Source organism: Pezoporus flaviventris, unplaced genomic scaffold (genome assembly GCF_033815535.1).
Source record: "Pezoporus flaviventris isolate CSIRO_AGI_PZ_B2104156 unplaced genomic scaffold, CSIRO_AGI_Pfla_v1 ptg000002l, whole genome shotgun sequence".
Classification (NCBI taxonomy): Eukaryota; Metazoa; Chordata; class Aves; order Psittaciformes; family Psittacidae; genus Pezoporus; species Pezoporus flaviventris.
Genome location: NW_026892550.1, coordinates 22,553,232 through 22,817,340, shown reverse-complemented (window position 1 = coordinate 22,817,340; position 264,109 = coordinate 22,553,232). Strand labels below are relative to the sequence as shown.

Sequence of the window (264,109 nt, the reverse complement as noted above, 5' to 3'; positions counted from 1 at the left end):
TAATTTGTGAGGTTTCCCTCACCAATTTTCCTGCAAATTACATTTTGTGGGGCTGATTCTCACTTTTCTGCAAGAGGCTTCATTTATTTTCAGCAACAAAAACCCAGATAAAAGCTAAATCAGCTGGGCAGGTGAAGATTCTGTTCAAATAAGGAAGCCTTTTGGTAGTTTAGCTCTATAACAGATACCAGATTATTTAAGGATGTCCCGACAAGTGACCTGAATGAACCTTAGCCATCAATGATATGTCCTAAATGCTCCAAAATCATGAGCCAGGTCCCCTAAAATATTCAGACTGGGTAAATACTGTACAATTTTAAAACATGCATATTTCTTTTCTCTTTTATCTTGATCCTTTTATTGCACTCCTTTGATAATTTCAAACCTTCCCCTGTAACAACATAGGCAGTAACCACATTTTTCACAGAAGCTGAGAACTTCCTGCAATCCTTTTTATATTAGTAGTTATGCATTTGCCCAGGACCATGTCCAATCATGTTTTCAGTATCTCTATATTTTTCACTCTTTTGCTGAAGATCACCAGTTACTGTGATACAACAGAATTGTAAGAACTGCTGAATCTAGTCTCTTAGGGTGAGGCACCACAGGGTGCATAGAGCGCCTTGCATTTCTCTCAAACATCCCCAGTACAGTTTATCATGTAAGGTATAGGCTAGCAAAAGATTTAGTCATTAACACACAGCGTTACAGTGAGAAGGGACCTCAAAACCTGGCACCTGCTAATCCATCAGGCACCTACTTACCTGGATTTCTACTTGCAGTTCTGACTGGGTTCCTGTTACTGCAGTGTGTAAGCACCTAATCTGTTTGTAGAACATGTTCACAATGAGGTGCAGAAGCATTCATCAGCTGCCCACATTGTTTAACCTGGGAACAGCTGGGAAGCAAGTCATTATCCCTTTCTGTGGGATGACTTGTGATTTGGTGTGACCTCAGCGGTGAACTTCTTTACAGAGTCTGGATACAGCACCCTCTATAGTTCACATTGCCTTAACTGTCTTACCTGGCATTTTTGTGATAGCATTTTGATATTTCATTATAGAGCAAGTCAATATAGACCTTTCTCAGAGGAATGCCCATGTTGCTTGCTACAAGGGTAGATGAGACTTGTGAAGTTTGGTATAAACACAATATGGACACCAGCAGCTAACAGCACAGCCACTCTGAAGTAACTATATATGTTATGCCATTACACAGACCCTTCAGGCAGTTCACTCCTACTGAACAGACCTAAAGTTTCTTAATAGGAACTGGAGTTTTTTAGCAGTTCAAAGACAGACTGCACAGCAAGTGCAGTAAGATGTACAGCATTGACCTGAACTGGCCCACTGTTAGCACTCAAATGGCTGTCCCAGACTTCTTGATAAAAATGAACTCTGCACCACCTGCCAAATTTTATCTTTTTTGTTTCAGCCCTCCTTTCCCTTACAAATATCTGAAGCAAGCAGTAAGCCACAAAGTTAAACATACACCGAGACAAGAGAGGGTCAAGTGGTAAAGTGAGGACTTTTTCTGCTGTCTTCCTCAGGCAGCTTGAGAGTTGACACCACAGCGTGCAGCAGCACGACTGAGTTATCATCTACATGAGCAAATAGGATAAAATTCATGTCAGGAACACTAAAAACATGGGGGTCTGGCTTTGGAAACTCAGCTTTAACACGGTATTTGCTTAGAGTTAACATCAAAATATTGCTTTAAAAAAAAAATCCAAACATTAATTTGCCACATTTTGAGCAAAAAAAAATGAATTATCGCAGAATGCCTTGGTTTTGAGTTCTGTATTACCATTATTTGTTCATGTAATACAGATTACTTTTCTGAGACCTAAGAATGCCAGTTTCTGTGTAAATGATACCCACAGTTATACAGAGAATACCTTAAGCAAACATTGGTGAAAAATTGGAAATTTATACACCTTTTATAACATATTTATGTTACTTAGGAAATTACTACATAACATGCCTTATAGGTCTTAAAAAATGTTCATTTTTTAGTACAAAAGTAGGCATTTAGTGTGATGATATAGCTTACAAGAATACCATAATCGTATTACTGAAAATACAGATGTACGGTAAAATTACTGCTTTATCATGATAAATACTTGATTAGAACAAACATAAAGTTTAAGTCCAAGTTTTGGTTGTCCATGACTACAGATGGAGTATATGTACACCCATGCACATTCACCAGAATTAAGTGTCTGAAAGTGTCTTCTTGTTTTCCCTTTTGGAAGAAAATTGTTTCCTCCCTGCTGGTACATAGTTGTAGCCCTTATTTCATAAGACTGCATACGTAAGATGACCCATTTCCAGGGCTGGTAGGTTTCCTTAGTGCCACCAGCTGAAGTCATGAGTTTCACTTCACCTCAGAGAAAAAATTAAAAATACTGGTGATTTAAAAAAAGCTCAAAAACCACAAACACACACCCCCCCAAAAAAAAAAAAAAAAAAGAAAAAAACCCAACAAACAGCACATGCATTGATGCATTTCACGTGTACATCAATTTCTTTGGCATATGCTGTTCAATTTGTCAAACTATTTGTATGTATGTTAGTGTTTTTGCTTCAGTATCGTATTTGCTGTACTTGCATCTCCCTATTTCTGTCCAAACTTCTCCCAACTTGAAACATTTTCCTCTAACTTTCAGGCACCATTAACTAGAAAATAACCTCTAGAGATCTATTAATTTGTACAGTAATTGAGAAAGGTATTAATTTGTGTAAGTTTCCTTCAGCTTCAAAAGTAATGACTTCATTAGGAGCAAATATTTTGTTACAACCAATTTTGTGAAAGTGTTTTAATCAGATTCAAAGTTCCTGGCAAATAGAGCAGTCAGAGAAGAAATGTTTGCCTACCAAGCAAAGCTTCCATGGTCCTGGTTTTGATTTCCTTTGCTTTGATCCCCTGCTTGGCCTGCTTCCCCCACCTCTCAGCCTTGCTGCTTCACCTGCCTTCTATATTTGATCTCCTTGGATCCTTCCTTGGAGGAGTTGAATCTCCACACTACTTTTTAAAGTAAAAAAAAATTAAAAAAAAAAATTATTTAGAATTTCTAGCTTGTAAACTTCCAGCAATATTTGTGTTCAGTAAAGTCCTGCTTTATTAGTTGTATACAAGAAATACATAGTTCCTCTGACTGGAACAAGACAGATTACAGCAAAGTAATTTTCCAACAAATTATCAAACTATGCAATCTGCTGTTTCATGATCAATAGATGGTGTAATGCAAGAGGTGATTTCAGACCTCTCTGGTTCCTGCAATGAAATAATTTTATTATACCAGAATTATATGTATTATCCTCAAACTAACTTTACAGTTGAATGCATTGTCTCAGGAAACATACATATTCCTGAAGTGCACTTTAACAGTGCTTTTTTTTCAACTTTTTGATCTGAGAAAGCAATCTGTCTGCAGTGTTTCTAAAAAAATAATATTTTCAAGGAAGAAATGTAGTATTTCCGTTGATCTGGGGATTTCAATTTTTATTTCCTTTATTGGAATTGGGAAAGAACCCAAATTTATGCAAGAATAAGAAATGAAAATGTCTTTTCAAATGGAGCTTGAACTGAGGCAGGAACTGCAATTCTCATTGATTAAACTAATTGCTTGTTTAAATATTTAAACAATTTGACAAGGCAGATAGCCTTTTTCATATCTACAGTTCAACACTACAAAATAAGATTTGATATTTATATCCTTGCTGGTTTAAGTATGTTCTACTTTGGATATTGTTGCTTTATGGGTCTAACTCATACACTGTAACCTGCACTCTTGGCATGTTACTAATGTAAGAGACTCCAATGACTAAGCAATACATTACTAAGAGAGTAATTGCCTAAAAAAATAATTAACCAGCATATCACTACTGCTGACTTAGTTATACCATTTTGCATAATTATCGCATACAATTACAGATATGTTATTATCATTTAAGTATTATGAAACACACATAACTACTATTGAATGGCTGCTCCCACCTGGCTTCTTGTGCCCTCTTCACTGGGCACAGTCTCATGAGAGACTGAAAAATATTTGATCAGAGTAAGCACTACTTAGCAACAACTAAAACATTGGTGTGTTATCAGCATTGTTCTCAGACTAAAGCTAAAACGCTGTACCAGCTACTAGGAAGTTAACTCTATTCCAACTGAAACCAGGACAGCTGTACTGATGAAAATAATGCTCATTCCATAACAGGAATTACTGAAACCCCACAGAGGAGAAAAAAAAACCTTGCAGCCCCACCAGCTTGGACCAGCTTAGAGACAACTTATGAAGTTGTGTAGAAGTGAGATATAAATTATGTAAACCCTAAAGACCTGGAAAAGCCTAAGCAAGCTCTGTGTAAGCAAGCTCTGAATTTGGAGGGGAAACATTTGCTGTTCTGTTGGTTTTTTTTCAGGGCTGTTTTCCTACACCAGCCACACTATAAGTCTGGATTTAAACTCTGAATGGAGCATGTACTAAATTAAAAGACTGTTTCTTAGGACAGCGTGTTGGCAATCCTATGATACTGGTAGCAGAAGTAGGGCACTAGAATTTTTGGAGTCTGGCATGGATCTCTATGATGCACTATCCCAAAGACTTTTCTTTGTGGACTCATATGTTGTTGTATCCCCTGATGGTAAAGTTATAGTTTTATACTTACTACATGTGCAGTCCTTGAGTTCATCTATTTATTTGCCTCTCAGGCTGTATAATGGAAGATTTTGCAACTTGAAACTTTGACCACTGAAAGAGAAGAAAGAGAAAACGGCCATGAGATCAGTCATAGATCTACAAGAAAGCCTTGTCTCTAAGACTGAGTGGCTTCAAACTTCACTGCCTGTAAGCTTTGCAATTTTGTTAAATCCCAATGTTTGCATGTACACTGCTATGTGGAGCATCTTACAGGTCAGATCTGAAGTCCAAATGCAGGATGTCCCCATATTTTCCAACCTAAGCAATTATATGATTCTATGATCCACAAAGTGGTGAGATTTTAGGCTAAAGGAAAATCTTGAGCGTAGACAGTGCTTCACATGCCTCTTACAGCTTACTTGCCCTTTGAACAGGATCAGGCATCTTTCTATCCGACATATCCTCAGAGTAGCCATGACAGGCAATACGAAAATGTCTGGTATAGTACAGATAAAGCATTTGCAGTCAAGATGTCCAGCAGCAGAGTTTTCTCACATTCTTGTTTGCAGTTCATTCATTAGGATCTTTGCACAGATGGAAGAAAATTAAACAATAAAATCTGAAGAATGTAAACATGCTCAGGGCAAACAGAAACCTGTGGAGACGTATAAAGGGAAATTACTACATTCTCAGCCTCCATTTTATCAATGTTTTGTTTACTATACAAACATAGGAGAGGCAGAGGTGATGGGGCATTTGCTCAGGAATTATTCAGCACCATCTGGCACCTTGAGGTAATTAGTCTGCACTGTACCTCCTTTGGAAACCATAGCAACCCTACAATAACTTAATTGTGTTCTCTGATGATGGAATAATAAATAAGTGCCATTGCTGTAGTATACTAATTAATGTGCTCATGACTGCCCAGCTGCTGTATACAAATATACTGTCTGTTATGGGTTTCTTAGTAACTGTTTGCAAAACAGAAAAATAAAATTATTCAAAACCAGAATAATTTTGCATGACATCATTCCTGGATAAAATCAAGGAGAAGCTGGTACATTATTTAATTGATTAAGAGTTGCAGGAACCTAATCAATGTCAGTCAACATGGTTTTATGGGAAATAGATCAGTTTTCTCAGACAAAACTAATTGCATTCTTTAAGAGCATAAGTTCTGTTGATTTAAAATAGCTAAGCAGATGTAAACCACACAGCTCTGCAAGGTATTTCATGTACTGCTGTTGTGGTTTAAACCCAGTCAGACAGCTTGTTCACTCACCTCCCCCCCTTCTTGCGCTCCCCCTACTCCTGGAGGGACAGAGAAGAGAATCGAAAAGAATGCAACTCCCACGGGTTGAGATAAGAACAGTTTAGTAACTAAGGTATAACACAGATCACTACTGCTACCACCAATAATAACAATGATAAAGGAAATAACAAGGGAAGAGAATACAACACCTCAGCACCATCCAACTGCTAACTCGCCCCCCCCCCCCCCCAAGCCCAGCCAAGCTCTGACCGATACCTCCTCCAACCCCGCAGTCTCCCAGCCCTTCTGGGCAACTCTCAGTTTACCTCCTAGGCATGACGTGCTGTGGTATCGAATACCTCTTTGGTCAGTTTGGGTCAGGTGTCCTGTCTCTGCTTCCTCTCGGCTTCCCCTCCTCCCTGGCAGAGCATGAGGCTCACAAAGTCCTTGGCCAAACCAAAACATCATTGTTATCAGCTCTGTTCCCAGGCCCAAAGTCAAAACACTGCACTGCACCAGCTACCAAGAAGGAGAAAAATGACTGCTACTGCTGAACCCAGGACAACTGCAACAAGACAAAATATGACTACAGATCACTATTACACAGTATTGATAAAGTGAATGTTAAAAATGTTAAGAAACAGCTAAGAAATGGGGGGGGGGGGGGAGGAGAGAGAAGAGCCAAAATTCAAAATCACAGTTCAATTCAGCAAAATGCAAGGTTTTTACATCTAGAAACAATGAATAAAAACTATGCAGCCAAAAGAAATGAATCAGAAGAGTAATGAATCTGAAAAATACCCCTGAGTAAGATTAGATCCAGAAAGTCATCTCAACTGCTGGAAAAAAGAATGCAAGTTAGTGGATCCGGTACTGATAAACCTGGTGTTAGAGTATGGTAATAAAGGTGAAGTGCATGCTTGCAAGCAGTGCAAGCAAGAGTGAAGGAAGTGATTCAAGACTGGAAAAAGTACTCTAGAGCAGAGAAATGTGAACATGCTGCAGCACTGGCCAAGATATTAGCCCGTTTGTCAAGCTAGCAGTGAAAGTGGTACAGCCGCAGCAGCACAATGCAGACAAACTGAGCAGAGAGGCAAGGGTTGTTTGCTCCCTGTGCCATCCCCTCCTCAATTGCTTCCAGAATTTGTGCTAGGCTTCGGCATAAAATTGCCCTACATTGTGAACACGTGCCAGTTTGCTCAAAATTAGCCAAAGGTTCTTTAACCAGACACAGCATCATGTTATTTAGATATGACAATACTCAGTTCTAAGTTTGTGTCCAGCTCCATTCAAACACCATGGAATGTGAGAGACTGAAGCCAAATGCAAATTAAAGTCATAAAATCAAGTTGGATACCTATAATGAACACTCAAGGGACTCAGCTCAGTCCAGGAACAGATAGAAGCCACACCTTAGTGACAGCCATGTGCGTTTTGTAAAACATCAGAACAAACCACGGTGCTTATACTACCCTTATGCTCTCTCCAAGCCTGTCAGTCATGTTAATTTTGACCCAACTTTTTTCCTATCACAGATAAGACTGCGTTGTTTTTCCAGCTCCCTATGAAGGAATGCACATTAAGAAATCCAGTGAGTAAATACACTTGTATTCAAAGTGGTGAGTGAAATATTTTATAATCTTGTTATTATAATGCCTAGTCCTATGCTAGCTTAGGTCTAAACCGTGCCTCAATCCCTCTCAACAGATGTAGCCTTTTATGGCAGTATAAATGGTGAATTATGAACAGTTGTAGAACGAAGTTGTTGAATACACTACAGAAAAATATTTTTGGTTCAGAAAAAAATGTAATGACAGGTTAAAATGTACTGATATAGTAAAAAAATAAAAATAAAAAAAATCACCTAGCATATACATACACAGGGCTTTCAGAAAGATCAAATGATTACAAGACAATCAAGAATTATGCTTCTCTCCATCATGATTCAGATTTGATTCATATGGTAAGTGAAATTAATTTGAGTCGCAGGCATAAGTGAGAATACTTTTTCTTTTAGGAAGATAAGAGTTGTTTTGGCTTGTTCTTAGCACCATCCCAGATGACCATTCCCAAATATCTGGGGAAAAACAAAAATCCATGAGGCCTGATTCTGAGCTCAACCCATTCAAGCTCACAGAAAGAAAAAGTAAAATGATGAGCAGCTTCTTCCTTCTCTCTGGCAGTTGACCCTTCCTTTAGATATACGTCATGACATCTATTTGCGCTGAATTTTCCCACAGTAATGGCAAAGGTATTTTGAATCTTTCCAAGCCTCCCCTTTTCCATGTCGATGCAATACATTCAGGCTGCCACACGAGGGTATGCATCCCAGTAAATAAAGACACCGAAGTGTACTCCATCATTTACACCTTCTCCTGACCAGTACGAACTGGGCGGCACTACAAGCTTGGGGCATTTTCTGAGAGCAGCAATATCACACTCCCACCAGCCCTGTGCCAATAGGAGACACGATAACATCATGGCAAAAACTTCAGGTAAAACCAACTTGTCATTTACAAGATGACACTAAGCTCCGTGGTGCAGCCAACATGCTGGAAGGAAGGGATTTCATCCAAAGGGACCTTGACAGGCTGGTGGGCCAGTACAAACCTCATGAAGTTCAGCAAGGCCAAGTGCAAGGTCCCGCACCTAGGTCAGGGCAATCCCAAGCACAAATACAGGCTGGGCAGAGACTGGATTCAAAGCAGCCCTGAGGAGAAGGACCTGGGGGTGTTTGTTGATGAGAAGCTGAACATGACTCAGCATGTGCAGCTACAGCCCAGAAACCAACCATATGCTGGGCTGCATCAAAATGAGCATGACCAGCAGGTTAAGGGAGTTGATTCAGCCCCTCTACTCTGCTCTTGTGAGACCCCACCTGGAGCACTGCATTCAGCTCTGGGGCCTCCAAAACAAGAGGGACATGGACTTGCTCAAGCAAGTCCAGAGCAGGGCCACAAAGATGATCAGAAGCTAGAGCACCTCTCCTATGAAGACAGGCTGAGACAGTTGGGCTTGTTCAGCCTTGAGAATAAAAGGCTCCATGAAGACCTTACAGCAGCATTCCGGTACTCAGAAGGGGCTTACAAAAAAGAGGGAGAGGGACTTTTTACAAGGGAATGTAATGACAGGACAAGGGGGAACCACTTTATCCTGAAAAAGGAGAGATCTAAATTAAACATTAGGAAAAATATCTTTACTGGGAGGGTGGTGAGGCACAGATCAGGTTGCCCAGATAAGTTGTGGATGCCCCATCCCTGGAAGTGTTCAAGGCCAGGTTGGACAGGGCTTTGAGCAACCTATTCTAGAGGAAGATGTCCCTGCCTGTGGCAGGGGGGTTGGAACTAGACAATCGTTAAGGTCCGTTCCAACCCAAATCGTTCTGTAATGTTATGATTCCTACATGACCACAATTATTTGACAGGCTTGGATAAAAATCTATAGCTTTACACCTACACCTGTGAAAACAAGATGATAGTGCAATAGCTTTATGCAGGCAAGTCTTGATATTTCCAGTCAGGTCAGCTTTGACTGTCGAGTAGACAATGGAAGTGCCCAGGCAATTGAAAAAGGTCAACAAATAGAAATTTGTTAAACTGATTCAAATGCTGAAAAATCTAAAGGGCTACTATTACCTTCAGCTAAATCAGTTTCAGTCCAGAGCAGAGGAACAGGCTTCCCTACACATGCTATAGACCTATGTAACTGAAGCAGAATTCAATAATGTATGTATTTTTTCCTGATTCTATTATATGAGCATACTTCCTTGTTCATTGCCAGCTATCCAGGGAGTTAAGCATAAAAATAACAGTAACAGTGTCTATGTAATGTGTGGAGTAGGAGGAAAAGGAGGACTTGGAAACAATTTCAGAATTAATAATGGTGTGCTATTCTAAGCACTGCTATTTTATAATAACTTCACTGAAAACTTAAAAATTGTTTAAATATTTTTTGTCAGATGAGCAATATTAACCGCACAAAGTATCTCACGTTCTTTGCAAAAGGAGGGAAGGGGATTGCTCCATTTCCTTTCCCCTTCCTTCCCAACCCTCTCCTTTTCTTCCTCTTTCCCCACGTTTCTGTGACTTGCATTTTCATGTTTCTTATCTTCACAACCTCAACAGCTCAAAGGTAATAGCCAGCAATCTAGCAATTACCAGAGCAGTTGTCTTGGGCTTTGTTCTTACTAGGTATTTATAGGTATGTGCTGAACACTGAAAGTTTGTCAGAGATGAAACTCAGCCTGAATCATTCAATCAATCTCACCACTACTGATAAGCCTAAGTGAGATACTTCAGCAGCTTGGCTTGACTGCCACCATCAATCACAATACAGAAGGCAGTTCAGATCGTTTGCTGCTTAGACAGGTTGAGATCTTCCTCCATGATTCTGGTTAATCCATGGCATCAGTAAGGCAAACTTAGCCTTATTTCCAAGAATAGATGGATAGATGCTAGTTGCCCTGGCTCAGATATCTTCCCAAACACCTTAAAATAGATACAGAATATCTAAGTTCATATCTAAAAGTTCAGATTGGAAATCTCACACCAAAGACACGGCTGCACAAAGACCATCAAGATAAAATAAGGAGCTAGACCTTATGTTTCATGGCAGAAATTCACTTTTGTAAGAAGATGACACATTTCCACATTGCTTTCAGTCTCTCTTTCTTTTTCTGGTCTAGATAAAACACTGGCTATCAAACTACTCCTTGTTTCTTTCTCCTTTGACACATCAGATAGCATAGCTAGCACCATCGGGAAATGCTATCTAAAAAAAATGCAAAGGAGGAATTCTGAAAGCTTTTTGTTGGTCACAAAGTAAATATAGGGAACGTCAGTTTACACTTGGTTTTCTCTGTGCCATACATTTTGTTTGCTAATCACTGACCCCTCTTCAGGGGCTGCTGCCGTGCTACAACGTATTTGATGAAGACAAAGGCAGCACATGGCAGAGAAAGTACTCCTTTCCAGTGAGCTTAACTTTGTTCTACCACGTATCTGTTATTTCTTCTCATCTGAAATTGAAGGAACTCAACCCTAAAATAAGTAAACTCTAAGGGAGAACACCTCAAAAAGGGAAAATGTTCAGGGATGATTAAGACAACATCTCATCTGGATCTGCAAGGAAAGCATGCAGCGCTGGGAATTTTAATGCTCCCATGCTGAGTGCTGAGTCCACAGAGCTTTGCTCTCCAGCTGCTCCAGAGATCCTGCCACCCCTGCTCTCCTCCACCTGCCTTTCACAAGTTAACACCTGTGATCTGCTAGCATTAGTTAACACCAACAGCTGACTTCTCTAGAGAAGCACTTTCACTTCTTGAAAGGTTTCAGCCCAGTGCCTCTGTAGTCTGCAGAGGTCTGCCTGCAGACCAAACTGCCACTCACCTGCTCTCTTCCTCCCCAGACTTCAGTCCTCCATCATGTTTGCTGTGGTCCTGCCACAGCCCGCCTAGGAACATCCTGCACCTCTCAATGTCTACTTGGACAATGCCATCTCCTTACCCCATGCTCCTATGGAGAGGCTGGTCTGGGCCAGGCACTGGGCTGTGCAGTCTGCTGGATTGCTTTCATGTAGAGGAATGACAAAACTCTGTCAGACCACATGTCAGGGTTTCCTTCTAATCTTTGTTTTTGCTAGACTGAAATCACAAGCAATTTCGCTGACCCCATTAGGCAAGGTATTTCAGAACACACTGACAACCCACATTATAAGATTATTGTAATAATGAGGTCTTTAGTCAGGGAAGTCTATGAATAATTAATTCTAATTAAGTAGCTGATAGACACAGTAAATCATTCATCAGTGCTTGTCTTGCACATTACAGACTATAATAATTTTTCTGTTAGTGTAAATGCTGAGCAAGAGAGTGTAATAAATGAAAACATTATTAAAAGATTTGTGTCACTGCTAGGAAACAAATTGGAATATTTCTTCTCTGTTTTTGTTTCCCTTACTTGCTTTTGCAATATTTAGGCAGTAGTTGTCCTTGGCCAATGACTCATTCTTACTGCAGAATTACTTGCAAAGTAGGAGTAAAGAAGTAGGTACAATAGTAGGAAGGATAAAGAAAGAAGAAAGATGGGCTATAAATATACTGTCATTGGCTTTCTCTATTAAGAAAAAGGATGAGGAAAACTTTTCCAGAAAGTGCTGAGCCAAAGATAATAGACACAGAAAACTTATTGTGGAGAGCTTTACGTTCTGTGGACTGTCATCACACCTGCTGCACAGGTGTGGCACATTATGCTTAATTCTGGGATCAGACACCCCAAATTGTTCAGGTTCTATTAGTAAATTCTGAAAAAAAGTATGTATATTTGAAAACTAATGGCAAAATTAGTGCAAAAATCTGGTTGTGATTACATATAGAATAAGATTAAAAGAAACTGTAAATATTAATATAGGATTCATATTAACTCAAAGCCTGGTTATATATCTATCTCCACTATGTCAAATGAACAAAGTTCTCCTTGCACTCAAGTACTCACACCCTGCATAAGAGAGACAGAGCACACAAAGAATTCTGGCAAGGTTACAGGTAACGAGATAACACATGGAGAGGCAATGGCTGGACCACTATATCTGGTAAATGCTAAACCTTTAGACAGGTTGGCTTAAAACTTACGAGTTAAAATGCTGCTGAAGTTCTTGTTTTTGACTTCTGAATTATGGTGCTTTCATAGCTCCAGTTATACTTTTTTTCCAGAAAGAGAATAATAATATAACTCCAGGAAGGAAAGATTTATTGAGATTCTCCAAGCATCTTGAGACTCCATATAAAGCCATGAAAGACAGCAACTTTTGTTGTAGATTAGATGTTTAGAATTCAATTAACAATCCAGGTCTTAATGTGCTTGGGAAATGAGATAATAAATGCAAGCTTTCACTGTTATATCCAGTGTGAATAAAATGAAGAAAGTGTGTCAGACTATATAAATATACTTTTAAGAGAAAAATCATTATTACAAAAGGCAGTAGCAGCAAATGTAAGAAGTAATTTTAAAAGAACACTTCAAGAACATTAAGGATGGTTCAAAAGAATTTAAATTGCAAATTCTGTGAAGAAAAAAAAAATGTAAAATAAATGGCCATAAAGAGAAAAAGTATATGAAAGTGATAACGCAACTATAGAAGTATTTCCTCAACAATTTTCCTATTTCTATGAGTCTCAGTTTTTTATGATAGTGATAATTAAAACTATAGGAATTTGAATAGATGAGTAACAAGAAACCAGAACTTAAAAAACAGGAACACAAGTAAAATGAAAAGAAAGCAAACCTGTTAACAAAAGTTGCAGATTTTCTGACATTATTACTCCAACAGAAAATTTGCCCATTTTTACTTTCACAGCACTGCAGTAGCCACTGCCATAGGAGACGCTTAATACCCCCATAGATATGGGTTTTTTCAGTACTGCAAAATAAATGTATTGTCAAAAACATATCTTTTTTTCTGGAGCAGAAAATAAAACCTTCAATAATATGCAAGTGCCTACTTGTTCAGACCTGTAAGCACAAGCATAATGTTGGTCATTATGGGGAGTGCCACTGACTGCAAGAAAGCAAATGATATTTGCATCTGTGTTTGAAGAATCAAGGCTGGAAGTTGCCATTGATGTAGAAGAAAAAGATTTATATGGCAGCTGAAAGAGATGATAAATCATACAGCACACTTCTGTGGCATGAAATTGCAACAAACATGGTACCCTTCTATTGTTCACTTTCACTGAGCATATACTTTGCAATCTACAGTTATACACCAACACAAACTCAGACATAGTTTTGTCATTTTCAAGTGTGCTCACACAGCATTAAGGAGCCTGTCAGTTATATGCAATACCTGGGCATAGCTCAAGGTGGAACTCTCTTATTTTCCTTCATCTTGACAAAGAAAAAAAAAAAATAGAATTAGTGGCATGCTTTCAGTTGTATGAATAAAAATATCAGTTCCATGCATTTCTCAATATTTTCTTAATTGAAAAACAACCTATTTCCCAAGATGAAGAAATTAAGTCCAGGGAAAGCAGATAAAGCAGTGTTTTAAGTCTTTCCTCTGATTTACTTGATGAAAACAGTTTTGACTGCTTTGAGGCCAAGTGGAATGATCCAGCAAAAAGGGATAACAAAGCCCTGAGTCAAATCCACAGCAGTCAATGGAAAGCATCTCACTAATTCAATGAATACTACATTCAATATTCAATTAATACTGAATTCCATCATCTTCAATACAAGTCCAATTAATCCTAGTTTAGTTTTCTTGACACCAGTTTACTGGCTAAAATGTATCATTTTTCCCTTGAGAGATTCCACCGTAGTATTTTTTAAACGTCTTCATTAAGATAATGCAGAGTAATGTCAATACGACAGTACTGCAGAGGCTGCATGTGCCCTAGAGCTTGTCAGTCAAATCCTACTCTTGTCACCTGGCCATGGAGGGAAGAGTCCCCTACTGATGAGAGCCAGGTGAGCTTCAATTTACTCAACTGTCTGCAAAGAGCCTTTCTCCCATCAGCAGGTGTTTTATAAATGGTGTAAAAGGAACACAAAAATCCCTTGCATATTCCAAAGTACGCCAGGGCTTCCAGAGGATATGCTGAGTAGACCCATAAGAGTACAACCTTATTGTTGAAGGAGACACAGAGGAAGGTCTAGCAGAAAAATGAATTAAAACTTCCACATATCTGCAGCTACAAAAATGTGTTTAACAAATGAACTAAAGAAGATGGAATCTGCCATAATGCTGAGCAGCAGGCCAGCCACAGCACAAAGCCTCCCTCTCGTTTTAGCCATAAGGAGGACCCCTGCTTCTTTCAAGTAAACTCCACAACCAAGGTGACTGTGAATCACGTAATAATTTCTAATATAAACCTTGCTGTTTGACTATGTTAATATGATAGCGGATGTTCCTCTGGCAGGGCTGGCAGACTGCAGAATGGAAACTGATGCACAGTGGCCACCTCTGTTTCTATTAGCAATACCTTTATATACCATAGGATTATAATGTTTTCTTCAATATTTATTCAGTCCTTTGAGTCCACAAATGACTCTTTTCTGGGTTTGATTCATATTCTGTATATTGAAACACTCATCTAAATGTTATTTTCAAGTTAAAAATGTGCTTCTAAATTTCAAATGCTAAACCTCATCCTCAGGTAAATAACAATTTGTAATTCCTGTTTACCACTTTCACATTTTCAACCAGTCAGATTTAATTAAAACTGCAGAAATAGTCTATTTGTTGTAAATCCTACTACAGCTAATACATTAACACTGGAAAAAAAAATAATATTACTTTTGCTTAACCAAGTTTTCAAGCACACGATGCATGATTGCTTTACTTTAATCTTTTTACTTTAATCTCCAGAGATTAGAAGAATGTTCCAGGATTTTTGCAACCAGAAGAAAGCCAGTAGTAACACACAAGAAAATTTGTTTTGTGCCTTTTGTAACTGAATTTACAGGGTAATAATACAGTAGGTCTTAAACACAGGAGTTTTAAAATTAATGTATTTCAGATGCACTGAAAATACAGGCTTTATTATTTTTATTGATAAGAGCAAAAGACACTGTATAAAATGAATCCAGGTATTCTACATTCTTCCTTTTCTTAGAGCACTACTGTACCTCCGAAGTATTCTATATTGAAAGAATGGCAACATCCTTGCAAAGTGAAATTGATTTAATATTCTATAAAGGAGAAAAATCCCAGTTTTTTTTTTAAACTGCTTTTTAAAAAAATATATAAAGGGCTATATTAAGCCAGAGGACAAAAAGTCTTTCTAACTTGATATTCAGGATCAAGCAATAAACATTAATGGAGGCCTAGGGATGTTCTTTGCTTTTGCAATTCCCAGAAAAACTCAAAAGAAATAGAAAAAATATATATGTATTAATTAAGAATGTATTTCACTGTATTTCTTTACTGTTATGACCAACTACATCTAGTTTTAAATTACAGTTATACAACAGCTTGTAGAAATCATCCATTCCTTTACTGAGATTTTGTGCAAGTTAGTATAATTGTGAGTACAGATGTCTAGACAGGCAGATAATCAATCACCTTAACTGAGCATGAAATTACACCCAGGTGTGAAATTGCACATGAAACCTGAAACTCTGGTACAAATATGGTCATGTCTACATATTTTTAGTGCAGATTTCAGATCTCCTTTCTGAAGAGTTAAAATATTATAAAACATGGAAGTTTTATATGATATGAACAAAATATGCTAAATACTCCCCATTAATTATGTTATCAAAGAGCTAAAGTAGTATGGATTATAGTTAAAGAAATCTGCGTTCTCTTACTACATTCCCTTGTTTCTTAATTATGAAAAAACACACAAACATTACAAAACAAAACAAAAACATAAAAGACCAAATATATGGGGTGTATATAGAATACTTGTGACTGACAATAAAAAGTGCCCTGTGACAATCACCATTAAAACAGTTCACAGAAATTGCAGATGTCTATTTATGACACTTTTAACACAATGCAGATGCATGTTTTCATATATGTTATAGGATTTCTGTATAGGTCTAACTTAAATCCATTTCTTGCATACCTCCAGCTAGAATTTCATTACAAAACTGACACTTGACAGAAAGTCAATATCCTAAGTTGCCTAACAGGGCAGCAGCCAATCAGTCTCTTTCTAGAAAACTGACAAAAGTAATTTTGTTGTTTTGTTGAGTTGGTTTTTTTTCTCAAATTAGAGTTCTAAGTAAAATCCTTCAAAAAAATTCTTCAAAACAGATAAATTTGGCTACTCCTGAAAAAAAAATAAAATGAGGCTGTAAGAAAGAATAGCAGCCTGGAGAACCTGGCAATGATAATATTAAGACATTATGTACTTCTTCCAGCTCAGTGTTTTTCCTAAGGCTGTTGAATTATCACAATAAAAATGAAAGCACAATAACAGTGGTTTGAACAAAGTAAAGTTTTGTACCAAGGTCATTTGCTCACATCCACATGTAAACATTTCTTGGTATATAATTCTACTTTTGCAAAATATGTAAACAGAAACTCAATTGCAAAAAATACTTGCACAGCAACCTTGAACAGAATCTGAACATTTAATTTCAAAGCTGTAGTCCCTGAGTGTCTCATTGCTTTCATTCTTACAGTGAGACCTGGGAGTCTGAAATCCCTGCATATGTCTCCCCTGATTAGGTGAAAACAGTATTATAAATCAGGTAAAGAGGTAAGCGATGTGTGCCTGTTCAACTACAATAAATTCGAAAGCAGCTGTTCACAGAGAAAATGGACGCTCCACATAAAAGCTCAAAGCAAAAGACAGTTCTCCATCTGGATTACTTATACGATCAAAAGTAAAATTATTTTATCTTGTTCTGCTGTTACTGTCTGGGGAATGTTCTGGGGATGAATACAGAGTTCAAAAATAATGGTTACAATGAACTTTCTTTCAAGCTCTTTATGTAAAGGTTGATATACAAAGCTTCTGCCTGCCACCAAATTAATGCGTCTTTTATAATAATAATCAAAGAAGGCAAGGATGATCCAAAGTCCCAAATTTAGTTAAAAATGACTTCTCACAACATAACCCGTCAGTTCTCTAACCACTGCTTCTCCCGGTGAGTGCTATGAAAAGGGATCTACAAGGTTTTCCTCCAAGTAAACAATCTCTTAGTCATCTGACTTAGTCTTTGCTGCTGCTCTTCCTCAGGCACTGACCTACAGAAACTCATTGTCTAAGGGTTAATGTAAGTTCTTAAGTATAGAGTGGAACACTTTACAACACTGTAATTACAATATCCTCTTGCAGCTAATATATAAATAGCTTTTTTTTATATCAGACAGTCCATGAAAGATTAAGCACATCTAGGCTGGCTTTGTTTCCTTTACCAACACAACAGCTTTATCACTTATTTCTCAACAAAAACCTGAATATTGCAGCAATTTGGTGTCATTCTTCTAAAAACTATGCAAGGACTGAAGGTCCATCAGCCCTGATTGAGTAACTTCATTCCTCTTTCAAGTTTAAAAGCCACAGTAGATCATTTTATGTACCAGGGTAGATATTTTGAAAATGACTGCTTCTTTCCTATTTTGGAGTGATTTGGACCTTAATGTTGTCTGAAGAATAAGATAATAACTTACTAAATGTACAACAGGACAAACATCTGTTAAATACAGACTTAAACTCCTATCTGTTCTTGTTGTCTTTTCCTTTCACCACTTCATCAGTTCTTCTGTTCTTAGTTAAACAAATGTTAAGCTGACCTTCTAATTAAATAAAAACCACTCCACTAGATCTTTCCAGTTCCAGTTTTCACCTCACATTCATTCCACAGGGCATCTCTCAGTACTACAAGTCAGCTACTTTTTCCTAACCGAATTACCCATCTCACTGAAAGCTACTTCTCTCCCCCTCCTTTTATTAAAAAAATAAAATTTCACCACCATAAAACATCAGCCTTGCTTCAGGCCAAATTAGCATTATGCATCTCTCTAGCCCTACTTTCACTATTACCTTCTTCCTAAAGCACTTTGCTAACTACCTTGCTTCAGTGGCTTCCTGGCTGGCTCCTTGCAGATTAGCATAGGGTCATCTAATTTCGCCTTCTATTGGATCTCAAGATTGATTTTCATATTATCACTTACCCTTCTTTACTCTCTACAAAAGTGGTAAGAGAAAAATGTACAAACGTATCTATTGCATGGGATATACAAGGCGTCAAAGAGCATCAGGAAACAGAAATTATAATTAAAACAAACAAAAACAAACAAAAAAAAAACAAACAAAACCAAACATTTGGATATTCTACAAGAATGTGTTCTGATTCTGAGTCTTTAAGTGAAAAATGCAACAGGCTTCTCTCATATGGTTTTCAGTTGCTCATCTTGATATCTTCACCTAGTAGAAGATTGCTTTAGAGTGAGAATTATAGCAATTTTCCAGATGATTTCATCTCCTGTTACACACTGTTTTGGTTGTTTCAGAGGCAGTAAATCTTCTCTGTCTTGACACATACTCAGATCCTTATCACCTCTTTCCTTACCCCTAGCTTTTTCTATCCAGCTTTAACTATGCCATTATATGATAATTATTTACTTTTTTAGACCCCAATGTTAGCAGATAGCATCTCAGGCCAATAGGAGATGAACTGTCCAATAGAAAAGACTGGTCAAGGGTGAAATGGGTCCAGGAAAGAGAAGAAGATCAAATAAGTCTACACAAAATAAGAGTGGAAATGGGGCAAATTAAAGAGAAAAAGATCCAGATGAAGAAAAAAGAAAAATAAAGAGAAAAACAGAAAAAACAACACTGAAGTTAGATTAAGAGAGATAACTGAATCCCCAAAAGCTCTCACACATACATGTGGAAGTTGTGTGAGGAAAATATTTTACAGTACAAAGATCTTAAGATGGCAGCAGGTCAATGGAAAAAACATGGTGATAATTTGCCCACAGGGTGACAATAAGTCCCAGAAAATCAAGTGAGATAATCCCTCTTCATTTACAGGAACAAAGGTTACGATTCACCATATGAAATGTAGAAGCAATGGGCCAGAACTTGACATCAAATCTTATATCTACAAGCACTATGCCAGCAAATGCAAAAGCAGACCTGAGGAAAGAAGATAGAGAATGAATTATACATATGCATTTCTATAACATTACAGCATTTAAAAAAAAAAGGAAATATAAGTATGAATATCACTTCTTTCTGTGTTGTAAAGTCTATTTAATAACCTGGTGTAACTGAAACCTTACCTATTGCACCTCAGCATCCCCAGGGCACATACAGAGCCTGGAGACTAGCTCTCAGAAGGAGACATGCTGCATCATGTAAGAGAAGATGCAATGATGAGACTGCTGGGAAATGTCCCTACAACACTCTCCAATCCCTCTTCCCTGTAGCCAGTATGCTGGTAGAGTATTCTTGAAATCTTCACAAGGCAGGATTCTGGAACATATATATATATAACTCCGTATGTATTTATGTATGCATTTACATATATACAAAGGAACATACATCTATTTACATATATTGTAAACTATTGCCATTACCGAACAAACCATGGAGAACATAGCTATCCAGGTAGCAGAGATCTTGATAAATCTAAAGTCAATGGAAGGTCTGCACAAACAGTTCATTACAGTTCAGAGGTGTAAGAGAAACATAGGAGCTATGTTTATCCAGAGAAGTTTGTCATTTCAAGTATTTAGGTTTAAAGTCAGAGTTTGAAATTCTAACATTTTCCCACTTAGAAAAAAAAATGCTAAACCCAACCAAAAAAAAAAAAAACAAACAAAAAACCCAACCTTTATTTGCTTCAGTGCTCCCACCTAACACATACCTATAATGTTTTACTTTAATGCATCATGTTTCACTTCAATGCGTCTTTCAGAAACGGCCAGGCTATATGTTCTGGGCAAAGAATGCAAAGTGCGTCCCTTCTAGAAATGAGAACAGAAAACATGAAAGCTGCTATCACAGATATTTTTAAAAGAATTTATGCTCTGCAGATACACTGGCATTCAACAAGAAACAATATTTTTACTGGAAACTCTTCCTTTCGTGTGAACATACTCCAATGACAGCAGCAGCCATGTTGGTTTACATAAAACTACAATATGAAGGACAGAGAAAATCAGTATCTCCTGTGAAAATGATGAATATTTTTTGTTAGACTTTAATCTGTGCTATTTAAATTCATGACTCACTTCTTATGTGTGAGATTTAGGGAACTACATTTAAATCAAAGACAGTGAAATTACAGTATCTTGACAAAGCAAAATGGTTAACCATGTTCAAAGTTTTCTACTTCAATACCACCACAGATTTTTAATATGTAAAAATCAGCCACCAAGTATTATTAGAAATTATTCAGTGGTTTTAATGGCCTGGTCTTGTCCCCATTAAACGAAGAGAGACATTTAATCATGAATTTACATCAAATAAGCAAATCTTTAAAACCCCTACTGTATGTTTCCTTTCCATTAAACTTCCCCTCTAAAGTTTCAGCCTGCTGGTGATGAATACCGGCCTGGATTAAGCCCTGCCCAGTGTTCACCTGGCCATGCGTACACCTCCATAGCATTATATCCCCCTTTTTCCCACCCTACCTCATAACTGGCCACTATTTGGCAATTCCACCCCTAATATTAACTATCTTAGGTGCTTATTCCTATGATTGTCTGGATATAGGCAGATCTAATTTATCATTTCTCTCCTCCTATGATGCCACCAACCCAGAATTACGGTTTCAGCACCCATATTACCCCAGATGAGAGTCACATATAAGTCATGGCTTCTTCCTAGCATCTAAAATCCCATACATAGTCCAGTCTCAAATAGGACTGCAGGTAGATAATTTCCAAGATGGTTTACTACCATGATCACCGGAAGTGGGGGTGATAGATACAGGTCAGTGAAGCATCTCTTCTGTGAGCAGGTTGAGCCTTTTGGAAGATTACCTTCTGGAAACCTCAAATTTTCCATGGCAGAAAAAAAGAATGCAACCTCCTTGCTGCATGCTCCTGTAGGAACCCAAGAGGCCACACTGTCTGTGAAAAAAGACTTCAGCAATAGCTGATATGATCATAAACACCACTCCAGCAAGCATATTCACTGTTTAAGCAAAAAGCCCCAGCCGTTACCTTGCACCTGAACCAGTTGACAGTGGATAGATAGGTTCTGTGGCAGTGTCTGCATGAAGTCCAGGAAGCAGTGGTGTGCTGAGTAGGTTTTTTTTCTCATCTATACAGCTTTGCAAAAGACCTCCAGATATGCAGTACAAAAGTGCTGTCTCTGGTTTTGGCCCTACCTTCCACTATGTGCTCAAAGGTGCTAGAAAATTGATAAACTGATAACACAGGTGGTGTGAAGTCAGAGATACAGATGCTGGTCCAGGAGAGAAGGAAGCAGACTCAGAAGGACTGGCACTAGTAGCAGAGAGAGTACATAGCCAAATGTAGGAAATAGTTTTTTCTCAGCAGGCAAACTGTAATAGTAGTTTTTAGTTTATGAGCCCCAAGAGAGAGCTGGATTGACAGCAGCTGCAAGAGCTATTTGTCAGGACCATTCAGTCTGATCCTGAACCTTCCCTTACTCTTTGTCACTTATAGTGAAAGCTAAATGACAGGATACCTGGGAGACCCTAGTGGACTCAAGGGGAGCTGGGGCTGGAATGACCTCTCTGGTTGGTCACACAGCTCTCGGACTCCTAGAAGGTGCTGAGCATGAGATTAGAAACTCCTCCTGGGCAGGTGAGTGAGCACAATTCAGCTGAGCATCCAGCCAATACCTGAGCTTGGGAACCAAAGGCCTTAAGGCATATTCCTACGGTCTTCTGCAAGGAACTGGGGTTAACAGAGGTTTGCTCATGTGTCTCTTCTTCTGATTATCGTACAGGGGAAAAGGATGCCCCATCATTTGGTTTGTATTTTTCTGCCCTGACAGAAAAAAAAGTATTCCTAAAAATGTTTTCATCAAGGCACCATCATCTTTGCTAGTTGGCTCAACTGTGTTCTGCAGCAAGGCTGCTGGCTGGAACCACCTGTGTCCAGAATGGGACAGCCCTCAGTATCAACTCAGAGGCCACCTTGCAGCTCACCCACTACCAACACCTTTCCACCAACAATCAATAAACATGAGCTTGACCAGTTTATGGGATGGCATTAGACAGTTGGAGCTGCTTCACGTCAAGGCAAGTATCTGTCAAAATTATGTTTTCCATAAGACTTCAAAAAACCCAGCATTTGCAACATGAAAAGGGCATGGACTATTAAATAATTTTCAGCTTTTCTGAAATATCTGACTGTTTGTAGAGTATGTGACAGGACATAATGCCTATTTAACACTCTAAGGAAAAAGGTGTTTTGCTTCCACAGCTGGTCTAGGTATGAATATTGAGAATAGCAGAGGCACCCAGAATGAGGAAACAAATTAAGAGATCCCACAGCACAGCATGAAAGAAGTCCACATAGTAGATCACAGAAGTGAGATTATAACAGCATGTAATGAGATCTCCAGAGGGATGTCTGCATCTAAGGGCATACCTGAAATATTGTCTTCACTGGATATAGAAACATGTGTTTCAGATCTCTTGTACCTTCAGTGTCTGCCTGGAGACATCACTTGTAGCTGTTTTTCTTGTGTCTTCAAATAACCCACCCAAATTTCTCTCAGGCAGGCAGGGAAGCCCTCGTCATTTTGATCACAGAGGCTGGTATCTCAAGTTAAAATTGCACTGTAAAGCATTATTTCATAGTCTAGACTTACCACTTCTGCAATAATTCGAGGGAGGTTACATAAGTTACACAAAAGCTTTTCATTATAAGAAGATAAACCTTACCAGAGTTTCATAATAAAGCATAATAGCATGCACTGATGAGGAGGGGGGGGGAGGGGGAATAAAAAAATAGTTTCCATAACAATAGGAAAAATAAGAATAGGCTTCAAGGTTTTCTTTTTATTGTTACTGCTGGTTGTAAAACATCTGAAGGAGGAACAGCTAAGGTGCATCTAGAAGGAGATACAGAAATCCATCCTTTAAATTACATCATCCATCAAGGGTTAGTTTCAAGGAGTCCGGGTTGGTGTGGCTTAGAAAATTACTTTAAGCAGTTCATAGGTATGACATATAGCAGAAACAGGAAGGCAAATGCCAACCTTCCTCCAAGCAGCAGTTCTGAAACAATAACATTTATTTCCAGCTACATATTGGAAAGAGGCAGGGCATCCCATACAGTTGCAAAAGAGCATATCCCAGGCCCCACCAGTCAGGAAAGCCTTGCTTTTCTTCTTCCATTAGGACTCCACCATCAGCCTAGCTGTTGCATGCAACTGGTAAGTATCTGAGGCTTCTGTTGCTATCTGGCCTCTCTCAGGAGGAGGAGGACAGCCAGCCTTACAACACTGGCAGAAGATGCTGGACTCCCAGATCATCTCTAGAAAGTCCCAATCATTTTGCAGGATGCTCTTGTGAACATGCAACCCACTGGAGGAACAGAGATAAGTCTGTGGAGGAGGTGGTAGAAAACAAGCCTAGCTGCATTTCTTATTGTTGCAGTGGTTGTTATTGTTAATGCTTTTAATTGCATGTGGATTCTGTGATGGAACTGGCTTCCATCTCTCTCCACTGCTATCAAACAGGGAAGGGGAAAAGCACTCACTCTTGGATCAATGCACTGCTTAGTCATCTACTATTACTACAAGTGCAGTACTCTTAGTCTACTTAGTCTAACCTGGCAAGGATTCAAATATCTTGTGGGGGGCGGGACAGTAGTTCTGCTTCAGTCTCACATCAGCAGAGGTATCATTTTACTAATTTTTTTTCCTCTTGATATCGGAATAGACTCCACAACTAGTTAAAATTGTAAAGTAGGTATGCGTTTATTCAGCTGAAGACACATGGGGGATTACTCCTCCAAAGGCATGCGTGCCTCAGTGTCATTTTCTTCTACATTTCTCCTCTAAAGCTCTACATATGCATTAGGTTACGCCTATACATATTTATGTCCTATCCCCGCTTCGTATTATAATGAGCTCAAAGATCTTCTGCTCATACGCAGTGCCTCCTGGTGATCGTGGGCAGGGGTCTTACAGATGAAGTAAACAAGTCTTCCTCGGACCTGAACTTTTCATCCTTGGTCCTCACGCATGCTTTTTAGGAGCCTGGATGAGTCTGGTCTCTGTCCAAATGTTTTTTGCTGAAACTTAAGTAACTGTTTTCCTTATTAGGAGGTTATGTTCTGGTACTGCCTGGTAAAGCACGATAGGTATTTGCTGAGCGATATATCTGTTAAGCAAGCTATGTAACCTAAGCAATACCCCCTTGTACAACCCCCCTGTACAACAGCCCACATCACTATCAGGTACTGATGCAGCTGAATTTTTAAGTGCATCATGCTGCATCAGTATCTTGTAAGTACAAGCTAGTGCATATCCTGAGCTCTTTCTCATCTTGTAGAGAATTGTCTGTTTTTCTCTGCTTTTTCCCTTTTTTCATTCAAGCATTTTACATTGCTCCTTTGGCTGTCCTTAAAATGGCACATATGGTCTGAGACCCAGCAGAATACTTACTCAGTAATGCGTGAGTGTTACACCTTTACTAGAGGGTAATATAAAATCCAAAAATGTCACCTGGCCAATTTTTTACTAATGCTCATGCATTCATTATGCTACATCCTGCCACAGATGTTGATAAAATGGAAAACATCTGAACAGCTGGAGGCAACTCACGGAGAAACGCCCAGCCTCCTTGTCCAAGTCTTCCTTTCCTCCAAGCTTGCCCCAGTGAGCACAGTGCGCACAGGAAGGCTGGATACATGCAGCAGTATACAGAGCTAGTAATAGCACCTATTGTTAGTCGGCTGACAATTGCCATTGAAAGATACTATTTTGGTTGTTTATATCTCTGCCTAACTATATGGACTAAAATTTTCTATGCCAGATTCTCTGCCTCGGGCTGAGCTTTATTGGAAGCATTGCAACGAAAAGAATACTCTGCAGAGTCAGAGAGCAGAGCTGATGGAGGAGGGGAATGCACTGCTTTTTCCACACTGCTGAAACAGTTCAATTAAAGAAACAGGAATCTGCTTGCCATTGTTTTTCACAGTCCTTGTGAGGTGCTGCAACTGATCAAGTGGCTGGATTTGTGTGGCTATGGAAAAAAGCACCTGGCTGCTGAAAGCTGCAGTAGAGTAGAGGTGCTTGAGTAAAGCAAGGTTAGATATCCTTTTTGGTTTCAGGGAGATTATTACCAGCTAGATAGAGGCCGATTCTAACCATTTTGTGAGAAACTGGTGTCTCAAAGAAGAGAAGGAGAGAGTGTTGGGGTCAGACAGACAGAATCTCCACGTAAGGGAGGGAGAGGGCAAAGGGAGAGGAGTACAGCCTTGGGCTTGCACCAGAAAGCACTATCTGCTTCAAACCCCATGAGATCACCAGAATCCCCACCCTTCCACTGCCAGCAGAAGCTCATTTTGTCCTCATCATATGGCTGCTCTGAGAACAGACTGACAAGTTATTTGACCTAGTGATAAAGTGAAGAGATTTGTGTATTGGATTTAAAATGTTCAATGCTGTTGATTGACCCTGCCATGTTATTATAGATATTTCCATGGCAGCATTGGTTTCCTTAGTTCTTGAAGTCCTGAAATCTAGGAAATATACAGGAAAAAACATAGAGATAAGTTGCAAAGTCAGTGACATCAAAGTTACTGAAAAATAGATTAAAGATTGACTCTATTTCCCACTAAATCTCATGTGGGATTGCTCCCTTTAATTTCTTACAGCATTTAGCTGCAGTTCTGTTTACAGGCTTGGAGCAAAAAGGAGCACTAACTGATAGTTTAGAACAGAAACATGGTGGATGGCTCCTATGACTGGAGTGTTGGAATGGAAGGCTACAGGCTCTTTAGAAAACACAGGCCCAGCAGGCAGGGAAGGGGAGTGGCCCTTTGTGTTAGGGATAGGCTGGAGAGTATGGAACTCTGTCTGGGGACAGGTGAGCAGTTAACAGAGAGTTTGTGGGTCAGGGTTAAAGGGAGAACAGCTATGGGAGACATTACTGTGGGCATCTGTTACAGACCGCCTGATCAAGAGGACTCTGTGGATGGAGTGCTCTATAGACAGATAGGAAAAGCCTCACGCTCGCAGGCCCTTGTTCTCATGGGGGACTTCAACCACCCTGACATCTGTTGGAACGATGGTACGGCCCAGCACAAGCAATCCAGGAGGTTCCTCAATTGTGTAGAAGACAACTTCCTTCTGCAAGTAATAGAGGAGCTGACAAGGAGAGGTGCCATGCTTGACCTCGTGCTCACCAACAGGGAAGGGCTCGTTGGAAATGTGACGCTCCAGGGCAGCCTTGGATGCAGCGATCATGAGATGGTCGAATTTGAGATCCTCAGGACAGTGAGAAGAGCGTGCAGCAAGCTCACTGCCCTGGACTTCAAAAGAGCAGACTTTGGCCTCTTCAGGAACCTGCTCAGTAAGGTTCCATGGGATACAGCCCTAGAGGGCAGGGGGGCCCAAGACTCTTGGTTGATATTCAAGGATCACCTGCTACAAGCTCAGGAGTGTTGCATCCCACCTAGAAGGAAGTGCAGCAGGAGGGCCAGGAGACCTCCTTGGATGGATAAGGAACTGCTGAGGAAACTTAGAGGGAAAAAAAGAGGCTTACAAATGGTGGAAGCAAGGACAGGCTGCCTGGGAAGAATACAGGGATGTTGTCCGGGAAGCTAGGGACCAGGTTAGGAAAGCTAAGGCCCAGTTAGAATTAAACTTGGCTAGGGATGTTAAGGACAACAGGAAGGGATTCTATAGGTACATTGCAAATAAAAGACAGTCTAGGGACAACGTGGGCCATCTCTGGCAGCTATCAGGAGCACTGGCTACCCTGGATTTGGAGAAGGCTAAGGTTCATAATGACCTCTTTGACTTGGTCTTCACTGGCAAAGGCTCTGACTGCACCACCCAAGTCTTGGAAGGCAGATGCAGGGACTCTGAGAATGAAGGCCTTGCGCCCACTGTAGTAGAGGATCTGCTTCAAGACTGTCTTAAAATCCTGAACGTGCACAAGTCCATGGGACCTGATGAAATCCATCTGTGGGTCCTGAAGGAGCTGGCGAATGAAGTTTCTAAGCCACTGGCCATCATATTTGAAAAATTATGGCAGTCAGGTGAAGTTCCTGATGACTGGAAAAAGGGAAATATAACCCCCATTTTCAAGAAGGGGAAAATGGATGACCCAGGGAATTACAGACCAGTCAGTCTCACCTCTGTGCCTGGCAAAATCTTGGAGCAGATTCTCCTGGTGCATGCTAAGATGCATGAAAAACAATGAGGTGGTTGGTGACAGCCAGCATGGCTTCACTAAGGGGAAATCCTGCCTGACCAATTTGGTGGCGTTCTATGGAACCATAGAACTATGGAACCCGTTCTATGGGGCTACGGAACTGATGGACAGGAGTATAGCAGTTGATGTCATCTACCTGGACTTGTGCAAAGCGTTCGACACTGTCCCACACGACATCCTTGTCTCTAAATTGGAGAGACATCAATTTGATGCATGGACCACTCGGTGGATAAAGAACTGGATGGTTGGCTGCATGCAAAGAGTTGTGGTCAATGGCTCAATGTCCGGCTGGAGACCAGTAACAAGTGGTGTCCCTCAGGGATCGGTGTTGGGACCGGTCTTGTTCAACATCTTTGTCGGTGACATGGACAGTGGGATTGAGTGCGCCCTCACCAAGTTTGCCGATAACACCAAGGTGTGTTTTTTGGTTGATACGCTGGAGGGAAGGAATGCCATCCAGAGGGACCTTGACACACTTGTGAGGTGGGCTGATGCCAACCTCATGAAGTTTAACCGTGCAAGGTCCTACACCTGGGTTGGAGCAATCCCAGGCACAGCTACAGGTTGGGCAGAGAAGAGATTCAGAGCAGCCCTGTGGAGAAGGACTTGGGGGTGCTGGTTGATGAGAAAATGAACATGAGCCAGCTTCAGTGTGCACTTGCAGCCCAGAAAACCAACCGTATCCTGGGCTTGCATCAAAAGGAGCGTGACCAGCAGGTTGAAGGAGGTGATCCTGCCCCTCTACTCTGCTCTCGTGAGACCTCACCTGGAGTATTGTGTGCAGTTCTGGTGTCCTCAACATAGAAAGGACATGGAACTGTTGGAACAAGTCCAGAGGAGGGCCACGAGGATGATCAGGGGACTGGAGCACCTCCTGTATGAAGATAGGCTGAGAAAATTGGGGCAGTTCAGCCTAGAAAAGACAAGGCTGCATGGAGACCTCATAGCAGCCTTCCAGTATCTGAAGGGGGCCTATAGGGATGCTGGGTAGGGACTCTTCATTAGGGACTGTAGTGATAGGACAAGGGGTAATGGGTTAAAACTTAAGTAGGGGAAGTTTAAACTGGATATGAGGAGGAAGTTCTCTACTGTGAGGGTGGTAAGGCACTGGAATTGGTTGCCCAAGGAATTTGTGAATGCTCCATCCTTGGCAGTGTTCAAGGCCATGTTGGACAGAGCCTTGGGTGACATGGTTTAGTGTGAGGTGTCCCTGCCCGTGGCAGGTGGGCTGGAACTAGATGATCTTAAGGTCCTTTCCAACCCTAACTATTCTATGATCCTATGGTTCTATGAACAGGCAAAAGGGCTGAGAGGAAGAGCCTGGGCAATTCTCAGTCCCTCCAGCTCTCACTGTCTCTCAAAACTAAGAGGGAATTGGTTTTGCATTTATGATTTAAAACCAAGCAGTTGGTTATCTTCCTGTTAAATGCACGTGTATATGTAATTTAACTTTCCTCTTAATTTTAAACCTCCATTTTAAGCTCTTTCAATAGAGAACAAATTTCTTTGGACTGCTTATTTCCTACTTGATCAATGCAGAAGGTAGCAAAGTACTAGTCATCTCTTCCTCCTCGTCTCACATGGAGGATATATTTACAAATCATGTTTTACAGGAGGCTACCAAACTCTAAACACCCATAAGCAATGTAATGAATCACAAGCACAGGCATACTGCTGCATACACAGGAAGTAACTTAAATCACTGAAGAAAGTAACTGAAAAAATAAACATGTTCTGTGGAGGGGTTGGAAGGGATTGAGAAGCAGGAAATTGCTCATTTTTGAACCCTTTCATTCTGAGGCATTTGAGGCATTGTGAGGAAAACAGATAGCAATGCTACCTTTCACATGTGACATCTTTCATCAAATAAGGGATGCCAGGCAGAGACTAACCACTTCATCAGGTGTCAGGCTCAATATGCTCTTCCCCAGCTCTCAAGGAAATGTGCTTTGCAGTCACATTGACCGGGGGAAAAAATAAGAAAAAAGGAGAAAAAAAAAAAATACTTTTTTTCAGTGGTATCCATTTGAATCATAGTCAAATTTCTGGCAATTCACAGGCCAGTATCCAACCCTTGCACAGGTGGGGACTTGGTGTGTCTCCAAGGTGGCACAGTAGCCAGGCAAGAGGAAGGAGCCAGCTGGCCCCCCCACAGCCCAGCACTCAGGGAGCAGCCTCAGGAGAAGGATCTGCTTTAGCTACCAAGGAGGAGGACAAGGGGAGGGGGAAAGCACTTTCTGAGCAGGGACCAGCCAGATAGCTCATATACAAAAGCCTGCTGTTCCCTTTCATTAGCTAGATAATCAGATTCAAAGTGAAAAGCAGTTGTTTTGGATATTTTTCTTCCATAGCCCACCACACATAGTAGATTTCATGATAGCCTGAAGAGATAAATTTTAACAAATCAAAGAGGAAAGTCCATTTAAAAAGTATTACTTTCATCTTTGCACCTTTGCATGGGACCCACCTCTCTGGGATCTGCTCTGTGCACTCCTTCAGCTCCTCATGTGCAGCCAGATTTGCACTACCAAAGTGCACTGTCATTTGCTCAATGCAATCTGTGGGGTGACTCAGGTCTAGTGTGCTTATCAAAGATTTAACAAAAATATGAATACATTCAGAGAACACAAATTTCAACAGTTACCTGAAGCAGTGTACAAGTCCTGACACAAATTATGTTCATGCACTTGAATGAGATTGAAAGCTAAAGATCAGTTAATGGCAAAATGGAAAAATACAAAAGAATACAAAAGAAAACCCATCTCTGCTGTGGGCATATTTTCCTTTAGTGAAGAAAAGAGCATATCATTTCCAGAAGCTGCAGGAGGAAACAATTGTGAGAGTCTGCCAGACAATCTGCAACACAAAAGCCTGGAGAGGAATGATAACCAGAGAAATGCACTTTATTCCCTTACATGATATATTTGTTTTCCCATCAGAAACCACAGAGCCATGATAAGCTGCTGTTAGGATTCTGCAGATCATTCCTTATGCCAGACAGTTAATGAATGGAATATAGCTATTTTAAAGACCTCGGCCTTACTTTATTATTTGAGGTGAAGTTTAGCATCCTTGTCCCTCATCAAGGGAGGGCTCTTCTTAGAGTTCACAGATAGCATCTCCTGGGTGCAAGACAGCACATGGCATACACATTCTTGCCGTAAACTAGTGATGGCAAGCAATTCTGGTAACTAAGAAAGAGCTTCCTGGAGCTCATTGCTATTCTGGGACTGCAGTTGTTTGGTAGTTTTATAGGAAGATTTCTTCCTTCACTGCAATTTCCAGCAGATTCCCTGCAAACAGCTCATTTGCTTGAGCCATGGGTGAAAGAGATTTTGCTTTTAAATACCAATATCTAACACAAAAAATGTCTCAGAAAGAAACAGGGAAGAGAACTGAGAAAGGTATTTTGTGTAGAAAAGTGAAATGTTTCTCTCGGTTATGTGAATGAGTGTTTTCACAACACTAAAAACCCATGGGGAAAGACAATCCTCCCTGAAGCAATACACAGCAAGTGCAAAGTGCTGCTCTGAAGTGTGTTACTGCATGCTTAGTAGAAACAGAGAAGTGGTTTATCATGTAATGCGACACATAAAGCTCCCATTTGAGTCATCCATGTAAGTGACAAATATGGCTAGCAGCCCAAATGAACCCACTGAAATTTAAGTTTGCAGAATTAATGACTTAAATTGACAATGAACCTACTTAACGTTAATCTTTCAAAAACAGTCATTACATTTTTCCTAAGCACAGTCTTAGGATGTGCTGATTCACAAGCAAAGTCAAAAGATTATTTTCTCAGTGAAGTTCCTTACCACAGATATTTCCAAGCTGCAGGGAGCTGGTTAGTACAGTATTTCTTCCTTTTTCTTCTAGCTGTAAGAATAAGGGGATAAAGCAGAGGAAAGGAGAGAAGGAAATTAAATAAGCGCGTCTGTGCATAAGTACACAGAGTAATCTTTTTTTAGAAAAAAAAAACAAATAATGAAAAATCACATACATTCTTTTCTAATGTTATTACACCTAATTATAGCTTGTGGTTATCAAGGAGCTATTCTCAATTGCGAATAGGATGAAAACCATTCACTTGAGACTGGAAATAGAACAGGTTGTGCAGTTTTAATGCAGTCCATGCTCTGAAAATGCAAAACTTCTTTCCATATAGTGCATTGAATAATCTTCGCCAATACTGAGTTACCTATATCCATATTAATATGGGGCCTACATAATATTTTCTTTAAAAGTTGGTGTCCTGGGTTCATCAGTAGCAGTTATTTTTTCCTCCTTCTTAGTAGCTGGTGCAGTGCTGTGTTTTTTACTTTCAGTCTGGGAACAGCGCTGATAACACTGATGTTTTTAGTTGCTGCTCAGTAATGTTTACTCTGACCAAGGACTGAGCCTCAGGCTCTGCCAGGAAGGAGGGGAAGCCGGGAGGAAGCAGAGACAGGACACCTGACCCAAACTGACCAAAGAGGTATTCCATACCACAGCACATCATGCCGAGGATGTAAAACTGGGGGCAGTTACCCAGAAGGGCTAGATCACTGCCGGGGTCTGGCTGGGTATCAGTCAGTGGGTGGTGAGCAGTTGTATTCTCTTCCCTTGTTATTTCCCTTATCGTTATTATCATTGGTGGTAGCAGCAGCGGTTTGTGTTATACCTTAGTTACTGGACTGTTCTTATTTCAACCCGTGGCAGTTACATTCTTACGATTCTCCTCCCCATCCCTCCGGGAGTTGGGGGGGAGGAAAGGGAGGGGAGTGAGAGAGTGGGCTGTGCGGCTGAGTTGCCGACTGGGCTTAAACCATGACAGTCAGAGATCAGAATTTTTCTATGCAACTACTGAAAATTAGTAACATAATGAATCACAGCATTTTGTTTTCCTCTCCCCCTCCTTTTTTGGTATATACATATTTTAAAAGTTTAGAGGAAATAAAACCTCCTTTAACATTTACTCCGTCTCCGAAGTAGGGCACACCAACATGAAGACTCTGTTTGCCACTTTGCTTACACTTGAGTAACTTTACAACTGAATGCCCTCATCCCTGCCACTGTTTGGCATAAAGCTTTTACCAAATATACCACAGTACCCTTCTATTTTTTATCCATTAGGAAGTTTAGAGCCCTCAGTGCTTAGGGGTGCTGGTTTTGCACAGTTCCCAGTGTGCCCTTTTCCTTCTGAGCTGTGCCAGGATGCTTGTGCCTGAGGCTGAAGCCTGCTTCTTTAGGACACAATTAGAGAAGTTAGGCTCATCACGACACTTTGAAAGTAAACTGCTCCCAATCACATGTAGAGTTTGTTTGAAAGTATGACTCAGGAAAAAAAAAAAAAAAAGAGAGAACGAAACCAAAGTTTATGACTAGCCCCCTTAAAAGGTGTAACTGAAAGAGAAGAGGTAAATCTTTCTCTAAGCTGTCTCAGTATATGTTTCTTATCACCAGCAGAGCAAAAGGGAACACCCTGGACAGTCTCTATTTTAAACAGTTATAGCTAGGAATTGCAAAAGCTGAATCATGGAGAATCAAACTCAGTTTACAGAAATGCAGCTGTTTAATCTGCTGTAGACTAACAGAATATTTGACCATGATCAACTTTCCAGAGTACACAGCAAAAGTAGACATGTGCTTATTCTTTGGAAAGTCTTGGAAATGTTTACATCTCAGAGAAGTTTTTGATTCCTTCTGTTGACCTAGTAAATGTAGGAAAAAAAGAAAAAGCATGATGATTTAAAGCAGTCAGCCTTCTGTTGCTGATTATTATGTTTCTATTTCTAAAGGAATTTACACTTTGCAGTTATAAAATTTCCCAGACTCTGGTCTTTCTGTGGACCCCTGTAAGCACAGGTAGCCTCAGTGTGAGGTATGGAAATAAAATGATGCAAAAGTGGAATTCTAACTTATAAAACTAAACAGTAGAGCAATTGTTTAACAGCCTGGGATGAACTTTAGTCTGAAACCAGAGACTTAACCTGGAAATACATATCTTATCAAACTAGAGTGGTGGATATTATTGCACGTTACCTTTGCAAGGTGGCATGTTCCTTCGCATTGACACTTACTGACTGGAAAATTTTCATTGCACTTGCTGCTCAGGACTCCCTGTTTTCCTCTGGTAAAACCTAGCTGTAGCTTTTTGCTGCCAAACACAAATGAAAAACAGCTATCGTAAAGCTAAAATAGATAAATAGTCTAAATTAAGGAAAGCATTGCTCAGGTGTTCCTGCCAAGTCACATGAAGGGCTGCACTTTACATCTGCATCAGGTTAATGGTAGTGATTTTCCCTGCCCTTTGGCTGGATGGAAGCCTCTCCCTACAATACACTCACAGCTATAGCACCACAATCAGCAATTATTCTCCCAAGAAAATAACGAGAGACATAAGGGTACCCTAAAGTTTTATTTATTGTCACCTTGCTGATACACAAAGAGGGTAAAACAAGGTGAGGTTTTAACAGTTAGTGCTCTTGGAAAAAATAACCATATTTATATGAAATGGTGCAGGAATACTCTAAGAAGGAAAAAAAATCATATCTAAGCAATGAAATATAGTATCATGGTGATGACAGTGCTATAATAAAAGGCTTTTCAGCCCCTGCAGCGATTCAAGTCTTGCTAGTTTCTGCCCTTCCTGTCAGCCTCCAGAACCACCTGTTGTAGGAAGCTTTGTTTGATATTTTTCTCACAGAATGGTTTGAGTTGGGAGGGACTTTTTCATCTACCTCCAACCCTTTCCATGGGCAGAGAATGGGGTGCCCTCAGCCCCTACTCATCCACTTTGCGTTGCAGTGACTAGGGCCCTCCCCCAGGATTTTGAGGAAGTTCCTCCAGCTCCATTGCTGCCTGGTAGGTTTGAGGACTGGCACAAAGGAAGAGGTCACTGGCTGCTCTGGGATTTTTCCTTTTTCCGTTGAAACAAAGCAAGGGAAATCAAAAAGGTCCCAAAGAGAGGAGCAAAACCCTCCCTTTGGAGTTTTGTACCATCCTGGGGATGTCTACAGTTGTGGATTTCATATTATGCATAAGTAAAGTAAGTACATTAAAACAAACAATATTAGGCCTAAAGTTGCATGCTGATTGTGGATAATGAGAAAAGAGGTAGCTGGAATACCATAGACAGTAACACAAGGTTGACTGTATTAGTCTGTGTCTTTCTGCAGAGTGGAGTGCAGTCCTTGTGTCATGCTGGCCAGGGAGCTGAAAGATGAAAAAAAAAAACACTAACAGCCATCGTTCTCTCTCCCATCATCCTGTTTTTAATGACCATGCTTTCAATCCAGTAATCTGTGGTGGTGCATGACATCCGATGGCACAGAACTGCTTCAAGTAATACGGATAATATCTGACATAGAGAGAATAACTCAGATCAGTGCTTAAAATTTGATTTCCCAGACATTTCAAGTTATTCAGCACTTAACATTGATTTAATATTTAAAAGTAAGTCTCTTCAGGGAAGTGGAGACAAAGGAAGTGTGAGTGTGATGCCAACAATGAATGACTAGGTGGTTAGAACAAAACAGCTAGTCTAGAAAGTTAAAGTAACATAGAAGACTGAACTTCTAGTAACTGTGCTTATTGACTAAAGTGGAAAAATTACACAAATTGCTATCTTGAAACTCAACTGTGGAATTCAATACGATAGACCTTATTGCTGGCTCAAAAGATAGGGTAAAATCACTCTGAACCCAAACCAACTCCATTTCTTAGTGACAGAGCTCCCAGCACAGTACAATCTCTGTTCTCATTAGAGTCTATAGCAAAAGCAAGGCAAACATGAAGATAAAAGGCTCTTCAAAAAAATAAAAATGAGGGGCACAAACCCAAAAATTCTTCCAGTTTTTCTAGTTATCATTGTTACAGAGATTTTTTATCCCCTCAAGAACTAATTGAAGATTTGCCAACTTCCAGATGTAAAGAACAACTTAAATGAACAGAACTACTAAAATTGTTCTGAATAGGAAAAGAAAAAAACAACAAATCCCTAACCATGCTGCTGAGTGTGAGATACTGCACAGAAAAGACTTAAATGAAGTGAGAAAATGAGAGTACAGACAAAATGGTTTCAACTGATTTTCCCCCTGTTCACTAGGCAGGGCCTATTAGAGAAACAGACTGCAGCAAGGAGAGGCTTGGGTTGGTCCCCAGAGCTTGTAACATCAGTGGTAGTCACTCCATCAGGAAGACGATTACAAAAGCCCAAATATAATTTCCTGTGTGGACAGTCCCACCTATGCTGGTTTAACCCAAAAAAATAAACTCATTCAAGTTATTTCCATAGCAGAGACACATCCAGTGCTGCATAGAGCCTTGTATTTGAACACCAAAGCCAAATTTCACCAATCCCACAGAAAACAAAATAAGCCTTAAAGAATGAAGAAGGCTCAGTACTTCTGTAGTCAAGCACAAGTAAGCTGCTGTTGTGAAACTGTTGGCAGTTGAGTGAAATATTTCTTTTCTAATCCTGGAGGAATCTGTGCAACGCACGATGTCTGCTCCTGCTTTCTTCCTGTGCTACTGGGCATCAGCAATACCAACAAAACACCCTCTGTATCATACAAGCTGACCATGTATCTGTGAAAGTTGTGCTTTGTAGCAAGACCTTTCCTAATGAAAAAAAAATAAAAATAAAAATAACCCCACATATTTTCAAGGTTGGCATAAAAATGTAACTGCAATTCTTTGTCATATTGTCAGAAGACTTTGCTGTATTTTTAGAAACTAGGCACCCAAAAATAGAAGAGTAAGTCTAATATTATTGTCCTTTCATGACATATAAGCCATTATAAAACCACTTTAATCAGATTTTTAAAACATATCTAAAGTGTTTTTTCTTATTTTACACAGCATATCTCCCACATGACAACATAAAGTTTGACCTAAATTTCCTAAATTATAAGGTTGGTGAAGCTGGAACTTGTGTGGTCTTGCATTCTCTAAAGGAGTTCTAATAATGTGTCACCTAACTGGTAACTCAGATTTTTTCCAGCCAGGTCCAGCACTGATCACCAGCATGTTTCACAGTGGAGAAGTGGGGAGTTACTAGGCTAAACAAAATAGAATAGTAAGAAAATATTAAGACTTTTCTGATTACTTTTTTTCCCCTAGTCTGTCTCACTTTGTGAAAATAATAAACACAGAGAAGAAAAGTAATTAGGATGAAAATAACTCCATTGCCAAATAAACTTAATGTTGTCATAAAATCAAAATATGTAAGGAAGATTCAGATCAAGTGGAATTACAATGATGTAAAACCCAGGAGGAGAACTAAAGGCCTACTCATAAACACAAGGGGAAAAACTATCACTGTATTAAAGCATCCATCACTCCCTTCCTCTTCTCCGCAGAAATAAGAATTTCCAGAGAATAACATATAATTATAGCATCACAGCTGTATACACAGCTCAGAGAATGGTTACTTTGTAATACTTACAAATACATCTCTGATAACTCTTATATTTGAAGCTTCTTTTCTTTTTGTCTTTTGCTTCTAATGATTAACACATCTGGGACCTGGGCACCTGAAATCACCTGAAACGATTTCCTTCTTTGTTTTCATAAAGAAATACTGGCCCGTGTGTCCCACACATGCACATATGCATACACACAAAAGCCATTTTCTACCCTATTTTGAGGATTAAGACTTTACCCTTCTTCTGACACGGAGACAGAAAAAGCTCTCAGGAACGTGTGAATCTGGAAATAGGGGTGGGGAGCCCAGGCAAGGCAGGGACTGGTCTGGTATGTGCACAGACCTCACTGGGGATGGCAGCTAAACTCTCTGTGCAGGTGCCTTGAGCACAAGGACTGTGCTCATCTTCTATTAATACAATAGTCTGATCACTAAAATAGATTCATCCACACAGCCTTTGTTTTCATTTATTTTATATCCTGAAGGTGGATTGTCAGTTCAGTAGTGAATAGTCTTCCATGGTTAAATCTGTGGCAGAATTATCAAGCACTGTCCACTTACATGTGCTCTCCCATATATTTTCAGAATAATCTAGTCCATTTACATCGTGATGCCATCAGAATAATATTTTTGACAGAGACTCTTCCAGCCACCTCACCTGGCTGTCCCAGAGACAGGCTTTGTGTCAGATCGAACCATCCTTACATCTTTTTACAAGAGGACAATGACAGATTAAGCACACACTAAGAGTAGAGATGTTTCTAGGCTGGACAAAAGGCCAGCTTTTCTCCTAGAAGGAAAGGACTTGGGAAAACTACTGGCTTTTTATCAGCATACTAACTACTAGCATGCAGCTGACAGATGTGTTTGCTTAGAACACTAAGGGTGCACAGGGGCAGTGCGATTGCAGTGCTGCAGTGAAGCAGACCAAACACAGTCAAGTTGCCCTTTGGCCACTCAGCTGTCTGCTGCAGGGAGAGAGTAAAGGACTGCAAAATGAAAAATTGCATCAGGCAGTGGGCATATCCCATTTCACTGCGTAATACAAACTTTTCACTGCATCCCTTTTGCTCCCACTGTAATCAAGGCATAATTTTAGTAAGAAAGGCACTCACCAGAGCACCACATGTTCACTTTAACCATATAAATAGTGGCTTTGAATCAATATACTAGGTATTTCATTGTGAAATAAGAACCAAAATGGGGGGGGGGAATCTATGAAATACATGGACTGGTTTAAAAGGAACGCCAAATACATTGAGCTTTTGAGGACAGCAGCCCTGAGACAGAGTACAAGGTAGGACTAATGTGCCATAAGGCACTTTATGATACTCCAGCCAGCACTTCAAAATCAGCCAAACTTTATTCATCCAAATGAGATTTGTTCAGAACTTTGCCAGAGTGTTCATCAAATAGATTGGTTTTTATCAGGTCACAAACACATTTCAGTTCAATCTTTACATCACTGTCAACATAAGACCTAGATTAAAAATAAAATTTAAAACCTAATGAATTGTTAGAAGGCATGAAAAGAGTCCAGATAAGCTGTGTTTATTTGGTGGCTGACAGAAATTGTTAGTATCTGAGACAAAATGTCTACAGTAGATTTTTAAAACATCAAACATTTTTAATCGATTCATTTCAGAAAACTTGTTAAGTAGAAACACAGATGGGGGTGGTTCTTGTAAACTTAGTGATAAGAAGCAAAATACAGAAACTAAAACAATAATATTTGGTGTTCTAGAAAAGCAGATTTGAAGCCTGTCAAACATCTAACTAAATTAATAAGTACCATAAATAATATGACATGTGCTCCTATAGCATGCAACATTTATCTCCCCAGACAGGATTAACTGAATAATTCATAGGTGCTGTGAAATGGGGAATGAATGAGTTTCCTGTACTAATTCTTATAAAAGTGATTACCAGCATCTCATGGGGTTCCCAGTACTCCCCTTTACGTATCTCTTTCGTAACTGACCACTCACTGCTTTTTTCCTTCTGCGCCATCATTATGCATAGAACATACATGATTGTTGCCAGCTAAGATTTTTTTTCTTTTTCTCTTGCAGTTTATATTATTTTCAAAAATGGTGCAGCATTAAACCAGACATTTGTCTTCCATAGAAATAGGACTTTCATGCACAGGACTCAGATCAAACTCATTTTACAGGAAAAAAAGAATACAAAAAAAAAACATTCTAAAGTTGTTGTTTGGGTCAGAGATTGTACGGAGATGCTCACAACTGCTTCTTTATTAGCTGTCAAATGCAGTTTGTAACAGGTGCTTTTTCACTGCTAAAGCCCCATCCCTAGAATGATTTAATCCCAAAGCCAAGTAAAGATAATGTTTTTGTGGAATCAATGAGAATCTAATTAGCGTATGTGTCTACTTGGGTTTATCTTGACTCTTCTGGCATTAAAAAAGGGATGCAGCTTTCACAGCTTCTGTCTCAGCCTTGTGCAAGCAAACATTCTTGAAACAGTAGAGTTTTGCACTGACCAACACACTTATACCATGCAGTACATTAGCACAACTCTTCAACTTCCCCTTTAGACTGGGCCTGCATCTGCCTTTGCTCTACATGGGTGCCCAAATATCAAATATAGTTTCCACCTTAACAAGGCAGTTGTAGCAGAGGCTACAGTTTTCTTTCCAGGCAGCAACAGACAGTTCCTATTAGAAAGAGGAAGGCTGTAAGAGTGAAAGCACTGGGAGTGAAGCTACTGGCTACACTCACAGAGAGAACCGAGAGCAGGGGAGGGAGCCCACGGGAACCTGAGCAGGTTTGTGTTCCTCTCTGCTCCTTCTCTATGGTAGAAAGGAATCAGTTTCTTTTCATTCCCACATTTTCTTTGGGAAAGAAAAGCAAGGCCAAGATCATGTGCTGAATGCTGAGTCATTGCTTTGATTTATGAGTCTGTTGCAGTTTGTGTTTGATCACTGCATGTTGAGTAACGATTCAACATTGCCAATCATTAGAGTCAACTCATCTCCACAGCTAAAATGGTCTCCATAAATATACAGCAAATGCTTAGTACGACTAAAATAATACACAGTTTTATAGATTTTTATTTTTAAAACTTGTTTTAGTTGTTTTTCTATATTTGCCCCTTTACTAGAGAAGAATGAAAAGTGAGCAACACTATTCATTTGTTCTAAACTAAGAACTTTATAAACGTTACCCAAAGCTATTAACAGCTACATTTTACCAGTAATGAGGCAATTGTGGAAATCACTGCAGGAAATTAAAGGCATTATCTGGAGCTAAATTCATGTCTGCTTTCTAGCTTAGTGAAGAAAACAAGTAAATAAAAAGGGGACGCTGTCAGTAGTACGAATGCATGCCGCTCCTCAATGACAGAGGGTGAAGAACCTAACCAGAAAAGCACCCAGTTTAGCAAAAAATAATTTTCTTTCCTGTTTTTCCTCATATTTGTCTCTGGTAAACTATACTTTCCCCTTAAATCAGCTCTGCATAGAGTTCCATTTGGCTCAAGACCACTCAGTTCTCTGGGTCCTAAGCACAATGCAGCTGTGCCTGGTGTTGCTGAGATATAAATGGATTACCATCTCAGTGGGTTTTAAAGCCACAACTAAGCTTATTAAAACTGAGACATTGCACAAAGGGCATTCAGTTCTATTAATCCTGATCTTTACATTCAGTTTATTCCAGAGCACTGCAGAGAAAAGTGACAAAGTAATTTTTCCGGACCCAAGTTTACAGCAAGTATTTCTTTGAGTAGGAATAGCCTTCTTTTCAGCAGGCTAACATTTAAGAATTAAAAGAATGTATAAAGCAATTTTCTTTTTTTTTTTTTTTTTGGCTTAGAGGAAGCTAATCTTTATATCCTAGCATGCACTAAATCAGCTTGGTAAGAGATACTTGCATTGCTGAAGCTGACAAAAGTTTTGCTGCTGCCGACAATAGATGAACGAGTTAAACTTCACTCACAGTGAACACCGTCCTACATTTCAGAAGCTGAATAATCATTAGCTTTAATTTCCAAACATCTGATGCAATAGTGATTTCACTTGGTAATCTGTATTTTATGATTCTTCTCTCTCAGATAAACATTAGATTAGTTTCATGATGTCTAAATAGATGTTGGTATCTGTAGAGAACTAAAAGAGAAATGAAAAATTGAACACTTAGAGAAAACAGTTTTCTCATTTCCTCTTCAATTTTTCTTTTTTGGGAAAATAGAGCTTTTTTACTTCTCTGAAATCTTACCAACCTTCCACAATATTTGTATGCTGTTACAGATTTACTTATATTTACCATATTTCTGAGGCCAGCAGAATAGGCTATGATGCTGTATTAGCGCTTTATTCATAGTAGGATTTCAGATGAGTCACAGATTTCTGCAGCAGCTGTTGCAGGCCTTGTATTGCCATTAGGCTCTGACTCAGAGAGAGAGATACTGCACTGGTGTACCGTGGCTATAGTCTTAATGATCTCTACAATACAGTAGCCATTCAATGTAGATGATGGGAAGTATCAATGACATCTTGATGCAGAGCATATCCTGAAAGCATAATGCATGCAATATGCACTTCACAGGTTTTGTGACCTTTTCAGAACTTACATGGAAGTTCTGCACTGCAGAAGATGAGGAAATTCTGTATGCAGAAATTTGTGACTGCTGCTGGTCAAAAAAAAAAAAGATTCACTTCCTAGCTCACAATAAGAAAAAAAACAAAAACAAAAAAAAAAAACAAAACAAACACCACTTCCTTGCTCACAGTAAAAAACCAAAACAAAACAAAAAAGAAACACTGCCTTGCTGATGATTAAAACAAACACCACTTCCTTGCTCATGGTAATAAAAATCTGCAGATTCGCTAAGGACCACTAATGTCCATGAGAACTTTCAGAGGTCCTGCTGAAAATCTATACATTCATAATACAGAAGAAAACAGATCCCATGTGATACCAGAAATTTGGTTGGAAGTTTAGCTAGATCTCTGCAGAGGATTAGAAAGCATCTCACACATTCCCAATGCTATCATAAAAGCTACAATTTCTGAGTTCTGAGGAAGAACTATCATCAGCACAGACACAGATAAGACTTGGCATTTTCAGCTTCAATAGCAAGAACTCTGCTAAGCTTCCACCCTTGAGTGATGCCATCTGTACAGAAACATTAAGCCCATCTTTACCTCTGAGGTCTTGTGTTAAACCGACATACTCAGCTACATTCAAATTTAGAGCAGATAACCTGCTACACCTGGGGATAGGTACATAAAGTACAGCCACTTGTTCTAAGTGCTCAGCAAGTAGGACCTGTGATCATCTTGTTTCGGTCAAGTCATCCAGTCAGTTATTAGGCATAACTTTGGATTAATGGAAGATAATTGTATATCTGGCACCTTGTATACCTTTCTAACATTCCACTTGCCAGTCAATGCTTATTTAATTTGATTTCATTCCACTGCCTTTATCTCAGTATATCTGAAATGAATTTGACCTATTAAGATATAAACAAAGTAATAGACAACATGCATACACAGATTTAACAGAATAATAATGTAACAAGTTATGTTTCTGAAAACAGAAATAGAACAGTACATAATTGTTATAGTGTGAAGATACATAAATAAAAAGGGAGGGAAGGAGAATGAGCTAAATCATTTGTTACACTGCTGATTACCAGACTGATATTTTTTGGTATGTCAAACATCTCAAAAATAAAACATGAATTCTCACCTCCTTAACACTGAAGAATGGGCATCTGTCATGTTACATTCACTCCATCTATATTAGGACCTCTATGAGCTTTTCAGAGACTATCATGCTGCATGTTTTCATTTTGCAATGAACCCAGAACAAGGACATTATTTTGTTAAAGGTCATGCAAAGCACCAGCTCAGAACACTCTGTAAGAAAACTATTTCATAAATGCACATGATTAGAATACTTCATAAGGGCCCAATGTTGCAAGGTTTTGAGCACAGGAGCAATGACCTCATTCTCCAGATCCATCTGTATTTATCACCTACATGAAAGAATACACATTGTAAATGCCTACAAAAATATCGACACAACAGATAAATCTATCAAAGACAGAAATCAAAATACTGTTGTTCTGTAATGGTAAATATTACCTCTGTGTGACTAGGTATACACTAGATAAAGTGTGTGCAAACAAAAGTGTAGTTAAACTGCAAGTGAGGTGTTTTAGTTTGTTACATTGGCTGTTCAAAAGCTCCTGAAACAAAATATAGATGAATCTTCTTTATCAAACGTAGTATGGCTGCCTTGCTGTCTAGGTAGTCATAGCTTTTTTCATTGTGACACTGCAGAGCTAAATGAATGCTGAAGATAGACTCTGCTGTATTAGAAAGTAAAATTCCATGTCATGTACATCCAACATGATTACATTCTTCATTAGTAGTAACATTCTTTCAAAGTTTATATAAAATTGCCCTTCTGTCCTTCATCTTTTTTTAATTGTCCCACATTACCTTGCTCTAGAGAGGACAAAAAGAAACTGGACAATGCAACAGTAAGGTCATTGTGGAATAATACTTATTATTATAATAACGATTTACAGCACAACATGTCACTGTTGGGCTTTTTTTTAGTCAGAAGCAGGTTTTTTGTTTGTTTTACTGACTAGACAGTAACATGATGGGTTCAAAACTACTGAAAAAGATCTGGGCAGTATCCTTGCACTCCTAGGGTCAATAGCAAAAGGGACTGTCATGTTCAGCATGTCCAGGATTTCTTTCTGAGCTCTTCCTTTTATTGACGGATGTAGAATATGTCAAAAGAAGGAAGTATGAAAATGAAACTTCTTTAGGAACTTTAGAAAAATGATTTCTGATCAAAGTCTAAACTGGGCAGTGTTTCGAGTGTGTGCTAAAGCCTGTCATAGCCAGCATGCTGTGACTTCTAACTTGTGACAAACTGGCTTTGTAACCTTTATTTTCTACATTTTTAAAGACATTCTAGAGACAAAGATAAAAATTCCATCATGCAGGTTATTTTCACTTTCCATTAAAACTATCAGATTTAAATCTAAACTGTCTGATGCCTTTACTGTCAAAATTATTCTTTTACAGATGGACTAATATCCTCCTGGCATCACTTGCTGAAATGAGCAGTAAACTTCAGGAGTACCCTGACAGTAACAAGTCAAATCTTACCTGTTGCCAGAGTTATTACACATTTGATTATTACCCAAACAGCCCAAGAGTTAGACACTCCTAACCAAGGACTAGAACAAGCACCCACCTCAGTGCTGAACACCAGACGTTTGTTTATGAGTCTGTAGATAGCATGAGCTTCTTGATGTCCTAAAAGCACTGTACTTTGGTAGCTAAAGAAACTTTATCCATTGTTTTAACTCCCAGGCCAGACCTCTCTTCCTCTGATTTACGCAATGTTCCCTTACTCTTATCTTCCTTACCCACAACTATTTCTTGACTTCAGTTCTCAATGCCCTAATCACACTTCACTCTCCTTGGCACATGGTTGAATCCAGAAGTGACACTGAAAAGCACAGAAATTTGATTTTTTTTCTTGGTTTAATGTTAATCTAGTAATGGCCTTCCTGGTACTGGGGAAGACACTGGGAAGAGCCATTACAGGAGAGAATCCTGTTCCGTCCCCATTGTCCTGGAAAACTGTGTAACCTTCAGAGATTTGGCTGTCAAATGCTGACTGTGCTGAGAATGTGAAAGCTCAGATGTTCAGAGTCATGACTCGCCCAGTTTCAGTTGACTTTATTTTCACTTTTTTCTGAGCAATGTCATAAAGCATTCCCCTGATGATGAGGCAGATCCCCTGCATCTCTGCAAAGTCTGCAGTTCCTCAGCTAAACGATCAGTTAACACAGGAGTCCCCCACCACATACTATTTTCTCTCTCTTATAAGGCTATCTGCTCATATTTGGGTGCAGTCATATCAGGGAGAGACCAGAAGGCATGGAGATCTGTCTTCAAGCTCACATCTGCTATACTGCAGGGCAACTGATAGTGCCCATTGCACTGCTACCAGATAGAGTGACACTTGCTCACTCTCTCCAAAACACAGAGCTGACTCATGCACTACATTTCTTTAACAGAATCTATTCCGCTTTGGGTAGATTTCAGATTGATGATGCATTTTTGGTTTATGGTTTCCTTCTCCTTACTAACATTTGAATATTCCTACTACTGCAGCTCCCTGTGGTATCTATACGGGTAGATATTTAAACCTCTTCTAAGTCCTTTGTGTAACTGCCTGGAAAACTGAAAGCATTTATTTTGAAAGAGGTTCCCCTATTCTCTTTCCTTATTCTCCCTGAAACATGTATCTGATCTGATACGAGTATTTTATCTGAAAAGTATCTGCAACTGTTATAAATTTAAACTCCAGGGGCCTTGCTCACCATCCAGTTATTCCATGTTTACAGTGTCACAACATCTTTAAAAAGGGTTAAAGCCAGAATAAAATGGAAGAAAGCAGCAGCAAATTTTACTGTTGCTATCAATACAAAGCCGTATAATTTAAATTTGCATCAATTTCTTAAAGTAATCACTGAACAGAGGGATGAAATGGTCATGCTGTATAATTAAGACCTGTGTACAGGACTTGTCATTGCCCTTTTAGGATTTTCTTAGATGGTCTGCCCTCACATAAGAAACCAATCTCATATGAACATCTGCATTTTGTTTCTCTTCTGTGGTTTTAAAATAGTATTTGCGTAAGTGTGTGATCAGCCACAAAAGTGGCCATCTGGTTGGCCACACTCTTCCTGATCCATTTTCTTCACATGCCAACAATACTTGCTCCTGTGCCATGTTCCTTGTGTGATAAATCTGCTCACCACAATACTATACTGAAAGTACCAGCACAACTCTTTCAGTTTCTGTCTGCTGAGCAATGTGCTTGTGTGTTTTGTCACAGCTTCACAAACATCAAGGGATTCCTGCAGAATGCTACAATAGCCTTGAACCTGCTATGAATGCCAAGTAATCTGCCAAGAGTGCAAATCTTTGCCTCGTTTTCTAGCAGAGTTTTTATGCCAGGCATAGTGTTCTTCCTTCTCATATTTTCTACAGCTGTGAGTGATTATCAAGAGAGTCACATATAGACCTAGATATTCACATTCGCCTTTAGCTGTCTGCTTTTGTATGACTGCTTGTCCTGTTTACCCTGTTGTAGCATATAAAGTCCTGTGGGTACAGCAGATAGGTATTGGCAATCCTGTAACCATCTCTACTGTGGACCTATATCCAGTACTTGAGACCATGGAAGCCCAAGATGGTAGTCATTTCAGCCCAGCCTTGCATGACATTGGACACTGCTGGTGAAAGGCTAAGCACTGCTGTTTGCACTGTTACTGAGGCCAGGACCCCACTGCAGTGGAGCTAGCGCTAGTCAAATGAGTATCAAGAAAGGAACTTTCCTGAAAACAGCTCAAATCATAAATAAATGGAATTAAAGCAGCCAGTAAGTGTTTATGTAAGGTCACACAACAGGGCCCAAGGCACACTCAGAAAAATAATATAGGTATCTCACTTTTTCACATTCCTGTAAAGGTACAAACAAATACGCAATCCCCAAACATATAACCTTTGCTATGTCATGAAGTTACCCTAAAATACATTCGAAAGATAAAAGAAATCTTCCAAAGTTGAGAATTTGGAAGTCATGCGTGTCAACTCCTAAAAAAGTGTATGGCACAATCAAAACAGCAGAGATCCTCAAGTATCTCTTTTCACATAGCCTCTCTCCGTGTCTATATCCATTCTGCTATTCTTATGTGCAAATTGAATTATGGGAAAGCCTATTTCAGGAAAAGATAAAAGAATAACTTCCCTTCTCTCCACATGTAAAAAAAAACCCAAGATATTTCTCAGAAAAGGATAGTGAGGTGGATTTGAAGAAATATTGATACATCCACTTTTGTTGACCAGAATGAATGTTCCTGATTGCACATTTAATACTATCTGTACAGTATTTTCAAGGCCAAACCACAAAACAGAACAAGAACTGACTGTAACTGCATTGCACCATTGTGAACATATCTGTAGGTTAGCTGCTTCCAACTACCACAGTTTCTTTTAGCATGTGAGATCGTATATTTTTAGGAACTAGCCTACCTGATGTGGGCTGTTGTAACAGAACACCTAGGTCTTGTAACACATGGTGTTACAGGATGCACATTAGAGAACTTGCCCTTGCAGATTTCCACTGCCAAACAACTGTGAGTTTAGGTCTGTGCTAAGGAACTATGTATCCCTAAGTCTTTTTCCTCCAGTGCCCTAAATGTGAATCTAACAGTGTATAAAGGAAATTTGAGTAAAGGACATTTAGGCTCAGGTGTAGATCTGGGTCTACAAAGAAAGGATATATGGATGTATCATCTATTTGTTACACCCTGGATCTGCTTTGTTTCTCTGGGTTTTTTTGCTTTCCTATGCTTTTCTTATGCACTCAGACACTGCTACAACAACTGAGTGAGAGAATAACAGGAACACATTCTAGAGTTTCTATAAATCAGCCTAGAGGTTAAATTATCTGATGTGTTTTGTGGTATGTTCTATATGTCTAAACATCCACTTACGGGGTTTGAGGTTTCTTTTATTAATTTGTCTTACCTCAGGGAAGGAGAAGTTTTGTCTTTCATAATCATAAAGGATACACACAATATAAATTTACACTGGTTTGTAAAGATCAAACACATTCTATAATGAAAACTTCACAGCCTGTTTCCAGAGGTGATATATTTTTAAGCCCAAGGGATAGGGTACAGAACAGTTAAGAGCAAAGTACCATTACATGAACAATAGCAAGCAGAAGACAAATTAATTCTTCATACCTTGCAGTGAGATACTGGTAAGTTTATGTGAACATTGGATAGACTTTGCTTCCTTATAGAGTATAGGCTAGTTGATGTATTTGATGTCACACTTGAGAAAACAAAAGATTCTTTGGTTCCTGTTAAATCACACAGAAATTCACTGGGAGTATTTGAAATATCAGCTGAGAAATGCCAAATAATTTAAATAAACTTACTTTAGAGATATATTTATCTGAGAAGATTAAACAAACCTGAGAGATTTTGAAGTTCAGAAAATATCAATGACTGAACATATAATTTCTTAAATAAAACTTCTTTTCACCATTTTAATGGCTTCCAGTAGAATTTCAAAGCACTTTATCTGTTCTGCTCCTAGCGTAGACAGAAGAAGCTTATGCTTAGATATACACATAATGGATTTTAAAATCAGTACACAAAGCCTGCGTTATTCTTTCAGAGGGTCAAAGAAGGTCAAGAAATCAAGAATGTGCTTTTGCTCTTTTGAGCACATTGCTGTTTTAGTCTCCAGCAATACCATACATAGACTTCTAGCTGATAGGAAAATTAGACCCATGTGAGCTAAAATGGTTCCTTCCCTGTACCTTTTTAAATTTTAGATGTAGCTATTTATACAATTTCATTAAGAACTTCCCATGCTATGGGAATATTTAATATATTCAAATACAAAGGTATCAGAATGAGAGTTTAACTGCACAGCCTCCAGTTGCTGCAGTATCTTACGAAGCAGAAAAAGGCATAAGCCAGAAATCCTTTCCAGACAACTCTCGAAAAGAAGCAACAGTTAGTATTAATTTTCCCTTCCACTATTGCATGTAACCAGGCAACCTGTTTTTTGCCATATACCACAAAGAAAAATCCCACCACTTCATATACATTAATAGCATTACAGGAAAAATATAGAGCAAATATTTATATATGTCAAGTTTGTGAAAAATTCAAGCCTGCAGAGCTCGTTTCCCTGTTTATACAAGCATTCATGTTAAAGAGAGTATTTCTTTCTCTGGAAGACTACTACAGTAGACAGTTGGTATATCAGAAATAATGGAAACTTCTCTCTTTAAAGTTCCAATCAAATAAGCATTTATATCATTTGCAAGAACAGATTTTAGTTGGGTTACATACTCTATACCACTGAAAGCCACTAGAGATTAACTAGGGAGATAATATGACCTCATCATAGACTGCCTTGGTCTAACCCATAAAACAATGTAATAGTATATGGGATATCTTTGACATATAAACAGGCTTGTAACCAAGGCCTTTAATAATTTTCTTTTACTAGCTCACCATTTCAACAAGTGATGATCCAGAAACAAATATTGGATTCCCTAAATACAGACCATACTCCCAAGTGTATAAACTGTGCATACTCTCAGCTAAGAAAAACTGCAGAAGCCTTTTCTGACCTGTTTATAGCAAAACAAGACTGGTGGTGTGCAGAAATGGAAACTGCTTCAGTGACACAATCTGTATTTAGCACAGAAGTGAAGGGATGCAGCTCGTACACTTGGTTACCAAAGAAAAGAAATAAATACAAGGGCCAGTCGGTTCTGCTGGCAGATCTTGTAGGGGGAAGGAGGAGAAGATAGAAGCTACTGGGCTTCTGGCATAACACTGAAGGTGGAGGGCATTGTTACGAGATGTAGTAGAGTTTCCAACATTTGGATGACAACTGGATTAACTCTTTGTTGTGCAACTAATGGTTAAACTTTTTAGCTTACCATTGAGGCTTTGTAGAATGAAAACCGGGAAACTGGAGACATTCTTAAGTGATGGTAAGATTTAATAGAACCTTATTCCTTATTTCTTTTCAATCAGTAGACTATAAATTAATAAAGGCTCTTATTTAAAAAAGAAAATAATTGGGTATTAAGCATTCACGATAACTCAGAGTACACAAAAGTTTACCACAAATAAAGCTACCAGTTTTGCTGCTGTGCTACTTTGTGATGCGAACAGTTTCTAAAGCAACTATTCACAATTTTAAATAGCACTTGGCAACACTGGTTTAGTATCTTCTGTACTTAAGTGGGTAAATTTCCAGTTGCCTAAAGATATCAGCAATAACCATGATTTGCCAGGGATCTTAGAGCCAAAAAACCACACTTTAGACATAAAATGTGATTTAAAAGTGTATTTAAATGACAATCCTATTTGTCACCAGCATTGCAGTGATTCAGGGGAAAATGCATGTTGACTGGCATGTATATAAATTTGTAGGGTTTCACAGTCTGGCTGCAGCCTTTTAACAGTAGTGTAGCTGCTATGAATTGCATAAAAAAAAACCCAGACACACACAAGATCCCTTTTCACGAAAGGGCCCTATTTATGCTGGGAGGGTTATATATATGCTGAGTCTCCAAAATGACTGCTTCAGTCAGGCTTCAATGGAATCTCAACAGAAAACTAAAAGCTGCTTCTCACAGAACATAACTTGCATTGGCCAAGCATCTGTCCATGGCCTTCTGACCTACACCGAGTGTTTATTAAAACTGGATGAGCAGTGCATGTTCTTTCCATGCATTTTGGTTTTCCAGTAAAAAAGCACTAAAGATAGTTGTTTCTACAATCTTTGTTTCTGGTTCAGAAAAAAAAACCCACAAACACAAAAACCCAACACAAAGAACACAACCCACACAGATCGCTGCACAGGATGATGCAGAAGAGCATTCCCTTTTGAAAAGGAGTATCCAGCAGGTTTTCTGACCCATGGCTTTTTAAAAAACCCTGCATTTATTTCCCAATGCAGTCTTCTGTGAAGCGAAGTTTTCCTCTTCCCTGGTATCTGAGCTTGGCATTTAAGAAAAATATATTCTTGGGTCACTTTTTTCTCCACGAATAAAGTGCTGCTTGATCAATATACACAGATTAAATTTATGCAATTTTATCAAACAAAAAGACTGACTCTGCTCCTGTTAATACTACATTCATATTGTTTTCTCACAGTACGTATGTATGGTCTGTAAAGAAACCAGCAGCAATCTCACACCCGTAATCTCTGTATTTTCTGTGGGGGACAATAGTGGCCTTTAGCGAACGTATGCCTCAAATCCTCTCAACATTCGTAAGACAATAGTAGCTTTATTCTATTCCACACCCTCTTTCGTCCTCTCGGCAGTCAGTATGCTTTACGCCTGACTGAAATGGATGCAAAATACAATTACGCCAAGACAACCTACCTCTAAATCCTATCACCTTTCCTATTTTCCTCTCCATCCCGTTTGTACGGTGGCTGTTTTGATCGAGACATAGGGACAAGATTGCTCAGCCTGTTGCAGTCGCCCGAGTGTCACGCTTAACAGCCTGGAAACAGAACTGCCGCCCCTGCTTCAGCCCGACGCGCCTGCAACTGGGACCTCCTCTCTACCAGCCCACACAGGAGGAGAGCTGGGCTTCACTCTGACTCAGGCTGTCAAACTGCGGCACTCCGACTAAGGAGAGGTTAAAAATAAAAAGCTGGGCAACAGTTTGAAAGCTGCCTGTCACACGGAGAGCGGCTCCGACCCTCTCCCCCTGAATGAGGGACTTAGACCAATGTTTCATGTTGCCCCACCGGACGAAGGCCTCCCGGCCCCCACCGCTCCCCTCCGTTTCATCTACACCTCGCTAAACTATGGAAGAGATCAAAGAACGGAGGAGTCCGCCCCGCAGATTACAAGGCTGGGCAGCTCTGCACACTCCCCGGCCCAGCCTGCTGCTCGCCGCTCCCCTCCCTTCTGCGACCTCCCCAACCCGGCCGCTGTCTGCCCCAGCCGCCCTGACAAGCATCGCCGCCCCTACCAGCCCACCTCGCCCCGCCCGGCGCCCCACCGCTTCCCGCCCCGCCGAGGCCGAGCTCTGCCGGAGTCGGCAGCCGTGCCTTCTCGAAGCGGCCCCCGCCGTCTCCTAGCGCCGGGCAGTGGCTCTGTGCTCGGCACGTTCCATTTCCCCCGCGACACGGGGTGAGGGGCACATCGGATACCCCTTACTCGCTCTGGAACGGGACATAAACCGCTCGCAGTGCCGGTGCCCGGTTCGGCGCAACGGCCCCACAAGGCCGAGCCAGTGCGCACGGGAGATGGTGAAGGGACGAGGAAGCGTGTGGGGGGCGGAGTTGGTAGGTTCCGGAGGGGGCAGGCGGGCGCGGAGGGCTGGCGACGCAGCTGTCACTGAGGAGCGGCGCCGCCAGCGGAGGGAGGCGCAGCTGGGGCGCGGATCTTCGCCTCTCGCTGCTGGAAGATCCGCCGCTCCCGGGACCCGCCGCCCTCGTCCCGGGCCCCTCCGCCCTCGTCTCGGGCCCCTCCGCAGCGCGGGGCGCTCTCTGGCGTGCGGCAGGTGCAGGAGGTGCGGGCGGCCGCGCCACAACTCCCCGCCCGGCGGCGATGCCGGCGGTGCAGAAAACGGTGTCCGACATCCGCTCCCGCGCAGAGGGTAAGTGCTGCTTGGTGCCCGCCGCTCCCCGCCCACAGGGAGGCACGGAGGAGCCTGCCCGGCGCTCCGCGACCCTCCGAGGCGAGGTGTGCGCCGTCTGGCCGGGAGCGGATGGCGGGAAGGCGAGGCGGCGGGAGCCGGTGCTGCAACTCCGCCCGCCTTACACCGCGGCCTCCGGTCGTGCTATGACCCCTCATGCTACGGCGGCGGGCGCTTACCGCGACCGGGTATCGACCCCACCGGTGGGGAGGGAGCGGTGGTGGTGCTGGTGGTTCTTAGGCGGTCGTGTGTGCATGGCTGCCCGTTGTCTGCTGGGGTGGCGAGTCCCTGGGCAGCGGTTTGCGCGTCGGCGGTGGCAACATTAAGGGGCGAGCCGTTGTTTTCTTCCTACCGGTGTGTCTGGCTACACGGTCTGCCGGCCCCAAGAGGCGAGGCGGGAGGCGGCAGTGGCTCGTGACCGGGTATATGTGTCCAGGGATATTCGTCCTAGGAATAAGCTGACACATCTCTTTTATATGTAATGTGTACGTGCACGCTGATCATCAGAAATAAGCGTTTCTGGTACAGGGAGCGTGCCTGAAAGCTTCAGACCTTGCTGCTTTTTTATACCTAACCTAAGGGGTTAGGATTGCTTAAGCCTTCAGATAACAGTGTGTCAAGGGCTGCCTTGTGAAAAGAATCACTGCAGTGAAATGGTACTAAAATAAAATGTATTGCATGTGAAAGTAAAAGCTGAAGACCGTGAAAGCAGAGCAGTAGTCTGTTGGGGCAGGTTATAATTTTCAGTGGCTGTAGGCAACGATGGCAGTGTCACTGTGGTGACGCATACTTCTCGGGGCAGGTAGGCAGGTTTTATCCCTTTGTCTGAAAGTTTTTGCACTTGAAACCATTACGTCAGGTTGGTTCTTTTCTGGCTTTGTTTAGCTATATAGGGAGATAGAAACTTTCTCGTTGTACCTTTCTTCCTTCTTCCAAACAAAGGACGTTTATTTATGTACTTGTGCTAGGAAGAGCGTGAAGAAACGTAGATTGGAAGTAGGCTGTTATCTTGAGGTTCTTTTGTGTTACAAGCCTTCCAAGGTTTGTAGGAGGTCTGGCTCTACCTAGGTAATATTAGCTGGCCAAGAAATAGAAGAATGCATCTTTATTAGAAAAGAAGAAGCTACCTCCATCTAGGAGCACTTTTGAAATGCTGTTACAACCAAAGCAGCTGTGCTGCTCCACCCACAGTGATTAGTAGATGCTTATAATGGGGCTAGTTAAATGTCCAAATTTTCAGAGCTTAATTTCAGTTCTTTTCCAGTTAGTCTTTTTCCAGACAGTTGGGTTTCATTGCAAGCTTAGCACAAATAAATTGGCGCCATTGATGCTCTCTTTAAAGTGATCTAATTAAAAGAATCTTGATGATTATTAAATGAACAAATGTGGTGTTTCCTAAAGGTAAACGTCTGTCTGAGATGTGGAGATGCAGTAAAAGCTGGGGGGTTGGGGAGAAGTCTGTCTTATTTAGTCTGTCTTATTTGAATAGGCTGGATGACGGTAAAACAGCTGAATACAGGGTTTAAGAGGCTTCTCAAAAATACTTTAAGACTGAAAGTAGATGTGAAACATTTTAAGAAACATAACTTTTGGAAAATGACATGATTATTTTTCGTCATAACAGTGGAGTTATTGACTCACACTATACTACTCTAAGAAAAATCATTTAGAAACTTTTACCATTTTCTTAATGCTACACTAGTTGGTTTTATTCATATTCAGTTAAATCTATTTATGCTCAGTTCATTCACAGTGAAGCCGTTGTTGATGAGTATTGATGAGTCTTTTAATTCCTTTTTTTTCTTTTTGAGATAAATGGCTTCCAAGTCTAGGTAGTCCACACTATATATAGCTGGTGTTTCTAAACAGTTCTTTATAAGTAAGTGTTACTACTCTCTAAAAAAAGAGAACTCCAGAGTTCTGCAGTGTGGGTCTCATCCCTAGCATTTAACAGTGACATAAAGGGACTTTTAAACTCTAGCTCTGCCCATCACACAAGTCTCTTTGATAAGCATGTAATAAGCACTGTGCAACATGATGATAAGGCTGCCTTCAGAGACCTCCACTGAAGTCGGACCTGCAGTGCAGAGTTGTTACTGGCATGGTCCCTCTATGTTCTTTGGAAGTTACTGGTAATTCTGTAATCACATACAGCAGCTTCCGTGAATGCTGTTACAGCATGGACCCATTCCTTTGAGTACTTTAAGACTTGTGGGGATCTGATAGACAAACTTAATATTACTTCCCTTAATCTAGAGTTTTTGTAATGTGTCTTTGGAATTAAAACCTCTTTTTTTTTTTTCTCTCTCTTGTCAACTGCAGTATCTATTTTCTGCTTCAGACATCTTTTCCATGGATCATGAGGTACCTTATCAGGCTGGACTGTCTTGACATCATCTCTGAACTAAGCTCTCTGTGAAGAGATAGTAATACTGTTATTAGAGAAGATCGGCTGTTGTGCTCAGATGAAATAAAGCAAGTCAGAACTGTCAAAATGATGCACATATGTATTCCCAAGAATTGGTTGACAGTTGCACAGAATTGATGCTAAAGGTAGTAAATTATTACAAAATAAAAATTGTATGTGTTTTAACATCTGTAAGACAACATGTTCAGGTTCTTGTGCTCTTCATGGCAAATGAAGAATAACCAGAAACACTTACAGCCTTTTTTAAATAGATCTTCTTGTGCCTACCACCCCTGTTGCAAAGAACACCCTGCAGTTCATCATAAGCTTAGGAAATGCCACGGTTCTGAAGTGGTATGTGTATCAATAAAGTCTGGCTCAAGGTGTGAAAGATGTGGCCCTCCTAAAAAAAAAAAATTAGGCTATTACTACATGCTTTTTCACCACCAGTAACTTTAATTTAAAACTATACCTGGGCTTCAGAAACTTGGTGCTGTGGTACTCACATTGGTGTCATGTATTCTGCAGTTGCAAAACAGATGGGGAATCTTTGAGTTGTGTAGCTGACATCTAGCTTCATTAAATACAGTAATTAACTATGGTTATTTTAGCTATATGTAGCTGCACAGTTGATATATGCATCTATTAAATAATATGAAATAGAATCATTCAAAGCATTTAATTTCTTTTAAGAGGGTTTAGGAGAGTGGAATTGTGGTAGTTCTTACGGTGTTGTCTGAAGATTGAAGCATTAATGGTTTTCTTCCATGTGTTGATGGAGTTCAGTTAATTCTATTAGGTCATCAAGAAGGGATAAGAGATTTCAGGGTGCTGTGGTGCTGACTACCAACAAAAGTAGACAATAACTTGTTCTTCATATTAGTGGAGGTAAATGCCTGTATGAAAACTAGGTGAAGCTGAACTTGTGCAAGATGAGATGACTTTCACAGGAAGAGGGAAAGAGTTTTAAAATTCTGTAGCAGTCATCAGATAGTCTTTGGCAGATCATCTGTTTTTTTTAATGCCTAATATGTCCTTTGGTGTTTCTACTCATGGACTGTAGAATTATGTAGCATTTTACCAGATGTAATGCTCACAGTCACTTGTGACTGTTTTTATTTCTGCCAAGTCTGTTTTGCAGACTCACAGTGGTTCGCAGTGGGAAAAACACATGGTCTAGTTCTAGTGCAAGCTTGGCCATCTCAGCAGTACCAGCAAGTTCAAGCAGGTCATTCCAGTTCCCTTTTGTGCTCTGACTCCTCAGAACAGACTGATTGGTCAGGTTCCCAGTGCGTGTTCTGTCATTGAAGGTCATTAACAGCATTACAACGAATAAAGGTACCTTCTTTTCATACTGATTCCCTCTTCAAACTGTGCTGCATTCTTCAGGAATATGAGCTAGCAGACTTACAGTTCTGGTTTTGGCTGGGATAGAGTTAATTTTCTTCCTAGTAGCTGGTACAAGTCAGTGTTTTGGATTTAGGATGAGAATAATGTTGATAACACACTGATGCTTTAGTTGTTGCTGAGCACTGCTGGAATGGAGTCAAGGACTTTTCCACTTCTCATACTGCTATGCCAGCAAGTAGGTTAGGGGTGCACAAGAAGCTGAACAACAAAACTGGGGGGGAGTTGACTGGTGGGTGGCTGGGCATTGGTCAGTGGGTGGTGAGCAATTGTGCATCATTTGTTTTGTATAGTCGTTTATTTTGTTATTATTATTTTTCCTTCTTTTTCTGCTCTGCTAAACTGTCTTTATCTCAACCCACAAGTTCCACCTCTTTTCCAATTTTCTCCCCCATCGCACCTGGGAGCAGAGATGGGAAGTGAGCAAATGGCTGTGTGGTGACTAGCTGCCCGTCAGGTTAAACCACAACACTTACTCATGTAAGAGGTTGTTGGCTACAGCACCAGCTTTTAAAGCTTTTGAATGCTGTGCTTTAAGAATTAAAAAAAAAATAATTATTATTAAGGGAAGTGAATCAAAATAATTCTGAGTTGAGTGTTTTGTTTCATTCCCTTTCTTTCTGTATTGCAGTTTATCAGTATGTATCTTTATCCATTTCTTACAATGAAAGTGAGACTGCTTTAAGGAATGAAAGCAGTCTCTTCTCTTTCTTTGGAGCCGTTAAACTACGTTACCTAAAGGAAAAGTTGGATATGTGGAAAATATTTGGATAATGTTACTCTTTAGAATTTATTGTTGTTACTTTTTAGTCAAAACTGGTTTAGGAACAGTTTCTGCAAACAAAGCTGCTTCTTGGAAATTTACTAGAAGGAAAATACAGTCTTTGGTGGGTTCTCTTGTTGAAGAAAGCTCAAATTGATTACTTGGGGGCTTTGCTTCATTGGCTGCTTATTTATTTGGGCTTTGTTATTGTTGAAAGTTATTTTTACTGGCAAAACTGAAAATATGTATTCTGTGCAAAACACATTTTTTCAGGTACAGCTTGTACCCTGGGAAGTAACTACCCAGTCTCCATATTCTCAGAATTCACAGCAATTCTGTTTTCAATGTTTTCTTGACTTTTCCCACTCTTGCATAAAATTTGCTTCCATTCTTTAATTTTGAAGAGATTAAAAGAAATCCTGAACCAAAACCTCAGTTATTGAGTGACTTTGAATGAAATTTGTGGTGTTTTGTTCTTATCTTGTATCTTATGGATAAGGACAATAAGATTCTGTGTTCCACTAGCAAATAACTTTCAGAGTGCAGAACAAAAAATTATGTACAGTGATTCTAGTTTATGGAACAGCTTTGCAAATGAACTTTCTGATGAGAGTAATAGTTGCATTCCTCTGATATCAAAGCATATTTTTAGTTGGGTTTGGCCCTGTAGCGACAAAATTATAAAATAATCAAACTATATTATTAGAAAGTGGGATTCTGAATGTTAAGAGGAAATCAGTTCTGAAACTTGTCATTTCTGCATAATAAACTTTTAATGTGATGTGTTAACATTTCTTATAATTCTGTTTAAAGTGCTGACTTACAACTATTTTCAAGTCAGATGCTTTTCCATCAGTGGGGGCATGTATGAATGTATGTCATAGAATCTGCTTGATAATTCAGCTGTGGTTAAATATCAGCTCAGCTATAATTAAATATAGGCAATGTTGCACTCCACAGCAGAGGAAGAGAAGTCTTGGAATATCATATAATAGAATCATAGAACAGTTAGGGTTGAAAAGGGCCTTAGGACCATCAAGTTCCACCCCCCCTGCCATGGGCAGGGACACCTCCCACTAAACTGTGTCACCCAAGGCTCTGTCCAACCTGGCCTTGAACACCGCCAGGGATGGGGCATTCACAGTTTCCTTGGGCAACGCATTCCAGTGCCTCACCACCCTTACAGTAAAGAACTTCCTCCTTATATCCAATCTAAACTTCCCCTACTTAAGTTTGAACCCGTTACCCCTTGTCCTATCACTACGTTCCCTAATGAGTAGTCCATTCCCAGCATCCCTGTAGCCCCTGTTCAGATACTGGAAGGCTGCTATGAGGTCTCCACACAGCCTTCTCTTCTCCAGGCTGAACTGCCCCACCTTTCTCAGTCTGTCTTCATACGGGAGGTGCTCCAGTCCCCTGATCATCCTCATAGCCCTCCTCTGGACTTGTTCCAACAGTTCCATGTCCTTTTTGTGTTGAGGACACCAGAACTGCACACAGTACTGCCAAGTGAGGTCTCACAAGATCACACAATATACTTGTTCTTCATTCTGAATGGGAGGTCTTACAGCATCACAGTTCCCGTCTGAAATATGATAACTGCTGTTTGCTAGATGTGAGACTTCAAAATTAAGAGGTGCTTAATAATTTTTTGTAACCTTAAACTGTGGCCTTTAGGCCAAGAAGAGTGATGCTGCTCTTAATTTTAAGCCCTGGAAAAATGTTAAGTGCAGTGAACAAACAAGAAGCAGCTTAGGTGGACATTAGTTTAATACCTGTTACACAGCAATAAGTACACTTGGAAAAAAAAAATAGAATGATGGCTCCATCTTATTTTCTTACTTTTATTCTTCACACTGACTTTCTCCTAACAAGTGTTTTGTAACAGCTGATTCTTTGCTATTGTTTGTGCATGCATTGAGGGATTTTTATTCTTCCTGTCTAGATTCTGTACTTCAGGTATATTTTTTTTTTCTTTGACAACTTTCTGAATGTTTGAGCCAACACTCTTCTGTTGTCTTGGAACCTTCTAATAGATTACAGAAGCAAACAACACTTTTTATTTCTTGTTATGTGTTAAATGCATCCTTTTCAAACACATCTTTATCAAAAATGTAGCTACTAGATCAAGAGATGATTTCCCTTCCATTCTTAAGCATGGGTATGCTTTTATTTGTTACTGTGGTTACTTGTGGACAAGATTCTTACAACAGGCCAGCTTCTGCTTATTTGATTAGAAGGCTGAGTTCATACAAATTGGCTTGATGCTAGTGGGTCCTCACTTCCAGAGGAAGAAATAAAGCAGTTGGTAGCTTCTTTTTTTGCAAAGTGGTGAATTTTTATGTAGACTTCCTGCACTGATATGTGAGACTTTTTCTTATGTTAGTCAGCAGTTAAGCTCTATCTTATAGTTTGTTTGTTTTTTAAAATTTCATAGAAAGGTAGCTCTTTAAGGTCAGGTTTGAGACAAAATGCGTAAGGTTTAGATATTTTTGTGTATGTGTATACACATGTAGACAAACACACAAACAGGAAAGAAAAATTGTATCTCCTTGATACTGAACTTTGTGTATCAGTCAAGTCTGCAAACTCTAGTGAATGTATTCTAAAGTTTACACAGGGAAGTGATGTGTAACCTTTAAAGCTTTCAGAGTAGTAGTATAATGCTTCTAGGGCAGGAGAGATGGTTTTACTGAAGCTGTGGAGTGTAGAAGGCTACGGAACTTAACTCCTAAGATCAATATTGGATTTGTTTTTTTTTTTGTTTTTTGTGGTGTTTTTTTTTTGGGGGGGGGGTCGGTGGGGGGATTGTTTTTTTGTTTTAGGTTTTTTTGTGTGTGGAAATTAAGAGAAGTGAATTCAAGGTAGTAAGAAGCGAGACAGTGAACGTTTATAAATCTCCTCAGCACTTTTTTGCTGTCTTTTTGATTAGAGGAGAACAAATGAATGCTGGAATGCTGATACATCAAAATAATACCTGTAGTTTATCAGTCTAACAAACAGGTAATATGTAGTGTTTAATGCCTGATAACATTTGCTTTAACTCTATCACAGTATTCAAGTGTTATTCTGCTGTAAGTTTTAATTTAAATGAATGCTTTAAACTAGTACATTCCGCAGATGTGTAAAATATTTCTGTATTTCCTGAACTTAGTCAGGCTAGGTTGGTGTTTTGACACAGTAGTTTCCAACTTTTCTAACCGTGTGCTCTCATAGGAGCCATATTTTGGTTTTACTTCTTCATTGAGCAACTGGACAGTAAATGTCCTATACCTGGAATGAAGATGCACTTGCCATGCGATGGATTTGGGCTCATCAGGTATAAACATGTAACTGATTGTCCACCTGCAGCTTGACTGAAACCTAATCTTAAAGATGTACCTATATACAGTTCTGTTATAGGGATATATGTTTATGAAATTGTGTGCTGGAGGTCATACATAGCCAGTTGTATGATGGTTGTCGTGATGGTTGTATGATGGTTGAGGTGGGCCCAGTCTGTTAAACTGGCTGCCCTTCCTCTGAAACTTCCAAACTCCTTGAAATACATACCGAAATTTGAATAGAAGGGTGTTGAATGTGTGCCTTACATTGGGGGATTTGGAAGGAAAGAAATAGAGACATCACAGTGGATGAATGTAATAGAGGGATGTCATGTGTCGTAATAGAATCTGTGAATTCTGAATGGCAAATAGCATGAAATCACAAATTTCTGCTGAGTCTTTCACAATGCGTGGAGACTTGACCTTGCAAGGTTGCATCTGAAATGTGTGTTTTGGATATAATGGGTAAGAGGCTATGTAGAAAGCCAGTGGTCTGGAGGATGACTTGGATTTTGCATAACCTGTTTGTAAGGATTTATAAAAAATGCTAGAAATAAGCTTTAAGTTTTCATCTACAGTTTTAATTATCCTTGACATGCATATACATTCTCATGTATTCAGTTGCATTTGGGGCCTGTAAGGGTGCTGGGAACCTTCATTAAGGACTGTAGTGACAGGACAAGGGTTAATGGGTTCAAACTTAAAACAGGGTAAGTTTAGATTAGATATAAGGAAGAAGTTCTTTACTGTGAGGGTGGTGAGGCACTGGAATGTGTTGCCCAAGGAAGTTGTGAAGGCTCCATCCCTGGCGGTGTTCAAGGCCAGGTTGGACAGAGCCTTGGGTGACATGGTTTAGTACATGGTGTGCCTGCCCATGGCAGGGGGAGTTGGAACTTGATGGTCCTAAGGCCCTTTTCAACCCTGACTATTCTGTGATTCTGTTCTATGATTACAACATAATTTTCTTCTATGTATGTTTCTCATTTGGCATGCAGAATGAAGAGTGCTTATTTAACAAGCAGCTATACACACAGAGATTTATTGCTATCATTTTACAACTTCTTGGTGATTGATTTTCTATGCCTGTGTTTACAAGCTCCAGGCTGAATGGACTGCTTATACCTGTTGGTCATCAGTGTAGTGGCTGAGTGGTTGACTTAGTGAAAAGTCTTGAGAGAAAAGAATACATTGGTATCCCCTTTTACTGATGGAAGTCGTGATGCAGATTAGTACAAGGTTCCTTATTGTTTATAGAAGAATGTACACAAAGCACATGTTTCACTGGCTGGTGAAGGCAGGTGCTGAGAATATCAGTAAGTCTAATAATACCATTTCAAGTTGAGTACACACAAAATGAAGAATATACTGATGTTGCTTCTCTAGGAATAATATGGCTAGTTCCATGCAGAAAATTTGTAGCAGATGAAGGGAAGGTATCCCATTAACCAACGGATGATTAGTGGTCTTAGTTTCCAAGGATCGTGTCCTTCCAACTCAAGACTGGCCCATCACAATGAGCAGGAAATCAAGCCAAGGTGGCAGTGAGACTGTGCCAGTTAGCAAGGAGTCCCTGACGAAACTCAAGTGTAAAAAGGGCACATAAGAGAGGAAAAAGCAGGGATGGGTGGCTAGAGAAGAGTATAGAGGAATGGACTTGTCTGACAAAGCCAAAGCCTTCCTGGCATTTAATTTGGTGAGGTGCCTGTAGAAGCTCTTCTTATTCTCCTTCAGATGTAACAGTAGGAAGAAGACATGTGGCCCTACCTGCTGAATAGGGCAGGCAACCTGGAGCAAAGGACACAGGAAAGGATGTTGTACATAGTGCCTTCTCCACTTTAGTGTCTGCTGATAAGATCAGTCTTCAGAAACCACAGGTTCCTTATACCAGTTTGAAATGATGAAGCAAGAAGGATGTACCTTGGTGGAGGAAGATCAGGATAGGGAACAATTAACCTGGGAATACAGAAGTCCATGTGATCTGATGTGATCAGTGAATTTTACAATTATTATTCAGTATTATAGCTTTACAAAGCACCTTGACTATATAACTTTTTTTAATGGGTCATTAGTTGTGATAAATGCTAATGCATTGAGTTCACATTCACAATAGATGTCCTTTTTTGTCATGAAGTGCCTTGAGTCTTGTGTATGTGCATATACAAATCTATTTATATGAAAAATCATGTTGTGTTTTTCAGGCTATGAGAAGACAGATGATGTTTCAGAGAAAACTTCTCTAGCTGATCAAGAGGAACTGAGAACTATATTCATCAATCAGCCCCAGCTAACCAAATTCTGCAGTAATCACGTCAGGTATTAACTAGTGGTTTTTTAGTACATATTTAATTTCATAACATTGCATGTTGTGTAACAAAAACGAAGTCTCAGACTCTGGAAGGGGGAATGTAGTGAAATGAGAGCAGCGGAACTGTTGCAATTGCAAACCTGACCTTCCAAATTTTTAAGAACAGGGTGAGGAACGTACGGATGCTTTACAGCTGCACCGTCAGCTTGTCCGTAGAGCATGGATTTCTTCTTCAGCTTTCAGCTGAGTTCATCTTTGAATGTATTTCTGGTAACTGGATGCCAATGCAGATGTACTTCACTTGAGCATGGCATGGTTTGTGTTCTGGAAACTCTTGTCTTTTTCAGTCAGCTAGTTACAGTAAAACTGGGTTTGAGTTTCAAGTTCAGGCTTTAGGACTCTGCTGATAATTTATGTTGAGGTGTTGTTTTGTTTTTTTCTTTTGTTGAATTTCAAGTCATGTACTGAATACTCATAAGTAACATGTTTAAATCTGGTAATGCCCTCAGTTCTGTTGTTGAAATTCAAAGTAAATAAGTGGCAAAGATACCTCTGTCCTAAGTACATGTGTTTTCTGGAGATACCTTTGATAGTATGCAGAAATTTTATACACATTAAAAATAATGAGGCTTTTCCATGGACTTGAGAAGCTTTATAATGCTTTTTGTTTGTGTACAAAACTTTTTCACTTTTTTGCTTTGTTTCTTGACAGTGCTGAGCTTTTCTGCAGGATACATTCACACCCCCTTTTAAATTGACTGTCCTATGCAAAGTCAAAGAAAATATTACTAACTTTAAAAGGGGTTAAAATATTCTTACAAGTCTTTTGCTTGTAAGTTTCTGACATGATTATTTTCAGTATTATTGTTTTAGGACCCTAGGTGGTAGTGGTCTGTTCTTAAACAAATATAGGGCTGACGAACTGGGAGCTCAAACATTTTGTGATGATGGTTTAGCAGAGATTATTATGCTGGGATAAGATGCATTATGTTCTTCCAAACTAGCAAAACTATACTTACTATCAAGTATTTTGGAGTTTAAAATAAAAAAAAATGAACTTTTCATTCAGTGAAGGTTTTTATCTTTTAACAGATTTTCATAATTTTAATTATTTCTTAAACACGCTGTTTCAATTCAGTTGATCCTGTTGTTAGTTTTTTTTTGCGTTGAGTCATGTGAAATCATACCCAGCGCGGAAACTCCACAGCTGCTCAGACCTGATTTAGCACCCTCCTCATTATGCTTGTTATACCTTTTTCGTCATTAGTTTTGTTTGAACTGGAGGCATTGTGCAGAGTTACCTGTCCAGTGTATGCCATGGCTTCCAGGGCAGGGTACTTGTCTGGGCTGGAGAGCCTGCCCTACCTGCTCCTTGGTGTTGGTGTAACTGCTTGCCCACTACCTTCTCTTTATTTTTTTCCTCTCCTCATTGCCTATAACTGCATGGCAGCAGAGCTCAACTGCTTTCCACAGAGCAGGCAGAGGTGATGAGGGAACTTCCTACCTCAACGTGGAAGCTGTGGGTGGCAGGCAGTTCTCTGTGTTAGACATGTCATGGATGCCTGCAGGACCATCTCTGTAGAAGTCTTTCAGTTTCTGTTTTGGCCAAAACAAATCTGCTTGGTAGCACAGAAATCACAAGAGATAGATAGTTTTATTTGGAAGTTTGCCTAACTGCGAGGAAAAGCATAAACTTGGAGAATTTTTTGTAGTGTAATAACAGAGTGGGTTTTTTCTCTTTCTTTCAGCACTGCAAAGTACAACATAATCACATTCTTGCCAAGGTTCCTTTATTCCCAGTTCAGAAGAGCTGCTAATGCATTTTTTCTTTTTATTGCATTACTACAGGTAAGATAAACAATTAGATACTAATGTTTGAAACTTTTTAAGGGAGTATTTACACCATAGACAACGTTTTTGCAGAGATACTGAGGTTGGTGTACCGTTTTTTCTGAGCTTGTTAGCCTCTCAGTATTCTGTATTGTATGCTGTATTGTGCAGAAATATCTTTAATGAATGTTTGGGTTTGTGGGGCTTTTTTGCTTCTTGGAGATAACAAAATACACACAAAGATTTTTCTGTAAAACAGGTTAAGTATAGCTGAAATACTTTTAGGTAAAAAAGACTGTTGTGACAGGAAAATCCCATTTAATAATACCTTGCATACACAGAAAAAATGTTACCTCTGGTTGGCAACTCTCATAATAGAAAGTACCCCCTAAAAAACTGAACTTAATGAACTTTAATCCTGTAGTCTGTTTTGAGAGGCAGGAGTTGCAGCTGAGGAGAAGTGAATATTTGTTCTTAGAGTGAAGCTGATAAAGATTGAAGTTGAGCCTAGATGAAGAAAACAGCAGTGGAGTCCAGTACTATAGCAGCTACTTCCCATATGCCAGCTGGTTAGATGTGCTCATTAGGAAAAAAGTACGCAGTCTTTTTCTGTACCTTCATTGTAGCTAGTATGTTTGTAAAAATGGGCTATCCCTGATCCAACTTACTGAAAGTTTTTTGAAGTAGTACATAACTTTTGCAGATCTATCAGAGTTTTTCATTTTGCAGTAGTTCAGGTTGATAAAGCAGATTGGGGTGGGTTGTGCTATTCTGTGAATGCAGTAATTGATTGAACTGTGGGCAGATGCAGTGATAATTACCATTGGCTAGTTCTGTATTACAGTCATATTTGATTAAAACACATTTTCTGTGCAGTTTATAGTGCATTTTTTAGAATGTGCTGATTTTTCTCTTGTGGAGATCATCGTGTTAGGAATTGACATACCAAACAAAAATTACTAGTATCATGGCATATGTACTGCCCTGTGTGCTTTTTCTTCCCTCGCTTCAGATGTTTTAGTAAGTAAAAGTTGATTCCTCTGTACTTATGTTTCTTAGTTCCTACTGTAAGTGCTCGGAGCAGTTGCTTAGGATACATCTGCACAGATAACTTGCACTGTTTTCCACAGGGGAAAAAAAATCTGAAGTTCGTAGTTTCACTATGTTGTCTGCCTGCAAATCTGTGGCTTTTAAACATTCTTTTGACCACATGGGACATCTCAGGCTAATCCAGTGGTTCAGCAGTGTTTCTTGTGGTGCCACCGGGCACATCAAGCTCATGATTCGGAATGTGAGCTTTCAGAAGCTGTTTAAGGCTTGGCATGATTGGGTGAAAGGCTGGCAGGTAGGTGTTTGAGGTGGAGGAAGTGGAATGTTAGGATTTACAAGCCCACCATCTGTCAGGCTATCAGTAAGACTGAACAGGAGTAAGGAACATGAGGTAATGAAATGAGGGTACAAGGCGGATGCCCCTTTTGCTTTCATACTTTGCCTGGAAAATAATTTGTAATTGGAATGGGGGAATTCAGGCATACATGTGGAGGAATAAAAGGGTAGGAATAGCTGAAGAAGTGATACGTCCCTTTCCCTTGTAGCCAACACGTAGACATTTGCACAACAATAACTTTCTGCCTGGTTTCCATTTAATCGCTTGAAAAATGCAGTCTAGAGTAACCTGGAAAATAGAGATCTATATTGGTCTTACTCCAGGAAACACAGGATGTATATGTGTGCATAACATCCTTTTCTCTTTCAGAAGCAGAGTGTGGTGGTAGCAAAAAGAAATTATATAAATCATAAGTAACAGTGGATGTTTTTCAGAACGTTTTATGAGGATGTCTTCTAACCACATTGAGGCACCACTTATTAGCATACTCTGCTTCCAAAGGTCTCATTGTAGTCAAATTGGATGCATTTCCTATTATGAATCTGTTAAGGCAGCAATCCTCTCACCTGGCAATGTCGCCATTTAAGAACTCTAGTCAGTATAATTATGGATAAGCATCCATGTGTATCACATGAGTAGCTGCATTTTCTCAGCATTTACATACGCATTCACTTGCATCATTTGCCAATACCTGCTTAGCAAAAATGGGTTTCTTACAACAGTCTGGCAGAAAGCAGCTCTTTGTCAATTAATAACTAGTATGATACAAAATATTTTAAAACTGTAAGGCTTAAAGTAAAACTACCTTATACTTGTGTCCATTCTAACAAAAATCTAAGCTGAAAAAAATTGTTTTATAAGTATATATTTTAATTTAATTTGAAATACAGAAGAGGAAGAGGAATATTCTGCAGCCACCAAAACCTCTGAAAGCAACTGCTGAATAGTATGCTATTTGAAATGCAAATATTGTTCTATTGTATCAGCTGCTTTTAAATTGAAGACAATAATCCTCACTTGGAAATAATCAGCAACATGTGTAAAAAGTGAATCCAGTTGCCTTGCCTTGTCTGTATTTGCACATAAAGTACTGATTCTTGTGTTAAAAATATATTTTCAACCAGCAACGCAAACAAATTTTCTCTTTTTTTTTTTTTTTTTAATAGCAAATACCAGATGTGTCACCAACAGGCCGTTACACAACATTGGTCCCTCTCTTATTTATTTTAGCTGTAGCTGCAGTGAAGGAGATAATAGAGGATATTGTAAGTATTTAATACCAATATTTTGAAAATACCTTTCAAATTTTTCATAGATTATATTACAAAAATTTTGTTGAATAATCTGGTGTTGGGCCATTCTTGCCTTACAGATGCTTTTGAAAGCTTCTGAAGCTACTTGAGATGAAATCTTTAGAACATGGTGTTAAAATTTGAAAGTGTGTTAACTAGATATACATGTGACGGTAACATGGCAAAACAGAGACTGTTGTGTTTATTATATAGATTGTTTCTAGTCAACAGTTCTTGATAATGAAGCATATTTTCAAAGTGTGAACTGGAAAGACTCCACAGAACCCAGTCAAGACCAGAACATTGCTAGTTTTCTCAAACAATGGCTCTGCTAAAAGAAGATTGAAAGCTACTGAATTCATCTTGGGTGGAATCTTATTTAAAACCAAATAACCTTTAAATACTTTTCTTTTTTTTTAATTTTTTGTTTGGTGCTTTTTTTTTCTCCCTTCACTGTTCCCTTGATTATTGTAAAGGGTTGCAAGTAGTAGAGTCTTTCTCTGCTCCTGGGAACATCATTTTTATTGTGTTTGAGCAGAATTACAATGTAGGTGCAGAAACATGATTAAGAGGAAGAGTGGTGAGCCACAAATAAGCTCTGAAGTGGAGGGCAGCTTGTTACATGCTGCCTTCTTGCTGATACAGTGATCTCAGTCTTCTCAGTTACCTCTGTGAATGTATGGCAGGCAAGATACCTTGTCCTGAGGGTTGTGTGAACTCCTGGGCCACAGAGTTGAGTGGTCCTGCAAGAGGCAACAGTATTTCAAATAAATGTTTTTATTCTGTGTTGCATTTGTAGTATTTGCTGCCCAATAGTCAGCTTCTCCTTAAATGTCTTTGTTGCTTTCTCTTTATGTAAACAAAATCACTTTTAAAAAAGCCATAAAATCAGTTCATGTTCTTTCAGATATTTTTAACCATTCTGCTGTTAATGCTTTAGACTTGCACCATCTGTCAGTGTCTAGGCAAATATAAAACTGAGGCTGCTGCTAACTGCACAAAGTGTCCTTTTTTAAAAATTTCTTCATCCACTTTGCTTTTCTGCCATTTGTTTCTACCATTTGCTCTTTGCAACTTGGAAGTGTGGAGTTTGGAGTGGGGCGGAAGACAGGGAAGAGGTTTAGTGTTTTTTGCATGTGTCAGCTAAACCAGTAAAATTCTCATTACTAAATACTACTGGGATGCCTAAAAGCATTTTAAATACTGGTTTTTTTTCTGTTAAGTTTACATTGTTTCAGTATGTAGTTGATTCCTGCTGCGCTTAATTGAAAGGAAAGAGATGAAGGAGCTGATTGGGAGAATTTAGGTGCTAGTTTAAGGGCTCTGTGTGCACACGCGTGTGTGTGTGTGTATGTGTGTGATGTAAGTTCATGAATTTACCACACAGCTGAGTTTTTTGGACTGTAGTCCAAATAAAAATGATTTGCTTTGGTTTTGTAGTCAAACAGGTATGAAATTTAATGTTGCCTGCTGGTTATATCATGCAGGAATGTTTGACACCTGCACTTTTTTTCCTGTGAAAGCTGAACACTTGCTACATACTAAAATATTGAGTGTGTTTTCCCTCAACCTTTAATTTTTGTTATGTCTTAGTCTCTTTACACAGAGAGATACCCAAGATTATCTTCTTTACTAAAGCAAGATTAATTGGCTTTTGGATAGGAACTTTACAGGTTGATATCAATAAATATACTTACTGAAATAACACTTTTGGCTTAAGAACCAAATGCTTCTTTTTCTGGAATGAAATCCCAAGATGCAGAAGACGTTATTCATGAACAGAATGTGTTTTTCATATATGCTTCAGAAGTGCTAGCAAAATTTGTGACATGCAGTGCTAGATTATCAGCTGTTTCCAATGATTTTCACCCATCATAGCTCAGAAAGAAACTGACATTAAACATTTACCTGTTTTAACCTGGAGGAGACTCTCTTCATGGGCCAAGAAACACCTGCTTTGATAAAGTTATGTGCCTTTCCATTGATCAAAGATTATTTATCTGTAGAATCAGCCATCTTTTTGAAAGGCGAATCTGCTGATTATCTATGAAAATCTTGTAAAAAATAATACCTTAACTTAGTCTTTGAAAAGTGATAAGTTGGCCTTTTAAGAGCTGCTAGCTCAGTCGTACTGGCATTTTATTTGAAATAAATCTGTTGAGTAGCTTGACTTATTTTCCTTCAGTTTACAAGGTTGCTTCTGATTTTTCTTTGTATTTCAAAGGCATTGAATTTATGCAGCTCTATTCAAAAAGCTTACCTGAAACAGTTAATTTTATTTAAATTAATTTTTCAAATTATGTTCTTGTTCAGAAAGAACTGAGTTCATTACCGTTAAATACTGTGTTTAAACTAGTAGTCTCCTAAGCTTTTTGTTACTTAGAGACACTAGTACGAAGAATGGTTCCACAATCTTTGCTCAGGTAGAATCACCTCCCAGGAAAGGGCAAAGTTATGGTACACAAGTACACTGTTTCTTATATAAGGAGCTTGCTTAGATAGCAGTTGCCCACATGGGAGGACATTCAAATAAAATACAATTAGCCTGGAATTGTATGTGACTTTCCTAATGATCATAATTATGCAAGTACTCATGACTTTAAATCTTTAAAATGTTTAAGTCAGTTTATTGAATTGATGAGTGGGAGGGGTATTGCATGTGATTTTTATCTTAAGTGTGAAAGCTTTATGATGTCAATAGAAGTCTTTAACCACTGTGCATTTTTAATTTAGAAAAGGCATAAAGCTGATAATGCAGTGAACAAGAAACAAACTCAAGGTAGGAAATTTTTTGAAGCCAGTTAATAGTTGTGGGTTGGGGAGGTGTTGTTTTTTGAATTTTTTGCAAATGATGGTAGTGTAATCTGAACTGCTGACAGGTGATTGAGTGGGAAATTGCTTATGCACATTACTTCAAAAGTTTAAATCTGAACAGTTGCAATGACAATTTGCAGTCACATTAGCCCCACCAAATGGAATATGTTCCAAATTTTTATGAGGTTCCTAAGAAACTTTAACATTTACTCATTTAACATAGGTGATGCTGTAGCTGTTAAAAGGTCATAATCACCACTGTATTTAGTAGCCCTAGATTATGATGAAAAATCTATGCATTGCTGAGTACACAAATCATACTGGGTTTTTTTGACCATCAAATCTTGAACAGTTCAATTTTGCAAAACTCTGCAATTGGAAGGGAAAGTTATAAAATGGAACTATCTTTCTATGTTGCTTTGAAACTGTGGATAAAGATGAGTAGAGGGGGTTTGGGTTTTTTGTTGTTTTGGTTTTTAATATGAAATCAATATAATGGTTTTATTAGAGATTATGAGATGGCAGTGTACCTAACCCAAAACTTTGGAATGTGTTTATTTACTTTTTTCAAATAGAGAACAACTATTAATTTAGAAGATTATTTTAGCTCAGAAAGTGAGAGAAATATGTCCTAAACATGTTTCTTGTGTGGAAGTCTAAGTTTAAGTTCCTCCTTTGCTGCTTTTCAGATTTTCATGTTACTTGTTCTGAGGCAACCATCTCTTAGTAGAGCTGGTCCTGGTTTTATAAACAGGAGGAGGAATAACAGTCATGTGAATTTGATTGCAGCAGGTATGAAAAATACCACAAAGAGGAGAATCTTACATGGGATCTTACATAAATAAGAAAGAAACGTAACCTCTAGGTTTTTAGGGAGGGATGCAGTCATTGACTAAATCAGAAATGTTTAACACTGCCAACTACTGGAAATGTCTCTGATTTAAAAACATAAATTCTAAAGCCCAACTAAATTGTGCATAAGTTTTGAAGTTTACTGTAAAATTTATGGAGGATGGAGGAGGAAGATAAGTTATGAAACTACTGAGCATGTAACTGAAAAAGACAATGAGACAATCTATTGACTGAAACCACTGGGAATAGAAATCTCAAGAGAACAGGCTTGGAGAAATTGATAACCTCTTATCTATACATAAAAAACAAAGGAAACCTTTATTTAGACATCTAAAATTCTTTCATCAAATGTTAATAGCTTTTGAGATTGCAACCAGCGGTTTTAGGTAGCAGTGAATCTCGGAGTGCCTTTTGTTTTTTTCTATATTTTGTTCAGAGTGTACAGAGTTTAAAATCAATAAAAGTCTTATTTTAATGTCTTTCCTGCCTCTTCTCCTTGGTTGCCTCTCATTAGGCTCTTTGGTGACTGTTCGTAAAATTCCTGAATGTTCATGCATGCAAAAGAGCATCTTGGAAGTTGAAATGTAATGAGGATGCATAAATATTGCTAGTACTGAGAAACAAGTTTCTTAAACTAATGTGGGATTCACTTAACTACAGCATCAGTCTTACCATACTGTCAAAGCAATATTTCAATGTATTTTCAAATAGAGTCCATTGTCAAAGCGATAATTAAAAAGTTAATCAGTATGGTACTCCTTTTTTTTTTCACCATGTATTCAGCAGTCCTGTAACCCTGAAAAGTAACATTACATAAAATGTGCTTAGTACATTATATATCCAGCTCCACCTTCCATTGTCTTTTAAACGTATGAAATTATTAATGAAATGACAGTTGCATGTATAGATTCTGTATATGAGTTTCCCTTCATCTGTCTATTCCTTAAAGACCATCTGTATCTCCATTAACCTTAAGTACTTAACTTTCTAAATTTCAGTTACTATAAAAACCTTTTGCAGAGGATTTTGATTTATTAGGCTGCATTAGGGATGATTTTTGTTACCTCAGGCTGCATACATACACAGCAGGACACTGGCAGACACTGATGTAATGAAACGTATATTTCTGCAGTGTGGTGAAGTTGTCTTGTGTAGGGCAGATGGAGCATGCTTTTGAAAGTTAGAGACAGCTAAAAATGGGAAATACAAATGTGAAAGCCAGGCTGCAGAAGACTTTATGGCACAAGTTCTCTAACTGTTATATAAAAGGAGTATAGCAACACCACTTCTTTTTTGGGTCTTACAAAAAATGGATTTAATTGAATGTCAGTATATGTTAATTTTGCTTAGAAGTCACTCGATCAAGCTAGAGTTAGAGCACTCTTGAGATTTCAGGTGTCTCATATTTTCAAGTCTGACTCATCTGTCTGTGAGCTGATTTGAACCAGCTAAACCAGCAGGAAACAAATCCAGAATGAAAAGCTGACAGTTTCCTTCTGTTTAGTAGGTTAAACTGACTCATCAAAGTGTCCAACGCCAGAGGCAGCATGCATTAAGCAATGGGGCACACACCTTTGCATGGGGTGAGGGCAGAACAGGACCTTCCCTTTGCAGTGGCAATGCTATGTTAGGGCAGCTTGGCAGCATATGAAACAGCCTTAGGGTATATTTCAGCAGTGCAAGTGCTTCTGCAGCCAGCACTTCGTAAGAAGCCCTTGGCCACCTCTGGCAGCTTATAAATAAGACCTGCAGAACTCCACTGGCAGTTATTCTACTACAGCTATTTGTGAGATTTAGTCATCTGGATTGCAGTAAGGTATATTTTTAATCCTCATCAATTCTTTCATCTGGTTGGTACCATGGCCCCACAAAGAATATTGCTGGCACAAAATGAATGGAAGTAGGTGGTGACACAGTTATCAGACCTCTTGGGTTCCTTAAGGACACTATTACAACCAATCCTCGTTCTGGATCTGTTGTTTTCCCAGTGGAGGTGAATTGTTTGTCAAAACAGATTTTTTATAATGATCAGCTGTTTGGTGACAGTCATTAAAAGATCTTGCTTACTGTCTGAAAGGGAGACTGCTCTATTTACCATTCCCCTGAGCATATCAGCACTGATAAATACAGGGGAAGGAAGGGTAAGAAAATCTATCTTATCCCAAAGAATTATTAAGCAGGTTAGGTAATGACTCACTGAACTGTTGAGATACAGGAAGAGGGGTTCAGTCTGGACAGAACCTCAGGGAAGAAGTAGATATAAACTCTGTATGTATTCCCACATTTTGATCCACTTTTTTTGAAATCAGCAAGTGCTTGCATAAGAACTGGATCCTGATCAGGTACTTAAGCATCCTGACAGTTCGTAAGCTGGGGGACACAGTGAAGGAGAACAACCTCTTGGATCTATCTGGGTATCGATTCATGGTAGTACGTTTTCTTTTCATTTCAGTTTCTGTTCGCCTATGAATCTTAAATAGCTTTGTAACTAGGGCTAATCATAAAAAGTTACCTTTATTATTCTCTGAAAAGGCAGTCTTGGCAATTAACTGACAAACAAGGCATGGGTTTTGTATCATGGTAGTAATACTTAAAACTAGAGTAGTGGAGCATGCTTGCAATAAAACTTGCTAGTGCCAGGTAAAATCTATACTAAATCTTCAATGGCATGAGTTGATTTGGGGGATTTCCAATATGTTTATGGAGGAGATGACTGTAATGTTTCTGAATTTCTCTGACATGCCAGCAACAGTATAAACAGCTGAATGCTAAGAAGCCTGCTGGTGACTTTTTATGGATCTTTTTTGAATGAACATCATCAATATTTGAACTGTGAAAAAAAAAATTTAGTTGATTTCTCCCCCACAATAACTTCATAGCTTTTTCACTTTGCCATTTTTTATCCCAATTACTAATCTATTTTTTAGAACACTACATTATCATACAATCTATATCAGATTTAATTGATTCTTAAACCCTGTAAGATGTCATCATTGACATTTAGTAAGATTCTATGGTACAAAAACTAATATACAGAACATGCTCTGTAAAATGGGAATGTTTGACCTGAATTCATAGAAACAAGGCATGCTGTAAAATGTTGTGTAAATGAGCTGTGTTTGGTTATCATATGGAGTTTAACACATACCTGTATACTGCAGTTAGAGAATTTTCCAGTTATACAATCCTTCTTTTTTATTTCCTATTTTTTTCAGTACTACGAAATGGTGCATGGGAGATTGTCCACTGGGAAAAGGTATGTGTCTGTATTGGTGACTTAGAGCATAATGCATATTTAATATTTGCTTTATTTCTCTAAATGATTGTCATCAGTAAGAACTGGTATGATGGGAAAGGTGTAGTCTTTTGTAATTTATTTTTTGTTTGTTAATACTTCCCTCTTAAAATGTACTTTTAAGTCAAATCAATTTTGATGATATGAGTAAGGCAAAACTGCTGTTCAGTGGTGGACTTTAAGTTCACTGAAAAATAGCTTAAATAATATGATTAACTTGGCAAAATTATGCAGTCCCATAGTAGTAGTTGGTGTGCCAAAGCAGGAACTTCTTTTCAGTAACCAATTACTTTGTGTATTCAATGAACTTCTTTGTCTTAAATCCCGAGAACTTTAAAGACTGTTACATAGTGGCTAAGAAGGGACTGTTAAAGGTAACTTTAAAGGACTAAATGTTACCATTCCTGCCTAGTCCCCTAGTTTTACTAGTTTACATACCTGAAAACTTGAATAAAAATTGACCCACAGGAATTTGGAGACCAGGTTCAGCTGAAATTGGTTTGTATCCTTGGAGAAGCAAGGATATGGTATGTAGTGTGATGCAACTGAGCTGTGATCTTAGGGGAGATTAATTTCTTCTTTAACTCAGCTTCAGTCTTCCCATAAAGAATTTTGCAGTAAGTAGCAGATGTAAAGAACTGCATAGAGGTCAGGATTAAGACTGTTTAAAAAACCTAACAGATCTCCAAAGAGTTTCAATGACCTCTGAGTCACTGGAGTACCTAATACCTTTAGGCTTTTCTAAGTGCGTGTTTCTAACAATCTTTCTAGCAAATTCAGCAGGTAAATATTTACTGTGCTTAAAACAAAGGGATAACATACTTTGTTTGAGACCATTAACCAATTCCCAGTTTTCTTTCAGGTAGATGTTGGAGATATAGTTATAATAAAAGGCAAAGAGTATATACCTGCTGACACTGTACTGCTCTCATCAAGGTAGAGATGCCCACTGATGCTTACAATGTAGAGGCTGGTTTCTCTACCCTGCATTTATTTATTTGCGATTGTTCCAAGGAAATAAAGAATAAACAAAAATGCTTCTGTTCTGAAGTGTAGCCTTTTGTTCATTCTGGCACTTATTTAAGGCAGTGTTTCTTTAAACTGTGACAGTTACAGTTTTAAGTTTACACTGGCATTAAATTTACCCAGAAGAAAAAGAATATATAGTTTTCTTGTTGAATACAATACAGAAAAGGGTGATTCTTCTTCTAAAAATTGAACTTCAACTGCCATATTTAAACTGGTTGGCTTTTTGGTGTGTGCCTAACAAATTTTGTGCTATAAATAAATTAAAATTGATATATTACAGGGAACTGGCATGGTTTTTAATGGATATAGTCGCCATTTTGATAGTTGAATCAGGAAAAAAGTGATTGTGAGATGTGAATGATCAAATTAGTGCTGTCTTTATGAACTGAATATTCACTTAATTCTCATATACATACGTAATATGAATAATTTCAGCACTGAAAGCAAGACTTGTTTTATAGCATGAAATGTTTTGATAATAAGTTCTTCTTACATGAACAATCAGAGGTTGTTTATCATCATTTCCTTGGACAGCTTTATTTAAGAAATCCACATCTTATGTGGAAGATAAACATTTTTCAACATCTATTTGATCAGGTCAGTAGAAAACATTTTAAGAAGTGTTTTAATGAAGATTATTTAAATATAATCAATAACATTCTGATTTATTACTCTAAGTTTATAATGCAATTTCCATGTTTTTTCTGGCACAAGCAGAAGCATTATTGTGAAGTGTATGATTCTGAATTAGGTATAGAGCCTCTGTGATCCCACTGAAGTTAATGAATGCAGTCATACATACAATTAAGAAGGTTAGGATCTTATCTGTTTCTGTGACTAGACTGTAGCGTAGAATAGTACCTTATTTATTCCATCTTCCGTCGCATCTCAGAATTAAGTGTTGCAGTTTCTAAAGCACTTTTATTATTATCAAGTGTGAAGTAGTTGCCATATAATACAGTAAATTTTCTCCACAGTCTGTCTTCAGTGCTAATGTTTGTCATAACTTAGCTGGTTTTGTATGGAGTATCCTCAATAAACCTTTACTTCTGCAATTTGAGAAGCATTTATAAATTTTATTGGTGCTTCTCCACCAAGATCTTTGGCAATATACCATGCAGCAAGAACACTTGTTCTGTTGGCCTGATAAGAGCTTATGTCATGCTAACCCAAGTGTCTTACAGGCAGAAAAGGTTACATCCTCTCAGACCAGCTTCTTTGAAATCTGAGTAAACTAAATTTGAGTCTTTGCCTTGATGTCTTCTCTTGTGTGCCCTTTTGGATTTGGAGGCCACTTGCATTATTACAGTGTTCTCCAGTTGTAGTTCACACACAGAAAATTATCAGCTGCCTGCAAAACCATTACTCTGAGCCTTGTCCCCCTTCTAGAGGAATCCTGTGTCATAGAATCATAGAGTGCTTAGGGTTGGAAAGGACCTTAAGATCATCTGGTTCCAACCTCCCTGCCATGGGCAGGGACACCTCACGCTAAACCATGTCACCCAAGGCTCTGTCCAGCGTGGCCTTGAACACGACCAGGGATGGAGCATTCACAGTTTCCCTGAGCAACCCATTCCAGTGCTGGTCACGCTCCTTTTGATGCAGTCCAGGATGCAGTTGGCTTTCTGGGCTGCAAGCACACACTGCCAGCTTATGTAAAGTTTCTCATTGACCAACACCCCCAGGTCATGTGCTGATATATTGAAGTAAGAGCTGCTACTGGACTTGGCTAAGATCATTACCTCTTTGTTTAACCTGTCTTTACTGCCCTTGTCAGAACACACTGTCCCAGCTATGACTGTTACTCACCTTGAGTTTTCCTGTTAGGTTTTCTTCTAGAATCCAGTTTTCAAAGGAGACTCCTTGAATCATGATTGCTTTTCTGAGCCCAGTTCAGGCATTTCTTCGAGCTACAGCTTCCTTCTTAGTTGTATTGCTAGGGTCCTGTTGCAGCCCTCCTTCCAGGAGAGAAGCCTGTGCTACTTAATGTTACCTCTAATGTGCTCTCTTTCTCATCTCCATGTGGCTGTGCATTCTCCAGGAAGACAATCTTATCAATTTTTTGCATTCCAGGTGTTTATTGGTCCCCAATTACACTTTAGGTTTCAATAGCAATGCAAGCTTGTGGGCTTGGTTTTAATTCAAACTCATGGTATTTGGTTCCTTTTACTAGCAATAGCAGTTTCTGGAGAATAAGAGGCTCTTAATTATTTTAGGAAATTATAATTTCTTACACCAGAAGGATACAGACCTCTGAGGTTTGATTCTGTTTGGTTCTTGCTAATTAATTGTGCTTGGAAATTTACAAAGCTGAAGCAAAACACAATAATATTCAGCATGTCTATATAGAAAAGGTTCTTATCATCAGACTTTCTGAAAAGTTGGTGGAAAATCTTTTGTTGTGGCTTTTATTTTTATAGATAATGTATGGAGTATCTAAAAACTTTGTCAGTTGAGAAATAAGCATAACAGCTTTTTATTTTTGCTGTACAGTGTCAATGTGTTCTGCAGCTTAAAATCAGTGCCTTAGAGTAAAACCATATAATTGAGTAAAAATATTCTAGCTCTTTTCTTTCTGACCTGATAAGAATAGATTTTGAAAAAATTATTATCAGACATTTTAATTAACATGTATTGTTTGAATAATAATTTCAATCTCTGTCTTTTTGTCCATTTTTGTTTTGTTTTTTTCCATGTCACTTATTTTTCTGTTCTAACCATTTTCAAACTGGGATGTGTAGGTGGCAGTAGGGGAAGTAGTGAAAGTGACCAATGGGGAACATCTCCCAGCTGATCTCATCAGTCTGTCATCAAGGTTAGAATTAATTAGTTTCACAGGAGATGTGTAAGTGGGTCCTCATATACCAAATATGAAGAACACTGCCATATTGATAACAGTTGCTTTGCTGTTCTGCTTTCTTCAACAAAACCCACACATTTATAAAATTAGAAGGGGTTGAGTTGATAAAAATGCCGATCATTAAAGTGTAAACACATGATAACACTCCAAGAAATCAAAATTTCAGTCCTCTTTGTTTTTGCACTACTGCCATGAAATTTTGTCAAACAAGTTGTCATTGAATAAACACACAGGAAGACACCAGTATAAATATATTTTTAATTCCTTAGAGCAAATTAAGAATATACATGTTTATACCAACCCACTATTTTCAGCAAAGAATATAGTTTAATGTTGGTAGGACTGGTAGAGGACCCTCTGCACAAACTGGATGTTGCACAATTTCTGCTGCATGCAGTGGCAAAAGCAGCACTGTTCTTGTGTATTGTGACAAAATGCATGTTTCTTAGATGTGTCAGCTTTATGCTATTGTCTGCCCTGTTACCGCACTTTGTTTTTCCCTAATAAATCAATGGGCCTGCCTTGATCTAATTGTAACTTACTTACTTTGGAGGTCACTGCTATCTGCTACAGTAATTACAATTAAGCATGCGTCTGACTTGAAATGGCTTTGCTGCCTCAGTCTGTTTTAAAAGTGCTTCACAAAAATACTGTTTGTTTTTATATTAACCAATAAAAATGCTAGAATTATAATAATGTTTTATACAAGTGATTCCATCCAAACAATCTAAATAGAGGTTATTTACATTTTAGAAAAGTTTGCCCGGAAACACTAGCCTGAAAGCAGTATATCACTTTTTAATACATTTGCTTTACAAAAAAATGTGTTAGAATAACCTACTTAATTTTATCCTGCAATCAGAAGGCACTGTTGCATTAAGAAAGGAAATTTTGCAAAACGCTTGGTGCTTGAATTTCATGCTGCAAAGAAGGAAAATATTAGAAGCTTTAGAGTGGTGTAGAGAGTAAACGTTTATTCTTTTAAGCTGTAAGGGGGTTTTATGACTCATTTCATCCTTTATAGGATCAAAACATCTATCTGTTGTAGATGTAAGGAGTAGGTGCTCTGTCTTCACGCCCAGAAAATGGGAGCTGATGAGTACTTCAGAAATCCTGGCCTGTTAGACATATACTTGCTTACTGCCTCCTTGAAGAAAAGTCATGTTCTGCTGAATCTCTGGTTTCCTAGTCAAGAGATCTGTAATGGTTGTAATATGATTTAAAGTCTAAAAGTATTTTACAGAAGATAAAATTGCTGCTGTGTTTCATATCAGAAAATTGTATTGAAAAAGTTTATTGCAAAGAATAAGCCATTTATCAGTGTTAAATAGATTAACCATTCAAGTAATAATGTTCTGCATAAACTTAAAACAATTTATAAAACAGCCTTTTAAATGTCTTAAAGGGCATATTTCAAAAACTGTAATGTGTTATATAATCTTTTATAAAAGACCCTTTTACACAAAGTCTTCCATGTCTAAACTACTGCTGCCTACACCAGTAGGCACTGCAAATGCACTACGCTTGTGTCTGTATCTTAATCTCATATAAAAACACAGAAAGCTTTTGCTGTATAAAGCATTTTTAGCATTAAGTTTTTAGGAATTTTTTTTTTTTAAGGCAAACTTTTCTGAAAGTGTAAAGTACTGCCATTTTTTACAGATTTGCCTGTAAATTTTTTTTGAAGATTTGATAAAAAAAAAAAATCTGATTGCATAAATAGGCATTAAGAGACTACAGAAAGTTTGTGAATTTTGATAGTATAATTTAAAATTAAGGATTTTGTTTTCTTAATAGTGAACCACAGGCTATGTGCTACATCGAAACATCTAACTTAGATGGTGAGACAAACTTAAAAATTCGACAGGTATGAATTTAATTTTTGAGAATACTGCTAATATTATTTTCATCTGTTGTTTATAAAAACTTCTTTTACAGCATTAATGGCTGGTTTAGAAGGTTGAAATTACAGTGGTTTGAATAAAAGGCTGCAGGTTATTGGCATCATAAAAGTTTTTGCGAATTAATTGTGGAAGGAATCGATGTAATCCTAAGTCATTCTTTGTGCTTTGTTTGGGGGCTTTTTCTTTGGAAAAATAGGTAGAAATATTAGTAGTTTGGGTATTGGTTTTGTTTTTAGAGGATAGGTGATAGAGAAACCGTGCAGAAAGAAGCTGGTAATGCCAGTGTTACCTGTCAGAGGCAAGGAGGGAATATAATTTTTTGACTGAGTGCATTGTCTGTATTCAGGGACATTCTTGCTGAGCTATATGACTGGTTACAACCCAGTCTTCATCATGATGCTGTAAGATACTAAGGTGACTTTTTCACTGTCTTTAGCATCCAGCAGTATGACAGCAAAGTGTTGCATTTCGATTTTGCTGCCATAGGGGTTCTGGTTTTCTAGTCTTGCACCATCAAATACCCAATACATACATTTTTATATTGGAAAGTGATTCTTACTGTAATGACAAACAAATTTTGTTTACAGGGTTTGCCACTAACATCAGACATAAAGGACATAGAAAGCTTGATGAGTCTTTCTGGCAGAATTGAATGTGAGAGCCCAAACCGACACCTCTATGATTTTGTTGGAAACATCAGACTGGATGGGCATGGGTATGTAGATCCAAGGAAGATGACCTCTTGGAAGATTCAATCTATCAGTAGATTAATATATGTTACTAAACTATTTAAGTTAAAATATGAAAAGTAAAGTCTGTTCTGCTAAGACGAGAAAAGAAAACATCTTTTCTGATATATTCTTTATTCTTAAAAAAAAAATATTGAGGGATAAAAACTTACTTCTAGTGTCTAGAACTTGAATTTTTGTACTGGTTGACCTTCAGAAAGCAATAGCTATTAACAGTAGATGAGAGTGCTATTAAAATTGTAATAGTCATGGAATGTGTTTCTAGTAACTCGCTTAAGTATCTGATACCTCCTCTGTTAAGTTTCTATTATGGAAGCTGAGTAGAAGTAGTTTTTCATTGGTTTTTTTTTTATTTCTGTTTTCTTTTGTTTGTCTAAATATGGAGTGAAATTGAGTCCATCACTGTATACCTCAAATTCTTACAATTTGCTACCTGAAAGACATATAATACCTTAGCTCACTGAAAGTATGTTTCCATAACAATAGATTGCCTCAGTGCAATTACAACATACATACTTGTAAAACTGCTTCAAAAATTCTTAAAATACTTAAGTGCCAAGTAAATATTGATATTTAGAGTCCTCTGTGGGTTTAAACTGAATGTGGTACATTAGGAGTATAAAGTTCATTGACAGATCCAGGATTGTTGAGTCGCTCATTCCCAAAGATTTACAGGATTTCTTTTTTCTTTGGTAGGCATGTATTTTGCCATATACAGTGTTACTTGTGTTTGTGGTTTTAGAGTGATATGTATGGTGCTAACTAATTATTAAATACTTTTTTTTTAACTCCTTCCCCTTAATATTCCTTGTTTTATTTACTGATTTCTTACAGATGCATTCCGGGAGTTTTCAGTCGCAAGAGTGTGGATCTCTTATAATTCCACTGTACTTGTCGTTAAGAAGCGAAAAACATTTACCTGTAATTCTTCTCTGAAGGTAATAGTTATAATAGATCCACACATTCATCTTTCCTCCCTGGCTAGAGGGAAAAACATACTTTTCAGTCTAATTATTTAATTTTAAGAATTAAATTTCTCTAAAAAGAAACCTGGAATGTGCTGATGGCCATTATGCCTGAAGAATGTGTAGGAGCACGCCATCTGCTGGTCAAGCAGTTTTTCATTTGTGAAATTCAGTTTTGGAATATTTTGAATATAGTTCCTGTGCAGTAGAATAGTTCCGAAAGTGTGGCTCTAATATAATATTTACCTTCAGTGAAAAAGAATTGCAGGTAAGTAACTCTTTTTGGATTCTTATTGCCAGCCCTGAAAAATCAGAGATAAGTTCTCTTTCTGTCCATATCGGAGGTAGCAAAGATTCATCTAACCGGTAGACATTCAGATCTTTAAGACCTTCCTACCAGATTGTGTAGCTGCAGCTGTTGCAATTTCCAGTTTATCCACCGCCATCTTAAAACTTTTGCAAAAGTCATAGAGAATACTTAAAATGCATCTCCCTCTTCTTTCTTCTTTTCCTTTAGATAACTCATTGCAGTGCCAGAAATGTTGTATTTGGATGATTTTTTCAGTCTTTTCTTTTTACCTTCATGGGAGAGCAGCTCAAAAAAACAAAGGTCCTCTTTTCTTTTTTTTCTTTTTTTTCTTTTTTTTCTTTTTTTTCTTTTTTTTAATTCTTAATATTCAAGGAGGTAGAACCTCACTACAGTTCTTTTGCCTTATGGCTAATCTGTGGACAGAAGCCAAAAAGGTTTTCTTTGTATCCTCCAAAGTATACAGCTCTTTGTTGTGCTCATGAATATCCAGAAGAACCTCAGCTTGCTTTCAGTCAATGAAGACAGTTAGCTATAAAAAGAAGAAAAGTTCCTTAGCTTGGATAAATGTGGAATTATAATTAGACAATGGCTCAGAGAGGAAGGGTGAGCAAGTTAAAAGCAAGGGCAGATATTTTTTATACACACCTAAAGTAAATGTTTTCCTGAAGGCATTCTTAAACAAAGTTTAGGTAAAAATGAAGTATGAAGACATTCTGGTATGTAAGCCTTCAAATGTGTCTTAGGAATTATGAGTTCTTAATATACCCTTGACAGCTCTGGCAGGAAAATATGCTGAAAGGGTAATATTTCCTATTGAGAACATCCCTTACTGAATACAACCCAAATATGTTGCTGATGAGTTCTTAGTTATGTAGCATACAAGAAGAATCAGATGAGTTGGAGCAGTTTTGACAAGGCTGAGACTGGGAAATAGTGACTTAATAGCTCCATCAAATCATCACACCATCTCCTTATTAGAGAGTTACTGAGGATTGTTAGCATGACACCAGGTAGATCTGGACATTCTATGCCCCTGGTTGTTTTGCTGTGTTTTCCTTTCCTTGGTCTGTGCACCAGGTCTCCTGGAGACAGGTCCCATTGGACTTGTTCTGCAGTCCCAATTAACTTCTGATTGTCTTCCCAGTAACAGACCTTTAAGGATAAATTTCTGTCCCAAGGTGCAGAATTGGGACAGTTGGAGAATTTGAGAGACAGTGTCCCAGTGGAAGAAAAGAATCAATGGATCCTGCAGTAGAAAAGACTTTATTGCATATTGTTCATATTTCTTAAGAAAACAAAGAGGAAGATACAGGAAGAGTCAAAGAACTCCCGTGACTCTTCAAAGAATACAAAAATTAAGAGTGGAAGGTTTTGCCTTCTGCCTGCCTAGACCCTCTTGAATTACTAGAAGGACCAGAAAGTCGTTTGGCCTTCCAGAGAAGGTCGATAGTCGAAAAGGTTTCCAATCTGTCCGTGGGAGACTTGCATATAATGAAATAAAGTTATTTTTCTTTCTCCTTCTGTGGCATTCATGTTAGTGTTAATAGGCTAATAATATTTAATTATTCTTGGAATGAAGGTAATCCATCCCTTATCTGAAATGTTTGCCTGTTGTCTGATGGTCCAAAAGACTTTGAATCCTTCTGCAAGAATGCAAATGGATAAATATAAGTTCAGAAGCAGTCTTTGATGGCAACAGGAGTCTCTCTTAATGATTCTTGGGTAATTTAAACCCCCACAGTTCCTTTCATACTTGAAAAGACATTTGTTCTCTTAATTTTGCCATGATATGAACAAATCTGAAGTGCAAGAGCAGCACGGGTCAGATTCAGAAAGCAAGTAAATCTCAGTATGTTTTCTATTTCTGTTTTATTTCCTGATGCCTTCTTTTGATGAAATGCCTGCAGCTGGAAATATATTCTGTAACAATATCATTCAATTTCAGTTGCTGAAGCATACATAGTTGGTGGGGAGGATGATACCTTAAACAGCCAGTTTGCTCCATGCTAGTTTCCTCAAAAGTGAAATAAGCTGTAGTGGGGTGGCATTTGTTGGTTGGTCTGGTTTTTATGGAAGAACACTCTTTTTTTTTTTTTCTCTAGTTTCTGCAAGAGCTGATTCAAAAAACTTGTATTGCCACTGCTAATTTTAGGGGAGGAAGAATGTGCTGTTTCCTCCTGAATGCGCTCTTTGAATCTTAAAAGCTTGTGTGTGAGAGGAGGGAAAGGGGCATGATGATCCAGAGGAAATTACTACTTGAAATTTATTTGCTGAGACTGACTTCATGATCTTTGTGCTACCAAAAATGTTACCAAATATCATTACTTCCTCAGACTTTTTATAGCTTATATTTCAGATATAGTTGCTGTCAGTAAGCAGTTTGTGATCTTCACAATGTGTTGGTTTCAAACTGTAGAGATCATAGTTTTAGATAAGAATGCCAAACAGTAGAACACTATCGACAAGTCTGAACTGCTAGCTGGTATTTATAGAAAGGAAAGTGCCAAAATAGGGTATTGTTTGTCCCAAGAAAAGAGTAATGATAATCTATTTTTTTTTCTACTTTAAGAAAAACCTGAGCTACAGTATATGAATTAAGTCAGCTGTCTGAATTTAATAGTTAAGTGTTTACAATGTCTTTTGAGGTTTCATAGCTTATTTACTCAGTGCAGTTCTAAAAGAGTAGCACAAGTAAATGTAGCTGGTTTTGCAGTTTAAAGAAGGTGAAGAAAATATGTTGTGAATTTTAAATAATTATGTTCATAAAGGACATTTATTTCACTGGAAGAGTGGATAAAGTTAAGAGTTCAGAAAATTATTTAATTTGAAAATTGCTTTGGCAGATTTTTGTAAGAATAGACTTGGGGAAAAAAGCTTCATAATTATAAATCACAGGAAAAATAGCCTTTTATAGTTTCAGTATGCTAGTAGTACCATATCAAAATTAGTAGTCCATAGACAAAATGAACTGGTAAGTAATATTTTTCATGCTTAATTTCCTTAGGCTTGCTTTTAACTGACAAGTTTTCTCTCTGTCAACACTCCCCCGAAGTTAACTATGAAAGTTAGGCTCCTAGCATATTTACTGTCTAAATTTTGAAAATTAGTTTTAACAACTGATGGTAATGTTATTCATTGACATTGTTTTAATGCTAAATATAAAACTCCTTCCTTCTAGTACTATTCCACTGGGAGCTGATCAGATTCTTCTACGAGGAGCTCAGTTGAGAAATACTCAGTGGGTTCATGGGATAGTTGTCTATACAGGACATGACACAAAACTTATGCAGGTTTGTCACTTAGATTTTTTCTAAATTACCTGTTTTGTTACATTATCATGTCATTACACAGCATAGAAAATGGTGTCAGAGAACATGGCTAGACTTAATATAGTAGCTGAAATGTCAGTAATAGAGCATCTTTCTTATGAAATAAAACCAATAAAAAGAAAGTACTTTCTTGTGATTATTAGTTGTTTAGCTACAGAGTAGTTTTTCCATTAGTAAGCATATTTGTTGATTCTGTTTTTGTAATTTATGTTTTAAAAACTGTTAGATTAGCAAGCTGGATCATTATGTTTGCCTGTTCATCTTTTTTTATTTTTGACTGCTCCTAAAACTGTTCTCTGGTATAGCTTTCTTTCAAGTACAAAGGTAAGCAGTCTTGTCAGAAAACAAAGTGAAACTTTATTTGCAAAATGAGGTGGGAAGAGAACCATTCTCAGACTATGAAATTACTTTTCCTAGTGCTGTTTGAAATATCGAAATTCAGATGCATTTGTTGACAAAAAATAATGCTTTCAAGTTGGCCATGCATATCTCTTATTTATTGGTTTCCTGATTTGTAAAACAGTTACTTGAAAAAGTTTGTATTAGCAATTGTCTTCTATAGCGCTGGTAAGGTGTATGCATATTCATTTTAATATTGTTAGCTGTTGCTGTTATGAGGTTCTGTGTGATTGTTTAAACTGTAATACAAACTAAAGCTCTAATGTATAGATTTATAAGCCTCTTTTTTTTGAGGGGAAAAGTTACAGTATTTATTATAGTGATGTGTTTGGAAGAATGCTTAGAAAAGAATGCAGTAACATGCATTTTGAAAAGCAAAAAGTGTATACCTCTTCTAGTATTTAATAGCCACTGTTGGTTTATATCTTTTACAGAATTCAACAAGTCCACCTCTTAAAATGTCTAATGTGGAACGAATTACGAATATTCAGATTTTGATTCTGTTCTGCATCCTCATTGCTATGTCTTTGATCTGCTCTATTGGTTCGGCTATATGGAATCGAAGGCATACTGGAAGAGACTGGTATCTTGATCTAAATTGTAAGATGTAAAATAATATATTAATATTTTAATGTTTCACTTGTCTTTGTGTCAAAAACCACAGTGTGTTTTCTATCAGTCTGTCTGTATTGTTTGTTGACTAAAGTAATCAGGCAGGGTATATCACAGGGAGTATAAAATTACCTTACTGTGCTATATGAGCTCTTGCTAAATTCAAACCAACATATCTTTCAGTCTCTACATCACTGCAGCTTTGCAAGGTCTGTATCAACACTCCACTGGTGTAAACAGTCAGCTTCCTAGACATCACACTAAAGCTATTTTCAGCTATTACCAATAGATTACATTTAAAGCTGTAGTGTCTTTTCTGAATTTTCAAACTCCCTCATTCCAGGAAACTGTGCTGTGGCTTTAGAATTTTTACTGTACAGGGATCTAACTAATTACTGGCTGCAAACATCAAGTTTAGCAGACTGCTCCTAAAGAAGGTAAACCAGAAATATCTCATCTAACATACTGTGCAGCTGTACTCATGGTCGATGCAAGGCATATATGATGTTACTTGGGTCTTCATGCCAGGATGCAACATATTGATGTAATTTGACCCTCCACGAGGAAAAGAGATTTAAAGGAAGTTTTCATAAATATACTTTATGGTCAGTTATCCATGTTTTCAGAATTTCTTATGATAGGCCTAGAGCCTTCTTTACTTTGGCAGTAGAAGCAGAATTAGGCTTTCTGATCTTTAAATAACAGTCTTGAATGCAAAACTGCTGAATGTGGTCATCAAAGTAGGGATTGTGGAGTAATTTGATCAGTTTTTAAAGAAAAATCTTACTGTTTGAAGGCACTCTGCTAAAGTTCTTGTTAAACAAAAGCTGTCTGCATTTATGATTAACTTTTCCTTACTGAGAACCTTGCTTCTCTTCTTTTTGAGAGATCTATTTAAAGAAAGAAACTTAACTTTCATATTTGCATTGTGAGATCAAAAAAAGTGAATATTGACAATTTCCAGTAATATAAGAGAATTGCATTACATGTGCTTCATTTGTTATTTTTTCAGCTGGTTCTTTTTTTTCATTGTATTTTTTTTCTTTTCTGGGAGATGTGGAAGTTTTCAGAATATGGTGGTTAGCGCAGTAGTGAAGTGGTTCAGAAGCTTTTGGTTTTATTTTGGAAAAAAAAGGAAACATGAAATAGTGGCCATTGATATTTTCTGTGTTCTTCAAGTGATTATCCTTGACAGTCTATTGCCTGATATATGCCCCATGATTAAATGAATTGTGTTGGGTTTTGTGGGCTACGTTCAGCTCATAGTTGTTCATGTACCAGGTAATTTTAATATGTAAGAAACAATTTATTCCCCTTTCCCTGCAGTTATTTAATTTTTATGTGGTAATGAAACAGGTTCCCAACACTGCCACATCTTTCTGAATGCTTTTAGCATTTAGTTAGAACAATCTGTTGCCCATGGATGATAAAAAAAAAAAAGTAGTAACATTAACAATAAATATCTGAATATTGATTTATTTACTGGTAGCAATAGGTCAAACTTCATCTGATTTTTGTAGTCACCCAGATTATCAACGTCAGGGTGTATGTTAGCTCTCTGGTCTTTGACTTGTACTTCCTTTGATGCTGGAATTGATATTGATGAAAGTATCCCAAACCTGCTGTCTTGGATCTTAAGAGTAACAACCAGACCCACATTCCGTAGAGAGCAGAAACCTGTCTGGGTCTGCTTTTCTTTGGCTGATCTTTGAATACAGACAGGCATGCTACATCTTTCACCCTTTTGCTGTACTGGAGAGCAGACTGCTCTTTCTCATTCACATCTTCTCTGAAGTGCTACTACTAGAGTTATCTAAAGCTTTAAAAGGAAAAAGTATTTTAAAACTGCATATTAATATTCACATTTCCAGTTCTGTTGAAATTTGGTTAAACTGTAATTTCATCTCCTTCTTGTATGGTGTGAATTTACCTTTTTCATCATATTTTGCTGGGTTGAGGAGGGGAGTACGAAGGTGTGAGGGTGAGTGGAAAAAAACAACTCATTCCACTACACATTTGCCCCCTTTAAAAATATGAAACTCTAAAATGTAGAATTTGGTTGCTGTATATAGATATTCCCAGATTATGATCGTAAAATGTAGCAAAAGTGGGAGTGGCTGGTAAAAATGCTTTTTAGAAATTGGAGAAGATGGCAAAGATCTCTAAATTTGAACTCCACTTTATAATAGAGATCGCTAAATCTAACAAAGTTCACATTTCTAGGCAAGTGATACTATATTTAATTCTCAAGTTTCTTCTTATACACAGGTACTTTAAAAATCAGGAATTAGTGCAATACTCTGAATGCACTGTATATATATACCTTTAAGTCTAATGTTTAAATGCTTTTTTATTTGCTTTGTCTTTTGGCAGATGGTGGAGCAAGCAACTTTGGATTGAATTTCTTGACTTTTATCATTCTCTTCAATAATCTTATTCCAATCAGTTTGTTGGTTACACTTGAAGTTGTTAAATTTATCCAGGCGTATTTCATAAATTGGGTAAATATTATTTTTACAATATGCATTAACTTCTAAAATCAAATGGTTTACAAGTAAATGAAATGATTGCTTCTTAGAGTATACATTTTTTTCAGACTTTTTCTCAATGTAAATATTGAAATATTTTGTTTATTAATACTGGAATCTGAGAAAGTAATAAATGGGTTGATTGAGTAATTTTATACTTGCAGCAGTCGTTTTTGGAACCTGTTTTTTGTGCTTTGTGTTTTCTTATTACTAATATTCAGGTATCAGTTTCATCCAGAATGATCAAAAGAAAGTGTTTTGCCGTCCAGTGAAGTTTTGTCCAGTTTTATTTCTTCTTTCTAAGTGTAGCTCATGTTTTGTTGGGTTTTTTTCAGTATTTTGCTGTGTTTTTTGTTCCCACTGGTTTTTGTACAACCCAATGGTTTTAGTACAAATCCAGGGTCTTTAGTATTATCTCTTGAAAAATATATAAAAATCACATTGGCTTTTTTTTTAATTTATTTTTTTATTATTATTTCCTTAATGAATTAGTGGCAGGTAAAGAAGGGTTTACTCTCTTTCTCTCTTTGGGGTGGGGGTGAGGTATTCTCCTTAAAGCTGTGTAATTGTGCTTAATAGCATGCCTTCAATTTTTCCATTTTTTTCCCAAATGTAAATTATTCATATAATTCTGAACTCCTTAATCTGATTCCTTCATCAACTGTATGAAATGGATTTCTGTATGTAAGATATGTCATGCAGATGCAGATAAAAATGTATGTGGAGTAGCCGTTGAAGTGTATGCTTGATTTTAATAGTTCAGTCTTTTTGTGAGCCACCAGCTAGTTCTAATTTCTTCGGGTTTTTTTGTGCTGTAGAACAAATTGTTGACAAATAAGAGAATGTAATTAAAGTCTTCCTTCATGTTCTTTATTTTAAAATAAATATTCAACAAAGGCTCACCCATTTTGAATGTGTAAATTGCAACTGTTTATACAAATCCAAAAGATGGTTTTATCTTCTGTTCCCCCCCGCCATGTAACTCCATGGTGGGATTAGTTGTCTTTAATTTATCTTAATCTGGGACTCGGGGCATTATCTGAAACCTTGTGTGTGTGCATGTTGATATAGGGAAGTTGGTCATCTGCAGTCTGTTGCACCACATTGCCATACTTCATAATGTTTTAATCTTTTGCTGTATTGAAAAATACACTCTGATTTATTTTATTCATTCTTTAACAAAAAAGGAAAAAAAAAAACAACCCAAAAAGAAAAAAAAACACACTAAATCAAACACACCAGTTATAATGTACCCTACATTTATTGTGTACTCTTAAATTTATCTTTATGGTTTTATCTCAAGGCATGTTTATCTTGCTACTTAGAAATGACTGGTTGTGTATACAATATAAATAGATAAGACCTACTTCTACGTGTAACAATGTAGTATTTCTGCTTGTTGCTAAAACAGTTTTAGATACACGGGTACAACAGTTTTTCAATAATAAGGATCACTGGAAATAATCAGTAAAATCTCAAAGAATCATACAGATTTTTTGTTTTCAAGAGGAAATTTCTTCAGGGGACTCTTGGCACTGATCTGATTGTATCTGTGGTTTCCCTTGTTGAAATAATCATAAGTAGATAACTTGTATCATTTTTGATCTGCTCTTCTACTCTTACATTTTCTATTTATATGCTGAACTTTTTTGTAATAAGTTATGGAAGACTATTATTTAATTTTTTTTATTTTTTTTTTTTTAATCTGCAGGACATAGATATGCACTATGAACCTACAGACACTGCTGCAATGGCTCGTACTTCCAATCTCAATGAAGAACTTGGACAGGTAGAAAAAAAATTACTGGTTCTGACTCTGTGTGTTGAAATTACTCATAGAATCATAGAATAGCCAGGATTGGAAAGGGCCTTAAGATCATCTCGTTCCAACCTGCCTGTCATGGGTAGGGACACCTTGCACTAAACAATGTCGGCAAATTTTGTGAAGATTTATTCCAGAAAACTTACATTATTGCCGTAGTCTTTGTTTATTTCTGTTCTCTTCCTTTTGTCAGATATTTTTAAAAACACTTTGCAATATGTGGGGAGTTAACAAAAAGAGCAAATCTCTTTTCTGAAGTACATAAGGGCTGCACATAATGAAGGAAAGATTTCCCCCAAGAGATCCTCAGGATTTAAGAAAGGCAAAACTTTGTTGCTTTGGTTTTGGGAAAACCAAAGTTGAGTTTTCTTGGCTTCAATTCCTGCTTTCCCGTTGTGCCCACACAACAAGAACAAAACAAAACAAAAAAAATACAGATGAGGCATAAAACTGGCATGCAGGATTTCTTGTAACTGCTGATTTGGCTAAATCATAATCCCTCAAAAACAGAATCTTTAAGTAGGAAATGCAGAATAAATTTTACGAACACATAGCCTTATTAGCTTCTTATATAATGCAGTTAATGCCTAATTAAGAATACTGTGAGGTTTTTTTTAATGAGAAATAAATTTTAATTTAAATTTAATTAAAGTTGAGGTTTACCTTTGACTAGTAGAACCTTTGCTTTATCACAGACCATTTAATTTCTTTATAGATTAACTTTCTTCTTAAGATTAAGTTATAACAATATTTAAATATATCACAGATAAATTTATTTCAGCTTCAGTTTTAAAATACTCTAACTAGTAGTTTCCAGAGAGGAAGGGTCTACGATGTTAGGGAAATAGGAGAGTATGTAGAAAGGAAGATATTTCATCTATTCCTGGAACTTGGCATTTCTGAACTTTTTTTTTTTTACTGATGTTTTGGCTTTAGGAAGATATTTCAGTGTCAAGAGGGGTTAAATACGCATGTAGACACTTCCCTTTTACTGTATTGCTTTCTGTCAGAAATAGAATATTTTATTAGTATAGACATTGTTCTTCACTGGTTTCTTGCATTTCAATAAGTGATGGAGAGCTAAGTATACCACCATGTGCTGAAGCAAGCTTAAGCTTCCTGACATCTCAGTTGATTAATATGCTTGGAAATGGGTATCTGTCACAGGCACAGATTGGTTACTGGTTGTTGGGTTTTTTTCTATAAACTATGAAGACTGCAGAACTGGTAAAAATACTTAGTGTGTTGATAGTCATGAATTGCATTAAATATCTAAATAGCTGCTGAATGTTGATGTGTAATGACTTTTGTCATTTAGGTCAAATACATATTTTCTGACAAAACGGGTACTCTGACATGCAATGTCATGCAGTTCAAGAAGTGTACTATAGCAGGAGTTGCTTATGGGTACGTATTTTTATATACTTTCCATTACCTGTGTACCTTTCTTTTCCTTTCCATATGCACCTGTCTGTTTAATACAGTTAAAATAAACTACAGTTAAAATAGACTTAAGCTTTGCACTATCTAAAACTATAATTCGGTGTGTGGCTGTGAAATGCTACTTACAAGAGGTATAATCACTTCAGTTATGACATCTCTTTTTGCAAAGAGGAATAAAACTAAATTTTAGAAATCGAAGGCTTGCTGCTGTAACACAACTTCCATCGGCATGGAAGCATGAACTACAGTACTGTAGCCACCATCCAGATGGCTTTTATGAATCCTGTTCTAGTGGCATAACTCCAAATATCAATTCCTATTAAATCTCTCCAAATAAAGCTAAACAAAGCATTTTACTGTTTCTTTGTCAGCAGGTGCAGCCAGCTCTTTTCAACAGAATTCATAAAAGCCTCAAACTCTGAGGACTGTTTACTTGGGAAAAAAAAATATATAGTAGAGCAGTAAATAAGGCAGAAGTACCTATATTTTAAATGCCAGTGTGGCTTACCAGCATGTGAGATGCTGGACCTGGGCCAATCTCAGTGCATTCAGTAGCTGTTCATTAGACACCTCTAGTACTAGGTAGAGAGGAGGCTGTGGTCATAAAGCTTTGGGCTTGTGCTAAAGGTGTGATGGCTTGGCTTTTGTGGCTTTATGATTTGGATTCGTTTAAAAATCCTAATTTTTGTGAGTCTGATCTAGACTTTTGTTTTTTAAAAAATCTTAAATCTTTAATGCATTAACTATTCTGATGGGTTTTTTAGTTGCATTAAAATACAGATAAGTGTGTGTGGTTTTACATATACATATACACACACAAACAAATACACATATATATATATGGCTCAATTTCAACCACTTGACCTAACTCTGTGACTTCAGAGAAACTGCTGTGAACTGTTTTCGAGCTCTTTGTATAGCAGTTTTTTAAGATAAAAAGTACCTTAATGGTCATGGCACTTAAAATCAGTATTTGATAATCTGGTTCAAAATTTCTTCGTCTCAAGTTGGTTTCACAAATTCTAAAAGTTCTCCGTTATGAAACATGGGTGTGAATGTAGTTTTTAGGAAAAAAAAAAAACCACCAAATTTTTCTTACCAGTTTTCTGGTTAGCACTGCTGTTTAGAAAGCAGTTTCTCTTTACAGCGAATAGCCTTACATCATCTCTTACAGCTACTCAGAGAACAGAGTCACTCTGTTTTTCTGTATTGATGCAAATAAGAAGTTAGGAACACAGGGAAGGGTAAAAGTGACTGTTCCATCTCCTGTGCTGCTTCTTTCTAAGTGTGCTATAAATTGTGGTATGTTTAAACCTGTGTCATCACAGGGCAGAGTCCTTCATGTGCTATGGCTGGCTGTAACAATGCATACATACTGAAATATAAAGCAATATTTGTAAATAGGGTGACTGTCTTTATATCTACTGATGTAAGTTATTAAGTAGACAAGCTTTCAATTGAAAAAAAAATATAGTATATAAAGCCTCAAGAGAAAAATCATATATTTGCAGTATTTTATTGTTATCTAGGCACTAGCAGAATACTTTGTTGAAATACCTTTAAAACTTCTTTTTTTAGTAATTTGATTTCATTAACTAACTTCTTTCTATATATAACCAAATTTTTTAGCCTTTGTGATTCTTTTTCCTTTCCCTATTTCTGTTCCTCCCTTACTTCTTGTGCAGCCACTGCCCTGAGCCTGAGGATTATAGTGTTTCTTCAGATGATTGGTAAGCTCTAAAAATTATTTAGTGTGTGGTGTTTGCTGAAGATTCAAGCTTAAAAACACTGAGCAAGATTTTTAGAAACAGAGCTATATGTGACATATTTTACTCAAATGTTATTTTAGCTTCAAATTGTTGCAGATTGACAATCTTACACAAATTTATGCCATCTATGGCATATTCTGTGGCATTAGGTTGTGTACTCTGGAACAGAATTGCTAATAGGATCACTGAGATACAGTACAGTTATTTTCCTGACAATCCTGTATGATTCAGAATTGCTTATTGGAGAGAAAGTTTTAAAATTTATTAAGGTAGCTGGTATTAACTTTTATCACACTTTTCTACTATTACTTAGTGATAGGTACCTGGTATTAACTTTTATCACGCTTTTTTACAGTTAACTTAGCAGTAGGTTAGTAATAACCTCTGACATGTTGGAATGCAAAGTCCGTATTTGAAAGTGAAAATTCGATAAGTTATTGTTAATATTTTACTTCCTATAGATAGTTTTAGAATATTAGCACTACGTGGTTCTCAACTGCGTATCAAACAAATACTCCTGGGGTCAACGTTAATCTCTTAATGGGGAACTCCGGAAAGACTTAAGTCCTGGCTTCCTTGCTGCTACCATTTGCATGATGCCTTGTACTACTTCATCATACTTTGTTAAACTAAGTATTTTCAATGCCATTCAAATTAGATCAGGATAAAAATGTCATTTACTTAAAATATCACTGTTGTATTTTTTGAAAGTTACAGCAAGATGTGTCACACAAAACTATGGTGTTGTCTTATGTTTAAAAAGTTTGAGATCAAAAAAATTGCATTGCTAAAGTAGAATTAATAACTCTTTCTTTAGATTATAAAAAAAAAACAAAAAAAAAACCCAAAAAACTGGAAAATACCCCCCACGTGCACATGAAAAGTGGCATATATGCACAACCCAAAGTCTTAGCTGACCTGTATATCCTCATTTGATGTAGCAGCAAGGTATTTCTTTGAAAGATGAACAAGTGTGCTTGACTGCGAAAGTGTTGATTTCATTAAAATAATACAATACTTAAATGAAATTAAGCATACTTGCTTATAAAATATTTATGAAATAAGGCTGGTTTTGGCTTAATCGACCTCAAAATCTTCATAAGCATATCTGAAATGTGTGAACTGAGGCCTGAACAGTAGTAAAAAAAGGCAATACTTCCCTTCTATAAGCAATTAGTGCCTTGTAAATACTTACGAAATAAGAGACTTAGGAATTTTTTTGTGTGTAAATCTATTGCAATTAACAGTCTCTGTTTGACAGTAACATTTCTAGTCCTAAAATGACTAAAGTCATTAATTCCAAATCTTTTAAATATTTTTTTTTAATTAGAAAGAATTGTGTTCCTGTTGGACATAACATATACCTGCAAAAGTTCTTCCTTTTTTTAGCACTGAGAATCTGGAACGTATTTTGAAGTCTCTCTGTGAGAAGGCTTAAAGCAAACAAAGTATAAACGTTAGACGCTAACCATATTTAACATATCTGAAGTTGTTAGTATTTGACACTTCAAGATCTATTTGCTTTGCATTTTTAAAAAAAAAAAGTTTCAGTGAATAAGGATGCTTTGAATTTCTCACTTTAATTATACATTTTTTAGAAAAAGTAGTTCTTGAGTGGCTGTATAGAAGCCATACTCCTCCATGGTAGTGCAGGACTAAAACAGCGCAGTTTTGGGTTTTGTGGAGAACCTTTAGACTGCCTTTGATGTATATGGCTTATCCTTCAACTTAAATCACAGAATGTGTTCACTGTCTTGCAAGATTATGTGATCCAAGGCAACATCCAAAGTAAATGGAAAAAGAATACTTTCCTCCAAATGCATTTTACTTTTCAGCACTGTTTTAGTTCCCTGAGTTTCAAACTCCATTAGCTTGTCTCAATGTACTCAAGTCAGCTGCAGTAACAAGTCTTCCTAGAAGTATCTAGTTTTGAACTCTCAGCTTCAGCCAGAAGATTTATGCAATTTGAGAGATGTTAGTGTATGACTTTGTTTCTCCAGAACCATCTCCATCTTGCATCTCTTCAGTCCCTACTTCACCACTGTTGCTGTGTTCTTTGGCTGTTTACTGAGTTCCTTTTGGTTGTGAGTAATAGAGAACAAACCATCTTCATCCAGACTTCCCTGATGTCTGAATTCAGTTTGCTTACTTTGTTCAGATACCAGACTTTTCTGAAGCATTTGCAAACCTATTCCAAAACTGCTGATTTCTCAATGAAATGTTATCTCTTCAGACATATCTTTTTCAGACTCCCTACTGTAATTGCATGCTAGAGATCAAAAAGCAAGAAGCCACAGTCTTAACATTGTTGATATATTTTTACTTCATCCTGCATTAGTTGAAGTCACCAGGGAAACTTCCCTGGGTTTAAGTGTATTTCTATAAATTAAGGTTTCTTAAAATTAGATGAGCTTTGGAGATGTGAAACAAGTACCTTTTCATTTCTCACAGTGTGTGATTGCAGCCTTTATTGTAACAGATAAAAAATAGAATTTGTGCTAGACCTTAGCATGGTAATGTGGATGATTTGTATATGAATTGTCAAGAATGTGCTAATGATGTTCTTTTTTCTACTGAATTATTTTTAGGCAGGGCTTACAAAATGGAGAAGGAAAACCATTTAGTGACTCGTCATTACTGGAGAATCTTCAGAGCAATCATGTAAGTTATATAGAAACAATTACCATTGTTTTGTGAAATCAAACCACTACTTTCTGTAAGTCAAGATTATGTCCTTTGAAGGAAAATAAATAAATTATATATTTACGTAAAATAGAAATGAATACTTGACCTCATGAATATTTTTATAATTGTTTGTTGTCAATACATATTAGATATGGCCCTTCTTCCCCCCCCCCCCCCCTTTTTTCTTTTTTTGGAAATAGCATGATTCAGATGCTATGAATCTGAAATACAATAGTCTTACATTCTTCATTCTGTGGGTGTTTTAACATTATTCTTGCTGTCCGTATGATGTCATGACATCCATCAAAGCTTTCAGGATCAGTCAATTTAACTTCTGTCCTGACATGACCTAGTATTTCTGCGCCCAGGCTTAGACAGGAGTCAACCATATACGTTGTTTTTGCGTACATGCTTCCATGAGGTTAGATCATCAGTTCAGATGATGAGATGAAATGAAATAGACATTGTAGAGGCTGGTATTTACCCTAAAAAAGTCAATACATTTCACAGAAAGTCAATAGCTTAGTTTATGATTTGACAAAGCAACAGTACTGTCCTTCCATTTTCTGTCATTTGTACAAGGGATGTTTTTGCCTAGTCATAACCAAGAGCACCTACCTTTAATAGTGTAGCTGTTCTGTTTTGGAAGAGGGTAAATAAATTACTTTTTTCTTTAATTTTTTTTCTTCTCGGGAAGATAATTTCAGGGTAACTATCAGACTGAAGTATTTTATTACTAAAGCAGAGGGGGCTCTTACACTTACTGCACAGGCTATTTTTATCTTCAGTGATAGGAACAGACTGCTCAGAAGAGGCATCATCCTGTTACTGCTGTTGTCTAGAGTGAGCACACTTGGTGTGCAAGTGGCTGAATCTTAAAAGTTTTCTGCTAGATATGTAGTATTAAGGATATATAATGTGAGCATACAAGCTATAAAAATGCATCTGTATACATCTTAAAGTTAAAAATTTGGGCACACATTCAAAGACATTTCACCACTGTATGTTAAATGTGTTCTGAGGTGCTTTGGAAAAGAATGTGTAATTCAGGCTTCTGAATAAATCTTAGAGGATCTGGAGGCCCTCAGTGGAAGAGGATAGGAGCCTGCTTCCGTTAATGTTTCTGCACTATCAAATTAAGTTAGGTTTTCAAAGATTATTGTATTTTATAGAGTAATTGTGCTGCTATCAAATCATAAAATCATTTAGATTGAAAAAGACCCTTAAAATCATTCAGTCCAACCATTAACCCAGCACTGCTAAATCCACCACTAAACCATGTCCCTAAGCACCACGTCTACATGTCTTTTACATACGCCCAGGGATGATGACTCAACATCTTCCCTGGGCAGTTTGTGCCAGTGTTTCTTTTGGTGAAGCAATTTTTCCTAATATCCAGTCTAAACCTCCCCTGGTACAACTTGAGGCCCTTTCCTCTTGTCCTATTACTTGTTACGTGAGAGAAGAGACTGACGTCCACCTTGCTTTCAGGTAGTTGTAGGGAGCGACAATGTTTCCCCTGAGCCTTCTCCAGACTAAACAACCCCAGTTCCCTCAGCTGCTTCTCATAAGACCTGTGCTCCAGGCCATTCACCAGCTTTATTGCTCTTCTTTGGACACGCTCCAGCACCTCAGTGTCTTTCTTGTACTGAGGGACCCAAAACTGAACCCAGTGTTCAAGGGGCAGCCTCACAATATAATAAATATGCTACCAAAAAAATCATTGATTGACGTGGGTAGCTGCTTTAAGTTTATTTAGGGGGAATGCTGGCATTTCTCTTGAATATCTATTCAGGAGTTCATTCATTTTGCAAATTTCAGCTATAATAATGTTTTTAGCTGTATTTGTCAATAACAATCAACTAGTTTTCTTGTACACACTCTTTTCCCCTCTTTTGGCTAAATCAATTGAAATTGTTTCAGCTTTGTAGACTCTAAAGTGCCTGAGACATTCATTTAAATTTCTTTAGAAGCTGACTGCTTGATCTTGCATCGTTTTCCGCATGGTTTACAGGTTTGGTTGCTACATCTTTGTAAAGGTTCTTAAAAAGTGTTATCGAATACAGTAGTAGACAAAAGTAATGTAAAAGGGAGTATTTCTAGTAAAAAGCCAACTTCCAAAGAGACAACAGTGAGTAAAATAAAAGTCTTTCAATACAGCATTCAGACTTACCTTCCCTATAAAATGCTTATTGAAATCTTAATTGTAATAGGTTTCTGATTATCTGCTTTTGATTGTTATGATAGCAAATGACACTAAATGGTATGTATATAGACAGTATTGAAGTCATTCTGCATGCTGAAATTATTGTACAGATAATGTCTGTTTTGTTTAGTTGTTGGTAGTTTTTAAAGAAGAGGGTAAAAAAATCTTTCATTAGATTTTACATGACTATTGTTTGTCCATATCTGTTATTATATTTCAGTTAGTTATTGCTTAATCACACTCTGACATTATATCTTTTTTAGCCAACTGCACCTATAATATGTGAGTTTTTGACAATGATGGCAGTGTGTCATACAGCAGTTCCAGAAAGAGAAGGTGATAAAATTATATATCAGGCAGCATCTCCAGGTGAGACTCAGATAACTGAGTTAACGTAAAGTATTCCATTAACTCAACAAGCAAATTTTATGCAACATTTGTTGGTTTGTGTTGTTTTTTTTTAAGTATCTTCCAAAATTAACAGAGGATATATCCATTAAAAAAAAAAAAAAAAAAAGGAATGGGTGTCAGTTAAAATAAGTTTTATCAAAAAAGGGTTTAGACTTCTCTAATTTGCTTTAGAAAATACATATAAATGTCCTGGATTATGTAAGGGCAAATGGTGGTTAACCATACAGAACTCCTAAGGTGGTGGAGCTCTGAAGGAACTGCTGAAATGCAAATAGAAATCAAAACAGGAGACAGATTGATGTCCTTGCTTGTGAATCTGTTCTTTACTTGGTAACCATGATTTAGATCAGAGACGTTTGTAATCAAAAATGAAAAATGTTTTTAATAGGCTAAAAGCTGTGATAAAGCTCTACTAGAGAGTAACAAAAGATTATAGTGCAAAAGGTGTGGTTCAGGCTTACTGTGGTTCATAGGCAATTTTTTAATTCAGGAAGTGATGAAGCAAGGCGAAATGATTAAAATATGCTCAGCTTTGCTGCACTGATATATTATAACAAGTTACAATGGGAGAAATGGTATGAAGTGCAGAGTCTCCAGCCCTCATATTCTCTGTCTGCCCCAGTTCCTAGGTGGTTATTTCTCTAAATTCTGTCCTTCAACAATTGGAAGACAAGGGCAGAGGTAAGGCCACAGATAAAACTAACTAGGCCAAGGCAATGTTTTATTGAGCATTGCAAGCAAATTCTGTTCCGACATCCCAAGCTTTTTGAAAACAGCTGATGCTTATGGGGGGCTGGGTTGCTGCTTGAAGTGTTTCCTAAAAGTAGGCATTGAAGTTACCTATTATTTGTAGGCATGACTGATCATACTTCTAAAACAGAATTTACACAGGAAGAAATGGACCTTGTCAAGTGCCCTACTGAGGAAAGTGCTTACCTAGGTGTTCTGAAGGGGGTGCTGTCATTACTGATCTGAGAGGCATGTTCCTTTGAGGACTTATTTCCTCTGAACCGTAAACTCATTTAATCAGTTTCACCAGGAGAAACAAAAAGTTCTTTCCAGCACCACATCTGATCTTAAAATCTATAAAGGAAAAAGGAAGTCAAACAGAGAAAAGCTTGGACTGTGTCCATTAAAACGTGGGGTAAACTAACAGTTTCTGGCACATCTGTAAAATAACTACTTGACTTGTTGCAGATGAAGGGGCGTTGGTCAGAGCAGCCAGGCATCTTAGTTTTGTATTCACTGGAAGGACACCTGACTCAGTAATCATAGAGTCTGTAAGTACATCGGAGTAACTTTATATTTTGCAGTATTTATTCCTGCTATGTTAAATAATTTCGAATAACTTCGACATGGTACATATGTATTGAGATGTTGGTTGGGTTGATTTCTTGAGGTTTTTTTTCATTAATTCTCTTTTTTTTTTATTACTCTTCAGTTGGGACAGGAAGAGAGATATGAACTGCTAAATGTCCTAGAATTTACAAGGTAGGCAGTATGTTGTGCACTTAGTGTCTTTTTGTGAAAATATGAATTTTTCTTACCGATAAAAATGTTTGCATTTTTAATTTATACAGGCAAAGTGTGCAGGTTGTGTATCTCTTAAGCCTATAATATGTAATTATTACATAATAATATCATACTATAGGCACAGCAGTGTATATGATTAAGATCATACTTCTGGTTTTATTGTAAAATATTTTCAGAGGCATGTATTTTTCCTTGTTGTCGCCTTCTTGGCTAATGTTTTTCATTTTTGCTTTTGTGCAAAGACCTTTGATTTCAAACTTTAAAAAATTATGTGAAAAAAGAGGATAGAAAGTACTTGAAAAGGTATTTCTGAAAGCCATGGCCCCCTGTCATTTGTTAAAAAATGGATATTTGGGGGCAGAAGATTCAAGTAATTTTAAAACATAACTTGTGTTTGCTTTGACTGATAGAATGAAATTTTCCATTTGACCTTAAATACACTTGCATAATTATGACTTGTTTAAATACTCTAGACTTAAATACTCTAGACTGAAAGCTATTCTTTTTTGAGCACTAGAGCACTGGCCAGATAGTTTTCTTGGAAACTGAGTTTGTCACATGCTTTGCTTTCAGTAAAAATTTAATGTCAGACCTCCTGGAATTGTGAAGGTACCCATAAGAAATCTGGATGTAGTTTCACTTGTTATATAAATCTGTTTAAAGTGTATCCATGTATGCTGGCTGTGTTCTAAGTGTTTGTGTAGGCCCATTGCTTACTTTGGCACAGGATGGGGAAGGGATTTGTACGTAGAGGAAGCACTTTTTTTTTTTTTTTTCTCAGAATGATTACTTGTGCCTGTGGAAAGTGTTCATTGTTTCCCTTTCTGTCCTACTGTGTTTCACTTGAGCTTAGCTAAAGAAGCAAAAAAATATCAAGAAATAAAAATCAAAGGCAATACTGGAGAGAGACTGAACATGTAGAGGTTGGGTGAAAGATGAGAAGTATTTGCCTATAGTTACAATAATAACGATAATAATGTGAGGCATCAAGATCACCACAGTTGGCGCTGGGGGGAGAAGCAACAGAAAGCAATTTTTATAGTTTTTCATGTCTTTTCATGACTGCTTGTAATTAATGTTAGTTTTGTATATTGTAGAGGAAATACTTGAAATTTTTCAGATTTATGCCAGGGTTTCATTTTTCTGTAGGAACTACTTTCACTTTCTATTCTGGAAAGTTAGCAAATATGTAGCACAAAGTGCATTTATTGTTAGTTTGACATACGTGAAAGTATGTTTGACATATTGCATTCATGGAGTAGTAGTGAAGGATTCGTTTCTGATTTTGAGCTTTGTCTTGATTTCATAGATCTCTTTAAATTTCTGTGTCAGTCTAAAATTTTCATTTAAGCAGTGGTGCTTTATGAAGAAAGAAGAATTGCTTTTAAATCCTAACCTTTGGAGGATTAAGTTTTTTGGTGGATACCGATTACCCAACTTTATTAAGCTTTCAGTTTTATAGCTGGTTTTGTTCTCACTCTACTTAACTTTGCTTGGAACTGACTTGTTAGAGGCACTAGAGGTCACCCTTGTTCCACAGCAAGAGAAGTTTCGGTTTCAAAATATAGCACCATGTGTATGGGTAGGAGCGTGTACTTTCAGAGAAGTAATCTGTAGCGATTAAACTATTGAATTAAGTGTTTCCAGGTGTTCCGAGTTTTTCCCAGAAAAAAATGCAGACTGATTCCTTGCCACCTACCAATACAAGCCACATACGACTCTTCTGCAAGCAGAGTACAGCATTGTCAACATTTGATAGGATAGTTTTTCAGAGAAGTACGTTACAGAAGTAAAACTTCTAGGAATTCTTGGTACAGTCGTCCTTTATGGTATTCTCTTTTACAGTGATTATAGCTGTGGCTGTGGAAAGAGAAGTAGTAGACATACAATATGCTAATTACACTTTTTTCATAGCAAGGAAGTAGCTCTCACTCTAACTGGCAGGTCAGCATACTGAAAGCAACTGATAATCCTTAACCAGCTGAAAAATATTCCTAAATATAGTACTAATCTCTGTGGACCAAATAGTGTTTTGATAACTTGCGCTGAGTTTAGATTGCCTCCAGCATATACTCTGCTCAGATACCACCACTGCTGTGGTACCATAAGCTCAAGGAATTGTTCAGAACCTTTGCTGTTCCCCATACTTATGGGCCTACAGAATTATACACAGAAAAACATCTTTTGCTGTAATTATTAGACAATAAAACTGTTTTTTCAGCCCAGTCACCTGACAACATAATTCATAACAGATGGCCCTTACTTCTTTTTCTTTGTCATATATAAGATTGATATTCTTAGGTTAAATGTTGGTAAATATTTATATTTATAAGCCACCTTATGTAGGGCATTTATTTCTCTTTTAGCACAAGGAAGAGAATGTCAGTGATTGTTCGCACACCATCGGGAAAGTTAAGACTTTACTGCAAAGGAGCTGTGAGTTTCATTCTGTTTTCCCTGTGTCAACATGTGCAACAAATGCAATATGAAAGCAAAACAGTTGTTTTAACTGCAGTTTAAATATTGAAAACATGGCGGAAGGAAGGTTGATGTCTTTTTCAGTTTACATCATTTTACTATGTAGCTGTTTAATGTGATGGACTAGTTAATGTCTTTTTTACTAACTGCCTATAAAAGTATGACAGACCTTTGTTCATCATATTCTTTGTTCCGGACTAATAACTTTATGCTTCCTATTAACTCTTTCCTTCTGTACTCCAAGGAAATGGATGACTGTATGGTTTAATCTATTAGTTACTTGCTGGAGTAGCTGAGCATGAATCACTAGATAGAAATGGTTATCTAGCATAAGGTACTAAATGAAATTTTAACCTACCATTGATGTTATGCCAGAGGTAAATTTTCCTAAAAATGGGATTTATGGGAAGATATCTTAATCATAATGTATTTGGGAATGGCAAAATTGCTCATTAGTTCTTGTTCTGTATCTTAAGTCAGTTTTGGAGGAGGTGAATGAAAATCCAATTGCTAAATGGTTTTAAAAAAATAAATTGATGGAATATAAATGTCTATTCTGTATCTTCTCAAATGGAAAGAAGCTACTGTTAATATTCTGTATATCAAGCTAGCTACAAAAACCTGAGAATGGCAGTTTTGAATCACTAATTTTACCTTGTGGGCTTAATATTAAAAAGGAGGAAGACCAGAATTTTAGGAGATCAAAAGAATTCACATGGCAAGCCAAAGGAAGAAGCAGTACTTTTCAAAATGAAGGGAAATAACAGCAAAAAATGTAGGATAGAAAAACTGTATCATAGCAGAATTTGTAAATTGAGATCATCCTAAGGATTTGGAATGTCCTTTTTTCCATCCTCTGAGATAAAATTGCTTCTGTTCAGTTTTGATGCTGAAATAAATTAACACAGTTTTGCATATTTTTATTTCTTTTTGCTATGTGATTTGTATTGCCTACTCCAAAAGCTATCTTTTTTTCCTATTCAACTGTTCTGAGTTCATTTTATGTGTTCTGTAGGATACTGTAATTTATGACCGTCTTGCTGAAAGTTCAAAATACAAAGAAATCACCTTAAAACATCTAGAGCAGTTTGCTACGGAAGGTGGGTAATATTATTCAATATGAAACTAAACATGAAATTCAGTTACCCCTCAACTTTTCAGTTTTGTCAGTTTTATGTTGTTGTAATGTTTTATTCACATTAAGTTTGAAAATTATGTTTTAGTGATGCCTTCTAAAAAAATCTTATTGAGAAATTTCAGTAATAAGGTCATGCTTTAAAAAAAAACAAAAAATCACCCACATAGTACAATGGAGTCTTTTAAACAAAATATATTTTTCCAGAGAGCAAACACATTGCATATTGTTTGTTTCTGTGAAAATCTCATTTCCTACAATCACTTTCACATCCCACACCAAATGAATGCTGTACAGAAGGCACACAGGAAAGAGCAGCCAAAGTGAAGATGCGTAAAAAAATTACTAGCATGGTGCTTTTAAGGTAGCTTTATGCTATATTACTTCTGTCACCAATGACAATAAAGGAAATTGCCAGCACTAATGTTCCATACAGTTTGTTTTGGTGTCTCTGCTGTTTTAACAATCACTCTTACAAAGCAGCTGCTGATGGTGGGGAACCTCTTCATGAGGGTTCAAGAAATAGAAATAGTAACAAAAATTTAAAAGACTGCAAAATGAAGATGATTGATGTAAGCAGCCAGTTATTTAATCATACTGGATGATTACAAAAGCAGACTGTAGAAAATGTTTCTGTTTTCATCCAGGTATTTCTAGCACAGTTCCTGAATCTTCAATGCCGTGCCCCTTTCTGGTGTCTTAGTAAAGGATTATAGAGTTGCTTTGTGAAGTATCATCGTGTTTAATTTGTTCATGAGTTTGGAGAGGGCAGTTGGAATCAGAATTATAACAGCTGTGGGTCTCTGAACTGCAATATTTTACCTTTTTTTTTTTTAAATAAGCTTACACTGGAAATCAAACTTCATTAAAATCTTTTCTTTCTAAAATACAATCCTTGCCTTTTGATGACTGATGTTTGGCCAAATCTTCTTGTATCAGGAAAGATCCTTTTTCTGTCTGTCATACATACAACTTCTCTAATTTTTCTCTTTTGGTTTATAATGGAATTCAGCATTTTTATTAGTGTCATGGTCAGCACTTTAAGTCTCTTGATTGTGGCAAGGACAGCAGGAGCAAGCCATCTTTTGTTTCTTTTGTTAGTTTTCCATATCAAGATCTCTGCAGGGAACGTTCGGTTAGCCTTAAATAAGCTTGGCGTATCAAAGTTACAATAAACTATACAATGAAGTTTAAAGCGGAACTAAAACCAGAGAAGATTGATGATGCAACATAAAACTTCAGATACACCCTTTGAGCTCCTGAATCTAGTTGTATGAGTTGATTGGCCACTTTGAGGTTTTATAAAGGTCAAATCAGGATCAGTCAAGGAAAAGTACTTAAATGTGAAGATAGTTTGGTCCATAAGACTATGTACTGGGTTACAGAAAAGGTAAAAATAGGTCAGTATCTGCTACCTGTGTGAATTGATACAAAAATTTCAATCCAATTCTTAATTACTGTTCTCATTAAATCAGTGGTACAGCTGATATCATTTTTTTTCCTTAGCAGTCAGGGTGGTCCAAGTGAATCAACATAAAACATGAAAAATTCCACCCATCTTTAAAACCACTGTATATAAGTATTAGTGTTAAGTTTGTTCAAGTACTTCTTGTATCCTTATTTTCAACAGATGAAAAGATTTACTGTTCAGAGAGTGAATTTCTAACCTTTCAAAAGCATAAGATTCAGTCTTAAAAAAAAAATCAGTATGTCTTTCTCTCTGGAATCGATTAAGGAAATCAGTATTTATTTTTGCATGAGATTTAAATTGCAGCCGATGACGTTGCAAAGTTTCTCATGAGTATCCTTTCATGTGGCAGTACAGTATGTCCTTGGCATTTACTGCATGCTCTTGGTGTGTTGTTCAAAAATGAAGTGGTTAGCATGGCTGGCATTAATATTTAAGCATTTATTAAACTCGAGTGTTAATGTCTGCTTGGATAAATAGGAAAAGTGTGTAATTTTCCTATGCTGTTCCAGTCTGTTAAGAAGCAGACTTAATGATACTTTGTTTTCCACTTTTCATTTGGAAGATTCTTTTGAATCACAATGAAAAGAATCTTTTTTAAAATAAAAAATAATAAAAAAAATTAGTCTCTGATTTTAAAAAGAAAAATTACTTGAAAAGCTTGTTTGCTGGGAGGTGGTACACACTGATTTCTTCATTTTATCATCTGCATAGACTATTTTGAAAGAACTGTGGAAATAGTATTACTATTAGGCATAAGTTCCTTTCCACCCCTTCACCTCATATTCGTTGTTTTGGACCCTGCTAGTATATGCTTATTACACAGAGGAAAAAAAAAAATCAGTTTATTTGTCTGTCTTAAGTTTGCTCTTATTAGTGAATAAGAGCACAGAGTGAACCTGTGTTTCTAATACTGTTGAGCTGTCAAGATATTAGGTTTGCACATGGTTTTCATGCTGAAGATACTAAATTACTGTCTTAAACTGAGACGCATATGTATTATTTCATGCCCACCTCTTGATCACTTCAGAATTGCTGATGATGTTGAACTATACACACAAAAAACTATGAACAAGTAAAGATTGCATTTAGCCATCCTTGGTTATGGTGCTTGTTCATCTCCTGTAGCAGAGTGGGCAAATGAACAAAGGCACTAAGTCCCGCTTAGCCCCCTCCTTAATCTACATGCCTGAAAATTGTGCCTTCATAAGACATCATTTGGCTAGAGCACTGCTCTTCTCTGTATATAAAGAGTTATAATAATTTCATGCTCTAGAAATCTAAGAATCTGTAATAGGTGAAAATGAACTGTTAGAACATTCACACCTAGATACTTAAATTGAATGTAAATGTGTGTTGTCAAAAAATAGATCTCTTATGATTTTGCAGCCTCAAATTCTCACTGTAGTGCTTAATTCAGATTTCTGCTGAAGGAAAAAAACCTGTGAAATAGAAGCAGCTCAAAGATTGTTAGGTAAAATCTACAAATGTTGCTGTACAAAAAGATTTTATTTTAAGAATTTGGGAAACTGAAAGAATCTGTGAGATGGAAAATTAAATCTGAGCAGACTCAAGGTCAGCTTCTGGACAGTGAATTTTAAACTTCAACCAAGAATTTCATGAGGACATAGAACAGGGTTGGAAAAGGTGTAGTTGTAACATGATGCTGTTATACTGCTTTCCAGTGTAGCAACATTTAAGTTTATAATTTCTTTTTGTCAGAAATATAATTTAATCTTAAAGTTTTAATGTTCCTAAAAATCTAATATATATATATTTATTCAGGAAGTGTCATTTGGGATTGCTTCATATTTTGTTTACAATTTAAGATAAATCAAACTTGTGTGAATTTTTTTTTTCCCATTGAAGTACATCACCTGTATTGCATTCAGCTACCTTAAAACAGTTACTCTGTTGGATAAATTTATGTCATGTTGGTTTACCATATATATATTTGAAAGTTCTTCAAGACATGCAGCAGTAAGTTGAAAATCAGGCATAAGCATACACAGAATACAGAATAAATTCATCTTTTGGTAGTTACTCATTGCAGGCATATCAGGGAAGGGACTAACAACTACTGAATCATACTTACTGTCTGCTCTCTCTTTAGGTTTAAGAACTCTGTGTTTTGCTGTGGCTGAGATTTCAGAAAGTGATTATCAAGAGTGGTTAGATGTCTATCACCGTGCTTCTACAGCTTTACAAAACAGAGCACTTAAACTTGAGGAGAGCTACGAACTAATTGAAAAAGTATGTGTAGCTTTCTGGGGGTGTTAGTTGGCTTGGGTTGAGAGGGGGGGAAGAGGATGGGGCACATGAGGAGAGTGGGTTTTTTTAATTAATGTCCTTGCTTTCTACACCATGAAATGTGAATCATTACAGAGGACTAATGCTTAAGCAGAAAAAAAATCTGGCAGTATCCTGAAGCTCTGTCATGTAGTCCCTGCAGATTAAATGGTCAAAGTGAAGGAAAAATTAATTTGACAAAGTGCTTGCAACAAGTAGTTTTCTTCCCAGAAAGTGATGATTTTGAGTTGAACTACTGGAAAGCTTTTTTCAGAGTTGCTCTATTGTATAAAAAAGTGAAACAACAGGCAAACAACATCTGCTTTATTTTATGATTAGCTTAGAGACATAGAGTAGTTAAGGTTGGAAGGACTTAGGGAGGTCATGTAGACATAAATCCTTCAAAGCAGGGCTAATTTTGTTTGACCAGCACTTCAATGAAGTTTTGAGGTTCTGCAAGGAGAGAGTTTTCCCAGCTGCAGTAAGCAATTATTTGGTTATTTTCATGCTCAACTCTTTTTTTCTGAATTAGAATTTCTGTTACTGCAGAATGGGACTGTTGCCTCTTGCCCTTTCACCATGCGCCTCTTAGAGGAAGATGGCTTCTCTGCAAGCCCTCTTCAGTTAGCAGAAGGCAGCCATGGAATTCTTCCCTTAGCTTTATATTTTCCCCATCTTAATCTCGTCCTGCTTCTTCAGACACTCCCAAGAATGCTCCAGTTCCCAAGCTATTTTTGTGTCCCTCTGCTGGACTTACTCCACTTTGTCAACCACTCCTGTACTGAAGGCCCAGAAAGGGAGATAATATCCAGATGCATCTTCACAAGAGCAGAGCCATAATCACTTTACCTTGAGTTTCTGGCAGTGCTGCTGCTGGAGTAGCCAAGCATACATATTCACAAAAAACATATAGATCTGCTGCATGAGAAGTTTAAAACAACATAATCAAGATTATAGTTTTAAGATTAAGATGAATTCACAGGTGGGTTTTCCTTCACTTGGGGGGGAAATCACTACAAGTGGTAGAAGACATAATAGAACTCCTGAAGTCTTCAAATCAGAGAGGTACCTCTCAGGAAAAGGTAGCTGTTGCTGAACGAACGCTGAGATTGTGAATAATGGGTGAAGTTTGGATGGTCTCACTGTGCAGTTTGCAAGGCCACATAGTTATTTATCTTAAAGCTCATAAGAATAAACTGGAGGATCTTTATTAGCTGATACCAGATCTGATTAATGAATTTAGAGAGCATTAATCAAGTCATAAATATGTAAAGTTAAACAAAGGAAATTTAAGAATATTAAAACTTAATTTAAATCAAAAAAAAAACCTGTGTATACTGAATATTGTATGTTCACAGAATCTTCAGCTGCTTGGAGCAACAGCAATTGAAGATAAACTGCAAGACAAAGTGCCTGAAACCATAGAGACTCTCATGAAAGCAGACATAAAAATTTGGATACTTACTGGGGACAAACAAGAGACTGCCATTAACATCGGTATCATGTTTGCATTTGTTTGATGGCTTTGTTACAGATTTACAAATTATAGAAGTTGCTAGAATAAAATTGCTCCAGAACAGAAATGTATCTTGTAAAAATAATATGGCATTCCAGAATTTAAATGTTAACTTGGTTCTCAGTCGCTGGTAGGTGGATAAAAGGGACTGTTGGAAAGTCATATTATCATAGAGAGGAGAAAAAAATAGACGTTTGTACTTTTTTTTGTAGCATCTACAATGAATTGAATACGTCGTTTGTGTTTTGACAGCAAGAATAATAAAAAGAAAATATAAGTATTTTTATTTTCCATTCTGTATTTTTTCATCTATCCAAGAAAGCTGGTAGAGACCATGATCTTAACTGAAGCAAAACAATATGGATTGTACTTTAAAGTGCTATAAACTTCTTACCATCCATCAGACGTTTCCTTTTATTGTTTAAAGGAGGGGAAAAAAAAAACACAAAACCCTCACACATTAACTAATTTCAGCAGCAATAAACCTGTGTTTTTAAATAGTAATACATGAAAGCTGCATTTAAGATTTAATATTCTTTGCATGTGGGCATATCAGCCCTTCTGCAGTAACCTACATAATGTGCCTAAAATAAAGTATTATTTCTTTTTATTACTACTATTAAAGAACTTTTTGTATGCACATGATACATTTGGTCTAAGGTTATTTTCATTAGTACCTCCAGGTCTGAGGCAATACATGTAATACCAGTATTTTCATTTTGGTAAGAATGGTGCTACATATTTATCTAGGCAGCCTGCATCATTAGCATACAGTGTACATTCTGTTTAAAACATCAAAGAACATAAGAAAAGAATGGGAATGTGTATATATGGAAATTATGTATGAAATGAAAGTTGCATTCCAAAATTTTGCAAGGCTAAAGAAGATCTGTTTGCTCTTTTCTGTAACTCTGTGTCAAGATGTTTCTTGTCCTTCTGCTGAGCACCGAGTAAGGCACAACTCACAAGTTGCAGAAAGGAAGATATGCTGTTCTGACTTAGTACCTGTGTCTAATTTTTATAGTATGCAGTATAATTTTTTACCACTGATTTCAATTGTGGAAATCTTATTTTTAATTCTGTCTGTAGTTCTCTTACAGGAAAAAATGCTTTGTTATGTTATAATGGATTTTGTGGAACAAATTTTTGAAAACAAAAATGTTTTTGACAGGTCACTCTTGTAAACTTTTGAGAAAGAACATGGGGCTGATTGTTATAAATGAAGGCTCTCTTGATGTAAGTAAAATCTCAGTTTTCAGTTAATGAAACCACTTAATGTTACCGCTTAAAATATCCAGATATCATGGTGGAGGTAGCCTGAAAAATAACTTGATCTGGACAAACAGAAAATTCTGCTAAAACCACAGTTGGGTGGGGTGTTTCTGTTTCTTTGGTTTGGGAGGTTGCTTTTTCTGTTTGTTTTGAGAAAATTTGAGTTAATTTTATTATTGCATACTTGAAAGACTGTATGGTCTTCGTGACAAAATGTTACTTAATAGAAACTTATCTACACCTTCCAAAACTACAGTGTGGCTACTACACAAATGAACTTCAGAATGATAAGCAAACAATTCCACATAATGAAATAACTCCATCCATACAGGCATAAAGTCAGGAGCTTCACATGCTTCTAGTAGTACCTAGCAGTACCCAAACAAGCTAACTGAAGTTCCTTGCTGATGCTGTTCCTTATGGAATACTTACTATCTGACAGAAGTTAATTGTAATTGTGTGGTTAAACAGCTGAAATTATAATCAGATTTTGAAATACAAGGGTTAAAACTACAAACTTTCAAATATACTGCTTTGTAGAGAAGAGATTCTTTAGGTAAGGTAGGAATGCAATATTAAGTGAAAAATCCCATGAGGGAAAAGAAATCATTTTACCACCCTTTCTAAGGGAGCCTTAAATGAACTTAAAAGTGGAGGAAATTCCTCCATTGGAAAACATACTGACCAGAAGTCTTCAGGAGGAAGTTTACCTTTACTCTATATTGTGGTCAGGTTGCTCAAGATAGGACTTAAGGAGAGAAAGTGGAAAGAAAGTATGGGAAGAGTGCCTTAACTGAAGGATTCCATGGTAGCACATAAGAGTAGGCTACAACAAGAATTAAAATACTTACTGCTTTCTATAGAATTTCTACATTATTTCTTTACTACTATTTCTGATCTATATTGAGGTCATTTACAGAGACTTCTGGATTTCAGAACTACTGCAATACTTAATAGAGCTGAAGTGACAAGGATTGATTATTTTGTATACTTCTTCATATGTAATGAAATGAAGTGAGGTAGTTTTATTTAACTACTAAAAGGAGTACAATAAAAACTCATTAAACAAGTGTTGCACATTAACCACTTCTGGTGTGACAATTAAAAGTTGAATAAATAGATATTAAACAATTTTTTTTTTTTTTTTAAATAAATGTGCTGTGCTCCTATGAGGGCTTCTGGACAGCCCAGTTCCCTCAGCAGAATAGGAACATTGATGTCATAAGATGTTACTGGTCTCCAAGTTCAGTATTTTGTAAGCAGAAGCAGTTCTTTTCTATCTTCCTTTCTTCTCTAAAATGTTTCTTTCTTCTGAGCTGAGTGAAGCAGGAAACAGTAGAAGAGTATGTTGTAGATCTATGAAGACCATTCAAAAAGAAGGAAACGCAACAAGCATTTTTTTTCTTCTTCATGGCACTCTATCGTAGAGCTGTAATTAAGTAGGTATTAGCGACCTCTCCAAATTCGACCTACAGTTGAATGTATTATCTACTGAATATAATCCGAAGTTCTCAGTTCTGCATCACAGGTTAGTGATGTGTAGCTATGGTTCAAACTGTCCTTAGCAACTGAAAAATCAAAAATATGATCCCTTATATAAAATTTAGTTGATATGGGCTTATCATAAAATATAAATTCAATGTGATATAATTATCAATTATAATACCTGTAGTTACATTATGAATTATCTCTGTTTCTCTTCCTTTTTTTCTAAACATTTAAGACCCTTTTATGTAAAAGTGAACACAAATTGTTTCATCTGATACATATAATATATGAATCTTCCTTTGAATAGGTGTATAGGACACATTATTTTTAGCAAACATTTATGCAACTATTGTTGCCATTCAAAGAGCATGAGAAGTTCCACCATAATCTATACACACGTTATTTTTTGGCAGTGTGAGAGCAGTCCTACACCCTGTTTCTACTGTTGTTTCTAATAGTGCAGCTGTTGCAAAGACTTTTTTCATTTAATACTGTCTATTTGATAGCCTAATCAAAAAGGAAATTCCTCAGAAAATGCCAGTGTTTCTGATCACACAAAAAAAAATGTAAGTTGGACGTAAGAGCAGTAAAAATAATGGACACAACTTTTTTTGTGCAACAGGGAACAAGAGAGACACTTAGCCATCACTGCAGTACTCTTGGTGATACTTTAAGGAAGGAAAATGATTTTGCTCTCATCATTGATGGTAAATCTCTGAAGTATGCTCTGACATTTGGAGTGAGACAGTATTTCCTGGATTTGGCTTTGTCTTGTAAAGCTGTTATTTGTTGCAGGTAAGGCTTACATTATTCTTTCTCTACAGTAGTTTTATTGGCATATAAAAATTAAGAAACTTCTGTTTCAGAGAAAATACACATTATCTATGTCTTACAACCATGAAATATTAAAAACCCACAAACTTCAGTAGCTGAAGTTACGAGATACAGTCATTCAAGCAAAATGTTTTTGTAAAGCAGTCTGCAACATAGTGTACCTGTCAGAGTCATTCAGATTGCATATACCCAGAAAAATAATTCATTATCTGTCAAGGGTAGTCTCAGTGAGATTGAGACACTAATCTTATCCTTTAAATTGATACTACAGTTAACTGCAGGTTTTATCACATCTGGGATTTTTGTAGAGCTTCCTCTGCAGGCAGGATTTTATATCTCCACTTTTCTGAAAGCTATGGATTACACTGCATAAGTGAACTAAAATATTAAAGGTACTACTCCAGGTGGTTTTTATTTTCTGAAACTGATTAAAACACCTTTTTTTGCTGTTGTTATTATTATTCTGATTGTTTAGGGGTTCTTTTACACAATCAGACCTTTCATCCTTTCCTGTAAACATCAGCTATTAAAGCTCTAAGCTCCCTGTAACACAGGAACTTTGTCCAGATAAAAGAAAATTAAATATCTGCTTTTTTTAAGTATACACAATATGAAAGCAGTTTGGCATGCCTTTTAATATTTCTAGATTTACATTAAGGGAGAAATACGTAGGACTGCATAAGTGCTAGTTTATGTGTTTTGGGACCTTCTGGTGTTTTTGTCTTTAAACACGAAAATGGCAAATATCTCCTAAGCACCTTTTCTACATTTGAATGATTGAATGAAAAAGGAATTTGTGTGCTTCATAACTAGATACACAAGAACTGCTTCTGTCAATGTTTAAAAACTTGGTTTAGGCCAAGCAGTCTAGCAAAAAGCAGAAGCAAGCATCACTTCTTATTGAAATCTTCTTTCAATAAATGATATAAGCTTACTTCCTACTACCTCATTATTGCCTATCCTGTTATCTGCCTGAGGATAGAGACATGGTCTGTACAAATGTGAAAACTATTGTAAATACACCTTAATAGATTATCTGCTTTTCAGTAATAAGATAAATAATTTCAGGGTTCTTGTGTTCAGGTAAAGGGTTTAATAATGTTCTTAATAATTAAGATAAAGCAGATTCATCTATGCTTCTTTTTTTTTCTTTTTCCTTGATTTGAAAATACATTTTATGCCATTTGAAGAGACAATATTGCCATTTCTTTTGACCCATAGAACCATTGAAGGTTATTCTGTACATGTAGCTGTTAGTGGTAGCATTTTTATGATGTAACAACAAAAAGTGCAAAATTAAATTTTCTGTTCTAGTAGCATTCTCTCTGTTATTTCTGTGTTTCCGTACTATTCTTGGGTCAGCTGGTTTCAATACGTGTCTAGGTATATGCTCTGACATATTTTGTGGTTGTATGAAAATTGGCTGCAGGTTTGAAACTAAAATATTTGTTTGTAACATTCATTGGTTAGTGAGCTATTATTCTTGTCAAAAGTAAAAATTCTGTCAAAATAGTAATTTCTGTTAATGTTCCGTCTTTAGTAGCAAAAATTTAATTTCCTTGTTTGTGAATGTGAAAATAAAAAGTTAAAAATGTCAATTTTTAATTAAGGTAAGTAATTTAAATATATATTGTCGTGATTAAATGAAAATTTAGTCCTTTTTTGCAGCCATATAAAGGCAGTAAACTTTTAAGCACTCCTTGGTTTTAAAAGTACAAATTACATCACTTTCTTTGAAGTTTCTATTATCAGTGGATTCTTCCTAAGACTATCCATAACACAGATGAAGATGACAAATACTCAGTAGATATTTCACTTCAAAAAAATCTCTATGTTGTTAATTCCAAGCAGATGTTTGGCTTAAAGACTTTGACAAACTGAATTCCAACTCTGTATCGGCTTCAGGGCAATATGTGTGAGAAAAACATTAAATGGATTATTCAGTATTCTGTAAAAATGTACAGCTAAGAGTGAACAAAACGAACAAAAGTTATTTATTATTTTCACCATGAAATTGATGCACCAGGTAATGAGAGGAAATGCACCTTTCTGCTCCCCCTGTAAGCTTGTCTGAAAGCAAAATAAGCCACCATTCCTGGAAAGTTAAAAAGATGAAAAAGAAGTTCTCAGGTCAGGAGTCTTTTATAGAAGCCGTCTATAGTGAATCTTGATGCAACACTCATCAGCACAGTTCAAATAAAACGTGTAACAAAAGATCATAGGAACACTTTTTGATATACTTGGACCACAGAATTTTTTTGAAGGACTGTTGCCCGGAAGCTTTCATCCCAGGTTCATCACAAGGCTGTACACATCCCAGGTACCTTTTTCAAAAGTCCAATAGCTAGCATGTGTTCTGTAGGCTGAATAAAGTAATTAGATAGCTACCTTCAGTCCAAAGGCTGTATTATTTTTCACTCCTTTATTTCTTGCTTTTGAAAAATCATGCAGTTAAATTTTATGCAACCATTTTCTCAGATTAATTGCACTTAAAGCATAAGAAATTTAACTTAATTGGCACAGGGTAGGATTGGGGATTTCATTCTACTGGTGGAGCATCACCCAAAGGTGAACCATGAGAAGGTGTTCTCTGGCAAATGGAGAGGAGAATGGAAAGGGCTACAAGGATGTTCCTGGAAGCCAGTGGTAATTAGAGTATTGTATGTGAGCAAAGATGAGCGTAGATACCACGTGCCTTGTTTCCTTTCACAGCACTGTCTCAATGTTAAGCACAATGGTCTAGGAAAGAGAGGCAACCATCATTAGTGTCCTGCTTTGCTGGCAACTCAGTCATCTGTCTAATGTTGAGGTTTAATCTACTCATTGAAACTTTATAGGGTTGGTAAAATGAAAAAATAGTGACATTTGCTAGACAAAAATGGGAAATATTTTTTCTTTTCCCAATGAGCTATGAGACTTATATTATTCCTTCATATTTCTTCTGTGACACTGAAATTGAATCGAGTATCAGTCTGTTCCATAGTGAAAAGAATACCTTGGTGATAAGGACTGAATTCATAAACTGATACCATTGAAAATATGGTGTGTAATGAAGTTGTGTGATTATAATGCATCCATAAGATCTTGTTCTACAAGAAACAAGGGGGGATTGCGGTTGAAACAAATAATAATGTAGCAGATATGCTTCAAATGCGATATTAACGAATTTATGGAAAAGATAGTGTGCTTTAATTTCAGAAGTAAAAATGCATAAAATTACGCAAGAAGGCAGATAATAATCATTCAATTTATTTGGTTTTTTTCTTAATCATTTCTGTTTAAAATTAGATTTAAACCAGCTCTCTAATATGCTTGTAAGTTGACTTCTTCCACAAGGAAATGTTTGGCATACTCTCAGTATTTAAGTAGTCTTGAGTTTCAGAAATGTTCTAACTAGTAAGAACTGTAATGGTTACTGTAATTTACTGGTTTAGGCAAAACTTAATTCTTCAAGGATGTTACAAGAATAAATGCATGTTTCAGAACTTAAAATGCATGTCTAGAAAACCTTTGTTTTTTCCTACAGTTTTAAGGTATGTTTCAGAATAATCATCGTAAACTTTAGCTGGCTAAAAACTTAAATAGCCTTTATTTTAGTGGGAAAGGGCTTTTTTATAATAGGAAGTTAATGTAGCTTTGGTGAAATTTGCATTTCTAAATGACATTTTCATAAAAATTTCTGAAAGACTGTTTCAAGTTTTTCTAGTTTGGATTTGTTAATAAATTAAATGGATAATGAATAATATCATCAGTGTGATGTCAGAGAGGTAGGATTTTTTCTGAACTTTTTCACCCCTCTGCTGCATTTACTTTTTCAATTAACACCATGAAATCAGTCACCAGCCTCAGCTGTCAATTCTAAGAACAAGTTTGGTTTCCTTAAGTCTATAATTTGTCTGTCATGTGAACATTGGAATTTTTTTTTATGCTATCTCTCTGTTTTGTTTTGGGAGCATTTTTTTCTTTTGTTGTTGTTTTTAAAAGTTGTCTTCTAATTGCATTCTTATTCAAGCAGAATAGGAGGCTCATGGCAATGCCATTAGCTACAGCAATCGTGTAATTGCTTGTTGGTTGTATGCTTGGGTTTACAGATAGCTAGAAAAAGCAATGGCCAAGTATTGCCATTAGTATCTGTGTGCTTAATGAAAAGAACATAATCGGTGTTTCAGTGTACTTTAACTGTAAAAACTTACCGTTAAATGTGGATAATGTAGTGTGTAATTCATTGCTTTGAAAGAGATGGGTGGGTTGTTCTGTTTCTGTTTTTTTGGAAGCAGTTCAGGAAGAAGTGTGATGAGGGAATTTATACCACCAGTTGGAAATGGAAACATTTCCTCTCAAATTCTGTTATGGATCAAAAGTTTGATCCAAATAGAAAGCAATATCCGTTTTAACCTATAGTGTCAATCTGTCCAGTGTCAAGAGAGGCAAATCATTCAGGCTTGGCTTTAATGCCAGAGATCACTGGACAGACAGTACCCATAGAATCATATAGTTAGGGTTGGAAAGAACCTTAAGATCATCAAGTTCCAACACCCCTGCCATGGCCAGGGACACCTCACACCATGTCACCCAAGGCTCTCTCCAGCCTGGCCTTGAGCACTGGCAGGGATGGAGCATTTGTCACTTCTTTGTGCAACCTATTCCAATGCCTCACCACCCTTACAGTAAAGAACTTCCTTCTTTTATCCAATCTAAACTTCCCCTGTTTAACTCATTACCCCTTGTCATGTCACTGTAGTCCCTAATGAAGAGACTCTGCCCAGCATCCCTATAGACCCCCTTCAGATACTGGAAGGCTGCTATGAGGTCTCCACGCAGCCTTCTCTTCTCCAGGCTGAACAGCCCCAACTTTCTCAGCCTGTCTTCATATAGGAGGTGCTCCAGTCCCCTGATCATCCTCATGACCCTCCTCTGGACTTGTTCCAACAGTTCCATGTCCTTCTTACTTTGAGGACACCAGAACTGTACATAATACACTAAGTAAGGTCTCACAAGAGCAGACTAGAGGGGCAGGATCACCTCCTTTGACCTGCTGGTCACGCTCCTTTTGATGCAGCCCAGTATACATTTGGCTTTTGTTACATTTTATTATACTATGTTCTGAAAAATAATTTTACTAATGTATATCATTGGAATGATTTTGTTTCTTCTGTAGGTGATTTGCTTTTATTATTGCCCTCATTAGCATTGGGTTTGTAATCTTACAATAGATCAGTATAAAAAAAAGGGGGGTTTTTTGCTACATTCACTTACGAGATTTGATAGATTTTTTCGCCCTATAATTCTTCAGATTCTAAAGGGAGAGGCTTCTCATGAGGATATTGTCCTGGGTTCAGCAGTAGCAGTCATTTTTCTCCTTAGTAGCTGGTGCAGTGCTGTGTTTTTGACTTTCAGCCTGGGAGCAACACTGATAACACTGATGTTTTTAGTTGTTGCTAAGTAATGTTTACCCTGACCAAGGACTTTGTGAGGCTCATGCCCTGCCAAGGAGGAGGGGAAGCCGGGAGGAAGCAGAGACAGGACACCTGACCCAAACGTGGTTTAAGTTTAAACCTATCCAGACAGCTTGTTCACTCACTCCCAGTGAGTGGTGCCAGGCTGGAAGCAATCAAGGCCTGCGTCCAGCACGTCCCCGTCCCCGTCCCCCCGTGGGGCTCTCCCCTTCCCCGCTCCCGGAGGGATGGGGAGGTGAATCGAAAGAGTGCAACTCCCACGGCTTGAGACAAGAACAGTCCAGCAACCAATGTACAACACAAATCACGACCACAGCTACCACCACCACCAACAATGATAAGAGAAAATAACAAGGGAAGAGAATACAATACCACCCTCCAAGAAACGAGTCCAACCCAGAAGACCCCATGTCCTTCCAGGGAACGCCGTTACCCCCTCCCGGGCATGACATGCTGTGGTTTGGAATACCTCTTTGGCTAGCTTGTGTCAGGTGTCCTGTCTCTGCTTCCTCCTGGCTTCCCCTCCTCCCTGGCAGAGCATGAGCCTCACAAAGTCTTTGGTCAGGGTAAACATTACTTAGCAACAATTGAAAACATCGGTATTATCAGCGCTGTTCCCAGGCTGAAAGTCAAAACACAGCACTACACCATCTTTCAAGCAGGAGAAAAATAGACTGCTACTGCTGAACCCAGGACAGTATTCCATACCAGAGCACGTCATGCCCAGTATATAAACTGGGGCAGTTACCCGGAAAGGTGACATCACTGCTCAGGTCATGCTGGGTATCGATCAGTGTGTGGTGAGCTGTTGTATTCTCTTCCCTTGTTATTTCCCTTATCATTGCTATTTTTGGTGGCAGCAGTAGTGGTTTGTGTTGTACCTTAGTTACTGGACTGCTCTTATCTCAACCCATGGGAGTTACATTCTTTCGATTCTCCTCCCCATCCATCCAGGAATGGGGTGGTTGAATGGGGGAACTGGGAGTGAGTGAGCAGCTGTGTGGTTCTGAGTTACCGCCTGGGCTTAAACCATGACAGACATGTAGGGATACGACAAAGAGCTTTTAACTGAAAAAGGATAGATTTAGACTAGACATCAGGATGAAGTTCTTTACCTGGGCTGGGGTGAAACACTGAACAGGTTGTCCAGAGAAGCTGTGTATGCCCCATCCCTCGTAGTGTTCAAGGGAAGGCTGGCCAGGGCTTTGAGCAACGTGATCTAGCAGAAGGTATCCCTGCCCATGGCAGGAAGGTTAGAACTAGATGAACGGATCTAAGTTGGAACTTAGATCCATTCCAACCCAAACCACTCTATGACTCACCTATCAGGATCTCATTAATAATATAGTACCATTTTCTCAAGTATCATGAGACCTTCCAGTATTCACATGCTTATAAGAATAGTGCCTTTGGGACCTTCAGCTTGCAGGATATTTTGTGAGGAATTTTAGGACTGCACAGATGCCATAATATAGCTGAATTTTTTGGTGTCTGCTGGTAGTATTTCATTTTGTTATGGAGCTTGAGTGCCATACAGCAGTCATGGTTCAGGCAAGAACTGTATCCATGAACTTTATAGGCTGTGTTACTTGCCAGTATCCCAGTGAGTTGCAGTATACAGAGCATGTTCAGGAAGGAACGTTACTTAGAAGTAGTTGCTCTTTTGTGCTTTTCCTTTGCAAATTTGTCCCAAAAAAATTGTATTCTTAATTTCTTGTATATTTCTGTTATTTTAATTTTTGACCTGGAAAAGTTAGGTCAGGTTATGAACATCCCTACATAAGCCTTAACCTTGAAATTTTGTCACTGCAGGGAGAATCTCTCAGAGCCCAAACTGTGAAGTTCCAGCAGCTTATGGTACCAGTCAGGTCATTGCCATCAGTGTGCATATAGACTAGTAGGAAATTAATTAGAAATACATGTTTTTCCCCAGATCTTAGTGTCAGTTCTGTCCAGCGGCAAGTTCTGCTTCCTATCACATCTAGTTTTTGCATGGAGGCATCTGGAATGAGTTGATCTGGAAAGCTCAAAGGTAGATGAGGAAAGGACAGTTCGCCAACTGCACATCACCAGCTCCAAAGCAGGAGTCATGCCTTGGTACTAGAATTGCTCCCTTTGTAGAAAGCTGTAAACAGCAGTGGTGGGGGAGACATACAGAGCTCTTTACATTTCTTCTTGTTTCTGTTTGTACCATGAAATGAGGGGCAGGGTTTAAACGTTGCCTGCAGTGCCAGGAAGCACAAGAGTGGATTGCCACACTGCTTAGGGCTTGCTCCTTGGCTTTGTTACCCTGTGAAAAACACCAGTCCTAGCACTTGATTTCTGTATATTATTTGCAGTTGTGACATCTCAAATACTACAAGGACTCAAATTCAGCATACAGAATAGAACTTTAACAACATGAAATGAAAGGTACATATGTGACACACAATGGTAGATGGAGCCAAAATTGATACAGTTTCATCAACAGAGCTTTTGAGAGTCATCCCTGGAATAATTTGTCCCTTCAGCTGTGTATGGATGTTTTCTTAATGAAAGATAATTGAAATAGTCCTGAAAACAATGAGGGAGAAGTTACAAGCTGTTAGATGAAGTAGAGGATCAAAAGTCAATGTTCAAAGTTGCTTCTTGTAATTTAGTGGTGTAGGCTAAGTTAACATAGTGCTGTCCACTCTGTTTGTTTGTTCCTGTTTGATTTGACATTTGTGTCTTAAATAACTTTTATTTATAAAATACATGTTTAAACAGAGAGGAAAATAGAAACCATAACAATATAATATGCCAAAATCTGCAGTTATAAGTTAATACTAGTAGTGGCAGTGTTTGGGGTTCCTTCCATTACCCCTGTTTTAAGGGCCCATTGCTGTTTGACTTATGACTCTCCAGTCCTATTAACATCTTGCTTCAGCAAACCCAAATTTACTATGAATTTTGCTGAGAATGTGCTTTTAACATACAGCCTAAAGGGCAATAGCAATACCATGCTGCTGACAAGGATGTTATTTGGCTTGCTTTTATTACCTTTTCACAGGTTAAGTAGTATGTTTTAAAAGTACATTCATTTGAATGTTCTGTATTATTTTATCTTTTTGTTACCCCTTAGGGTATCACCGCTTCAAAAATCTGAAGTTGTAGAAATGGTTAAAAAACAAGTTAAGGTAGTAACTCTAGCAATTGGTGATGGAGCAAATGATGTTAGCATGATACAAACAGCACACGTTGGTGTTGGTATTAGTGGGAATGAAGGTCTACAAGCTGCAAATTCTTCAGACTACTCAATTGCTCAGGTGAGTCATTACACTGTATACTATAGTAACATAGCTTGATATCAGATTAATATTGGTGTATTCACATTTTCATTGTATGTTCATTTTTCATTTTTTGCAGTTCAAGTATTTGAAGAACTTGTTGTTGGTTCATGGAGCCTGGAATTATAACAGAGTAGCTAAATGCATCTTGTATTGTTTCTACAAGAATATAGTCCTTTATATTATCGAGGTAATTTTATGGTACAGTTAATGTTACTTCTTGAAAGTACAGACATTATTATTTTGAGCTTTCAGTTATTATGTATGATTTCAAAGTAGCATTTGAACTGCCAATATACACTTGTACTAAGTCTTGTTTTCTAAAAAGCTCATTAATATTAGTGATTTTTCTTAACTGTCAAAGATCTAATTGTCTTAAAAATATGTACCAAATATTAGCACTCAAAGTTTGTGTTGCATAATACTGCTAGGTTGTTGAAATTCTGTATCTGTAACATCATTACAGTATTTAAGGAATAGAGTAACAAATACCCTTAAATTTACCAGGAGATGCAGCTGGTGATTTACCAAGAAATAAATGTGACACCAGCTTTTGAGCTATAGTAGCTGTCCAGTTCACTCTCTGAAGCTCTTTTTCAGGTCACTGTTGAGCTGCAGGGCTCTTGCTGTTCAGAGCAGTACTTCAGGTTTTTACATACATGTTTAGTTAGTTACACTGTTGCATACCTTTCACTTGTTGATGAGGTAACCATGCCTGCTTAGGCGCCAGCTCATGAAGAGGAATATTTATCTGAAAGTAATTGACCTAGTTTTCTTACTGGAGTCTTGTAAAAAATACAGTAGTATGAGAGGCATGTGTTGAAATAAATGTACTTTATTGGTACATGGTTAAAATAGCACGCATAGCTATAGTTTTAATGACCTTCATGACTAGATGGTATCCTTAAATTTTTGAATGTATTTTTAAATTCCCCCCACCTTTATTTGCTCTTTTTTCTTTCAACAGCTGCTCGCTTTCTTATAACCAAATATGTATAGTAATTCTGTTTAGAATTGAGTCAAACTTTATATTCACAATGATACTTTGTGTTAAAAATGTGGGAAAAAAAATTGCTGCAAAGCTTGATTATAAAATAACTTTTACTGGTCTGTCTCCTGTATCTTTACATTCATGGTGTTTAGAGTTATTTTAAAAACTTTAATAGTTTTTTATATATATTTTCAAATTAGTATCTTAAACTTGCATAGTATATATCCAGTTTTACTGAAAGAACATGGCTCATTTCTGTCGTAAACATTAGGTTAATATTTCTGATTCTGATATCTATGTTGCAATATTTCAAGGTAATTCAAACATCTTTTTATAAACAAGTATTGTAGTCAAAAAGATGCTTTTTTTTTTCCCATATTCTAAGTTTTCCTGGTTTTCCTCTTTTATTATGTTATTAACAAACAGATTTCAATCTAAGTAGTAACAATTTTGCAGCCCATTTAGGAAAACATAAACTAGGAAGCTGTAGAAAAAGCAAGTCCATTAAAGATCCTTTTTACTTTAGAAGTGATGGGAGACTTTAGATCCTGCATTTCAAAAACTCAATATTTGCTTAAATGATCAGACTTCCAGAACTGATTAGCTGTAGCTCTTGAAGTATTTGGAAAAAACAATTAATGTATACTTTGTGTTTATGGAAAACATGCAAAGTTGGCCTTTAGAGCATCCTAACTTATTTTTCTCAATTTTCTGGCAGTCACCTACAAACACATTGTAAATTTACAACTTGGGTCTAAATATCCCACCATTTGTATTCTTTGTGAAAGAAAATTAAATGCAAGGTACAGAGATCATAGCCTAAAAAGTACAAAAAGAAGAAGAGGTAGTCTCTGTCTCCTGAACAGACAGAAGGGCAAAGAGGTCACTTTGTATGAGTTATGACGCTTTATATATAATCCATACAAGCATTTTACCACATACACCTTCTCTGGAAGACAAGATGACTTCTACTTGAATTCCTGTATACCCATTTGTCAGCTCAGAAAACTTTCACAGATGTTAATAGCTCGTGTCAATACTGTGAGTGAATGGACATAAATTCATCATTGAATGCCTCTAGAAAGGACAACTGCCAGTCTTGAATCTCTCTTTTCAGGTTTTTGTACGGATCAGGCGTGGGAGCACAGAGCTCAATGAGTATTTGTAAGCTGCTGCTTAATATGCAGAAATGCTGTATCAGGAAAATGCCTGTGAAGCTTTTGTAGCCACACCTCCTCTGTCTTGGAGTTTAGAATATAATGCTATGAAAGGCATGTCTGGAAGTTGCTTTAAACACGTTTCCCTTTATTATTAGCTTACAATAACTAAAAAAAAAAAATACCTGCCTTTACTTAATAGATGTATATTACATTTTTAAATCTCTGCACAATACCAGTCAAATAAGTAATAGATTCGATTTAATCTAAAATACAGCCTTAGGCTGGAGTGATGCAAAATAAGTGTCATTGGTTTCTTGTTTCAGAAAATGGTAAAGGTCTATAATAATTAGTGTTTCTCAACATTTAAACTGCTATTCATAAGAATTCTCTGTAATAACTTTTTCTAGTCTGTGTCTTGATTCAGTAGATATTAAAACATGGGCTTTCTCTTTTGACCAGGCCTAGTCCCAGTAGCTTTAGAGGTTATGTTTTGAAGTATCATTCTAAATTGCAAGTGAAAGCTTTGAATTTCCAGTAGACAGCTAATGTGCATTATTGTGCCTGTGCCTGTATGCAGCCTATGATAAGCTATGCAGAGCCTCATCCTTATTTTGAGGGAGCTGTCATTACATTATAGTGATGTTTGGGACTGAGATTGATCTAGTGATTGAAAACTCCTTCATGGATTGGGTTGGGTTTTATAATTACCATTACTGTGTATACTCTGTCTTTAAACTATACATTTTTGAAGTTAAGCAAATCTCCCTTCAGCATCAAAAGGACAAAATTTTCTTATTCCTACTTTCTGTTCTGCTAGCTAGCAATAACTAGCAATAACATTGAATAAACTGGCTTATGTTAAAAAAGAAGGCTTACAATTTAAAAAAAAAGAAGGATTTAAAGATCTTCATAGGTTGTTCATGTTTCATGTGGGGAAAAATTCAAATAAAAGAGGACACAAACAGAAAAAACACATGCATGGAGTTCACATTCGCAGTTTACTTACAGATCCTTGAACATGGTTGGTTGTAACAATTTAAGTGATGCTATGTAAACAATTCAATTATACTAAGTAATTAGAGCTGCAATGCCCTTTTTTTGTTGTTGTTGCTTCATAAACTTTGGATGATAGTTCTCCCTTCCCCCACCCCAAACCTAGTGCAGTTACACACTTGGTGCTGCTCATGTCCATAACTGAAGTTTACCATTTTGTTCCCGATTTCCTGTGCCTGACACACATCAGATGAGTGCTTGTGGTCATTTTGAGACCCACATTATGCATAACCCCAAATGTGAGCAGGCTTTCTGTGTATACTCATCCTGGTTCTGAGGTGTGGAGTTTAGGTGCTGTTGTTCAATATGTCATGCTTTACTTAATGTATGCAAACTGCACCAACAGGAGAAAGTGATTGTGCACATGCCCCCTTTTTTGCATTATAAGGTTTGAAAACTTCGAAATACAAGGTTCTGCACAGAGGCCCGTCTCATCTTAGAAGGGCTGTGAACCTAAATCTTTTGTTTTCCATGGAAATTATGTAGCTGTTAAACTATAAAATGGTCTGAATTTTTACTTCCCCCTCATGTATGTAGTCTAAATTACTTCTTAAAGACACCTATCACCTATCTTGCTGTATAGGGATGCTGGATTAGTAATTTGAGTTAGAGTAGGACCTGTCCTCTAAGAGGGAAGTGGCTGAGTCTGCTGCTAAATTAGTATCAGGTACAGCATGTCCTAAAAACTTATTTTGCGGGTACAGCTGCCTTCATTGTCCATCATAATCAGAATGAAATATACTTTCCATGAATAAATTTCTCACTGTGAGGAGTTTGTCACTATAGCTATTAATAATGTAGTAAACTCCATAGTAGCTTTTTCGTGTAAGTAAAGAGTCGTAAAAAAGTAGCTTATTTTCTTCCCCTCTTACAGTTTGAGATGAGGGCTGTATTTATTCTTCCTGCCTTTTTTTTTTTTCCCTCTACATCTGCCAGTTATTTTTGAGCCATTGGTGTTCTTAATGTGAACATTCAAAAACTATCTATTGTAAACAACAGAAAATCCATGTCTCTGTTTAGATACTAAAAGATGCTCTGTGTCTTTAAGCAGTATGTCTGGTATTCCACTAAATAGTAGTGTTTCTCCTACAGAGGGCACAGTGTTTCAGCCACATTAAAAAGTTCCTCTTCCCAACCAGTTTTTGATAGATTCAACAAGAACTTTAGAATCCAGGGGTGCTACCAAATTTCATTTCTTCTTGGCTTGGATCTAGAGCTCTGACCGACATAAGTTCCAGTCCCTTATTACACTAAACTGACCTAAAATGCTTGTACCTTGCATGGTTTCTTTAGAAGAAAGTAAATGCTAGTGTTTAAGGAAGTTAATGTTATGCCTTAAAGCATTTCTTTACAGTTCTACAGTAAAACTGGTTTCAGTTTAAATAGCTTGAAAAATGTTAACGCTTAAGTTCTGTACAAACTAAAACTGAAAGCAACATGCTTTTTAAGGAATAAAAGGCTTGGGAGCGATTTTATATATGCCATTCCATTGTAAATGAATTTTTTTCTTAAATACTTTCATTTATTTATAAAAGTGACTCCAAAATATTTTCAAGTGTTGCTTAACATCACTTATCTTTAAGAGCAGTGAGCATGTGGAATAAATCCAGTAAATATATTTGGTCCTTTCTTTTTAAATGAGAGTTTCGTAACATTTTGACTGCTAGTTAAATCACAACAGAAAGTTAATGTTGGTTTGTATGCTCCTTGGTTATGAAGGGTCAATTATACATCTACTTGCGATGTGTCTTATTTTCTTCCTGGAAAGCAGTACTTCTGTTAAACTGTCTAAAATTACCAGTAATGAGGTGCACATATATTTATGCCCAGGTACTGAATCACGTAATCTCTTCTGAAAATACCCTTTTCCACCACCCTAACTCTTTCAAAGTAAGAATTCGAAAATTTACTTCAGTATTTGATAAAAAAAAAAAAACAACAAAGGAAGAGGGAGGTAAATCGTAATAATATCTATTCTTCCACTCCTCTCTCTAGAGCTGTCTTCCTAACAATCTTCCTAGGTTGGGAATAAAGTAACGTAGGACCTATGTATAGTGAGAAGGTTGAAAAGAGAGATGGCAGTTGAGGACCACAACTTGTATACAAGCAGTGATGATGGATTAGGTGACCCTGGATTAGGTTCACATACTTAGCTTAGTTCTAAAGCAGCCAAAAAACTGTGCTGATGTTGAGTACATGATTATGTGTTCAGCAGTGAAAAACTGATTATGCACTCATCTCGTTCCTTCATACTCAGCAACTGAGAAACTGCTGCTAATGAATGTCTGCTAAATTCATCATGGTTAAATGATAACTACTGTTGCAAAAGTCAAAAATCAAAATAGACAAGAGCTTATAAAAACCTGACTCTACTGGCATAAATTAATTCTATTGTCTTTTCAGTGTGAATAGAGTGAAAGGTCAGAAAATACTGGTTAACCCAAGTAAATAAAATTAACATTATAAGATTTCAGAAAATTCAGTAAATTCTGTATCTCTGTATCAGAACCTCTAACATTCATGACCTTGTGTGCAATAATTAGCCACCAAAAAAAAATCTGTTTAGTTTTCATTTATTGGTTAAACAAATAGCAGTTTTTGAGCTGGATTTTACTTCTCATTTTTAATGTAAATTGTTATTAATTTCAGGATTTTTTGCCATCTCAAAGTACTTACAAACATGTTCAGACATTCCACCATACGTTAAAAAAATTTGAGTTTCGCCATAAAGTCTGGTCACCTGGAGGCCAGCCTGAGTACATACATACTGGTAGACATATATTATGATTGTAGCAATTCATGCTTCCATGGTAAAGTCAAACGAAATATGAGCTGCAGGAAAGTCTCTGCAAAGCAGCAACTAAGAATTCACTTGAAAAACATGAGTCTTAAATTGAGTAGAATGTTGTTCAGATGATCCTCACTTCTGTCAGCTTTCAGTTTATGTTTTGTCATAGGCAATATACAGTTTCTGTGTAACTTGTTAATAAAGATTCATCAGATATGCTGCTTCTCCACTTTGTCATTGAAATAAGAGACAAATGAAGAAATAGGAGAAAGCCATGCTACATGCTTTTATAAAAGACCTAAGAAAATGTGTTATTGTGGCTTTCCAATTTTTTTTTTTAACTTTTTAGCAAAAAGTGATAAAACTTAGGCAGTGAAAGAGATAAATATCCAGTTGCCTCTCTAATGTACTCTGTAGTTGAGTTAGTGTTTTTTAAAGAAGTAGTTGATTTAGTGGTAAAGCCTTACCCTTTCATGAGTTTCATGTATGAGAAAGGAATATTGGTACATTTTTCAGTTTAAAACTGCAACTTTTACTGTATGAATTCTATTAGTTAGGAGATTTGCTAATGGTAAAATGACTGCTTCTTATGTGTTGGATCACACACACACACCATATTTCTCAGACCATTTTCATTTCATCATGAATTAAGTACAGTATAAATGCAGTGAGTTTAAATCACTCTTAAATACTTACAGAATATGACATTTCTTCTGAAAATAGCTACTTCCTTTAAATATTTTTATATTTAGGTGGAATTGCTCATATATTTGACTAGATTGTCCATTATCTGGTCTTGAATGCAAATTGGTTGGGTTGTTTTTTTTTTTCCTTGCATAGATTTAAACCAGAACACTTTCAATTGCATTGTAAATGTGTTTTAGGGATACCTTTTTTTTTTTTTTGTGAAGCTGAAGAAAAATGTATTTATCATACCTTGCAAGATATCTAAGTAATATGTGACTCGTATCTTTTTCAGGTCTGGTTTGCATTTGTAAATGGATTTTCTGGACAAATTCTTTTTGAAAGATGGTGTATAGGTCTTTACAATGTGGTAAGATGATTTGTGTGGTTTCAATTATTTTCAACCATAAACATGAAAGTTTCTTGAGTAAGTAATCTTTAAGCAAGTCTTCTAAAGTTTTGCAGTATGTTTTTGTTTGTTTCAATCCAACTATTAGATGTTTACAGCAATGCCTCCACTAACTCTTGGTATATTTGAGAGATCCTGCCGAAAAGAAAATATGCTGAAATATCCTGAGTTATACAAGACTTCCCAAAATGCACTGGACTTCAATACTAAGGTATGTTTAAAAAAAAAAAAAAGTCAAATATAATTAAAGCAGAAATTAATAGGAATTCAGTATTGTTACTCTTTCTGTACTAGACTGCTCATATTTTAAAACGGAGGGCATTTTTATGACTACTCTTTCTAGTTGTCCGTGAGTCTATGCATGGTACAAATCATATTTATTCATTTTTAGCAAGCATGGAAGTGGACAGTAAGCATTTTTTTTCCTCAGCCCTTATTTCTTTTCCTCTGCTGGTAATAAAGCTGTCTTCTATAGGCAGAAGCGATTAGACCTCTCTGTTGCTGGGCTGTATGTGTTTGTACTGTTATATGGAAATGGATTACTGAAGCCTGTGGAGAAGTGTTGCAGAGGACAATAAGAACTGTCATTAGATTTGTAGAAGGAGTGACTTGGTACTATTCTTTGTCAATTTGGAGTTGTGATTTTATGGTTTAATTTGAGTTTTAGGAAAAAATACTTCGAGTCAGTTAAGAATGTGTCAGAGTAGATCAAAAGGTATCCAAGGCTACTTTTAGTGGGAAATGGACAACATTTTGGAGATACTAGCACAAGAAGTAGTAAAAGAATATAGGACACTTTTATATATTAAATATATAAGCAGTTTCTATGGACGTATTCCATAAGTAATCTCTTAAAAAATTTAAATTAAACTTATCCCTGAATAAGTTCCATTTCATGAATACTGTGGCATTCATGAGAGTTTATATTTGATTTTTCTAAATATAATTCAGACATTTCAAGTAATATCATTGTATGTTGAACTTGGATATTTTCAGTCTGTCATTGAATTAACAATTCTTGCTCTGTAAGTAGACGTGTAAAGCCGATACAGCATGCTTAGCTCTTATATCTGTGCCGCTTGTTCTGTAAAACTGGAATACCCTTATCTATATAGAATTATTTGTCTAAACTATCTATGTTCACTGAAGCGTATGAGATTTTTCTACTTCTGCACTTCATTGCTTCACCTACAAAAAACAAACCTGAAAGTTGTAAGGAAACTAGGGAAAATAGTTTCATGTGTCGCAGTGAATGCTTTACAAATGTCAGACTTTTTAGAGTCCATTAATAGAGCCACTTTTGTGTTGTGACTTTAATAAATAATCTAAGTCATGAGTTACAATTGTTGGATTTTTCTCCTGCTTTTAAATAAGCCTTATTATTTTTATTATTGTACCAGTGTATTGTTAACTTCATTGGAAATTCTGTGGCTATTCACGTACAACACTTCTATGAGTAAACATCTACAAACTTCCCAGCTACAAAATTCCCACCTTTATAAGTTGAATAGTTGGTGTTAAAGATTTGGAAACATTACTGCCTTGAATGTTGATGCAGATGTTTGTTATGGTAAAAGGGATCAAAGGTTATAAGGTCATGACAGAGGTTAAAGGATTAGCATGTGACAAATAAGAATTGGTCAGGAAAATGGAAAAGTAGAACTAATTTTTCTTGCACCCACCTGTGCTTTCTGTCAAATAAAAACTTCTGGTAATGACAGAGCAAGAAAGAGAGACAAAGGTTAATGAGTAGCACAAGTTCAAATGTGCAAAGTATTGGAGTGTAAATTGGATCATACAACCTAGTGTAGTTGTATAATCAAACAAAAGACTTGGAGACATTGTGGAAAATGCGAGGCAGGCAACTTCATTTCAATTGTTTGAGCACCTTAACACTCATAATGCGCATCAGTCAGTTAGTTACAATAAAGGCTGTGATAGCCAGAAGAGTTGTTAATGAAAAAACGTGATTGCTATACCACAGGAAATCAGTTACATATTTTTTATTTAAGTCTTTCTATGTTTTTATACAATATATTATGGAAAGCATCAGTAGCTTGTTTATCCTTAATACTGTTCTTCGTAGAAAGCATGTTTTACAAATGAAAATAAAAGTAAAATGTGAATTATTTAGCAAATACATTAAAGGAAGTTTATTTTGATGAAGCTATGTACTTCAGGAATGTAGCATCTAAGGAGGCATCCAAAAAGATACTTTTATTTGTCCTTTTTTAATTTGTTTGTATGTGGAAGTATGTAGATGGATATATGTAAAACTCAGGTTTTGATTGTTCTGCCATCAAAATTTCTTGTTACTCAAAATGTAAATTGTGAAAGCTAGATTCCTTTTTAAGTCTCTACCTAGAATGCAGCAATCGTTCCAGTTGTCTGGTTTAGTTTAATTTTTCTGATGATATTCCCATATGTATACTTTTTAATTTCCCTTATGATTTGAAATTAAAAGAAGGAGATAATACACACTTTTTTTTTTTTTTCAAAGCATAAAAATAAACAAATGACCCATGAAGAGCTAAGAGGCAGAAAGTGCCTGTCAGTTATATTACTTCACAGTGTTGGCCTGACAAAAACACATTTTGTGACTCCAGCACACAGATAAAAAGGAAGGTCAGGGTTCACAGAGCTAGTTTATTGCAAATGGTTCTCATGGATTTTCTGTTTTCCCTTAGGTTTTCTGGTTTCATTGTTTAAATGGCCTCTTCCACTCATTCATTCTGTTCTGGTTTCCACTAAAAGCCCTCCAGCATGGTAAGTCTTACAAAAAATAAAAATATAAGTGTTGAAAGGTATGAAATACCTTAATACCTTCTTTGTTCTTAATAAAACTTTATGAATGCTAACAGGTTTGTGTGGTTAAATTTCAAGATACTATTTCTAGAACTAGAGTAAGTGCAGTATATTTAATGTGGGGTTTTTTTAATCTGTTGAAAAGTAGGAGTAATATTATGTACATATACATTAAACTATATGAATGGGTTTTAAGCAAACTGAAGCAAGATGGAGATAAAGAGATTGCTATTTAATTATGCTAGGTTTTGTATATAATACACTGCCATGATAAATACCTACAAGATCCTAAATTACTGCTGTCACTTGCATTATCTCTTACATTTTGTAAACTTTTTTTATTTTTATTTTATTTACATTTTGTAAACTTTTATTGCTGACCTTTTCTCCTGTTACTTAAAGGGCATACTAACCCATTAGTTTACCTCTGTGTAAGTTGGCTTGTGGCAGAGGAAACTGGGACATCTTGGACAGCTCAGTCTCATCACTCTTCTAGTTCAACTGTTGTGTATGCCCCTGAGCTACAGAAGGAAATGGTTGGGAGGAAAGCTGTGTTAATTAGACAAAACTTTAAAGCACTGCTTCCAGTTTGTGGCAGTGTTGTGGGGGCTGCAGCTTTTCTGTAAAACTAATAGTCTGCTCAGTTTCCCTGAAACAACCTGGCAGTCTGACCCAGCATATAAGATAGAAATACTCCTATGAACATTTTCTAACTGCTGAGACTAGATAATGATATGGTCACAGCTGTTTGTGCTCAAAAAGGTTAAGGGGAAGACTTGTTGCAGAGTATTTTATGCTCAGTGACTTCTGATGGGTAAAGGGAATTAGGTAGCAGGCTGTTTTCTCTGAGAGGCCACTCTCACACTGGATTTGAGTGAGCTCAGTGGCAGTAGTTTGCATTAGAGAGGTTTAGACAGACCAGGAGGAAGGATGTCCCAAAATGTCAATGCATACTCTAAAACTAAATCCAAACCAAAATGTCTGTTCAAAGCTGTTACCAGTCCATGTGAGAGATTTATGCATTGCACATTTAGAGAGCAGACCTTGACCTCTTCAGGAACCTGCTTAGTAAGGTTCCATGAGATATAGCCCTAGAGGGCAGGGGGGCCCATGACTGTTGGTTGATATTGAAGGATCACCTGCTACAAGCTCAAGAATGTTGCATCCCAACTAGAAGGAAGTACAGCAGGAGGGCCAGGAGACCTCCTTGAATGGATATGGAGCTGCTGAGGAAACTTAGAGGGGAAAAAAGAGGCTTATAAAAGGTGGAAGTAAGGACAGGTGCCCTGGGAAAAATACAGGGATGCTGTCTGGGAAGCTAGGGACTAGGTTAGGAAAGCTAAGGCCCAGTTAGAATTCAACTTGGCTGGGGATGTTAAGGATAACAGGAAGGGATTCTACAGGTACATTGCAAATAAAAGACAGTCTAGGGACAACATGGGCCATCTCTGGCAGCTATCGGGAGCACTGGCTACCCTGGATTTGGAGAAGGCTAAGGTTCATAATGACTTCTTTGACTTGGAAGTCAGACACAGTGACTGTGAGAATGAAGACCCTAGACCTACTGTAGGAGAGGATCTGCTTCGAGACCGTCTTAAAAAGCTGAATGTGTACAAGTACATGGGACCTCATGAAATCCATCTGTGGGTCATGAAGGAGCTGGCGAATGAAGTTGCTAAGCTGCTGGCCATCATACTTGAAAAATCATGGCAGTCAGGTGAAGTTCCCAACAACTAGAAAAAGGTAATATAACCCTCATTTTCAAAAAGGGGAAAATGGATGACTTGGGGAATTACAGACCAGTCAGTCTCACCTCTGTGCCTGGCAAAATCTTGGAGCAGATTCTCCTGGAAGGCATGCTAAGGCACATGAAAAACAACAAGGTGGTTGGTGACAGCCAGCATGGCTTCACTAAGGGGAAATCCTGCCTGACCAATTTGGTAGCCTTCTGTAATGGGGCTACGGAACTGATGGACAGGGGTAGAGCAGCTGATGTCATCTACCTGGACTTGTGCAAAGCGTCCCACACGACATCCTTGTCTCTAAATTGGAGAGACACCAATTTGATGGATGGACCACTCAGTGGATAAAGAACTGGCTGGATGGCCGCACACAAAGAGTTGTGGTCAATGGCTCAGTGTCCGACTGGAGACCAGTAACAAGTGGTGTCCCTCAGGGATCAGTGTTGGGACCGGTCTTGTTCAACATCTTCATCACTGACATGGACAGTGGGATTGATTACGCCCTCACCAAGTTTGCTGATGACACCAAGCTGTGTGGTTCGGTTGATATGCTGGAGGGAAGGAATGCCATCCAGAGGGACCTTGACACACTTGTGAGGTGGGCTGATGCCAACCTCATGAAGTTTAACCATGCCAAGTGGTTGAGAAAGTTGGGCCTGTCCAGCCTGAAGAAGAAGAAAGCTGTGTGGAGACCTCATAGCAGCCTTCCAGTATCTAATAGGGGGCCTATAGGGGTGCTGGGGAGGGACTCTTCACTAGGGACTGTAGTGATAGGACAAGGGGTAATGGGTTAAAACTTAAACAGGGGAAGTTTAGATTGGATATAAGGAGGAAGTTCTTTACTGTGTGGTGAGGCACTGGAATGGGTTTCCCAGGGAAGTTGTGACTGCTCCATCCCTGGTGGTGTTGAAGGCCACGTTGGACAGAGCCTTGGGTGAGATGGTTTAGTGTGAGGTGTCCCTGCCCATGGCAGGTGTGTTGGAACTTGACGATCTTAAGGTCCTTTCCAACCCTTTCTATGATTCTACACAGTGGAGAAGCGTTTAAACAGGGGAAGTTTAGATTGGATATAAGGAGGAAATTCTTTCCTGTTAGGGTGGTGAGACACTGGCATAGGTTGCCAAGGGAGGTTGTGAATGCTCCATCCCTGGCACTGTTCAAGACCAGGTTGAACGAAGCCTTGGGTGAGATGGTTTAGTGTGAGGTGTCCCTACCCATGGCAGGGGGGTTGGAACTAGATGATCTTAAGGTCCTTTCCAACCCTAACCATTCTATGATTCTATGTGATGATGCAGAATAGAGTTCATGTGTGAATGGCAAAGCTGAGATAACTTGCATGATCAGTTGTGAGAGCAGTGTAGCACAGGCCTCTTCAGCTCAAAGCCCCTGGGCTAGAACTGACCTGCTGGCAAGTGGCCTCTACATGTCTGAACAAATTGCCTTGTCTTCCTCTTTCATTCTCAGAGAAAGGCCAGGTGAGTAAGGGAGCAGAACTGGGACCTGGAGATAGTGTAGTTGATGGGTGGTGTAACCAGAACCTGCTATGGGTCCAGCTGGTGCAAAGTTCTGCATGAAGGGGAGATGAGCATAGGATGGGAGCTGCTGTTAATTAAATCTGATGTCTGTGCATGTGAAGAGGAAAAGGAAATAATGCTATTAGTTTGGAGGGGCTGGTGAGTGCCAGAGAGATCTACCAGAGAGAGGAATTTCTGAGAACAGATCTCTACCTTAGCAAACAGGCCCAAAGAGAATCCTGAGACATAAAAGGAGGAATGGGAAGAATGGGGGGTAGTTCAGCTTCGTGTGTAAGAGTTCATATGGGTGCTGAGTCCCAGCACATGTGATGGGAACAGACTTATCTGCCTGCCTGTTCCTCTGTTTTATCCTCATTATGCTTTTACTGTTATGTATATATCGTAAAGCAGTGGAGTGCAAGTTTGAGCAGGTATTTATTAGAATACCTACTCAATTTGATATTGATAATCAGATCTTGAAGATCATTAAAATGTCTGAGCTCTCATTCTATGATTTTCTTTTGAGTATTTTCTCCTGTTTACAATTTAGTCTGAGTTACAACGTAGTCTCACCTCTTTCTTGTCTCTAAGTGGAAAATTTCAAACTGCATGCTTTGTAGTAGAGTGTACCAAGAAATACGCAATCAGAGAATAGGTATAGAGTTGTAGCAATTGTTTGTCAGAGCTTGCTCCATGTTCTGGAACAACACTACACAAAACTAGTCTTTGTACATTATGGACTGTCATGTGTATTTGAAAGGCAACAAGGACCTAAATTTTTACAAAGGCTTCTTCTGATACAACTTTGTCAACATGACAGTAAATGGCAGAAGCAAAACTTTTGTGTACAACTGCTGCTTCTTTTCTAACCTTTAAAATGAACCACAGTCTCAGCTGTGTTTTCAGACTTCTAGAACTCTTGTAGTCCTTTGTGATGTGCTAGTCTGTCCAGGAAGAAAGTTAAATCAGGGAAGCGCCAGGAATGCAACCAGTATCACTAGAGCAAAGGAGGCAGCCATTGTGAGCTCCTCATTGTGTAATGCGAGACAGCTGGTTAAGGAGGACTATTTGTATGAACTTCCACCTGCTCTCTTCCAGAAGAGGCAATCATCAATACATAGATTTTTTTGTGCGTGTGTGATAACTGGCCTCACAGGTCCTGAAAAGCTTTTTAGAAGGAACAGTCTTGATCCATGACTAAAATTAATTTCATTGTAAAGGTGATATGAAGGTTGGAAAAGAACAAACACCTTTATTATTCTTTCCCCAACACACCTTTTGAAAAACAGCCTTTCCTATGCTGTCTCAGTATTAGCAGGGTTTCTTATTCTTCTTCTTTTATTTTTCTTTTCTTTCCATTTTTTTTTTTTTTTTTGGTCTTGTACTTTTATTTTTCCCTAGTGCATGCACAGTACCTTGATATATTTTTATATGATGGCAGTAAAAAGAGTATCCCAGTGATTAGAACTGCTACAACAGAATATGTGTCCTGGTTTAGTTGCAGTATATGAACAATCTTAAGTGCTAAAAGCATTTCTAAACTGAGTATGTGAAAATTTAGCAAGCTCATTACTTCTAATTGAGAATGAGAAATTCCCTCTGTGTAGTTTAGTTGTGTGTTGTCCCAAGTCTGCCAGGAACTTCCATAGAACTGGGATCAGGAAAGCCTCTGCTCTAGCAGTAGTCATGAAATAAGTTTTGTCAAACAAGCCTAAATGCACTGCTTCAGAATTCTGAATTTAAGAACTACAGTAGACGTGCATTTTATGCAAACACATCTCTTTAGGGCACTGACTCTTTGTGTAAATGCTGTGTGTGTACCCATGTGTGTAAAATGGATATATATTTATAAGAAGCCACAGATTTGTTGGGTAAATTTTGAAAATGTTACTCATAGCAAGCATCTCAAGTTTTAAAATTGAGCATATTCTGTAGAAATTTGGATAAGAGCAAAGATAAATTTCTATACCAGAAATATCCAGAATCAGTGAAAATCTGATTCTCTAACCTTTGTGTTTACTTACATGCTACAATCAATGTGCACTGCAGTGATTATATTTCATATTGTTCTGAAGGTATGATACTGTATCTCTGATTGTAAAAGTTGCTCTAAATTATTGCCAAATAAAATATTACTCATTTTGTATATGATGTTACAAAAAGCTCCTATTTCTAGCATAATTTCTGAAGTCACTGAACATTTTAAGGGATTAAAAATTACGAAAGTCATAGTTCTCTACTGTTCAATAGAGTTCAAGGTGGAATCTTGTGTTAGCACCCCCTAGAGATGCTGCCATCTCTGTTGTACCAAAAAGATTTTATATACAGGGACTGCAATTGAGTGCTTAAATGTTTTTATCGCTATTTCCTTCTCCAGGTACTGTATTCGGCAATGGCAAAACTTCAGATTACCTGCTCCTGGGAAACACTGTATACACTGTAAGTCTTCCTATAGTTATGTGGTGCTCTATTGTCTATCTATATTGGCTCTATCTTTAACTATTAAAGTGTTGTGGGTTTATTTTTATTTATAATTCTCTACAGAGAAAACTTGATTCATTGCAGTACCTTAAGAGTAGGAAATAGCTCTTGAATGACTCCTTGAGAAGCTTTGAAGTACATTTTGTATTCTAATTCCAGTTTTTAAACAAAGCATATAAAATAATGACAAAGCAATAAAAATGCAGAAGATACACCTATCCTTTACTAGAACTGGTTTGTGGATTTATGAAGATACAGTTCTGTCCTCCCTTTCTTAATTTATCATGGGGCTTTGAAAGAGGAATTAGAGCCACATGGAACCAAGGTTTGTGGGATGTCTCTTCAGAGACAACAAGACTGCCAAAATGACACCTACTTGACCCACACCTGACAGTAATCTGTTATTCTCAGAAATATTAGTCATTATTGGTTTGTTTTGTTCTTTTAATCTTTTATGTCCTAGAATAAATTAATGAAGCTGAAGATCTGTTTTTCAGTACAAATAATTCTTGCAAAAATCTTTCCTTAGGGAATAGGGAGATATCATAACATAGATAAAAGGAAAATGTTCTAGAAATAGTCCTCTGAGAATGTAACTACTGTCAACATCTACATATCAGAGAACATTTTGAATATTGGACAGCTGACCAGAAAGGTTGAAGAGCATAAAAGACCGAGTAAACACAGCCCTTTCTATGTATTTCCTGCTTCTGTGCCAGCTAAAATAAAATGTTTCTTCTGCCAGTCAGTACTTGGCCTTTAAACTGGTTCTTTTGGGCACACTTTCTTTGTTCACACAATCTCTTAAAAGTTTATTTTCTCTACACTTCCCTTTCCGTGTTCCAAAAGGCAAGCCTAGCATGTTTTGTCAGCAGTAGTTGCATATGATCATGCAATCTATCATATGATGAACTGATCTCCATTAGGGATGGGTGGAATATTCTGGGTGTTTTCTGTGCACGTCTTAACAAAATTAAGATGTAAGGTCACAGTCATTGTCATAGCTCAGTCATGACAGAAGCAGTTCAACTGACATGGGTCTATTTGTATTATGATCTCATAACACGGAGCAGTGTTTAGAAGTCAGCATTTATCTGAGTGTCACAGCATTCCCCAATATTGATAAGTACTTCATAAGAGTATCTACCAGAACCACCTGTTGCTGTAAGTAAAACATGTTCTTCTTGAGAAGAGGTACTCTAAGGACCAGGTTTTCACCTTACTTTAATCCTAATTTCGCTGATCTATGTACTTAGAAGTTGCAGTGTTGCTCAATTCAGCAGAAGTTTATTTTATGAGTTTTATGTATGTATACATGAGTTGCGTAACTTTACCTATCCTATCACCTAAGCCTGGTTTTATGATGGCATCTGCTTTCCTTGATTGCTCTAAAAGTATTCTTTGTATTGGCCATCATTCTGTAGAGTGAGTTAGCACTGTTCCCTTGTTAAACCCAACTATTCAACATACTGCAATCACAGCTGGTGTTCTTTCCTGAAACAAACTCAGAACTTCATCTGCCCAAATCACTTTGCTCTGTGCTTCTTTCCAAAAGCAAAGCTTGACACCAGGAGAAAACAAGTTACATATATTATGATAGGGGTTTACTGGATTAGACTAGGTCTTTTGAAACTGAGCATTTGAAATAATGCTGTTGTTTAGATTGTAACCTATCAATGGATAAGTCTAGAAATCTTACAGTACTGCAGAAAATCCAAGTATCATCTGTGACATCAGTTGATAAACATAAAACATAAACATAAAAGCTTGCATTTTCACATTTGTAGCAATATTATATTTTCCACCACCTTCAGAAATTAATTTCTGATACTTTCAGTATAGTAGTCTGGAGCTACTCATTACTTTTTGAAAAGCATATCCATAAATGCTAAAATAAAAGTCAGTGTAATTTTTCTGTCACCTTCTGCAACTGGTTTTCAACTAGGAGAGCTGAAACTGCACCATTTCCAGAGGCTAATTGCTTGCTATTAACCTGCAGAATGGCAAAGAATCCCCAAGAAATCATCTTTTCACAATTTTAAGTCCAGACAACCTGCTTTTTCATTTGTTTTCCAGATTATCCACTTCAGATTGAAAATCTAGGGAGAGGTGGAGGTTGCAGTTGATGTATTCCTCCTCTTGCACAGGAATTCAGGGAGGTCTGGAAAACACATGAAGATCTGAGAGAGTTTCACAATTGGGGGAGCAGAAAGGAGAATTAAAGACTAAAAATATCTGTGCTTGTGCAGTGTATCTGCACTGACATTTGTCAGACATCGTTTTAAAATATCAAAATCATAAGGCTGAGGTACTTCTCATTCTTCCCACAGCTTTTAATCTGGTTTTAAGAAGTCCACATTTATCAGTTGGGCAAAAATCAGTAGCAAAGGAATTCAGAAATAAGTATAATTTCTTTGGATCCACAGAGGAGGTCAGGAATGTGCATGGAATTCATATCATGTCCTGGAATTATTTCTTAAACCATAAATTTCAAATAGGAGTGCTATGAAAATATTTGTATGACTGTTCTTGAGAGGTCTTTTTAAAGAAGCTCAGTGCCTTATACAAAATACCAGTTTGATTTCTTGTTTCCTGGGTAGGATTTAGTGAGCTACTGTTAGGTTGGATCAAGGTGGGGGAGAGGGAGCAATAAAACCCACATTCTTGAGGAAACTGTTGTGTATAGTTGGTAACTTTGTTAGGGGTGTTGGTTAAGATGCAGGGAGGGTGTATATTCACACAGTGTCTATCTCCTTTTATAGAGACATGCAATGTTTGTTTTGTGTATACTCTGTCTATGCAATAAGAATTCCTGACATGATCTTAAAGGATGTTTTCTTTCTTATGACCAACACAACAGTAGCAAGCAGGCATTACCAGATGAGTACTTTTTTAGCCATAATTACTTTATTTCATTTATCCAAATATAGCACCAGAAATGGTTAGACTAAGTAAATTATAACACTCATCATGGCCCTTTTTCTTCTCATTAGATTTCACACGTTTTATATAAGGAAGTTGTGGCACTGTGATTTTTTTGTGTTTTTTTGTTTCTTTCTTTGTTCTTAATAATGCAGCAATAGTTGAAATAGGAGCTTCCAGAATTAAAAGTATACACACAGAACTAGAGTGAAAGCTTTCTGGCAGGATTTGTATCTTTCTGTGCACCAGACATAGTGCACAGACATTGTCATTTATATTTAACCAGTTATTTTCAGCTTCCGATTGAAGTAAATTTCTGAATTCTAAATCTTCTTGAAGTTCAGCCACAGATAAATTCATGTACATCATTGCTGCCAACCTGGACAACAAACTAGAGTTTAAACTATAGCTGTAACCATTGGAGCTTGGTCTTTTTGACTCAGTCTTTCAGCCTCATGTTCTTCAGATTGCACATAAAGCAGAACTTGCGATACATATTTACATGTGATTTACAAAGTTTAATAACTATTTCTTTGCTAAGAATTTTTGTTTGTTTGAATTTCAAAGGAAGGAGATTTTCCTGAATCAACTAGTCCTTGCTGTGAAATTATAAATTTTCTCCTACTGCTCATCTAAACTAAAATGGAGCATGTCCTACGGGACAACAACATGATGTTTTCAGAGACTGCTCCATAAAAGGAGCTAGGTGCATGGACACACATAGTACTTTGTTGAATATTATTAAGGAAATCACATTTAAATTTAAGAGATTGATTATATTTTCCCTTATTGCATTTGTGCAAGTAAACATGAAGTATGAAAATCATTGAACTTTTTCTTCTGTTCTCCTGGAAGTTCAACCAAACTAATGAACTCCGTATGCTAAGATTCTCATCTTAATTCTGAATCCTCTCTCTCTCTTCAAGTTTGTGGTTCTGACTGTGTGTTTGAAGGCTGGATTAGAGACCTCATATTGGACTTTGGTAAGCAAATGTCTTTTCTATATTCTTAAATGTTCTATAAAATGTGATGAATAACTATGTTCTTTTTTCTCATTTATTGTACTACACCCTCACAGTTTGTCAGCCCTCCCCACAGTATCAAACTAAACTGTGGTTACTGCATGGAAAGAATATCCACATGCAAAAAGTAATGCTTTATATTGAAAAGAAGGACATTGGGATAAGACTTAAAAGTAATCCTTAAACTAGAAAAATCAAATTACTCTGAACTGATTGTAACTTTGCTTAAGTTTGCTTAAAATGCAGTAATATTGCTGCTGAAAGTATCGTTGTAGCAACAGGACAAGGGGAAAAGGGATTAAACTTAAATAGAGAAAGTTTAGGTTAGATATAAGCAAGAAGTTCTTTACTGTGAGGGTGGTGAGCCACTAGCACAGGTTGCCTAAGAATGTTGTGAATGCTCCATCCCTGGCAGCGTACAAGGCGAGGTTGGACAGAGGCTTGGGTGACGTGGTTTAGTGTGTGGTGCTCCTGCCCATGGCAGGGGGGTTGGAACTACATGATCTTGAGGTCCTTTCCACCCCTAACTACTCTATGATTCTATGATTTTTGTGTTAAGAAATAACTAATTGAAGTAACAGAGTTAAATTAATACAAGTCATGGAAATTTCATCCAATACATCAGATTTGCATTTTAAATACTAAGTAGGAAAGTCATAATGCACCTGTGTCATAATGCACCTGTGATGATTTTTCTGGGTTTTTTGTTTGTTTTTTTTTTTACAGTTCAGCCATATAGCTATCTGGGGCAGCATAGCACTTTGGGTAGTGTTTTTTGGAATCTATTCTTCTTTGTGGCCAGTCATTCCTATGGCACCCGACATGTCAGGAGAGGTAAAAGTATATTTTAACTATTATCCAAATGTGCACAAAAAATAGTGTTTCAATCTTTAGTACTAATCACTATTAGATCCTTGTGTTAACCAAAGGTGCATAAGAAGGTTGCTTCTTTTGTATGTTCAATGTGGTAACCATGTTTATTTAAAGCATAATGAATTTTTACTCTTGTGAAAATAGAGCTCAACTAACAGGCTATCATTATAGGGTCTAGGAAGAAGAGTAGACAGGTAAGCTGCTTTGCACTTCTTTAGTAAGTTTTCATTTTCTAAAGATAAGTTTTCAAAATTCAGAGCTTGGAATTACAGTGCTTATTTGGCTGGAAGTTTTTTTTCTATAATGAGGTAGCACAAGTAATGCATTGGTTAAAGCAGTTCCTTGATCTTCAGTTTATGAATTTGCCAAGTATTTGAAACTGTAAAACCTCAAAAAATTTAAGGTGCTGTAACATTGCATGAGCAGCTGTTTGACATGCACTCATTTACTTTTCTATTAACTTGCTGCTTTGAATGTATCATTGTACTGTTATCTTTAACCTTTTCACAGTAATTACCAGTTTCTGTTTCATTTATTATGCAATTTGTGTAAACCTACTCTGAGTATTGCAAATAGAACTGAATTCATACAAGATGCTTACTTGATGCCTGCGCTGATCGAATTGGAACCTCCAAATTCTCAAAACCATTGAGATCCCAAAACAGCTGAAAGGTAGTATTAATTTCCCAGACTACTTATGTCTGCTTCTGGGCATGGCCAGTACTTGCTGAGCTGAGGAGTTCTATGTGTATTCTCAATGGGAATCAAAACTGAGAATACCTGCTTGTTTCAGAAAAATATTCTTCTAATGGTTGTCAAAGCATACCATCTAAATCAGGCCTTACACCCATACAAGTGTGAGTGCCTTTAACTCCACCACTGTTACCGAATTCAGCAATTTAAAAATTCATGCAGGATGTAGAAATTCAGGTGCATATCTGTCCTTCATTTGGAGGTAATTCAGACACACAAATTCCATCTCCTACGTAAGCGCTATAGGGAAAATAGTATGTAGGCATTTATATAACTACTGCATTTTAGTGGAAAAGCACAAGGAATTAGCTTAAGTACTTGTACACCTAAGAAAAAAACCCTGAAATTATATAATTTCATGCTGTTTTTTCTATTATAACCTCTTACCCATGTATATATGTAGATTTTTTTACATTAGTATGTTGCCTTCCCACCTCAAAATTAATTATGTACATTATTCTAAATTAAAGTAATTGAAGCTGTCATACTTCAGCATTTTTCTTCATATATTACAGAAGATATATATATATTCTATTTTCCTCATATTTTGTAGAAGAAATAGGATGGGTTTGGAATTTATTTTTAGACATTTTGTAAAACTTTATGCATTGTTTTTTAAGACAGAAGAACTTCTATATTGACAAGCACAATGAACTGTCAGGGTGTGTTATACTTGGTGTGACATAAAGATGGCTACTTCAGTGTTGAAATAACAATATTTTTCTTAGTACTCGTGCAGTCTCTGAAGTTGTTGTAAGAAAAATGTATTTTTGAAGGGAATGTAATTCATACAAACTTGGAAAAACAATTCTTTGTAAAGAGGAAACAGTCAAAAAAAATAAATACTCTTGGGGTTTCAGTTCAGCCTGACAACAAATTAGTCTGACTTTATGAACCTAAATTCATTTATTTGTTATGATAAAACTGTAACTGTACTTGAAATGGGCAGTTTATTTTGTCAGTATGTTTGCTTATGCACATGTGTATATAGTAGATTTCGATGTGTGTATGTATGGTTCACACATTTTTTGAGGGGGGTATTGTTGGGTGAAGTTGGTTTTGGTTTCGTTTTCTTCCTAAATACAGTCAGAAGTCTGAATAAAATCTCCTAAACCCATCAGGGACCACAAAACTTGTTTTAAAAGGTCTAGTCTAGCTTTCTGAGCTGAACTCTGTGTGGCTAAATGTCCTGTCAAGGAATACTGCAGCTCAGATTGAAAGCAGGATTTTTGTATGCTCTCTTCGAAGCACCCTCACTGACCAAGTGGTCTCTGTCAGGGCAGAATTCACTGGATACCTCTGAAGCAAGTCCAGGCCTTCCATAAGTATTCAAACTCAAAGATTCACAAATCTAACTGTTGACAAGACTGTGGTATGATAGAAACATCCATCTAGATATCTCTGCTTGCCTGTGCAAATACTGCTTATCTAGCTTCTTCAAATGCGCAGGTCAGACTTGAAGACTTCGTCCAAGTAAGTTTGGCAGAAATTAAATGAACAAGTCAAAAGCTGACCTCTGCTTTTGTAGCTTTTTGTCTGTTTCGCCCTGGCCTGATCTCATAAATTATGCTGAAGGAGATTTTCGGGGCTTTTTTTCCCTCAAAATGCGTTTATTCAAAGTGCCCCTTTTTAATAAACTGTATATTTATAAGGAGATTTTACCAATAATCCTCATCAAGTTTAAATGTATTCTCTTTCGGCTCCTAACAGCTGATAACAACAGTTCTACCTTAGTAGATTTATAGTCTTACCAGTCAGTATTCTTGATATTAGTCCAACCACTGAGTGCCAACTAGATGATGATACATCTTCTACAAACACCTTTTTCATGGCTTCTTTTAGACAGAAAAGAAACCTATTGAAACACTCTAAAAAAGATTCAGACTACCTTCTTCATTTTAATGTCATGAAAAAAATATGATTTTTCTGTTTATTGCTGATTCTATAAAAAAAAATGAATGCTTTTGAAGGGAAGAGAAAAAAACATATGGAGATGGTGGAAAGACTTCATTTCATACAGAGAAGTTTCATCTAAATATTTTGAAACTCATATTTTTCATCTGTTTCTGTAAGATACCCGTACAGGTCTGATAAATATGTTTAAACAGAGAACACTCGAGATAATGCCTCAAGAGAAAAATAAAGTTGTAACAGAAGAAGACTCTGTTTATGCTGCAAAAACAATCATATGTTAGAGCACTGAAACTAGCAGCCCAAAGTTAAATCCTAAGAATTACTGGTTTGTGTTCATCTTCTGGTATCAAAGCATCACCCAGTAATTTACTGAACAAAGAAACAAGTATCTTACATAATTTTGCAAGTTTTCCCTGCTTTTTAAACTAATTTTGTTTCTATCTTCTTGTGTAACATTCCAACTATAGAAAAGATAATTAAATTTAGCTTTTACATATGTTGCTATGCATTAGTAATACAGAAGGAAAGACTGTAGAGTGCTGTGCTCTGAAACAAAATACAGTGAAACAAAAAATGATGACTTTCTGACAGAGTGCCAGCAGTTTTTGTGATCGTCTAGGCCACTGTTAGAGACTGATTAACAGGCATCTGGATTACAGTAGCAGAAAAATCTTTCCTTTGTAAAATTCTAACAAAATCTTAGAATCAACATTCAAACAAGAAACCAGTTACATTTTGTCAGCCTTGAAACAGTTTCTATTCCAGTTTAATTAAAAAAGTTCGTAGTGAAGAAAACTTCATTTATTTTCCCTGATTGATGATGTTCAGATGAAAACTGCCAGTTTACCATTCTCTTTCTGCAGACAGCCTAGAAGGAAAAATGGATGAAAAGTGTGGGAGAAGCAATGGGATTTATGAAGCATAACAAAATGGAAAAATAGGCTGTAAAATTGAAGGATATGTGGTAAAAATGGGGTGGTAACCTAAGTAGTTAATTATATAGTATCCATGGCTAGTTGAGGTACTGTAGCAGATTGAGTGTTTTAGTAGTCTAAAACAAGACTTTTTATCATTAATAAAGCTAAAGTTACTATTTATCTTCATATTATTTTTGTTTGTACTTCGGACTTACTCATGTTAAAATTTCTGTTCTTAACTTTATTCTAAGAATTAGGAAATATATTCTTCTAGTCCTAGACAAGGATCCTAAAATATTAGGAATTCGAGTTTTATCTTCTCATAGCAAACTGTTAAAATACCTTTTCTGCTAAGGCAATTTTGGTAGTAGTGGCAAAACATGATTTCTGTTGAAGGGAACTTCATACACAGCATATGAGAGAGAAACATGGAAAGCATTTCAAAAGTTTTCAGTGATTTTATAATAATCTTGCAGTACCTGTAACAGAGTCTTTATTACAGCAACAGTGTTTATCTTCAGTAATGTCTCTTCACATCTGAACAACTAGCTTTAAAGATTATTTTGTTACTGTTTTAGCTGTAAAAAAAATGTGCTTTTAAGTATAGATTTACTGGAAAGGAATGGGGAAAATAAACAAACAAAAAAAAAAGAAAACCAAGAAAAAAAATCTACAACCAAACCAACCAAAAACCTTCTTTGTTAGATTTAACACCATTATGGGGAAGTGGGTCATAGTGCAGGACATCTGTTTTGACCCATTACATAAAATAATCTCCATTGGCTTTCAAAAAAGGTACCACTGCAGACTAGAATGTTTTCATTGCAGACTTGAGTAAATCAACTGCCTAGATCTCTTTCTCCACTACATTGATATAACTGAAGTTGATACTTTTCTTTATGTGGAACTTTAACAGAGTAAGTTAAGTATTCTTTCAGTATTTTTTAAAGCAAATTACACTATTTTCTAAGTTTAAACCACATGTAGTTTGCATAAGTATCTAAAAGTAAATGCCAGGCCTCTTCATATTTGATGAGGTATTTACTGTGTAGGTGTAATTTTTCCTTCTTTGAAATTCCAGTACACAGAAGGCTGTTCTGTGATGCTGAACAAAATTCATTTTAAATCTGTGATTAAAACTAGAAGTTTCCCAATGCCCTTGTTTTGTCGTATTGTGCATTGTAAGCACTTGAAAGAAGTGGTGCTGTGATTAAATGGTTTTATATTCGTGCAGTCCTTTTGCAATAATTGCATTAACTAATGAAGTTTCTTTAACTTGCATCACCTACTAAGAGTCATTATCATTCATGTCAGTAAGCTATAAAGCTTCTAGAATCTAACATTAATGCTGCCATCAGTGCAATTCCAAAGGCTACTTTTCTTTGTAATGTCACTTTAAAAAAGCAGACTGATTTTTTTAAATTATAAAATAGATACATTTCTAAGCTGATATGGTTATCTCTTTCTTGTTCAAGTGTGGTTGTGCTTTGAGATGAAAACTTGTAATTGGGGAAGAAAAAAACCAACCTGATGTATATTTCACACCAATGCAACTCCTGATTCTTTGGATTACCATTACGTGATTTGAGTTGTTAGGCCTCTTTTTATACACCTGTGTGACTAATAACTTAAAATTATGACACTTACTGGAATAAGAAGTATGACATTGAGATTAAAAGCAAAAGTTCAATATCTGCAGAACTTTTTAATTTATTGTGATACTGTAGATAATGCAGTGTAAAGTTCTCCAGAGCACCATCTGTTTCTGCTCTGTCTGACCTAGGGGATCTATAAAAATACTGATGGAAACTGAAGTTAAAGAACAAGCCTTTTAGGTATTTTACAGAACTTTGGATCATTTGATTGAGGTTTGCAGAATCTTTACGAAAAACAGTAATACTCCTTGCAGGCTGATTTACCTGCACCACGTAGGAAAGATGTATGAGAATATACTATATTAACAGTATTAGTTCCTTAAATATTTCTCCAGCCTTTTGAGGTTCCTCTGGTGCGTCAGTCACTCCTCCCAGTTTGTCATCAGCAAACTTCCTGAGGGTGCACTCTACCCCATCATCCAGATCTTTAACAAAGATGTTAAACAGGACTGGACCACAGTATTAGTGCCTGGGATATGCTGTTAGTTAGTGGCCTCCCCATAGGCTGTGCCACCACCCTCTGGAACCAGCCATTCAGCCAGTTTTCAGTCTACCTCACTGGCTGTTCATCCAGCCTGATCATCAACAACTTCTCTAGGAGGTTCTTGCGGTTTATTCCCTGCTGTGTTGTCCCTCCAGCTGTAAAAGGTGCTATTAATGGATACTTGTCTCTTGGATTTTTGAAACCAGATGAGTGTTATTTTAATAACTTTTGCAGGATACAGCAGAATAAATAAATTTAAATGGTTGTATATTTAAGAAAATTACTGTGTTACTTTTCCTCAGTGTTAGCTGGGGAGTTATAAATAATGCCTCTAAAATTTGAAAAATAATGATTCTGTTTAAGTTCCTCAATGAAACAAGGAAAGTACTGTGCCATGCTTTTAAGGAAACCTGTAAGATAACTCAGTTGACAATCTTTATTTCTTGAGCCCTATATGGTAAACAAATACCCAAGTCTCTCAATTCTTATTTCATTATCACAAAACTTGTGGAAAGTAGCCATTCTTCATTCGCTAATATCTGAGGTAGTTATGCTGAGTTAGTCAGTTTGTTGGTTTTGTTTGGGGGGGGGGTTCCCCGCTTCACTGCTTATTACTGATCTGGATTAAAATATTATCCAAGATTCTGGTTCTTCATTTTGGGGGAAGTAATTGTGTTTACTAATTTTCAGCAAAGGACTGTTACTTATTTAGAGAGCATGTCTGTACTACAGTTTTCAAGAACATTGAAATTAAACAACAAAAGGTCGGGGGGTCTTTCGTATCCAAAAATATTTTCAAGGCATTCTCAGCAAAAGGCCTCTATAGGCCTTTTCCCCATTTTTAGCGCATTTTCACCCCCTTCCCAAGTTTTCCCAGTGTCGTGGTTTAAACCCAGTCAGGTAACTTGTTCACTCACTCCCAGTGAGTGGTGCCGAGCTGACAACAATCGAGGTCCGTGTCCGTCTCCCCCCCCCCCCGCACCGGGGCTCTCTCTCTCTTGCTTTTACAGACCTGTGAGTCTTTACAAAACAATAATCAGTAATATTTTTCTGTCTTCCCCTCTATACATATATGAACCTCTTGTTTAGAGAAATAAAAATTTTCAGTGTATGTTTGTGGAGAATATTACTTTTAAAAATCGCAGTGATTTATTAATTTTTTTTTTTTAAGTGAATCAGAATTAATCCCATAACACATATTTATTTTATTCATCTGTCCTCACCTGAGAGCCTAAAATTATGTTACCGTTCTGATACTAACATATTTTACCTTGTCTAGTTCTTTAGATGCAAAGTTTGCTTTTAGTCTTTCACTTCAGAAATCCAAAATATTTTCAGAAGGGGTTTTTCTTTTCCCATTACGTAGTTTTCATTTTGAGTCCTCAGATCTTCACGGTTTAATTGTACTTAGTCTGGTACTAGATACCTGTTAGCCAGAATATGCTTTTCCCAGATATACTTCAAAGATTCTTTTCCATATTCGGTGGTTACAGTCTCATTCTTCTTTGACTGCACAGGTACAAACAGAAACCACAGAGCTGATCTTTGAACTACGAAATTTACCTTTTCTGTTTATGATGGTCTGTCTTGGTAATACTACCATTCTAATAATTCTTTTTTGTTGATTAGTGTCCTGGTTGGCATTTAACTGAATGCTTTTCCTCAGCATGTTATTGTAATCTCCTTTCTAATCAAAAGCTATGTGTTTGTTTTTCTGTTTATGTTACTATTCAAATTCAGTGCACATTCCTGTTGTAGTTCCGAATACAGCAATGCTTAAAAGATTGATCATATTCAAATGCCTACTTTCTCCATAGCAACTTCCTCTTCTGATGTGCAGTAGTGAGGAATGACTTCAGTTCTTTACAAATTCTACTGAAACTCAGTGTTTCCTGTACTCCTTCCTATTACACCTGTTGCAATGCAAACAGCCCCTATCCTGGTGACAAACTCTGTAGAACCACAAGAACTCATCTGTTCTTCATGGCTTTACATTTCTTTTGCCAGATACTATTTCTTACATCATCTTTGATTCGACTCGGGTTTCCCTATGTATCTTCTACTCTGAGGCAAAGGAGGACAGTATAGCTTTCTCTTGCAGAACTACTAACATTCTCTGATTACAAGCACAACTAAAAGTAGTGTGATGCATGTTGTCTTGGTAGCTTATCTGATTCCACATCCAAGTGGCTAATTCTTTTTAATTTTCTAAAGGTTGTTTTTCAGGTATGTTAGTTCAAGATGTAGCACAACCTCATTAGGCAAACTTTTACTAACAGAACCTCTTTCTCTTCCTAATTCTCAGGGAAGCTTTTTTTGTTTGTGTGTCATTCTCTTCTCCAGCTTTTTGAGGAAATTTCCAGGTATTAATATGTATTGTGAAGCTTTTTTTCTTTACTCTTTCTTTGCATTTTATCTTTGAAAACACTGTCTGAAGTCAACAAATATAGCAACTGATAATTTCTTTTCCTAATTGCTATTTCTGGCACTATGATTTATTGCTGACGTTTTTGGGCTTTTTTTCCCAAATGTAAAATATCTATTGAGGTAACAGAAACTTTCATAAAATGCAAGGAAGAAATTAAATGTCTGTAAACTTAATTCACAAAGTTAAAATGCCGCTCTAAGCTAGTACAGGAATATGTAATAAGGTGCAGTCTTGCATTTCATCCCTTTCTGGGGAAGCCAGTAAGGCTTCGGTTTATATTTGCAGAAAATGGAGGGACTCCCTGTTTAATATACCTAATAAGCAGAGTTCCTATGTAGTTCTTAATAGTAACTGTGAGATGTTTTTTAAACTCTAAATAATAAAGAAAGATAAGAGCCATTACAAGAACTCACTTGTAGGAACTTCACTGCACTAAGAGTTACTGCAGATCTGTTTTAATGCAACATTATGTATGTATGCAACATACCTGCATGTATGAAGGCGAACACATGCAGGTAACTGAAACCAGTGGTGTTGTCTCTGTAGGTTGTTGAGAAGAGAAGCTCTTGCTCGTTTGATAGTGTTGAGGAGGTATTACTTGAATGGCCCTGTAGTTTATAGGGAGAGGATACATACCCTGATGATATTAAACCAAAGTGTTACGATAGTGTTTTCATAAGCTTTTCTGCAGCAAGAGTTTTAGTGTTCTTTTCATCTTTCTCTCTTCTAGAAGGCTTTTTAAAATCTGAGCTGGCTGTTCTGGCAGACCATTTCATAATGAAAAAGGGGATATTCTCTGTTCATTTTGGCATGTAATTTCCTAACAGTACGTCTTCGTCAGTGCATTAAAAATGTTTTACGGCCAATATTTCTAATCTGCCACTAAGCAATGAAAGGGAGTATTTCTCAGAATTTATTTCATTTTAATAAGAATTTATACAAAAATCTGTGCATTGCACTGAATAAACTATGTTAATTCATTTTAGAAAGTCCTAATAGTAAGCATGAGCTACACATACAACAAATTACTTATTCTCCGTGCAGGATTTGTAAGTCCTACAATAAACTAGGCTTCCCAGCTCTCATTTTGGATTACTTCTGAATTCCCCTGGGAGCCACTTTTGTGGCAGATTCCATTTGGTTTCACAAGGCCTAAAGGGGGAAAACTTGGCATAGACCACAAATCTCTCACATTAGGAACAATTTGTAAACCACGAACAGAGGCAGCCAGAGTCCGTCCCCAGAACAGCCTGCTCCTGTTAGTGCCATTGTCTGAAAAGGATTGGTTTGCCATTTCCCAAATGACCTGCCTATGTGTAGAGAGATGTGAAAAGTTAGAGACAAAAATGTTTTCTACAGAGTGAGGGGGGAGCTTTCTTGTACAGAAAGGAAGGAAATACCTCTGTGGGATTTTATTTTTTCCCTTCTTCATCCAAAAAATACAAAGAGGCCCTCTGTCTTTAATGCGAATGTCAGCTTTAAATCTTTTAGGTTTGGATTAACTCTGTAAAGGAAAAAAAAAAATCTGACAGGCTTTCAAATATGACGCAGAAAAACTTTTTTCTTTTTTTTTTTTTCTCTCAATTCATGTTGTTCATTTGTAAAGCCAAAGGCTGGATGGACTGAATAGTAGGCGCCAGTTGTTCCTCCATTCATAGTTAGCATTACAATAGTCAGAATTAACATCCTAAGACCTACATTATCACTTTTGCTGTTTCACCAGCAAACATTTAATACAGGGTGGCTAAGGCAAGGACAGCTCTTTGCTATGTCCTTACAAATTAAAAAAAAATGTTGTTAATAATAGGAAGCTAAAGTCATAATTACTTCAAGTTGTATTTTGTGCTTGTTTATAGGAAACTTGGTCTCTCTGATTGCTACGTAATTATAAAACGTCTTGCAAAATGTAGTTGCAGTAGACATTTCCTATTAGTTGCGGTTTAAAGAAATTACTATTTCATCAAATATGTCAAGTCATGTTTTGCTTATAAAGTGACTGTGCTAATGCATTTTCTCCACTTACTGATACAAAATTTTCTTTTTTTTTTTAACTCTGTTGAAAATATGAATTGTTTTATTTTGAACCTGGCGCTGCTCAGTGTTTACACCTTTGCTGACAGCTGTTGGCAGAAATAATTACCAGAATTTCAGGGAATAGCTATGTCCTTTTAACGTAGTTATGGAAAGTTTCTTGAATTTTCAGTTGAAATACATTCTTATGCTTTCCAAAGAATCCGTGCCAGTAAGAATTTGGATACAAAAATAAGGTAAACAGAACATTTTATGTGATTCATAAGAGAATGAGATTTTTTTTTTTCTGAAAATAGTTCACTTTTGGTTTTATGCATTGACATGGCACGTATAATTCTAAAATGTTCATGTATGCGCATTCAGAAATTAGACTCAGGTGCTGAAGCTACCTGCAGTTTTCTTCTAATTAATATTAGGAAAATGTCAACTTATTTATTTTAGTTGCATACTGAGGTTTAACCTTTGAAAGGAATTAGTCTCCAAGTAATGAAGCAAAGGATTTGAAAGAGTATTGTTGTGTAGCAATCTTATATTCAGCATCTGTGCAATCTAATTACATTATAGGGATATTTTTGATACTGACTGCAAAACAATCTTCAGTAATATACTTCATTATGTATTTATCATACTCCTTGCATCCATAATATTGTTGTTGTAGATACTTGGGCATGAATTATAAGGGTAGAATAAAGGTGGTTTTGGTTGTTTTTTGTTCCTATGATGTCAGTACATTATGTTTGTTTTGGGTTTTTACTGTGTTTTAGTTTTCGGTATGCTTACAGACCAAGTTATGAACAGCAGAAATATACATCCTATATATAGTTATATATTGTAAAGTGGTGTATAAAAAGGCCAACACACAGCTAAAAACAGTGATCTGGTTTGTAAATATTTCACCATGCATTAATGTGTTAAACCTTCATTAAGCAATATGTTGCATACTTCCATAATTTGTAGTTTTCTTGGTTCTTATTTTTTTAAGCAGTTTCTTGGAGACTTTGGCAGTGTGGGAACTGCAGTACAATGAGTGATCAGAGTTATATTGCAAAATTATTGTTAACAGTGTTTGATACCCATATCAAGGGTTCTCAGAAATCTGTTAGGGTTGATTGCAAATAAGAAATTGTGCTCATAATGTATTGACGGAGATTGGGGAAGGAGGGAATTTCAATAAATCTGGTTTTAATGGAAACATCTACAGTCAGCACAGTGGTGTAGAGCAGGGTTGTGGAGGGATAGATTCCCCCCCCCCCCCCCCAAAGAGCTAAGTGGTGTGGTCTTTCTACCAGCTTCTTAACATGAATTAGTACTTACTATCTACTGGATTTCTGTAGTGACTTGGGATTTTAGAAAGGAGTTCAAGTTTTATTTCACATTAGAGAGTCTAGAATGTTTCCTTTAAATTTGTTTTTTTGATACTCTCAACCAAGTAATTTAGATTTCTAGGGGTTTTTTCCCAGTTCTTGTAATGACATTGTTACATTTTGTGCTTTATTCCCTCCAGGCAGCTATGATGTTCAGCTCTGGAGTGTTTTGGATGGGACTTCTGTGTATTCCTCTGACAGCTTTACTTCTTGATGTAGTGTACAAAGTGTGAGTACAGAAATGCTGAGGTTTGCGGGATAAAGTACTGACTTTTAAATATTTGTTCTAATTACTAGCATAAGAAAAACAAATTAAGATCAGCTCTGGTTATCATAAAAAAATATTTTTCACCTTGTTTATTTTTGACAAACTTTTTTACAAGCATTAGTGGTATTTTAAATGTTTCAGTAATTTAATGTCTTTTATTAAATATTTGTTGCTTCTAATTTGCCAGAACAGCTGGTAAAATACGTTACTTAGACCTGCTTTGTATTTCTTCTTGTAAAGTTTAATTTTGAGTCATCTGGGAAAAATGAATTTGTAAATTGAATGTTTATGTAAGTATGAAAACAATCTGTTCTTTTACTTTCAAGAAGAGTAAATCTGGCAGTATTTTGTATTACTTACAGAGTAAAGAGAGCTACTTTTAAGACACTGGTAGATGAAGTTCAGGAGCTGGAAGCGAAGTCTGAGGATCCTGGGGCAGTTGTGCATGGCAAGAGGTACTGTAAAAATCTGTGGATCATTCTCTTCTTTAAGAAAAAAAAAAATCTAAATATTTTCAGCCTTATGCATATATCAGAGACAAAAGGCAAAAGGTTATTTTTCAAAAGCCATACAAACAAAAAGCATTTGTAAGAGGTTTCAGGTCTACTGAGCCCATATGTTTTTTCATATGCTTAGATATAAGTTTTTACCAAAGGCTTTAAGTGATGTGTTTCATTGTAGCTGACTGATATATTTCTAAGTAACTTGAGACAGCTTTTAATTGAGTCACTTTAGACTGTGTTAACAAAGTCACAGTGAGTTTAAACCTACATCATTCACTAGTATAGTTATAAATTTGGCCTAAGCACAATTAAAAAAAATACATATACACACACATTTAAGACCTGGTTGGTAAATAAGGGCAAACAGCAAAATCTGTCTAGGATTTGCTGAAATTTAATATAACAAGCTGGCTTTTAATCTAATGCCAGTCCAGAGCAAACAAATTTGACTAATCTATATGAGGTAAGAAATAATTGTAACTGAAGATTCCACAAGAATTCCCTTATTACATCCTCTTCCATGGGTTAGGCAAGTAATCTGAAAAGGGAGAAGGTAAATTTGAGCAATCGGACATTCTTATATGTGTAAACTCAGCCTGAAGGTGTGCACTCACTAAAATACTTCAGATTTTTTGACCCCAACTGAATCTATAGCAAGCACTTGCTGGATGGGATTATGAGATATGAAAGTCTCCCTTTTCCCCCCACTTCCAATTCATTCATGCCATTTGGCTGAGATAGGGCTTTCCTTCCTTGTCTTCATTTTCCTGAGTTTTGTGAAGTCTAAAAAAAGCCAAAACTTGATACTTGATTTTCACATTCTTTCTTTCCTTTGGATTGCTGTTCTTTTAGTATCTTCATGGCAAACGACTTAGCTAAGAAGGCTTTTTTCCTTCCAAGCTACGCATGAAAAGAGCCCAGGAGAAAAAAAAAAAAAAAAAAAAAAAAAAAAACAACCAAAAAAAAACCAGACACTTCTTTTATTTTAGGCTCAATTTTCAGGAAGTACCTTCTGTTCATAAAGATACTTAAGTTTCCTTTCTCCTTCAGTCTTACTGAATCCCTGAATCCCTCCTTCATCAGCTTACTAGGATTTGCCAGGCTGAAACCAAATTATATTGGATACCACCATTTCTAATGGGTGGAATATTCAGCTTGTGTTTGCTCCTACTTTTCCTTTCTTTTCCTAGCAGTTATTGTCACGAAAACATTTAGTCTGTGGTGGCATTCTAGTACCGTCCCTGGTACCACAGACAAATATGAGAGGCGGTACCATGAGGCCTGATAGCTCATCCCACCACCTATGGAACACTTAGTCTAGTGTGGTGGTATACATATATCCTGGGTTCAGCAGTAGCAGTCATTTTTCTCCTTCTTAGTAGCTGGTGCAGTGCCATGTTTTTGATTTTCAGCCTGGGAACAGTGCTGATAACACCGACATTTTTAGTTGTTGCTCAGTAATTCTTACTCTGACCAAGGACTTTCTGAGTCTCAGGCTCTGCCAGAGAGTAGGGGAAGCCAGGAGGAAGCAGAGACAGGACAGCTGACACAAACTAGCCAGAGGAGTATTCCATACCACAGCACATTATGCCCACTTTATAAACTGGGGGCAGTTACCCGGAAGGCCTAGATCACTGCTCAGGTCAGGCTGGGTATTGGTTGGCGGGTGATGAGAGGTTGTATTCTCTTGCCTTGTTATTTCCCTTATCATTATTACTATTGGTGGTAGCAGCAGTGGTTTGTGTTATACCTTAGTTACTGGACTGTTCTTATCTCAACCCATGGGAATTACGTTCTTTTGATTCTCCTCCCCATCCCTCCAGGAGCAGGGGGAGGAAGGGGGCAAGTGAGCGAGCAGCTGCGTGGTTCTGGGTTGCCGGCTGGGCTTAAACCACAACAACATAGGAGCACTTAACTGCATAGTGTCTCCTATGAGGCTCTGTATGCTATCTTTGTAGCAGCAGCTTCAGATAGCAAGTACTGCAAAATCCCCTAGTTGATGACAGTTCCTGCACTGAGCATCCTTTTCCTTCATTGCTGCAAGATCCAACTAGTGCTTGGAAGAATAAGTACTCTTACCTTTAAAGGTGATCTAAATTGATGGTTATGGATGCCTCTCTCCAGTGGCAGTGCTTATTCAGGCAGCTTCAGGGCAAGATCTTCCTCTAAATTAACCAAGCTACATGTCAATGTGGTGAGCTTTGAGCCAGAAGCAATATGTGCTGTTTGCTCTTTTGCAAAGAGCAAAGTAATAAAAGAATGAATTCCAGAAAAGAAAGCAGGTATTAGTACTAGACAGTGCTAAAAGGGGAACATCTTGTGGATGCAGAAGAAAGTAAGGAAACCTAGGGTTTTAGTGTTCCATACTTGCATTCCTGAGACTGCTGTATTCCCAAATTTAGCTACTTTTACTTCAGTTGTCTAGGCAGTATGCTCTTCCTTCATCCTGCAGAATGTCTTCCAAATCCCTTCTTATTTAGGCAAGATGAACTTGGGGGTTTCACCGCTAATTTTATAATTATCTTTTTATCCCACAATTAAGTAGTTAAGAGAGCTTCACGAAGGTTGTTTAGATACCTGATAGAATGTCTTTTCTTAGGTCCATTCCTTCTCCATGGAGTTATTAGACCTGTATTCTTTGAAGTATACAAGCATCCACCTAGCATGAAAATCAATGGATGTTAGACATCTTAATATCTCTTAAGCATTTATTCCCTCTATTATTTTTTAAAAATTACATCTTGAATTCGGGTAATGGAGCCAATACTTCACCCTTTATGGAGAAAGTATTCTTATTAAAGAACTGCTATGATGAACTGACTTGCATCTTCAGAAATATGATTGAACTATTAGGAATATTTTTGAGTCTCATAAGTTGCAGAAAGGGATTTTGAAGGGGATTTAAAATTGTTACCATTGAAGGCTCAGGAAAAGCATTCCTATTGTATCTTGCTGTTTCAGCGAACGTAAGGATGTGCAATCAGATTTTTCCCCAAAACTCTCCAAAAATATCAAGGCCATGTTGGACGGGGCTTTGAGCAACCTGGTCTAGTGGAAGGTGTTCCTTCCTGTGGTAGGGGGTTGGAACTAGGTGATCTTTAAGGTCCCTTCCAACCCAAACCATTCTGTGATTCTATGAAAATACTTTATTCTGTTATTCTATAGGCAACACATTGAAATTGTTTTTATCACATATATTTGTCAGTTAACTAGAAATACATCTTGATCAAGAAGGTGAAAATTTTGCATGGTCGCTTTTCCAACAGAAAAATTAACTTTCATGTTGGAACACTATTGACTTCAGGGTGCTTTGATAGCATAAACAGTAGAGTCCTAGAACGGTTAGGGTTGGAAAGGGCCTTAAGATCATCTAGTTCCAACCCCCCTGCCATGGGCAGGGACACCTCACACTAAACCATCTCACCCAAGGCTTCATTCAACCTGGTCTTGAACAGTGCCAGGGACGGAGCATTCACAACCTCCCTTGGCAACCCATTCCAGTGCCTCACCACCCTAACAGGAAAGGATTTCCTCCTTATATCTAAACTGAACTTCCCCTATTTAAGTTTGAACCCATTAGTCTTATCCTATCACTACAGTCCCCGATGAAGGGACACAGTACTCCCAAGTGGGGTCTCACAAGAGCAGAGTAGAAGGGCAGAGTCACTTCCTTCAACCTGCTGGTCACACTTCTTTTGATGCAGCGATTAGAATAGCTTCAGTGGATTAAAAAATTTATTCCACAAAAAGTATTAATTCTGCCATTACAGTGTTTGTGGTTGGTATGCCAAAAGGCCATTTCTACTTGAAATTACTAAGGTGAAAGGATACTTTTTGTATATAAATCATTGTTCAAAAACAGTTTTTCTGATATCATGTGTATAATGCTTAAATTGAGATAACACTATTAATAGTACAAAAATATTTTTACTGAATTGAATACTGCATAGACTAACAGTAACATAAATAACAGCCCAGACTTGTGGAAACATCTTTAGATATATATATACTGCAAATGCTGCTTCATATAATTACTGTTTTTCATTCAGTGCCCTTGGAATTTATTTTTAGACCATCTAAGTGGTTGGTCAAGAATATATCAAGTAGTAAAAATGTTTTCTATAAATGCCATTAAATACCCGTAATTGTATACATTTCATCTTCAAAAATATTTAATATTCTGCTTGTCCATAAGGTACACATAATAAGCATAGGCATTTAGTAAGGCATAAGCATAGGTATTATGATTTATCATTGGTTAATTATGAAACCATGTTTTCTTGGCTTTGCATTTGTTTTTTTTAAATATGCTTTTGAATGGCAACAGGGTGATTCATAATAAAGAATCTGCACTATTTCAAGTATAGAAGTAGAGCAGAATTTGATACCTGAATAGCTGGAAGCATTTTTCTTTCCCCAAATGTATTTCCTTCTTTATTTGTATTTTCTGTACCAGCAATCAGATCTACACAGTGGAAACTTCGTTTCATTAAACATAAACTAAGAAACGTGCATACTTCATGTTCTCGTAAAACTTAAGGCACTTAAAACAATCTGAACATTTCATTCTGGCATCAAGCAAAGAATAATGATGGTACCAAAAATTCTAGAATATGCCTGCTATATTTTTAGTAAAATGGGGCTTTGGTAGAAAGCACCTGTCAAAAACAAAAATTTCATAGAAATTAGCTGATGTCAACTCACATTAAGAAGGATTTCTCTCATGTGTTGCAAAGCAGATACAGCTGATAACTGTATCTAGGTATTCACATGGTCTTCCACCTCTTTCCCATCTTACATGAAGATATTTATTCACTCTCTGTATCCATGTGGTTTAAACCTCAGTCCATAATTTTTTATTAATCTTGTCACTTTAATAGTTTGTAGTTCTGAACTAAAAGACAAGGCTTCTGTGCAGCCTAGAGGAGCAATTGGTGGGCAGGGAGAGTGGGCAAGAGTAATCCCAAAGAGCTAGCTTATAAAAACACTGAGACAAAGATCTGTCTCCGTACTCCAACCTCTCCAGTCAGCAGATGCCAACAGCTTTCCTGGAATTGATATCTAATTTTTTTTTGGTTGGTTGGTTGGTTGTTTTTTTTGTTGTGTTTCCTGGGTTTTGTTTGTTTCCTTCTTTTTTTGTGGGGGGGGTGTTTTTGTGGTTTTGGTTTTGTTGTTTTGTTTTTTTTTTAGCAAGGAAGCCTCATTCCATCTTTCAGTTCAAACCATGGCCACAGGAGCACTTTCCCTGCCTATCCCATTACCCTGTAGATTTTGGAGTTAGCATTCCTCTATGGGTGTAGGTTTATTTCTCTCTTCCAGCTTTGAAGAGCCAAGCTTTCACCTTCTGGTATATGTTTTCACCACCAGACGAGGGGAACAGAAAGGGGAGGTAGTGACTTGTTAGTCTCTGCAGTTTAACACAGTCGTTCAACTTCTTACATATGAAATATATACTTACTGAAGAAAGAATGAGCCTTTCTAATGTAATGGTTTGAATGCTAATCTAGTAAGGGAACCAATCTAGCCATTCTTTGCACCACTTTGTCTGGTCAGTAGCCTGGGAAGGAAGGTCTGCAGATCTAATTAACAGTAATATTAAAAAGTAATTTGACTGATCAGAGCTTAGTAGGTATATGAAGTCCGTTTTACCTACTACGCCCTTACACAAGCAACAACTTCAGTAATCTAGCAAAACTAGCAAAGTCAAATCACTATATACTCAGAATAAACATAAAATACTTTTTTTTTTTTTTTTTTTCCAAGTGAAGTAATTTTTAGACCAGTTCGCATGGGAAGCGGCTGGATTTTTCAGCTTTGAAAACGTTTAAGTGAGAGGTTAGTATTTCTCTGAGAAACAAGCTCTAATTCACAGTGAATATCAAATCTAAAAGAAGAAATTATTGGGTTCATGTGAGTCTTTTTTAATATAGTCCCTTGTACATCTTTAATATGTTATCAAAATTGTCAGATTTTGAAAGCTTTCTGAGCTGTGGCTAGTCTGTTATTTATTTAGTAATGTAAATCCTATTTGACAGAACTTTACATGTAAGAAAGGTGGATGAAAAGGAAACCTAGTAACTTCACCACTCCATTCACAACAGTTTGCAGCATTCAGCTGATGCTTGAGTCTTGGTTTAAAAACTGTTTAATACTCTTTAATACTCTGTTTTCTACTTGGATCACATTAGAGCGCAGTAAATATGTACTACAACAGACTCAGTATTGCTGAGAAGGAGGGAGATAGGCTGAAGTGACCAACCTCTAGTTGGTAGTATGAAATCCAGAAAAACACCTTCAGAGGTTTCATGGGGAATATACCTTGATAAAACACTTTTCATGGAAGTCATATGTTTCTGTATACACAGCTGATGGCCACAGATGTCACTTTACCTTCATCTCTTTTGCCCTCCCTTTAGGGTACTATAAAAGCACTTTCTTCTGTAAGACAAAGACAGACTTGTAATACAGCCTGGCACTAATCAGACCATGCTATGTCAAGGAGGCCAGTGCCTTCCGTTTATACTTCATGTTTCTAAAGGAGTCACTCTCAAATGTTTACAATATTATTCATTAATTTGCATTGTCAGTGCACAAGTGCTTCAAACACATGTTTTGCCCCTGCTGTGAAGAGTGAAAACTTTACCAGGGATCTGGACTTCAGAATCTGCCTTCACACACACTTGTAATCACATTCTTAATAATTAGTTCAGGCACAATTAAACAAGAAAAAGGATAATGGACACTTTTAATAATTGATGGCTTGGCTTCGCAGACTCCACAACAGAGGGATACTGTAATTAATAAGTATTTTTCATACCTTCACTTTCTTTCTAGCTTAAGTGAAAGAGCCCAGCTACTGAAGAATGTTTTTAAGAAGAACCATGTGAACTTGTATCGCTCTGACTCTCTGCAGCAAAACTTGCTTCGTAAGTTAATTAATAAATAAAAGTTTAAATAAAGCTTTAATAAGTAAATTAAAAATCAAATAGAAGTTAATATCCTCATTAATACTATAGAAGTGAAACTTTACCTATCACAATTTTTTTATAGTAAAGATGCAGTATCCTAAACCCAGTAGACCATGTTCTTTGCCTGTTTGTAGATTTCTCATTATTCCTAAGATACTGTATGCACAGAGTTCTTTCTGCTGTTCTGTACGTGAAAAAATACGTAAGAAATGTCATGGGTTTTCCAGCTACTAAGTGCTGAAAAGAGGTTTATTCTCTTTTTTTGACCTTTATTAAGAGCTTTTTATTAAAGCTTCAATAAAAACTCAGATCAACACTTAATTGGTTCCTATTTTGTTTTATATCTGCAGATGGCTATGCCTTCTCTCAAGATGAAAATGGAATAGTTTCCCAGTCTGAAGTAATACGAGCTTACGATACAACAAAACAAAGGCCTGAGGAATGGTGAAGAAACACAGCTCAGGATTTGGGTCTTAGTAGTTACTTTGTGAGACAGACTACTAGATCTTTGCTGGGAGCTGCAACTATGGCCCAGTTATCTGAGGTCTAAAGATCTATGATGGTCTTGTTCCATAAAGATTGGATTTGTGTACTCAGTAGACATAAGCACTGTGCAACTATACTGTAACACACCATCTCTAAATTTTTTAACAAGTATTTGCTTAGGCTTTGTAAACAGATTGGAATTTATCTTGTATCTTGCCAGCTTGCTTATTTTACAATGAAGTTGAATCAGTATTGGTCATAGAAGGCAATGGTCAGAATGCTAAACATACTTTACATTGATAGACCATTAGCATCTGTGAAGGTTTTTAAGTGTTAATATATTTAAATACAGTTGATAAAAAGCCTTTGATTTCAACAAGTGCTGAAAAAAAGTATATCAATGGTGTTAATTCACCTTCTTTAAGAAAGATTTTGGGTCAAGATGTTTATAGATGTTTGTGTCAAACTAACCTAAAAACGTTTGCCAAAGAAGTTCCATAAATTTTCTGTTGTTAGAAATAATTTGAAAGGAAATTAACTCCAGTCCTGATCTCAGAACTGCATGCTTGAGTCTCCACACTTGAGGAGAAAGATTTATACTACAGTGAGTCAAATTTGAGTGGCCTTTATGGCATTTACTTTCAAAACTGCAAGTCTTTGCACCTTCGGCCTTATAGAAGCTTTCCCCTTACTTTCATTTAATATTGCATATGTTGAAAATGGCTGCCACCTTGTAAAAGTGAGTACACATATTATTTTGTCCAATTTTTAAGAATTGCTCTGCCTTACTTCCCTTTAGCAAACTTTATTTTTGCAATGCTTAATTGTATCTGCTTATACTGTAGGTTCAAAAGAAAGTTTAGCTTATTTTAAAAAAAATAATTAAATTTTCAACATTTTTATACTAAGATTATTTGAAATGCATACATTGAAACAGAGAGCAAAGCATGCCCTTTGCTAGCCTGTGGTAAGTACTGTTTTATTTGCACTAAAGCCACTTCCTATAAACGTGTGAAATGCATTGCAGCAGACTCTTTACAACTGTCTGGTCATGCAGAATACCTGTATGCTCTCATCTTTAATTAAAAATGGAGAGGAAATGGCTATAGAAAGAGATGCACACCTGATTTTAGAAAAAAAAAAGAAGAAAAAAAGGGAGGTGTTAAATGAGAACATTGTGATAACTTTTTAAAGTAGTATTGGTATTTCTTAGCTTACTTCCCAGCAACCATCAGGTTTCAAACTAAGAAAAGCTACTTTAACTTCAGAATTCAGTTAAATCTTGTAGCTTTTTAGTCCATGTTTAATTCTAAGTTTAAAAGCCACCATAATCACATTTAAAATATTTTTTTCTATAGTAGCAGTTGGTTTTATTTTTTAATTGCATTTCTGTGCACTGCACAGAGATTTTCTCTCTTTTCTTTGAGTGGAGATGAACTAGATGGAAAAACAGAACAATGGCATCCCCAGTGATCTGTTAAATTAAGAATTTCCTCTTTCTCTCCAAATTACCTATTTTCAACTCAAAAGTAACAACTCATCCAATCCCATCTTTTCTCTGCCTTCCTTCACTAGTCATATACTTACTAAAGGTGACTTTATGTCCTTGCCTTTCATAAAACTGAACACTTAACATACAACTTTATTGCACTATCAGATTTTCTTGTGCTCTAAAAGAAACTTATAAATACGCGTGGAAAGCCCAACAAAAGGCACTGTATGGAAGTACATATTTAGGAAGGCGAATCAGTGGGAAGGCAGTCTGCATTTCATATGCATGTTATGCAATGTCTTCCTCCCAGTTTCCCGGAGTGATCTTTAAACAGAAGCTACAGGGACAAAAGGAACGTATCCCACTAGAAACAGTACTGCCAGTCAGTCATGCAGACAAGAACTGCCTTCAGAAAAGCGACTTCAGGCATAGATAAATAGGTGGATCAATATGGGAGGGCCAAATCACTTGACCTAACGGAAGAAAAAATTTGGGGGCATGCCCCTTTCCTGAAATGGGGATCCCTATTTTCTGTCATCCAAGGGACAATGACCAACTTCAAAACATTTCTGAAATTAACCATGACAGTGTTGCTCCTTTATAATCTTTCAATGTACTTAACTCATATAAAATGACTCAATCCAAATTTATTTTTATTACTGAATTTTTTTTCTATTCTAAATGGTTTACCAGCTGATTTTGCACAAAAGGACATGATGACTAAAATACATCGTAAAATATTTACAATGGGAAATGTAGATGGTCTCTTCTGAAATGGCATTCTGTCTCACTATTGTAATACAATTTGTGGAGAATAACACACAGTATATCCCCAGTTTACCTATGTAAAAAAGAAGGAAAGCAACTCAAACAGCTCTAAGATACTAAATTTCAGCTGTAATTTAAGTTTTCTAGGATAATTAAGGGTTTTTCTCCCATCTCTCTGCTTTTTCTGGTAATTAGTGGTTGGAAGATACCACTTGGAAATAGTAAAAAAGACAGTGTGGCAGTTCTGTTTTTTGATTGCTCATACAATTCCATTTTAAAATATAATTTTAGCTATGTGTGCCTATTTTTAAATCAGGTCAAGTATACAGTATGCACTTTATTTTCACGTTGAATACACAGTAATATAATCTATTACCATCCTGTTAGTACATCTTTGTTAAAATAAGGGGATTGTGCAGGTGTTTGTTTAAAGAAAAAACAGTTTAGGCAAAAATGTTCATAACAATGCCTCTGTTCTTATTGCCTGAACATTCAGATGTGTATTAAATACAGAAATCACATGGACTTTTCCATCTCTTTCTTGTGCACTGCATAATGATTACAAGTTAGTATTAAAAACGTCCAGCAAAAGGTTGAACCAGTGCCACTTAGAAATCGGGTATCTTATATAAATACTGTTGCTTGATTATTTTTAAGTATATACCTATATATATAAAGGAGTCCAAAAAGTAAGTAACAGGAAGCAAATTTTAGGAAACCTATTGGTAATTTGTATTTGGAATTTTTTCTTGCCATTTCCTAATTTTACACTTATTTTTGCAAAGCAGTTTCAACAGATTTATACTTAGTCATCATTCTATTTGTATAAAATAATAAATAAAATATTTTGAAACACTAAAAGATAGCTGAAGTTTCCTGTATGTCCACATGCATCCATAAAATTCACTGAGTTACGAAGATGCGTGTTAAGTGTCTTAAGACTTCTTTTGTTACATTTAAACCCATCTTGAATGATGAGTAATTTCAAGTATGTGTTAAATTTAAGGAGAAGTTTTTTTCCCTTTTTTCTTATGTATTGTGTAAAAGTATTTGTAGTTCTGATGGATTTATCATTCTGTCTGCATGAGGCAATATTTCTAAGTGTTCTGAGGCAGTGCATGGTGGTTGCTGTTCCTTGTTTTTTAATGCCTTCATTAAAAGTCTGCTCATAATATATCAAGAAGCTAGCGCTGTGTAAGCAAATGAGTTTGTCAGTTCAGCCTTCTTGGTAGATGTTTTCACTGGTAACAAAACTCAACAAATGAGTTTCTCCTTCTCCCCCTCTGCCCTCGCTCCCCCACTTTCCTCGCTGTTAACCAATAGATCTTTATTAAACAAAGGAATATTTTAGCATTCCAAACCTGGTTCCTGCTTATGCAAACCGTTACTCATATAGGCTTCAACTGGACTGTGAGTATAAGGACTACTCATCTAAGCAATGATGTGCCAAGTTGGGCGCTTTGGAGGGTTGATACTTTAACTTAAATGAAAGCATTTTCATGTAGTGATTTGTAATTGCAAAGCTGTGACCAGAACAAGTTTTTTTTAAAAATCATATTTTATGGTGTTTCTTTATTGTAGAATAGAAGCACTAAATGTATTAATATTGGGTTTTTTTACTTCAGCGTAATTTTCCATCAAGATTTTCAGTGTGTGGTATGTATAAACCGCTGCAGAAAGTGGTCAGCCTGTAATAGCAAAATTTGCATTCAAGGTAAAGTGAGGTTTTACAGCTCCACTAAGCCATTGCTGCTGAAACTGTTGTGGAAATTATGAAGCTGCATGAATGAAGACTTTTTGACTCGGTGTTTATGGTAGTTTCTCAGGTTTAGTTTTAATTGGATGTTAAATGCACTGTGTTTTTTAAATAGTTCTTCTCTTTTAGTAAAACGTTCAGGTCCATGCAGTGTTACATGTCATTTGGCATTTGGTGAATGTGCATGTTTTGAACTGCAAATTTTAAATGTTTTGTCTTTTAATTGTTAAAAAATGAATAAACTTTGCCATTAAATAAAGAAGCTTTGTTGAACTGATTTGTTGTAAATGGTAGCAATTACTTTAAAAGGAGAACATGTATGTCAGCGCTCTTATTTTAGAATTCTTTAAAATGGGATATATTAAATATAGCATTTCACAGATACCAACGAATTCTTATGTTAAGGTAAACTGAAAAATCAGAAAACGGTTTTAAGTTTTTGGTTGGGTTTTTTTTTAAACACCTACTTTGAGATGCCTTTTTCAGTTCTCATGTGAAGTCCAGAAAAAGTTAAAAAAAGAAAGGATGGGGTGAGGACATGAGTCTGCCATTCAGTGATTTCCAGCAGAGCCCTAACATACTGTGGTGGTGATAGCATATTTTAAAAGACAAGTATGCAGCACAACAATGATAGAGTGGAAATAAAGAAACTATCATTTCCTTTTCCAGATGGTAGTGATAAATATGCTATTCTTTGGCTATGATAATAGCAGGTAATTCTGTCCCGCAACGGTGCCCACCAAATGAATAAAACTTAATACAGAATCATAGAATAGTTAGGGTTGGAAAGGACCTTAAGATCAACAAGTTCCAACCTCCCTGCCATATACCCAAACCTAAGCTGAGTTTTGGTTGTAGATAGGTGACTGATTCTTTATATACACTAGACAATTAATTTATTTTCTAGATGTATTCTGTCAAGGCAGGTTCAGTAACAGATCCGTCTTTAATACTGTTAGTTTCCCGATACCCAATATTTAATGGTAGAGCTGCTTTACAGAGATTCCACCTCATGGTATGTCACTGTGTATATTACACTAGCAGTTACAAGGCCGTAGAAATTACTTGGGTTATAATCCAGTTTATAATGATCCAGGCTCCATTTCAAATCCTTTCCGTCTTATGGCAAACGTTATTTTTAAGCTAAATCATTTCACTAACCTGATGTACGCCACGACCCCTGAGTATGCACAAGATGGAGCGAATAAAAAAAAACACAACAGGGATTTCTTCATTTGCTATTGAATACAGCCTCAATGTAATTGTGAATCAAACACTGCTTATGTGATTATTGTGGTGCAGTAGAGGATGTGTGTGTGTGCGCGTCCCAAAAAATAGAAGCTCTGTTCAGAGTAGTTTAAGTCCACACAGCACATTACACCATGCAGAAAAACAGCACTGAAAATTGATTCCATCTCTTTGATGTCATGGTCAAGCTGTAACTGAATAGTAGTGACAAAATAATTTGGACATTTTCACTTTTTTATTGTTATTATTCCAGTGGGATTAGTATTGCAAACAATCCATAGAATCATAGAATAGTTAGAGTTGGAAAGGACCTTAAGACCATCCAGTTCCAACCCCCTGCCATGGGCAGGGACAACTCACACTAAACCATGTCACCCAAAGCTTTGTCCAATGTGGCCTTGAACACCACCAGGGATGGAGCATTCACAACTTCCCTGGGCAAACCATTCCAATGTCTCACCACCCTTGCAGAAAAGAACTTCCTTCTTATATCCAACCTAGATTTCCCCTGCTTAAGCTTTAATCCGTTACCCCTTGTCCTGTCACTACAGTCCCTAATGAAGAGTCCCTCCCCAGCATCCCTATAGGCCCCCTTCAGGTCTCCATGCAGCCTACTCTTCTCCAGGCTGACCAGCCCCAACTTTCTCAGCCTGTCTTCATATGGGAGGTGCTCCGGTCCCCTGATCATCCTCATGGCCCCCCCTCTGGACTTGTTCCAACAGCTCCATGACCTTTTTATGTTGAGGACACCAGAACTGCACACAATACTCCAAGTGAGGTCTCAAGAGCAGAGTAGAGGGGCAGGATCACCTCCTTCGACCTCCTGGTCATGCTCCTTTTGATGCAGCCCAGGATACGGTTGGCTTTCTGGGCTGCGAGCACACACTGAAGCTGGCTCATGTTCATTTTCTCATCAACCAGCACCCCCAAGTCCTTCTCCACAGGGCTGCTCTGAATCTCTTCTCTGCCCAACCTGTAGCTGTGCCTGGGATTGCTCCAACCCAGGTGTAGGACCTTGCACTTGTCATGGTTAAACTCCATCAGGTTGGCATCAGCCCACCTCACAATGTGTCAAGGTCCCTCTGGATGGCATTCCTTCCCTCCAGGGTATCAACCGAACCACACAGCTTGGTGTCATCGGCAAACTTGCTGAGGGTGCACTCAATCCCACTGTCCATGTCAGAGATAAAGATGTTAAACAAGACTGGTCCCACCGATCCCTGAGGGACGCCACTCATTACTGGTCTCCAGCCGGACATTGAGCCATTGACCACAATTCTTTGCATGCAGCCATCCAGCCAGTTCTTTATCCACCGAGTGGTCCATCCATCAAATTGATGTCTCTCCAATTTAGAGACAAGGATGTCGTGTGGGGCAGTGTCGAACGCTTTGCACAAGTCCAGGTAGATGACATCAACTGCTCTACCCCTGTCCATCAGTTCTGTAGCCCCCTCAGAGAAGGCCACCAAATTGGTCAGGCAGGATTTCCCCTTAGTGAAGCCATGCTGGCTGTCACCAAGCATCTTGCTGTTTTTCATGTGCCTTAGCATGCCTTCCAGGAGAATCTGCTCCAAGATTTTGCCAGGACCAGAGATGAGACTGACTGGTCTGTAATTCCCCCTGGTTTACATAGCCATGTACTGTACCGCTTACCAAAAAACCTGCAGGACATTCTTGCAAGTACATGTAATGTTTTTCCTAGAACTGAAGAGTTCTGATCCATTTCGAAGATAACACACTGAAGAAACCCACAGTGTAAAAACACAAACAGCTGATCTAATTCCTGTCACTGTTACTCTTTGCCCACAGAAGCCTTGAGTTTCATACATGCCATTACCATTTAATGGCAATCAAAGGATTTTGTGCGTAATGTGGGCAATTATAATAACCAGTTTAATGGGTGTGATTCTTTTTTCGTTTTAATTTATTGTAGATTGGTGTCACTCTAGCAAAAAGGGCATAATCTAACTCCAGTACTACAACAGAAACACTTAAACCTACTTTGTTAAAAAATAAACGTCAGTAAATCAAGTACTGTGTAAATGTTACTTCTGATGGCAAGCAACTGCTTTTAGTTCCAGCACATATCTAGCCCTTCAAACTGCTTCTTTAGTCACTAAAACTGTATCAGTGTTCTGTCTGCAAGTTTCACAAAAATTACTATTTCCTATAAATCATAGGAGCACCTAGTATCAACGGGTCCTTTTCACTAGGAAAGACGTTTAGCATTCTTAGCTGAATCCATCTGGGTTGGAAACTACTGGCACAGGCAACGAGCATTTTTGTTCACAAGCTTGTGGGCCACCTCCTCTCCTCTCCCTTCAGTTTCAGAGGTCACTGCCACTGTAGCTACATGAATATGAATATGTACATCTACAATATAGATTCTTCTTAATTTACAGAGTCTTCTATTTGCAAAATCCCCACCCCACTTGCTTCACAGGTAAACCTATACAGCTATTTTAACTATACCTGATCTTTCCCAGCCTCAGACCCCCATCTGCAGGATTTGTTGCACTCTGGCTATCAACCTGCAAAGTGCTTAGCCCTCTATAATCTTAAGAGACTTGCAGAAGTCTGATTCAATGAAATTGTTCCTGTGTGTCAAGTTCTTCAAGCATTTTATGAGGTCAAGCCCATTATGCAGCATCAGGGCAAGAAAGGAAGTAGCTCAGAGGGGTCTTCCCTGCTATGCTGAGTTTCACACTGCACAGCAAACTTCACAGCCCTGACTTAAGCTGAATGATCATTAAAATCTGTAAGACTGTACACAATTGTAGCAAAAAACTGTCCCTGTGTTAAAACACAAATAAATCGTCTGTAGAGCCCACTGAGACCATGACGATGAGGCAGCCTGGCCTGTTCAGCATACACAGCCAAATGTTAACTGGCAGTAACTGAGTCCAGCTCCTGACTTCACTGTGTACAACCTGTCTTTGAGGAGAATACAAAATTTCAGCTACCCAGCACCTGTGTCAGTGCCTCGATCGTTCATCACTCTTTAATCAAAAAGTACATAAAATTACACCTTCTTAGCTAAAAATGATCAGCAGGTCTCATGGAACACTTCCAAACAACAGCGCTGATATATGTTGCAGTATTAAATTATTTTTGCAGAAGTTACCTGATGAACATATTTGTTACCCATTCAAAATGTGCAGAGTCCTATGAAACATCACCAAAGGTGGGTAAACATTTAACCACCCCCTTCCTTGAAGATTGTTTCCCTAAAAAATTGCAAGAAAAAACACCTTTCAATTAACTTCCCAAATACTTGAAATACACTTTTTTACCAATACTTGAAAATACCCAATACTTGAAATATACTTTTTTGTATACACTTTTCAGATTTTTATAAAACGGGTACACTACTGTGTATCATGATTTTAGGCTGAAATTAACAATTACAGCATTCAAACTAAAGCCTATTGCCTAAAACATTATTGTATACAACTTGTCTTTCTGCTCAGAAATCACATTTCCAGTAGTAGTATCTGTTGAATTGTAAAATCAATTATGCAATATATTAAAATGGTTATTTCAAAATCATTTCTTTCACGATGCTAAGATACTGATTGCTCCATATCTGCTAAGAAAGAGCATTTATTCAACTCTTGAGGAAGATCCGATGAAGCTTTTCTAAAATACAAAGATACTGTAATTCAGGACAGAAGCGCTGTAATTTTAACATGCACCAATACACTGGTACTTGTGAAACAGCTCAGCTATAATGTACTGTAGATCTGCCCACAGGGAGTTTGGGGCTGATAAAATAAGAAAGTTCAGCCCGATACTTTAGATTCTGACACACAGAATGACTTTGTTTGTTCACAAAAGTAAGTGTACAGAGAAGCCCTTTAATGACTGCATTTTTTCTTGTGTACTTTCCATTTGCTGGCTGCATGTGTTTGGTTTAGATGCGTTTCCATTTGGCTTGTTGGTTTACTTGGGTGAAGGAATGTAGAAGGGCAAACAGAATTTATTCATAGGGCAGGATGTTTTAAATTAAAATACCCAACTAATCAGTGTAGGTTTTACCACATTTTTACTGCAGTTACATATAAGAGACACTAATTACTCTGTTAGTTTACTATGCAGTCAGAATTTTATATATTAAATCTGCACAACAGGTGCAATTAAGAATGTAAATCATTTACAAAAGAAAAAAATAACTATTTTTAACAGGAAAAAAAAACTAGTATAGTTATGACACCTAAGTGAAAATTTGCTCTTCAAGCACTGTACGGAGACATACAGATGACACAGCATTTCAACCACACAGTTTATTGATAACCTTGTGTGTGTGACTGCTAAATAATTAGTGTCGTCAATGCTGTAAATACATTATAATTTACAAGTTTGTCTTTACATTTTATACATAGAACTTTATGATCAGTTTCTCCAACTTACACACATTGCTGAGCAAAAAGCCAGCAATAAATACTGCCTTATGAGAAATGCTTTAACACAACACCCACCATTTTTAGGATTTCACGTGGAGAAGTTGTTAGTGATATCGCTGAATACCTTCTGCTTCTCTCAGACAATTATTTGGCTGCTTGGGACTGATTCATTTTCAACTAGCCTAATTAGTACTAGTTTTATCTATCATAGTTAAAGTTTACTAATACAAATATGCAGCGTATGTTCAAGTATATTAAGCATATTTTAAAAATCCTAAGCATTTTGATAGCTGTAATACAATTCTTCCTCTTACATTCACTGCTTATAGAAGTGGGAAGCAGTCAGCTGTTTTCAGGATCCCTGGTAAATACAAGTTCTCTCTTACTTCTCAGGCACCTTGCTGCATTATAGAACTAGTCTGATTATTATCAGTGGAATGCAGCCACCATTTGTTAACTAAGTTATTAGCATTCAGGGTTAAAATGTCATTTATAACACCATGAAATGAGTAACTGTACCCACCAAATGTTTTTTCTGCTTGTGACATTCTGTACAAATTAGACTGGACAGTCAGTTTTTAGAGCAACGGTTTGGAATATTCTACAATACATTTGTTAGTGTGATCCAAGTTTGGGAAATGAGATCCCAAATGAGACCTTGCACTTTTCAAGGGCAACTCACCCACAGGAACAGTTCTGACTTCCAAAGCCACCCATCATGTCAGTGTGACACCCAACAGCAGCAGTCCCTGCGCTTCCTTTGCAAGGCTGCACTATTCCTTCACAACTCCTTTCAGCTCTGACTGAAATCGGAGCAGCTCTTCCCAGCCAGAGCAGGCTCCGGCTGGAGAGCATACCCAAAGTACGGTGGCGACACCACAAATCCCGACGGCTGGGTCAGGTGCACTGTGTGGGCTGTCTGGAAGCAGCCAGATGTGTACGGCGGAGGTGGCGATGCCACAAGGCACCCTGGCTCTGCCCGCGGAAAGGAGAACCGGCGCACTGATCCGCCAGTTGAACTGGAACTTGTCGCAGTACTAGACTGCCTTGACGGTGTCCTGAAGCTCGTCGAGGACAGGATCATGGGAAGAGTCTCGGTCTGATAGCTCCTCAGAGAAAATCGTATCGGCTGTGATGACTGTTTAGGTCTTAAACATGTGCAACAATAAACCGCTACCAGAGAGCCTACGATAATGAAGGCAATAAATATCGATCCAACAATGAGGAATGGAATGTAGATTGGTTCTGAGAGAAGAAAGAATAAGAAAAGCCGTGCATATTAGCATACGGAAGTAACAGGTCTGCTGTGCAGATATAAAGTCCATAGTTTCACATATCTTTTCAGTCCCACTAACGCCCTGAGAAGCTGCTCAGAAAACAGAGCTTTCAACCATTACCAGTAGAACAATATCAAGGTTTAAACCCTGTACATACCACTCAAAATTTCTTTCTGTTGACAGTTTTAACAGTAACCAGTGGCAAAAGCTGTCTACACCATGCCCCGTTTGCTGGTTCTAGTTCAGCTTCACCCAAGAATCACACTCAACCTCCCCTCCCTCATCCCCCAAAACCACCGGGGCTGTTCAATGTTAACAGCTTGAACCTGCAAGCTAAACTCAAAATGCTGCAGATGCTGTTAAGTCGCTCCCACTCATAACGTGGAAAATAAGCACAGAATGTGCCACTTGGGAAAGTGTTCTGCGTGTGCGCTGCCGGATTTCTTTTCTATGAAAAAACGATGGATCCTTGCACGTTGGGGTCGCGCCTGCAGAGCACCGGAGGAGGGAGCCCAGCCGCACCTCCGGGAAAAGACGAAGTTAAACAGGCGCTGTTAAGTTTCCCAGTGCTAACTTAAAACACAAACGCGCCTTCCAATTAGCATAGATCCAGCTGCTGGTGGCGCTTCTCACCGCGAAGCCACCGCACCAGGAGCATCCCGGGGTGCTCTCACTGCTCCCAACCCCGAGCATCCGGCGCCTCCTCCCTGCGCGCACCTGGAGCCGCGCCCGCCTCCTGCCCACCCGCCGCGCCAGGCCGAGCCGAGCCGAGCCGGGCTCTGACAGCCCCGGGAACCGGCACTCACGGGCGGTCACTCCCGGGTCGGGGGGGTCCCGGTCGTTGGTGCAGCCGCCCTGCTCCAGGCGCGCCTCGGCGGCGGCGCAGCAGTACCGCAGCGCGCAGGAGCCGCAGCAGATGGTGGCGGCCGCCGTGTCGAAGCCCTCGGGGCACTGGAAGCCCTCGTGGTAGCCGCCCTGCGCGTCCACCCAGCCGTGGCAGTACTCGCCCCCGCCGGGCTGCCCGCCGCCGCCGCCGCCCAGCAGCCCCAGCAAGAGGCAGCGCAGCAGCAGCGCCCGCAGCAGCGCCCGCAGCCGCCCCGCCATCGCCCAGCAGCCGCCGCCGCCGCCCGCCCGCCCCGCCGGGGCAGGCAGGGGGCGGCCCCGGGAGCGGTGCGGGGCCTCATGCGCCGAGTCCGGCGGTGGGGGGCAGCTCCCCCTCCGGCCCCCCGCGGCCGCGCCCCCGCGGGGCCGCCCCGCCGCTCCCGCGCCCGCCTCACCTGCCGGCCCGTCTCACCGCCGTCCGCGCTCCACCGCCACAGGAGCTCCCGCTCGCCGGCGCCCCGCACGTCGCTGCCGCTCGCGCTCCGTACCTGTCGGTGGGACGGGGCAGAGCCCGGCCGGAGCGGCGACTGCGGACGGATCAGCGTTTGCATTCCTGGGGTTGCTTCCTCTCGGCAGCTTGGGCGCTGCAAGCGGGAGGAGCCGGCATGCGGGCACACCTGAATGTGCCCCTTGCCCTGAGCCCCGGAGCAGAAGGGTTTCCTCCCTTGTTAGTGTATGAAAACAGCCCTGCCCTTCTAAGAGTTAAAAACTCAAGCCCAGCATATGATTTATTACAAGTACTCTTTGCTTTTTAACCTCTTTCCTTTCCTCGACACTTTTTATGTGCAAAGACATAGCAGCATATCCCCAGAAGATTTATAGCCTCTTTTAGTCAAACACCAGGCTCGTCGCCTTCATTTTCCAAAGAGACAGGGCGAGTGTGGGGTTGAGGAGGAGGAACACATCTGTTCATACGACAGTTTGATCCTTTTTCTGCTGGAAGAATAATAGTAAGTCACTGAGCATCAGGAAAACCACAAAAAGAACTGCTTATTCATTTATTCCAGAGGAAAAGAAAATACATATATATATATGTACATATATATATTTTAAATGAACTGAGCAGATTCGGACTTCTGGTTCAAGCAAAGAAACATTTCTTTAAACAATGTCTCCCCTGTGTGCTATCTAAGAGGCACTCCTGCCTCAGCAGTGGAAGTGCTTACGAAACTAGCGTTATATTAAAGTTGGGCTAAACGAAAGAATTCATTTTTACTGCATCTGAAGCTGCCTGCCATCATTTACCACTGGAGTATGAATATGTATATCGGAGCCTGACCACTTGTCAAACATTTGGAATGCCCGTGTCACTAATTTCCAAAGTTGACAGGTTTAGTGAAACAAAAGGAACAAAGCGTGCTGTGTACCAGCAATAAAACTGCTTGCCGAGAACCATCTATCAAGACCTTAGACTTCTGGCCAACCCCTCAATACAGTCCACAAGCACAATATTTGTGTTTGGTTTTATTTTAACTAATCTACTCTCTTTTTCTTTTTCCGCTCTGACCCTTTTTTTCTGTTTTGATTTCTTTCAGTGTAACCAGCACAATCAGATAGGGAGAGCAAATCAAAAAACTGTCATAAATGCAAATATATTTCATGGCTATTTAACAGGTGTAGGTATAGAAATAACAAAACTGGATATGAAAGAAAAACAAGTAGATTTTGAACGTGAAGATGTGATATTCTGCATTTTTCATTTTGAAATTATGATGTGAATTAAACTTGTACCAGCTGTCCTGACTCTGAGTTCCTAGTTTTTACAGGCCAATGTCAAATATTAATATAGTTTTGCATTTACTTCACTGTGGTTTTAGAGCAAACATAGCCTCCATGGAATGTTTTAACATGTAAGGCTTTAAAGGCCTAATCCAGCTTCCAGGAAGGTCAAAAGGAATCTCTTTGTTGACCAAGATGAGGCTTGGAGCAGGAGCTTGGTAAGGTCCTCATGGTACATTTAGATGTCTGTCCTCAGGTGCAGAGGACAGACAGACAACAGAGCTGTCCTGTCAGATTTGCAGGAAAGCCACATTTGGTAGGGCTTGCTGAGTAGGTGTGTCACAGTTCATATGTTGGTCTTGCTAATTCAGCAGACTCAAAAAACAAAAAAAGAAAAAAGTATGGAAAAATGTGTCTGTGATATGTTTATATATTTATTTATCTATTAAGCTAGTGCAGGAACTGCAGAGATATTGGGAGTTGGGGGAGAGTATAAAGAGGGGAGTTCCCAGTCCACAAGCATCAGCAAGATTTTGACCTGGGTTTATTTCTCCTGAGTTGCACCTCTAGTGAGTAAAGTTTGTCTTTGTTGGCCCCCCTTTAGGGAGAGGCTACTCTTTGCTCCCCTCTTGTGTAAGCTGATGGCAGCTGTACAGGATTTCCATCAAACGGGCACAGTCACCCTTCTTTTTATTTGAATCCCAAATTGCCCCATCCTGCAGGAAAAATCCTGTAAGGGCTGAAGTATTTGCTTGAAAGTGCATGTGTGGTTGGTTTATTTTTGTGTGGATAAATGGCATTTCAATCACTCGAGTGAATTTATCTCATTTGTGCCAAATAAAAATCAGAGGCAGACTTCAGTACTGCTTTTGCAAACGCAGCCAACCTTGAAAGTCTGAAGATACATGAGCAGTTTTCCTATGAGCTGCTGAGGTCTTAACTGACCTTTTGGGCTTATTTTTTGCTTGTTCTGAAATGGTGATGTGACTCTGCTGGAGGTGAACTGGAGAGAAAAAAAACTTTTGCTCTGCTCCCCTTTTGTAAAGGTTGCATCCTTAAAGAGTCTGACATGCTAGCAGATTGATTTGTGTCTATTTATGTTATTTACTTTAAACTAAACCCAAAAATAATAAAAAATAGAGGAAAAAATATCATGCAGACTGTTGGGCAGCATCCTTCATCTGCAATTTGAGGACATCAGATGGTTCTGAGTACCTCACTTTTAGACTGCTTTTTGTTGGGTAATGTTCCTGCAAAAGCCTGCTGGCTTTGCTTATTTCTTATTCTTAACTGAAGCCTTCCAGTTTCCAGGTGGTGTGTCATCATTAATTTTGAATGAAAAACAGTGTTTTTAAAAGCTCATCTAGCTATTGCTCTGACTGCTGTTGTTTAAAAGCTTAGCATTAATACTAATGAAGGTGAGATTAGTCATATAAGAAGCAGAGAAGATAATTTCATTCTCATTTAATATATTATTATTCATCAGGATTTTCTTACTGTCCCCACAGCAAACCCATGGGGAAAGCACATTATAGTGCTCCTCATATGCTTCAGTGGAAGATCAAACATTTTTTCTTAAATGACTTCTGGAATTACTGCATCCATGCATGCAGTAATTATTTTACCTCTGCCAAATGGATTGATTATAAAAACAGATATTAAAATCTCCTTAAACAGATTCATAGTTCCTACTAATAATTTTACTACACTTGCTTTTTTCTTTTTTTTTTCCTGTTTTCACTATGATAGTTTCGGGGTTCCTTCAGTGTATAAAGCAAGCTCTAGCATGAGAGCCAATTGTGTTACCATATTAGGGGGTCATTACCAATGTTAGTAAAGCCCTGGGACACTGGCTTAGCTAATAGAGTCCGAGAAGAGACTGGACCTTCCAAACACTCATAAATAATGCCACACTCCAATCTCAGCTTGTATTTTGCTCGATACCACCATCAGGATTGGCCATTTCATCCTGGCTCTTCATTAAAGATTGTCTTGAATTTCTAAGAACATAAAGGCTAAACTGAGTTACCAGCTTCTAAAAACAGCCTGGTGCAAGCAGGCTGTTTATTTAAAAATAAACCAATTCACCATCCAAATTGTAAACCCTTAAACTACATGAGTTGCTTCATTAAGCACATAAGGACTGTGCAGACTAAAACCTGCTACCACTCTCTAAAACTGCATCTTTATTCTTAGCTGGTTGTTAATAAAGCCTATCCTGCGACCGCCTTGCTGGACGGCCACCTGCCGGGCCACATGCATCCCTGTCACCTGCCAGGCCACGTGCTGGGGAGGGACTCATCATCAGGAACTGATAGGACAAGGGGTAATGGGTTAAAACTTAAACAGGGGAAGTTTAGATTGGATATAAGGAGGAAATTCTTTCCTGTTAGGGTGGTGAGGCACTGGAATGGGTTGCCCGGGGAGGTTGTGAATGCTCCATCCCTGGCAGTGTTCAAGGCCAGGCTGGACAGAGCCTTGGGTGACATGGTTTAGTGTGAGGTGTCCCTGCCCATGGCAGGGGGGTTGGAACTAGATGATCTTAAGGTCCTTTCCAACCCTAACGATTCTATGATTCTGTGATTCTATGCGTCTCCCAGCCTGGGACAGCTCATGGGAGCTGTGGGTCGTGCCTCAGCCTCTGCCCTGCACCCCTAGAGGGTCCTGCCATGTCTCCACTCCTCCTCTGGCTGCACAGCCTCATCCTGTTGCCCACATCAGCAAATTAAGATAGAACTTGAAAAGCACAGAGTGTGTTTTGGTTGACTGAATAGAGGGGAAATGTGGTGCTTTTCTTCTTTCTTTTGCCTTTCTTCTTTCTCAGTATCCTTTCATATCTGGGAGGGAGGGATTGTTCTGGTCTGGTCTGATTTGGGAGCTGCAGCTCTGATAGTCAACTTGTTAGGATATGTTTCCGAATAAATATTTCTGGGATGTGACCAGCACTGCCTTGTTTTTCACCCCAGTCAGGAATATCACCATGTTTTCTGAACTCTCTCAAGAATACCTGAAGGTAATGTTATGTGGGCAGGCTGTTAAAAGCAGCACTAGTTACACCTGCCCACAACGAACCCATTGAGAAAGCCGGTTACAGCTTTTGGAGAAAAATGTACAAGTCTGGCTATCTCAGCCTAATGACTGGCAAAGTAAGTGAGATTAGTCACACTGTAAGTGCCTTGGGGTTTACTCAAGAAGTAGGATGCTGGGTTACTGGTATCTTTATATATATATACTCATATTGCAGTAATGTTCCTATCTGAAATCTGTAGCACTGCTAGGTGGAGGAGTTAGGTTCAGACATCAGAAGTCATTCTCTTTCTAAGTCATCAAGAGCAGAAGACATTTTCAAGCTAGCAGTGCAGTCATCCCTGTTTGGGGAACATATTATACCAGCCATGCCCCATCTATCATTTTATGATGTCACTCATGTCTTACACTTGAGTTCTATATAGACCATGTCATAAAAGATGAAGAGACTCACATACAGTAACTTATATTCACCGAATGTATCCTTTCTATACAACCATAGTGGTGCTGTCTCAGCATCCAGGTGTGCATAGAGCTGTTTACAAGTCAAAGAGCAAGGACAGATGTCTAGAAGAGATAGGAATTGGTGATCTTATGGAATGTGCAGTTACCCTTCCTTCACTCCAGCTGAGGCTAAATAGCCTGTCTTATGGCTACCGAGCAAGGGTTTTTTGAAGAGGTACTTAATTTGCTTTTATTTTAATTAACAAATTCCTGAAGCAACAGTTCCAAATTCTGGTTGAGAAAAAAAAAAAGAAAAAAACCCAACAAGCATAACTATACCAACCACTAGAACTGCAAAAGCCAATTAATAAAACAAAAATTAAAAAAAAAAAGAGCATGTATTTTTGTTATTTTTTTGTTTTTTAGTTGTTGTATTTCTAACAGTTATTTTCAAAGCACTAAACATGTTTTGACAACAAAAGAAGATTGAGATGTGGCCACATTTTGAGCACGCACATACCTCTTTCTTGGTAACTTGCAGAGAAAGAATGAGTTATTGCTGGTAAATAACTGTGTTTTCCAGCAATTTTCATAGCTGTAACCATTTTTTAAACAGTACCAAACCTCGCAGCTAGAATTGGAAAGCTGTGTGCTATTGCCCTGCAGTTGCCTACCCCCAAACAGAAGGCTTAGTGCTGTAGTCATATTAGAGAATAGTGCTACAGAAAGATCAGAGGAGAGAGCATCAGTCGGACCTGCTTTGCTCTGCAGCGGAGTGTGCAATTCTTTTCCTTGCAACAGAATTAATGACAAAAGGAAAAGTGAAAGGATGCAAGAGAACATTACATTTGAGTGTAGAAAGAAAATGTCCCTTACCAGGGAATGAAGACAGCTGTGGGGTTTTTTTCACTTGCACTGAGAAAAAGAGCATTTGAACATTCAAAAAGAAAAACTGAATACATACCAATGGTTTTTGTTGTGGTTTTTTTTTCAAAATAAATACTGCTGAACATGAGAGCACTGTTTCAATCCTTAATTAACGGGGTACCTAATAAACATGTGCCTAAGTTTGAAAGTATGCCTTTATTATTATTGAAGTAAAGCATGAAAATAACTAGCAATTGCTGTGTAAAATCTCCAGATGGATGGGTTACAGAATGTCTTAAGCCTTAAGTAAGATGTATCCTTTACAGAACTGTGGGAGAGCTAGTTCTGTAGGATATATTAATAACCAACACTAGTATTTTTATAGCATATCAAAATTTTACATAAATAGCTCATCATCAGGGGATCGTCTGGATCTGAAAGAATAATTCCTTTGTAGCACTAACCCTGACACTTTAGTCAGCAACGAATTAGATAATTTTATTAAACGATCAGGAATTTAAAATGTGCTTGCATTACTGCTGTATCCAAATTATTCTTAGCATTAAATAGCTGCTCTCCAATGCTAAAAATCAGGGCCAAATTCTGCATCTTTGAATCTGGGAGCATACCCCCTGTCCATCTGCCTCATGGCCTTCACACCTGCTTCCTCAGGCTGTTTCACCCAGATGAGGAGCACCCATTCAGGTTAGCATTTACATCATTGCATGTTCATAAAAGATGGTTAGGTTTTGTATTTGTATTTGTCCTGTCTTTGGCATGACTCTTAACCCTTCCTATGTACAGCAGATTTCCCAAAGTACATAAGGCATTGCAGGTCTGAAAAAAAAAATAGCATTTGATGACATAAATTAGATCTATATTTAAGATAATCCAATCAGTGAAGGAAAGATTAGGTGAATTTAAAGAGTGAAACCCATATTCTTTGTTCTTGCTGGAGATGAGTAGATTTAAGGAAGAGCTTTACCTTAGCCCCTCACAGTCTAAGGCAAGTCAGGGACTGGATTAAACTGGCATCATTTTGAGTAGCTGCAGAGTTGCTGCAAGTTGCGCTCAGCTGCTTGTTGCTTCTGACAGGCTGCATTTCCACATACCAGGCAAGATGAGTCCTGCCATTCACCTAATCCAAGCTCATCTTTCTGGACATCAATAACTGCTTCAGGGGATGTAAAAAAGCCCCACAGAAACACTGCCTTCACCTCCCCTGTGCCTTGAGCAAACTGAATAGCTGATCAGGGTACACATAGAGGAAATACTTGGAGATTCTGGTCTCAAGTGCACATTCCTGAAATTTACCCAAATGAGGCGTTATGTGCAGGAAAGAGGTGTTATCTAGTGAGTCCAGCACAGAATAGTTTTAAACTTTGGATGAGTAATAATTGGGGACTGGCTTTAACTCAAGTCCTAGAGCAGGACTAATACTTGTCAGCAAAATCTTTCTAGAAATTTTTTTGAAGGCAGCTGAACACTGAGCAGATGTCTTCACTGAACTGTCATCTTTTTTCTGAAATAATACAGTGAACTGAAAGTCCTGTGAAGTGTCTAAATTAAAGTTTGAATGTGCCTCTCTCTAAAGGGTATTTGCCAATATTCCTATGTTTGCAGGCACTGCATTTCATTTGCCTTTGGGTCGTCCACTCACCTGATTCACTCAGGTCTTGTCACAATTCTTCTAAACTTGGCTGTTCTGTTTGGCTGTCTTATGAGACCTGTTAACCTCAAACTAGTTGGTAAGTTATAAACTGGCTCTTGCCATCACCACAAACCTGATTCAATAGTTCCAGGCACAGTGTGCACAGTCTGACCGGTTTTCCCTGGAGCAACCTCATCTCTCCAGCTAAGGCAAGGAAGATACACCAACTAAACTGTTGCCTAGCTTGATGCACCAACCCACTTGCCTTAGTTGGAGAGATGATTATGACATATTCCCATCTTTGCTCCCCCTACACCATCCTTCACACAAATAACTGCCAGGCATGAGCCTTTCCCCAGGTGGAGGGTGCCTGCAAGATGGCATAAAAACCCTGGCACAAAGTGTGTGAGCAGCTTCTCTGTCACTGTTGTTTAGTGAATTGTGACTTTCAAATGCTGTATCTGCTCCTTGAGGGGCCTGGACCACTTTAACCTCCATCTTTTTTTCATGCAAGTGCAATAACAGTGCATTCAGTGGTAAGTTGGTGTCACTAACTCAAGCCTGCTACTGCTGCTCAGGCCTCAGCTTTAGAGGACTTGGGTTGGTTTGCAGTGGTTAATATTCTAGGCAAGATGTTCACTGGAGAACTTTCAGCAGGCAGCTATGAGTGTGCTTTATAGCCATCTCACCTCTGCTTATGGCTCTGCTGGAGTGGAAAGGAAAAGTCTTGCTCAGCAACATTGAACCTAGAGGCTTGTTAGGGGCTCTGACAGCCTACAAGTGACTTCTGCTCAAGCCAGACAGCCCCATGCACACTCTGTCCTTTCTCATCATGTTCTCCACACCAATTTTCCTGCTTGGGAAATAAAACCTTTGAGAGAAGGAACAAAAGCTTTATCTCTTCCTTCATGCTTAGTTACTAGTCATCAGATGACTGTCCTGAAGCCCAGCTTTAAGGAAGAAAAGTCAGCTCAAATCCTCCTGTCTGGCATCAACTGTACTTCATAACACAAACAGCAGGGTCTGCACAAGCCCATTTCACCCTTTGCCACTTTAGAGCATTACCACTACGTAGGTGCAATGCAGTTGTGATGTCTGATTGTCACACAAGGAAAAAATTGAGTGGGAAAACATCTTTGAATGCGGAACCAGTACAGGCTACGTTCTGCCATGTAGGAAACATAAAAAGGACTTAATCTTAAAGAACTAAGAGTCGATTCATAAAATGTTTTGGTGAACACATTAGTTATTTTGGAGAGCAATAATATGGATTTAAAATATTTAGCCTTTGAATGTATTCACATATGCTGAATGTAGTCATGTGCTTGGGGAATTAATAGATTATTATTCTTATATACAACAACCAGAGGAAATTTTCTTTTACTTATCTACATTTCAGTCTCTCCGCTCAGATTTCTTCTGGGATCTGACCTATAAAAACAACTGGATTTATGATACACTAAAGTTTACAGCAAACACTTAACAAATACTCCTATTTCAGATATGAAATTAATAGTGTTTAAATACAGTCTCAGATGCTATCAATTTTGCTGTTTATTGAGTGAAGTAGTTTTCCAGCAAATGTCAAGGAAGCAGCTAATAAGTAAATATGCCAAGGAAAGTAACTGCACACCGCCATCTACGGTGCAGGATAGGGGTATTGCAGGAGCTGTTCGTCGCTGGGAGATGATAGGAGAGGCGGTATTCATAACCGAAAACATGTAATGGACTCTCCTCTTCTGGCAGCAGTTTCTGTTGGTGCAGAGCGTGTGCTGCAGAAGGGCCATTACGATACAGAATGTGCATGACTGTTGTGTGAGGAGTGAGACTTAACACAGAGTTTGGAGAGTGAGTATTTCTCCGGATGACGTTGTTTACAGTATCAAGGAGGGCAAAAGGAGCATACACCCCTTTTCTGGTGGGAAGGCTCCTGCAGGGGCACCAGGCTGCAGGCATCACAGCAGCTCCGTTTGCATGGGGTGTTGTGAGAGGACCACGTCGGGTCCCGTTTGCTGGTGGAAGTGGATATTTCATACAACACAGGTCTCTCCCTCCCCACTCCTCCCCTGTCTCTGGCTATCTCCAGCTGCCTCTCATCACACCTCACCTCACCTCCCTGCCAGCAGACACGACTGCCCACTGCTTGCATTTGCCCAGAGCAGGGCTGGGATGACCTACACTGATTGCACTTGGGCCACCCCCAAGTCCAAATCATCCATGCAAGACTGCAAGCATCTCCTCAGGCGTAGCCAGCAGCTCCACAGAAATGTGTCACACGATCCTGGGGAAGAGAAACAGGAGGGTGCTCAGCGTGCCGTGGTCATAGCTTATATAAATAGCATATGGGCAGCTGTTTACTCTCCAGGGCTACCTCTTGCAAGAGCGAAAGCTTGAGAGAAAATACGTCACTGCAGAGTCCTCTTTCAGCTCCTCACCTATGTCTTCTAAGCTGTGGACAACCATCCTTTTCAAGAAGCTTTTGAAAGACAGTAGATGGTTAAAAGAAACTGGGAACCATTTCATAGGGCAAAAGTAGTCACAGCGGAAGAAACAGCGATACATACAACTTCTGCCTTTGCTACCCACTTCTGAGTGCCTTGCAGACCACCAGCAGCCTATGAGCTGTTCCTTGAAAATCCACAATGCCCAGCAGAGCATACCCTGCTCATAACCTGAGCTGGGATCTTTGCTACTGAATAGCTGTGAACTGAGCACATCTCACTTGTGTTTACATGGAATTGTTGGAACAAGTCCAAAGGAGGGCTACGAGGACGATCAGGGGGCTTGAGAACCTCCCATATGAAGACAGGCTGAGAAAGTTGGGGCTGTTCAGCCTGGAGAAGAGAAGGCTGCATGGAGACCTCATAGCAGCCTTCCAGTATCTGAAGGGGGCCTACAAGGATGCTGGAGAGGGACTCTTCATCAGGGACTGTAACAACAGGACAAGGTCTGATGGGTTTAAACTTAACGGGTGAAGATCAGGATAGATATAAGGAAGTTCTTTACTGTAAGGGTGGTGAGCCACTGGAACAGATTGCCCAAAGAAGTGGTAAATGCTTCATCCCTGGCAGTGTTCAAGGCCAGGCTGGACAGAGCCTTGGGTGACATGGTTTAGTTTCAGGTGTCCCTGCCCATGGCAGGGGGGTTGGAACTAGGTGATCTTAAGGTCCTTTCCAACCCAAACTATTCTATGATTCCATGATTCCTGAAGCTGTTAGTACACTTCCTGTAGTAATAAACTGTTGGGTTTTAGACCAAGAGTGGAGGTGAAGAAAGGGTTGGCACTAATATGTGCTGGGACACAGCCTGGCACAACTGGGTTCAAGAGCTGAGTTTAGTAGTTAGATGGCATCTCAATATAAATCTTTGACAGCATCAATAATAGTATCCTCAGCCCTAAATTACTGGTTATCCAATTATAAAAAAAAAGTCCTAAATTAGCTGAATCATGAGTCCCCATTAGCCTCCTTCTCAGAAAATAAGTTAATACTTATTGTACAGACTGCCTGTAGTCCCTTTATTATCCACATCTGGCTTCCTCCAATGAGCTTATCTCATCTCAAATTGATGATGAATTATTATGAACTTACTTTGGACGTCTTACTTTAGACTTTTGGCACAGGTTCCCAGAAATTCCGTCAGTGCCAGATTGTTGACTTCAGTCTTAATTAATGATCACTTGTTATCAGTTTAGTTCAAATGTTTGGTTTCTAACTTTTGGTTGTGTAGTCTAAACATTTCCAAAGTCCAGATAGACGGCTTTAACTTAAAATGTTATGATTTTGATATTGACTTGATGTCTTCCTGGTTGAGTGTGAAGATTTTATTCTTCCATCACTTTGATTAATAGACTTACCGCAAATCATACGCTTTAGAGTACCAAGGAGTGAAACATCTAAACACCATGTAGATTGATCTCGTTAAGAGGTAATCTTACATTTCTGTGAGAACATTTTTATTTGCTCAGAAGCTGCTTCACTCTTTCATACAATTTTTAAGTTACAAATTATTGTACTTCTCTGCAGTCACCTATTTGTCTTTTTCTTAGCCTAAACTTTTGTTCTGCATCTCACATGCTATATGGTTAATTGTTATTACTCTATTACACAAGCACCTAAGGGTTCAATTAATGTATCAGGAAAGTATTCTGCAAAATTCTCTGCTAGTAAATTGCAAGGTCTTTACCCCCAAGAGTTCATACAGGATATAAGCTCACATCTTTACACAAAACACTGGTAGCTCTCCCATCATTACCCATTCATCAGGCATTCTCAGCTGCAGATGCTATACCATTCACAGATTTTATAAGGGCTTGTTCCCACACCCTCCGTCAAATATCCCTTAGGTATACAACAGTCTTTAACACAGTAATAAAATAAAAATGCTCAGGTTCATTTTTACTAATGCAACTCATTTTGTTATATTGGCTTGTAATCAAAGATGCACATTTTTCATACTCACTCTAATACCCTTTTACTAACCAACCAAGCAGATCTTATCAATTGTTCCCTAAAACAAAACTTGGGTGACTCTGGTTAACAGAAGCCGTGTTTGAAATTGGAGACACTTTTCATATTCTCAAGTTCGTTGTACAAGCCAAGGCTTTTTATTTACTCAGAGAAGTTGCATTGAGTCTGAGACACACAATTATTGGTCTTGAAAATCATTAAAAGCCACTTCATAGTTTTTGGTTTTGGTCATCTGAGATTCCTAAAACACTCATGAAATTTATTAATGCATCTTCTGAGATAGATATATGTGTATTCACTGTCTTTCATTTACCAGCAGTCATAAGAGGGAATTAACATCCTGTCCTGGTGCATACTTCAAGTTTATGCAAAGAATGCTGCAGAGTATTCCCATCACTTTGGTGTGAAATATTAGGTATGTTCAGGGGTTTTGTGAAGATTTCTTTGTGTCTCTTTAAAGAAATAGCGTAACAGGTAATCTCATCAGCTAGACCTAAAGAGCACTGCCCTTAGAACTGTTGGAAGTGTGAGTGAACACATCTGCTCAGCTCCTTGCACAGCCATACGGAGACTCAGCACAGACATATAAAGGATTTGTAGACATCCTGAGACTTATTTGCACACTAATTCATGCAGCATCTATGTGATCGAGCTTGCACATCACACTGGTGAATTAATGGCACATGAGCAACAGGGAACTGATGACACAGGAATCTCCATAGAAAAGCTGTAGGTGCACAAAGCAGCTTTCTTACCATGCTAGAACCCAAACTTTTTTATTCTGGTGGCCTTTGTGACCACCTTCATTCATGGGGCAACTTAATCACACACATAACTTATTTGTTTTGTTCCAATCTCATCTCTAATAAGTTTATACAAAAGTTTGACTTCTGCCTTGCTGTACATTTCAGGGGCATCAAATAGCATCTCCTTATGTGTGCAGACTCATGACTATTCTCTGCTTATTAAAAGGGAAGCCTGCCTTACCATCAGTTTGTCCTGATTAATTCCATCAATAGAAGTGGGATGAACTATTAAGTTCTTCCTTTACTGGAGTGCTTACACCTCTGTGCGTAGACAAGTCATAAGTGGAGGATTATTTTGTAGCTTGGCTGCAAGTGTGATTGCTCTGGCAATCACAGTTGTATGAGTGAATGTTCTCAAAAGCAGATGTATAATGAAGTTCTGGGCAGAAAGTTATAAATTCTGTCATTCAGCAAAAAGTGCAAAGTTACACCAAGGTAAATGTAGAGATCATTTTCCTTCTGTATTTATTTATTTGTGAGGTAAGATGTCCGCTGATGAACTTATGATGAAATATCTCATTAGTTCTGAAACTTACTTACTTGTGCTCGTTTTTATTCATTCAGATGTTGTTTTGAATACCATATAGCTCAGGAGGTCTCCTCTGAGGTAACTCCAGAGTCATACTGATCTTGGTCAGATAATCTGTCTTGAAACAGCAGACAAATTTTAATGGGTATCAGATTATTTTTCTCCTGGCTAGCTGTGCCCAATACTATAATATTACCACTGGGTGTAGTTAGCAAATAGTCTTTGGTATTGATGTCTGAATATTTTGTATATCCTATTGACTAGCTCAGCAGTATAATGAAACATTATATGATGTCTATGCAGTTTTTCTTACAAAGAGCTTTTTCTATTCTACTGGGGTGTCTGTAGAATAGAACAAGTTGTCTAAAATCTCAGAAGTGATTTACAAACTTTCCGGCTTTTACTGCAAGTCTTCCTGAGAACTCAATGCTCATTTCTTAAATTACATTCTCTGTCTGATAAAATCTGGCATTTACTACTGTGCTTTCAGTTTAATGCCTATAATATAAGGAAAATAATCATCATTTGCAAAAGATGGGCAGCTCTAATCACCTGTGTGTCTCCAGCCCTGCACTGCTGATGCTCCTATCTATCTCTCTGAGCCCTAGGGAGCCTAGCCAAGCATCTACAGTGCTTTCAGGACATTGCTACCAGACAACTGAGGCTTGCTAATGTGCAACCAAACCATGACCAGTCCTGGGGGATGCAAATCTCCTTTGCCCAGTCGTACAACTTATGCAAAGGACATTCATGCTCCAGGTATGACAGAGTTAGTGTATTTATATATATTCAGCCACCCCAGATCTCCTTTGCTCCAACAATACAGCTTCCTCAAAATGGACCTTTTCTTTGCAAAACAGGCAAAGTCCTCCTCATGTGCTAGAATGCTCAGGAGGCAGTTCAGTGCAGACAGTTTGGTTGATCAAGCTTGACTGCTTTCATGAGCTTCGCTATAGTGCATGTTCTTCTAAGGTGATTCTGAGTTTTGGGGAAGAATCCTACACTACAGAGTCCATCATTAACATTGTTCTGTGGACTATGTCATATCTATCTGGAGAAGACTTGCAGAAATTGAGGGAGACTTCTGAGTAACTTGCCTTAGATTCAATGCAGGCAGAACTGGTGTCATTACAGGGGAGTATCCTACCACCTTCAAGAGTGTATATTCCCCATGCTCTTTAGTTAAATTTATCACTTCTCTTAGACAAATAGCTGTGAATGAGATAGCTGCTTTCTGCCTAGATACAGATGGAAAAAATATTGTGCTCAAAAAAAAATAATTGCTACTATCCATCATCTGTTTGTCGTCTCAGTACAACTGCTGCAACTGTTCTCCTTGGGGTAGCCATGGGAAATACTATTTCAATCTTCCAGGACCTGATAGCGGAAAAAAATATGACACAACTTCGTGTTGTGTTGGATACCAACACTTTTGGCCAAAGGCTCTGCTTGAGTTTCTAGGTAGAAGAAGGAAGTACTTTTTCCTGTTTTCTTCCCTACATCTCACTCTCCTTTTCCTCTCATTGAGCCCCAGCTCCTGAGACACTCTCATCACACTCTTCAGCTGGGAGCTCTCCCAGAGGAATGGAGTGGAGTCTCCAAGACTTTCCGTATCCCTCACCCTTAACAAGCCCCTTAAGACCTACACATCATCACCCCTCCCAAGTTCATATTCATGGCAACTCTGGTCTCCTTCAGCACTTTTCGGGGGGGGGGGGGGGGGAGAAGAAAGATGCTGGCCAGGTGAAGGGGAAACAGGATGCTCTAGGCATTACCCCTGGAGCATCATCCCTGCATAAGCAGGGCAGAAATACAGCATCACTGGGCAAAATGGTGCAAAGCAAGCAACTGGTCTAGGATAGTGAATGCCACTGCCCCAAGGGATGTTGGTATCAAGCAGTTTCAGGTGCACTTGAAACCACAGGGCTCCCAGACCATCCATGCCCTGATCATCGTTAACTTCATTGTAAACATGCTCAGAGGTGTCATTAGTGATAACATGTGGCTTGGCCAGGGAAGATGGACATGGCTGTGGTGTATTCTGGCTGCCTCTCCTCAGCCCTTCTCCAGGGATCCCCAACAGCTTGGTGGTGTCCATGGGAAGCTTCCCACAGACATGAGTAGGCTTTGCATCAACCATCCTGAGTAGATGTGCTTTGGAAATATGCTCTCCCTGACAGACCACAGAATGTCTGTCTGTCCTCTGCATGGGCCTCCAGCAACAGCCAAGAAGATCTGAAAAGTGGGGAAGACTAGTTTATTTTATTGCATTTTGGCATTTGTATGTGTTTATGTAGGCAGCATAACAACTGATATGTGCTACTATTCTCTTGCCTGCTTTTAATAACATGGAGTCTATTTTTTATGGGATGGTAAGTACATTAACCTTTAGTTTAAAATCTAGTTTGCTTTAAAAATGAAAATCTTATATAAACTACCAAATTAAATCCAAAATACTCCTCAGGCGGTTCAATATTTACTTATTTTATTTTTTTTAATTACGTTAGCTAGAGTCATACTTTTGGATTTGTAGGTGTTTGGAGAGCTTAATTTAAGATAGAAAAACAGACTAGACTAGATAAGATAAGCTTAGGTCAAACTATTCTGGTTGTGACATATGTGATACATAACGCCGTGTAATTAGATATTAAAGCGGTTGCTGTGCAGCAGGATGTTTTATGAAAATGGGACAAATGTTTTTTAAATGTACCACTGAAAGCCAGACAGATGGTAACCTATATCCCCAAGGAGGACAGCTGAATTCCACCAAGTTTTTGATATGAATTTGAACTGTAGTGAACAGGAAAGGAGGGAATTTGTGATTATAGCTTAGCTTGCTATTAGTCAATGTTTGGCTGAATGTGCAGGGGATGCTTATATGGTGCTTACACTGGACAGTGATGTTTTCTGGGGATTTGTTCTTTCTTGAGCAACAACAGACCAGATGGTGACAAAGCAGATCTAGCAATAAATCATGGAGACAGGATACTTGAAGCAAGTAAGATGATCTAGAGGAACAAAATATAAACTGGGGGATAATTGTTGCACAAATGCAGAATGAATTTCCTCTAATTTTATTAATGCTGGGGACAGTACTTAAAGGCTGAGCATTTTCATGTAGCTTGGCTGTTAAAACCCCTATTAAAATTTTTAATGAACATCCTTTGGGAGAAGGACTTTTCAGGGCACATACAATTAAAAAAACCCACAGCTATGTACTGAAACTTGTGCTGACTGCACAATTAAGAAATGCCTGACAATCTTAAACAGCAACATGCCTTTCAGGACTTACCGGTTTTGGAGCTCCATAGAATTCAGCTCTGAAAGCATGACAGGCTTAAGCTCTACTGGTGCACACTGTACTAACAGGAAAGACACATACAAATATTCTATGAAGCATAAAATTACAAAGAGCAATCCCAGGAAACAACACCTCGATGGAGCAATTTTATCATGGTAGCGGTTGAATGGTGGTGTTCCCTCCCTCCCATCCCTGACAAAAGCTGTTGCTTTTTGCCAGCCAGGCTGCAGCCTTACCCTGGGTGCTTCCCCAAGGTTCCCTGCTGTTTGCTCTCCTGCTATCACACCTGCATCAGCATGACAGTCCCTCTCTCTTTTGGATCTCTAGTTCTGCTTATTAATTCAGCTGGAGTGTTTATAGTTCTATTCCCCAGGTTGGAGGCTGCAGATAGATACAGAGGAAGGTAATAGTGAATGGTTCAATGGCCTTGGCTGTCAAAGGGACCCTTTGTCACCCATTCTTGCGTTAAAGCTAGGCAGAACCTGGGTTCCAAGAAACACATATGATGAGGAGATGGTAATTCTCAGCTCACCAGGCGCAAGCAAAGGATTGCCAGTGCATTTTGTACATAACACTGCAGCTCAGATAATCCAAGAGACAGAAGCTATCCATCTGTCCTGGGTTCAGCAGTAGCAGTCATTTTTCTCCTCCTTGGTAGCTGGTGCAGTGCAGTGTTTTGACTTTCGGCCTGGGAATAGAGCTGATAACAATGATGTTTTGGTTTGGCCAAGGACTTTCTGAGCCTCATGCTCTGCCAGGGAGGAGGGGAAGCTGGGAGGAAGCAGAGACAGGACACCTGATCCAAACTGACCAAAGAGGTATTCCATACCACAGCACATCATGCCCAGGATGTAACTGGGAGTTAGTCGGAAGGGCTGGGAGACTGCAGGGCTGGAGGAGGTATCGGTCAGTGCTTGGTCAGGTGGGGGGGGGGGGGGGGGGGTGTGAGGTGTTGTATTCTCTTCCCTTGTTATTTCCTTTAGCATTGTTATCATTGGTGGTAGCAGTAGGGATTTGTGTTATACCTTAGTTACTAAACTGTTCTTATCTCAACCCGTGGGAGTTGCATTCTTTCGATTCTCCTCTCCGTCCCTCTGGGAGTAGGGGGAGGGAAAGAAGGGGGGGAGTGAGTGAACGAGTTACCTGACTGGGTTTAAACCATGACACCATCAATTCAACAAATATTTTTCTCACAGATCTCCATATCAGATTCTTCTTGATGCCTTTCAGGATGTGCCATGGCACAAGGAGCATCATACAGCCTTGACATACAGTCAAGCCACAGTTATCTTATCATGTGGCGATTATCAAGTGGTTGGTAATCATGCATCCCCTTGGATCATTTGTCATTCACTTGAAGTTAGCATTTCCTCTAATCTGCCTGATCTCAGCAACACTGTGAGACAGCCCTACTACAAATGATTGCTACACTGAGGTATATTTCTGCAGTGCCCAAAGATGCGTTACACAAAGGAGTCTCTTATTCGCAGATGAAGGACTAGGCAAACTAAAGGCAGGATTATTGAGCAGTAACTATTGGCATTTCTGGTGCAAAATGTATCATGAAAACATATTTCAACAGCTCTCAGAGAGAGTAATTTTCAATCAATAATTATAAAAATAGAGCTATTAAACTGAGATGAGCAATTCCCCGATACCATGATGCCTCCATTTACTTTTTCTGATCATGTTTTGGAATGAGTTGTTATAATCTGAAAACAGGTAGAAAAGTGAGACAAGCCATTAATGGGAAGGGCTAAAAGCATAATTTTTTTTTCATGTTTTCAGTAGCTTGTACCCAATTTGGAATGAAGAGGGCAACAAAACCTTATGTTACCTGCCTGCACATACTCTTGTGTAGTGTACCATTAAACTTTACACTGTAGACTTTCAAGAAGAAACAGCTGTATTTCCCATGTACCCATATATATTAAACTCTATATAATCAAGGCTTACATGCTGAGATCTATTTGGGATGTGGTTACTGATTTGTCCATTTCTGATTGTCATCAGGACATTTGGGTATTAGTAAGATACTGACAAGGTAGCATCCTTTACATACTAGAATATGTATAGGGGGACAGAATTTCAACTTAATGATTAAATTAAATTAATTTGATTGTAAACTATGGAGTACACATATATAAATAACTAGAAAACATTGCACACTAGAAGTGGTGATGAGGCACTCAGAAAGACAGCAGGACAGCTGGAAAAGGAAAGAGCATGGTGCCAAGAGTGGGTAAACAATCTCCATTACAAGGATTAAGAACAGATTAAGGCTCTTCAGCATGGAACAAAAACAGCACAGGAAGGATACAGTCAAATTTTGAATAGCATAACAAAAGTAGAACAGTTGTTCTTTGTATCTTCCAGTAATAGCAGGTGGTAGCTACAAAATGAGCAAGGTGCTAATCAAGCCTTGGGATGGGACATTTCAAATGCTAAAAGTATACATGTGCAAAAAACACAAACCAAACAACCATTAGACAATCTTGCAGAGAAAAAAATACCCACTGATAAAAAAGATAAAGCTGCCACCTGATGTGAGAGGAAGCATAACTACAAGCAGTACTATAAACAACCCTCTCTAGTACAAGCTCTCCAAGCCTCAGAGGGGGTGATTGCACTCAAGCTGTCTATATACCATGATTTTCCTTTGTGCTGGGGCAGCCTAGAGCCACATGCTTGGGCACACTGCTGGGTTCATTCAGAAACATGTCCCTCCCAATGGAGCAACAGCTCAGGCTGGGCACCAGGGCAGTGCCTGTGGCACCTCTGGGTCACATGGACACAAGGTTCCCTGGCCACTAGGTCTCTAAGCCAGGCTGACAGCTGGCATGAGTGTCACTGCTGGTAAATGCGATATAGGTACATGGAGTCAGAGTAGCTGCCGCAAGTGGTTACGGCGCCTGCTTTTCCCTAGGCTTGCACATTGGAGCCGGGACTAGTTGCACTTTGTCCTACTGTTTCTCCTTCCCAATGTGTATGTTACTTGTTTGGCCACAGGAGAAAAATAAGAGATCCCAGCAGCAGCACACAAAACAGCTTCTTAATGCTCAGGGTTTATTTCTGTCTCTTCACTCCTGTCCTCTCTATCGTCCTCTCCTTTTTATCCTCTCTATCCTGTCCTCCTTCCTGTCAAAGATGGGATGAAAAGAAAGTGTGAAACTGTAGAATTTACTTATTTCTTCTGAACTGTAGAATTTGTGAGAAATGGGCTTAGAATATAGAGTTCAATGAGTCACATCTCAAATGCTTTACTTAATGATTCTTTCCTTACAGCATTAAAAGATCATCAGAGTAAGGAGGCTGAAGTTCCTGCATCTGAAATTTTGTACATTCTTTTATAATTTAATGTTGTACAAAGCCAGGGTCACATTAGTACCTTTGATCCTTTAGGGTCATTAATTCCAACAAAATCAATGCAGCCAGACCTATTGAAGCTTAACAATATCAAAAAAAAAAAGAAACAGTTGCTGAATTGGGAGCTAAATGCGTTGTAACGTTGTGGCAAAACCTTTTCATTTGTGAAGAAAACTACAGTCTGGGGGCAGAGATGTCTTCACTCTTCCTAAATTGTAATTCTTTAGCAAAGTCAGTGTAAGGAGAGGAACACAATATCTGGACCCATATCCAGTATTATCTGTCAGAGGTAGCTCTTTTTGACAGGGTTAAAGCAAAGGAGGGAAGCTTTGGGACTCCAGGCCTGGGAGCCCACCAGTGGGGTCTCATAACACCTGCTCTAGGAACAGAGGGATCATTCTCATGTCATTCAGGAAAGAGACTACTCTCTCATTCCTTGTAATTATTTTACAGTGCTGTGAAGTGCAGCATTAAAATTTTAAAGAGAGAGGCCATATAATGAACAAATTAGAAAACAATATTTTAATTTCAAAAATTGGATGTTAGACAGAGACGTAATGATAACAGAGGATAGCAAGAAGTTATTTGTTCATAAATCATTTTACTAAATAATTAAACTTATTTCAGCTTACTTCTAGAAGCTGTAAGCATGATTGCTTCTCTTGCTTAAATTTAATATTAAGGTTTGATTTGAAAGGTGTAACTTCAGTGACTTAGTACAATTACAAAATAAATAACCTGGGAGAACTATCCTGACAGTCTGATTCAGTGAGGTATTTGTTACTGGTATAAAATTTCCAAGACTGTCTTGTGCACAGATGATATTTTTAAGACTTAAAAAAAAAAACCTTCTGGTGCTAAAGCTGTAGGAATAAAGCCCTTTCCACGTCAGGAGTGATGTATGAACTGATAGCTCATGAAAAGGTGAAGCTTTGACTAACTTATTGGACGTTTAGAGTTATAACTGGATGAAGTAATTTGACCAATTACCTTTACTGATGTCCTGAGCAGTCTGTGAGCTTGTTTTTGTTACCAGTGACAATATGGTCCAATTTGATGCCCTTAGACCAACATAGCTAAACAAATTAGCTTTCCGTTCCAAGGAAAATATAACCTAAAGCAAGCTATGATTTATGTGCAACAAAGGCTGGCTGCAGCCCATGGGATCTGCAGCTCTTACCTCTGGCCAAATTACTTTTAAAACCACACAGGAAAACTATGAAGTGCAATGAATGAGTAGTACTTACTACCAGAAAATAAATCTCTAGAGCCTGTGCGGATACTGGCAAAAAGTATCTGCAGAAGTGTAGCTTTTTATGAAATGGTCAAATGCCTGGAGAGGTTCATGCACTGGGTGACCAAGTGCATGCCAAGGGAGCAGCAGCACAGAACTTGCACACGCCTCCAGGTTGACTTTTCAGTGATGCCATATAGCATGCAAATAAAAACTCAAAACATATCTACCTAACTGAACAGGCGTCTGTTTTGCTGGTGTTTCATACAGAAGCAGAAATCACTTTGTACTTTTCATAGTCCAAATCTCTTTCCTTTTGCTGTTTTCCCATTTAAGGGAATTGGATTCCTGCAGGGCACAGGGTTGCCTTTATTGTATGATAGGAACACACATGTATTTCTAAAAATCACATAGGCAAAGCTGTAACTCTGAGTGACTTGCAGGGTGGCATTTCCACCATTTAAGTTGAAATTATGCATTTGAAAAATCCCTTCTTGTTTTCTATCACAAATAATTCTTCTAAATACAAACATCTGGTTCAAACTCAAAATGAGATCTGAGATCCGAGCTGATTTCTTTCTCTTCGTACATTCACTCCAGCTGTAAAGGCCTGTTGGTGAAATCAGGCCTTTGAAATTACTCTTCTGTAATTCTGTGTCTTACAATTCGGCCTTTTCCAATCATCTTTGTAACTCAACTGCCCTCTAAGGATTCACAGGGGAGTGAGTGACTGCATTGAGACAAGATGAATTATTCTGTTAATGGTGCCTAGGAGGCAATAAAATCCAGTTGAGTCCCTCAGATCTCAAAAGCCAACAGTCAGAAGAAGAAAATAGCAGTAAAAGACGTATTTTGTCAAAAAGTCAGTGAGTGTGTGACTGTGAATACCTACAAGGGGAAGTCTCCAGGAAAAGAATACCATTTTTGCAACCACCTTTAAAAGCAGAAAAAAAAATAGAAATAACAGATGATATCTCCGTTACATAGGACTGTGCATCATTATTTTTCTTTGTGACCAGAAGAATATTTATGTAGCAGCTTCCAGCCAGGGAGCTCAAGAAGCTTTAAAAACTCCAATTAGTTGCACCTTTGAGTTCAGGCAGTGCTATCTCTATTGTGCAGATGGAACAACCGTGACACAGGGAAGTTGTTTATCAAGAGCACAACCAGCCTGTAGAGACAGTAAAGCATAAGCCCCCAAATGCCTGCCCCCTGTTCCTGCACTTTGACCATTCTTCTGTCAGAGTGTTAATGAGCTTTATGTATATATAGAAATATCAATGCATAACAATCTGCCTTAGCATTCTGAGGGAGGGATAATAAATGTAAGAATATGACATAAATCATTGATTAAAATGTCAGAAGTGATGCGAATAAAAGATTACTCCTGCCTGTGCTGAATTACATATGCAAATTTGCATACACTATAAAATTAACATCTTTAAATGAATGAATTAGAATCTTATGTAGGGATGGGTGAGCTATATTTGCATACAACATTTATTAGGAGATGTGCTTATTTTTTGAATAAACTGTGAGAGCAAATCCCTGGAATCTGCTGAAGCAGCCTGTGCCTGCAGCTCATCAGAGCACACTGTCTGTCCTGCCAGTAGCTGCAAACAAGTATGAGTTATGCCCTGAAAAACCATAACAGGCAGATTCAGGAAAACACTGATGCATCCCAAACATTTACAGGAGCTTACCATATTGTTTGTAGTCTGAATAAATTAAAGCCACTGACTTGCTTTATATTCTTTTATATTCAGACAGACTAGTACTTTGGCAGACTTTGTATTCACCATTAGGACAGAAGCATCCATATTTATTTGAGGCAAACTCTATACAATTTTAGCTGAAAGACAGGATAACTTTTCAGTGAGATCCACCCCAAGGTATTGATGCAATTAAGAAGTACTGGAAATACAGCATATCCTACTCATATCTCCATCATGCAAAATTACTAGGTATAGTGAAATGGGGGGGGGGGGGGGGGGGAAGAAAAAAAATGGAAAATCCTGTCTGAAATCTAAGTTATCTCATTTGACATATTAATTCAAAAAATTTGCTTTTCATAAGGTTTGATGAAATACTGAACCTTCTTTGAGGCTTTATTTCACCCTCCCACAGCTCCTTTGATTGGAAGTAAAGGTGAGGGCACACAGACAGCATCTGCATTTTCAGCAATGCTTGAAAATATTCAAAGCACAGGAATGTCTTGTCTTTTTAACTTAACTAGTTGTAGTTAAAGCACAAAGGAGAGCAGGAGGAAGCATGTTAAATCCATCTTGAGCCCCCCCAAAAAAAAAAAAAAAAAAGAAAAGAAAACAAAAAAGAAAAGAGAAAGAAACAGAAAAATATACTCCGACACTTTTCTGTGCACCTTACTGCCTTTTTCTGGAAAGTCTGATGCTTGTATCAGTAGCTTTCATTAGCAAGTATGGGCTGTGTTCAGGTAAGGCGCGCACGCAAGATCTGTTAGTGCTTCGTAATAGGCGCACCAGAAGCTGGCGTGTGCGGCTGCAAGGGATGCTTGTCGCGGTCCAAAAGGAATCTGAGAGTGCCCTCTAGGGGTCCTGTCAAACACACTGCCCTTTCCATGCACACCCCCTTGATAGGGACCACTCTGGCGTGGTGACAGCGCGGGAAATCTAATAGTGTAAATCTGATCTAATCCAGCTCCTCATTACGCTTTGGGAGTGTTCCACCACATCCCCTGGACGAGCATTCCCCTGCAGATGCTCATTTATTCATTCATCCAGAGCCTGAGCAGCCTATTCAATAGTCAAGACCTACACATCGCATAACGGGATTGCTCATTACACTGGTAAGACCTGACAAGACCCACTGGCTGGGCACAGGTACATGGAGAAGAATGACCTAGAGCCACTCCAAGGGTCATAAAGCCACCCAGGAAAGGCCCTAAAGCCTTTAAGAATAGTGTGAAATATTTCCAGATAGCAATGCATGACCTCCAGGTAATGCTGTGAGCAGAAGGAGGTTAATGTTTGTAACTCTTCTTGCCGCAACATGTCCACATTTAAATCATGACCACAAAGAAGACAATAACAGTAACCTGTCTAGTATGGATCTGCTAAGCAAAGACTTAGAATTCAAACATCATCCCCAAAGGTGAGTGCTAATATAATCCAGATGTAATCCATCACCATTTAACTTAGAAATAAATTTTAAAAGAAACCTGTACTTTGCTTGCCAAAGACATTTTCCTATGACATTCTCAGTTCTCAGAGACATAATACAACACAGATTGCCTTGGTACAAATGGATTTTTGACAGCTGGTTACATTATCAGTAGCGTTATCTACCACATACCTCTTCAGAAAAACTGCATGAAAAGGAAGGCTGTGGTACTGTGGTCATTTGTGACCTTCCCATTTCTCTGTCATTCTGAAGTGTAGGACACATGACAGGATTCTGTGTAAAGGAGGGTCTCAAAGCACCACCACACCTCAGCAGAACAACTGTCTGGCTTCACAACCTAGCTTCAGTTCACTCAAGAGTTTGATTTTAAAAGGCATGAAGATATATCCTCTCACAGCAGCCTTTCCCACCTTAGCAATTCTATCTTATGTTTAGCAAGCTTCAGTATGTCAGTCCCTTTCAGCCCATAATTGTTATTTAGAGGAAATAATTTTTAAAAAGGAGAGCAAATCACAGGTTTCAGCAAGAAATAGGGCAATGCTTTTCATCTTTGTACCACTTCAGCAACTTGGTCATAACCTGGACCCCTCTGGGCAAGCCTCTATGCAAGCACAGAGCAACAGCGTGGCTCCTGCTCTCACTCAGTGACCTTACAGGGACAATTCTAAAAGTACTGAAGTTCAGAAACCTTCAGTATTCACCTGTAAACAAGCATATTTGATTCCAAGTAAGAGGGTTTCTAAGAGTTTTGATCTTAGCAGTGTCACCAACAGATCTACTGGCATTTCTAAATTGTTTCTCAAGGCAAGGTGCAGTCTGAAGTGATCTTCCCAATTTCTGTAATGACACCACATATTACTTTAGGTTTACTGAACATCTATAGACTTCATCTTCTCACTGTAAATAAGACTACTTCTTAGAACAGTCCCAAACAAAAATTCCCCTATGAAAAGGAACCCCCCTCAACTTACAAACCCATAAATTAGTAAAAAAAAAAAGTATATCCAACAAGCTTATCTTTCAAAGACAGTCAGTTTATTGAAAACACAATGTCTGCTGCTGTGCATACATCTGGGGGGGGGGGGGGGGGGAACAATATGTGCTAGATACAATTTCTCCATCTTTAAATACAATCTTGTTACATTGGAGAGATGCAAATGAGCTTGCATTCCCTGCTCACCGTAATGGACTGAACACATCCCTGGAGTCATTTCTCTGAAGTTATACTCTGGATGGATGTGTCCCTTTGTTTCGACTCATCAGGTTTCACCAGACAGCTGCTAACAGGATGGGGGAAGGAAATATTGGCAAATGTGTCAAAAAGTGGTCATGGCTATCTGACCATTCTGAGTCTAAATATAATAAGTATTGATATTTTTTCTCTTTCTTTTGTATTTGGCACTATTAGTTTAGCATCTTGTTACCATAAAATTATTAGAAAGTAACCCAGAATCAATATAAATGTTGCCGTTTAGTCCTTAATTATCTGTGTTATCTACACACATTTGAGCACTGGCTTTGGATATATGTGCTTTTGTTAAATATTCTCTGTTATCATTAAAAAAAAATGGAAAAAAATAAACCAAATCCAATCCTATGATTACAGAAATTTATGGTAAACTCAGTAGGGGAGGTACTAGGTATTTACAGTAAAAAACAGACTTTGTTTCAGGAGCTTTATTCTCTGTCTGGAAATCACAAACTAGTGTTTATTCTGTGGATTCATGCAAGATCCAGTTTGGTGGGATTCTGACCCAGCAGTCATCCAGGAGGTACTGAAAAATGAGTATTTCGTAACAGAAGAAAGTTTATTTAAATACCTATGTAGAAATAAGTGAAAATTTTATGCAGCTCTGTTGTCATGGGTGTCTGTTCATAAATCACAAAACCTTTAAAACAAGCCCCAGCAGTAGCTACTGCGTTGTCACTGTCAGGTAGAAGCACAGGATCAAGTTAATGTTCAGGATACAGAAAAGATGGACTGACCTCTCTCAGGGAGACACTATGGAAGCTATTAAAAACTCTAAAGTCACAAACGCTTTGCATTATCCAATTTTATACTTGCCTTGAAACAGTGATGATCAAGAGAATTCTTTGAAGTCGTGGTTTTCCCAAGCCACTCCAAATCTTTAGCACAAGTCTGCTAAAGTCCAAACAAACATACTCAGCATCCAGCTAGCCTAGTGAAATGCAGCTCTTGCAGAAGCTCTGATGACTCCTCCAGTACAGCATACAGCACGCATCGACCTCCTCTGCAACCAGGAGCTAGTCATTCTTTTCCATACACACCAAGAATCTCCTGCCCACTAGGCTCTGAGCCTACCTAAACCACACCATAAGAATGCAAATCCCAGAGCAGTTGATGGTGTGTTGTGGTTTAAACCCAGTCAGCCATAAATCACACAGTTGCCCTCTCACTCCCCTCCTTTTTGCCCTCCCCATGCTCCTGGAGGGATGGGAAGGAGAATCAAAAGAATGCAACTCTCACGGGTTAAGATAAGAACAGTCTAGTAACTAAGGTATAACAAAACCACTACTGCTACCACCATTAATAATAAAGGAAATAACAAGGGAAGAGAATACAACACTTCACCACCCGCCAACCGATAACTCGCCTCCCCAGCCCGACCAAGCACCAACCGATAGCTAGTCCAACCCCGCAGTGATCTAGCCCTTCCGGGTAACTCCCAGTTACATCCTGGGCATGACGTGCTGTGGTATGGAATACCTCTTTGGTCAGTTTGGGTCAGGTGTCCTGTCTCTGCTTCCTCCTGGCTTCCCCTCCTCCCTGGCAGAGCATGAGGCCCACAAAGTCCTTGGCCAGACCAAACTTCGAGCAGTAACTAAAAACATCAGTGTTATCAGCACCGTTCCCAGGCCGAAAGTCAAAAACACAGCACTGCACCAGCTACCAAGAAGGAGAAAAAAATGACTGCTACTGCTGAACCCAGGACATGGTGGCATTTTTATACCACGGTCTGACACAGACAATTTTGTACCCAACAGTGTCACAAGTCAATCTTGCACAGCTGGAGCTGTGGTGTCAAGCTGACTGGGTCTCTTGTCCCACATCTACTTCTCATGTTGCCACTCCAACTACGGAGCATTGCTTAACAGCAAGCAGATCCTCTGACTATATCTCATGCTCTAGAAACAATGATCTCTGCTCCACCTTTTTGAAGAACTGGTGCATGTTCTTAGCAGAAGGAAAGACTCTGAGATGGAAGTACGAGCCCTGAATGGAGGACCTGATGGTCTGGAAGGAGATGGCATAATTTTCTGATTGACCATTAAATGGTTGATGGCATCATCCTGTTGGATAACACATCTACCACAAATCTTCAGTTTTTTTTCATTAAAATATTCACTACCTTTAGTTGCTGAACAGTTAGTGTCTGAATTTCCAACATCAACAACAATACTACCAAACCTAGCAAGTAATTAAAGAGTTTCCCAAAGCCCTGAAAACCTTGCCCCTCTGTCAGCAACAGCTGTTCCATTAGTTTAATAGTCTGCACAGTGCCCTGAAGATACTCAAATTACTGCTTTATATTTCTGCCTTGGCAGCATTCATATATTTTGAGTGCTCCTTTGTCACCAAATCTCTCTCCTCCTTCAAAAGAGAGATATACAAAACCAGGAAAATCTCTTCTATGGCTAAAAGCAAATGATACAAATGGTCCATGAGATGTGACACTTCCTGAGTAAGTTTCCCTCTCCTGCATGCTTCTGGAGAGTATTTTTACAATATTGCCACCACAAGTTAATGAAAGCACTGTAACATCTGAGCATCGTATAAAATAGGGCTGGTAGCTTACAAAAGCAACTACTTTTCAATGTGAAACTCTAGGAATGTGCCAGCCATTTGAAAAATACTTTCTGGTTTTGCACTGCCCATTATTGCTAAATATTCTCAATCCCAGAAAGAGTTTCTTTTGCCTTTATTATACTCTTTTCATTTGTTTTGAAATTATGAGCATTCATTTCAAATACTTAAAAGGACATGTGAAACAAATACAGAATGTGCTTAAATTTTTGTCAGAAAATGTTTCAATTAGAAGAATTCCATAACTCATTGTCTCACAGGAAGATTTTCAATAACATTTTGTTTCAGTTATTAAAACATTTTCAAGAACTTATAACATCTGTTGCAACATATTTGGTCGAGAACAATTTGATTTTATCTTAAAGTTATTTAGTTCAGAAATTTTGAATTAAAAACAAAATTGCAAATGTAAGTCATGCTGAACAGAACATTTGGCTATCTTTCTCCAAAGTAATCTTTTTTATTCTATATCCTCTACAAAACAGAAATTCCACTGGAATTTCCCATAGAAACAGGAACTTGTGCACAGCTCTCGCTAAAGTCAAATGCCCTATAGTCAGCTCTGTGGGAATTTGTTGTCTCTAGTTCCTTAGCATCACCTGTCATCTCCCTTCAGAAGCATTATTAATGAAGATATGGTACCTTGAAGGTTAATAATTTTGAACTTAAGGCACCATTTTGTCAAAAGATGTCAGAGATTCAGGGCAGGGTTGGCTCCAAGATGGGTTGGCTCTTACTCTCCACACAGAGAAACCTTAAAGAAGATGTCTTTGAACACCAGCTCAGCTGAGCTCATCAGCCCAGCCAGGCCCAGCACAGAGTCAGAGTGAAGGTAGCCAGGCCAGGGATCTTCCCCAGACCACATCACCGAGTGGAAACCCTCACCCTGTGAGTCTGATGTCACACCTGCAAGCCAGAAAGCCAGGAGGAAGGGGGTCAGAGAAATCAGCAGTCTTAGACACTAACAGGTTGCTTTTCCAACAAAACAGTGTTAAAGATCAAGCAAGCTGGCAAGAGAAGTAAGGGGTCTCAGCAGGACTTCCCGTGGCCCTTGCAGCATCACTGCCCTCCTGTGAGGGTGTGCCAACACACTTTGCTCACCAGCTTGCTGGTCCACAGCCTTCGGGGTGAGCTTGCCTTGATATATCTGGAGCCCTGCAATTTGCTTATGCATAGAAACTGCACAGTTTCAAGTCATTGTTAAATCTGCATATTTCTCTACTTACGCATGAATTAAAAGCTGGCTTATGTTTAGATTGTAAGTCTCCAAAAATAAGGTTCTGTATTTCTCTTGAGAATGTAGTATTTAGAAAGAAACAATAACAAAGGGCTGAAAATGAAGAGGAACGTATTCTACCACTGTACAATGGTAAAAATCCATGCTATGCACAGTTTTCGAAGACTGGGCAGTTCAAGCCTTGGTAAGAAGATAAATAGAAATTAAATATGTTAAAACAATCTTCATTCACAGGTGTTCTTCATATACAGTTACCAGCATGATGAGCCACAACTTCACTGATAATGTACATTATGCAAGTAGTCGTTCTGACATTCTCATGTTTTTACATAATTTTTCTCTCTATTTCTTGAAAGTTGGTAAATCTTGCAAGGTCTAGTAAAGTACTACTCTTCCATTTTGTCAGTCCCAGCCTTTAGCTGGTCAGGCCTTTGGCATTGCCCACTCCCCAATTTCAGTGTTCTGCCTCACACACTGGATCTATGTGATCAGCTTCATAATGTTCATTCTCCATTTTAAAAGCCTTATTAATTGCCATATATGTTCATTTACAACTAAGAGGCCCAGATCTACACAGGAATCACATGAATTACTTTTTCACACAAAGTATAATTAAATTGTAATGTTTAGTACCAGAGGATGTTACAAATGCCAAAAGCATAAATGAACTCAGAAGAGACTAGACACATTCACAGAGGATAGTACCATTGGCGCCTGTTAAACACAAGTTCAGAGGCAATCTCTGGGTTAGAAACTCCTTCAGTATCTGAAGAGAAGTCTCATGTTACATGTGCACTGCTTTTAATGCGCTTTCTTCGGCATCAATTCCTGAGCATGGTCAGAAAGCCACTAACAGAGCCAAATGAAGGTGCCTTCTATCCAGCATGGCATCCCTGGCATCAGTCTCTAATTTCCATACAGCAGAAGGGACACATCACTCCTCTCCTTGTTCATCAGCAACCAGACAAGAAAAGTGCAGTGTCCACTCCTTGAGCGGAAGGCAGGTGTGGTTCAAATTTAGGGTGGAGCTACCTTAAACAGCACTTGGAGGGTCTCTGCAGTACCTGCTCTCAAAGACCTCTCAAAGGCTGCACAAGCGCCAGCACACAACACATTTCTGTGTGCTACTTCTCTGCTCAGAACAGACGTAATGTGCAATAGGAAGAAGCATTGCAAAACTCAGAGGAGCAGAAGAAAATCCAACTAAGCTACCCAAACAAATATCCACAGTCTTCAGTTTAATGCGACTAATCACTGGATCACCAATTCAAACTAGATCCCTACTATACAGGCCCCTGTGTGCATGTAGAAGATAACTGGTGTCAAAGAAACCAAAGGATGTCAAGTCCAGAAACACATGCAGGATCAGGGGCTGGGGTAGTACCTGCGTCTGGACCTGACCAGCATCATTAGCTCATACATGCCAGTGACACCTTCCCCCACTACCTGCTTGGAAAAACATCTACAGCACAAGCCAGTTCCCTGGTACAGAGAAGAGCCAGCCCAGCCTTTCCTTTTTAGCCACCTAGTTGCATTTTGACAGCGTTAATCACTGTTCTGCAACAGCATCCTTTCTTCTCGGGAGCACATCACTGTGTCACCTTTTCACCTTCAACTTTCTCCACATTAGCAAAGGCTATGTATTTTAGGCTTAAAACCTTGGTATTTCATCTTGGCAGCTCTGCCTTCCTACACAGAAAATACGCCGCCCTTTTTTGATCTCAAGTCTTGCATCTCTACCTGGAGCCCTAAATCCTACTTATAGCAATAAATAATAATAATCAATATATACCGTATGCTTTCTTTCATATTCTCATGTATAAATTGTACATGTCTCTTAAGAATTGGTGTGGGAAAATATATTCTGTAGCATTCTTCATAAAAAAACAGTTACAGCCTATTCTACATACTAGGAATTCAGCAAGACACAGCAAGAAATCAATAAAAACACAAATTGCTCCATCAATACGTACATTCATTTATACTCTTCAAGGTTATCTTTGCTATGCTAGCACAGAGACACATTTTCTCCATATATAGCCATGCATATTAAAGTAGGCAAGAGAGATAGGAACGAAAACAAAAGCTATCAGTACAAATCTAATCTAGCTAGCATGCACATTCAAAGACTTACGAGTTGGCTTTCTCCTCTGTTCAGGAAGCAGTCTGAAATACAGGCACAACAGCTGACACTGACTCTCCATTCCCTGTAAAATCATCTCCTCCCAAGTCATGTATGTTTAGTCATATAAAACATATACAAACTCATCTTACATATAATTCTACCGTTATAATGTCTGTGAACAGGACTTCTTTTGCATCAGTGATAGATGGATGGGTTGGGTTATGACCAAAGAATTGACGGGTTAAATTCTGGTCAGCGGTCACACGTGTCGAAGGATAACAAAGAACACCTACATAAATGTCTTTTGGGCACTTCACGTACATGGACTTGCTGAAACCCACCAGTCCAGAAAGACCCCACAAATCTCACATCTCTACTAATGTTCTGGTTGATAGATTATGAAGGTAGTATTTTCAAAGAACTGAGTCTGTTATGCACAAAATGAGATTCTGCAAATATTGAGCTTTAGGGCCAGAAGAGCTCCTATTCCTAGTAAAAAATGCAAAATTACCAGGAAAGATGTGAAATAGGACATGCCAGAGGTAACACACTCCAAACAAGCAAGGCAGTGACAGGGAAGGGTTTCTTTGCACGAAATATCTGACACAGGCTAGTTGCAGTAGGAGATATCTCTTTTTACTTGCAGTAGTCATTCATTGCAGAGAAACAGCATTTCAAGAGATTGCACTGGTTAACACAGTGCACACATGCACTGCTGTTTTGGCATGTTATTAATATTGTGAATAATAATATGCTACTTAGTTGCAGAATTCTTATTGCACCATTATTATTTGTACAGTTACATCAAAGCTCCACTTGCCAGGCCAGTGCCATTGATATTTTCCCATTCTGTCCAGTCCTGATGCAGTCTCTTGCCTTTTATTTCTATTGTGTTTACTATTATATGCACAATTTCTGCAAGGTCACGCTGAACATGCACCTTCCAGTAGGAGCTGAACATTACATTGTTTATGGTAGATATTCAATATTTCTGTAGGTGTGTCCAAGAAGAGACGATGAGCCTTGAAAAAGCACAGAAAAAGCTGCTTCCTTCATGCATGATGCTGAGCGTGTGGGTAACTGATTCACCACTAGTGAGAACACAAAGGTATAGATGTGAATTACTTTGTTATATTCTGGGCATCTCAAATCTTAATGTAGGATCAGCCATGTGTAACTAACTGGAGAGTGGTCTAGTTCCTCTTCTTCTGATCAGACCTGGATTCACCTACAACTTATTTGCCTTGATCCTACTGGTTTTCTCAGAACCTGAACAATTTTGAATAATACAGATTTTTCTTTTCCCATCAAGCAGAGTCTTCTTCTTCTCAAATGAAAGCTTCATTAAACACTATGTGAGAGAGTAAGATAGGAGTTTATGTTCTTGGAAAGCATCTTGCTGCTCTGGAGGCACCTAAACACATCTTTTTGGCCATACAACGTTGAGTTCAAAACTGTTTCTTAATCTGACTCTCCATTCTTCTTTGTGTGAGGTGCATTTTTGAACACATTTACAGGGAAACCTGTCAGGGAGCTGTCTGTGATGAAACCTCAGCAAATCTTGCAGGCAGTAGCAGAAGACAATAGCGGAGAACCCAGACAGACATATAACGTAAGAGTTGCACAGCAGAGCAGTCTTAAAACTGTAGAAACTTTGTGTGCTGGAAAAGCTAAACAGAACAGTTAGCAAACTTGTTTGTTTCCCTCTCCAGAGGCTGAAAGCAAACTTCACTAGTGTTTTCCCCTCCATGGGGTGTCTCAGCAATACATGTGTTGTTATGATTTTTGCCCAGTCCATGTTCAATATGGAAATGACAGTCTTGCAATTTTTGTAATCATCTCACAATCTATCTCTGGATTTCAGCATTTAAGCAGACAGGGGCATGTAATGCCCCATGATTAGCTCTGATTGTGAAACTCCTTACATAACAAAACGATAAAAGTGATCAATCACCTTAACAATAGTTAATAGCTCTTATCCAAAGCCATAATAATCCCACTCTGCTGTTCGACTATAGCAAGCTATTAACCTATCAGCGCTGCCTTGTGTCTGAAGCAACACTTCCCTTCTTATCTAGACGCCTGAAAGGACACCTCATCTCATGGTCCCACAGGCTTCTTTCCACCCTCCTCCACCTTTTGTTACCACAAAAGTTGGTTGGAGAAACTCTCTAAGACTCAATTTGGAGTTATAGAAAGCAGACATTCTTTATTGCAGCACTGGGAGAGCACACAAATAGTTTCATAAAGGTGAGCACACCCATTACTTGCCAACAGCAGCTACATATATATATATATATATTTACCATACTCATGTATATTTACAGGTTTTCCAGGAAATTATTTACATATTCATGAGATTTACCAGGAACTAATTATAATATTTGCATTCTAATTACACATGTGCTTTCTTGCTGAGTGGGGGTCTCTGGTGGTTGTTGATAGTCTTCCTCACTGTGTTTACTGAATGTTCGCAGTCCTTGTACATGCTCGCAAGGTCCTAGTGCTGAGTTAGCAGTTGGTATGTCCTTGCTTCTGTTCTATTCCAGTCTCTCTCCATGGTGAGTGCCACTGTTATCTTGAAGGCTAGCATCCTTGGTTTTATTTACTGTCTCCTTAGTTGTTATCAGTCCTGTGATGTTCTTTCCCCCCCGTCAGCTGAACATTCCTTTCTCTCTGTGTTAGCAAGTTAGAACAGTTTGCTGTATTTTACTATGTTAGTTTAAAGCCACACACACTATTGTTAGTTTTAACCTACAATTTAAGCCTACACTCTGACTGCCAGCATCACCCTAAAATCTCAAATAGCTCCTTGGGAGGCTCCTGTTGGAGGCCTCCAATACTGGAAGCCACCTCTTGCTGCCTGGCTATCTTTTACATCACCAGATGTCACATTAGTACCAGACCCTTTCTTTTTTACCATCCTTTTTCCTAGAATCATAGAATTACCTAGGTTGGAAAAGACCTTTAAGATCATCAAGTCCAACCATTAATCCAGGACTGCCAAGTCCACCAGTAAACCTAACTGAGGGCCTCACCTACATGGTCTTTGAACACTTCCAGGGATGGTGCTTCCACTGCTTCCCTGGGCAGCCTGTTCCAATGTCTGATCCCTTTTTCTGTGAAGAAATTTCTCCTAATATCCAACCTAAACCTCCTGTGGCACAGCCTGAGGCCTTTACATCTTCTCCTATCACTTGTTACTTGGGAAAAGCGACCAAGCAATCAAATTTTCCAGCTATTTTCTCTTCATCTCATTGAAAGGTGCAGGGATGCAGCGACTTTACCTTTTCCATCCCAGCTATTGCCTCTCTCAAGGAACAAGCAATTACTGATGATGCCACAACTTTAGCAAGAAGAAAGGTCATTCCACTAAACTGTCTCTGCCCCCCTGGTATGCCTTGAACCTACTTTTGCTCATTTCTAATTTAACTCAGTTGAGTATATTGAATGTTAATGGACTTTCCATTTTATTAGGGTACGAGATAAAACTTTCTGAGAAAGTGAAGACAAAGTTTGCAGTGTTAGTGTAATATGAAGACATGACACGTTTCCATGTGGAAATAGAATAGTGTGGGTTGGAAGGGGCCTTTAAAGGTCACCTAGTACAATTCCCCTACAATGAGGGACATCAGGATAGTTATCCTATTTGTGTACCAAAAAAGGCTCATATTCCTTATGCTGGACTCAGAGAGCAGCAGGATCTTCAGCATTCTGTAACTGTCTTCATTGTTGCAACTTGCACATGTGCTGCCTAAGATTTGCTCCTACTTTCACATAGGTCTGTGGTTTCATTTGTAAAGCCAGACAGGGCACTTGTGATGCTGATCTGGGGACAGAGTGAGTTTTCAGTTAATATTCCTCAATCACTTTTCTGCAGATTTATCACTGTGAGCTAGTCCAGCCCACCAGCCATCAGCAGGGGTGAACTTGTGAAAGAATAAAAGGAATCACCTGCTGAGTTAAGACTCCTCTATAACCTTTGGAGAGCCACGCTCTGTCCTGTGACAAAGAAGAAAAGGGCACCATGGAGTTGAGAGAGGTCTGTAACACAGACCCCAGAATGAACCAGGAGCATTCACTGTTTCCCAAGGCTTAAAGAGTAGCAGAGCTTCAATGGATGCCATCATTAAATATCTTTTCTTTAGGTTATTCATTAAGTAATAGCCAGAAAGAGAAAAAAAGAAAAATCAACTCATCAGTACCGTAACATAGGTAGAGTCATAAACAAGATAGGACAAAACAACTGTGAAAGTGGAGACAAATTTCTTAACCAAGAGAAGGGAAAAACTAGGTGCAGGACACTGGGGGTGTTGCTGAAATTTCCACAGGAACATAATTTGGTCCTGTGGGCACATATAATGTTCTAGTGCAGTCAGGTATTCCTCGAGAAGACCTGATGTGCAGTGAGCAAACACTTTTTCACTAAGGGAGTTTCCTGGCCAGCAGTAGCACATCACACAGAAAGTATCTTTGGCAGTGTCCATGTTTCCAAACGTGTCATCCTCTGACAAGCAAACTTTAGTTTTCACATCTTTAGGTAGTATATCAATAAGTAACCACAGGTTCCCTTTTCCCGTGCAATGCACAGAAATTGTATCCACTCTGAAGGGATGCTTCACTTACTCTGTGATTCAATAGGAATGACTTCACTAGCTGTGCTTTTGCCTTCTATTTTAAGATGAGAAATAACCTGTCTTGGAGGCATACAATGGGAGATAAATAGGTTTATTCAGATTTAATCTGAGGTAGTCTAGCTTTCTTGCCTGCCTTCTGGAAGATCCCCTCAAATTCTTATAAAATAAATAAATTTAGGGTTTTTTTTTCACTTTAATAACTACTTTTTTTAATTACGTATTTTTAAGCTAAAAATAGATACCCCCACCTTTGACACATCTGGAAATCCTTTTTTCTTAATTTGTTATTTGCTTATGTACTTAGTTCACACATGCTCTTGGTAGAGATAAGCTTCTCACTGAAAGCCCCAGCATCTCCAACTCATTTCCTACTGCCTGTGGCTGTTATCTCCATGATTATATCTGTGTTTCTGGCCCCACACCAGCTTGTCTACCTGTGTCCAACTTAAAATTCATGAATGTTCCATTTGATTTCAAGCTAATATTCCACTTCTGCAGCAGTGTCCATTGTTCAAAGAAGGAATTGCTCTGAGCTATTGATGCTGTTGTCATCTTCTTGCCCATGTTACGCACACTCTGCTAGCATATGCGCTCTTTCAAAGTAACATGATCTATTTTAATTCTGCATATCTTCCCGAATGTCAGTCATTATCTTTGCTTACACTGTTTTTAGGGGCATCTTTATATGCTGGTTTTGTTAGCAGAAATATCTTTTTTTATCTAATATTCTGGATTGCCCTTACCAGCCACAGTGTTGCCTCATGTAGAAAAAATGCATCTTCAGTTACCACCTTCCATAAATGTTATTTTCTTTGTCACAGATTAATTCTGGCTTCTGAAACAGTCACTCCTGGGAGTATTTTGTCCCAGATCCTTCTTCTGAGCTTGTGTCTTACTAAAGATTTTGGACTCTAGGATTTTCTTGTTGGCCTTATATGAGTCACAGACTATGTTTCTCTTTCTTGAGTCTTGTATTTCTAGATAGACATAGATATAAATATAGATATAGATACATAGATATAGGTATAGATATAGATTTAGATATATACACATATGCTTGCATGTATATATGTACATATATATAGTAGGTATTTTTCATATAGAGTATATGTACGCAATGTTTTTCTCCTGTGATGTTTTTCATCACTTCTCAGTGATGTCTCCAAAAGAGAGCTAAATGAAAACCATTAAGCACATAAGCTGCCTCAGATCAAAGTGTTGCCAGAAACAAAACTGCCTTCTGATTATCTTTTTGTTTGCCAGCATCCATATCTTGTGGATGGTGAAGTGAGATTTAAACCACCCTCAGTTGTCTGGCACATTTTCAGGGAGTTTCAATGTGTCATTCTCAACTTCCAGCCTCTTTCTTAGGACACTTTCCTCAGCTGCTTCTTCTTCTCCTGCCTTGTGTCATTCAGTAGCTAAAAAACCTAAGACGCCCATTTCATTCAGTACCTGAGTTTACCTACCAGCAGCAGATATCGCTGCTGCGTAACAGCTGGTCTGAGCTGGTGCGTGCTGAAAGTTCCCTGCAGCTTGAGACCCACAGAGCTTCTTGCTTAAGCAAAGCAGCTGATGCTGATGTGAGAACTCATGAGGCAGGACTTTTTAAACCCTGGAGCCCAGCAGAGCCAGGCACAGTGAGGCAATTTCAGCCACCCGCTTCCAAGGTCAGAGCATACTTTCCTGGGCCAGCAAATGCCTGGTGATCAGTGAGCTCAGATGGGCCCCTTCAGTGCTCAGGATTTGCGGAGAACACGATACAATGCATTGTATAACTTTTTGCCAGAGACATGAAAAGGCACAGCAAATATGGGCTGGGCTAGAAAAAGCAGGAATTTGAGGTTATAGTCTGTCCTGGCCAGATCCAGTCCAAGCCCCATGGTCTGTCTGGGGAATACCACTATTGCAAACTGCTGATTCATCAAGAGGCTTGCACAAGGTTTCAGGCAGCCTCAGACTGGGCGATCTGATAGATACAGACCTGCTGCAGGCAGTCCCATACCTTTGCCGGGTTATGCATGGGATCTGACAGCCGGCCCTAGACCAGTGACACCAAGCACCAATTTTGGTTCATAGCATCTCCCTTTCTCACTTCAAAATCATCTTGTTTTTCTCTGGGCTAACTTTGGCTCTTGGCTGACTGGCAAGATTGAAAGATGGGGAAGGGCAGTAAAGCCCTGATTATATTTGTCCTGCATTTGCCACAAATGCTGATTGAATTAATATATCATAAAAGAGATTGCTTCGGCTTAGCCAGATGTTTACAGAACCAAGTGATCCAGGGAAATACTACTTATTCAGTTAGATTATACACACAGCCAAGAACATCAGAGAAGTCAAGAACTCACTGTTTACAAGCTGATATACAAAAGACAATGGGAATATCTGGCTTTTGCAAGACTGCAGCTTAAAAAATTCCTTCCATGAAGGTTTAAGAGATGTAACAATATTGTAGGCATAAAGACAGTGGCACAGAGTGCTAGTGTGGGGAGTCATATAAATTCCCAAAACTGTTTTGTGAAAGACTCAGAACTACCTAAATATCAGTCCTCAGACTCCAAAATCACAGAGACCCCATCTTAAACAACTCCAAGTGTAAACCCACTCTGGCTAAGAGCTGCTCTGATATGTGATATCTCTCCAGAACTTCCCAAAGGATGTGCCACAAGAACAACTGTGAGAATCCACTGTGTCCGGAGGACTTACCCTTCTTGCAGTCATCCTCCCACTTTTCTTTCAAACCACCATTTTATCCCTCAGTAAGAAAGATCACAGGAAACATTGGGCCTCAGATGATTGTACTGGGACTAATTCGGGTTTTGTTATTTCAAAACAATCTGAGGCAATGTGTTTTTAAGCCTGAGCAGACCTTTAATCAAACTTCTCAACAATATCTTTCATAATAGTGACAGTCCAGCAGGAACATGCAGAATTCTGAATTAAATCAAGTAGTAAATAAATATAACCAAGGTATTCCCAAAGCAAATACAACTAACCAGTTTTAAAACGGCAACTGGCTTTCTCTTTTTATTTGGGGTGACATTTTGCAAGGCCATTCCTTGGTGAGTTTCATATTCTCCCATTCTGCTCTGCTTTTCTTATTTGTATAGTGTTACCAAGGCATATAAGAAATACATTTCAAAGTACAGATATCAGCTCATTTACAGCTAATTATAATAGGCAAGTGGTGCGGTAAATGGAACACCTGATTTTCTACCCTCTTTTTTTTCCTTTTGGTTGAAGCTTTTGTGATGTTCTCCAGGTGACTCCCATGCATAATGTAACACTAGCAATGCTGTTTGCATAATAAGCTATTTTCTACCACAGAAGCAGAAACATTTTATCACTATAGAGAAGGCTTGGATTATGAATACATTTTCATATAAGTTGATTTATGTGAAAATTACCAATAAATGCATTCTAGCCATAAGTAAAATGTTTGTTCCTACTTTAAGTAGTAGCATTATTTGAAACTTAGGGGGAAGGGAAATGCATACCCCAACAAGGGAAACGATTTTATTAATATGATTCAAATGTCAGAGCTCACAGTCACCTTCTAAGGTATGGAGCTCCCTCAGTTTCCTCCAGTTAAGTCAATCTGAGTGAAAAATGCTCAGCATTAGGCAGAAGTACTGCGCATCTCACCACATTGAACCACCAGTTCAGTGGTGCTTAATGCAGCATAAACAAACCCTTCTCTTACCCCATGGCACTTTCTGCAGTCTCCACAACAGCTGTTTGTTGCCCTCTTATTTAAAATGCAGCTACATTTTTGTATTATGATGTACATGTTTCCTCATTAGTATTTCCTTTTGTTTTTCCACACATTTATTTGAATTAGAGCAACACTCTCAGTAAGACCAGCTCAGTCTTACCTACCTACCAGTTCTATAGGAACAGGACTATAATGCCTGGGTCCAGCCCAGCAAATGCAAACAGGCATCAGCACCTCCATGCACCAGAGTAGCCCCACTCCACTTTCTGAAAGTGGAGCAGTGGGGTTAAAAAAGGCTCCACGTGGCCCTACACCCATTTCGAGATCAACACAGGATCACAGCTCACGTGTTTGGTCACAGATGAAATGTGACCTAGATGCATATAAAGCACCAGCACCAGTCTCAAAACTGACACCCTTGAGACTGAGCTGGTGCCTTTTGAAGCCAACAAAATAGAGGGCTTTGGATCTGGCCATTTGCATTGGAGGGTATCCCAGAAACAATTAATTGCCATTGCAAGTGCATTTTTTTATGGGCTAGGGTAAGGAGGCATTCCTCAGGAACTGCTGGACTTCCTTTTGTTCAGTGAGGAGCTGATCCTGCAAAGTACATGCTCTAAGCAAGCCCTGGTCCTCCTGCAGGGACCTCGGTGGAGCTGCCTGACACAGCAAGGCTGTATCTCAGTGGAGCAGATCAAGCCTCTACCTTTGAAACAATGAATGAATGTACACCTCAATTTTTCAAAGCAATATGCCACTCAGATCTCCTGCTAATGTAAATCATGGTTGTTCTATTGACACCAGAGGAGTTCTGCTGATTTACATGAGCTGAATGTCTGAACCAATGCTGGTGATCAAGATTATTTCTGCTTAATAGAGATAACTCACACAAGAAAACTTTTCATACACTCTGTCAATTGCTTTCAACTACAAAATTTAAAGGCTAACACTCAAGTTGCAGATTGCGGGGGGATTGACTACTGCAAATGTACAACACAACTTTTTTGCATCAAACACCATTCTGTAGTTGTAAACATTGCTTAATGTCATAATTTACCTGCAGATTTTGTAAACTTCTGCAAAACAGTGTCTTAGAAATCCACTGATTTCCCCTGCATTACGCCACGGAGGCTGGTGTGGACTTTTTTCCAAATACATACTTTTTTCCTAAATGCCTTCCAGTTTTACTAATTAACTTCCTTCCCTTTTCTCTGCAGACCTGCCTGTGAGGAAGAGCACTGCTCAGCAAACAGCCTGGAGCACTACACCCCATTCTTCATTTCAGCAGCTGAGAAAACCCCGTGACTCTTTAACAAGTATCACTGAGCCTCAGTGGGAAATAGCCTTCCACAGCGGACTCAGTGGTGCTCAAACCCACGCTGCTTGCTCCAGCCTTTCTTGACAGCAGGATACACAGTGCACTGCCTTTGTGCAAAATCAGACAACACTGCTGCCCCCGGTTGCCTCCAGGCAAAATCCAGTATCATTCATTCCCACTCTCTGTCTGCTTCTCATTTACATTTGCTATCAGGGTCACCTTAGAGAGCCCAGATAGCTGCATTTCTCACTGGAGTGAGGGATGTTTTGTATAAAATGTTAAATTAAACCCTTCTCCAAACGGGATATACTCAGGACACACCTTGAGCCCTGGCTTCCCTGTACAACCAGGGCAGTGCTGCTGTGACCTGAAGTCTGCTGCTTAGGTGGCCAGCTATGCACCATCAGCTCAGCAGCACAAGTCAGCCAGCCCCTATGACTTGTGGTTCGTGTTATACGGTCAGCCCCTCTCAGCTGAGCATTCCCAGCCACATGTTTTGGCTCTGGATCTCTTGTTAGGGGAACTGCAAATCTTTCTAAGTCTCTCCCACACGGTGTCCCTTCCTGCTATGCACTCATGCAACCCCTACCACAGATGGTTCCTGCCCTCGAGCCTGCTTGGTACCTCTTCCTTCACAGCCAGCAGACTGTTTAATACTGCTAAAGATGCCTTAGTAAAGTTTCTTGCCCCTTGAGATTTCTGTCTGCTCTCTGCTGTGCCACAGTCACAGCTGTGCTGTGGCAGCTCCATTGGCCCCAGCTGTGGGTCACCAAGCCAAAAGCTCTGACATGAAGCAGCAGCAGCCTGGGTTACCCAGCTGTGGACATGCCATGCTCTCCTAGCAGAAGGTACCACCGAGAAAGCCCTGGACAAGTTCTTCATTTAACACTGAACCTGGGGCTCCCAGTGTGAGGAGTCTGTTTCAACTGCCCTGGTCCTAATAACACTATTGATGCCAATTCACAAAGTAACGCTGACCCCTACATCTTCCTATTTTCATTCTAAAACCATTTAAAACTATATCTGTTTTACCACAGTTAAATAAATTCATGCCTCTAACATAGTAACTAGTACTGCTGCTGGAGTATGGGTTCAAGAAATTAAACCAATTCATATTCAAATAAGATGGTGTGGAGATTAAAGGTGGGAAGCAAGCTACAGAATAGGGGTGTTCGATCACGCATTCTTAGTTACACATTTACTGTATCTATAACAGCTCGTTTTTCTATTTTAAACCCTACTAAGTACATTTAAATGTACTGCTGTAGTAATAAAATAAAAGGTCAACTCAATGTCTGCCTTGGCCGTTAATCAATCTTTCCCATACTTTCTAATTATCTTGATTGCCTGATTGAGTGAAGCATGGGACACTGATCAGCTATATGTTCCTTGGTTGTATGTGCTCTTGGCACCTTTTTTTTTTTTTTGGAGACCAGAGAGGATACATCATACACTTACTTTTTTTTTTTCTGAAGAAGGTCCCAAACTTCTTCCTGTCTCTGATAACCAACTTCTTGTCTGCCTTTTCTCCCACCATTTTCTGTAGCAATTTTGCAGGCTGTTCCCTATAAAATTTTGAAGTGCCTTTAATCATCTCAGGCAGCAATTTTGTGTTGGTTTGTTTCCCTCTCCTTTTCAGTAATCTGGGATTCCCAGCATTATTCTCTCTCTCTCTCTCTCTCTGATTATGAATTGGAGCTTTTTATTTTTAGAGGGAGCTTAATGCAATGCAATAACACACAAACACAGGAACAAATTATAGACATGAAAAGATCAGACTTTTTTATAGTGATAATTCCATTTTACTCCTGGGTGTCACATATCCATGAGGGACCCTAGAACTTCAGCAAGAGCTGCCAGACAGCTCATTACCAAGACATCCAGGGCTGCACAGCAGGTCTCCATCCCTGGGTGACAGGGACAGCCTTGTGGAAAGACAGTGGCAGGGAACAGGCAGCAGGTTATATGCAGACATCTTAGATCCAGCCCAGGGACTAGAAATGCATGTAGCAAATGTCATACAGAAAGGGGCATTGTGCAGCTCCCGTATGAGCTCTGTGAAACGATTTAGTCTCAGTTCTGCCATACAGAAAGTACCAGGGAGACAGGAGACCTGCAAGGTTGGAAAACTCATCTTAATTCTTCTGTATGGAATTCACTGGGAGTCTGGGATATTTGAAGAACGCAAAATTTGGAAGTATTTCTCACCACCTTTGATTATCTCTCAGCTTGATTGAATGAATCATGCATCCCAGCTCCTTCAGATATCCATTAATGCCAAGCAAAGCGTAACCCATCACTGGTTTTTGGTTTTTTTTGTCCTGTTCATAAATAGCTTGAGAACAAACTGTATTCATTGTTCAAAATCTCTGTCCAGTACTTTTTGCAACTTACACAGAGCCTACAATCTGCTCAAGTAGCTTATGGTAAGCACTGTCTTCCTTCACAGCTGCATCAGTGGGCAGGTAGTCCCTACAGCCTTTCAGCAAGAGACACCAGCAACCTCTGCAACCTCTGCAAACCTCATTCCTTGCTAGAACTAGTGTGTACTGGTGGTGTGAGGCTGGGGTGCTACTCCCATGTCCCCAGAACTTCAATCAGACTGGGTCTCTGCGGCATGGTATAAAAATGGAGCTGGAATATTGTTGGCAAAAGATTTCCTATTTTTCATTGTGCAAATGTTGTTATAACAGAGGTAACTCCAGCTGTTAACATCGCCGCTCTTTACATACTGCCAGCCTCAAGCTCAGGGTAATTTCCTCAGCAACTCAGGGGCAGTGGACTGAAGCTGGGAGAACCAAAGCGCACCACACTCCTCAGTGCAGCACCAGGATCCTCAAGCCAGGGCTGAGCGATCTGGGACCTTTCCAAAGCAGATATTACCTTGGGTCCTGAAAAAGGTCAGCTGAGGTTGCTCGAGTGCCACAACCATTTAATCTCCACTCTTCCATATTTTAATGGCAGAAACAGTGCACAATGATGTTTGAGTAGATCCTGCTGTTCAGCATACCCTGCTGGCTAATTCTTGGTGCTTCTGCATATTAACCACATACCAGATGAACCTATCACTCCCCACTGAAAATGCAGAGAGCCCAGCAATCGAATTTGTTTGTTTGTTTGTTTTGACCACTTTGTTGGAGCCAGCTACCAATTTATGCATTGCAGAGCCATACTCGCAGCAGTTGTGGTACCTTGCTAGATCTCAGCCTCAGCAAATCGTGCATGTTACTAGAAATAAACAGCACAGCCAGGTTAGGATGGGTTAAGGGAGGTTACTGTTGGTTTACTTTGTTTTATTTCCTAGCCTTCCAAAGACAATCCCATCACGATAAACGAAACAGTATCTCTAGCTGCAAAATTACAAACTTTGGTTCCAGTAATAGTACATTCAAGCAATATTTACATGACAAATAAGAAAAACCTCTGACAGAAGAATCTTTCATATACTTATCTAGTTTTATCACTCAGCTCACACTTTTATCTTGCATTTAATCATATTGCCCTTCATCTGCCATTCAGTAGCCAAAGTACTAAAATAGCCTTAATCTCTCTGTATCTCATTACAATGTGAGACTATGGTTTTGCAAAACTTTCTGTTAAGTATGATATATCTCAGCTACATAAAATATATGCCAAAAATGCGTACAGTACATTGAATTGTACTATAAATTATAGAACCATCTTAAAAGCAAAAGCACTGGATAAAATGATGCAGAAAATACAGAGTGATGGGTAGGTAAAGTTATTAATAGATCATAAAGGCAAATGAAAAATATCAAATGCAATCTCATTTAATAAAGAACACAGAGAAATACACATCACTAGGTCTGATGGCATAAGACTTACTTTGAAAACGGTATCCTTCCTCAGAGCTTATAATAAAGGGCTCCATGGCATCTGTTTAGGGCAAATAAAGCTGTGGAAAAATCACTGTGTTTTGTTTTTAATTTCTAAGTCTGTAGTCAGTATGACATAACATATTTTCAGGACAGCATAACAAGATGCAGCAAGTCAACAATATTTATAAAGATTGCTATTTACTTGAGTAACTCCGCATCAGCTTTAGGTCATAGATATTCAGTACCACATAGCACTTGGTCCTTAACCAGATGTGATTGTTGTCCCACCTTGGTGTTAAATTTACTCTCCACCCCACTGGCATTTACAAGTGGAAATCCCTATCAGGAAATGTATGTATTAGTAACATTATTATTACTATTATTATTATTATCAGGAAATATATATATATATATCAGGAAATGTATGTGTTAGTAACATTATTATTACTACTACTACTATTGTTATTTTAGCCTCATCTTGATGCTTGAGGGGCAAGGGTGCTGTGGAAATCTCTGGAATGGCTGAATTTGGCCTGTAATACTATACTGCAGACAGCTGGCAATTTACTAGTTACACATTCCATTTGTCTACATCAGTTTCTGTATATTTTAAGATCTCTGCTTTTAAGCATCTTTAAGACCCCTGTTGTTTCAATTACTTGACACTGTGGCCTGAGGTATCATTACTACGCTGAGGATAATAAACAACTCCTCCTATTTCTGTTGCTGGAGCTGTGACTAACATGATCAAGAATCAGCACAGGATGAAGAAGTAAGGGTCATGTGGTAGGTGACTGATCCTACATCATATTCCATGCTGCCAGCTCTGTTATGAGGCCTTGGGCAAACATCTAAACCTTAGTTTTTGGAAAACTGAGTACTATATAAGACCACAACATACGCTGACTACACAAGATGACATAGTGGTTTCAAAATACTTTACAGTTTCTTTGTTGTAATAGGGTTGAGGTCTGATGCTAGGAATAGCAGTAATCTATTTAATACAGAAAATTTAGAAATGCAGCATTGAAGGACAAAGCATCAGAGCCATTTCTTTTGCATTAGTGTGTGGCTGGATGTCAGTGCATGTTTTGGTGGGGATAGATTTAACACTTGGGGTTTGAGATGTTAGTCTTCTCACATGAAGTCTTAATGCTTTACTGAGTATCAGTCTGGACACCTGTCCCACAACCCTACTGTTGCCATCAGAGTCTGCAAACAGCTTCACCTGGTTGTTTGTATGACTGTCTTATTAATGACTGCTCTCTCCATACCTTCTTTTTATTTTCTCACAGGCAGTACTAACATTTGACCCATTTAACAGAGAATTTGGGCCATGTAACTTCTGTTAATTTATTATATCCAGGTTCATCCTGTTGGATAAAAGTCTACTCTATAGGAAATGTGCCAGCCCTGAAAAATGCAATAGTTCAGAGTTATATCTATCTCATCTGTGCCTGTGCATCATCTAACTTAAGTCAATTTTAAGGGAAAATAATTATATCATCTTTCATTCGTTTACAATGCCACAGAAGTTGTACGTTGAGAGCTCTTTCCTTTATGGAGAAGCAGAGAAAACATTGTAATCCTGAAGCTCATACAGAATCCTGCTGTTACCATCCTTGCAATCATATCTTTCAGCTAATTTGTTCCCATTAAATGTGTAATGTTACAGAGAAAAACTGCTTTGCAAACATTTAATGGCTTCTATCAGTCTGAAAAAAATGAATCCATAAGTCCCTGCCTCTTTAAGTATCTTTTTTTTTTTCCCCCTGATATTCAGAAGAAGCAGTCTTTGGTTGCTTTCTCTTGCAGGTGCGAGACTGCGAGGTCAGGTATTTTAAAATTGCTTCTTTTCCAGGATTTTGTGGACAGACCAACTTGCTCAGACTGGAGACAGGCACAACTCCTCAGACAGGCTCAGACTGGAACAGCACAGCTACATCAAGGGACTATGTTCTTTCCTTATTCTGCCTGTGATAGGCTACAAACACAAAAAAGTCTGGTGGCAGACCAGACAAAGAGCTTAGATGAATCCTAAAATGGCCAATGCCATTTGTTAAAGGACAGGAGTCAAAGTTGGATGCTGCCTTCCCCCATGAATTTTGCTACCCCAGACTGTTTGCTTGGAGGGGTAAGCCAGTAAAATGAAGTGTCACAAAACAAACAGGAGAGTAAGTAAATGTAAGAAGAAAAGGAAGAGATGGAAGAAGAGGAAAGTAAATATGTGTAGGTTCAACTTGTTGCTTGACATTCTGGAACGAGGATTGGTTTGGTCTAAATAGGAAATTTAATTTGTACCAAGTTAGGACTAAATTGCTAGCACAGCAACTAATCACACATGAAAGCACACAAACAGTGCTCATGCATGGCCAATGCAAAACACGATTACACCTGCAAAGAGCACCGGCTACCCTGAACACAGACAGCCATGGGCGAAACCTGTGGATGTTGGATGTGAGATTTTTCATTTTCTTATGTGTAGCTGATCTAAAAGTGGCTTTGCCATCCCAAAAAAGCTGCAAGTTCAACAAAAAGAAGGCTGCAAGGAAGATGCCAAATCCTGCACATGGTCAGGCACAACTGGAGATAGGCACTGCATACACATCTTGAGAGACAGAGCTGCTTCCAACCGTGTCCATCCTCCAGGGTAGTAGGAGGGAATATCAGACAGTAGAGCTGAGTATTGAACATCTCCAGGGTCCTTAATTTTGGAAGGAAATTCTATTGCACAAGATGGGAAGACTCCACAGAGAACTCGTACAGGTGCCCATGGCAGGACTGAGCAGACCAAGGCTGCCAAGCTCTCCAAGGACAGTAGCTTCTGGTAGCTGTGTCTGTCACAGAGATAAAAAGATTGGTGGCCTCTTGTCTACCCATTACTGGAACGGTTAGTCTCAAATTTGGGAACAGAAAGAAAAATTGTTGAAAATAAAACAGAGAGACAAAAGGGGGGTGTTAATGACCTCCACATGAAAGATGTGCAGTGGGATGCAGAATTACATTCCTCAGTACTGCAGGTGCTGTGCAGTGATTTCCTCCAGTGCAAAATGTTTCTCCAACGTTTGTGTTTATACCCCACCTAAATGGTAGAACAAAAGGGAATGAAGCCCCCACGATTATTAACAACCTCTTTTTTACCGTACAGGTAAGTAATGGGACAGCTGCATGCAGTCAGCACTTTAAATCTGTGTATTAACCACAAGACTAATTCCTCTCACATTTACTTCCTGCTTGAAAATCCCATTGATCAGCCACTGTAGCTTACATCAAGCTTGGTTTTCCCCACATACAGAAAATTAACTTCTTCCTCAATAAAGATAAACTGGCTTTTTTATTTGGCACCTCACCCAGATGTAATCTTGAGATATTACAGACAGATCAGCATTACAGATGGCTACAGACATTTCACAAAATTAAGAATTCAGGTCTTTTAAAATTGAAATTGATGCTGGTTTTATATTGCTTTTTCTTCAAAGGCATGAAGAACCTCAGACTTCAGAAGAAGTAAAAACCATCACTCATATACTTTCTAAAATATCATTAAATCCCTCAAAATAACCTTTGTATATGCATAATCTTCTAATTGTAGATTATTTAGTGTTAATAATACATAATATCTTGTTATCTGTCAAGACATCTTCAAAATCTAACTCCCTGAACTAATATTTCTTGATCTTTAACCATATAAAATACTGACTTCTAGACCCAACAAAGGGTGAAATAACAGACCTTAAAAGTGCCAGTGAAACAACACTGTCATTTCAGGCCTGTCAGGGAGTGCAGGAAGGACTGTTCTGCATTTTAAGAAAAGAAAGGACCATTTCTCTAGCAACTCACTGAAGCTTTAGCAACAATCGCTTAAAGAACCTCATTAGAAAAAGAGGAATTCTTGGTAGGAATGAATTAGCAGTCACGGTGCAGGTGAAGCAGGCAGCTAATATATGCAAGGTAAATGGAATTTATTGTGAATATGGTCTATCACATGGCTATCATCTCCATCTGCTTTTTTTCTGAGATACACTCCCGTGTCGTAGGAAAACAGCCCCACTTACATTTCCAACTCCATGTGGGAACAAAGCCTGTACCTGAAGAGTGTGTCAACTCCCATGCCCTTTTGGGCACCTTTGGTCCAGAGCTCTCAGGGATGCTCACCATTGCTGCCTGGCCCACTTAGGGCACCCCATGCCAACCACCAGTGGACTGCAACAATCTCATAGCCAACATCTGAGTCACGGAGAGAAGCTGCTGAGGCATGAGTACACATGTCTCAAACTGCAGGGAAATGTGAAGTTGTGCTCCACTCAGTGTTTAAAAGTCTACAGATCTAAGGTAAGATCCTGCTGGAGAGTGAAGCAGTGAGCAGGAATGGAGTCTTACATGGACAGTCCTGCAAAGTTTTTTGGTTGACATCACTGGGTTATTTATGTGCACAGAAACATCTCCAGTAAGGAGTAGTGCAGAGGATGGGCTTCTCAGCTGGTAAACAGGGGCCACATCTTCACTAGACCAAGGGTCACACTCACCTCTCCTTTTCCTGTGGCAGGGATCCCAAATACAGGGTATTACTGCCAGCAGCAGCAGCATTACTTTGTAGGGAAACACTGATAATTGCTATTCTTTTGAAACCATAGCAGTGCTTGTTTGGAGAAAGAACAGAAACAAAATTAAATGAGCCTTTCCGAGGTAGCTACTTCCAGCTCCTAGCCACCAGTAATTTAGTAGCTTCTTGGCATACACCTGAAATTCACATGTAATAGTCAGCAATGGCTCTATCCTCTATACATTTTACTGATGTGTTTTGGATTCATTATATTTTGGACTTCCTCAGCAGTCTACAATGGTGACTTCATGTGTGTGACATGTAAAATAAACTTGTTTTAAACTTGCTACTTGAGTTAATGTCTCCCAGCTTTTACAGTGGAAGGAATATTAAATCACCATTCTTCATACACCTTTTCCACACCGCTCATGATTTTCCCATCCACACCCCTTGTTATAACCCCCTTCCAAAGGGGTTATAATCCCCTCTCTGAAATGACAAGTCCACATTTATTTGGACTCTTTTTTCTTATGACAGTTTATAGAAATCTAGCTGGGTCCTGCCTAATTCACCTCACATTTCGTAAGATTAAAGAAAAAAAAAAGTAGTTATTATACTGTATAATCTGAAAAATAATATTTGATCATGTAATTAGACTGTATCATAGGCAAATGCACTAGGGAACAGAGTTAATGTTGCATGTACAACCTTAATTTTATTTCCCGACTTTTAAATGCCGAACTAGGCAACTTTAACATTTCCTTAATGCAATTTTTGTATGGAATATTATATAGCCTATTACATATGCATTCATATTGAAATATGGAATACATTAGGCTGTAGCACACAGATTGTGGCACACACAACTGAGTACTAGATGTCGGCACTAGTCTTGACTGGCACTGCCACAAAGTTACACGGGTCACTTCAGAGTGGTGCTCTCAATGTTTTTTTATTGTCACTGTCCTGTTGTTTATTCTCGATATACTAAAGGTCTTACAGAGCAGTGTTACAGACAATTAGCTTGAGAATTTTATTTTCTTTTAATTGCATTGGTGCTGTTTTTATAACATCCTTCCTACAAGCCTAGCCTTAGTCAAATAGTTAGGCTTCAGTAACTTAACAGGTAAAGTTTGTCTTCAGAAGCTTTAAAAATTATGAAAATGTATAAGAATGCTGTAAAAATATAAAATAATTTTCCAAACATAATGATACTATTGTTTTACTTCCTGATCTCTGCAGACATCCCTGGGTATGAAGACAGTACAATCGAAAGCTAAGAATCTCCCTTTCAAGTGATAAGTGTAAGAAGTCCCTTTCTAGCTACAAAGGGCTATATGATGATCAGCTTCAAGCCTGACTTGTAAGGGATTAGACACTGCCCTTTCTCCATCTTGTTTCACACTGTCATGTGAGGGTATCTCTGAAGCCACATGGCCAATTTAGGGGTTATAAGAAATCCTTTGCAGAGACATATTACTGAACAAACTGCAGGGAAGACACTTGGATGAACCAGAATATAGGATTGATTGATGCAGCTGATCTAAATAATCCAATATTCAGTCATCAAATCAAATAAAATTCATCATACACACGTTGTCATGAATGTGTGACACAAAAGGGTGCTGTTGGACATGGGGTTTTATTTCCCATCGGGTCAAAGACAGCTAATATGTGCCAGGATTATAAAAGGTTAATATTGCATGACAGGAGCAAGAAATCTGCTGTCTTCAGAGCTTACTCCTGAAGAATGTCACCATGGACTGAATGGAACGTACCACTAATAAATCACAGCAATGTTCTTCCAACAGACAAAGTGATTTTTGAAAAGGGCAAAAAAAAAATCAAATAACATATTCAGCTAACAGGATTTGATCAGCCGATCATCTAGTGAATATTAAAAAAGCTGATCTGATGAATAAATTATTCAGTGGAAGCAGGCAAAATTAACAAATTATGTATTTGCTGAACAACAGTTAAACCGTTCAGTGTATATATAATTCAATATTTATTCATACATATTTATAAATGGTTCTTATACAATTTTTGTTTCATCCAGGTGAATAAAAACTCCAGACTCATTTTTTCTTTCTTCTGAGGAAAGTGAAATAGCCTGTCTTCAGAAAGCTTGATCTCAGGTCAGTATCTCAGCGAAGTCAGCTTCATTTGCATTTTTAATCAGATGCCTATGTGAGTGAACATGTAAAATCGTAACTGTGCTAGTGTCAGATTTTAATATTTAGTTTTCCAGTTTTCTGATTGTGTGTGTGCCTGGAAGACAATGTAAACAAAGAAAGGCTATATCTGTGCCCATGCTTTGGCCAGATGTACGTGGGCAATGTATTTTCTTTCAAACCTAAACACCTGCGCTTGGTACTTGGGTTTTCCAGGAGCCACAGTCTCTTGCTTTCACATATATATATGGTCTGAAAACAATGATTAGGGAAGCTAATGCCCTTTCTTTAGAAAGCATGGTTTTCTCCATCATTAATAGAGCTGATCAGAAAGAATTTTTATCTAAGCAAAAAAGATAGATAGGGGTTAGATAATTACAGAGGCAAAAATCCCACATAAGTGAAACTTGTGGAGGGAGATCAAGAAATACTATCTTCCTTGAAGAGTCACTTTGCTACCAGCTGGGAAGAAGATTTTCATACATTTTTAAATGTTAGTCCAGATGAAAATAATGTAAATTACCTACATTCTGGTCTCCTATACTTTAAGGGTGGCAGAAACAGCACCAAAACCAGTAGGTATTTCCAAGGATTGTAGACAATACAATTATAAATTGAGGAAATCAGGTGAATTTTAGCTTCTGCAAACACACCGCCTGTGCATTTACCATTGAGCAAACAAGGTTTCACATATTTATTTCCTTTTCTAAGCAGATACAGCTTGTGATGGACATGTTCCCAGGCACAAAAGAATTGCAGGGTGACAGAATTTCTCAAAGGAGTCTCCTGGCCCTGCTTTCACACAATTTTGCCTATACATACTGTTGTCTTCCTCCCCTCCATTTCTTTTAATGTGGTATTCAGTTTAGCTTGTGTTCCAAAGATTTTAGAACCTTTCCTGACTGCGCCATTTTGTGTTGCACCAGCCAGTGTGCAATCAAGGTCTCAAGCGACTCCAGGGTTTGCCCAGTGCTGTCCTTTTTCTCCACTGTCAGTAATGATTTTACCCGAGGACAGCTTTTGAGGGTTTCCTACAGGATTGCCAGTGTTACTTCTACAAGACTATTTAATAGAGAAGAAGTCCTTCATTTTCTCTCTGTGAAGTGGCTGAACTCTGCATTTAAATGTGAGTTGTTAAATTGTCATGATTTCATGTAAGGCTTAGGGGCTGCCTGAGAATGGAACAGTGAAGGCAAATACAGGGAAGATTTTACACCATTCAAGTCATAAAAGGACCTCTTTAAAGATGGGAAAGGCATCTAATCTGGGGTGAAGCCTACCTTCAACAAAGAATAGGCGTCATTCCCATGCTTACAGCACTGGTGGTACCTCCAAGCATCTGTCAGGCTTGTGTTTCTCATCAAATTAAGCCTAGTTGAGACTCTGCTTGGTAAACGCTGCATGGCTGATCATGTTTATCTTGTTGTGTTTGAACCGCAGTCAGGTTCCCCATCTAGATGAGTTTAAGGAAGATTCTGCTTCCAGCTGATTTCCCCTGTCCAGTCAGTAGCAGTCCTGCTGAACCCAGGACACCATCCCATCTGTGTTTTCACTAAAACTGATGTGCACAGCTTCCTTGACAAAATTTGACAGTATTTCCAAATAGCCACCACGCTGTGCAGGTGTAGGGCCTGAATGTTACACTTCAGTGCAAAATATCAGTAACAGCTCTACTTGGGGAAACCAACATCTTCTATTCTAATTGAGTTCCAGGTCAGTGTGACTTTTGCCCTGTGAGGACCACCTTTTTGCAAGCCTGGATAACAGAGGTTAGAGTATCTGAAGGGCAGGAGCTAGCAGGACTGGTGAGAGTTGCATAGGTTTGGCAGAGTACCTGAATCCCAACCTGTGGAGGAGCAGCTCTCCCTTTCAGCACATCACCAGCAGACCTTTGACGTGCTGCTCTCAAAAAGCCAAGTGCTGCAAGACAAGAACTAGATGGTTCGAGCTACACATTATAGAGCAGTTCTGTGCTACTTGGTGCTGGCCAAGATGGGAGCTCCAAGCTTGGGCAAGGGCTAGGGCAAGGGCTAATGCTCCAGGAAGGTGAAGCCGTGCCGTATCACTCCAACACAGACAGTGAGGCTTTTTTAGGGCGGGTGAAAGTTGGGATTATGTTATGTCATGTTTATCCATGATGTATTTCTAAAGAATTCTCAGCAACAAGTACCTAAAACTATTTCTCCCTTCTTCAAACTGCTTTATGTAAGCTATTTTTAATTAAAATGAGCTTCCAATGTGTCCACAATTGATTCCTTAAAATATTAATAATTTTCCCTACATTGGGTATCAAAGCCATTACTTTTTTCCTGTGTGTCCTTTAACTATATTTAAATAATTCATTTACCCATTTTCCAGCCCTCAGGGAGACTGGTTCTGTTGTGGGGTTTTTTACACAGTGTTATCACATTTAAAACACAGGATATTTCCTCCTAAAGTTATAGGATGTTTTGCTTTTTATTTGCCAGTGTTTACTCAGCACAAGAATCCAGTTAGCTACCATTTTATTAAGACACAAATGTAGCATGGAAATATGTGTCTGCCTGTGTATAAATGCCCTTTCCACAGCTCATCAATCTCGCACTAATTAGAAAGACAAAAATATTTTAAAACCAATTAATGTCACTGAGAAACATTCCAGTAATTCTCAAAATACAATGTAACCATGATAGATACATTTCAATTATTTCAAAGCATTTTCACAGAGCACTGAGTAAGCATAAGGAAAAAGCAGGGTCTAAAAGCCACCTCACTTGGCTGATGGATCTCTGACATAGGATGTAGATTAGGGTTTAAGTGAGACCAGCAGTTCGTATTCTCCCTCAAAAAGCTCCTGAGTCACCTGATTAAAGTGCAACCTTGACAAATATGCACAGCATTGTCTCTCACAGTTGGAATCACCAAAGAGGCTAAAAACAGCGCCATGCACTGCATAATCTCTAACCTCAGGGGACAACAAAAACAGAGAATTGCTGTGTCAATCTCATTTCCTTGTTAGGCTCATTATCATAAATGCAGGCCTTTGGATTTGAATGCCACACTTCAATAACATTTACCTATCAACAGCTGCTGAAATATTGAATTCCACAGTCATCTTTTCCTTTTGATGCTTTCCCTTTTGTTTCTTTATCCATAAACATGAGCAACTGAGCTAAGCTTAAATTAACTAGCTGGGGTTAAATGTTTAGGGCAGCAAATTATGGCTAGCCTGCTTGCAGAGTGGTTTAGATTACAGAGGAGAGTTGCCAATCTTAGCTCTCATCATGCACTCCAAATGTGCAGAGCAATATTGGCAGTTCATGGCCAAGTCCTGCATGCTTTAGTTATCACAGGAGCACTGTTCCCATGAATAAGTGGAGCAAGATTTAGCCCCTGCTCAGAAGATAGAGATGAATCACACTTTTATTCTTTGAGTACCTCATGGTACCTTCAACAAAGGCATGTTCAGTGATTGATAGCCTGTGTCTAGATTGGGTATTTTTCTATATACTGACAAATATTCTCTTCGCGATGATTTCTAGGAGCAGAGGAGTATACACTGCAGCAATGTTGGGTTTCTTATTTTTCATTGTGCCCTTTATCTTGGTTTTGATTAGTTTTTTTTTTCCAAGGGTCAGTTGCTTCCCATCCTTTTTCCACTCTGAGTGCTCTGAAATAATCCTGTTACAGATCTCCAGCCCTTAGCATCAGTAAAACTGTGGAAACTTGCATCAGTAAATAGGTAGGGAAAGACACAGGCTTCGCTTCAGGGTCAAATCCCAAGTGGCGGCACGGTCTATGGAAAATAAAGGTGTTTGGCTTTCTTGAAATGAGCTGCTGGTATCAGCCACAGCTTTTTTTTTTTTCCCACTTGATCAAGGCAAGAGCTACGTGCTATCTATTAACTGTTTTAATCCAGTGTACAACCAAAATAGGACTGTAATTCCTATTTGGGAGAGATAGAGATGCTTGGTTAATAACAATTTCATGACTACATGCTGTTACTCACAAGGCCACTCAGGTGCACTAGGATGTGCCAAAGGGGACAGCCATGGAAGCAAACAGCCCGCAAGTACTCGCAGCAGGTACAACATCATCTCTCCAATACCCTGACGCTATCACTTCACCCAGCCTGTCTCTTTGCCAGTCTAGGGACATGCTCCCCAACTGCAAAGCCATGTTAGTCCTTCTGCAAGAGCGACTGCATGCCTGTACAGAGTTTAGGAGTAAATCGGTGCTCCTCTAAAAAGGGGAATCCCACAAAACCAAAGGAAGGTGTGGGACCACTTTTGCTCCACAGGACTGATCAGCAGGACCCCCTCAGGTTAGGCACAACACAGCCTTTGGCCATGGCAGATTTCCTCATCTGAAACTCAAGGGAAAAGTCATAGAAGGATGGGGCAGGGGGGAGGATCAGGACATTTGTTAGATCTACATACCCAGAAGAACCACTAAGAGCAGAGCAGAGTTAAAACCAAGCCTTTCTAAAAACAACTGAAGGGTCATTTTGGTGGTCCAGTGGTGAACACTCAGCAGACATAAATTAAGTGCATAAAGCATGAATTCCATTTGCCACATGGCTGAGGTCCCTGCCACATTTCAGTGGTTTTGGACCCTGTTAACCTCAAACCCACTTCTCTCCTCATGTCCATAGAGATCCAACATCTACCTGACGAGTGGCAGAGAGCCCACGTAAAGGAGGCAGCTTGGAGGACATGACCTGTCAACTGCAGTTTTCTCCTTTTGTCCAAGGGTTGTTTTCTCCAACAGGAACAGAAGGGTAGTGAGCGAGTAGTGAGCTCCTAGGAATGTAGCTGACACCTGAGCAGGTAATTTTTGACCATTTATTTGAATCTAACTACTAGAAGCCTAATATTAACTTCATACAATTTTAATACTGTACCGACCTCCAGTAGCTGCTTGTCACAGCTGTGGTAGAGGCCAGTGAGACGAGACAAGGTGGAGGACACATTTTGTTTCTGAGTGGGAGCAGAGTTTCTCTCACACTTATTTCCAGTCTCTCTTTTGCATTACAGTACAGTATTTTTTTAAAGCACAGGCGATCAAAGAGTCAGGAAGCACAAAGACTTATGATTGATTTTGCTTAAATAAAATAATGATTTCTATTACACTAGCCTTTACTTAGAGGCTTCTGGCTGCTACAAGTATTTGATTTATTCTACTTGTCAAAAAAATCAAAATCAGAAACAGCACAGCTCCTTGTATGTCCTGCGTGAAAGAAATGCGCAGTTTGCAGAAGTTAGCTGAACTTTTCTGGAGGAGAGGGGCTGAAGACCACAAGAATTAATTACGTCAGTAGAGAGAAGTGCGGCTTTTTATTTCCGACTAAATACATAAAGCTGAAATGGGACAGCGATGACCACAATAAGTGGCTGAAACTCCACATGATGACAGAGGAATGATTTCCCACCACCACTGCTTAAATATAACTAAGGTGTTCTGTAATTTTACTTCCACAAGCCAGAGGGTTTATTGTAATCCTGATAAATTATAGCAGCAGAAGCAGGAGAAAAGTGGGACAGGAAAAGGGAAATGTTAATGCAAAATATAAAATTGCCTCACAGAAAAGAACGGGGAGAGGGAGAGAGTGGTTTGTTATCATTTATTTTTCTTCAGCGTATCATTCAGTTTCAGCCGTCTCCCATCTCACCCAGATCTCCACCATTTCTCAGAAACGTCTCTCGATGGCATCTCATTCTGCTCCTGTCTTTCACCAGCGTTTCATTATTTCTCAACTGTCCCTGCAAGGGTCTAGGCAGGAAACAGAGAGGAGCGGGTTGCTGGGGGGGGGACGGGGGACGGGGGACGGGGGACGGGGGGACGGACACGAGAAGAGAGGGACGAGCCTTTGCCCCACGTGTCCGCCTCATTTAAGCAGTTTGCAAAAAGCGGGCGGGGTGTGCGGGCAGGAGGCGTTGCAAATAATGTTAAATGTGATTAATCTCCCGGATTCCTGGAAATCTGACATGCATGAGTTACAGCGAAACCTCTTTTATTTCGCCATGAAACGCTTTTGCATAATGAGAAAGAAAATGTCCTCTGTGTCCTAATCAATTCTGACAGGTCCTGGACTCCCAAATGGCATTATTTATTTCACCCCTAATAACCGGGGAAGCGGCCGCGCGGCTGGCTGCGTGCGGGGACAGGGGTGGGGACAGACAACGGCGGGGCACCCGCAGCGGGGCCACAAAGTTTCTGCGCGGCTCCGCGCTCCGAGGGCTGGGCCGCTATTCTGCAGCACCGCTGGGCACGGCCCCGCGGAGCGGGAAGGGCACGGGAAGGCTCCTCGGCCGCCCCCCTCCCCCGGCGGTGCCCGTTGGCTCACCTGCCCCGCGGGGGGAGCGGGAGGCGGCAGCGGCCCCGCCAGGGCCCGCCTCCCCGCCCCGCTGCCATTAGCAGAGATTACCCTAAACACTTGCCGGTCGCCGCCCGTCTCCCTCCAGGCATTGGCGCGGCCGCCTGTCAATCAGGCCGGCGCCCCGCCGCGCCGGGGCTCCGCCGTGCCACAGAGACGAGCCGCGGCGGCGGCAGACGCAGCCCCGGAGCGGGGCCGTGTCGCGCTGGGGTAGGGGAGACGCCTGAGGATGGAGGAGGAGGAGATGCAGCCAGCGGAGGAGGGACCCAGCACCCCCAAAATCTACAAGCAGCGGGGCCCCTACAGCGTCCTGAAGACCTTCCCTGGGAAGCGGGCGGTGCTGGCCAAGCGCTATGAGAGACCCACCATGGTGGAGGTGCCCCGCGGGCGCGGAGCGGGGCAGCCCTTCCCGCACGCCGCCGAGTCGCTGCCTTACGCGCAGCACGGCCCCTTCCCTAACGGGCCCGCCCGCCCCGCTGCTGCCCTCGGCGCTGCCCAGGGACATCCCCGCCCGCCGCCGGCCCCGAGCTCTTCGGGCCGCTACGGCCCCTGCCCGGCGGCGGCGGGGAGCGGCGGCGCGGAGCTGAGCGCAGGTACCCGCAACTCCTCTCTTCTGCCGCGCAACTTGGCGGGGCACTTTGCAGCAGGCTGGAGCGGGATGAGGGCTGCGAGCTCCCCACAACACGCACACACCCACACCCCTCTGCTAGGGGGCTGGCGGCGGTCCTCAGGTCCTCCCCATGGGGGCTGGCGACGCCAGCGCCCCGGAGCTGGGTGTGGGGGGAACGGGGAGAGCGGCTGTGTCCGCCCGTCGGTGGGGCATCGCTAAAGTTCACGGGGGCGGGCGGGGCCGCTGCAGGGGCCAGCATCGGCCCCGGGACGGGGAGGGCATCGCGGGCCCCCCAACGCCGTCGGGGCTGAGGCGACGGCTGCTCGCGACTTGGCGGGGCAAGCGGCCGAGGGCCGGTTCTCACCTGCGGGAGCGGCGCCGCCGCCGCCGGTGGCAACGGGCGGGGGAAGTCCGGGCCGGGCGCTCCGCTCCACCGCGGTGTCGGCCCGGTGGGGGGGGGGGGTGTGCGGCGCGGGTGGCTGCCGGAGGGAGCGCTGGCGGTGGAGAAGGCTGATGTTAAAGAGGTGGTGATTTTAACAGGAAGAAAATAGGCTGCTTGCCTGCACCGTTTTCGTAAGATGTAGCGAGGAGCAGGGGTTGGGGTTATTTTATATTTTTTTTTTTTTGCTTTAAAGGTGTACGATACCGAGATGCTGAACGCGTATCTTTCTTCTGGTGATGGCTTGGAGTTAAAAACCACGTAGATTTTGATGTGCAACCTAAATTTGGCATCAGGAAATGGGAAATTGCATCTTTAAGCAGAGTACAATCAAAAATGAATTACAATAAATCCTATATAATTGCATAGGTCATTCTCTTTAATGAGATTTTATTAACCTGACTGTCAAGCTTTTGAGTCAGGCAGATATTTTATCTTCTTCAACTGATAAAAGTGTCAGCTATAAACCACCATATAAATATTCATAAATCTACACATCTGTGGCAGCCTATCAGCATCATTCTTTTGGACATTAAAAGCATTCTAATTACTTTCTGTCTAGCAGAGCTGAAATGCTGCCTGTTATAGTATGTGCTTGGCAGGCATGATTGCTTTTGTTTGCCATCACAAATAGCAGCATCCTATTTTATATACTGATGGTCCAGAATATATTCAGGGTTTGACTGAACAGGATGAATATTATGAAGCACCATCTGGTTTTGATAACATCGGGTATATTAACTCATCTGTTAATTTTTGACACATCAATGATTTATTTATTTAGAAAAATTGGATCCTGTTTTGGTATGTTGCTGTTTGCCTTTGTAATAAATGTGATGACATTTCCTTACTAAACAGGGAAATATGCTACTTAATAGGATATATGGCTATGTTTTAATGCCTGTTTTCACCTAGAAGCAGCCATGTACTGGATGAATTTATCATGTCTTGTTACAAATAATTCAAGTACTTCACCAAAAAGTTTAATACTTGAATAGATCAGCCTGAAAATTCATAGCTCTGATGCACAGTCCCGTGATCTGTAGCAGAACATAGTCTTTTCTTTTTTTTCTTGAAAATACTTCTAATTTGAAATGGCAAAATGGTGGTAGTTTAGTGTTTTTTGTGGCCCACAATCAAAACGCTGCCGATAAATGTGACACCTACATTTCTTTACAGAAGCAGATTATGCCATGGAAAACATTCAGCTGTCTGGTAGATGATGTACGAGGCTATATTCACAGCGAAGCCCTCTGGGCTTTGAAGAGCAGAAGTTTGGGTGCCTCTGTAGATTGTACCAGCCAGGTGCTAGAGCAGGCTTCAAAGTTTGATTCAGTCCTGTGCTCAAAACAAAACAAAAAGGTAGTTAAGGAACTGCTGTTTGTGCACCGAAGCTCTGTGAAGTCCCTGTCCCATCAAGTACGCATCCAGGCTTTACTTTAGGTTCCTCTATGGGTACCAGCATAATCCTTCTCTCAGCTAAGACTGAAGTACCAAGCACAACAGATTAGGAGAAAACAAACCAAAAATTTGCTGTACTGTGCAGAAGTGGGATTTTCTACAGGTTGTCACATGGTGCTGATAAAGCAAGAGGTGAGGTTAATACCTCCTGGGAATTGTAATCCCTGGGGTGCAGTGCTTTGCTGAGCTATGAACCTATCCTTCCTGCTTGGTGATGGGGAAACACCAAGTGCCTTGTGTTGGAGGAGCTCTGACAGTGGTAAACTGAGCTGGAAGCTCTTGAGGGTGAGCTAGTTGTGACTTCAGGGCTGTGTGTATGTAAAGTACTTCCGTCCAGTCATCCAGAGCCTTGACATCCTCTTAACAAATGTGTGAGCCAGTTAAATAGCTCTGGCTGCTGCTGGGGAAGCAGAACTGCAGTTTTACCCTGGGGAGTGGGAGCATTTGTGTGTTTTTCCATGCAGAGTTGCTCTGTGCTTTGCCCAGCATGCACAAGGTCTCTGCCCACCTGGCTTCTGGGTTCCCCACAGCTGCAAGGGGTGGGCTGGGCCCTTTCCAGAACACCTCTTAGTCAGAGGTTCATCTCCTGATAAGTAGGTGCTGTAGGGAAGGAAGGATCCTTCTCTTAACAGGTATCCAGCTGCAGGTCCACTGAGTTGTTCTCCACAAGGCAAGCAGTCACCATCTATGGCTTACAGAGTTTTCCCACTTGGCTTACCTGTAGTGCTTGGCGGGTGCTTACTTAAATGAAGGGGTGGAGAGCTGTACATAACAGTTTTGTAGAGCCACCTGTTTTGTAATTTCATTTTCACAGATTCCCCCTTTTTGTTGATAGCTCTTCTCTTGTGCAGGCAACAGTGAGCAAGCTGGCTGCTGGCTAGTGAAAAGTCCTGGGTTCAGCTGTAACAGTCAGTTTTCCCTTTCGTAGTAGCTGGTGCAGTGCTGTGTTTTGGCTGTAGTCTGAGAACAATGCTGATAACACACCCAGTGTTTTAGTTGTTGCTCAGTAATGCTTACCCCGATCAAGGACTTTTCAGTCTCTCATGCTCTACCAGTGAGGAGGGGCATGGGAAGCTGCAAGGTAGCAGAGACAGGACACCTGACTCAAAACTAACCAAAGGGGTCTTCCATACCACAGCACGTCATGCCCAGTATATAAACTGAGGGGAGCTACCCAGAAGGCCCAGATTGCTGATTCTCCTCCCCATCCCGCTGGCAGCAGAAGGGAAGAAGGCAGGGAGTGAGTGAGCAGCTCTGTGGTGCTGTTACCAGCTGGCCTTAAGCCACAACAGCTATCAACTTCAACTCTTAATGCAGTTGATTCTTAATCTTCAGGCCCCCTCAGATACAGAACATCATGTTTACTTTTGAGAGTGCACACCCCCAGCACAGCCACAAGTAAGGATGTTTCCTTATTTTTAAAGGTTTTCTTAGTGGTCAGAGGTCTTGCCAAGGGTGGATGGTTTCTTCTTCAGTCCCTCTCTAAGCGGCCACCCTGGCCTCTAGCATCCAGAAGAATTGCAGGAAGAGGGTTTAAGGGAAGGAGGAAAAGTAGGTGTTCTTGATCCTGTGCCATGGTGAGCAAAAACCTAGCTCAAGATCAGACCTTTTAGGGAAAGATTCTGCATGAGAAATGCCATCTTACAGTAAGAAATGTGGAGCTGTAGTGCAACATGAGCCTTCTCTGTCTTCTAGTGAATATGACCACTGCTGCTGCAGCAGCGTAAGCCACACAAACAGGTACATTCAGAGTACCAGCAGATACACATTTTCTTCAGTAAAATGTTTTTTCTTTATTAGTTTATTCAGTTTATTTTCCTGGTATGAAAACAATGTATATCTTTGGTAGCATGTACATTACATTATTATAGTTAACCAAAGAAATTCCTCTTCCTTAGGAAAACATACTATAGACCTTACAGTGTGCCTTAAAATTTAAAGTGGTCTTTCATTGAATGGGTAGAAAGAAGAGCAAAGCTGTCTTAGAGGTGTTGTTCCAGTGCTAACAACCTGGCATCTTTAACACAACCAATTAATAAATCTCTGTTATGCCTGGACACCAGAAAGTTTTTTAAGTGAACAGAGAAGGTGAAGATCATTAATTTGGCTTTAACAAATAAGTTGGGAATCCTCATCTGAAAGTAGATCTATCAGATCAGTACTGAAATGGCTAAACACTTGTCTTCATCCACTGGGCTGTCTTTGTGATCTTCATGCAAAATGCCCAAGAAAGCATTGCTTAGTCATAGGAGGTGTCAAATGACTGTGAGAATGAAGACCTTAGGCCCACCATAGGAAAGGATCTTATTTGAGACCACCTTAAGAACCTGAATGTGCACAAGTCCATGGGACCTGATGAAATCCATCTGCGGGTCCTGAAGGAGCTGGCAAATGAAGTTGCTAAGCCACTGGCCATCATATTTGAGAAATCATGGCAGTCAGGTGAAGTTCCCAACAACTGGAAAAAGGGAAATATAACCCCCATTTTCAAGAAGGGGAAAATGGATGACCTGGGGAATTACAGACCAGTCAGTCTCACCTCTGTGCCAGGCAAAATCTTGGAGCAGATTCTCCTGGAAGGCATGCTAAGGCACATGAAAAACAGCAAGATGCTTGGTGACAGCCAGCATGGCTTCACTAAGGGGAAATCCTGCCTGACCAATTTGGTGGCCTTCTATGATGGGGCCACAGAACTGATGGACAGGGGTAGAGCAGTTGATGTCATCTACCTGGACTTGTGCAAAGCGTTCGACACTGTCCCACATGACATCCTTGTCTCTAAATTGGAGCGACATCAATTTGATGGATGGACCACTTGGTGGATAAAGAACTGGCTGGATGGCTGCATGCAAAGAGTTGTGGTCAATGGCTCAATGTCCGGCTGGAGACCAGTAACGAGTGGCATCCCTCAGGGATCGGTGTTGGGACCGGTCTTGTTCAACATCTTTATCTCTGACATGGACAGTGGGATTGAGTCCCCCTCACCAAGTTTGCCGATGACACCAAGCTGTGTGGTTCAGTTGATACGCTGGAGGGAAGGAATGCCATCCAGAGGGACCTGGACACGCTTGTGAGGTGGGCTGATGCCAGCCTCATGAAGTTTAACCATGCCAAGTGCAAGGTCCTACACCTGGGCTGCGGCACTCCCAGGCACAGCTACAGGTTGGGCAGAGAAGAGATTCAGGGCAGCCCTGTGGAGAAGGACTTGTGGGTGTCGGTTGATGAGAAGATGAACATGAGCCAGCTTCAGTGTGTGCTCGCAGCCCAGAAAGCCAACCATATCCTGGGCTGCATCAAAAGGAGCGTGACCAGCAGGTCGAAGGAGGTGATCCTGCCCCTCTACTCTGCTCTTGTGAGACCCCACTTGCAGTACTATATGCAGTTCTGGTGTCCTCAACATAAGAAGGACATGGAACTGTTGGAACAAGTCCAGAGGTGGCCCACAAGGACGATCAGGCGGCTGGAGCACCTCCTGTATGAAGATAGGCTGAGAAAGTTGGGGCTGTTCAGCCTGGAGAAGAGAAGGCTGTGTGGAGACCTCATAGCAGCCTTCCAGTATCTGAAGGGGGCCTATAAGAATGCTGGGGAGGGACTCTTCATTAGGAACTGTAGTGACAGGACAGGGGGTAACGGGTTAAAACTTTAACAGGGGAAGTTAGATTGGATATAAAGAAGAAGTTCTTTACTGTAAGGGTGGTGAGGCACTGGAATAGGTTGCCCAGGGAAGTTGTGAATGCTCCATCCTTGGTGGTATTCAAGGCTGGGTTGAACAGAGCCTTGGGTGGCATGGTTTAGTGTGAGGTGTCCCTGCCCATGGAGGGGGGTTGGAACTTGATCTTAAGGTCCTTTCCAACCCTATTCTTTGATTCTAAATGCTCTCAATTTTGTGACCTAAGCATAGACATTTACTGCAGTGTTCGTATCTAAAAGAGTAATGACAAAGTCTGTGCATGGGCAAAGCCATGTCCATGCTGCTGCCCAGGATGTAAATTAATAATATGGTAATAATTGAACAAATCAGGAAATACCAATCATCAGGTGAGAGAACTGAAATACTGCAAAGTGGAGGGTGAAGTGATTGGAATTGCTAAGGTCCTGGACTTCGGAATCTTGCTGAAAGTTGCATACTAATGAATACATTCCTTGCAGAGGAGAATGTATGGTATTGAGGCCCACTCTGTAGTTATAAAGATGACTTTTAAAACCAGCTGCCCAAGATTTCAGTGGGAACTGTGGAAGAGCCATGACCTGAATCCAGAGGCATTGAAGCCCAGCACAGTGTGCTATTAATAAATCTGTCTGGTCTAAGTATTGAAAAGATCCTCAGGTGTAGGAAGAGCTGATGTTACACCTGCCAGTCTTCCCAGACATCTTTTCTGATGCGTCAGTGTAGGTGTCATGTTGAGTTTCAGAAGTTTGCTCTTAGTGAAAACCTGGGTTTAATCTGGCAGTTGGATAGCTAAGAAGCCCCACAGTTCAGCATCAATGAGAAAAAGACGTAAAGACAAATGCTATATCTGGGAGTTGGTGCCTGATTTGCCATATGATAATACCTTCAGGTTGCTTGAATTCTTAAATAATCTGGGTAGAAATACTTGCATTTTTAGGAATTTAATCCTGCTCTGTTAGCCCTTGATAGGCCTGATCGGGAAAGTCCACTTTCAGGCAAAAGTCTGGTCAAAGTTAGTAGAAGTTCTGTAAGACTAAAGGCCTTAGAGTCTGAGACATTAGAATTATATGCATGGTGAGCATTGTAATAAGGAAAAAGGATATCACAATAAGACTTCAATATACTGTTTACACTGTTCAAGTCTGGTGCAGTGTCCTGAGTTCAGCTATAGCAGCTATTTTTCTCCTTTTTAGTAGCTGGTGTAGTGCTGCATTTTCAACTTTAGCCCAAGAACAACACTGATAACATGCGTGTCTTTAGTTGTTACTGAGTAATGTTTACTCCAATCAAGGACCTTTCAGTCTCATACTCTGCCAGTGAGGAGGGGCATGGGAAGCCAGGAAGAAGCAGAGACAGGACAGCCGGCCCAAACTAGCCAAAAGGGTATTCCATACCACAGCACGTCATGGCCAGTATAGAAACTGGGGGGAGTTACTCAGAATAGTCTGGGTATCCGTCAGCAGGTGGTGAACAGTTGCATTGTGCATCACTTGTGTTTATTGTTTTCATTTCCTTTTCCTCTTTTATATTCTCTTCCCTTGTTATTTCCCTTATTATTATTGGTGGTATCATTAGTGATTTGTGTTATACCTTAGTTACTAGACTGTTCTTGCCTCAACCTGTGGGAGTTACATTCTTTTGATTCTCCTTCCATCCCTCTGGGAGAGGGAGAGAGGGAAAAGGGGGCATGAGCGAGTGGCTGCATGGTTCTGAGTTACCAGCTGGGCTTAAACCACAACATGCAGTCATTTCAATGGAATCGTCCTTTCCTACAATATACACACATTACATTAAATCAATTAAGAATCATATATCAGTGATTATTTAGTAGTAATCACATAAAGCCAACTTTTTGTCATTTCTTAGCGATTAGGCATTGTACAGTGCTTGCATTTCTAATTACAGACAGTCTGTAAAAGCAGTTCCAATTTGTATGATATATGCTAAACGGGCAGCATTTGTTTCTATTGTTGATCCATCACAAGAAATAACTGTAGTTATTATTCTCATTTGGGGTTGTTTGGACTGTGGGTACAGGTACTGTTACTGCTGTCAAAGTGGTTCCTGCTTCAGCACAGAGCCATATGTTTGCAAAATGTGTGCTGAGAGCATCCCTCACTATTGCTGCCCAGTGGTACCTACAAAAAAGCATTTGTGAATCTTTATGGTGGCATTTCAAAATAGCCCTGCCTTGTCATGACTTTCATTTTTATGTCTTTGAATATGGGTTAAAGTGAAGAGAAAAACAGTAATTGCTGTTGTTATGCCTTTGTAGTAGATCTAATACTGAGCTAAGGATTAAATCAATACTGTCATTTCTATATAAAATTTCAGTTACATTTTAAGCCATTATCTCAGTGAATATGCATTCACTCGCTGCCTAATGCATTCAGTTTTACAACAAAACTAATAATTAATTTTATCTTCGCTGATGTTAGTGTGTATTATAGTGTTCTTCAAAACTGGTATTTGCAATGTCATTTTGCAGAATTTTAGGAGAAACTATAATGTTAGAATAACATCTCTTACACCAGTCTAATCCCTTTTCAGTTGTTTCATTCATATTTTGTCCTCTTGCAACAAGGGTATGTAAGGAATGAGTAACTGGTTTGTCAACAGGGACCATAATGATTAAAATACAAACAATAAATATGACTTCAGGTCTGGAATCAGATTATAGGATTAAAATGAATGAAAAACCTGCTCTGTAGTAGGACTGCAAAGTTCCAATCAATATCAATGTATAACAATTTTAAAGGGAAAATGTGGAGGTAAAGAAATAAGGCATAGAAAGCCCAACTTGAGGTTGTTAGTGATGCTTGAGTTCCTTGATTTTCATTTGGTTTATCAGTAGGTTCCAGCTAGAAAGCTGCAATGTTAACCATTCTTTTAATTTATATTATCTCCATTGTGCTGTTTTGTTTTGTCCTTGTATCATAAGAGTTAAAGACCTCTACCTAAGCTGGCCTTAGGTTAATGCAGTAAAAGGGAAGGAGGGACAGCAGGTATGGAGGGTACAGAGCAGCTGACACCTCACCAGCACCCCCTTGCAAAGGGGGAAGTAGTACCTGCGCATTTCTGCCCTTTTGAGTTGTAGTGTGGAAATAGGGCATTGGTTAATGTTTTGAATCAAAGATGCGTTGGAGAAATCTGCTCTCGTTCATCTGAGCCTATCTACAGGAGCGCGGTAGGACTTGTCAGCACAGGAGGCAGATAGTGAGGATGCTTCAGGTGGTCTTAGGGGCACCCCAATCTTTCACATGCAGGTGGGCTCTCTTTGCTTTGCCCTGGGCAGCCTCGTAGCCCAGCACTATGCCTGTGCTTACTCTGTCCATCTCACCATCATTATGGTTAAGTCCTTGGGAAATCACAGTCTCGGGTTTTGTACTGGGGGGGTCTTCTTGGGCTGTGTTCAAGACTAAAAGCATTTGTATGCTGCTTCAGCCTTCTCTGCAGAGATCTGGAGGATGCTAAAAATGCAAAGTAGTGTTGTTTTAAATATTCTTCAGGCCAGATGTACTAACCTCAGTGTGAAGTAGATTTTCCACCAGAAGGTGTATCTTCTGGATCATGGAGAAGGGCCATGAGAAGTGCCACCTCTGAAAGGCGTGGTTTCTGAACATTTCTGTTCTTTACGTATTATCAATGTGATGAAGCTATGTTTTCACTTCTGGTGATGACGTTATGATAAATCAAGGTCTGGGGTGCTTAGTCTCATGCATCTGTCACAGGTTGCCTTTTGAAAAATAAATGCGTTTGTCACTTTCTAAAAGTCAAGCCTGCCTGAGAAGAGCTCTCCAAAATTGGCAGTGCTTAAACCTACCAGGCTTTTGATTTTTTTCTTTTAAATCTCATGCAAAATGTTAGTTGCATCTTTGCAGACACCTAAAGGAGCTCAGCTGTGAATAAGCTAAAAAAAATTTTTTAAGTATTATTTTTATTGGGGAACCTAACAGGTCATATCATAAATGTCTTGGTAATTTACCATCTGTGTCCAAGAACTGTTACAGCAGCTTGAGCTATATACATAGTGCAGAAGTGAACTGCGCAGATTTAGGTTGTAGCTGCTATTGCTCCCTGAGACGTGACACCTTCTGTCATTAGTGGCAGTGCTGACAAGGTGCAGCATGGCATTCTTATCCTGCTTGCACAGCTGTGCTCCCGCCTTTGGAAATTGCTGCACGGCCCTGTATAGGGTTTCCTGATTGTGTCCAGAGCAGCTTGAAGAGCTCTGCACTGCTTTCCAGTATGTGATACTGGCCTGCCCACAAACTCGCAGGAGGTCAGCAGAGCAGAAAAGATTGCTATCCTGTCCAGAGGAGCTTCATGTTGTACATTTGGTGTCTTTCCTCAGAGGAAGAAGAGGGAAGAAGGTTTGCTTATTGCTTGAGCTGTTCTTGGACATATCTGGAAACCAAAGCAGAAGAAACAGAAGGAAACTCTATAGAATTGGGGGCAAGTCATGTGAAGTGTCCCAATGTCAAGCAAGTGCAGCAAAGATGAGACGGAATAAAAACAAAGCTTGGAAGCCTTGTTGAAGGGGAGCAGGGGATAGGAGGAAGGTGTAGTGTGAAGTCCTGCAAATGTGCAGGCAAGTGCCTGCCAGGAGCTTGAGATAGGCTTCAAGTACTTACATGAACTTTTAATTGTAGAAGATTGCATGAAAATTGTGTTTTCTTCCCCATTTTCCTGTCTTAATCCCTCTGAAAGAAGATGGCAGTAAGCAGTGACTATTACCACAATGCATTTCTGATTAACAGCAAGGGCACAAGGGCACTCTCAAAATAGAAGCAAAGTCAGGATTGTTTTAAATCACAGTGTTGCAGAAGTATTAAAGCAGAAGCCATAATTTTAATGTGTTCATAAATAAAATGCATGCTACTGTAAACAGTTGTGTACATTCATCTAGCTGCTACTGCCTGGCATAACCTTTTGCGTTAGGTTTCTGTGATTCATTTTTTCTTTTGTTGCAGAGAGTCGAATGATTCTGGATGCCTTTGCCCAACAATGCAGCCGGGTTTTAAGTCTCTTAAATTGTGGTGGAAAACTACTGGACAACAATCACTCTCAGTCCATGATTTCTTGTATAAAGCAGGAAAACCCAAATTATAGTGACAGACAAGAGCAATGTCAGCTTGGGAAAATGGTCCATAGTCAGACGTCAGACATTTTAGACATAGAGATGCAGTATATGCAAAAGAAACAACAAACCTCAGCCTTTCTGAGAGTTTTTACTGATTCCCTTCAGAACTACTTGCTTTCTGGGAGCTTCCCTTCTCAGAACACCTCATCAGTAAATGATTTTAGCCATTTGGCAGATATGGATCCACTTTCAACCTCTCCAGTACACACTTTAGGTGGATGGACATCTCCAGCAACATCTGAATCTCATGGTCACCCATCATCTTCTACGCTTCCAGAGGAGGAAGAGGAGGAAGAGGAAGAAGGGTACTGCCCTCGGTGTCAAGAGCTAGAGCAGGAGGTAATTTCATTGCAACAAGAAAATGAGGAACTTCGTAGAAAATTGGAGAGCATTCCAGGTAAATAATCCCCTGCCATATAATATTGTCAACCAGATAAAATTACTTTGGGTTATAGAGGGTTTTTTAGGTGGGTTTTTTTTTAAGTTCTGGTTATTTTTTAAGGATGCAGTCATAGTAATCCAACACTGGAATTTGTCTCCAGCCAAAATTCCTACAGCTGTGTCCACTGGAAAATGATCTGCTGGTACTCATCCATATGAATCTTTAGTCCTAGACTAGTGAGCTGTTTTGTGGATGGGATGTACTTGTAATCTCAGATCCCAAACATCAGGTCATAGTAATTTCAAACATATACGTTTGTACCTAATTATCTGTCTTGTTCTTTCAGTGACATTCCATTTTATAATCCTAATTCCCCTTTGGGGCTTCTTATTTGTTTGCTTAAAGAAACTGTTCAAAGTTACATCCATACTTTAACTTAAGTAGATTTGGCTTTTACCTGGAACAGTATCTTTTAAATTGCTGTTAGCTCAGCGGGAAGCATAAGTTCATCTCCTCCCATTCATCTTTGAATAAACCTTAAAAAAGTTTTTGCAACAACTTCTCCAGTTCAGCAATACCTAGCAACTGCTGGGAGAGAGAAAGCAGGCAGAAAACCCCTGTCTGATAGAAACCCCGTCAAACTTCTCTTGCTCCTTTAAACTTCTCACTGTTAAGGTGGACTGAGATACTTGAAAGAGTGATATTGGAGATAAATAAAGTATCTTGGTCCCATAACCTCTAAACTTTAAGTACAGACAAAAATACACCACAAATAATACCAAAAGGACGTTTAAACTTAGTAAGGAAGGTAAGTATATAATACACTTCTGACATGTATAGCCACTAGGAAGCTGCACTGTTGATAGCTGAAGTTTGAGGCACTTAGGGTACATCCATATAAAGTTAATGGCACTAATCCCTAAGTTGCAGAAAAGGACAGATGATATAGTATGGGCTGCAAGAGAGAAAATACTTGAAAGCTGCTATCTATGCAGAAAGGAAGAAGCCAGTAACTACTTCTCCAATATGTAGGTGCAGTTGCAAAATCTGAGCAAAAAGAAGGCAGCAGTCTTCATAATTCTTCTCCCCAGCTGTCAGTGATGTATTATGCATTACTTGTATTACACTGTGGGTTTCTTTTGAGTATTGGTCCTTAAGGGTACCCGCAAATCCCACAAGCAGCACTGTTCAGAGAAAACCAAAATCTAGAATACTTTCTCCACCCTTCCCTAAATCTGCAGTCACCATAACTTGTGCTCTGTCACTGGATTTGGTAGTGGTTCTTACATCATGTGGAAACACTGTGACAAAGGAAATCATGTGGATTTAACTCCTGTTGAGTCCTAGCTTCGGGTGTGTTAAGACCAAAAATTATCATTAGGCTCTATAATCAGACCTACAGCTTTCATTTAATCACCTGTATTGAACCCAGAAATCTTTTGGCTTTGGCTAAAGCATAACTTAAAATTTATTTAAGTAGTATCTCAGAAGGCCTCCAGTCCTGAGTTGGAGACTCTGATGGGCAGTCTCCAACTCTGTTCCCTGGCAGTTATTGACTCCACTGGTTAATTTCACTGGTGAAATCGTGTGCCTTATTTTCTGCCTGACCATGTGAAATCAGCTTCTAGCCATTGACTTTCATGCTTTGCTCAACTCAATAAAGTGCTGTATAGGACTTGGTACCTTTTCTGGTTGAAGGTATTTAGAGATTGGAAGCTGACTTAATTTCCATCTTAGGTGAACTAAGCAAACAGCTGTTTAAAACTCCTCAGGTGAATTCAGTCCTTCTTCACAGTTCTTTTCTCCCCTGGTGCTCATTTCTTTAAAAACTCTGCCCTGGAATACATGCAGTATGTGCCTATCTGCCTGAGCAAAGGTGAATAGTTTCTTTGTTCTCCCCCATGGTTGCCCTGGTCATTTGGCCGTTGGTTGTGCAGCTGAGCTTCTCCTTCTGTGCATATTTCTTCCTAGTCATACACTGTATTTGGCTGTGTTCATGTATGAAGTGATCCAGATTGCTTTGGCTGCCCTGTTTGCCCAGTGTTTGCTGGTGCACCAATTTCTGTATCATCCAGATTCTTTTTATAGGTTTTAAATCAAGATCATGATCTTGGTTAGAAGTGCAGAACAGTATTGAGGCTGCTGCCAGTCCCTGTTGAGCCTTGCTAGAAACACATCTAGTCATGATGGTTGCCCCAGTGACAAATAATTTGAGATGTCAGTAGCAGGTTCTTAATCCATGTATGCTATAGTCTACTGATGATACATGTTGCTGCTTTTGCAATCAGATAACTCATGGTAGCAAGTTAAATGCCCTTCAGGAGTCTAGATATATTAAATCTGTTCAGCCCAACTTTTTCAAGCGAACCTATAATCTCATCAAAGAATGACAATTAGGTTAGTCTGACAAGATCCACTTTCCATAGGGTCGTTTTGACTGGCATTAATTTTATTCATATTCTTTAGTTTGAAGTCAGTTGAATCCCCTTGCGATTACCTGTATTTTGCTAGGATTAATGCTGAGTTAAGCAGCTAGTATTTACCAGGGTCATCACAGTTACCCTTCATCTTCCCTTTAAAAGAGAGATGAACCCCCCCAGGAGTAATGAAACATCCTGTTAACAGTGTATCAAAGGAAGCAGACAAAATAAATGTGCAAGGACATACGACTTCATCAGTCAACATAAAATCGTCATCAGACGCATCTGCTGCTGTCTGGGTGACATATACAGGTAGGTCTAAAGTGACCCGTGTGTCTGGGGAAGTGTAAAGAGCCACAGAAGGGACCCTCAGATTTTGCCACATGGTAGGACAGAGGTCTGAGTTTGACAGGCAGTCCCACAGCTACTCTGAGCAAGGTTAATCAAAAATCAGCTAAAGGTGATATCTAATTATTTTTGTCTCCGGTGGTGATTTTCCTCAGTGAGCTTCTGCTACCGAAAAAGCCACCCAGAAATTTTCCTGTGACTTGAAACACCCAACTTGGTTTGCAAGTAGGCACATTGCTCACTCTCTGAGCATTTTGGTTTTGCCCATCGGGACATTGCATGTCTGATGTCCTGAAACCTCTGCAGAGGGTTTCAGTGAGTGGTGCAATGAAGAGCCAACTGTGGAGGCAGCTAGATGAGCCTGGAGGCTGCCATACTGTCCCATCAAGCTGCTGAAAGAGCGCATTTTTTTGACATAGTAGTTTTCCTTCTCCTCCTTGAGGGAGCTGGGCTGGAGCTGCTCAGTGAGGCTGGCAAGAAGGCGTGCAGCCTGCCCTCCCTGCAGGCACTGAGGCTCTTGCCAGCAGCCCTGTCAACGGAAGATAAAAGCCCCAACCCCTCTCTTCAGCTCTGTAACCGCCTATGAATCATTTATTCTCTTCTTGAAATACTTTGCATTTCTTTTTTTTTACTTTCCATATGCAAAAGCCCTTTTAAAATCCATGAGAGTTGGTGATCTAAAAATAGTTGCCACTGTACATCTCTGCCTCTAGCTCTGCAAAGCACCATTTGCATGGCTCACAAAGAGACTACAAGGAAGAAGAGTGTTTTCTCAGCAGATGTAAAGGCAATGACTTTTTTTTCACTAATATTACTGAAGACATATGATCCTCTAGCTTTTGGACACAGAAAATAAGATTTTTCAGTTTTCAGAACTCTGCCCTATTACTGTAGAAGCCCTCCAGTCATTAGGATCTTTTTGCCCATAGCAGTATCACTTTTTGGCAGATCACTGGAGAAAAACTATTACATGGATGAAATACTGCATGTTTTGGTTGTTTGGTTGTTTTTTTCTCAAAAAATACCCAGTCGATTTGTCTGAAAAAACACTTAAATTTGTGTGAAATCTTAATTGTTTTAGCTATGGAATACATGAAGTAACATTCATATTTCAGTGCTTTGGCTTTGGAGCAATGGAATTTCTTGCAATTTGTGCAGTTTCCCCTATTTTTTTGTTTATTTTTTTTAGGGAAAAATTAAGCAAACATTTTTAGATTTCAGTTCAGCTGAAGAGAAACATTTTGATAAAATAATTAAAGATTAGATAATTCCTGGCAGGACTTTGGCAAACTTATCAGTGGCTCTTCAAGGTTTTGAGACTATCAGGAACAGAGCAAAGCAATCCATCTATCCTAGGAGAAAAGTGTCTCTTTCGTGTGTATAAAATTACTGGGGCTGTGATACTTTCCCAGTAGTAAAATTAAAGACCTATTTGTGAAACTGCATGTAATACCTGGATTTAGACCATCTAATATATAAGGAAATTAAGCAGCTCTCCTTTGCTATTGTGAACATGATTTTCTCACAGTTTTCTGGCCAAAAAGGGAGAAAATATTTCCAGGTGGTTAAAGCAAAGGCCAGAGTCATGAGTGAGGATTTGCCTCTTGGTGCTCCTAGCTTCGCTGCATGGTTTTGGACAAACCACCCTGAAAGTATGAAAAGTTATAAATAAGGTGAAATGGAGTGTGATAAATACAGTAATTATTCTGACCTTGCTAGCCTGGCAGCAAGAAATACTCCAGCAAACAGCAGAAGGATGGGGGTGGAAAACCCTCAAATGTAGAGAAGTGGTCACTGATAGACGGCATTCATGGTGGTGGCTGGAGGTAGCCAAAGCAAAGTGGGATTTGCAGGTCAAGTTAATATCAGTGTAATTGAAAAAGTCAGACAAGTTTTCCAGGAGGTTTTGTGTGCCCAAGGCTTGACTCTCTTTCCTGACGGTTGATCTAATAAAAGATATTACTTTTCCATACAAATCCTGTCTCCTTTATACTTTTAGAGCATCGCGTTTCCAAAGAGCCTACCACAGCCACAGCGTAGATAAAGCACCCATCAAGGGTTATGATGAACACTTTTTCATGTCCTTTTTTTTCCCCTTGATATTCACATTTAACCACCTCCTTGGTTTCCCTTGATGTTCTAGATGTTGTGGTCTGATCTCTGGCCTTGTTCTGCTATTCAGCTTCAAAGCTTGAAATTACTTCGGGAAGAGAAAGCCTCAGGCGCAGTCACCCAGTGTTTGGCACGAGAGCCCTTTTGAATTTGCAGCATTGCTTTACTTGCAGCTTAGGGGTGCCAGCTTGGTTTGCTAAACCAGCCTGAGTACAAAAGCTCACTGAAACATGTAACTGCAGCAGACCAGCACTTTATTAATCTGTTTTCTCTACACTTCTGGGTAAAAACCCATGAGAATTTTTGGGGTCAAGTTTCCTAGCCTACTCTGAGGAGCAAGAGCTGGTGGGGGTTTCGTGGGGCACTGTGGTTCAGCCTGGTGAAGCTGAGCTCCTTGGTGTCAACTTCGGTTTGTGTTTTTCAGGTAAGCATTTGTCTTTTTAGTGACATGAAGTCCTGTTCCAGCTCACCAGGGGCTCCTTGGTTTCCCTGTTAGTTATCAGCAGTTTCTACTGACTAGAGAGGTTCACAGGAGAGGTCCCTGTCCTGAAGACTTCACAACTGAAAGGGAGGACAAGTAGAGGTACCTTCTTTTAAGCAGAAGGAAAATGGGAGGGTACAGACAAAAATAAGAGCCACAGAAGAATGTGGGAGCGTCATTTAAATGAGAGATTCAGATCTACTGTGTTTTATCTCTTCTGTTGTTTAGGCAGAGGTGTACACCCCAGGGGTGTACGGAAGGGGCACATTCTTTCCTCTTTCTGGAATAAATATTTTTGCGAAAGAAAATTAAATACAGTGGCTTTTCAGATGCAGATTAACAGAAGTTCGGTGGTTTTCCACTCCACCTGAAAAACACAACAGAGGAATTTCAAAAGTATCAGGATATTTGCTATCATTTTTTCTCTCTTGTTTTTGGCAGGCGCGTAGGTCAGCTTAGCCAATATTTAACACACCCTTCCGCGGGTAACACTGATTCTTCTGATTTCTGCTGGCTGCTTTCACTACAAAAGAGTGCTAGTTTTGTTATCATCCAGTTACAAACATCCAAATTTGCAGGGTATTGAGTACCCTACAAATCTTTACTAATCCACATCTCTCTTTACCAATCCACATCTCTCTTTACCTCTCACTCTTTTTCTAGCTCACTGCACCCCAACAACTTGTCTTCACAGCCCATCAATGCAGCTTCCACTGGCTTTCAGCTGACTATTGAAATAAATGAGCGTATGAGCTAAAATAATCCAAGCCATGTTACACTGCACGCTTGTCCAAATCTCAGGCAGAGAAGGCATCTCCATTAATGCTATAAGAAATTCACACTGCCATGTAGTCATCAGCAGGTTCCCTATCATTTGTTACATCTTTTTGACAGTCGAGCACCAATTTAGAAATGCCCTGCAATGAACCCAGAGTGAAGCATTGCTCAAGGTCAAGGCAAGGAGGAGATACTACAGTGCTGAGCCAGTCTTAACTAACAGCTGCCAGTCTGAGCAGGTTGGATGTAGATGTACACCCTTCCCAATTCTCCTTGCTGGCTATTCAGAAGTAAATGGTCTTGAGTGCTAAGGGATTCATGTTCTGCTGTGCAAAGCACCAGCAGGAATACTAGCCAGTGTTGGCTACAGAGCACAAAAGCTTATTAATGAACTGAATAACTGGATTTCTTACTGTCTGCTTATGGGGCTGAGGCCACTGATGGGAGACAGCAGAGCTGGGGGTAAGCCGCCCCTTCTCGCTAGGGCTGCCTAATACCATGGGAGAGGTTGGAGATATACCTTATTTGAATTGCAGATAGACCTTACTTACAGCAAGCCCAGGTGTCTCTTCATAGTGCTGTGCTTTGGCAATATAAACAGCCTGGGGTGTGTTACACTGGAGACCACATTTTGGGGAGGATAAATGAAAACCCTTACTTTGACAGATACCAATACAAGTGATTGTGGCCCAATAGCATCTATAATGAGCAAAACCACAGTCCAAACCAGTAATAGAGGTGTTCTTGATGCTTCATAAAAAGTTGGAGGCAACTATTGGAGCCAAAGATTTTAAAAAACAGGAAACGAAAGAGTGGATATAATTGGGAAATATCAAAAGCATGTTGTTGAAGGCCCCCAAAGACTATCTAGGAGAAAAAGTTCCATAGTGGTTACAAAATCAACCAACTTGGAGAGAAAGCAAAGCAATGGTTAGAAACATAACAAATGGAACAGAAGGGAAGTTGTTGAAGTAAAAAAGCAGAGGTTAGGATCATTGGAAAATTAAAATCAAACCTGGAGCATTCTGTCGAGGAGGTATTCTTTCCCTGGCAGACAAACGGAAAAATATGGTGTCCTAGTAACAGTATTGGACCATTATCAGATGGAAATAATAGGATTTGACAAAAATTTGGAACTGCTCATTGAGTATTTCTGTTCTTGTGAAGAGTAAAATGATGCAGTCAGACCAATATGATGATGATGGTAAGCACCTAGAAGTATTTTCCACTGTAACTCCAGGTTTTAGCCACATTCAACAGTGGCTTCAGGTGGGACTGCAACCTCAGCTGTCTGCCTCAACTCCCTTCCAGTGTCAGAACAACTGAGTGGCTTGATAGTGCCAGAATTGCGGGCCTGTTTGAGAAATGATAAACAGATGCTGATTCCAGCCCAGGTTGTAAGACAGAGTGGGTTTACCCACTGGTGATGTCTGATGCGAAGAGAATTTAGCCTGGGGAGTCACTGTGCTATGTGGCAGGTCAGACTGAGAGACCCTAGCCTGGCTGTTGTCAGTAGCACAGTCTTTGGCCACTGCGCTGTTCAACTATTTGTTAGAAAATAGGATACTCCACAGAGAGAGCTGTGCAAGCTATGCCAAAGAAGCACTTGTTACAACATACAGATGCCTAGAGTATCAAATCTTCAAACTTGGATCAGTGAACAACAAAGACCTGCCACATCTTAACATCTGTCCTGCTTAACATCGTAGCAAGACCAGCATTCCCCCCCTGCTAAGGCTCCTTCCTAGTGGGCAGAAGAATTACTGCTTCCCTGCAGGCTTTTCTACTAAATTATGATAAGCAAGTGTTATTTTGATATTAGCATCTTTCCTGTTGGTTACTATAGGCACAGATCCCTGTTGGTGATGCTGGTGATAGTGGATATGTGCATAAGCATGCAGAGTTTCAGCTGTCACGGTTATGATCTTGTTAACTCTCTAGAGAAAAAGCCAAATCTTTTTTTTTTTGCCAGACCTTCTTAAAAATATCCAGTGCACTAAAATGTTACCTGTGGTTATTTTTCTCCTTTATTCCACATAAGAACATGTATTGAATGTTTTTGTTTGCTGCTGTATGCTAAATACACAGCTCTCATTATAGGAAGGCCACGGAACATGTTGGTGGGGCTGTTAATGCTCTTCTGACTTTTTCAGAATTGAAACATTTTCTGAAACCATCCAATGACACTTAAAAGTGCTTTTTTTCCTACCAAAAAAAAAAATGCTCTTCTCCTCCTATGTCAGTGTCACTGTGTAGCAGCTCTGGTCTAGCAATAAGAAGTGAAGTCACTGGAGAAATAAAACAGGTACAAGTCACTTGAAATGCTAACTTTCGCCTAACACATAACCTCCTATGGTAAAGTGTGATGTATCAAGTGAAACAGGACCAAATACACTGATGTCTTCACGGAGAAGTCAGCGATGAGTGAAAGGGCACAAGAATTCATTATTCACATCAGGCACGTCGCATGACTTCTGTATGCAGACTGCTGGATGTAACACCACTTAGCTTAAGGTGTTTGTTTTGCACAGAGTAAAGGTGTTTTGCACCCTGTCTGCCTGGAGAGGGGATAGTTGCTGCACAGTGTGAATGCCCAGGAAGGATTGCAAAATACTGATAAATCCTACCTTGAGACATTCTCAGTGATTTCAGTGCTTGTTTTCAGATTGCCAGCTTATGACAAAGCCCAAAACACTGCATTTTTCCAGGTATAAAGGCTGAATGCCAAGAAATAATATTTAAAAAAAAACAGAACACTGAAATATTTTTTCTGGATTTTTAGCTGAAGCTATGATTATCTCTGAATATTTTACAAAAACAACCCATATGAAATGTGCGACTGATAAGGTACCTTAAAAAATGATGCTTAATTTAGTCTTGAACAAGTCAGTTTTAATGTTGGGTTAATATCTGTTTAATTCTCCTGTGGTGGTTCAGGCTCAGAGGAGAAGCACTGTGTCTCAAAAATACTCCAGAGTTAATCAGGGATGTGGCAGCATCTGCTTAAGAGAGACCCGTAATTGAATCATCCGTAATTAACCTATCACCTCAGCAGAAGGGAATAGGATGTTGGTACCACTACTGGAATGGATGAGAGTGATGGGAATAGAAAGGGGGGAGGATGAGGGAAAGAGAAATAAAGCAATTTGCCTAACACCTACTTTTATTTGGGAGGAGGGAGGGAAGAGAAATTAAAGTATATGAATCATTAAATCTGTTCAGTGTAGTTAATGAGACTGTAGTTTCAAAAACTCTTGAGTGTGTTTACATGTTAATCAGTGTATGATTTAGGTCCAAGAAATGGTTTCTCCTTTGTATGGTTGGGCTGTTCACAGTACTTACAGATTTTTTTTCTTATTATCATTACTGCTGACCTAATTTGTATTTGTAATAATTATAATTCCAAAATAGGAAAAAAAACCTTTGACAACTAGTGGGCAGAGAATAAAAGCAATGTTGGAGATTTCAGCATAGGAAATACAACATCCATCATATATTTATGAATGAAATGCAACAAATCCAAATGAACAGTATTTCCTATCAGAAATAAATCTCACAGACGCGCAAAACAGATCCTGAAGAATACTGTTTAATTTAATATTGTTGTTACATTTTGTGCAAGATAGGTAATATACAATAATTGCAATTTTTTTTCATGCAGTGCCCTGCCAGACTGTTTTAGATTATTTGAAGACTGTACTTCAGCATCACAACCAACTTATGGTACCACAGCCAACAGACCATCCAACTGAGGTAGTATACAGTGAAGACAAGCTTCATCTCTTTATGTTTGACAATTCATTGAAAACACATAGGCAAATAAACCAGGAGGTGCTGAAAGAATATATTTGGTAGTAAAAATATGTAAAATCTATTATTAAACTGTCATTCTTAGGTACAGTAATCCCCAAATGGAGGAGACTCATCACTAGCGTAATCTAGGATGACTTCACTGACAGCACATAACTTCCTCCATTGGCACCAGCTGCACTTGCCTTGCTTTGGGTAGTTTTTCTCTCGCCTTTCTTCAGAAACTCACTTTTGTGGGTAGAATTTAGGCTGGTTGCTAGCCTGGTGAAAACTGCAGCTGGGTGGCAGTGAAACTGCTGTGAAAACTGCAGTGGCTGCACACAGCAGTTGCCAGTGCATGAAGGCTGGAGCCCGTGCATGGTGGGTATCAATATGTCATGTGTATGGATACAGACATGCATGTGTATACAATTAGTATAGCTGTGAGGCAGCTCTAAGATGGTTAATGCTAAGATGTGTTTCCTTCATTTTGCAGACAGAGCCAAATACAGACTTCAGCAGTCTTCAGCAGACTTCAGCAGACTTTAGAGTGCTCTTGCTTTTCAGAAAGCAGCCCAAACTATATGTTGAGTGTTGACGATTTTATACTTGATATGGAGTTTGGGGATTTTTGTAATTATGATCTGTTTAAAAGGGCTGCAGTCAAAAAGCAGGAAATTAAAGTCCCCCTCTTCTGTAGAAGGTAGATGTATCTGTCAGCTCTTGTGTAGGTCACATTAATTTTGCACCACTCTGTTTCTATCCAGACTTGTGAAAATGCCTCAAATTAAGAGGTTTTGTTGAGACTTTTCTAGTTTAGACTGTCTGCATTTGAGGCTCGTGCTATGCATGGGTTCATATGTGTAGGGTATACATGTCACTCCCCATTATTCACGCAGACAATATCAGAAGAGGGAACACTTGGGTCTAGTTTGACCTCCCTATGTACATAAATGATATGTATGCAAGCCTCAGATAGTCCAACTTACCGTAGTTCACTGAAGATGCTTTGCAGCAGTTCAGGATGTGCTTCACTTTGCTCCTCCATTCGGTTTTATCCTGTGCAAATTGGTACATACATATACGTATACCTGTACATATACATGTATATAATTAGCTGTTTTCACTCAAATGTATTTCAAGGATTCATTTTCCTTTATTTAATGCTCTTTTGCGTAACTAAAATTTTCAATCACTGCAAAAACCGAGGCTGTTCTCTAACATCCCACATGGAATAGTTTCTTGTGATGTGACAGAATTTTTTATTCAATTAAACACACAGATGCGAATCTTTTATTCATAAGCTTAATCGTGTACAAATACAAGCATGAACGCATTTGTACTTTGGTTCTTCCTTCAGGGTCTGCTTATTTCATTTCTGGAAGGTTTTCTGTTTGTTTTAGTTTAATGACTGCTGGACACACCAAATTGCATCATATATTTACCAAGAATCTTTTGCCCAGAAGTGCTTTACTTTCAGAGGAAGTAATGAAAGAGTATCTGTAGCAGGAACCCAGTAATCGTTTAACAGAATAGCATAACACTATATCATGCCTTTGGAGAAGAATGAGGAAAAATATCCTAAGTTTCAGGGGGAATAAGAGAGAAGTATAATAAAACTGGGGCTGAGGAGATTACGCAGAATTTATTACCTTCTCCTCGGTTAATAGTAATGTGAGCTCTCATGAAATTTAGATGTTGGGCCTTTCTGCATCCTATTTCCTTCTGCAATACATTTAAACACAGAGGCAGCTTTTAGGATAGCGTGCTACTTAGCAAAGCCACATCCGAGCATCCAACCCTAACACACATGAGCAAGCGTGGAACCTTACACTATGCCATTACGGGCTTGCATTGCATTGCTTCTGCCTGCCAGGGCTTAAAAGCAAGGCAGTACCTACTGAGCTAGCTGTAGCTTGTGCTGGTATCAATAAAAAAGGTCCTTGCTTCATTACAGTGTTTTTTAAAAAAAAAATAGGTTTCAGAAATCTAAGATAGGAAAATAATTTGCTTTATATAAAAGAGTTGCAGAGCTAGTTGCTGAAAAAATAAGTAGCAACCTGGGAAGCAGATGGTTCTGTGGTGGAGCAAGCCAAGGAAATACTAGTGTCGGCTCTCTCTGAGATGGTGTGGTCACAGTTTCTTCAGTGTAAGCATGTAATGCCCCCAAAGAGCTTTCCACGCTGTCCCCCTGCTCATCTTCCTTCCCCAGCCCTTTCACCATGTTGGGAGAGGATGAGGAGCTGGGCTGAATGGAGGGTGATGTTCTTTCCATGGCAGAGCTCCTCAGACATTACTGGCTTCCCAGGGGGGTGTGTACCTGGCAGAAATTAAAGCAGCTTCTTGTATCATGAATGGAGGGAAGGAATTGACACTGGCCCTTTTGCAGTGGTGAGAAGCGTCAAGTGAAGTGAAAAGAGAAAGTCTCAAATGATAACAGACTATAATTGAAGGGTCTTTCTCTTAGGGATGACAAACTTGGATTTACAAACTATAGGGGGAATCGAGAGTTGAGATGTTTTGGGGGTGGGGAAGGGCACCTCTGACACAAAGTCCATCTCTTCCTTTATATTTTGGCTTCCTTTGCAGAGTTTTGGATTTGATTGTAGGCATCTCTGCCAGCAGTTTGCACTGAGCTGAACAAGTAGCAGATGGTCACATAGGCTCAGCTCCCAGTGACACTAAGCCCCAGCAGGTCATGGTACCCTAAATCTTACAGATTCTCTGATGACATCACGGTCTTCACTAAATTCAGCCTTCCATATATTTATTCCATATACTTAGTAAACTTACATTTAGCAAAAAAAGTTAAAAGCAAATACCTGAGGAAAAACTTCAAAGATGCTCTGAAGCTGTCTCCCAGGATGCTATAATAAATATATGAAAGGAGGCAAGGGTAGTCCTTAAAATAATTTTCAGATATCAAAGATCTAGTAGCAAGGAGGAGAACTTTGCAGCAGTTGCCCACAAGTTCAGCATGCGGCTGATTGCCTCTGTTGAGGATCAGATCCATGTTTCTCTAGTTCACTGTGGGCTCCTGTCTAAGATAGGGGCTGTAAGAAGATTTTACTAATTGGGCTTCCAGATTTATGTGTTTTAATAAAGAGGTGGAGCTGTAAAAGTGAACGAGTCTCCAAGAGGATGGGGTTGGGGTTTTTTTGTCTACTTCAGTTATTTCAAGTATATTAACAATATCATTATATGTTAATTGGGTAATGCTAAAATAGCATTTATGGGCAAGAAGAATTAAATACAATTTAAGTACAATTGACTAAAGAGAGCTTATAAATGTGTGAGGATTACAGGAATCCCCATAATTAGTCCTACAGCATTCATTTGATTTTGGAATATTGAAGCACACAAATTATGAAGGTTAAAAGCAAAATTTCTTTCCAGCTGACACGGTGGCATTTCTGTAAAGCTGTAATTTGAGTTAATACAGCATTCATTAATAATAATGAAGCATTCAGTTTTCATAGTTCCTTTATTTATTTTCTTTACATTTTTCACAGTAACATAACTGCTGTCAAGTTTCAGGTGTGTTCTACAGAAGTAATAAATTTATTATAAAAATAGACTAAAAGAGTCACCTCTGAAGTAAACTGTCAGCTGCAATGAAGTGATCTATTTGATCACTCTCTTCAAAGACCCTTTTTACGCATTTTAACAGATTAAGAAGAAAGTTTATACTTAAATAGATATCCAGTCACTGATTCTTAACTCTTTTTAACCTGCTTGTTAAAGTGGAAATTACCAATAGCTACCTCACAAAGTGTATTCCTTGTGTCTCACCAGATTTGAGTTCTAGAAAATGGAAATGTAATTTTAAGAGTACTCATCTCAGTAACAGCAATTACGTGTTCACTTCAGGATGTGTTTTACTGTCAGTATCGCAGCATATTTTTTATTGCTACCAACATCTTATTTGCCTTGTAAAATAAGCAATGGAAATATTTCACTTTTTCAGGGGAGCAAGCAGTTGCTGAACAACTACCCTGTCTACATCACTAGTAAACAGTGGGATGAGGCTGTAAATTCTTCCAAGAAAGATGGACGACGGCTCCTTCGCTATCTCATCAGATTTGTTTTCACAACCGATGAGCTTAAGTACTCATGCGGCCTTGGAAAAAGGAAAAGGTCAGTGCAGTCAGGAGAGACAGGTCCTGAAAGACGTCCTCTGGATCCAGTAAAAGTAACATGTCTCAGAGGTACTGCATCTTTTCGCTCAGTGTCCACCATATGTGATCTCATTTCACCACATGGGCTCTGGCTGAGTAGAAGCATTGGGCTGACAGCTGCAGAACTAGAAGGGGTTTCACAGACAGGTGACAAGCAGCCAGAAACCCTCCACTTCTTTTTTTATACATACATACATATACGTATGTATGTATTATATATGTGTTGGGCTATTTTTTAATGGAAGAAAATGGGGCTGCTTATTTGAGAGAGGGAACAAATACAAGGGCACATGATACTGATACACTTAAAACAGCAAAGAAGAAAAATCATACAATACTGATTACACTCTTTTATAGTAAACCAACAGGGCATTCTTTAGGAGAGATATACACCAAATGAACCAAAGGGATATTGATAGGCTAATTCACTGTAAGCATAGGCCACAGTGCATCATTGGAGTTGAAAGCTAACCGAGTTTCTGTAGAGCCGAGAATGTCTACAGGTTAATTACATAGAGTGTGAACACATGCATTGTCAAGGATTTAACTTCTTTTTTGGGGTACTGATGCAAAGTTGACTGGAAAAGTTAGGGAACAACTTTGTCACATGTATAGCCTGAAAAGGAGGAGGAGCTTCACAAGCATTTCACAATGTCCAAGAGTGAGAATGCTGGACAATACAGAGAAAGGGCTCAGAATGAGAAGAATTACCTGTTGTGGCAGTTCACACTGTGGTTTCTAAAATTGTTCAAAAGGCCTAGTACTGGGCTTTATTATGAAACATACAAAACAGGCCTTTTTAAAGAACAATTTAAAACATTGTAGTAACAGTATCTGCATTTTATAAATGCGTATGCTTAATATTTTGTGAGCACATACACGAAATTTTGATTGAACTGACTTCAAGAATGCTTTACTAATCATTGCAGTGTAAAAAGCTCTATTTCGATCAGCCGATGATAAAAACATCTTTAGTCATCCAGCCGGAGTGGTTATATACATCAGACAGAGCCTCTTCCTGTTTAGGGTAGAAGACTCCAACAAGGCAAAGTTGATAAGACTTGTAGTTGGGGTACGTTGATGTAACCAGGTAATGAACTCAGATTTTACATACAGCCAAATTAGTCAGAGGCTCTTTTTTTTTTTTACGACAAAGGAACCTGTTAACCTGTCACATGATACTCTAACAGACCTTATATTTTATCAGAGCTTAATACAAGGGCAAGTCCATTGCACACCATAATGCACAGAGGTGTGGAAACAAGATTCAGGGTCCCAGAGGTTCTCTTAGAAAATGAAGACTAAATGCAAGTGCATTGACCATTTACTAAATGACTGTAAATTCCACCTAAGAATTTATACAGAACCAGAGTTAATATCCTTTTTTAGCTCTTTCTTCCCCCTGCCTCCCACCAAGACTAACAGTAAATCCACGTGTAGATGGACTTTTGCTTATGGCCACTCCTTTCTGGACGTACAGAATGTGCATTATTTACACGTCAGTTCCCTTACTTTGCAGACACTTGAAGAGAAAGCCAAAACTTTCAGTATTTAAGGACGAGTTGAGAAAGCAGAGTAGACAGCTCTCTCCCTTTGGGCTTTCATGCATTGGTGGGAAAACAGCAACTTTCTCTGCTGCCAAGAGTTGGCTAGTGGCTCCTACCCATTTGCAAGCCAAGGTAACAAGTGTCTGACTTGTAATTCTCAGCATGTCCAATTATGCCTTACGCAGTACAAACTGCTTCTCTCTCTGCACTCAGGGTAGTTTAAACATCTATAAACATTTTTAATATATTCCCACAACTGACTGATGTCTGGAATCAGCTTTACAACAGCCTGGCATGCTTAAATTATAGCATTACTTGTTTATGTGGTATTCATTTCCCTGAGAAAAACACCAGTCTGTGGAGCCCCACGTGAATGTAACTAGGTAGGAATTACTATTGCCTGTGTGGATTTCCAGGGAAATAAATTTAAAACTGAGATAGCTATCACTTGCAGACACACTGCTGGAGGAGCTATGCGAAAAATCATATCCTAATTGTCCAACAGATGAGATACCTTGCAGGCACAGGAACTCATGTGAAAGCACAGTATTCCCTGGTCTCAAGATGTGGTGACAGTAATGAAGTTGCCTTATGCCACTTACTATGCTGTTGGCTTGTCCACAGAAGAAAATAGAATTTAAAAATATCCTGGGACACACAACACCACATGAGGGAATAACTGTATTACAGAATAAATAAGAAGCTCAGTTTCCATATGAGGTACAGTGTATCTAATACATCTAATAAGGCACCCTCACATTTCAAATTGTATTTGGATGTTTCAGAGTCCAAATACACCTCTTTGAGCTAAGCCCAGCAGTTACGGCTCCAGAATTGGTAAGGCGCCTTCTGCAAGTTTAGCATATCGCATGTCAAAGAATCTGAAAAATACAGTATGAAAAATGTAATCATCACATACAAATAGCTGTATGTGGAAGCAGCAGCGACTTAAACAGCCAAATTACATGCAGTACAATTCGTTTTCTCCTGCATTGAAAACTATTGCAAGGCTCCCCAAATTAGCCCTTTCATCTCATTTAGCTATTTCTAAGGCCAGTTTATTCTCTGAAAAATAGGTGTCAGATTCAGGAAGATGGAAAGAGGAGGACTTGAAATGAAAGACATTCCAAACAGAAATACCAAATGAAGTAACAGTAGTGACATTTTCAAGCAGACTGGGGGCTACTGCAGCTTGCAGATATTGAAGCAGCCAGCAGAGGGAGCTCATACAGATCCACCAGAGCAATCACCTTCAGGTACAAATACACAACAGGTTTCAAATGAAATAGATCCCAGTTCATATTAGCTTTCACATGTATTGCACACACTGAATCATAGCTGTCACTTCAAATTAGTTTTTTTTTATTCCTGCAAGAAGGGATTTAATCTCCAGGTCCCGTGGGTCGCATAATTAGCTCAGGTATAACAGCACATACTACATGTGGAGAAACACACTTGTACACGAATAACATAGGTCCAAGTGGCATTATCATGGCATCCCCCATAAGGCTTTCCTTCTGCTTAAGTAGAGCAGTAATGTCCCCTTTCTTATCTCCCATGAGCTTTCAACACCTGGCCAATAACGGGTGCTGCAAAGACAAGTTGGTTTTTTATCCTTGCATGTTTTCCTGCAGAGTTCATTAGGATGCACTGTACTTCCAACCCAGACTGGTGGATGCCATCCGAAGAGCAAATAAACAAGGTATTCAGTGACGCAGTGGGACATGCTCGTCAAGGGCGTGCGGTGGGGACTTTCCTTCACAATGGAAACTCATATTATGAAGGGACTGACCATCCAGGATCACAGGACGAAGTCTTCAATAGAGGTATGCAAGATGGATCTGGTGATTGATGGCAGTGAGAAGAACCTCCTACAACAGCAGCAGCCACTTAATTTAGGAGAGACTATTTGTTAAACATACTTACCCTGCTGTCATTTAAGAGTCCAAAGCATGTTTGAACACATACCACATACATTTCAGCTTCTCCATCCTAACGTGTCCCAGTTAACAGAAAGAAATCAGTTTCAAGACCAGCTGTATGGGACTTCTCAGTGCCTGTTATTTCCAAATCCTTTGTAGCACCCTCAAAAGGAAATTGCAGTTCCTTTCATCTAGTCCTAGGGGAAAGGTCATTTAAAAACTATAAAGATGTCAAAAAGAAACAGCAGTTAGGTCATTTAAAAACTATAAAGATGTCAAAAAGAAACAGCAGTTACTGTCTCATCTGCCTATTGATAACAAGCCCAGGTCTGAAGCCAGAACAGCTGGGTACAGGTTGCTTTCCCTGAGTAGGGGATGTAAGAACAAGTCTGCACTCTTGTAAAAAAAAAAAAGAAACGGTCTCCCATTTCCTAACAGAAAATAACGTAATTATAAATGCTACCTTAAAATACTACACAAGATGGAAAATTCAGGGACTTCCTTTAGCCAACTCTGCCAGGAAATTAAGCTTCCCATGTAAAACAGCAGTGTTTGTCAACAGCAGAATCCTTCAAAGACCCAGAACAATAATAGCAGGCACTTCTAATAGATAAAAATTGCTTTGTATATCAGATAGACACTATGTATATCTAGATTTCCAGGGGACTAGGGTTGATCATGACAGTTTTCATTAAAATAAGATTGCTAAAACCAAATTGCCATTTCAGAAGACAGGTTTTGCTTTGTCTGTTCCTGTTCTGCAGACATGTAGCTTCAGAGGCTTTAAATTGCCTTTTCTTAGTTTTGCTTTCATTTGTGTTTTATACCCTTTCCTTGAAATAGATGAGGCAATGTGCTGGTCTTAAGAGTCGGATGCTCAACAGCGCATTCAGGGAAGGGTTGGATAAAAGCAGCCTAGCTTAAACTCCTGTTGTAAGTGAACACAGGGTCCAGATTAAGCAAGCTGTTACAAAAAGAGCCATGCTAAAGCAGAATTCACAGTGGTGCACAATGTTGGAAGCAGATACTGACTTTAAAACAAAACAGAAATCAGTCCATTGAAAAACTTAAATTTTAAAGGCTTAGGGGTCCTCTGTCCCTCTAAATTGATGCACTCCAGAAATATGTAATGCCAAAGAAATAAACCCCTTTCCTTTTCATGTTTTCCATCTCCTTACCCTTGTCCGGTGTCTCAGGCCATCAGTGGCATGCTTCCTGGCCTGAACCAGCCCTCCGTAAGGCAACATTTCCCCAGTGGCAGGTACAGGGAACTTGTTTTTGGAAAGAAAGTTCACTTTGCTTTTGACTGTCCTTAGTGCTACCTCATCAGCAGCGACTCTCCTGAACACATATCTCATGCTCCCCAGCTTTCCTAACTGCCTTGTGCAAGCCACGAGAGAAGCTACTGATTGCTCTTTTTACCCTTATCCCCTCCCTCCTGCTTTTCTCCCCATGTGCTGGGCAGCACAGGGGTGCCAGCCCCTTCTTCAAATACCAGGAAGGGCCTTTTGGGGTGCAGCACTCCTCTAGTTCCAGCCTGACCATGAATGGAGGACAGAGGTCAGCTCACCCACATAGTAGTTTCTTCTTGACCCCTCTCTCCTCTTTGCCTGCGGTTGTGACTGATCTCTCATAGACAGCCCTCAGGGCATCTTGGGACACAGGCTCCACCATAAATAAGACCTCTCTCAATCAGGATATGCTTTAGGCCCTTAAATGTCCAATACCTCTCAATTCATTTTATTTTTTGGCGATTTTTGATAAGGGGGTTAAAAGGCATGTGCCCGCACCAGAATAACTCATTTATTCTCTGTAAGTGAATGAGCAGTTTAGTCATACTGGACTTCACCAGGCCAAGGGGTCTGAGACAGCATCCCTCACTACAGGCAGGAGGTGACTTTCTTTGAGCAGTCAACAGTACATGGTGGCCCCTGGAGGAGAAACTCAGTGTATAGAAATGTCACAGTACAGATACCCTATAGTAGCTTTTCAGTGTTGAACTTACACTTTTTTTAAAAGAACTATAATAGAAGATGTTACATTGCTCCGATGGTGTAAGTTGCTGGTCTATGTTTAATGTGGTGACTTGCCAGAACTACTCGGTAAAACATGTCGGAACGTGTGAGTCAACATTCTACTGTAAATTTGTGCACAGCGATATGTATCATGCTGTATTTTTGTAAACATTGTGATGGTTTCCTTTCAAATGTTTAATCATATGGGATTAAAAATACGGATGCTTCATTTTTAACAGTCACAGAATTACTGGGCTGGACAGACCTCTCACTTAATAACCTAAAGATATGCTGACATAACTAGTAAGTCTACCTTTATTTTTAGCATAAAACGTGTAGCCAGCATCCTGGAACCTCTCACAATCCTCTACTTTCATACTGTACAAAATAACCAAATGTATAGTTTCATCTTGAAAGCCACTTTGGCACTAGGGATGGCTTTGCAGATTTAGACCTTTCTTTACAGACAAAATTTTGCCCTCAGTTGCTTGTGTGCACTGGCCAGTGACATGAATCATAGTCACAGACAGGCATTAACAGGCACTAGCTCA

The 264,109-nt window shown here is 38.9% G+C and overlaps 3 protein-coding genes and 1 long non-coding RNA gene across 10 annotated transcripts; 3 read left to right on the top strand and 1 right to left on the bottom strand.

The window, feature by feature from the left end:
* The first annotated feature begins 52,245 nt into the window (after nucleotides 1–52,245).
* Nucleotides 52,246–166,372, top strand: ATP8A1 (ATPase phospholipid transporting 8A1). Of its 6 annotated transcripts, none has more exons than XM_061471686.1 (37): nucleotides 52,246–52,367; nucleotides 62,505–62,619; nucleotides 64,360–64,459; nucleotides 66,995–67,093; nucleotides 69,854–69,899; nucleotides 74,002–74,042; nucleotides 77,852–77,925; nucleotides 79,768–79,837; nucleotides 80,462–80,589; nucleotides 85,077–85,188; nucleotides 86,061–86,226; nucleotides 88,612–88,739; nucleotides 90,478–90,555; nucleotides 91,907–91,995; nucleotides 93,717–93,761; nucleotides 96,389–96,461; nucleotides 98,955–99,060; nucleotides 100,300–100,382; nucleotides 100,544–100,593; nucleotides 103,002–103,071; nucleotides 104,129–104,213; nucleotides 107,830–107,969; nucleotides 109,364–109,502; nucleotides 110,693–110,757; nucleotides 112,904–113,076; nucleotides 121,675–121,858; nucleotides 121,959–122,069; nucleotides 128,851–128,925; nucleotides 129,053–129,175; nucleotides 131,652–131,730; nucleotides 137,403–137,464; nucleotides 141,355–141,411; nucleotides 142,177–142,284; nucleotides 154,010–154,098; nucleotides 154,500–154,592; nucleotides 161,475–161,566; nucleotides 161,959–166,372. In XM_061471686.1, the coding sequence occupies exons 1-37, from the start codon at nucleotides 52,319–52,321 to the stop codon at nucleotides 162,054–162,056; spliced, it is 3,495 nt and encodes a 1,164-aa protein (XP_061327670.1). In that variant the 5' UTR covers nucleotides 52,246–52,318; the 3' UTR covers nucleotides 162,057–166,372. The 6 variants fall into 6 exon arrangements, with proteins under 6 accessions (XP_061327670.1, XP_061327680.1, XP_061327687.1 ...); XM_061471696.1 differs by lacking the exon at nucleotides 77,852–77,925 and adding an exon at nucleotides 74,944–75,017; XM_061471709.1 differs by lacking the exon at nucleotides 52,246–52,367 and adding an exon at nucleotides 52,494–52,891.
* Nucleotides 166,373–171,733: 5,361 nt separating this feature from the next.
* On the bottom strand, nucleotides 171,734–174,142 carry SHISA3 (shisa family member 3). Its single transcript, XM_061444821.1, has 2 exons — nucleotides 173,845–174,142; nucleotides 171,734–173,006 (listed from the first exon to the last, which is right to left on the bottom strand). Exons 1-2 carry the CDS (start codon nucleotides 174,140–174,142, stop codon nucleotides 172,555–172,557), a joined length of 750 nt encoding a protein of 249 aa, XP_061300805.1. The 3' UTR covers nucleotides 171,734–172,554.
* Nucleotides 174,143–209,757: 35,615 nt separating this feature from the next.
* LOC133275191 (uncharacterized) lies at nucleotides 209,758–215,531 on the top strand. Its single transcript, XR_009745430.1, has 2 exons — nucleotides 209,758–209,895; nucleotides 215,253–215,531. It is a non-coding gene; the product is annotated as an uncharacterized LOC133275191 (long non-coding RNA).
* Nucleotides 215,532–232,343: 16,812 nt separating this feature from the next.
* Nucleotides 232,344–263,079, top strand: BEND4 (BEN domain containing 4). 2 transcript variants are annotated; one of them, XM_061471763.1, is made up of 6 exons: nucleotides 232,344–232,857; nucleotides 243,418–243,984; nucleotides 253,769–253,860; nucleotides 257,864–258,104; nucleotides 261,256–261,790; nucleotides 261,836–263,079. In XM_061471763.1, exons 1-5 carry the CDS (start codon nucleotides 232,494–232,496, stop codon nucleotides 261,471–261,473), a joined length of 1,482 nt encoding a protein of 493 aa, XP_061327747.1. In that variant the 5' UTR covers nucleotides 232,344–232,493; the 3' UTR covers nucleotides 261,474–261,790; nucleotides 261,836–263,079. The 2 variants fall into 2 exon arrangements, with proteins under 2 accessions (XP_061327747.1, XP_061327750.1); XM_061471766.1 differs by lacking the exon at nucleotides 261,836–263,079 and having other exon boundaries at nucleotides 257,864–258,033; nucleotides 261,256–261,397.
* Nucleotides 263,080–264,109: the final 1,030 nt, after the last annotated feature.

What these genes read in the sequence shown, in the direction of transcription:
- SHISA3 (XM_061444821.1), bottom strand. Translation starts at nt 174,142, where the DNA reads ATGGCGGGGCGGCTGCGGGCGCTGCTGCGGGCGCTGCTGCTGCGCTGC. An exon ending in CGACCCGGGAGTGACCGCCC is followed by an intron (nt 173,007 to 173,844) that starts GTGAGTGCCGGT and finishes TTCTTCTCTCAG; the next exon opens with AACCAATCTACATTCCATTC.
- ATP8A1 (XM_061471686.1), top strand. Translation starts at nt 52,319, where the DNA reads ATGCCGGCGGTGCAGAAAACGGTGTCCGACATCCGCTCCCGCGCAGAG. An exon ending in GAACAAGAAACAAACTCAAG is followed by an intron (nt 69,900 to 74,001) that starts GTAGGAAATTTT and finishes TATTTTTTTCAG; the next exon opens with TACTACGAAATGGTGCATGG. An exon ending in GTATAGGTCTTTACAATGTG is followed by an intron (nt 128,926 to 129,052) that starts GTAAGATGATTT and finishes TCCAACTATTAG; the next exon opens with ATGTTTACAGCAATGCCTCC.
- BEND4 (XM_061471763.1), top strand. Translation starts at nt 232,494, where the DNA reads ATGGAGGAGGAGGAGATGCAGCCAGCGGAGGAGGGACCCAGCACCCCC. An exon ending in AAAATTGGAGAGCATTCCAG is followed by an intron (nt 243,985 to 253,768) that starts GTAAATAATCCC and finishes TTTTTCATGCAG; the next exon opens with TGCCCTGCCAGACTGTTTTA. An exon ending in CAACAGACCATCCAACTGAG is followed by an intron (nt 253,861 to 257,863) that starts GTAGTATACAGT and finishes TCACTTTTTCAG; the next exon opens with GGGAGCAAGCAGTTGCTGAA.